The sequence below is a fragment of the Ochotona princeps genome, chromosome 6, assembly GCF_030435755.1.
Source record: "Ochotona princeps isolate mOchPri1 chromosome 6, mOchPri1.hap1, whole genome shotgun sequence".
Lineage (NCBI taxonomy): Eukaryota > Metazoa > Chordata > Mammalia > Lagomorpha > Ochotonidae > Ochotona > Ochotona princeps.
The window spans coordinates 19,386,091-19,674,448 of NC_080837.1; the positions used below are offsets into that span (position 1 = coordinate 19,386,091).

At 40.1% G+C, this 288,358-nt stretch overlaps 2 protein-coding genes across 3 annotated transcripts; one reads left to right on the top strand and one right to left on the bottom strand.

Moving 5' to 3' along the window:
- Positions 1–11,442: 11,442 nt before the first annotated feature.
- LOC131480529 (C2 calcium-dependent domain-containing protein 4A-like) lies at positions 11,443–13,315 on the bottom strand. Its single transcript, XM_058665751.1, has 2 exons — positions 13,227–13,315; positions 11,443–12,802 (listed from the first exon to the last, which is right to left on the bottom strand). Exon 2 carries the CDS (start codon positions 12,757–12,759, stop codon positions 11,641–11,643), a length of 1,119 nt encoding a protein of 372 aa, XP_058521734.1. The 5' UTR covers positions 12,760–12,802; positions 13,227–13,315; the 3' UTR covers positions 11,443–11,640.
- A 6,494-nt stretch (positions 13,316–19,809) lies between these two features.
- Positions 19,810–190,278, top strand: VPS13C (vacuolar protein sorting 13 homolog C). 2 transcript variants are annotated; one of them, XM_058665749.1, is made up of 83 exons: positions 19,810–20,013; positions 34,023–34,066; positions 36,054–36,096; positions 41,094–41,189; positions 43,064–43,165; positions 52,188–52,297; positions 55,654–55,713; positions 57,456–57,515; positions 58,647–58,727; positions 59,399–59,456; positions 60,978–61,105; positions 62,416–62,522; positions 63,541–63,712; positions 64,896–64,958; positions 71,238–71,367; positions 72,256–72,350; positions 73,803–73,945; positions 75,037–75,229; positions 77,131–77,245; positions 78,215–78,351; positions 79,522–79,645; positions 82,001–82,118; positions 84,129–84,258; positions 84,901–84,979; positions 85,634–85,773; positions 87,985–88,138; positions 89,625–89,704; positions 91,490–91,549; positions 93,971–94,130; positions 94,829–94,945; positions 97,366–97,469; positions 97,663–97,830; positions 98,598–98,902; positions 100,941–101,088; positions 102,394–102,502; positions 108,239–108,375; positions 109,997–110,153; positions 111,891–111,970; positions 112,491–112,550; positions 113,194–113,344; positions 114,944–115,060; positions 116,502–116,605; positions 117,342–117,509; positions 119,290–119,594; positions 121,037–121,184; positions 123,352–123,502; positions 128,323–128,435; positions 131,161–131,330; positions 132,805–133,052; positions 134,464–134,693; positions 136,544–136,636; positions 138,221–138,583; positions 138,904–138,990; positions 139,969–140,118; positions 140,263–140,527; positions 141,120–141,280; positions 142,185–142,306; positions 142,862–143,156; positions 144,278–144,667; positions 145,201–145,305; positions 145,986–146,150; positions 148,682–148,810; positions 150,608–150,741; positions 152,049–152,175; positions 155,904–156,139; positions 159,801–159,942; positions 160,772–160,912; positions 161,818–161,899; positions 162,027–162,096; positions 162,717–162,828; positions 162,943–163,056; positions 164,948–165,075; positions 165,863–165,944; positions 166,829–166,942; positions 167,651–167,726; positions 169,114–169,277; positions 170,774–170,819; positions 172,811–172,934; positions 173,389–173,503; positions 178,944–179,032; positions 186,984–187,107; positions 188,403–188,486; positions 188,731–190,278. In XM_058665749.1, exons 1-83 carry the CDS (start codon positions 19,914–19,916, stop codon positions 188,830–188,832), a joined length of 11,103 nt encoding a protein of 3,700 aa, XP_058521732.1. In that variant the 5' UTR covers positions 19,810–19,913; the 3' UTR covers positions 188,833–190,278. The 2 variants fall into 2 exon arrangements, with proteins under 2 accessions (XP_058521732.1, XP_058521733.1); XM_058665750.1 differs by lacking the exons at positions 178,944–179,032; positions 186,984–187,107; positions 188,403–188,486; positions 188,731–190,278 and adding an exon at positions 174,217–174,302.
- The last annotated feature ends 98,080 nt before the right edge of the window (positions 190,279–288,358 follow it).

A 288,358-nucleotide genomic window follows, 5' to 3' on the forward strand; every position in this document is an offset into this window, starting at 1 on the left:
GTTGTCAGGGAGTAAGTGCTGGCGAACAGCTAGCTGTTATTATTATGCACGTTAGCCTGGTCAAAGATTAGCTGATGCACACATGGATTCTTTGGAAAACATTTCTCTGCCCAGCCAACCAAAGCAGATTTGTTTTGCTTTTATTAACGGTTCCTTTTCACTAATGCCCCGGGAAGCATTTCCTGTGCAACACTTCTTGAAAACAGCCGAGTTTTGTCCTCATGTGACTGGTTCCCGTGAGCACATTAAGCCTCATGTTTTACCTGACACGGAAGTATGAGCCATCCAGGCTAAGTACCTGGACACACAAATACATCCTCAGAGGAAGACCATGGCCATCTTGAATGCACAGCTGGAGCTTCAAAACATGCAGTAATGGAAAATACTTGGGTGAAGTAAATAGAAACAGGTTACCTACACTGGAGGCCAGAGGGATTCTCTGGGTAAACGGAAGCTGAACATTTTAAAACAGATACACAATACCTGTGTAGGGCACACTGCATGTTAAGGAAAGGAAGAAGGGCTTATGGTTATGATGGAGAAAATGCTTCCAGATGACCTTTAAGAGTCCTCTCTGGCTCTAACATTGTGGCATCAATCCCTGTGCTTCCTCATTAAATTTTTACTCAGCCCGTGGTATTGTGCCTTATTAGTTTTTTCATACATTTCCTGATTTCTTTTTTTATCCAAACATTTTTTTGTTGTTTTTCTTCAAATGGTCCAGGGTTGGGAAATGGAGTGGGAGATAATCTGAAGTTAGAGTGCCTTACTTCTTAAGAATTCTTCATTTGCCTATTTTGACTTTTGCTTTAGCAGAAATATTTCATTCATCTGTATTTGTTGCTCAGTATCTCATTGCAGTTTATTTTCATAACTGCCTTTGTTAGCTTTCTGGAATGAAGGTAATATGGAGACTTCCATTTTCTTCAGGGAACCTCTGCAAATTCTTTCTGGCACAGTGGTAGAAAGCTTACTGGGGTGCCAATGGCTTCTCGACACGATACTTTATTTCAAATTAGCAAAAATTTACATCATTATGGAATTAATTGACATAGTAATGAGTAACCAATATGTTAAAAATAAATGCGAGTTCTTAACCACCTTATGTGACCACCTCATTGACATTTCAATTTTAGTTTATACACAACATATAACATATATAACTTAACATACCACCCTGAACGCGCCCGATCTCGTCTAATCTGTATTTTTCAAACTCTTTTTTCTTCTACAGTGAGGACGACTAAGGATATCTCAATCTGCTACTGTGTATGCCCCACTACCCCTACCTCAAAGCTTGATAATCTACATGGATCATACATATGGAATTGCAGTGGCACAAAACCAACATGTTTACAAATGGTATTGAAAGGGCCAATGTTGTGGCATAAGGGACTAGGATGCTGCTTTACAAACTGGCATCCCATATCACTGTGCCAGTGCCAGTCTGGCCTGCTTCACTTCCAATCCAGCTCCATCCTAATGCGCCTAGCAGTCGAGTTCCTGCCCCTAGATGAGAGATCAGATGTGTTTCTAGATTCCTGGCTTTGACCTGGCTGTGGTGACCTTTTGGAGAGTGAACCAGTGGATGGAAGATCTTTTTCTCTTGATTTCTCTCTTATTATCTCTCTATATATATATCTATATCTATATCTATATATCTATATCTATATCTATAGATATAGATATATAGATATATATAGATATAGATATGTTAGGTAGAGATAGGAAAGGGGGAGAAAAATTTCTTTACCTTCATCCTATGTCCGTGGGTAGAAAGAACGTACCTCTTCCTTGAGCCTTGGAAGGGGAGTGGTTACAGGATACCACTCTCTGTTGCCAGGGGAAGGAAGTACAACCTGGACCAGGAGCCTTTTGACTGGTAACCAGGCTGACTGTATTACATAGTGTGGCAGTGGATGGGGGAGCATGGCTGCCAATTCCTGAGTCCAAGCCTGCTACCTGCCTGTTCCATTTCATTCCCTCCTGAGCTTTCCAATCTATATTAAGGGTTGCTGATCAGATTAAAATTTTTAAAGATTGATTTTATTTTTATTAGAAAGCCAGACAAAGAGAAGGAGAGACTGAGAGAAAGATCTTCCATCTGCTGGTTCACTCCCCAAGTGGCCGCAATGGCCAGAGTTGAGCTACTCAAAGCCAGGAGCCTCCCCAAGGTCTCCTATGCAGGTTCAGGGCCCAAGGCTTTAGACAATCCTCTACTGCTCTCCCATGCCACAGTCAGGGAGCTGGATGGGAAAGTGGAGCAGCCAGGACACAAACAGCATCCATATGTGTTTCTAGCACATGCAAGGCAAGGATTCAGCCACTGGGCCATTGTGCCCATATAAAATCTTTAAAATGTACATACATATGTATATATATGTACATATTGGACAAGCACACTGATGTTATTCATGAAGAAAATATAATTTCAAAAGGATAAGTCTCAAAACACTTTTGCATGAAGTTATTTTCTTTCCAACAATTTAAGAAAATTTATCTTTTTTGGTTCTTTTTTCTTTTCTCCCCTTTTTTAACTGCAATACAAATCACATGTTCACTTTTTGGGGGTGGTTGTTGTAAAGACATGGGAGAGGGGATTGATAAGGAAGGGAACTCTGCTTGGCAGGGGCCAGCTCCCCAAGTCCTTTCAGATGGAGGTCCTAATGTCTACGCATCCACAATAGCAACAGCTGGTCCACACGGAGCAGTCAAACCATGCTCCTTCCCCACTTGCTGTGATCACTGTGTCTTCTATGAACACACCCCCTTCTTCAAAAAGGTTTATTAAATGTAAGGTGTTTCTCCATCTCTGTCGGCAGCCCTTTCCCCCAGTTTCATTTAGTAAGGGGAAAGGTAACCAACCACAAGACTCAATTTATTAGTGTGTCCATGAGACTCAATTTAGTAGTGTGTCTTGGGGCCTGTAACAATGTTTGTAGTCTTTAGTGCTGACATCTCATTACTTAGAATTTATTCTCAGAAAAACATTTTTTGGGTCCAGTGTGATAGCCTAATGTCTAAATCCTCACCTTGCATGTGCCAGGATCTCGTACGGGCATTGGCTCATGTCCCTGCTGCTCCACTTTCCCAACTCCTTGCTTGTGGCTTGGGAAAGTACTAGAGGATGTCCCGAAGCCTTGAGACCCTGCATCAATGTGGGAGACCTGGAAATTGCTCCTGGCACCTAGCTTCGGATCGGCTCAACTCCAACTGTTGAGATCGCTTGGGGAGTGAATCAGTGGATAGAAGATTTTTGTCTCTCCTTCTCTCTGTAAATCTGACTTTTCAATTAAAATACATAAATCTCTAAAACAGAAAAGAAAAACATTTTTTAAATTAAATAATAATAATGTTACAAGAGAAAGGTTGCAAGATTGCAACAGGAAAATAATTTTAAGAATCATATGCCTACCTCAAGGGCTATGGTATCTAACGATAATAACAACAATAACAGCTCTCAAATTATAAGCATATGCAAAAACCAGAAAACAGAATGGTAAGGGTAGGTATTCGGTGCAGTAGTTAGGCCACTACGTCCTATCAGAGTGCTTGGATTGAGTCCTGATCCACTTCTGACTGCAGGGTCTTGCTAATGCACACCCAGGGAGGCAGCTGATGATGTTTCAACTACTTAGGTCTCTGCTTTCCATGTGGGACCTGGGTTGAGTTCATGCTCCTGGTCCAGTCTTGGCTGGGCATTTGGGGAATGAACCAGCAGATAAGAGTTTTTCCTCTTTCTCTCTATCGTTTTTAAACAAATTGGAATGAAGAAAAGAAACAGAAAATGTGAGGTAAGAAAGAAGGAAAAAAGGAATGAAGAGATAGACATCCAACCTTTGACATTGTCCTTCTAGACAGAAAAGAAAACAAAATGGTGTGTATTATTTTGGGACAATATTAATATAGGTGTATTTATGAATAAAAAGTAAGAAATAGTGGGAAAAATAATTTAGAGCTGAGTGGCAGGAGAAAGATTGTGTTTAGCAATACTCATTTTTCAGATGTCCTTTCTTAAAAGAATAATTTTAGGTCCACCAGAGTAATTACTATCATGGCATATCAAAGCAGATGGAGCACTAGTTTGTGACTCAGCATAAATCTGGAAAACCCTTCCACTCTGTAGTCTATTTCATCTATGAAATAAGAATGCTGAGCAGGTGACTTCTAATGGGACACTGCTGGGGCTGACCATATCCCACACTGGAGTATACCTGGTACTCTGCTTTCCATCTAGCTTCCTGCTAGTGTGCAGACAGGCAACAGATGATAACTCAAGTAACTGGTACCTGTGTGTGGGACCTGAATTGAGCTTTGAACTCCCAGCTGTGGCTCATCCCCGCCTTGGCAGTTGCAGGTATCAAGGGAGTAAGCCTGTGGATGAAAGCACTCCCTGTGTGTCTATCTCTGTCTTTTTGTCATTGAAATCCTTGTTTATAGTACTTTTGTGTTATGACTGTGAAAACTTGCATTTAGTGTAACCTTGTCTAACTCTTAGATATAAGGATGCAGCTGTGAGTTAAGCATCCATGAAACATGCTAGAAATTTGGGGGATAGTTCCAATAACAACATCTATTTTGAAAAAGTAAAAAAATGGAACCACTATTTATTGAGTGGTCCTTTGTACCAGCTATCATGATGTCTTCTATCCTCAAAAGAATGTACTGGGACCAGCATTATGCTTCAGTGGGTTAAAGCATTGATTGTAATGCTGGCATCCTGTATCAGAGTGCTGATTTGAGACCTAGTTGCTACACCTCAGATCTACTTCCCTGCTAATGTTCCTGGAATAGCAGCAGAAGATGGCCCATGTGCCTGAACCCCCCGCCACCCATGTAGGAGACCCCTGGAGTGCCAGGCTCTTGGCTTTAGCCCCACCAAGCACCAGTTGTTATGACTGGGGGAGTGAACCAGCAGGTGAAAAATAAAATAAGAAAAGGAAAAAATCTCATGTGGTAGCCTACCCATCTCTACTGATGGATCAATGGCATTTAGACAAGTTAACTGATATGACCAGAAGACCCAGAGTATGAATGGTAGCTGATACTGGAAGCCACAGTTCCCTAGTTTTGAACTTAAACTCTTCCTTCATAACCAACACATTCAGGCTTGCTACCAAATGCTACCAGATTTGGAGGTGGATTGTGCCTTTGACTACTGCCTGCTGGAAACTGACTTTACAGCAGAGTGCTAGCTCTGATGTCAACAGTTCACATGTCTGCTCCAGCAGCTGCAAGGGATACAGAAAGGAAAGGAGGGAGTGTCAGCTGCTTGAGTGCTGTCTATGAACTGACCTGGGAAAAGAGTAAGAAGACCTCTAGGCCCCGCCACTCTTCAGGCTTTTCTCCAGTGGTGTGATTATTATCTCCTTTCATTGACTCACAGAATTTGATCCCATCCTATGAAGATCTCTTATATCCATATAGGTTCTAACCAACTAAATTCATATCTTTTTAGAAAGAAGAATCACTCTTGGGGAACTCTAATGCTATTGAATCAGCACTGATGATTTAAAAGCTGGCACTTTCAGGGCTTTTAATGACCCAGGTATTATGAATAGCTCTTATCCAAGATAAAGATGGCATTAATTTGAAATTGTGTCCCAAATATGGTCTTTGCCTAATTGCTACTGTTAATTTTTAATTATTAGATTAAAACTGTGGTCAAAAATCTTTTCTGGAGAAATCTTTAATTCTTTATTTTCAATGGATGTATCACCAGAATGAATTCATGCCTCATTCATTAACCTTTGTGCACGTGCCTTATGTGTGTAAACTGCATACCCGACTCCTTTCTGGGTACAGACTTGTCAGGGATTTCACCCACCCAAGCCTTGTAACAGTCCTGTGTTGTGGGCTCCAACAATAGCTGCACTGGAAGGATGGCTCTAATGTTCAGAAACTTTTGCTAGCATGCTGGTAATGAATGTTGATCCTTGAGCTGCAGGCTCTTCCGTCCTGACCTTTGCCATGGCCAGAACTTCATACATTACTTTGTGCTCACAAAATGAGGGAACTTAGGCAGCAACTCGGAACCTGCGAGTTCTTTTCAATAAGACATGCCATTAGTGAAGAGGTAGAGCAAATAGAGCTCCCAGACATTATGGGCGGGAAAGTAAGTAAAACACTCGGGGTAAGGGTTTCTCAGTTTCTGTAAAAGATAAACACATCTATTATATGGTGATTCTGCTGTTTTATTCTAGGTATTTCTTCTAAAGAAATGAAGACATTTGCATCAAGTCTTGGACATGAATATTCACATCAGTTTCACTCATGATGGCTCCAAACTGAAAATAGTCAAAATATTCATCAGTAGGTGAGTAGATACTGAATTCTGGGGTTGAGCTTTTAAGTGGGGGTCCACTTCCCTTGCTTAAGCTTGGTGCATACTACGACATATATATAGAGGTGAGTAGCCCTATATCATTCTTACATTAAAAAAAAAAACTAAGATGAACACAGTGAAAAGTCCATGTAGTGTTTTGGACTCTTCAGAGATTGGAAGCAGTAGGACAAACCACTGCCCTAAAATCCAGAGTGACAAGTGAATATGGAGAATCAAGCTAAGGTTAGCTTATCTGGGATAGAAGCTTCTGGAAGTACAAGCTGATGGAAATGCTGAAATGGTCATTTGGGCAAGTTAGCTGGAAGCTGAGCATGGACTCATGTGAGCCTGAGAGGTTCCTGGAATCTGCATTCTGAGTGTGTGCATTGGAGGGCTAATAGAGGACACCCTAAACAGATGTTTATCTGCAGGAACCCTACTAAATCTTTATGGTGAGGAACTAAGAAACACCTGAGGGCACCACTGTGAAGTGCTCCCAGGGCACTCTCCACAGTGGGAGAGAGGACTTTATACCAGAGCATTACTGAGGTGAAGAGTGTTTGTTGAACGCCAGTCTGTCTTTCACGTAGGGGGAAACAGTTAAGAAGCATTTGTGAGAGACTGGGGACAAAGACCTGCTATGGCTTGCTGGTGGAGCAAGCTGAGCCTCCTTCTTTAGTGCTGGCATCCCATATAGGTGCCAGTTCCTGTCCTGGCTGCTCTACCTCTAATCCAGCTCCCTGCTGGTGGCCTGGGAAGGCAGTGAAGAATGGTCCAGGTGCTTGGGCCCTGTTGCCCACATGGGAGACCCAGAAGAAGCTCCTAACTCCTTGCTTTCAATTGGCCCGTCTTGGCTGTTGTGGTCATTTAGTAAACCAGCAGGTGAAAGAACCTCTGTCCCTTTTCTCTCTCTCTGTAACTCTGCTATTCCAATAAAAATAAATCTTAAAAAAAAAGTTCACTAGTAGACCAAAACTTAATCATGGGATTAGCGACAGCTTCTCCTCCCCAGTATTTATCAGTGCATTGAGAGCACTTGTAAGAGCTCCAAGGCAAACTTCTACTTTTTTCATTAATCAGTTATTTATTTGTTTTTCATAATTTCACATTTTTCATGATATATACCCAGAAGCACTGGTGATTTCTCCCACACCCTCCTCTTCCCCTCGCCACATCACGTCCCCTTATTATCTTCTCCCCAAATTTATTAAAATAGCATGTTAATTCGCTTCACAGTCATAAGCTCAACTCTGTGATATATAAAGGTATCATGACACAGCAAATAGATGAAAAAGAAAAAACTAACATACATAAAATAAAAGTGAACCAAAATAAAAATGGAAATCCTATTGTTCACAACAAAATGGAACCAGACACTTGTATTGAAGAAACTGTTCTTGAGGAAATAGAAACATATAGAAGGGATAAAAATAAGCCAAGGGAATCGGAGCCAGATTCATTGTATATGCATTCTGCAAATATTAGAACAACCACTACAGGCATTTTAAAGAAAAGCATAGTTGACAATAGTAAGAGAGAAGAGAAAGTGGGAGAATATAAAAACCAGAAAAAAATAGAAAAATAGGGAAAGGGGGAAAAAAGAAGTAAATACCAAGGGAGGAATAGAAAACAGTGACAAATAGCAGAATGAATAACAAGAATTTTGGTTTAGAAGCTGATGTTGCGGCACAGCTCATCAAACTGCTGCCGACAACTTAGGCATCCACATCAGAGTGCTGATTCAAATCCACACTGCTTTACTTCCTATCCAGCTCTCTCGAATGCAACTGGGAAAGCAGCAAAGGATGGCCCAAGTTCTTGGGTCCCTGCACCCATGTGCGAGACTGGGATGGAGTTTCTGGCTCCAGACTTGGAGCTGACCTAAATCTGGCCGGTGGAGCAATTTGGGAGTTAACCAGCAGATGGATCGTTTCTTTCTGTATCTCTGCCTTTTATATAAAATGAAAATCAATAAATTAAAAGCTTATACTTAAAAAAATAAGCTTCTTGGCATGTTTGGGCCATTTGAAGCTAATATTTAAGTAGAGAATATATTCTTTGTAAAAGTAAATGATTTTTAAACTTTTACTCAACTAATCCTATGTAAACTATTATATTGCCTATGTGTTACATAGATTTTTTTTCACTGAGCATGTTAGGATATTTAAAATGCAGGGACAAGAAGGTACATATACTCTGTGAAAATGTGGTATTGTCCGATGAAAAACGTATTTAGAAGCAGTTGAAAACTTTTTCTCATTCTTATTTTAATCTGAAATATATTTGCCACCTTCTGCTCTGATATCTTTATTCAATTATTTTACCCTGTGAATCTTCATTACAATGTTAGTAAATATTTTTAAGAACACTGAATTTGAGGTTGGCACACTCTGCTTCAGGTCCAGTTCCTTTGCACCTGGAAAGCAGTGGACAACAGCTCAAGCACTTGGGCCCTTGCCACCAAGTGGGAGATCCAGATGGGAATTCCTGCCTTTGATCTGGCTCAGCCCTGCCTGTTGCTGTCATTTGAGGGTGTGAACCAACACGTGAAAGATCTCTGTGTATCTTTCCCTCTCTCTTTGTAACTCTTTCAAATAAATAAAGCCAAATCTAAACCAACAGGAAAAATGCTGAGTTTCAGCATAGGTTGGTTTTTAGTTGGGAAGGTCTACTAGTACAAGACAGGGCTACTGATAAACAAGTGAAGCCCACAAAGGGACAGCAAGTAAATGCCATATTTAAGTTGGCCCTTGTAAACGCTGACGCCATCACATTTGTATTACAAATACAATTTGCTAAATGTGAACAATTCAAATAGCTCAGGATTGTGAAAAAGATTTATGCAGAGTCCTCCTTTCTTGTAAGTAGAGACTAAAGGCTCATTAGACTGAAGGGTAACATAAGAGTATAATTGTTTCCAGACCCAGCTCTCTAAAACTTGCATCTGTGGTCCACTCTGTGATGACGGATGATTCTAAAAGTTCTTCTCAATTCTGAAATACCATGATTCTATGACTGATAATCCCATTTCAGTTTTTAAAACTTTTTAATCACATTATTATATAGCTTAAGCAATCACAACTTGGAATTAGTGGAGATTCAGCCTGGAAATAATGACCGTTATTTCATGGAAAATATAGGTCTTGAAATGTGTGGACTTGACTTTTTTTTTTTTTAAGTAGTGGGCATTACTATGCCTGCACACCATAATGAAGTCACAGCTACTCTTTCTGATCCAGCTCTATGCTAATGTGCCTGGGAAGACACTGGAAGATGGTCCAGGTTCTTGGGCCTTTGCCAGCCTCATAGGAAACCCAGATGGAGTTCTGTTCTGCATTTAGCCATGGCCATTTGGACAGTGAACTAGTGGACAGAAGATTTCTCTGTGTCTTCTTGTTTCTGTTGTTCAGCCTTCCAAACAAATAAGCTTTAATTAAGAAAAAGTCTCCCTCATAAAATGACAAGTACGTTGTCTTGTGACAATACTGGCAACATGTTCTGGAGTAACGTTAAACTAAATTGAATAAGTTATTAATGCAAAATAAAGTAGTTTTACTTTAAAAATGGAAAAATGAAAACTCACAATGATGTTTCACACAGTTGTTTTTACTGCTTGCTTTTTAAAAAGCACTGCACATGCTAACTCAATAATAGTTACTCTATCAGCATCCTAAACTTATGAAGGTTATACATTTGAAGGCTGAAGAAAATAGGGGGTATGAGTAGAGTAATAGGCATGTGCTTGATCCCAATTATCTCTAAGATTCAATTCTACAAGTGTGTGAGCTTCCAGATGTGTTGGATATTGATAGATTCATTAAGTTCAGAGACATTCTTCAAGATTATTCAATGGTCTTCATTGTAAAGAGCCATCACAATAACCTACATTCCATTCAAGCCTGGGTATTGGCTGAAACTTCCAGGTCACATTTTTCATGAGCAGTCATGGATGACATGATCAACTTGCACAATGCAAACAGAAATTGCTTCTGAATCCAGACAGATCACGTGGTCACATAACGCCATAGGATAATATCTCACTTTCTCAGCTTTTCTTTAGAATACCAACGTGCATGAAAAAGGAGTGAATGGTTGGCCATGAATGTGCAGGTTGACAAAAATCATCCTTTAACATAGTGCATCCATAATGGTCAAAACCCAGAGGTAGATCAGTGTTGCGTATGCACTATAGCCCACCTGCCTGGCAGATTTGTTCATTTGGGGGCAAAAAGGCTGTCATCCCCGAGGCTGGACAGCTCCCTCCTGACAGTCCTATACTCACACGCTGAGATCAGTGCGCAAGTTATTAGCATGAGGTCATACTTTGTTCAGTTCAGCCAATTACCTTTCCACTAGGGTGAGAGCAGTGTGAACCACCAGCAGTGTCAGAGAGAGATGGCTGTCTTAATGAGATGAGCCTTTTAGACACAGTTACAGCATGTGAGTGATGAGTGGAACACTGATTGCCTAGATTGAAACATGACTCTTAAACCTAAGTAACCTCATCTGTAAGGTGGGCATGGCAGAGTTTTTAAAGAATTAAGTTAGGGGCTGGCATTGTGGTACAGTGGGAATTGCCATTCCTGCAGTGCCAGCATTCTGCATGTGTCCTGGTTGCTCCACTTCGCTCCCTGCTAGTGGCCTGAGAAAGTAGTGAAGGATGGCACCCATGGGAGACCTGGAAGAAGCTCCTGACCTCTACTGTAGCCATCAAGTTACTGAATCAGTGGGTGGAGCTTTTCCCCTGTCTCTCTCTCTCTCTAATTCTACCTTTCAAATAAATAAGATTTTTTTAAAATGAATACTTGTAAAACGATCATGCTTATTATTGAAACTTAGAGCTAAAAATTTAATTTTGATGTTACATTTTCTCCAGTGATTTTCCAGCAGGATGTTCCCAAGATTATGTTTCTGAGGTGGTAATAACTGCTTATTTACCTTCATGAGTCGTTTCACCTTTCGGCCTCATTTTCTGAGGCCGAAATGCTCTAGCATGATCTAATGGTTATTGTGAAATGAACAAACTTTAAAATGAGCTTATGAGCAAATAGACTGTCAAAACAGTCTCTAGTCCTGACATCTCATGAGGCTCATTATTCCCCAGCAGGTGCTTATGAAACACACCTTGGGAAGCACAGCTGCATTGGCTGGATGATGCTTCCGAAAGACGTCTGTGCAAAATATTACATCCTTTACTTCTGATGGTTAATCCAGGACGACCTCTGACACTGCTTGACTGAAACAACGACCTGGGTCAAAGAACCAATATGTTTATTTTGTGCAGAGTCTGAGAATTCTCTTTGGGCTCAGAGTCCTCAGAGGAGCAGCAAGGAGCCCAGCAGCAGCTCGCCCTGGCCCAGCCTGCGGCCCCGCTCCAGCCCGCGGCCTTTGTTCTCAGCCTTGATGCGCACGGCCAGGCGGCGCACCTGCTCCTCCGTGAGGCCATCAAAGCAGAAGTCCTGGTCCAGGCCGGCCTTGCGACTCTGGCCAAGCACGGCCCTGCGCTTGCGCGTGGAGTCCGGAGAATGCAGGACCAGGCTGATGCGGCAGCCAATGGTGCGGGGCTCGAGGATGCCCCCGGCCTGGCCCTCTGCTGGAAGCAGTCGGATGCGGAGGTGCCCGCTACCTGGACAGTACTCGGCGGCCAGACGCAGGGAGCAACCAGCGCGTCCCAGAGCCACGGTGCCCTCAGCTTCCAGGCACTGGGGCTGCGAGCCTGGGAGTGGCGATAGGGACTCAGGGGCTGGAAAACTGGAGTTAGCGCCTCGCTCCACGTTCTTGTTCTGGTTGGAAACGGAGTGGGCGCGGGCTGGGCCGGGGTTCCTTGGGATGCGCAGCGCTCGGCTCAGCAGCCCAGCCGGGGCATGTAGGAAGCGGCGGTCGCGGAGCCGCGGGGCGAGAGCATCCTGAGGCGGGTGGTGGCCGCCTGGGACCGCGAGGTCGGCGGTGAGCGCTGCGCTTGAGACTCGCGAGCAGTGCGGGGTCACGATGGAGGTGCCTCCTCCACCTCCTGGACTGCCGCCGCCGTAGGTGTGAGCCCGGGGGCGGAGCGCGACAGCGTCCTGGCTACCGAGGAAGAGCGACTCCTTGCGGCGGGTGTGCGGGCTCTCGAGCAGCGCGCAGAAACCATAGACGGTGCGCGTGCGGCGCAGGTGAGGCAGCGAGAGAGCAGCCTGTGAGCGCGGGTCCCAGTCTGTGCGGCCGGCGCTCTCGTCGGTCCCCGTCTCCTCACTCCAAGAATTCCGGAGCGTGGCCAAAGCCAGGCTGCGTTCGAGTCTCGGAGGGATGCAGAACTCCGGGATGCGGTCTGGGGTGAGCACGTTCACGCACGCGGGCGTGCGAATCCTGTCCGGGCGAGCCCGGCCCGAGAAAAACCCATCTCCGCTCCGCAGGAGGCGCTCGGGATTCAAGCCTAGTCGTTCCAGGCACCACATTTGGCGTCAGGTGCACAATCGCGATGACCGTGAGCTGGTCAGCCTGCAACGCACAAGCACACAGGGATTGTCATAGCGAGCCCCGCAGGATGCACTCATTTATGTCCCTTGTCTCGTGGGTCGGAGTGCCTCCTGTCTGCCGGGTGCAGGCAAACTGCACCTACCGTCTTTGTTTTTTCAGTGATTAAAAAGCTTATCCTGTCCCAACTACACGCACGTTCGAGGGACTGCTTGTTTTAAATCTCTGCAGTTTAAAGTGGAGATGACCAAAAATTAAATGTCCTAAGGGGCTTTGCATTCTTAAGGAAGTACTGCTTTCGGGTCTAACAATGAAAATTAAAATAATTGTCAACCCCTCCAGGAAACTGGGATTTTTCTCTCTCCTTGTAGACGTAAAGTCTCAGACGAATGCTCCTCCTTCCCCCCCGGGCGGGATTAAGCAAGCCCACAGACCCCCACTAACGTACCTGGGGTCTGGCGTCAGAGGGGTGTCCACAACCTTTTGCCTTGGGCAAGGAGCGGGCGGAGCCCGCTGCCCCTGAGGTTCAAAGCGCGCGCGGTAGGGTTCAGCACCCGGGTCCTAGGACAGCGGGTAGGAGCCTTTATACCCTGTGCCGCGAGCGCTGGCCAATACGCGCCAGCGGGGAGAGCTCCCTGGTAACCTGACACCAGGCCAGCCTCTTTCCTGCTGCCACGTGGCGCGGATCTGGATACTTTCTCTTGCTGCAGGTGGAAATGTTGGAAACCCCGAACAAGTTTTCCTTTCCTCACAGTTCTAAAGAGGTTTAAGTTTCGCCTTTATGGCAGCATCACTGTGAACACTGAGTGGTTACAATCACGGTGAATAAGCATAGAGGCACTCTGCATCCACCATGCAAATGATGACAAAAGTTGGGTTTGCCTCTTATCCAATACCCTTCCTCAAACCTAGCCTTCCAATTGTCCAATCTTCCGACACTCTTGGTTTTCCAGGTTTCCGTCCGGATTTTAAATGGTCTTTGTTGGTTTTGTACCACTGGGAGTTGGGTGGAATCTTAAGGGGTGCTGGAAACTTTTCATATCTGGAACCGGGTGGAGTTATAGTGCTGGGGTGTGTCATATGTCAAAGAAGACATCTAAAAAAAAAGGCGGCGTCCAGTGTGTGCTTAAGATTAGGGCACTTTATCCTAGATATGCAATATCTACAATATCAGATTGAGAAAAAAATCACAACCTGCTTCTGAAGCTGTGTGTGTTGAGCTTTGACTGAAAAAATAATACTCCTGTTAACACCTGGGCTCTTTCTTGGGAGGCACCCTGCCCACTTGGAACCTCCCGAGGCTGTGCCCACCTAAGAGAGCCTTCTCCTTCCTTTTAGAGTGAACCTGTGTTCCTTCTGTAACAGCTGCTTTCAGTCAGCTCAGGCTGAAAGAAACCTGAAGCATTTAGTTCAACATTTGGGTATGTGGTATTTCCGCTTAGGATACCATCCTGTGATTTGTCACCTCTCCAAATAATATTTAGTGAACTGAATTAATGCAAATATATGTGTAGGGGATCTATCTATCTATCACCTATCTATCATTTCCAGGGAATAAAGGCACATAAGATGATTTAATGATAGTCTGTAGAATTGTCACAAAAACGTGCAAATTCTTATTGTCATTGTCTTACAACTGACAAATACTTTGAGAGGTCCATTAACTTATCCAAACTCAGTAAGTGAAGATGGAGAATGGAGGAAATAATTACTAATGGGCATAACTAAGTTGTTTTGGGGAGTAAATGCTATAAAATATTTTTCTCTGTGCCTGGAACATAGTCAGTATTAAATATGCATAAGCAGTACTGACATTAAAATGGAATGGGAGGTTGTATAGTGGTTAAGCAAAGATGGATCTGATGCGGTACCTGACATTGCTTCCACCATGGTGGCTCACTTGGACCGCAATTAATGTATTCAACCTTTTTACACCCTAGGATCAAATGTAGAAATGATACTAATACATAACTGAAGAACCATAGAGTTGTTAGGAGTACAATGCACATGCAGAGTTCAGCCTAGAGCCTGTTGTGCATTGTCAGTTGTATTTATTTTTATTGCAGAGGAGAACAAATGCTCATTTATTCATTCATGCTGATATTTAGTGCATGCTTCCTGGATTCCTGCCTCCACACTACGCAAGAGAATCCAGGATGTACAAGGTTGGATCAGCTATGTTCCTCCATCAGAAAAGAAATACGATGATGAGGGTGAAGTAGCAGACATGAGTGAATGGTTTTGTATATATTCTTGGGGGAGAGATGGGTGGGTCTCTGTGTCTGAAGTGCCTTTGAGTAGCCACTTCTTTGTCTTGATATCTGGAGCCAGGGCTGAATCTTTGAGAGCATGATTAGCTAGTTGTATTTTTGAAGGTTCTGTGCCTGTGCTGACTCAGCTTTTCTCAGGTGACGACATACAGTTAGCACCTTGTGTGAGATCAGAGAGAGCCTGTGGTTAAAATGAAGACAGATCACAGCTCACACTCTTGAGAAGTTGGTTAAGAAGTTAAACAAATCTATTTAACATGTTTGAGTCCGAGGTGTAAGAGGGGGTTACTTTATAAAATTGTCTTAAGAGTTAAAAAGATACATGTGGAAATGGTTGTCAGGGAGTAAGTGCTGGCGAACAGCTAGCTGTTATTATTATGCACGTTAGCCTGGTCAAAGATTAGCTGATGCACACATGGATTCTTTGGAAAACATTTCTCTGCCCAGCCAACCAAAGCAGATTTGTTTTGCTTTTATTAACGGTTCCTTTTCACTAATGCCCCGGGAAGCATTTCCTGTGCAACACTTCTTGAAAACAGCCGAGTTTTGTCCTCATGTGACTGGTTCCCGTGAGCACATTAAGCCTCATGTTTTACCTGACACGGAAGTATGAGCCATCCAGGCTAAGTACCTGGACACACAAATACATCCTCAGAGGAAGACCATGGCCATCTTGAATGCACAGCTGGAGCTTCAAAACATGCAGTAATGGAAAATACTTGGGTGAAGTAAATAGAAACAGGTTACCTACACTGGAGGCCAGAGGGATTCTCTGGGTAAACGGAAGCTGAACATTTTAAAACAGATACACAATACCTGTGTAGGGCACACTGCATGTTAAGGAAAGGAAGAAGGGCTTATGGTTATGATGGAGAAAATGCTTCCAGATGACCTTTAAGAGTCCTCTCTGGCTCTAACATTGTGGCATCAATCCCTGTGCTTCCTCATTAAATTTTTACTCAGCCCGTGGTATTGTGCCTTATTAGTTTTTTCATACATTTCCTGATTTCTTTTTTTATCCAAACATTTTTTTGTTGTTTTTCTTCAAATGGTCCAGGGTTGGGAAATGGAGTGGGAGATAATCTGAAGTTAGAGTGCCTTACTTCTTAAGAATTCTTCATTTGCCTATTTTGACTTTTGCTTTAGCAGAAATATTTCATTCATCTGTATTTGTTGCTCAGTATCTCATTGCAGTTTATTTTCATAACTGCCTTTGTTAGCTTTCTGGAATGAAGGTAATATGGAGACTTCCATTTTCTTCAGGGAACCTCTGCAAATTCTTTCTGGCACAGTGGTAGAAAGCTTACTGGGGTGCCAATGGCTTCTCGACACGATACTTTATTTCAAATTAGGATTGTGATTTTCTGACTTCGTGATGAAACCATGGACGATTTTGGCAATTCGTATTTTTTTTTTAAAGATTTCTTTTTATTGGATAGGCAGATTTACAGAGAGAAAGACAGAGGGAAAGATCTTCCATAAGTTGGCTCACTCCCCAAGTGGCCATGTGGGTGCAGGGTCACAAAGCATTGAGCCATCCTCTCCTGCTTTTTCAGGACACAAGCAGGGAGCTGGATGGCAAGTGGAGCAGCCAGGACAGAAACTGGCCCCCCATATAGGATTCCAGCATTGCAGGGTGAGGATTAGCCAATTGAGCCATTTCTTCAGGCCGGATTTGAGGAACTATTGTAATACTTATAACACTTTGTCAAAACATGTTGAGTGATAAATAAGTAAATTTTAAAACTGTAGTATAACAATAGCATTGTTTGTACTTTTATTGTCTTTAAAGATTTTTAAATTTTTTTAATGACTTACATTTTTATTTTTTTTCCTGAAAAGGCAGAGTTACAGAGAGAAGGAGACACAGACAAAGATCTTCTACCCACTGTTTCAATCCCCCAAAAGCTGCAGCAGTTAAAACTGAGCTGATCTGTAGCTGGGAGTCAGGAGCTTCTTTTGGGTCTTTCTATGTGGGTACAGGAGTCCAGGGCATTGAGTCGCCCGCCGCTGCTTTCCTTGGCCACAAGCAGAGAGCTGGATTGGAAGTGGAGCAGCCAGAACATGAACCAGTGGCCATATGGGATGCCATTGCTTGCAGGCAGAGGTGGCTGCAGTGGCCTGTTGAGCCAGCCACAAGCAATTTCTGTATTTATTTGAAAGGCAGAACAACAAAAAGAGGGAGAGACAAATTTCCTGTCTCCTGGTTCACTCCCTAAATGGTTGTAACAGCCGGGTCTGGGCCAAGTGGAAGTCAAGAATTTCATCTTGCTCTTCTACAAGGGTCAAAGGGACAAAAGCACTTGGACCATTATCTGTGGCCTCCCTGAATTCATTAGCAGAACAGCTGGGATTGGAACCAGTCCAGGTACAGGACACGGGCATCATAAACCTAACCCACTGCTTCACAATGTTGGTCCCTGTATTAAATATTTTGAGCTTAATTTTCTAAGAGATGTTTTTTTGCTAATACCCAAAGTGATATTTCTGAGAAATACTAGTTCAGCTGTGATGAAATAGAATTACTGAAAGAGAAATGTTGTGCTCAGAGAGGCAGAGGACATTAATATCACTTGTGGGCTTTCGGTAAGTAATTTAATATCCCTGAGCTTGTTTTTTTTTTTTTTTTAAGAGTGTGGACAATACTAACTGTATTGCTTGACTCACAGATCATTTTGTGATTACAAGGAAATACCAGTAATGGGAAATTAGTAACATGCCAGCTAATAAGTAGTAATTGAAAGATAAACTTAGGTTAAGAACCCCTTGTATGAAATGCTTTGAAATCTGAAAACTTTAAAGCACCAATACAGCATTCAGAAGAGCATAAGATTACATTATGGAGCAGTCCAGATTTTTTTTTTTGTGCTATAAATAATCAGTAAAGTCCATGTAAACATTTCAGAACCTTCCAAAATTCCAAAATCTGAAACATTTATGGTACTTAACATTTTGGATAGAGGACACTCAACTTGTGAGATAAGGCATATAAAAAAATTAATATTTTTTCCTTTCAAAACTGTCAGGTACTATGAAAGTATAAGAAATTATTACACAAGGCACTAGCATAGCTCATGTCTCCCCCAAGATTATGCCTTTTGTCCCACTCAGGAGACCATGCCAGGAAGCTTGGGTCATGTTCTGTTCACGTGTCCTTGCATTTTTTCTTAAGTTTTTATGCACACTTTATCAGAACATAGTTCCTTTGCACTTGCCTCAGAGCAGAGGTAGTGAGAATAAAAGGTGGTTTGGGGTGGTATACTGCTAGGACTGCTAGGAGGTAGAAGCAGAAATCGCCTGGGGACACATCGAAGAGGGAATTCTGAACACTGAGAAGTCACACTGGCTTTGAGCAGCTGACTAACATGAGGTTGGGGGGGTCTGTCAGTGTAAAAAAGAGGTGCGAGCCAGGCACGTCTCCAGGCTGGGGGATGGCGTGTGCAACGTACATGGCTGCATGAGGAGCAGATGAGGATAGTTAAGGAAATAAGGCGAAAGCAGGGGCTAGCTTGGCAGCTTATCAGCTGTGCCAGAAAGATGTAAACCTGAAGTTTCTTCTAGGTAGTTTGTTTGGGAGGGGAAAAACAGTTGAGGATTTCCGGTGGCAGGAATGAAAGTGGAGGTGGATGTTTATGATTCTGTTAATACTCTTGTTCCTCTTTTGTACCTTCCTTGGTAGTTATTTTCATTTTTTTTTCAATCTCCAAAAGACATTTAGGAAGTGTTCTCTTTGACCCTGTAGCTCATGCTAACAACAACGCAGCATTCTCTTTCAGACATAAACGGGAACAGGTGCGGGTCGCAGGGAGCTGGTACCCGGGATGCGCTGGGGGGTCATGCCCACGCTGTCCAGGTTCCCACTTTCCGGGGGATCCGCCCAGTCCCTGAGGCTCCAAGCAAGCCTCTAATCCCGCTCAGCCCTGCTGTCGGGGTCTTCAGCCTTCAGTCAGGCACGTTTAGCTCCACAACCTTAAAATAAAACAAAAAATAAAAACAAAACAGTATTTCTACTTGCCTATCTGTGGAGTGACCACAGTTTCATCATCCAAGCAAAGTATTTTAATAAATGCCTTGGTTTCTGTGTACCGTGGCTTAACAGCTTTTTTTTTTAAATGAATTTTAGAAAAAAATTTTCAGTTCTCACTGGAGAACTGGTTTGTCAAGGGGTGCTTTCACTTCAGCAGGGCGGCAAGACTTTGGCTTTGAATGGCTGGCCATACCAGACACGGCTCAGTGTTAGCACAGCAAAAAGTAAATATACAAACACCAGCCAGCCCGCATTCACCAGGGTGAAAAAGAAAAAGGAAGTACTCCGGTTTGTGAAGAAGGAAGGAATGTAACTTCTGGAAAAGGGCCGGATTTAGATCATCGCGTCTGAAGCTCTCTGCCATCTTGATGCGGTTCAGGGCGCCTCTAAGTTAGGAAGGTGTGTTTTTGAGAATCTGCCCCAGTCGGAGGCAACGGGCACCAGGACAAGAATTCAGGGTCTCCATCCCCCACCTCCAGGTCCGCAGTGGAAGCCGCGGTTGTGCATGAGTCGCCGGGAGCGCCTGCGGCCCTAGCTCAGCAGTAGGTGGCCACGTAGCTGTCCCTGCGCCCAGGAACGCCGGCTCTCCCTTTTTCTTCTCGAATGTTCTGTATCTCTTCCGTGTAGGCCGCTGGGACTCGGCTGCTGAGGGTCCCCGGGCTCGGGCTGGCGGGGCCCACGCAGCGCCGGAGGGCTCGGCGGCGGCGCGCCTGCGCACACTCGGGGTCACGCGCGCGGCGCGGGGGCGGGCTGGCGGCCGAGGGGCTGTCATTCGCCGGCCTGGGCTGCGCTCCGCGGTTCCGGCTCCTCCTCCTCCCGCCGCCGCCTCAGCCCCACCATGGTGTTTGAGTCGGTGGTCGCGGACCTGCTGAACCGCTTCCTGGGGGATTATGTGGAGAACCTGAACAAGTCCCAGCTCAAGCTGGGGATTTGGGGCGGTGAGTGAGAGGGGCGCGGCCGGCGGGCGCGGAGGGGCCGCCGCCGGGCAGGGGACTCGGCGTCCGGGATGGGGGCGACAGGTGCGGGTGGCGGTGGAGCCTGTGTCTGTCCACCCCGCCGTCCTCCCTCAGGTTCCCGTGATGGCCACGACGCGCGTGACCGGAGGCGGGGAGATGCTGCGGGGGTCGCGCCCGCTCTGTCCCGGTGCGGTGCCCACCCTCCCCGACCAGCCAAGCCCCTGCCCCGCTCCGCACTGTCCATCTCGGGGGTCTTCCCGTGGCTTTCGGTGCGGCGCCTTTAACTCCACGGCCTTCAGAGTAAAACGAAAACAAAACTGCAGCACCATTTCTGCCTGCTTATCAGTGGAGTGACCACAGCTTCCTAATCATACCCCGATAAAGTAGCATCCAGGAAAAGGGAGATTGCATCCCGCAGTTCTCCTCTGGAGCGTTTTACACTGTGAACAGGAACTGCTTTGCTTCAGTTTTGACTTGAGGAGGGCTAGGCACTGGAAGATCACTCAGAAAGGTGTGCCCCTAAGGGATTCTTCCACTCTTCTTGCGTTTAATTTCTGAAGAAGTAGTTTCTTCTTTTAAGACTTAGCATGGGAAGAGGGCCTTCAGGTGTAGTTTGGGAAGGGTGGAGAGAACCTCAAGCCCGGGCTAGCGTCATCATTAATTAGTGCCTGCTTGGTTATGTGCCCAGGAATGTGTGCCAACGTTTTCATCCTAGAGATTAGGTATAGAAAACTCGACAATAAGTATGTTATGCTTGTTTATCCTGTCAAGAGCTAGATTATGTGCTTGAATTAACGTGTTATGGTTTGGGGATATTGGGTACTTGGTCACCCTCAAGAAGATTGGAGCATTTGAGGAAAAAAAAAAAAAAAACTGAATGAAACTGCTTCGGTTACAGACCCAGGCTGGTTAATAGGATAACCACCAGCCCCTGTAGCTAACAAGCACTTGCAGTGTGTGAGTAGTTCAAATTGAAATGTGCTGTAAGCATGAAAAACACACAGGCTTTTGAACATATTTTTGTCTCCTTACGAAACAAGGGGACATCTACCATGTTTATAGCTATGCTCAGCTATATGTTTATAGCTATATGTTTATAGCATAGCTTAGCTATGCTAAGAGATGGGACCAACCAGGGGCCCATCAGCTGATGACTGGATAAAGCAAATGTGGTACAGGTCCACTATGGAGTAATACTCAGCCATAAAAAAGAATCAGGTTTTAGTATTTGCATGGACCCAGCTGGAAACCACTGTGCTTAATGATATAAGTCAGTCCCCGAAAGACAGGTATCACGTGTTCCTCCTGATCTGTGACAACTAGAACACACAGCACGATAAATGTAATCTCTATGAGTGAGAGTAGAATACTGGGAATTAACTGTTGTATGCAGCAGGAGTCCACTCCTGAGTAACAGGAGGAGTTCCATTTTAATTTTAGTTTTTTTGTAGGTAATCTTATTTTTCATTTTCCTCCTAACTCTACTAGCTATGTCATGATACCTTTAATATTGGAAAGTTAAACTTGCTGTAGTGAAGTGAATGAATGTGGTATTATAATTATTTGGGAAAAAATAATAAGGGAGAGAGAGAGAGGGTGGCAGGAAGGGGAGAGAAAATGGTGAGATTCTTATCTTTTTAAATCTGTTGTGAAAGCTACTCATTTTATGTAAATTAAAAATAAGAATAAAATGTAATTAAAAAGAAATAGGTGAATTAATTTTTATGTTGAGGTGATATTTGAACATATTGAATTAAATTGAATATATTGTTAAAACCCATTTACTTTTTTCTTTTGGTGTGGCTCCTCACATCTGTAATTATGTATGTGGACCATATATTTGTGCCCAGTGCTGTTACAGAACTGTGAATGCTGCCTGAAGCTGTGGGGGAGGAGCCTTTTTTGTTTTTTTAAACTAGGTTTCTGGTCATCTGATCACTGCCGTTGTTGTAGAAATAAGTAAGGTGTTTCCTCCATCCTCCACCAAATATAATGCTTAAGAAAAGGAAGTAAAGAAGGATGTTTAAGGACTAAATATTCAGGGCTTTCTGTGGAGACCATGTATTCCTTTGAAATACTGGCAGTAATACTATTTACTACTTGTATTTTGTAAACATGATTTGAGATTTGAAAAAAGCCAGCGGGTTAGTAAGCCTGCCTTCTGAGAAAGTGTTGAATTGTAGGTCTACTGGGTTGCTGTGTTGGACAACTCATTTGGCCTTCTAGACCTTAGTTTGTTTATCTCAATGGACACTTTGTTAGTTTGCGGCTCAGGAGATGTTTGACTAAGGTCAGTGACATATTCTGCTTGCTGTAGTGAGAGAGGTGTGCTACTGTTGGGAGCTGGTTACTCTACTGTTAAACATCCTACGGTACACACAGCAGGTCTTTGTAACAGAGAATTATTCAGCCCTAGGTGTTAGTTGAGAAACCTGGTCCAAGGAGAATACCAAGTTCTTCTGGGTTAAGAGGAGATCTACCTTGTGTCGAACAAGCTACAATAAGAAATAAATAAAGGACTTAGGGAATAGGTTTCTCTCACGAAATTTATAAGAGAGAGATTAAGAGGTAACTGAAAATTACAAAGTTGATAAGAATGCATACTTTGATAATTTCAGAGGAAGTTGTTTACCACTCAAAATACTGTAGCAGGAATTGAAAAATATGCTGTGCATACATTCATACATGTATAGTTAGTGGCAGTGAAATCTACAATGACCATACAATGAGAAGGATGGGGAAAATTATTGGAATGTCAAAAACCAGAAGTGTTCTCCCAATATTGCCTTTATTTTAATTGTATTTTTTTAAAAAAAGATTTATTCATTTGGCACAGTAAGAGAAAAAGAGAGAAGGAGAGCAAGAATGTGTCCATACATTGGTTCACTCTCCAAGTAGCCTCAACTGGCAGAGCTGGCTTCTCTGACGCCAGGATCCAGGAGCTCCTGAGTACAGGGGCCCAAGCACTTGGGAGCTGGATCAGCAGTGGAGTAGCCAGGACGTGAACCATCATGCACACTGGCCCCTAAATGTATTTTTTTAAAGATTTATTTATTTTCATTATAAAGTCAGATATACAGAGAGGGAGATCTTCCGTCCACTAATTCACTCCTCAAGTGACTGCAATGGCTGGTGCTGCGCCTATCAGAAGCCGGGAACCTGGAACCTCTTCTGGGTCTCCCACATGGCTGCAGGGTCCCAAAGGTTTTGGGCTGTCCTCGACTGCCTTCCCAGGCCACAAGCAGGGAGCTGGATGGGAAGCGGAGCTGCTGGGACTAGAACCGGCGCCCATATGGGATCCCAGTGCATTCAAGGCGAGGACTTGAGCTGCTAGGCCACTGCGCCAGGCTCCCCTGAATGTATTTTTAAAGAGTTTTATTTATTTATTTGAAAGGCTGAGTGATGAGTGTGGAGAGGGAGGGAGAAGGCAAAAGGACAGACAGGGAGAGATATTCCAGTTGATAATTATTCCCCGGATACCCGCAGTAGCATGAGTTGGACGAGGCCAAAGCCTGGAACTCCTTCTTGGTTTCCCTTGTGGGTGTCAGGGATCCAAATGCTGGAGCCGTTGCCTGCTGTCTCCCAGGGTGTGCATTTGCAGGAAGCTGAATCAGAAGCAGAGCAGGGCATTTGTGTCCTAAACAGTGTCTTACTTGCTGTGCCTAGCACCCACAGCATTGGATATTGCCCTTAAGTTGGAGTTGAGGAAAACAAATGAAACATATGCCATCCTTTCTTCCCTCTGTTTTTATTCTTAAATGATCTTTTTTTTTTCATGCCAAGTGATTACTGTATATTCTTAAAAAGTGATTTAGGAAAACTTCTGCATAAAATTAAGACCTAATTATTTGCTGACTGTAAGCTCCAGGGCAAAATATATTAATTTTTTAAGCCCCAGTCTCCTAATATGTACAAAGACTGCAACAGCATTATGAGAAAAGTGTGAAAATCCTTTGTATTTGTTAATAATACAGTAATACTGATGATAAACTTGACTGGATGATGGAAAACAATCTATTTTATTTTGTAAGTATAGTATGTTTTGTCTAACTTCAGCCTTTAGGAGTTTAATATACTATAGAGTGATAATTTTGTGTAGAGTCAGCCTTAAGTATCTAAAGATTTATTTTCCAAACAGACTTCTAAAAGGAAAAAAGAAACGTTGAATTTGAATTTGTATTTTGGATACTTTTCTTACATGCCAGCCAGTTTTGACAGGCTTAATAGACCTGGTAGACATGTTCTGCCTACTCAGACAAGATGCTTTGTCTGGATTTTTGTTTCCCACAGACTGATACCAGGAGGTGAATTACATAACCCTTAGTGATTTGAGATATGTCCAAGATGTAATTGTTTTTGAATAACGTATTTTAGACGGTATGTTGAAATGCTGCATCTTTTGTAAGTTGGCTTGAATAGTATCACTGGAATGTAGAACCTGTGTCAGTCTGATTTTAGGGTTATTTGCTGTGGAAGAGCAAGAACATCCTCCAGTCAGAACTCTGGCTTTCAGTTGGGCAGGCGGATTAAACACGGGCCATGATGTGTGGGAGCAGAGGTTGGCTGTGGAGGCCAAGGATGGGAGCTTCAGAGCGTGTTGCTGTGCAACCCAGACTGAACCTGTGCTGTTTTCCCTACTGTCCTTCACCCTCCTCCTGACACTTCTCCATCAGCTCCCTGGTTTAGACTGAATTTCACTTGCTCAAAATGGTTGGGGCTGGAAATGCCAGGTCCAGAAATGTTTTAGATTTCATTTTTTTTCCTTCCTTTTTAGAATTTGAAATTTGAAATAGTTGCATGTACATAATGAAATTTGGGGGGAATGAGATCTCAGTTTAAACTCAAAATTCATTTGTATTGCCTATAAGCCTTTATACAAGGCCTGAAGGGAATATAATGCATCTTTTTTATATATTTAAAAAAAATTTATTTATTTTTATCGGAAAGTCAGATTTGCTGAGAGAAGGAGAGACAGAGATCTTCCATCCACTGGTTAACTCCCTAAATGGCCACCAGAGCCATAGCTGAGCTGACCTGAAACCAGGAGCCAGGAACTTTTTCTGGGTCTCCCACACGGGTGCAGGGTCCCAAAGCTGTCCTCGACTGCTTTCCCAGGTTGCAAGTGGGGAGCTGGATGGAAAGTGGAGCAGCTGGCACATGAACCAGTGGCCATATGGGATCCTGACAATGCAAGGTGAAGATTCAGGCACTGAGCCATCGTGCCAGGTCCCCTATGCCTGTTTGTTTTTAGATTTTACTTTAAAAAATATGTATTTATTCATTTATTTGAAAGGGGGAATGAGAGGTAGGGACAGAAAGAGAGAGTCTTCCATCTGCTGATTCACTCCCCAAATGCCTTCAACAACTGGGCCTGAGGTGTCCTGACTCCAGGAGCATATAATTCCTCCATGAATCCCATATGGGTGGCTGGAAGCCAAGTACTGACGCCACAATTTGTTGTTTCCCAGGACAAGTTATGAGGCAGCTGAAATGGAAGCAGAGCTGCCATGACTGAAACCAGGTGCTTGTTATGGACTGGGGGCATCCCAGTGACAGCTTAACTTCCCGTACCACAACACCCACCTACGTAAGCCTGTGTTCTGGCTGTGATGTACGTGAGATCAAGTGAGGACTTTCCCATTGGTTGATGCTCACAAGGTTTAGGATTTTGGAGCATTGCAGATTTTGGATTTTTAGATTAGGGTTGCTGAACCTATACTGTTGGAGCAGAGCACACTGTAAACAAGGAGAGGGACTAAATGCTGGAGGAGGGGTGAGGAAACCTGGGGTGTGGTTCCCAGTTGCTGCCCTATTGTGTGCCTTTTGTCCAGCCACAGGTCAGTGACCCGTTAGTTTCTCATCTGTAAATGAACACCTAGACAGGGCCCTCTCTTGTGGCTTTCAGGTTCTCTGATGTGAGCAAGGCTGGAGCCTGAGGAGCTTCTTCGTTAGCAGATGTTGCTGTTTGATCTGCATTCTCATTGAGATAATAGCACAGTAATCTTTTCTTTTTGTTCTCTGGTTAATATCTGTGAGTAAAGAGCCACCATCATAAAATATAAGGTAATTGAGGTTCCAGGCTCATGCTAATATATATTGTGAATCCAGGTCTTACATATTATATTGCCGTAACAGACATATATTACAGGATTACAACAGGCATGTATACAATTATATAACATGTTACAACAGATATATATACAGGTATAGCTGCTTGGAATGCAGAGAAGCACAGTTTTTTTTTTTTTTGGTTCTTTTCACATTGACATATAAAATAAGTCAGTATCTAGGTATTTCTAAACTTAGAGTTATTTTTTAGTCCTTTCCACTCAGCCAACACTTGCTGTACAGTGAAGGTCTTGTTTTGCATTAGCTTTTTCTGTCACACACAAAGCAACAGTCTTCAGGTAGTACTGTTGGGTAATAGATTTAGACTCAGTTACTGTTATTTAAAGCAGTGCTTAAAACTTCAGTTGAAAATGCCTTTCTACATATTTATATAGCATCGTTAGTTAACAATTCACCCTTCTCCTAGAGATGGAGTTGGGAGTTGTCTCTTTGGTCACCACTCTGCTGGCCAGGCCACACTGCTCACCATCATAAGAATCCTGAGATGCACTGACGGGGGAAAATGTAATGCGGACTCAGCAGCCACCCCTCTTCCTTGGCTAAGCCTTCCTCTTTGGATTAGGAAATAGAAAGTTTGCGGTGGCCTTTCTCGCTTCCACCTTCCTCTTTCATAGCAGCGTCACTGTGAATGCCTGTTAAGAGAAGACTGGAATGATTAATATGAGTTGCATAGCTAGAATCATTTAAAAAAATTTATTTATTTATTTTAATTGGATAGTCAGCTATACAGAGAGGGAGATCTGTCCACTGATTCATTCCCCAAGTGGCCACAACAGCTGGGACTGAAGTGATCTGAAGTCAGGAGCCAGGAACCTCCTCCAGGTCTCCAACGAGGGTGAAAGGTCCCAAGGCTTTGGGCCATCCTCAACTGCTTTCCCAGGCCACAAGCAGGGAGCTGGGTGGGAAGTGGAGCCGCTGGAACACAAATCAGCACCCATATGGGATTCTGGCGCGTGCAAGGCGAGGACTTTAGCTGCTAGATTCCTTTTTAAAGAAAGGCAAATTTACAGAGAGAAGGAGAGACACACAGAGAGAAAAATCTTCCATCTGCTGGTTCACTACCCAAAAGGATTCCACAGCTGTAGCTGTGAAAGCAGTCTGAAGCTAGGAGCCAGGGCCTTCTGGGTCTTCCATGTGGGTACAGGGTCCAAAGGCCTTGAACCATCCTTTACTGTTTTCCCAGGCCATAAGCAGGGAGCTGGATCGGAAGCAGAGCAGCTAGGATATGAACCGGCATCATATGGGATGTAGGAGCTTGCATCATGTGGGCCTCAGCTAAATTCATGTGAAATATATTGCTCCAGTATTTTTTCATTATTTATGAAAAATTGATCATTACTCTTAAAAATGCTCCATTTACTTTAGTTCCTTACTTCCTTGGGAAATAAATTATTTACCTTCAAATAAATAATGGATGTTCATATTGCAAATAAATGAAAATTTAAAAGTATATGACATAGTGGTTTAAACCACTGCCTGTGGTGCTGGTGTCCCATATAGGTGCCAGTTTGAATCCTGGTTGTTACACTTCCGATCCAGCTCTCTGTTAATGTGCTTGGGAAAACAATGAAGGTGCCCAAGTCCTCTGACCCCTTCTCCCATATGGTAGACTGGGGAGAAGCTCCTGGCTTTGGAGCAGTCCAGCTCAGGCCATTGTGACCAGGGAGTGAGCCAACCATTAGAAGACCTCTGTGTCTCTCCCTCTCTGTCAGTCTGCCTTTCAAGTAAAATAAACGAAACTCAAAAAAAGGAAAACAAAATTAAGTATGTGCACTGTTTGTTCTTTTTGTATTATTTTGCAAAAGACAGATGTAGCTTCTTGGCTCAGAGAAAACATTTTTGTTTGCTGATTTTGTCTTTAATCACAGTTTTGCGTTGATTGTGACATTTTGTATTAAGAACACTGACCAAAGAGTCATGAGATGTATCTATTCTTAGTACTTCCGGTAAGTAATTGTATAACCTAGACTTCAGTTTCTTTATGAAAAGGGATTGGTTTTAAAAAGATTTCTCTGGTCTGAATATTTCTGAAACATAACTTATGAATTTCTGCCATGAGATAAGAGTAGATTTTGAAAAAGCATAAACATGACCGTTTTGCAACTCTCTCTCTGTTACACCAGTGTTTCCCCCTGTGGCACTGTCTTTCCTTCTGGCACTGGCAGTGCTTCTAATAAACCCCTGGACTTCATTTTAACTTTCTACTTATGCTCTGGCACTAATTTTAGTTGCCCTTTTTGTTTTTGGACTTCTGTGTTTTTATTTTAAAACGTGGAGACTAAAACTAGAGCCAACAACTATGGCTTCTCAATGCTGAGTTTTTTGGATGGCATTTTCCTCCACGAGGGAAGTAGATTGACCTTCTGAAGTGAAATCCTAGACCTTTGTTGCTCTGGTTTTCGGGGGAAGAATTTGGGGTCCTGCAGTTTGAGGGGGCCTCAGAAGAAAGGATTCCTGGCTCTCCTGCTGGAATGAGGTTGCTGTAGGTTCTGAGATCAGCTGATGGACCTCTATGTGCCTCCATTTGCCTTTCTTAATACGTACATTATGCTTTCTGCTCAGGACACCATGAGCATTGAAGAACGTATTAGATCTAATGATGTTTTCTGAAATACTGAAGTTTATTTTCTTATAGTTTCCACTCCAGTATAATCCATTAAGTCATTATTTGTTAAATATCTAATATGAGTACAATTGGTAGGGTACTTATAATCACGTTAGGAATTTACATCAAGTTAAAATCAGTAAGTATGGTAGGAAGGTATGGCCTAATCTTTGCAAGTTCAGATTATTTCTAGTTGGAGGTATCTAACATCTGCACTTTATTTTTTACATTTGTTTTTTAAACCTTTATGAATATATGGTTTAGAAATTTTTCTTGGACTTAGGCAGACCTGTTTTGTAATATGCTAGTATCATTTGAGTTTTTTTAAGTTTTAATTTATTTGGAAGGCAGAGAAAGTGATAGAGGGAAAGAGTGACAGAGAGACCATTGCTTTTTTGTTTCATGTCCCAGATGAGTACAAAACTACAGTCAGGTCAAGCTGAAGTCAGGAGCTGGGAATTCATCCTGGCATTCCTGTGTGTGTTGCAAGGACTCAAGCCATCACGTGCTGTTTCCTGGTGCATGCCTTCTCTGAAGCTGGAGGCAGGAGCCAGAACTGTGGCTTCAACCCAGCTACTCTGATAATGGATGTGTACCTCCCATGTGGTATCTTTAAGCTCTGTGCTGAGTGCTCATCCCCCATATGATTTGTTTTCATAAATAAGCTTATTTAAAAAAAATTAGCAATGATATCCTTTTCTGCTTTATTGTTTACATAACCTCAGCTCTTGGTGGCGTTTACTGAGTTTGCGCATTCGCCTTTATTTCTGTTTTCTAGATTGTTTATGATCATTTTGATCCAACATTGAACCTTTTAGGCTATTTCTTTAAACACCCATCAGTACTGACTTATCTGTGACTTTCCAATAGTGCATACTCATGCAAGAGGTTGGTTGTTTATTACTCAGAACCATACTGGGTCCACTGTGATACATAGGCTGTGCCTGTTGCCTGCTCTCATCCTGTAGGTCTATTCAGTGCAGAGAGCCCTGCACCAACATTTTTCACCTGTCTTTCACCCTTTCCTTTTTGGATTTGGAGAATAGAAACCACTGTCCAATCGTGGGACTGATGTTACTCTTTCTTTGCTGGAAGAGTTTTGTCCATTTGCACTTAGCTATCGTCCTCCCTTCACAAATACGTGGCCTTCCTTCACTCTTCTTTTTTCTTTTTTTTTTAAGATTTATTAATTTTTATTGGAAAGGCAGATATACAGAGAAGAGGAGTGACAGAGAGGAACATCTTCCATCTGATGATTCACTCCCCAAGTGACTGCAATGGCCGTTGCTGCGCCCATCCAAAGCCAGGAGCCAGGAACTTCTTCCAGGTCTCCCACACGGGTACAGGGTCCCAAGGCTTTGAGCCGTCCTTGACTGCTTTGCCAGGCCACAAGCAGGGAGCTGGATGGGAAGCAGGACAGCCGGGATACAAACCAGCACCCTATGGGATCCCGGTGCATTCAAGGCGAGGACTTTAGCTGTTAGGCCATCGCGCCGGGCCCTTTCCTTCACTTTTCTACAATCTTGCTATATTTTTGTGCATCAGCTCTGGTAGTGTGGCTACAGTGATTATTACTTGCTCGTATGTGAACTTGCTGTGTTACTCTCCTTGATACAAAAAAGGAAATTAAACCTTTTTCTTCAGTATGTAAATATAAAATGATTAATTTTGAGGGGAAATATGTTTAAATTTAGTTTATAAATTATTTTTATGCATATGGAGTTCCTGGCATTCATAGGTAATACGATGAGACCACTGTATGTGGTTGTGTTAGGAGAGTGTGTGGCTTAGTGGAGAGCACTTGTTAGTCTGGTGCCTTCCCTAGGTGAGGCGTTAGTCCTCTGGTTGAGTGAATGAATGCACTTTCACCTTCTGATGCCAGTTTTAATCTGGAATTCTCTGTTATTCTTTCCTTCTCTATGTGTTAGGCCTAATGTCTCCTCCTTCAGTACAAATAATTTATGGAATTACACTGTTACTGTTTGCTAGATAACATTCACATATTTTCAGAGAGGAAGTTTGCATTTGTTTGTTAAACTCTGGATAGCAGGCGTAGATTTTTTTGTTTGTTTTATGGGTCTGTAGGTAAAGTAGATATTAGGGGAAGAAGATATCACATTGATGTTAGAATTTGTTTTTGTTTTATTTCTTCATTTTTATTGTAATTTGTATAATAATTTCACATAAAAGCTGTGTCTGATTATTATGGAATATAGAAACTACTAAACACATTAATGAAAAAGCCGGCCTTAATCTCACCACCCAGTACAAATTCCTATAATGTCTGCTGGCCTTTCTGAATATACTTTTTAAAAGTGTTTTCAGTATTTCATCTTTTTAAAAAAAGATTTATTTTTTTAATTGGAAAGTCAGATGTGCAGAGAGAAGAAAGAAGAGAGAGAGAGGTGAGGGGGGAGAGGCAGAGAGCAGTGGGGAAGAGATCTTGAATCCGCTGGCTCACTCCCCAAGTGGCTGCATCAGCCAGCACTGAGTGGATCTGAAGCCAGGAGCCAGGAGCTTCTTTTGATCTCCCACATGGGTGCAGGATCCCAAGGCTTTGGGCCATCCTCTACTGCTTTCCCAGGCTACAAGCATGGAGCTAGAAGGGCCACAAGCAGGGAGCTAGAAGGGAAGTAGAGCAGCCAGGTCTCAAACTGGCACCCAAATGGGATCCTGGTGGATGCAAGGTGAGGTCTTTAGCCACTAGGCTATGGTACTAGGCCCACTATTTCATGTCTTAAATGTCGCCTATTCATCGAAGAACCACAGTTGTACTGCAGTAGAATCAGTCCTTTTTAAAATAATAAAGTTTTTAATTTTACACAGATTATTTTAGTACTTTAGCAGAAGTCACAAAAACTTAATCTCTAATGCAAGCAGCTTGATCTGTCAGTAACACTTGACCTGTGTATGGAGTCCCTGAGTAGGACCATCAAGCAGGTTTTGAGGGTCTCCGGTGGAGCTAGGAGCTTGTTTAACTCATTTGTATGGCTTCAGATTTACATTGGGACTTGTAACCATCATTCCTTATGTGACAAAATGAAATCCAGGAATGTTTCTCTGCTTGGGCTTAAGGTTCCCAACCCTCCACCCCCCAGTTTGCCAGACTATCCTATTATACCTACGTTTGGGCAGTGCTGGCATCTTGTTGCTTCTGATTCCAAGTTAACTTTCTCTGTAATTCCCACCTCTTTCACTCTCAAGTTACAGCCTCATTTTAGGTTTCATGTTTTCTTCAGGAAGCTATAGAAGCTGCCTGGTTACCTTTGTTCTTTCAGTTTCTTTCCATTGTAGTTTTGCAGTGTTTTCTTCCCATCTGTGAGGTTGCTTCGCTTCTCCTTCTGTTTATTGTAGTTTCCAAAATTTGAAAACTACTTATTCAAGAAAAATTAACTTTTTGATCTATAAATGAGCATTGTGATGTCCTGTCATAGTTTTCTATGTTTATGTATGTATATATGTGCATTTTTTATATTATCTCAGTCTGGGCATTCTTTTACCTTTTAAGATGACTTAACATCCTGTAGACAATTTCCCACGCCTTTGTGCAATTTCTTTTGGGCCACAGTTTGCATAGGTTATGACTTAGGCCTTCTCAGTGGACATTTCTATCTTCAGGTCTCTACTTCCTTCTCCTTCCCTTTCATTCTTCCTTAAAGTCTGCGTTGCAGTATCCAGGTAGCTGAATGCCTGCTGCATAGGATAGTGATGGTTCCAGAATGTTGTCATCTCTTTTGTGTTTCCTGTTTCTGTTGTGTCCAGTTTGAACTTTATCTGGCTCTGCCTGCCTTCTGACTTTATCTCCTGTCCTGTGCTCACACCCTCCAAGTACACCAACCCTCCTGTGTTTTCTTAAATGTGGCTTACTCATGTGTTTGCCCTTGTTTCCCACCCATCCAACAAATATGTGTTCAGCTTTCCAGTCTAGACCTGTGTGTGGTCTCAATTTCCTTGCAAGAATTAGGCCGGTCCTCCCTGCATTTTGTGCACTCTTCAGATAGAATACCAATAGAAAGTGTAAAATTCTCTGAGTTCTGTCTCTGTGGGTAGGCCTTGAGCACTTTGCTAAAGGGATATTGTTCTAGTAATAATTTTCCTTATAGCACGCCATACTTAGTAGGCATTTTTTGGGGGCCTACCTTTTACAAATCTTTGAATACTTTAATTTTTTGTGTTAATGTGATATTACTGCAAAGGAAATCATTATATCATTATAGTTCATGATACTATTCTAAGAATATGATATACCCCTCTACCTTTCCTCTCTCTTCTCTCATCTCTCCCTCTCTCACTGTCTTTCATTTTTAGTTTTTGAGATAACCTTTTAAATTTACATTACAACCAAATACTTAATGCTCCACAAGGTAGAGCACAAGACCCTAGTTTAGAGGGAATATAGACAAGGTGTGCTGATTACCAAAAACAGTAATCAGGGGGAGGGTAGGAAGTTTAGAACCATAACAGATTAACACTGTATTCATTAGAAGAAATGGTTATTGATGCCATAATTCGGGAAAGATTTCAAAGTTATTGTCCTCATGTTTGTCTCTCTGTGTGCTTCTGAGATTTTGCCTCGATTGTCAAATAGTGTTAAAAGTAACAGTCCAGAGGGCTCCTATTTCTTCATTGTTCGATCCCTAAATATTAGCTTGTTTGAATATTTTCAAGTTTCTTTCTTTCTTTTTATTTCTTTTCTTCTTTTGTAAGATTTACTTTGAAAGGCACAGTTACAGAGAGAGTGAAGGAGAGGCAGCGGGAGAGATCTTCCATTCACTGGTTCACTGCCCTCATGGCCACAACAGCCAAGAGCTGGGCAGGCGAACGGCAGGAGTCAGGAGCTTCTTCCAGGTTTCTAAGTGGGTGCAGGAGCTCAAGCATTTGGATCATCCTCTGCTGCTTTCCCAGCACATTAACAGGGAACCGAATTGGAAGTGGAGCAGGCAGGACTCGAACAGCGGGCCATATGGAATGCCAACACACCAGAGCACTGGTCCCTGGAAATCTCTTTTACATTGGGCTAACCCAAGTATACTGTAGCTTTTCAAATAAAAATAAAATCTTGAAAAAAAATAATTCTTGCTCATGTGTATCAGCTGTCTTGTGCCGGTACCCTCTACAAGTCCTTCAGTGTGCTTTGTCCCCCATTCTGTTCTTAATTGGTTACATGATATCTTTGTGAGTGGTTTCTGCATTATGACAGATGAAATTCATATTTGGTGTATTAATGTTATATTTCCCCTCTTTTTCTTTTGTAAAGGAAATGTGGCTTTAGACAATCTACAGATAAAAGAAAATGCTCTGGTAAGTCAACTCTGTAATAACCCAGTTAATTTGAGCTCCTAGAAACACTTGGTTACTCAGCATTTGGTACCAGGTACCAGATAAACTGAGTCATTCCCAAAAGGATTGCTTTTGTAATCAAAATTTTTAAATTTCCTTCCCATTTGTATAGGATATTCCAACTTTAAAAAATTTATCCACATATTTGATTATTTATTTAATTTCTTTAATAAAAAAATTGAAATACAGAGTTAGAGAAAGGCAGAAACAGAATGTAGTCTTCTGTTGGCTCATTCCCCAACTGTCAAATGTCTGCGGTGGCTGGGGCTGGCCCAGGAGGACGGCAAGTGCCTGGGACTCTCTCCAGGTCTCCCGTGTTCTGTTTTCCTCTGTGCTTAGCAGGGAGCTGGATCAGAGGCAGAGCATCTTGGCTGGAAATGGCACTCACCTGAGGCTTACTCATTATACCTCCGGCCCCATCCACTTAGAAATTGTGATTGTGCCAATGGAGATTGAACTTAAGTTTATTTTTCACTATTTATGAAAGTGTTTTATAAGAAAACAAGTGTCAGAATTGCAGTGAAAGGATATATAGCAACATACTTAGAAGACAAATTGGACTTGTGTTAGTCATATGAATTTTGATATAACTAAATACTAGAACATATTTCATTGTTTGTATTTTTCATTAATTCATGCTAGTCTTCTTCCCCCTTAAAGATTGGTGAGATTTTACTTTGAAACAGGTTCTTTACACTTACTTGGTATGAAAATCATTTTTAAAGGATCCAAATGAGTATATAAGAATTGTTCATTTTCCAGTTTTTATCCTATATAATGTGAATTTGTTTGGTTTTTCTTTTCTGACCTCCAGCAGGTCAGAGCTACTTTCTTAGTACCAGTGTAGATTTTTCTTTTTTGGTCTAAAATGGCTTTTCACATGTATTGGAAGAGATATTCCACCTGCTGCTGGTTTACTTCCTAAATTCCCAAAGCAGTTGGTACTGAGACAGGCTGATGCCTGAAATTCAATCCAGGTCTCCCACATAGGTGACAGGGACCAGACATTGGGGCTGGCACCCCCTGCACCCCAGTGTGCCCCTTAGCAGGAAGCTGGTTTCAAATACAGAGCTGCACTTCTACCCAGGCTGCCTTATATTGGATACAGGTATCCTAGGCGTGGCTTTAACTATTATGGCAGTCACCTGTGCCTAAGACGACTTTTTTTGTATATCGAAAGTGGTTAGTATTTTGCTCATTTTGATTCAACAGGAATGTCCAAATAGTCAGATGATCTGAGAAGTTGATTGCTAAAATTTTTATCTGCAATGCTATATTTTAGTAGCCACGCTTCCTTGGAGTTCGTATACGTTCAGATATACCCAACAGAAAGTGTGTACTTTCTGGCTTAATTTTTAATCATTGTGGAGATTTATGTGATCATTATGAATTTCAGTTGTTTGGTACTCTATGAATAAATACTTATCTGAACTTTCTGATGCTTTGGGGATCTGGAAAAGTGAACATTTATTATTAATACTTACCTGTAAGTTACTTAAAGGAAGTGCTAATTTAGTGAATAGTATATTGGGAATATGTTCTCTTATAAAATTTATTTATTCATTTAGTAAATATTTGAGAGGAAGTTATCAGTTGCTGTTTTCAACTAATTTTTGAGAAAAAATTTCTTTTCCTATTTCGGTATTTCAGTTAGCGTGCATCTGTTTAACTTCACTGAATTTTCATTTTATTTGATTCACTAAAATAGTTTGTCCACACTTTTTCTTTTTCCTTTTTATAATTTTGCTTCTGTTATGATTTCTGTTAACATTTGTTAATCAAGGCTCTTTTATTTAAGTCTATAAAACATCATTTATGAGTTAACCCAATATAGAAAATTTAGTTTTTGATTTTCCTTGGAGATGAGTATATTTTAATGATGAAATAAAAGTGATCTTTTGGGGTTTTTAATAATATTTTCTTTTAAATTGTTTTCTTCCTTCTTAAGAGTGAATTGGATGTTCCTTTTAAAGTCAAGGCTGGCCAAATTGGTGAGTATTTTGGTTGTTCTTAATCCTCTTAGTTTTTTTATTTTTCTGGGTCGTTTTAGAATAAGAAAAGCTGCTATAGGCTGGCTTAAAGTATGAAATATTTTTGACTCTTACATTAGTTAGCTCTCGTGGAGTTGTGAGCCTAATGTGTGTTATGTACGATATATGCGTACTTCAGGTTTTTGTTTGACAAAAAAGTAGAAAGTCTCTCTAAAACTGAATGGTAATGAACTGCAGTTATGCCCTTCAGGCTTTGATTCTACAGCATAAAATATATCTTCAGTTTAAAAACAGATAGGCAATTTTGTATGACTTTTCTTTACGTGTGAAAGCAGTAGAATTTGCAAACTCTAGTATATAAAATTTAAAATGTAGCTTATTTCCCTCATGTTTTGTTCAACCATTTTTACTTGCCAAACTATGCAGCAGTGTGGTGTGGACGATATGTTTCGGTAAGTACAAAGTCTCTCTTTTTTGCAGCTAAATTAACTCTTGTACTAAGACTGTCCATACCAAGCATCTATCTTCGTTGAAGAAGTTGTGAAATGGGAAATTTAATCCACAGGGTCCTTATGACTGACTAGCTAGTCCATGCTGTATGATTCTTACTTTCTTTTGTTGTTGTTGGTTAAGTTGTGACTCTACATGGCTTGCACTTCTGTGAGGAGTTTTCACGTGTGCAGCATGCTTCCTGTCACTCGCTGACAGCTACTGCACCATTCACTTGTCCTCGTCTGCTGTTTTGTGTTCCAGCTGGGCTCTGGTTTCATCACGATTACATGCCTGATCTGCTGCACTGCATTTAACATCACATGTTCATCTGTGTGTTCATATTTTTGTCCTTTGAAACAGGAGACATTTCCTCAGATTGAAATTAGCTTTAGGGTGTGATCTGTCTTTTTTGTTTGTGGAGTAGTTCTAAATGTGTTGGTTAGGGTTAACGGTGCTGTGGAAGTACTGTTTTGGTTTTCTTTTACTTGATTAGTTGAAATCCTAGCGTGTAGGAATTGCTCATTCTTTTACTTTTGAAGTATTTATGTACACAGGTATGTGCAAGACTATGTAAGTTGCTGTGGGAATGGTGGGAATGATATGGTATTCTTGTCTATAGAGATCTAAAATTAGGATGTAAATTGACATTGTATTTCCAGGATATTGGATGAATTACATTGATTAAAAGAAATTTTCATCATTCATTATATTTTTGCAGCTTGGTTTTTATTTGGGAGGAAGTTTTCCAATGGTTTAGAATTTTTTTTCACTTTTAAAATATCATAACCTTCTAGGGTTATTAGACTGATCATTTGGATGCAAGGCATTTTAAAAAATGTTTATTCATTTTTGGTTTATGGAGGATTTATATTGGTATTGAATTTCTACCTCATTTGAAATGAAGTCTGCATAAGTGCAAGGATGATTTGAGTTTTTAAGAGCCAGACACTTTCTTTTTTTTAATTTTAATTTTTATTATATTTTTGACAATCTTTACATAGTTAATTAGTGTAAAAAGGTTCAAGGGCTATAGGAAAGTGGGTAAGACAATTATTTCCATATTGTTTCATTTATATTTAAAGGGGGATATTTAGGGAGAAGGCCCACCCAATTTCCCACCCACCCCAGGTCCCAGATGTAGGGCATGCTCCGAGGTTCTTGCTCAAGTGGTTTTGATAGTTCACCAATTATGAATTGCTGCCAATCTTGCCACTCCAAGCACTATGAGGTCTTTGAAGAATCCACTGGTTGACGTAGTCCATCATAGAGTCTCCGTTTGCCCCATATTTCACTGCCAACATATAGCTGAGATGGTTGATTGACCTCTTCTGTCTTCTGCCTTCTGCCTTTTCTTGGCTAGGGTTCTGAGTCTGGCATTTTGATTGGGGAGATCTCCAAAGAAACTTTGTTTGAGGTGTTCTCCGACTAGATTCTTGTATGTACTAGCAAGCACGGGGCCCAGCACAGTCCATTGCCCCAATCAGCTGGTGGTTGCAATCTCTGGGTTGGTTCTGTTTTCAGCCCCGACTTCCACTGGAACCAATGGATGTTGCAGTCCAGCCTGGTTCTGCCCAGCACATACTCGGCCCTTGCATAAACCAGTAAGAGCTGCAGCCTACAATAACCCACAATAACCCCCACCAGGCCCGCCCCCTACCCTGGTTTGCCAGAATGTGTAGCAGTAGTCCAGTCTGTCCCACACCCCATTCAGCTCTCGTACATGTCAATGGGTGTTAAAGCTTTGTTCCATCTAACCAGCTCCACTATGCAGCCCACACAGATGCTGTTCGGTATCTGTTTAGCCACCCCAGGTCCTAGTTTTCGTGCTCTCCCGCGGGAGTAGTAACCCAAGAGGGAGGAGCCCACTATTTCCCTCCCAGGCCTCTCCCGCTCCCGGATTGTGCACTCTCCAGGTAGTTCTGTGGTTTGACTTGACAGAATTAGACCCCAGTGCCAGCTTCTGCCAGCTGATGCTGTGGCTAAGCCCAAACAACCCTCACCCACTCTAATTTTGTTTGCACCAGTAGGAATAATCAACCCAGCCTGGCTTTTCCCTGCTCTGGTCTGCATGAGGCGTACAGGTGTTGTAGCCCTGCCCAGCCAGTCTGGACTGCCCCCCATCCCAGCTCACGCTCTCCAGTGTGAGTAGCTGTCTGGCGAGGGGACCACCCCCTTAATCCCGCTGCCGGCTCAGCCCCCTCCCTTTCTGGTTCTCACGTGTGCTAGTTGGGTGCTGTGGTCACATCTGGTACAGGCAACCTCGCCTTGGCATTTCGTATTGTGCACTAGTTTTTGTTGCGACCAAACCCGGCTCAACCCACACTGTTCTGGTGCTTGGATTTGCCAGTGGGTGACGAGAACTGATTCAGCCTGATCTTGCCCCAACCCATGCCAAATGTATGCCAGTGAAGAGCCAGACACTTTCATGGATGCATATGGTTTTCCTTTACTTAAAATTTTAAACAGTTTTTAATCAGTAAAAGGAGATAATAATATTGCTGACTAAACTCTAATACCTATTGGTGATTGGGTGGGTGGTTGGTTGCAGCAATTAGCGAATTAGGATAAATGGAGGGAGGAAGAAAAGGTTTAGACAACAGAGAATATTTTTTGTGTGTGTCCCTCAGAGGCATTCCACCCCCCCCCCGCCTTTTTTTTTCTGTATTAGGCCCATCAAGAAAGCTGTGAATGAGGTTGTATCATCTGATAATGTGAAAGTTATGAATAGTATTCATTATAAATATAGATGATACTCACAATAAAATTTTTAGACATGTAAGTGGTCCAGAAGTATAGTGATTTTATCTCTATGCCCTTTATCTGGGAGTCATTTAAGAAATTCAGGTTGTTTACGTGCCAGTGAGCAGTGAGATTTTGAATAGAGAAGTCGCCTGGGGAGTAATAAAGACTCCCTGGTAAAACATGCTTCCATTGCCATCCAGGTGGTCGGAGTTATTCTTCCTTATATAACTTTGTCCTGTTTCTGCTTCAGCTTTTATATGTTCAGCAGTTCTTCGAACTTTGGGTCTTTTAAAATTCCATTGTTTCTGGGAGATATCAGACACTCATATACTAGCATGACTTAGTTGAATCATATTCTTTCTCAATAGTTTTGATCAGCAATACTGAGCGAATTGAGGTTTTTGTAGAGTTGCTGTTTTTAAATGATGGTGAAGGAAGGAATTTTATTTTTAAACAGGAAAACTCTAGGGGTAGGGAAGTTTGAATAGAATTATAAAACTGTTGAGGTAAGCTGGGGGCATTAGCTCCTTGGTAATTTAGAACTAGGAAATACCAGAGGCAAGGAAAAGGGTAAGGAAAAAATATGAGAAAACATTAAGGATGATCTTGTCAACTTCAAAATTTCGCTGTGTTCTTTCTTTGATTTAACAATCTTTCCTTTTAAAACCCTAAACTTAGCTTAGTAATATTAGTGCTGTAGTTCATCTGATTTATGAAAAGTTTTTGTGTTTTCATTTCTGAATGACCTAACATTAATGCCATTGTTTCTAGGAGAGAAAATGTTTTCTGATTTCCAGGTGGCATATAAGAAGATATTTGGGCTGTAACTGATCTCAGTTGCTAGTAACTTGTCATACTATTTACACAACAGTATGCATTGCCTTGGAACAGTCTTAATCCAGCTGTGGCACTTTGGCATTTTGTGGAAGTTAATCCTGTGGGACTGTTTTCTGTGTTGCTGCTCCAGTTCCTGGAACGTGCGCAGATGTTTTACAATTCATTGCTGGAGATTTAGTTGTTGATGTAAAAAGAAGAGCATGTGCAATGCTCAGATGTCAGGTTCTGAGTTCTGAATCCAGCAATCTCCCTGATCACCAGGTAGAGTTAAGCAGCTAGTTAATCCCTGTGGGACTGAGTTTCCATTGATTTAGTTCTAGTAGAAAGATAGAGTTACAAAGAGAAAAAGAGATAAATAGAGATCAAGAGAGATCTTTCATCTTCTGGTTCACTCCCCAAATGGCTGCAGTGGCCAGAACTGAACTGATTCAAAGCCAGGAGCCAGGAACTTTGTCTTGATCTTCCATGTGGGTACAGGGACATAAGAACTTGGAGCCATCCTCCATTAATTTCACAAGCTGTACATCCTGCAGGGAGCAGGATTGGAAGTGTAGCAGTAAGTTCTTGAACTAGTACCCATGTGGGATGCTGGTGCCACAGGCAGAGGCTTAGCCTGGTACACCAAGGTGCTGGCTCCTGAGTTGCATTTTCATCAGTATTGAAATAATAACTGGTTCATTCATCAGTTTTGAAATAGAAAATGAGATTATAATTATCAAAGAGTTTGAAAACTATAAAGCACAATGTAAATAGTAACAGTAATATTACATAGAAAACATTTTTATGAACTCTAGGGATTTTTAGAAATTTTATGTGTGTAATATATGTGTTGTATCCTGAAAGAGTTTTGTTACACATTTTATCTTAATAGGGAACAAAAAATTTATATCTCTTGAGAAACCAAATATGAAATTATGTTTCCTTAGATAAATTAACTTTGAAGATTCCCTGGAAAAACCTTTATGGAGAAGCAGTTGTTGCAACCCTAGAAGGACTCTACCTGCTTGTTGTCCCTGGAGCAAGTATGTTTATGTGGTACCTGTTCAGTGACATCATGGTGAAATTAAATTGTTACCTGGTTAAGTATTTTAGTATATTTCATAATATAGAAAGTACTTAAGTAAACTAAATTATAACATACACATACATACATATGTATGTTTGCAGAAATATGCACGTATGTATTACTACATTTGTATATGAAATATTTTTACCTTATTGTTGGAACAAATAAATTCAATCTATTAACATGTATTCTGTTCTCTGTTAGTAATTATTTTACATCTAAGGCTCAAGTTTAATTGAAAGGCAGATTTACTGTTGGGAGAATTTTTAGAAAATTTAAAAAGGATCTTGGGCTTTTAACATTAAGATCTGCTAATGTGTTAATTTGTAGATTTTGAGATTGGATTGCTTGCTCTCGCACTCTCTCTCTCTCTCTCTCTCTCTCTATCTATCTCTATCTGAAAGTCACAGTGATACAAGATTAGGGGTCTGCAGACTCCAGATGGCCCTGAACAAGCAACCTTGTATGACAGCTTCTGTCAGAGCAAGCAGCTTCGATGATCCAAACCATCACTCTGCCGATCCCACATTTCCACGGGCCCCTTTACCCAAAGATGCCCAGTTTCAGCAGATAGTAGCTAGAAAGTGTCTTTGCCCTTTATCCCTACAGAAGTAGGATGTGGGATTCCAAAAGGGGAATCTGAGACTGGCTAAGCCTGCTGAAATCTTGGCCACACTTACAAGCGGGTGACATAAGAATTGCCCAGCCATTTCCTAACTGGTAAAGAGACCACCAATGGGGAATGTCTTACCTATAGGTTCCTGCCCAACAAGGAGGGGGTCAGGGAATGCTTAAAACCCCAAGACCCTTCTGAAAACCTTCTGTGTCTCTCCCTCTCTCCTTTCAATAGGCACCCCACCTCCCATCTCTCTCTTAAGAGGTGCTTTCCCCTTCCCTCTTCTTTCCCTGTTCACCTGGTCACTTTGCAATAAACTTCTCTGGGAAAAACAAAACAAAACAAAAACTCACAGGGATAGGAAGAGACAGATCTTCCATCTGCTGATTTACTCCCCAAATGCCCACGATAGCCAGGGCTGGCCAGGATGGAGGCGGGAATCTAGAATTCCGGCTGGCACTTCCACCTGGGTAGAAGGGTCTGGGCACTTGAGCCATCTCTATCAGCTGAGCAGCCAGAATTGAACCAGTGCTCCAGCATGGGATGTTATTACTCCAATATGGCATGCCTGTATTGCAAATGACAGCGTAACACTTTGTGCCCCTGTGAGGCTCCCAGTTTGGATTTTATGGCTTCTTATTTTGAGCAGTCTCCTAAAAAATGTAAAATAGTTAATTATTAACTTAGAAATTTTAGTGTTTTTGAATTTGAATATCTTAAGCTAATGAACCTTAGTAGTTCTATTTTTCAGTTATAATGTTAAGAAAAGTATGGATGTTTAAGGGAAAGATTACTTATGATTTTTCAACCATAATACGAATGCAACTTTTATTTGATTTTTGCCTACTAGCAAGTCTTTGTATGTATGTACTTGGTTTTAAATATCAGGTATCACGTTGGAGTCACAATGTTGAGTTTGTTTATTCATTTAATACATGAATTTTTATTTGTTTCAACAGCTTTTATAGTGATGGTGATAATTTAAAAAGCTATATGATAGTTCATTATGGCCCGCCTACTGTGTTTTACTGTTATAGTGAAACCCTGCATTCCACCCTGATACAGATTGTTTTAGTCTTTTGCATTGTTTCACTGGGATACATGATCAGAAATGAGATTATTATGTATAAATGACCCAGTCATATTGAGACTACACTTTTCTCATTTGGCTACTTACTGATTCCATATCTTTTTTGTGGGTTAACACTGTTCAGGTATTAAATATGATGCTGAAAAAGAAGAAAAATCCTTGCAGGACATTAAGCAGAGAGAGCTTTCTCGAATTGAAGAAGCTCTTCAGAAAGCAGCAGAGAAAGGTACAGTAAGTTTGTATTTTATGACATTTAAATATATCTTTATTTCAGATATACTTAGTTCCTTTTATGTTTTTATAAGCTGTTGTAAGTTGTACTTCCAAGGAAAGAATCTTCTTTTAAAATCTTATCTCAGACTACTGTTTGTTAGTATTTTGATGGCTCAGATTTAGGAATAACTGTTTTTTTTTTTTTTCCTGATTGTCGTCATACTGCCGGTTTGTTTTTCCCACTCTTCTTAGCCAGTCATTTTTACTGTGCTGCTTAAGGAAACCATCCAGATTTTATGAGTTTCTGCAGACATGTGTGTTTTAGCCAAAATTTTAGTTTTTATTTGCATGTATCTCAGCCTGTGTTCTTTCAAGATAATGAACTTAAACATGTTGCTGTAGCAAACTGATGTCTAGAGGAAATACTGCTGTTGACTGCTCCTCTCTCTCCTATTGTATAGAATATTTAAAAAAAATTTTATTCTTCAGATTTTAGTGTTTTAGCATCTTAAGTAGCAATTTTTGTTTTTATCTGAAGATAAATATGATGCTTTAATTGGATTAAATTTTGACTTTTGGGGAAGAACCAGGACAAGGTGAAAAAGATCAGCCTGTGGAGCATAGGCTGCTGTGCCACAGTGCTGACCTCCTGACATTTTTTCTTAGCTATTAAAGTTATATTTTATAGCCTTGATTATGTATAAGCACTCCATTAATAGTCTTTGTGCATATGTGTCCTATTTTTATTCAGTATTGTTCATGTGAATGATAAAAGAACCCTGGCATTTATATGCTTTATGTTCTACCATTATTAATTATTAATTAATAATCAGATGTTATTATCAGAGTTGTTGCTTTTTACTTATGTCTTGATTTTAAAAACTTAAAATACCACTGAACACAGAAACTCTGCCTTTCAAGACTTAAAGAATGGAGTTAATTCAATTATAAGCAGTAGATATTAAAAATGAAAAAATTATTGCATAAAAGTTTAAACATTTTAAATTTTCAAATGAATTGCTTATTCTGTTATGCTTAGAATATTTTTACTTGTTTTATTTCTATTGTCATGTGGAAAAGAAAAGTGAATTATTAATTTCTAGAGAATTTGTGTATCTGTAAAGAAAAACTAAAAAAAACTCAATATTTTTCTCCTTTTATTTTGTTGAAGTAAGTTGATTCCTGGGAAGGCTATCATAAAGTAAAGGGAAAGATAGAATTTCTAGTAGGGCCATAGAATTCCCAAATGTTAGCTTTTGTGTTTAAAATATTAATTTTGTCAAAAACTTTAATAGACTTGAAAGTCCAGTAGTTTTGCCAAGAGAACTTAGCAAAGTGACAGCCCGCTTTTCCACCTTTTGCTACGTTTCTGACTCAACTCCTGTGAGGGAATCTTACCTTTAGACACATTAACATTTTATCATTATTTAGTTTTATTAATATAAGGCATGTTATGGTATTCAGTAAATGTACTTCTTTATCGCCTCTCACCCTGAGTTTGGCTTTCCTCATTTTTTTCATAATATGCATATATAATGTAGTATCATGGGTTAAATAATTGTTGTTCATCGCATTGGGCAAAGAATTTTCTAAGATTATGTTTCCGTTTTTATACAGTCTGCTTTTCTTGCATGTATAAGTGCTTCTTTATGTTTTGTCTTCTGGGTAAGCCTACATGTAGTTCTTCTTGTGAGCTGCATGAAGACTGTTATTTGAATAGGAATAAACCTGTTTATGCTCTCCGTACTCCTGTTCCCTTGGAGCTCTACCTGTGAACTGTGACACCTGCTGTACAGTTGTCGTCCTGGGACTGGTCTTCATTGTTCTCTGTGTATAATTATTTCCTCAGCTTACTCCTTTGTTTAGTTGATGCATGTTTAGCAGCTTTTTAAAAAGATTAATGTTCATTTTTAAAAAAAGATTTATTTATTTTTATTGGAAGGACAGATTTTACAGAGAGAAAGAGACAAGCAGGAAAAGATCTTCCATTTCCTGGTTCACTCCCCAAATGGCCGCAGCGGCCAGATGTGTGCTGATTTGAAACAAGAGCCAGGAGCTTCTTCCAGATCTCCCACATGGTGTAGGGGCTCCTGGGCATGAACCATCCTCCACTTTTTCCCAGGCCATAAACACAGAGCTTTTTGGGAAGTGGAACAGATGGGACATGAACTGGTGCCCATATGAGATGCTTGTGCTGCAGGCAAAGGCTTAGGCTGCTAAGCTCAACACTGGCCCCACATCTAACTTTTTAAGAAAAGGTGGAATGAATATAATTTTGAAAATCAAGACTGGATAGCTTCATGTGTGATTTCCACACTTGTTTGGGGATAGAATGCTGGATTAATAAAGTTTTGAAGGCATTATTTAACTTCCAGGTATATTTCAAAAGTTTATTGTTAGTCTGCTCTGCACATTATTGGAAATACAAAAGTCAGAAAATCTCTGAGCCCTTCTCTTGAAGATTTCATTATTTTAATGAAAAATATTTGCATATTAATAAGTGAAAAAAGTGTTGATTCCCATTGGGGAGGTATAGGTAGAATGTTCTAAAGTTTAGAAGGAATATAAGTTCAGCAAAGGGATTGGGATAGATACTGAAGGTGTGTGTTTCAGGCAGATCTTAAAGAGCTGGAGACATTTCAGGTGGAAGTTAAAATGATCATGGAAAAGTATGGAGAATCTATGGGAAAGAGCACTTTGGGAATTTGATGATAGGAAGTAGTTGGATTGAAGCTTGTAAAGCTAAGTACAGGCTCATTTTAGGAGATTTGAAATGTTTAAATGATGGTGATATGATAATGATGGTGATAGTAGCTAATATATGTTGAAGACTTACTGTTCACCAATTATTCCTCAAAGTGTTTTTTATAAATTAACTTGTGATAACTGTACTGTTAACTGTTCTCATTTCGCAATTGAGAAAACCCGAAGTTCTAGTTCACACAGCTAGAAAGTAGTTTAGCTAGAATTTGAATCCTGTCTGGTTCCATAGATCTGTATTCTGAACCCTATACCATGATGAACTTGAAAATCTCTACTTGTAGTAATAAGTAAATTTTGTTTTCCTGTCTTTGAGAATCTGGGGGTAACAGACCTAAGCTGTGATTTGGGGGAGGTAACTGATGCCTGTGCTAGGAGGGAATAGAATGTGGTACTATCTAGTGATCATTAACAAGAGTGGATATAAAAAATTCAAATACTGTATCTAAAAGGAACAGATTGCATTCAAGATGAGATCATTTTAACTGACTCTAAAATTGATGTCAAATATTACAGTCATATTTTAGTCTTAAAGTGGGCAAAATGGCAAGCAAAAAGAAAACAAAACTGGAAGGTATTTGCTGTGTTTGACAATTTGTGAAAAGTTCCATGGAGCTACAGTCCACATTTATGTGTTCCGCTTAATTTGAAGTGTTTGTTATTTTAATTATTAAAAACTTGATTTTATTATTTGAAAATATACTTATTTGATTAAAGAAGGAAAATGGAGTCACTGAGTATTTCCTTAGATATAAATGGTTTTGGTGTCGCTGAACTGCAGTTGTCCTGCTACTTGATTTCTAATTCTGTGAGTGAAATTTAGGCATATTTTATGTATGAAATTAAAGGTGTCTCTTAAATGCTCTGCATTTTGGTTATTGCTGCCATGTGGATGCAGGCGCACATTCAGGGGAGTTCATGTATGGCTTGGAAAACCTTGTTTACAAGGACATCAAGCCTGGTGGGTATGCACGCTTAATTCTGTTCACCTATACAAAATTATGGTTTTGTTCCATGCTTATGATTTTTTAGTCCAGTCTTTTTGGCAATGTACATCCTTGTAGAAAATATGGAAATGTAATTCATGTTTTCCCCCTTTGCCGTGATTTCCTTTATCCTGTCTCCACAGCCATTTGTTTATTCACAAACATTTGTATGTCTTTTTTTTCTTTTTTTTATTTGTGTGTCTTATTGTGATAAGTACTGTGCTGGATGCTGAGTGTTCATGGGATAAACAAGTATGACCACTACCTTTGTGAAACTGATCCCCAGATAATGTCCAAATTCAAGCTCGTTTTTAAATTTTAACTCCATACTACAGCAATAATTTCTCAATTAAGCAATTTCTCTCTTATACTATTGTTTTATAAAAAAATTATTTATGTGCTTATTGGGAGTGAGAGAGAAAAAAGAGGGGTGAAAGAGGTAAAGGAGAGGGAGAGAGATCTTCCGTCCTCTGATTCAGTCCCTATATGGCCGCAATGACTAAGGCAGGGTCAGGCTGAAGCCAAGAGACAGGAACATCTTCCAGGTCTCCCATGTGGGTGGCAGGGGCCCGGGCACTTGGGCTGGCCTCTGCCTCTCTTCTCAGTTCTTTAGCAGGGAGCTGGATCAGCAGTGGAGCAGCTGGGACATGAACCAGTTGGGATGGTAGCATTGCAGGTGGTGGCTTTACCCGCTGTGCCACCATGTTAATCCCCATTTTTTGTTTAAGCTCATGAAAACCAGGCATTTTCTTTGAGACTTTGCTTAGAAGTTTGTTAGGAGATGCTCCTCTGTTGCCTTTTTTGTTTCCTTGGTTGTAGCTTTGGAGGCACCCCCAGACTGCCATCCTATCCAGCATGTTGTAGTTTTCAGCTTCACAAAAGGTTAATATAAGATTTACAGTAGGATTGTTTTATGTACTAGGAAGTCTGCCAAATACATTAAAGTAACTTCAATATTTTCAACAGTAATTTGATTTATTAAATTTATGTTTTTATGTTTTGCATAACAGTTCAGGCACCTAATCACACCTAAAATTTGGAAAGAAAGGTTTGTGCCTGGAAGTTTAAACAGTAAACATCATGTTAGAATTCTCCAGTTAAGGAACTTCTTTGTTAGAAGTTCATGACTATGAATGGGATGAAGATTTGCTTGGCAGTTTCACAATATTAGGTGTAGTTACTCTGAAAGCAGTTTCTATTCTGACAAACTGCTCGTTTAATAAATGTGGCTGATTTTCTTCATTTAATATGAAATATAGCACGTGTGCACTCCTGGCTTACTGTCTGATTCTGTAAGGCTGTGATTGAGCCAGCGTTCTGTGCAACAGGAGAGGTAGTCACTAATCATTGCTTCATACCAGCTAGCAGTGCTTTTGATCCTGCTGGGAGTAACATTTCCTGAAGCTACATATGCAGTTTAGTGACCCATTGAACTATCTTAACAAAATCATTGAATGGCATTGTTAAAGCCAGTAGTCCCCAATCCCTGTTTTTTCTTTTTTTTTTTTAAGATTTATTTTTTATTGTAAAGTTAGATATACAGAGAGGAGGAGAGGCAGAGAGGAAGATCTTCCGTCCACTGATTCACTTCCCAAGCAGCCGCAACGGCCGGAGCTGCGTTAACCCGAAGCCAGGAGACTGGAGTTTCTTCCAGGTCTCCCACTCAGGAGCAGGGTCCCAAGGCTTTGGGTTGTCCTCGCCTGCTTTCCCCCAGGACACAAGCAAGTAGCTGGATTAGAACTGGCACCCATATGGGATCCTGGTGCTTGCAAGGCCAGGACTTTAGCCACTAGGCTACCGTGCCAGGCCCAATCTCTTGTGTTTTTAAGATCACTTATCCTGGGAAAAAATGAGGTCCGGAATATGAGTAATTTTGAGATGAGAATGGTTAATTTTGTTGAAGGCGTCTTCATTCCCTTTTTCTGTAGGACTTAATGTATGTTTTATGATCATTTCCTGTTTTTAGTTTGTGTGTATTGCCTAATTTGATTTTTCTTTAATATGCTGGAGTAGTGGTCCTAAATAAAAGGAAACTTACACTAATAGGTATTGTTTTCTCACTGTGTTCACATTTGTACTGCTGGTATGAAAATTGGCATGTAAAGTTGCTTGCTGTTGTAGCATGCAGCATGACCATGCCTCACTCAAGGTAGCAGGTTCTAACTGAAACAGTAGACTTTGAACTTCTGAGCAGAGATTAGGATTTCAGGAAACTGTCACTTGACAGTGTCTCAGGATTTTAAAACTTTTCTTGAGATTCATGGTAATATTAACAAATGTGGTTTTAAAATGTTAATGAAGTTCAACACATGAAAGATTTCTGTAATTCATTTACTCTTTCTCTATTACTAATGAATGACAAAAATTCTGCGTGTTTAAGAGGACATTTAGATTAGAGGGTAATTCAGGTGAAAGAGTCATTGATAGGGTATCTTATTTTATGTTGTAACTAAGAAGCTACCACCTGTTGAGATTTGTGTAGTTTCCATGATTATATGAAAAGGCCATGAAAATACTTCTCGCTGTGCTAACTACATGTGTTTAGGTTGACACAATTTCCATCAAATACTTAGAACAGTGCATGAGTATCTTCATAGACTGAAGGAAGACATGGGTATATGAATTTACCTATTCTGTGGTAAGCCAGATGTTAGAGATTTAAAAAATAATGTTTTTGCTTTTTATGGTATTAGACATTAGAGATTTCAAGCATGTAAATTTGTTGCACTTCTCTCACTACAGCTTTGTATTAAGAAAATATATTTTTGCTAACTGTATGTCATGTGATTTTTTTAATTTCTAAATGATTGAATAAGTTTTTAAAACATTTTTCACTTTTGATTTTTGAGTATGGTAACATTAATAGTTCTAAAGTGTGTAAGTAAAAAGCTCTTTAGACTCTTCAGTTTTTAAGTGCGTTAAAGGATTCTGAGGCCAGAGTGTTTGAAAACGGCTTTAGAGTGTGATTTATCAGCTTCATTGGCGGCTTTCTGAAAACCGTTGTGCAGCACTCAGGTTGATTGGGGGAAGTTTAAACTCGCACAGTACAGCTAATATGTGATGAAAGGGGGAAAGGGGTTAGAGCAAATGTGGAACCAGCAAGGCAGGATGTCTGGTGTGAAGAGGCTCTGTCCCCTGTCTCTGAAACATGCGCTTTCAGGACTAATCTGGCTTTTTTATATGTTTCTTTTCAAATGGTGTTTCTTTTAAACTGTGTTTTTCTATATGTTTTAATTTATGAATGAAGCAGAGTTGGGGACCTGTCAATGCTGCAGGAAATACTTAATGACAGTGTCATTCAGATCCTATTAGGTGTCTAGCACACATTTTGTTCTTGAAAGTTAAGATTTGATTCTTGCTATCCAAGGTTTGTTTCCCAAAATTTTTTTGAAGATTTATTCATTTTTATTGGAAAGGCAGATATACAGAGAGGAGGAGAGACAGAGAGGAAGATCTTCCATCCGATGATTCATTCCCCAAGTGACAGCAACGGTCGGTGCTGCACCAATCCAAAGCGAAGATCTGGAAACTTCCTCCAGGTCTCCCATGTGGTGCAGGGTCCCAAGGCTTTAGGCTGCCCTCAACTGCTTTCCCAGGCCACAAGCAGGGAGCTGGATGGGAAGCAGGGCTGCCGACATTAGAACCGGCATCCGTATGGGATCCTGGCACATTCAAGGTGAGGACTTCAGCTGCTGTGCCACCGCGCCAGGCCCTGTTTCTCAGTTTTTGTAGCAGGATGTTTTCTTTAAAATAGCAAGGAAAGCCAAATTAAAATGTTCAAACCAAATGTCACATATATGCTCTTAAATATACCTAATATGAATGGGTTTTATATATTTTCATGTGATGTTCATTTTGTGGACTGTTTGGTGCATTTGGAATGGGAAGTCTCTTGGGAGTTCTGGCTGATAGCGGGAGAATTTCATAGATCCAGTGTAGTCATTGTTCACTGGGATTCTGTATGTGGTACAGGCCCTATTTCTGCTTAGAGGAATTGAGGAAGACTCTGTTTCAGAAGAATCTTTGCAATTTGCCAGGTGGACAGCTTCAGGAAGGACATTCCAGATCTAGGGAATGGAATATGTAGAGAGCCATTATTAGGCAGTAGGAAAAATGGCTTGATTGGGAAAGTGCAAATGATGTTTCTCTGGTTTCTAGTGCAGGGATGATTGGTGGGAAATAGGGCAGGGAAATAGGGGTCCTGCAAAAAGACTGTGTCGTGCAAGCATGTTCTGATTTATTTTGGAAGATATCAGGTCACAGTTTAGAAAGTGGAGGTGTGGCTAGAGACTGCTTTGGAGCTTCAGACTAGATATGATGCCTGGTAGTAGTTCAGTGTAAATTTAGAAATTAGAAAGGTGTTACGCCAAAATGCAGCGGGGCAGTGAATAAAAAATGAAAAAGGATGAGATTTTATAGGGATTACTCAGCTGATTCAGAGCATTTAATGCCCTTTTTTCTGTTCTTTATGTAAGTGAGTCAAAATGTAACATTGGTTATGAGGAGAGCAATCAAGAATTCATCTGTCCACAACCTACACTTTCATTCCATTTGTGTCCCTATGTCCCTGCCTTACATTTATCAAAACTTTCCTTTGAAAGTTTGTATTCTGCCATTATTACATTTCCCATATTTTGGTTCCATATTGACATTAAAATGAAATCTTGTGTTGTAAAATGATTAGTAGTATAAATGGCATTGCAAAAATATATTTTCCCCAATTTTTATTTAATTGCAACTGCCAAGCTGTTTTCTAGATTAAGAAGGTACATCTATACTGAGGGTCATTTTAGACTAAAGCTAGCTTGTGAATTTGTGTTTGTATTGAAGTAACAGATCAGTGTGAGATTACTTAACCCAGAATCTGCTGTCAGCAAGAATTCTCTTGTTTTGTTTTCTGTCCTCTAGTCTGCTAACTTGAATTTTATCCTTTTCTCACTAAAATGCTTCCACTGAGAAGGACGTAAACGTAAAAAGCACAAAAAACATTTTAAGAAACGTTTTAAAGGTCTTGATCGCTCCAAAGGTAGGTAAAAGTAGTTTTTATGCCATGTGTTGCTTATACACATTGCCAATTGATTTCTGTCATGGAAGGTAAAAATGAATATTAAATTACATTGTAACTCAAAAATAAGTTGCAAATGGATATAAAATCTGAAATCAATCTAAAGTGACGACCTTAAAGTAGACTCACATTTCCATCAAGTGTGCCTTATCTCTTTGATCAATGGTGATGAACTATGTGAGAATTTCAACTCCTGAAGTTTTGTGTATCTTTTTTTTTTATAGATAAGCCAAAAGATGCCAAAAAGGATACATTTTTGGAAAAATTGGCAACTCAAGTAATAAAAAATGTGCAAGTAAAAATCACAGATATCCACATTAAATATGAAGATGATGTGAGTTGTGCATTTGGTTTATATTAATAATGATAAATTTGTTCTTAATTTTTTAATATAGTGTTCTAACTCAATTTTAAATCTGAGGTTGATTTTCTTGTGATTAGTATACTACTGTATCTCCTTTCTTGTATTAGCATACTTAACAAGCATTTTTATCTTTAAATATAACATGAAACCATTATGTACTGCACTATTAAATTAACATAAGCAATTTTTGGATTGTCTTGTATTTCTTTTGATTTTTGTTTGAATTTTAAGATGCATAATGTTAAACTTTAGGCCATTAATTTCTTTTCATACTGATAAAAACTTAGTTTCAAAAGGTGATAAACTAGCCAATGAAAATCATAATCAACAAAAAGGGGAACCGTGGAAGTATCCTATCCACAAATGAATGGATGCAGAAGCTGTTGTGTATCATACACAGCACAAACTACCTAACCCTAGAAAGGGTGCACTTTTGTCAGTTGCAGTAATCTGGGTGAAACTAGATGTTGCTTTACTAAGTGAAACAAACTAGGCACAGGAAGAGAAATGCTGCATGATCTTGATTAATTTGGAATTTAATGGAGTTAGACTCCTCAAAGTTGAGAGTAGATGATGGTTGCTTGAGACTGAGGTTGTAAGAGGAGATTTTGGCCAAAAAGAGTTTCAACTACAGGAATCAGTGCTGATGATCTGTTGCATGGTATGATATCTGTGGTGAATAATAACGTATCATATATTAGAAAATTTTTATGAGCTGATTTGAAGTACTCTTAGCACTAAGCTGTGGTGTGTGTGATGTGCTAGTTATGTTTAGCATCCTGATTTGATCATTCTGCATGTTACACATCTATCAGAACTTAACATTGTGTCCCATAAATATATATGTAATTATTATGTACCTGTCAAAAATGAAAACAGATGACATACAATTTGTGGTGAATTTGAACTTTTTATTGCCTTAATACTTATTTCCATCCTTTTAATAAAAAAAAAGTTCAGAAACACACAAGACTGAGGTAGTAGTGCCAGTCTTTCAACTGGTGTGAAGTGACAGATATATTAAAGTAATCCAGAGGGAAGAATAATAAACTGTGCAAGCCTTCTTAGGAGTACCAAACCTTCTTCATTTCAACTGATTGTGTCTGGAAGAAAATTAAAAATAGAGAATATAAGAAATGGGATAGGAAAATTGCAGTTTATCATAAAGATGCTCATTGAATAATAGGAATAGTTTCTTGGTAGTGTATTAGCAGCTAAGGAGTTGTATTGTATTAAAATTCTCTTTAAAAATTTTTGAAAAGATGTGTTTCATTTTGCTTGAATGCTGCAACAGCTGCAACTGGGCCAGGCCAAAGCCAGGAGCCTGATGCTTCTTCAAGGTCTCCCATATGGGTGTAGGACTCAAAGACTTGAGCCATCTTTTGCTGCTTTCTCAGGCACATTAGTAGGCAGCTGGATGGGAAGTGAAGCAGCTGGGTCTCCAACTTGTGTCCATATGGGATGCTGGAACTGCAGGCATTGGATTAATCTACTGTACTAGAGCACTGAACTATAAAATTCTTTCTGAAATAGTTGCAATTTGTAGCACAGTAATTATTTGTAGATAACAAAAGATAAATATAGGAAAAGCAAAGTGTTCTACAAATCCTTATGTTTTTAATATTAAGTAAAACTAGGTTTACAACGCTGTTTATGCTTTCAGCTATATCAAAGCATACATTATTTTCTGATTTGAAAAGTGTTCTTGTGTCTAAACTCTGGAGTATTGTATGGATGCATTAAAGGTGTATTTTCCTCTTAGTTTCCAGGTTTCTATCATGACAGTAAAATTTTGAAGTTAGGGTGACAGATAGAGGGGAGAGGTATCAACTGATTGATTAATCTATTGAGATTGATCTTTGAAATCTTTGGATCATCCTCTACTGCTTTTCCCAGGTCATAGCAGGGAGCTGGACCTTGAGTGGAGTGGTTGGCACATAGACCTTTGCTCCATATAGGATGCTGGGGTCACAGGCATCAGCTTTACCACCTGTACCAATGCCAGTTCAACAGTTCACATTTCTGTTAAAATCCTGCTCCCTGCTTGTGGCCTGGGAAAGCCATGGAGGATGGCTCAGGTCCTTGGGCCCCTGCATTTGCATTGGAGACTCAGAAGAAGCTCCTGGATCCTAGCATCACATCGGCTCAGCTCCAGCCATTGCAGCCATTTCAGGAATGAACCAACAGATGAAAGATCTTTCTGTTTGCCTTTCTTTCTGTAAATTTGCCTTTCAAATGAAATAAGTAAATATATATTTTTAAACCTTACATATTTTGGAAATCGTTTATTGATTGGCAATGCAGTGGTGTAACAGAGTAATCCTCTTCCTTTGGAACTTGCATCCCAAATGGCTCTACTTCTGATTCAGCTCCCTGCCGATTACCTGGGGAAGCAGTGCAGGTTGACTGAAGTCCTTGGGCTGCTGTACTCAAGTGGGAGATTCAGAAGAAGCTACTGACTCCCAGCTCTGAACTGGCCCAACTCTAGTCTTAGTGGCCATTTGGGGGAGTAAACCAGAAGATATAATATCTCCTTCTCTCTTTTTTCCTCTGCCACCTTCTATAATTTTTACTTTCAAGTAAATTAAATTAAATATATTTATATAAATATTTATTTATTTTATTGAAAAAGCAGATTTATGGAGAAAAGGAAATACAGAAAGATCATCTATCTATTGTTTCATTCCCTAGATATCTGCAGTGGTTAGAGCTGAGCTTATCAAGCTAGGAGCCAGTAGCCAAGAACCCCCTTGGGGTCTGTTATGTGGGTCCAGGGTCCCAAGGCTTTAGCCCATCCTCTGCTGCTTGTTCCCAGGCTGCAAGCTGGAAGCTGCATGGGAAGTGGATTACCCAGGACATAAACCAGAACCCATATGGTATCCCACCAATAAGAAGTCAAGGATTAGCTAATTGAGCCATTGCACGGGACCCAAATTAAATACAATCTTTTTTTTTTTTTTTTAAGATTTGCAGTACTGTTGATAATAATACCTTATTTTATTTATCTGTGGAGAGGTCTTTGATGATATAGAAAGTTTTTTTTTAAACTTTGTTGAGAGGAGTCTGTTTAGTCATAGTTGCGAGTGTGATTTCTAGTAAGAATAATTTCATGGAGGAATTCTGATATTAATGTCATAGAAGCATTATAAGTCTACAAAATGTGGATATTCTTGGCCACCTTTGCCTCTTCCCCTTTGTTTTCCACAGGCACAGTTGTGTTGTGTGACTGACTTGTATGCTCCCTGCTTTTTGCTGCGTTTTGTCAAGGGTCAAGTGTGGGTTCACTCTCACCGTCAGTCAGTTTCATGTCATCTTTTCTTTGACAGGTGACAGATCCAAAGCGACCGCTTTCATTTGGTGTCACACTGGGAGAACTTAGTCTATTGGTAATTTTTGACCTTGTTTAAAATTTCTGTGGAACTTGTTTTATTCAGAGTCACAGATTGAACTGTCTAAAATCAGCAATGCTGCAAATAGCTGTTCAATTTTTAATGTGTTATCTTGCTGTGGCTTTTCAAACTTCTGTGCCTTCAATGATGTTATTAACATCTTCTAACCATTTTAATTTGTCTTTCCATGTAAGAAAAATAAAGTAGCAAACAGTTAGAAAAACTGTATCTTAAACATGTAGGAGAAGAAAAATTTCTGTACTTAGTATAGGCAGACAAACATTGCTATATCTGTTAAAGTGGAGTGTGAGTCAAATAATTAATTTTGATTAAGTATTGTATAATTTGGTTTGTTTTCTTAAATAGGATAGAAAGCTATATGTATACTTGCAGTGCCTCTTTTTCCTTTTTATCATGGGCAAAAAGAAGTAGTTTTTGTTTTTCTGGAGTAAAAATATGTGATTTACCTATATGCATTTAATGTTAAGGGCAGTGAACAATAAACCATACATGGGACAAATTTTTCTTTGTGCATAGTTGCAAAGAAAGAACAAGAAAGAAAAGAAAGGGAAAAAAGAGGAAGAAAACTGGAGAGTTGTGGACTAGCACATCAGCCAAATAAACTGACATGATTCCAAGGAATCTCAAAAATGATAGATACATGCATTCAGAGAACGTTGGTGTAAAGGGACAGAGTGGAAAGAGTAAAGTAGCGGTCTGGAAAAAACAAAGCAGTAGGAGTGAAGGGGCTAGTGTCCATTACTGTTTATCCTCTTCCTGTTTCCTAAACGTCTTTTGACTTAAAAAGTGTACAGTAGCACTCTCAAAGAGACTAGAATTAAACTTTGTGTTCAGTGCCATAGTTTGTGTGAAACACTTGGCACATTGCTGCAGCTCCTACAGTCACTGGAAGAGGTAGAATAATAGCCAATTTTCTTTTTAATTATAATTTATTAAATGGAAAGTAATCTTTTAAAGTCTGATTTGGATCTCATTGTCTGTCAGGATCCTTGACTTCCTCTCAGCTCCTTCTTTTTCCTTCTGTTCATCAATCTCCTTGTCTTTCCTAAATCTCTGTTTCTGTACTCCTTGTAAACATTTAAATATCTTTTAGTCTTTCCTTTACAAGAAAGTCAGTGAAAAGCTTCTTTTAAGCATTCTTCCTCCATTTAACTGCCACCTTACCTTATCCTCTCTTTCCAGCTAAACCTTTGAAGAGGGTTGTCTCCTTTGCTATCTTTCTTTACCTCCTGCTGATGGCTTACCCACTGTGCTGTGGCTGCATTGTTCTACTGCACCTGTGCTTAGCCAATTCATCAGTAATGCTCTTACTTAAGTTTAGTATTTGGCATTGCTGATTACTCTTTCTAAAAATGTGGCCATGCTGTGCTTTCCCTATTCTTCTGGTTGTCTTCCTGCTTTACAATTAATCAGTTAATCTCTTATCTGTTTCTTCAATAGAATTTTGGACAGATTTTGTTTTGATTTATACCCAGTTCTTTCTATAGTCCAGACACTTAGTAGCAAGTAGTTATTTCTGAAAGAACTCAGATTATAACCTCTTCAATTTTTCATTTTTTATTTTGCCTTTGATCTTTTTCGTGTGCTTGTGAATGTGTAAGGGATAGCCATCAGTTAGATGTCTTTTCCTGCTAAGTATTTTGTTGTAATTTGCAAGTATTAGAGCACTCTTTTGTGACATGTAGACCAAAGTACACAACTACTCTGTTTTTTTTTAGACTACAAATGAACATTGGACACCATGCATATTAAATGAAGAAGCAAAAATTATATACAAGGTATTATATATTATTATTATTAGAATAAAAGTTTCTTGTCAACTTCCTGAGTGTGAACATTGAGTGTATTTTCTCAAGGAAACTGGTGGAACAGAGCATGGCATTCTATTAAGAGTTCAAATCAAGGATCAAATTTAGACTGCTAGCCAAGCAGACTGTGAAGTTCAGGTTCTTCCCTGTAAAATGAAGAACCTGGACAAGATTAGCAACTCCTGAATTAAGCATTAGTTAATTGAGATATTGTGACATGCTGTAGAAAAAATATTCTACAGTCATGCATGATTAAAAATTAAAGAACTAAGTTATACTTAAAAAGACCTCACAATGATTTAAATATGCTAATAGATACTATAAGTTTCTAAAAGGTTTATTATTCATTATGTAGTTTTCCTGCCTCATTGATCATAGAATCCTCTCCCACCATCTCTCCACAAGTGACAACCATTCTTATCTGCCGGGGGGAGCATTTCTTTCTCATTCAGCAAAGCTTTTACAAGTTCTCTTAAATGCTAAATTCTTAATATTTCTTTTTTAAAATATTTATTTATTTTTTTTAGAAAGTCAGATATATATAGAGGAGAGACAGAGAGGAAGACCTTCCATCCGTTGGTTCACTCCCTAAGTGGCCACAGTGGCTAGAGCTGAGCCATTCTAAAGCCAGGAGTGAGGAGCATCTTCCGGGTCTCCCACATGGGTGCAATGTCCCAAGGCTTTGGGCCGTCCTCAACTGTTTTACCAGGCTGCAAACAGGGAATGGATGGGAAATGGAGCCAATGGGATTAGAACTGGCGCCCTTATAGGAACCCAGTGCATGCAAGGTGAGGACTTTAGCTGTTGGCTACAATGCTGGGCCTTAAATTCTCAGTAAGTATTTTATAATTGAAGATCAAATATATTGGAAAGCATGTCTAGGAAGTTGCAGTTTAGCAAATAGTAAGCTTAACTATAAAGTTGGAAAATTACATGAAATCTCCCCCCCTTGATACACACATATGTACACACACACACACATTATCACTTCTTTAAAAGTTCAAAATGACAGTTGAGAGTAGTGAGCAGGAGAATACTTTTTGAATGTTGACTGGTACAGCTTTCAATGTATTTTTTGACCATCTTATTTTTCTTTTATAGCTTACACGGCTTGATAGTCTCAGTGCCTACTGGAATGTGAACTGCAGTATGTCCTACCAGAGGTCCAGGGAGCAGATCTTGGTAATTCCTGCTTATTCCTGCAAGAGTTAAATATTCTGAGGAGTTCCTTAATGAGGACAGGATATTTCAGTATCACTGAATCCAAGTGTAAAAAACATTTTTTTTTTTGGAATCCAATATGTGTTTTCAAAAAAGCACCTTTATTTTCAAGATTTTTGAGAACTTTATGACCAGAAATTAGTTTGAGAATTTCTGCAATTGAATTAAAGCTGCATTTAGTTATTTTAAAATTCATTTTGGTGGCATTTTTATTACATTGTAGCATTTGGTATGAGAATCATTAGGAATATTCTTAAAAATGATCATAGTTATCAGATATGAAGTGTATGTGTTAGCAATTATTTTAAACATTTGTGATGATTTCCTGAGTATTTGAAAATTAGTCTAAAACATCATTGTGCCAAGTCAATCTTAGTCAACTTTACTTATAGGTCAAAGGAAGAACGGTTGTTTTCTGAACTCAGTTAATTTTGAGATTCTTATGTTTTTCAGAAAACATTATAACAAAAATTTTTTATTTTAGTTTAGTCTGATATATGCTACGTTTTTTAAAAGAATACCACGTAAAAACAAAGATGCTGACATAAGAACAGGTTTTTTTCCCCTTGGTGAAGTGAGTATGTGTACAACTTCATTTTTATTGTTCTCATAAGCTTAACATTTTCATTTAGGATCAGCTGAAACGTGAAATTCTTACAAGTAGAAATATATCTCCAAACCATCAATACAGTAAGTAATTGCAAAAGTTTATTTCAGGTAATAGGAAGACGCATAGAATTTAATACTTGCTTATAATGTGCCTTTTCTGATAAATTTGCTTTCACAAACAGAACGTATTAATTTTATACCTTAGTTTTATCATACCACATACCTCATTATTTGGAGTATATCATAATAATTCCATGTCTGGAGACTAAGAGAACAAAGGGTGCTGGTGTAGCTCTCTCACTATGTCCTGTTCTGACCTGCGTGTCTTCTCCATCTTCATTATTCTCTTTGTTATAGGATTCAGATTTCATTCTTTCGTTTTAAAAATAATTAGGAGATCATGGAGTTACTTGTAGAGTGTCACTACAATGTTAGTATGAACCAACCACTCTGCATTTTTTAAAGTGAGCTTTTCTATTTCTTGCCAGTCTGGCCTTTATTTTTAACAAAACTTCCTGCTTATTTGTTTATCCCATCTACTTTCTCCATTTAGTTTTATTCTGAGGGAGCTTTTGGAGGTCATTGTGATAATCTTACCTCCGACCGCTGTGTTCTCCCATTCTCTATACTACTTGTATTTACTATCTTCTTCCTGTTTTTTTTTTACAGCTAAATGCCATTACATGACAGTTGTTCCTTTTTTGTGTGTGTTCATAGAGCCTTTCATGTAATGTTGGTGGTGTTTAGAAATGCTGACAGATTGTGACAGTATTTACTTCTTTGAGGAGCAAACCAATTCAGAAAAATCTGCAACATCATTCTTAGGCATTTTTCCATTTATAAATACACAACCAATCAGTTGAAATTTTTGTATGACTTGTATTTACTGTAAGGCTCCACAATTTACATAATATTAATACTTTTCATGTTAATATTTCTGACTTGAAATTTGTCACCTTACTATATCCTGTCATCTTCCCACATACTGCTTTTTCTACTTCTAAGCATCAAGGATATTTTAAAAAAAATTCTACTATTATACATATAGCTGGTATTTTGAAAATTATAGACAGGTGTAAAATTGTCTGGGATGAATTTTGCTCATGATTCTGCCACTAAATTATATCAGTGATTAAATAGGATGACTCAGATATTTCCTTCTTTGAGTATTTTAAAGAATTATTTGAAGAAAGAGAGAGAGAAATCTCCCACGTGTTGATTTGTTCACTAGCAGCCTATAATAGCACTGGCTGGGGGCAGGCTTAAGCCAGGACCCTGAAACTCCAGTTTTCTCACACGGGCAGCCAGAACCCAAGTGCTAGGAGCCGTCAGCTAGGTTTATATACTCTGTGAACATCCAGGAGCACATTGTGTGTTCTACATTTATTGCCTAGAAATTTAGAAATGCAGTTTCTTCACTTGATTAAGGTTGACTGTTGGGGTATTAAGCAAATAAATATATGTTTAAATGCCTATTCATAGTGATACTGTTACTCATATTTTTTCTATCATTTTCCTTTACTTTGGAGTAGCTTTGTTATAATCATCTAATTCTTTGTGAATAAGAGCGCATAAATGTCTAATGTCTTCCTGTGTGCCTAGTTTTCCAGCCTTTGTCAGCATCTGCAAAACTCTTCATGAATCCTTATGCAGAAAATGAGCTTAAAACACCCAAACTAGATGCGAACATAGAAGTGCAAAATATTGCCATTGAACTGACCAAGCCTCAGGTGAGATTCAGGTTGACATTTTAGCTTTGACTGATTTTCAGTGTTGACTTGTTGTTGTTGTTCCACCATGATTATGTACAGTCCAGTCATTTGTTGGACTCAGTATGTTGAGATTTGACTGAAAAAAAAAACACCACCTTTTTATTGGCAAGAAAATAAATTTAAAATTTTCAAACTGATTTATTTTTATGTGATTTTTCCCAAAATAATGGGAAAAATCTTGTCAAACTATTGCAAATTACATTATTTCTATTGCATTTGCAGTTTTTCATGTTAAATGTTGTTTCTTTGTTTTTTGTACCAATTGTGTTGGCAGACTTTTTTCTTTCTTTTTTTTCCCAAGGATGGTTATGAGGCCAGAGAACGTGAGGAGAGAGTCAAGATTGTAATTGAAGTGGGGACAGGAGGTTTAATTGAGCTATTGGCTTAGCAATGTACATTAAAAATCAAATGCACGTTGTTTTTGTAATTACAGATTTTCTAGTAGCTACTGTAGCAAAGTAAAAATGAAAAGGTGGTGTTAACTTCAGTAATATTTTATTTAGGCTAACATTCATGAAATAGCATTTTTTAAGATTGTGATCATTATAAAAATTATGAGACATTTGTATGCTTTTTCTTCCCTTAAGTCTTTAACCAGAGGTATGTTGTGTATTTAGAAGACATTTAAGTTTAGTCTGAATGTATTTCAAGTGCTGCATTGCCCATGTGGTAAGTAACTGTTAGGTAAAATTGCATTAAGAGAGGTTGCAGAGGAGAAAGCTGGACGTTTTAGCTTGCTTGTGGTCATGTTATCTTTCACTGGATGTACGCCTTCAGTTTGAGCTGCTTATCAGATTCACACAGAGTTCCTGTGGCGGTCTGATGAGTGCTGAAATAGCTCTTCATTGCCTTAGTTGCGTAGTAATTTTTTGGAGTAATTTGAAAATCAGGTTGTAGGTGACAACTACTGAAATGGTGGTCCAGTGTATAACTACTTACTTTCAGTATCAGGAATATTGCCAGATATGGTATCTCATTGTAAGATATAGATTATTTTACAGGTTAACACATCTGAAAAATAGACTGTAATATCAATGACATGACAGTTGATTTCCAAGTCTTGTTTTATTTTGTAGTGAAGCCTGAAAGTTGTGGTGTGAATTATGATTGATAGGATGTTAAATCTGAGCAAATACAGTATACTATTGAGTTTGCAATCAGCATTGCTCAGGATATTTGACTTCTCAGTAAATGGAAAAAGGGAATAAAATTTTATCTTTACTCATGTGTGGAATGTAAAGAGTATGGTTTTGTTTCTGTTTTTCTAGTACTTAAGTATGATTGACCTTTTGGAGTCAGTGGATTATATGGTTAGAAATGCCCCTTACAGGAAGTATAAGCCATATTTGCCACTTCACACCAATAGTCGACAATGGTAAGTTAGGATTTGTTTTTCATTTTGTGAGAATTTTACAATGTTATACTTCAGCTTGTTTAGAGTTAAGAGACCTTTAAAGCGTAGTGTGGCCTTTGTTTTGGTAGGCAAGAGAAGAGTATCTTTTGTTAATGGGAGACTAAAAAGGGCATGGAAACTATGTATTAAGAAGAAACTGCATGTATTTGCACAAAAATGAACTTTAGTTTTCTACAAACTTTTTGAAGTATCATGTGGGTTCATGTCACTTGATAAACAATACTTCCTGTGTTGTTGTTCTTAGATTCCCCATTTCCTAGAAAGTAAGGCTTTTACCATTTTAAGAGAAGTCTTATAAAGTCCTCCACATGGACTCAGTCATGAATTTCTGCATGAAAGCAGCATGTTCTGGGAAATGCACCGTTGGTGATAGTGAACACCCTTGAGTGCACTTACCCCAACTTGATGCTAGGGTGCGGTAGGATGGCCCCATTGTGCAGGACCACTGCCACCGGCAGTCTGCTTTTTGTGAAAGTGGCCTTGGGCGGAACTGACTTTGTTGTTTATCACCCCTGCATGTCTTTTCTTCCCTTGTGGTTCTGCTTTAGTGTATACCCTCTTCTTGGAAGTTTTACAGAAAGAAAGTTAAGAATAACAACAACAAAAAACAACTTGACAAAGTAAGGTCTGAAAAAGTAAAAACTTGATTACTATTTATAATTTTTATCTATTTTCATGTGAAATAAAGTGGTCTTTCTGTTTTTTGCTTGTTGAGCATTGTGGCTAATGACACATTAAACCTGGGATTATAAATTTAACTTCAAACGTGACATGGTAAAAAAAATTTTTTTTAAAGCAAGGAAAGGGAATTGAGGGAGGGAATGAGATAGGAAGGGGAAGATAGTTATCTTAGAATTGTATCTATGAAATACATGAAATCTGTTCCTTTTATATTAAAAGCAATTGGAAAGAAACTTGCTTTGCTGCTTTGTGTTAAGCTTTTATATTGAAATATGCATTAATAAAATTTGGTTTTTAGGTGGAAATATGCCATTGATTCTGTACTTGAAGTTCACATAAGAAGGTATACACAGATGTGGTCCTGGAGTAACATAAAGAAGCACAGGCAGGTACTCAAGAGTTATAAAACTGCTTACAAAGCCAAGCTAATGCAGACCAAAGTCTCAGAGGAAGCACAGAAGCAAATTCAGGTATATTTTACATTCATTTGCCACAAGTGTTATTTGTCTAATCATTGTTCCTTAATAATTCTTTCACATTTAATTTGAAAACTATAATTCTAGAAAGAGCAGAACTTTGTTATTCTTTGTGAGAAAGTTTCCTAGGAAAATATGAATCATTTTTTCTTCTATTTGCTTTGTTTTTTTCTTTCAAAAAAATTTTCCCCATCCTACCATAAGGCATCATAAGGTTATTATAAAGTATTTGGGAAATATGCGTGGCTTTTCTAGTTATGTTCAGAAAATCAGTATTGAAGTGGTTTAAATATGTTTTTATTAACTCTGCTAATGGAAATTCATGGATTCTTTTAAAAAGAGTTCAAAATATTATACCTTGATAATGTGATCTAGCTTTGTACCTACAATGCCATGCTGCACTTAAATAGTAGAATGTTTGACTTGTGATTGCTACTGAAGGATTATAGTATGGGGCAAGAGGGCGAGGAATGGTGGAAGTGGAGAGCTAGGGAAGGAAGAAAAGGGGGATTCCCTATACCTACAAAACTGTACCATGGAAAATTACAAAAATAATTAAAAAAGGAACTAAAAAAGTTTTTACATAGGAATCTGATTTTAAATAGAGAAAACATGCCCTGATATATAACTTACCGTCTTTTTATCTGGGTTATAGAACTATTTCTGCTACTTATAATCTGAATAATTAATTCTTGTTATTCTGAAATCATTATGTTATGTTAGAAAAATGCATAGGAATTGGATTCTAATAAATACGGATTCAGATGGGTTTAGGTGCTGACTTGTGCTGTGCTGTTGTGTCAAGTGGATACAATAATTGTCTTAGAGTTGTGAGAGTTGCGTGAGATAATACACAAGGCAGGAAGAACACAAATCACTTTGCTAAATGCTCTTATTGGCATGTACATATATTACTCTGTGATTACTCATGTATTATTTGTATATTACTATGTGTGTGATCTCACAGAAAAATTCTTTTATATTGTATTTAATGAGAATTTTATTTTTTGAAAACTTACAAATTTTAAAAAATTTAAAATAGCTTGTGTTCAAATTTTGGCAAACATTTTCATTATATACTACTTGTAATGGAATAGATGAGTCTAGAAACCTTAAAGGAAGCATTTTTTCATCTATTGATCATTTTCCTGGTTACAAATCTATCTTTGTTTTGTAGGATTTGGAGAAATCGCTGGATGTTTTTAATATAATTTTAGCAAGGCAGCAAGCGCAAGTTGAGGTAACCATTGTTGTTAATTGATTTTGTGTTTTAAACATGTTAATGTTTAAACTGTCCTTGGGAAAGTTGCACAGCAAGTTAGTCATTGCAATTTGCCCAAATGAGAATAGAAGTTGAGTTTTTATCACTTTATTTAGTATCAGGAGAAAACAGATTATAATAAATGTAGGGGAAACTTCAAAAAAGTTTGAAAATCATGAAAAAGTAAATAAAGAAAAGTCACCCATAATCATAATAACTTTGAATGCTGCTATTAATTATAGCATATGAGTTTCCAGTTTTCCTCTGTGTGTGTGTGTATTTATATGTATTTATATATATACTGCTTACACTTTTTGTCTCCCATTTCTTTTCCTTTTTTCCTTTGTTTCCTTTTCTTTCCCTTCTGTCTTCTGCCTTTTTCCTCTTCCCCCACTTATTCTCACTATCCTTCCTCCTTTTATTCTTTCCTAAATTGGAATCATTCTGTTTACAGTAGTTTATAACTGTTTATTTATTGGTACCTTGTGTGCATTGTTCCATGACATGAATGTAAATTAGAAACTGTGTTTGTATGACATGGCTTTTTGTTAATTAATAAATGAATTACACATGCAATCCAATTAATCATAGAGAATATTTAGACTATGTAGAGCAATACAAGAAGAAAAACACTCATACCCCACACACCCCTTATCTCACACACTGAAGGTAACTACTTCTATCTAGTACCTTTGAGTTTATTCCTGCAATTTTCATTGTTCTGTGGCCCCTTATGCACACTCGCATTTTAAAGTGATATTAAAGTAAATCACTGCATGTGCCTTTTGTATTATATAATGAAGAGTGTCAGGAGATCTGAAATCTCAATCTAGCCTTGACTTCTACTGACTAACTTTGGAGTTTGCTCTTTTACCATCCGTGTCTCAGTTTCTTCCTTTGTAAAATGGTATTAATTAGAAGCACTTAAATTACAGCTTTACTGTTAATACATAATGAACTTCAGCCATGAAGAGGGGGTCTTCCAAAAGCTCATAGAAAATGCATGTAATAAAAAAACTACATGGAATGCAAAAAAAATTTTTTGTGCCAACAAGAACTTAGTTTTTTTTTTTTTAAAGATTTATTCATTTTTTATTACAGCCAGATATACACAGAGGAGGAGAGACAGAGAGGAAGATCTTCTGTCCGATGATTCACTCCCCAAGTGAGCCGCAACGGGCCGGTGCGCACCGATCCGAAGCCGGGAACCTAGAACCTCTTCCAGGCCTCCCACGTGGGTGCAGTGTCCCAATGCATTGGGCCGTCCTCGACTGCTTTCCCAGGCCACAAGCAGGGAGCTGGATGGGAAGTGGAGCTGCCGGAATTAGAACCGGTGCCCATATGGATCCCGGGGCTTTCAAGGCGAGGACTCTAGCCGCTAGGCCACGCCGCTGGGCCCAAGAACTTAGTTTTTAATTTCACTTTTTCATGAACTTTTTGAAGTCTCCATTTTTAATGTTGATGGCCTTTTTTCAGTATACGTATGTATATATAAGTGAGTAGCAGAAACAAAGGAACTTATTTATATTCCAATCAACAGAAGGTACTAAGGAGATGAAAGTGAAGTAGAAAGGGATATTGGGTGTTGGGGCTAGCAAGCCAGTTTCAAACTGGGTGGTTAGAGAAAGCCTTAAGAAGGAAACATAGGAGCAAAGACGTGAAGTCAGCAGTAAAGATACCTAAGGAAAAGCTATAACCAGGCAGAAGTAATGGAGGTGACTGCATAAGGCATTTCAGCTCATTTAGGGAGCTAAATTGAGTAATGAGAGAGAAGAGATTGGTGGATGAGATGGCAAAGAAGTCAGGCAGTAGAGAAATGAGAAGGCTTCCTATTCTGTAAGAGGTGGGGAAATGTCAGACGGGGTGAGATCTTAGAAGCCATTGTGTAGATTTTGCGTTTTACTCTGAGTTGGAAAGCTGTGAATAGATTTTGAGCACAGGATAATGTAATCTGACTCAAATATATTTTTAAAGGTTTATTTTATTTATTTGAAAGGCAGTTATAGAGTAAGGAGGTGGGGTAGGGTGAGTGGAGATAATCTACCATCTGCTTGTTAATTCACTAAATGGCTGCAATGGACAGACAGGTCTGAGACAGGCCAGAGCCAGGAGCTTCTTCTGGGCAGAAGAATATAGTTTGACATAGTTTGAAGTAAATAACTAGATAGTTTTCCATTCTGTGTATATTCTAGACTACGCCTCACTATTTTGCACGGATTGCTATTCTTAAATCTTAGTGATTCTACAGTCATTAATCTTGTCCATGTGTTTTTTCTCTTGCTTTCTTAAGGACAGATTTTTTTAAGGTTGTTGGGTCAGAGAATATGGATATTGTAGAAGGTTTTTGCTACTGTTGTGAATTGTTCTTATTCAAGTGTCACAAGAATGAGGCATTAGGGGAAACAGATTGTTTAAATTCTCCTGCACATGCCACTTCAGATAATTATATCTCCTTAGATAGTTTAAAAAATTGACGAAAGATTAATTATTAGTAACAGTGGACAGAGAAGGAAGGACGCCTTGAAAGCCCTGGGGTCCCATATGGGCGCCGGTTCTAATCCCGGCAGCTGCACTTCCCATCCAGCTCCCTGCTTGTGGCCTGGGAAAGCAGTTGAGGATGGCCCAATGCATTGGGACACTGCACCCACGTGGGAGGCCCGGAAGAGGTTCCAGGTTCCCGGCTTCGGATCGGTGCGCATCGGTCCGTTGCGGCTCACTTGGGGAGTGAATCATCGGACGGAAGATCTTCCTCTCTGTCTCGCCTCCTCTCTGTATATCTGGCTGTAATAAAATGAATAAATCTTTACAAAAAAAAAAGAAGAAGATAGATTCAAAGAAATTAGGTGTTCGGTCACTGTAATGGTGAGTGCCTTGCTCAGAGGATTTACAGTGACGCAAGGCATTGGCTGAAGCTGCATAGCAAAGGGAATGAAGGCAGACATTGGGGTGTTTGGCAGAAGTGAAAGGCTTCTGCATCTCTCTTCACAGTAGATTTTGTAACTCACCAAGGACTCATCTTCTAATTTCATAGAAAATAAAGGTGTTATTGCTATGAGATCACCCGGCACAGAGAGAAGAAGCATGTTTTAATCTGTCTTCCCATTCTGGGATTTAGGGCTGGTTTTATGGGTCAGAGAATGTGGGTGAACTGGAAAGGCAAATTGTAATTGTAGGGTTTTAGTGGCAGCTATTTAGTGGCTCTCTCACATTCGGAATGGGTTCTGGTGTTCAGGTTCTGGTCATGCTCTGGTCTTGGTTCCACAGAGAGTAAACCTTGTTCCTGGTGTTGGGATGAAGGCTTCCTCCTCAGTGCCTGCCCAGATTTTGTGACTTGTATTTTGGTTGTGCTGTAGTTGTTGGCAAGAAGTGTTAGGATTGTTAATTAAACATGCCTAAGGTATTTGCCTAGACGTTCCCGGAACCAGACCAGGGAGGGGTTTGCCCTAAACTGTGTAGCTCCAGGATCTCAAGTCAAATCTTGATTGAGATGCCTCTGTCCTCCTAGAGTTCCCTTCACTGAGATCAATTCAAGTATTCCAGTGTCTTCTTTCTCAGTGCTTACTCAGATCCAGAGCACAGGGAGGGCTGGGTCCAGTGTGGTGTTCGTTGGCTGAGAAAGCCTCCACTCCGTCTGTAAACACGCGAAGCAACGTTGATTTGAGCTGCTTCTAGATTTACCATGTTCTGTATATTTTTGTCTATTTGTGTTCCTGTATGTAATACTTTGAGATAATTGTAAGTTCACAGGAAATTGCCAAAATAGTTTACAGATGTCTTGGGTACCGTTTACCCAATTTCCTTCAATGATCACATCATACATAATTATGGCCTAATATCAAAATCAGTAATTTGACCTTGGATTTGTGTTTGTACAACTTTGCTATAGCTCTCATGTTGTATATTTTTATGCATTCATTTGAGAGGCAAAAATAGACAAAGAGCTCCAATCATTGGTTTACTATCCATATGGCAACAGTGGTCAGGAATGATCAACATGAAGTTAGGACCTGGATTCTGAATGCACGTCTCCCACATGAGTTTCAGGGACCCCACCACTTGAGAGGTCAACTATTACTTCCCAGAGTGCACATTAGGATGAAGCTGGAATCAAGAGTCAAATCTATGTATTTTGACATGGGACACAGATGTCCCAAATGCTGTTTTAACTGGTGGGCCAAACACCAGTTAAATATGTACATATATGGCTCATATTTTGTTTGGAAGGAGAGAAAGAGGTGACTTCCTCTCTTGTTTCACCCCTCAAGCTGGCGGTATACAGAGCTGGGCCATTCTAGACCCAGAAGCCTGGAATTCACCCCTCCATGTGTGTCAGGGACACAAGTATATAAGTTATTATCTGCTGCCTTCCACAGTACACGTCAGCAGGAAGCTGGAATTAGGAGTGAAGCTGGAACTCAAATCCAGACGCTCCAGTATAGGATGTGAACCTCCCGAATGGGTATCTTAACTGCTGTCCCAAATGCCTGCCTCTCGCATTTTTTTTTTTAAAGATTTATTTATTTTATTACAAAGTCAGATATACAGAGAGGAGGAGACACAGAGAGGAAGATCTTCCGTCCGATGATTCACTCCCCAAGTGAACCGCAATGGCCGGTGTGCGCCGATCCAAAGCCGGGAACCTAGAACCTCTTCCAGGTCTCCCACGCGGGTACAGGGTCCCAAGGCTTTGGGCCATCCTCGACTGCTTTCGCAGGCCACAAGCAGGGAGCTGGATGGGAAGTGGAGCTGCCAGGATTAGAACCGGCTCCCATATAGGATCCTGGGGCGTTCAAGGCGAGGACTTTAGCCGCTAGGCCACCATGCTGCCGGACCCCGCCTCTCACATTTTTAAATGGTTAATTTTGTATTTTTTGAAGTGGTAATTGTTAATTAATAGATTAGATTTGAAAAAAACCCTTTAGTCTGTTTGTTTTTATTTTTAACCTTTGTCACTGTTCAGTGTTTTATTTGCATGTATTAACTTAATCTTCCTTTCCTTTGTTAAATCTTAAATTTTGAAATTCCTTGAAATCCATAGCTTGCTGATCACATTTTTATGCAAGGTTTCTCTGCCAATAGTGCTTTTATTATTTTTCTTCCGCTTTTTTAAAAGTTAAGTACAAATTTTATAGGAGAAGATTGAATGTTGGAGTTGATCAACACATTTGGTAAAAGAATGATTAATATTGATTGATTCTTTTTTTTTCAAAATAAAATGTGTTTTTTTCTTTAGGTTTAAAAATAGATCTTGTATGTTCCTGTAGAGTAAAAATTTTATGCAGGCTAAAAAGATGGCTAATGATTTTAAAAACCAACTATGGATTTACTTAGAAATATACTAATAAAATATTAAAACACATGACAGCTATTAGATTTACAAAGAAATGTTCATCTATCTGAGTAAGAATGCTTTATGCTTGTTGTCTTGCTTACATTTTTCTTAAAGAAGTTGGTTATAGATTCTTGGCAGGTTAAAAAGCCGAGATGATAATTGGGTGTGTTTTCCAGGACAGCTCCCTTTCATCTACTTGGGACCCTGTTCAGCAGTTAACTCCCTGCATGAAAAATTCTGTAGCTATTGGAGGAGGCCTTCCTTGCCATCCCAGTGGTTCTGCAGGAGACTTGGGGAGGGATTTTTTTTTAAGATTTATTTATTTATTTATTTAAATTGGAAAGGCAGATTTACATAAAGGAGAGATAGCTGGTTCACTCTACAAATTGTTTACAGAGGTCTGTTTCTTACTTTTTGTTATACACCTGTATTTTACTGAAAGTGAGCAAACATAAGGAACAATTGAAAATCACATCAGAATTTGTTGAGAAAAGAGTATAAAATGAAGTTCAAGGAGTGTTTGACTGCATGCTTCATTCTCTTATCACCCCCCTAGTTAGCAAGACAAATATATGTATGAATTTTGAAGTTTAGTTGCTTTGGATTAACCTATTTTGAGTGTGAAGGCATTTTCCTTTCAGTATATTTTTCATGTTATAATTGTTTCATTGGTCTATTGGTTCCTTAACTTAAAAATTTGAAAATGATATTTCTTGGAAAAAGGATACATGCTGATAAAATGCAGCCTCATCAAAATATTTTCACTTGGCGTGGGCAGTAATTTATACAGAAAACATGTTATGTGTCTGGTTTCAGAGGAACTTACTTCATGTCTGGTTCATATAGAATAACCATTGTCCTTACCTGGCTGAACCTGAAAATGAAGAGGCCATTGTTTCTCATTTAATTTTTTTTTTTTTTGGTAGGTGATTCGGTCAGGGCAAAAATTGAGGAAAAAGTCTGCTGACCCAGGAGAGAAACGTGGAGGCTGGTTTAGTGGGTTTTGGGGTAAGAAGGAGTCTAAGAAAAAGGACGAAGAGTCATTGATCCCCGAAAGTAAGTTTTAAATCAGATCATTAATTGTACACAGATTTTAAAAAAAGCTGTGTAAATTATTTAGTAGCCTGTCAGATGAAAAAAGAAAAAATGCTTTTGAATTAAGTGAGTTCAGTGCAGTAAATAGGTACACCAGAACATTTCTGTGTTTACCTAAAATAAAAGATTTTGTTGAAAAAATTATGTAAAATTTAAAATATTTACATTTTAGTTGTAAATATTTCAGTGGTTCAAGAATTAGCATAATTAGCATTTCTTATTTCTCACTTTTTACATGACTTTACCTAGAAGTTTCATTTAAATTTTAAAATATTTAGCAAAAGGGACCAGTGTTACTGCATGGTGGATTAAGCTTCCCCTTACATTGCTGGCATCCCCTATGAGAGCTGATGTGAGTCTAGGCTGCTCCACTGCTAATCCAGGTCCCTGGTAATGCTCCTGGGGGGCAGAGGGGATGGTCCAAATGCTTGAGCTTCGCCATCCATGTGCAAAAACCCACATGGAGCTCCTGGCTTCCACCTGGTGCAGCTTTAACTGTTGCTGCCGTATGGAGAGTGAAACCAGCAGATAGAAGATCCCTCTTTGTTTCCCTCTCTTGCTCTAATTGTTCTCTAAATAAATAAATACATGTTTAAAAAATTAGGGAATTATGGAATCGTTATGAAAGAAATGAATTTTCTCAATAATAGTACCTATCTTGTTGACTTAACTAAGTAAAGAGAGGATATTTAAATCAGTCAAAACAGTATGGTAGAGGAAATTACTGGGCTATTTATGCTTAAACATTTATGTCTTGTGACTTTGGAATGCTTGTTTAGTTTGATATTTTCATTGTTATGTAAAAGCTTAAGAAACTTTTTGTTTTGAAATATTGTTGATTCTTTGTAGCTATTGATGACCTTATGACTCCAGAGGAAAAAGATAAACTCTTCACTGCTATTGGATACAGTGAGAGCACCCACAACTTAACATTACCCAAGCAGGTAATTATTGAAATAGCTTAACAGGTATTTTGTCTCATTTTACTTTAACTATCTTAAATTGGGTTAAGGAAATTACTAATTTTTTTTGAGTACTGACAGACCCGCATTATTATTAGTTTCTGTTTCACTTTTTAATTGCCAAGTGTTTCCAGTTTATCTTCGGTTTTAGGTATGGCTGCTTTAGTGAATATAAGATTGATTTTATTAATAATAGTTCATATAATGGTAAATTGAATCTTTAAAAGTCATCTTAAATTTTTTTTTTCTGATTTTGAAATGTAACTTATATAGATAAGGGTGAGTAATACCAAAATGTATTGTTATTACACCAAAAAGGAAAAAAATACAGTTTGAATTATTGCTATTATGGTGGAAGTCCTTGTGTTTCCCTATTACTGCTTCTACACAGGTAAATTCATTTTTCTGGTAATTATTTATTTGGTTTGTTTGTTTCTTTTTTTCTTTTTTAGTAGCTTCAGCATTATGATTTTGTTTTATATTTTTGTCATCTTTCTGTAAACAGACTCATAAATATGTATTTTTCATGTTTTTCTTGATGTGAAATGCGTACAGTAGCTGTGTTTGTCTCCTTTTTGTGGCCACGAGGGATTTGATCATTTGGAATATACCACAGCTTAATTATTTATACATTTGTTGCCGACCATTTGGCTTGTTTGTAGTTTATGATTATTGTGAATATATTACAATGATTTCCTTCTAAGTGTCTTTAGTGTGTTATCTGTAAGTATTCCTGTTCTGTTTGTACTTAGGAGTAGACTTGATGGGTCATGGTCTATCAGCTTAACTTGAAGAGTTTTCCAGTGAGGAAAAAATTCTAATGAGCAGCATACGAGGATTCTTCTTGCTGTACTTCATCAATATATCAGTCTTATCAGTCGTCAAGTCTCAGCCTTTCTAAATAGTGACTTTAAATTTAACTTTCCTGAACATCCTAAAGTTGTTTTGCATGTTGTAATGTGTTTATTGGTCTTTAGGTATTCTCTTATGAACGGGTTTTCAGCCTCCTCTTCATTATTGGGTTGCCTTTTTTGTTTTGGTTAGTTCACAGGAATTTTTTAATATATTCTAGATACAAAATTTTGCTTATTAGGTTGCTGATACCTTCCACTATGATTTCTTTTCTTTATATAAAGAATTGGTCTTAAATACTTTGTTTGCTTTAGTGAAAGCTACCAAAATGAAATTTTACGCTACTAGTGATTTGTGATTGTTGTTAAGAGAATTGAATTTTTAGAACATTTATAAATGTTCTCTCATGATAGATGATTTTAAATTGAATTTTCTGGTGTTCTTTGTTTTATAGTTAACATGGATGCCAGAATCTACCATGTTCTTGTTGTTAGATCACTTTACTAGTCAACAGATTTCAATAAGAAGATATTTTTTAATACTTACTTCAATGTTAACAGATTTCATTCATTCTTTGTTTAGTATGTTGCTCATATAATGACACTCAAGTTGGTAAGCACCTCTGTTACAATCAGAGAAAACAGAAATATTCCAGAAATATTGAAAATTCAGATAATTGGCCTGGGTACCCAAGTGTCTCAACGACCGGGAGCACAAGCCCTTAGGTAAGTTTTTGCAAATTGGTTTCAGTTTGTATTTTTAGTTATGACTTTAGGCCAGAAAACATGAAGTGTTAGTGTGAAAAAACTGATTATTATTAAATACCTTTCTTTGATTTTTTTTTCTTCGTGTATGCGAAGATAGTTTTTTTTTAATATTTACTTAATTTCTGTTGTGGAGCTTATGGGATGCTTGTCATCGGTTGTACTCTTGTACTTTCCCTTTATAAATATTTAATGGATATTATTTCATATATAGGCTTTATATTTTGAAAGCTGTGCATAGGTGTTGTTTGTAGTAAGGTTTTTATTTTCAGTAAGTTTTTGTTATGGTTGGTGGAGAGAAGGTGTACAAAAAGCTAATAATTCAAGAAATAGTTAATCTACATTAAATGTCTCATAGTGAATTCTGTGGAAGAGAAAACTGAGCTAGGAGAAGCCTTAGGTTAGCTGAATGGAGAAGGCGAAGGTAAGGATGTGGTAACAAAGCGCTGAGAGTGGCCTAGGAGTAAGGAGATGTGTTCATTCATGCTGTGTGAGCTTTCTTCAGACATCAGGGATCAGTATTTCTGTAATGTTCTGGAGGTAGCCACAGTGAGTTTTCCATATGGGCAATCATATGTTAATACAGCAACAAGAACAGGAAATTGACTTCCAGGCTAGGGTTAATTTTGTTCTTAAAGATTTATTTATTTTTATTTGAAAGACAAATTTAAAGAAAGAGGGAAGACAAAACAGAGAGATGTCTTCCATCTGCTGTCTCACTCCCTAATGACACGTGGCTGGAGCCAAGCCAATTGGAAGCCAGGGGCCTGGAGCTTCTTCTGGATTTCTCATGTGGATGCAGGGCCCCAAGGCTTTGGGAACTGAATGGAAGTGTAGGAGCCGGACCACAAAACAGTGCCCATATGGGATGCTGGCACTTGCAGGTGGATGATTAGTTATAAATCATTGTTTTGGTCCCTTATTAAATTTTGGTTCTGGATAATGGGCATAGTTCTGGCTCTCAGCTTAGATTTCTGTGGAGAATTGTTGTTGACCTGCTAATTACAAAGCATTTTATTTATATGACTTTCTTTTTCTTTGATCGATTATAGGGTGGAAGCAAAATTAGAACATTGGTATATAACAGGGTTGAAACAGCAAAATATTGTACCATCACTTGTGGCTTCCATTGGTGATACCTCATCATCATTGCTTGAAATTAAATTTGAAACAAATCCAGAGAATAGTCCTGCTGACCAGACTGTGGTTGTTCAGTCTCAGCCTGTGGAAGTCATTTATGATGCTGTAAGTGCCAAGAAAAAGTGAATCTGATATGTCGCTTTCTTTCCTTTCATATTTAACATTGATTTACTTTTCAGGTATATTTCCTCACAGATTTTTGTTGTTGTTATTGTTTCAAAAGCAGCATAGTTTAGCACTGAATTTGGATTTTTCATATGCTATAGATTTTTTCATTGCGAATAAAGTCTGCTTATCTTGTTTTATGTTAAGCTTGTCAAATCCAATGTAATTTTAAAAAGTCATTGAAGAAAAAAGACTAATGATATATTCATTTGAAAGTCAGAACAACAGAGAGGAAGAGAAAGGGACAGAGAGAGATCTTCCATCCATTGGTTTACTTTCAAAATGGTTGCCATAGCTGTGTCTGGGTAAGGCTGAAGCCAGGAGTGAGGAACTCCATCAAGTTCTTTCACATGCATTACAGGTGTCCAGTACTTGTACCATCCTCTTCTGCCTTCCACATGTAGGAAGCTAGAATGGAGCAACTGGCATTCTCTACTACTTAGTATTTATTTAAAATTCACAGAAAGGGAGGAAGAGATGGAGAGATCTTCCATCCACTGGTTCACAGTTCAACAGGCCAAAATGGCTGGGACTAAGCCAGGCTGATGCCAAGAGCCAGGAGCTTCATCCATGTGTCACACGTAGGTGTAAGGGCCCAAACACTTTGTCCATTTCCCAGGTGCATGAGCAGGTGGGAAGTGGAATAGGTAGGACACAAACTGGTACTCATATGGGATGCAGACACCACAAGTGGCAGGGTTACCTGTTACTCCACAGTGTTGTTCCTGCAGCTAGAACTCTTAGCAGGGTGTCTGATTTGGACTGCCAGCGTTACAAGCCATGGCTTACCCTGCTGCACCACAATGCTGGCCTCCTAAAAAAAAATCAATTATTTCTGTATCAACCTATTCATTTTTTGCTTGTTTGGTATCTAATATTTGAAACCAATCAAATAGCTTTAATAGTGGTGCAAAGAATGTCACATAGTATTTACTTGGAAAAATAAAAAAGCCTTGGCATTCAGATGTTACTAAACGCAGTGACTCAAGTTCTGTGTTTGTGGCTTCACTTTTTGTTTAGAATGTCTTACCCCTTGTCTTAAGTTAGCCAGCAAGCTGGTACTGCTTGTTGCATCATCACTGTAGTTCGGTCCTATTTTGTTTCGAGATCTGTGATTTTTTTTCCCATGATGTGACTTTTTGGCATAGGGATTCCTCCCACTCCTGCCTCTCCATTCTCTACTCCTCACCCAGTATTTTCCCCTATATTATTGTGGTAGTATAGTCCTTCAGCAACAGCTGTGACTTACTGTTACTGTAGAGTTTACAGCAGGATGCACAGTGTAGGGGAGGATATGCATGTATACTGCATAACTCATTATGTTCTCTGACTTGTTAAAAATATTTATATGGTAAATAAGAATGTGGTAAAGTGCAAATGACAGATGTCATTACTGTAACTGTTTTTAAGCATATAGACCAGCAGCAATTGAGTACATGAATATTATTATATTGATTCTGATTTCTTTAACCCAAGCAGCCTTTCTTCCATTCTCTGAACTTAAAAGTGCAAAGGAATCTAATTGTGGCATAAAGTGGAATGTGAGCTTCAGAGTAGTTAGAGGCTAAAGCTAGACGCAGTGTTCTGTGTTCCACTCATGCAGCACTGTACGATGTACCTGATGTCTTCTTGTTGTACACACGTTTGTGGCCTCTCCAGTTAACTCACCGGGACTTTTTTCTTCATGTCCTTTTTCATTGTAGAGGGTTTTGCAATGGACAGGGTGTCTTTAGAGTCCCTCCATTCAGATTCAGAGATATTCAGAATTGAAGTGATACTTCAAAATTTGTAATATGGAAGTACCATCTATAACATAATCATGTTTTTAAATTATTTTACAGAAAACCATCAATGCAGTAGTTGAATTCTTTCAGTCAAATAAAGGGTTGGATCTTGAGCAGATAACATCAGCTACATTGATGAAGTTGGAAGAAATTAAAGAGAGAACAGCTACAGGTAAAATTTTGAATGTCTAATAAGCAATGAAACATTTTAAGATTTTATATTCAAATGTAAACATTGCATTTAAAAATAGTATACTGGGCCCGGCGCTGTGGCCCAGTGGCTAAAGTCCTCACCTTGAACATGCCAGGATCCCATATGGGCGCCGGTTCTAATTCTGGCAGCTCCACTTCCCACCCAGCTTGTGGTCTGGGAGGGCAGTCGAATATGGCCCAAAGCCTTGGGACATTGCACCCATGTGGGAGACCTGGAGGAGATTCCTGGCTCCTAGCTTCTGATTGGTGCAGCACCGGCTGTTGCGGTCACTTGGGGAGTGAATCATCAGATGAAAGATCTTCCCCTCTGTCTTTCCTCCTCTCTGTATATCTGACTTTCTAATAAAAATAAATAAATCAAAAAAATAAAAATAGTACAGATGGCAGTTTTTCTTTGTTTTAAGCTCAGGTTTTACTTAACAGTGTACCTGGCTTACTGAAAGTCGAGTATACTTGTTAGGCCCGGTGAGAATGAGAGTACCGGGGCCTCAGAAGTTTTAAGATGTTTCGTTCAAGAGGTATCTCAGAATGGGCTTGAGTTAGCAAACATCCTGCATTTAGTTCTAAAAACATTGTTCACCCAACAGTGTGCAAGTCTAGATTTAAAGAAACTATTGTTGTATTAGTATGACTTGTCAACTCACGTTGCTCATTATTTTATTTTGCTGTTTAATCAAGGAATTGATAAATTATTTCCTTGTACAGTGTGCTAGCTCTGTTGGTTTCAGTTTACTGTGCTATGGTATGATGGTTGATCATTGACTGGAATTTTCATGTTACATATTGAATTGAGACATCTGAGTTGGAGAAATATCACTTTTCTGTGATTCTTCTAAGTAAGACTCTTTTTCCAGTTTGTTAATTATATGATTTCATAATATATTTGACTGATTTTTATTTATTTATTTATTTATTTTTTTGCTTTTAGGACTCACGCATATTATTGAAACTCGAAAAGTTCTTGATTTAAGAATAAATCTGAAGCCTTCTTATCTAATAGTTCCACAGACTGGTTTCTATAATGAAAAGTCAGATCTTCTCATTTTAGATTTTGGTACATTTCAGGTAAGCATGTATATGATTTTTTTCTGTCCATCTTTAACCAGCTGAGTAGCTACTGATGTGATAGCTTTTTGTTCTGAGTTCATTTAAACTAAATCTAGACTTCCTCTTAATTAGCCATACGTTGGAGTATTTTTTTATATATCATAGCTATTAAAACAAAGAAAAACTAGAAATTTCCTGTTAAATAGTAGTTTTGACATTGAATTTTGTGTACCTTCTGTTTTTCCCAATTGGAAAGGTTCATCCCTGATTATTTAGTTGTGCAGTGATATTTATTACCCATGTATTTTGACAATAGGAAATTATATACCTATGAGTAAATATTTGTTCAACAGTTGTTAGTAGCCAGGTAGAGTAAGAAAACTTCTAGATTTAGACGTTTGAATCTCAAGGCAACTAGTGTCCATGGAGCTGAAGATCTGAAAAAATATAGTTCTGAGTTGATCCTTGTTTCCATTGGGAATGGGGAAACGGAAGTAGAATTTGGAGCTGAATTCAATTGGCTTAATTACTTTTGTGGTATATTGGGGAAGAGGACCAAAACCCTGGTATTTCTTGATGAGGGATATAGGATAACTCCTGAAGCCAGGAAGATTTGCTTTTTTGGACAGACTAATATGTAACTGACCTCATTTGTGTTGAACTCTTCCAATATAATGGAGATATATAGAAAAATGCTGTATTTCTAATTAAATGTTTACAGAAAAATATCAATAAATTAGGCAGTGGACTGGTGTAGTGGCCCAGTAGGTTAAGCCACTACCTGTGTTCTTGGCATCTTATATAGGCACTGATTTTAGTCCAGGCTGTTCTGCTTTGAATCTAGCTCCTTGTTAATAAGCCTAGAAAAGCTACAGATGTCCCAAGTCCTTGAGCCCCTGTACTTATGTAGGGGACTTGGATGAAACTCCTGACTCCTGCATTCGGTTTGTTCCTGTCAAGGCTGTAATGATCATTTTGAGAGTGAACTTGCAGATAGAAGTTTGATCTGTCTGTCTCTTTCTCTGCAGCTCTACCTCATAGATAAATAAATAAATATTTTAAAAATTTAACAGAATAAATATTCATATTCATTGAGGGCAGCATTCACCTTTCAATTTGATGTTTAGAAATTATGTTAATAAATGAACATTATACTGTGAGAAGAAATCAAAGTTTTTTCCATTTTAGCTCAACAGTAAAGATCAAGGTATACAGAAGACTACTAATTCATCTCTGGAAGAAATAATGGATAAGGCATATGATAAATTTGATGTTGAAATAAAGAGTGTGCAGCTACTCTTTGCAAGAGCGGGTAAGCCATGTTTCAACTTTTAGAGTCTTGAAATTACATTGAATGTCTTTGGTGAAATATATGCTTGTGTGTGTATACATGAATATCAACTCTGGCAACCACTTGCTACACGTATTCTGTTGGTTACGTAAGAATAGCAATAGAAACCCACTAGTGAAAATCACTGTCACAATTTGAGATAGAAAAAAACTTTGCATATTTATATCTTAGCAGTAGCTGTCATTTTTTGAATCTATTTTTGATAAGTATTTTTGTAAGATGACTATAAAACTATGCAGAACACAAAATGGAATTTGCAATTGGTTCAGAATCCTTTGTCCTAGTGTTTTTGGAATATTCCAGTGGTTTTCCTTGCTTCCTGCGTTATTAAATATTTTATACTGAATACCCTATTCTTTCTTTGAGCAATATAAAAATATGTATCTAAAGAGCTGTCACATTGACCTCTAATCTGAAAACCAAAGACTTAAAGTGACCCAAAAATCTAAAAGGTTTTTAAGGGCTGATATGATGCTACAAAGTAGTAAGTTGTGCAGATGACCTCATATGACATATTGTAGTTTTTTATGCTAAGTGCCTTAAAATTATTATATGGAGTTACCTACAGGCTGTTTATTCAAGGTGTATTTGAAACATAAATGAATTTCATGTTAAAATATGTCTCATCTCAATCATATCTCATTTTTCAAGAAACATTTTTCAAAATTAAAAAAAAAATGAAATCTAAACCAGTTTTGGTCCAGAGCATTTAGGATAAGGGTTACACCTGACCAGTAAATAATAGCCTTAAAACTTTGAAGATCACTATTTTAAGGTTTTGGTCTGAGTTTTGTGTTGTAATTGCTCAAGTAAAAATTTTTAGTTCTTTATACCTCTTTAGATTCTATGGTGGTAAATATTTATTAAATGTTCTTGAGTCTGTCACCTAATAGTGTGTGGCGAAAAGCACAAAATTTATAGTATAGTAGAAGTGATGAGATTTATTAAAATGTGAAGATAAAATGTTCTACTTCATTCTTATGGGTATTATAGTATCACTGAACAGAATGGCTTACTTTTTGATGAAAAAAAAAATCAGAATGTCACTCAGAGGATACAGCATAATGACTCAACTGACTAATCCTCTGGCTATAAGTACCAGCCAGTCCTGGCCACTCCGCCTCCCATCCAGCTCCCTGCTTGTGGCCTGGAAAGGCGGCAGAGGATGGCCCAAGTCCTCAGGACCCTACACCTGTGTGTGACACTCAGAACAGCCTCCTGACTTCTGGCTTCAGATTCTTGCCCTTGTGGCCATTTGAGGAGTGAGCCAGCAGATGGAACATTTTTTTCTCTGTGTCCTTTTCTCTGTAAATATGCCTTTCCAATAAAAACAATAGGAACTGTAGAAATAATAGGAATTAATCAGAATGAAAAATTTTGAACTGCTTAGAGCATGAGTCTTTAAAATTAGGAGTCTGTTAATTTCTCAAAGAGGAGTGCTTACACAGATTAAAACTGCACTTTCTTTGCTTCTTTTTCTTTTTAAAGATTTATTTATTTATTTGAAAGTCAGAGTTACAGAGATAGAATGAGAAAAGGAGGGAGAGAGAAACCATAAAGTGGTAACTGCCAGTAACAGAGCTGTGTAGGTCCAAAGCCAAAAGCCAGGAGCTTTTTCTGGGTCTCCCACATGTGTGCAGGAGCCAAGTACTTGGACTGTTTTCCACTGCTTTCCCAGGCCATTAACAGGGAGCTGAATCAGATGTGAAACAGGGACTTGAACCAGTGCCCATGTGGTTGCCAGCACCTCAGGCTGGACCCTGCCTTTTGCTTTGCTTGCACTAAATGTGTTCTTGAATTGTAACTGAAGATTTTTAAAAACATTCATTGTCATAAGATCTATTAGCCATTACAAAAGATTTGCCCATGGGACCTTTTTTTTTTTATTATAAAGAAAGTGATTATTCCACATTTTTATAATAAAATCTTGATGAAAGTCATTTTTGCTCTGGAATTTTGTGCTAAGGTTATAATAATTGCAGTTAGGAATCTCATAAATACTTTTTTCCTTCTGTTTTTTTCCCATTCTTTTCATTGTTACTACCGCTTTGATCAGAAAAACTGGAATCCAGTTGTTAACTTACTGGGTTTCTGCCCCGTTTGTTTTGAAATGCAGAATGATAGAATATAAACATTCTTCAGATATTTAGAATTTTCGTATCTCCTGGTAAACCTGTAGTTAAAAAATACAGATTATTTAACTTGTAAAAATTGGTATTCATTGAATGTTTGAGTTTTTTTTGTAACGAGTGATTTCCCACAAGATAGCTGATAATTTAAAAATAATTATTTAATATTTAAAACATTTTTTTAAAGAGGAAAACTGGAAAAAGTGTCGATTTCAGCATCCATCAACCATGCACATATTGCAGCCCATGGATATTCATGTTGAGTTGGCAAAGGCAATGGTGGAAAAAGACATTAGAATGGCCAGGTAATGTATGAGTTGTTTTTGTTAAAAAATGCACATGGTGAAAAGCATGTGCATCTGTTACTGGATTTTTTTTTTAAGATTTATATTATTTTTATTGGAAAGTCAGATACAGAGAGGAGGAGAGACAGAAAGGAAGATCCTCTGTGGCCCCCAAGTGGCAGTGATAGCCAGAACTGTGCTGATCCAAAGCCAGGAGCTTGGAGCCCCTTCTGGGTTTCCCACGTGGGTGCAGGGTCCCAAGGCTTTGGGCCACCCTTGACTGTTTTCCCAGGCCACAAGCAGGGAGCAGAATGGGAAGTGGGGCTGCCAGGACTAGAACCCGTGTCCATATGGGATCCCAGTGCATGCAAGGCGAGGACTTTAGTTGCTAGTCTACCACACTGGGCCCTGTTACTGTACCATAAGGAAGCAAAAATGTATGTGGGAAAAAGGAAAAAATAATGATTATTCTATGTTGTAGTAGAAATATGTTTTGAACAAATGTGTATTTGAATTATGTATCACCTGTCTTCTATCACAAGTTCTGTTTGGACTTTCATATTATGTTTGAGTTGTTGACCTCTTTGAATGGATCCATTGTAAGGTACAGTATTAATGATGTAAAATCTTAAATTAAAAAAAAAGCTCTCTGGGTCATAGACCATGTAACATCGCAGAGAAATCTATGGGAATAAAAAAGTAGAGGCTAGATTTTGAACGTAAGTAGATAATTATGAAATAATTAGTGTGTGCGTGAGAGGTATATCTTCATCTTAGAGAGAAAGATTGAGAGAGAAAAAGTATCTTGATTGTCTGTCTGCTAGATTCCTCAGATGGCTGTAGTGGCCAGAAATGGTAAGGTCTGAAGCCAGATGTAGCAACTCCGTTCTGGTCTCCTGTGTGGGTGACAGGGTTCTAAGCCCTGGGACCGTTTATTGCTGCTTTCCAGATGCATTAGAAGGGAGCCACTTTGAAGCAGAGCATCAGAGACTAGAACTGGTTCTCACATGTGATTCTGGCATTACAGACCATGGCCTAATTTGCTGTACACATTGCTGAGTCCTGGCCTTGTTTCTGATACTTATAGATTTGGGTTTGGTTTTTAAAATATAGAGAACCATGTTTGGATTTTTTTTTTAAAGATCCATTTTTACTGGAAACTCAGACCCACAGACAGAAGAAGATACAGAAAAAAAGACCCTTTGTTGGCTCACCCTGTAAATTGCCACAGAGGCTGGAATTGAGCCAGTCTGAAGCTAGGAGCCAGGAGCTCCCTTGGGGTCTCCCACAAGGGTGTAGGTGCCCAAGGCTCTGGCCCATTCTCCGCTACCCTCCCGGGTCAGGTGCAGGAAGCTGGATGGAAAATGGGACCGTTGGGACTGGAACCAAGATTGACATGGGATCCTGGTGCATGGGGATCTGCCAACTGAGCCATCATGCTGAGCCCTTCTTTTATTATTATTATGATGATGATGAATAAATAGTTAAAGAGATTTGAGTGCTGGGCATTTTGGCCAACTGGGTTCAACTGCCTGCATCTCATTTTAAAGTGCCTGGGATCCATTCCCAGCACTGCTTTCAGTTCAGACTCCTGCGAATGCACACACTGGGGAGGCCACAGATGATGGCTGTGCTAGTTGGGTCCCTGCCACCCATGTGCAAGGTGCAGCTGGAGTTCCTGGCTGAGCGTGGCCTGGCGCAGGCCTGGGTTTCAGGCCTTTGGGGAGTGAGGAATGGCAGTGTTTATGCCACTTTGTCTTTAGATTAAATAAAAACTTTAAAGAAAAATTTAGAAAAAAATGATTGAAATTAATTCTAAAAACGTTTGATTGCATTAGAATGGTAAATTATCTGGAAAATGTGTGGTTTCCTTTGCAGTTCCTTGACAGTGTTTTATGAAGGAAGCATTAGATTATTCAAAGTACTTATCCTCTACATTGTGTTTTTTTTTTCCTCCAGTCCTCCCTTCTTATTCTTCAAGAATGTGGAGAATGTGGTTAAACCTTTTTTTTTTTTTTTTTTTTTTTTTAGATTTAAAGTGTCAGGAGGACTTCCCTTGATGCATTTGAGAATTTCTGACCAGAAGATGAAAGCTATGCTGTTTTTGGTTAACAGTGTACCTTTGCCACAGAAATCCTCTATACAGTCTTCAGAGAAACAGGTAATCAGTATAATGAAAGTGATAAATCTTTTGTTTTCAGTACTGTTTTGGACTAGAGATAGAGAGTCAGTTTAAGGAAAACTTTATAGGTCAGAAGACTAAAAATGCAGAAATGAGAATATCTTTTAGACTTAGGAAATGCATTTTAAATCTAGAAATAAAAATCTTTTTATAAAGTAAGTACAGTAGTTACAAATTTAAAACCTACATTGATATATATTTATGCCCATTTTAATTGGGATGTTTATAATATAAATAAAATGTTGGGATTTCCACTTACTTTTAAATTAAATGAGAAAGAGCCAGGTGATAAAATGACTTTCGGGGACTGTTCAGCAAATATGTTCTTTAACATTGTAGTAGATAATTAAGTGGCAAGTAGTGGTAAATAGACTTACCTACTAGAGTTGTACATAGTTTTCTCCTTGAAAGAGGTAATAGTCTTAGTAATTTGTAAATCTCACCCAATCCGTTAGTTGCTAAGTGTGGACTGCATAATGTGGTTTGTTGGAAGATCTCTGTTGACCTTCCAGATCTGTGACCTTCCAGATCTGTGTCTTCTGTTTGATTTTTGTTTCTTTGATATGCACTTAATCCAGTGAAGTCAGTGTTGTGAAGAAATATTTCTGTGTTCTTGTCTAGGTATCATCAATTCCTCTTATTTCAAGTGGAACCAAAGGTTTGCTTGGTGCGTCACTGTTGCTAGATGGATTGGAATCAGGTAAGAAATGTACAGGATGCTTTCTCTCTACACCAAGCCTGCTGTATGTGGAAGAAAAATTGTGGGAAAAAAAAGGATTTGTGAAAACATAATCATAATTTACTGGTTCCAGTTCTTGCTGTACTGCCTAAGCCATAGTGTACCTTGGGTCACTTATTATTCTTAACCCTATGTTTCTTACTGGATAAACCAAAGGGATTTTTGTGATTGGGATTGCTTTTTTGAGAGTCCAAATTACCTACTTTTGTGTGTCATTCTGCATGTGAACTTTTTTTTTTATAGCTTTGACCTACCAGATCTCTCAGTTTTGAACTATATAATTTAAGTTTCCTGAGGACATAACCATACCAGTCCTGGTCATTTTGATGCCTCTAGTCGTTGACACAACCTGATATGTAGTGGTTGCTGCCTAATAACTATTTTACTGAACATTGAGTGAATGATGTATAGCGGAAAAGTCAGAATTATAAAAAAGAGTACAATTTTGATTTTAAGTTTGTTACATGACAACTTGAGTGCTTATTGGAAGTTTTTAAAGAAAACAGTAAGACTGTCCTGATACAGAATATAAAGATTATATATCATAAATACTTTTAATCTTGGGAGATTTAGGATTGGGTATTATGAAGTGAAGTGATTGACTTTTTCATTTAGATTCTGATGATGAGTATTTTGATGCTGAAGATGGAGAATTTCAGACTAGTAAAAGTATGAAGGGATCAGAACTGAAAAAAGCTGCAGAGATCCCAAATGAAGAGCTCATTAACCTTCTACTCAAGTTTGAAATTAAAGAAGTAAGTACATCTTCATTCCTAAATATATTCTTGTTGCCGCTGCCTTGTAAACTATTGTAAGCTAGACCCAAATGTTAAGTATATTGCAGGTGTGGTTTGTTATCTTCTGTACCACACACACACACACACACACACACACACAGAGCACTTAAAAAAATTAAATGTTAGTTTTTTAAAAACTGGTACAAGAATGATCCAAGGTGTGGCTAATGTATTTTGGAATATTTAAGGACCTTTCTATGATTTATTACTCAAAATTTTTATAGCATTTATTTTTTAAAAACTATATAATATTGCTCATTGTTGTGTTTTAAAGTTATAAAAATGTGAGCAACCTAAATTTCCAGCATGCTTCTTATAACTTTGAAAGTCACATGTTTATGAATGAAATCAATGCCCTGAGACTTGTTTGTAGCTTCTGCCGAACTCCTGTGGAGAAGTGGTCTTTTTGAATACGTTATTTAGTGTTGCATTAAGCCTGTGAGTATACAGTAAATTAAAACCATATTAACATAAAAGTTAAGAGGAAAAAAAGGAGGATGTGGGAAGGAGAGTTGTGCTTAAAGTTGTATAAATGAAACACTTGAAATCTGTTCTCTTTAGATAAATATAAAGGAAAACAAGTCACATTAAAGCATGGACAGATGATTTGCAGTTAACATTATTTGAGTAAAAGATTATAATAAAAAGAACATTATAATTCTGTTAAAACACATATACATGTTTTTCATAAATGTGTTCATCTCTATGGAATTACAGTTTTCTGTTTTGATCGGCTTTTCAAAAGTTCTGAATGTTCTATAATAAATTTGTATTGCTTTGTTAATAAAATGGGAAAGATAGAAAGTGGAGATGTTCATTATTGATTGTTTTATATCCTAAAGTGAGAGCATATCCTAGAAATACATTGTGAACAGTTTTAGATTTAAATCGTATGTACATATCTAAATATTGATAATTTGTAAAAGAAAAGTGTGTTTTCACCTTTAGTCATCTTTGATATCTCTTTTGTACTTCAATGCCTTCAATGCAAAATACCAGTGAAATGTTTTTAACATTAATATTTTATTTTTTGAGATTTTTAAAAATTTATACTTTAGTGAAAGGTGTAATGCCCCACTAAATATACCTCAACAAATAAAAAATGAAAAGACTGTAGTTCAGTAGAAAAATCAACAAGGGCTGTAAACAATGACCCAGTGAAAAACTGTTTAACTTTACACATGGGGAGAAAAACTGTAGTGCTATGTAATTCTGATCAGTTTGTTTCACAAAGATTGACACACACTATTTGCAACAATACTGACACACAAGCAGTCATTTCTTTTTTTTTCTCCATTTAAATTTTTTAAAAATCACACATAAAGTGAACATGTAGTAATTGTCTGAGTCTGCCTTATTCATCTTCCAGTTCCAACCATTTTGCCACAAGTGATAGAATTTCATTCTTTTTTTGTAACTGAGTAACATTACACACACACACACTCTAATATTCCATATGCTTGTGTTTATATGTAAATACACACACACCACATGTTCATTATTTATAGCTTCATCTGCTGATGGATACCAGGGCTGATTATTGATTGAAGTGTTCACAAGGCTGCTGACACCAGCCAGGCTGAAACCAGGAACTTGGACTCCATTTGATTCTCCAAATGGGTAATAGGGACCCAAATACATGAGCTATCATCTCCTGTCTTCTAGTAGCATTAGCAGATGTTGGAATCCCTCAGCTGTAGAGTGTGGGTATCCCAAGAGGTGACTTGTGGTACCACACCAACCACCCCAAACTTTCATCTCTTAGTAGGAGTATCACAGAGCTCGCATCCTTTGAATTGCCACATATGTGTTTTATTTTTTGTTGGCTAAATAAAATTGGACATCATTTCCAAGTTAACTTAAATAGTGGCATGATAGTGAGTATTCTTCCCCTACTTTTTACTTTAATGGGACTGCTTCTATCGTCACAAGTCAGGATCTTTATTTTGGAGATAGGCTTAAATTAAACAAAAGCAAAATCAGTAATGGATGTTGAATTTTATTATGATTTTTTATAGATGTATGAATATTCTCAGTGATAGAATTTAAGGTGATAATTTCCAATCATATTCTGATACTTACGCTGATTTGTATGGGCAGATATTTTGTCATTTTCAGTGTGAAGCAGACTTTCTATTAACTCTCTATTGGCTTTGCTAATTTGTTTAGGTTGTTTTGGAATTTACTAAACAACAGAAAGAAGAAGATACGATTTTAGTATTCAACGTCACTCAATTAGGAACAGAGGCTACAATGAGGACGTATGACTTAACTGCAGTGTCTTATTTAAAGAAAATCAGCTTGGATTATCATGAAATTCAAGGTAATGCCATAAAAACACAAATAGCCAATAGAAAATATAGCATATGAACCACTCACATTAATATTTATATCAAATAATAAATATAATATAAAATATATTAATTATTAAATATGATATAAAGTGTTTTAAATCTATAAATATGTATATTAAAGTAGATAATGTTATTATATCCTTCATAAATATACGTAAACAAAGGTATGAACTGGTTATGATGTATCCATGGTTGCACCACTAGTTAAGTGATTTGAACTATATTAAGCCCTTGAAATATTACTCCTAGGTTCTTTATTCTCAACCAGTACAATCGGTTGTTTTATGTTCCATATAAGTTGCTTTAATGTAGTGAGTATCATTGCTAGTTTACATAAAAGAATGATTAAAAATGAAGACAGATTATATGACTTACTCAGTACTGTGAATCTCATGAATGGTAAAGCCTAAATTTTCTCTCTGGACTTCTCATGTGGAAAGCCTTATGCTTTCTGTTAAGCAGTGTTTCCCTCTAAAAAGCAGCACCAGGTTATACAGATAAAAATGATTATGGTTAAATCAACTCTCAAAACATTTTTTAGTTTATTTATATCAGTGTATATGGTGTGTCTCAGACGCTTGACTCATGAAGAGATTGATGAATCTTCACTGAATAAAATCCCCAGTATTTTAAATGTTTTTATTCAAATACAAAGGCCTTTGTAATTTTTATTGTTGAAATTAAAATATACTTTGGTTTAGAAGGAAAATCATATTTATATCTTAGTAATTTTCTCTTGGGACTGTGATGGAGTTTGTTGTTGTATTGATGGAGGGTATAATAAATTTTCTAAACTTTTCATTTAAGGAAAGCTATGCCATTGTAGGTCAAGAGAAAATTTTCAGCTATCTCAGGTGCTGTGGTTACGGAATTGCAAACGATAAGGGTAAAGTGATGAATAAATCACTTATCCCTCCTCAGTTTTTAGAGGCTGTGCTTGGTATTTCTCCAAAGCTTCATAGAGGGCATTTGGGAGTATCACTTTATTGATAAAAAGAGATTTAACAAATGGAATTTCTGCTAGTCCAGCTTCTGTCTTAAAAATTGAAGTGAATTAGTTTTTTGGAAGGATGGAGTTTTTAGGGTTTGTATTTTCTGATTCTTAGACCTTTAGTCTTTCATACTGTGTTACAAATGCACAGATGATTTTAAAAAATCGTAGAAAAGTCTTGATTATTTTTGAATGTATTTGTGAAATAAAATGAATATAAATCTGTATGTTTTTATGTAAACATTAGGTGCTTTAGTTAGAGAATTAAAATGGTTTATTTATTTAGTACTGATGGCCATAGCATTAATAACCATTCATATATATGTAGGTGTTCTGTGAAAGGCTAAATAGCAGTTGTTTTCTTTCTTCTTTTTTTTTTTAAGAAAAAAATTACCTAGAAAGTTCCAAAATTGTAAGAGTAATGTATCTGAAATACACTTTTCCCTTGTTTTTCTTTAATCTAGGATCCAAAAAGAAGCCTCTTCATTTGATTAGCTCTTCTGATAAGCCTGGACTGGATCTTTTAAAAGTAGAATATATTAAGGTAAAGACCATAGATGTGTTTATTGTATACTTTATGCTTCTGAAGATTAGATGATGTCAGTACATTATTGTAGTTTCGGGGTATGTGCCAGTTTTTTTAATGATTGGGATTTCTAGTATTGCCCACTTGTACACCTTCTTTTTTTTTCTGCGTAAGTATGTGCTTTTTAAGAATCTACTAAACGTCTTGTCCCCAGAAATGGAAATCAGGAAAAAAGTTGAAGTCACTTTTACCTTTTATCTTGTGGAGCATATTTACACCAATCAATCATCAATCTATCCACACATTTACATACAGAGTTGATGTGCTTTGAGTATCTTATATTGAAATGTATAAGTCAGATTGGATCATATTCAGAAGAGAGCTGCTGTGATTGAGAGGGACCCAAAAATAAATGAGAATTGCTGAAGGTGCTGATTCTGTAGAGCTGCATTCATGGTTGTTGACCAACCATTTACTGAGTATCTTTGTTATGGAATGCCTGTAGTGATAGGTACTAGGTGATACAGAGATGGAAAATACTTCTTGTTCTCAAAGAAATTTAGCACTGAGGTAGAGAGGTACACAAACTAAATATAATGTGAGGGGCTGGCAAGTTGTGCCTACAATGCTGTCATCCCATGTAAGAGCCAGTTCTTGTCCCAGCTCCTCCACTTCTGATCCAGTTCCTGGAAAGGCAGCTCAAGATGGCCCAAATATTTGGATGGAGTTCCTGGCTCCTGTTTTTGGTCTGGCCCAGCCCTAATCATTACAGTCATTTGGGGAGTGAACCAACAGATGGATTTGGATCTATCTCTCTCTTTCTCTTCTCTTCTCTTCCGTTCTCTTCTCTTCTTCTCTCTCTTTTTCTCTCACAATTTTGCCTTTCAAATAAGTAAGTCTTAAAAAGATACTCTGATTGATTCTTGCATGAGGAAAGGCACAAAATTATGTGGAATTAGAGTGACATGGAAGTTTTTTGTGTCAGAAATTTCTCACACACTGCATCTTTTTAGTTTGAATTTACAGTGTTCTCAAAGGACAGAGGTAAGATTAATATGTTGTAATTATAGCAGATAGATTTGAAGTGCTTGAAAGGCAGACAAGTTTTTATTATTATTTTTATTTTTTGAGAGAAGCCTTTTAAATTCACTTACTCATTCCCTGGATATTCAGAGAGCCAAGGCTGAGGAGGGCCAAAGCCAGGACCCTAAAATCCCTATGAGTTTCCCAGTTGGATGTTAGGGGCCCAGGTACTTGACCCGTCTGCTGTCTTTCAGGATGCATTAGTGGGAAGTTGGATTGGAAGTAGAGTAGCACTCTAACTAGACCCAGGGGTATCTTCGAATATAACTTAACTTGGTGCATCATATTGCATGTCCCATGGGAAACAAATTTTTGATCTCTTTAAATAGATCTCATTAGGTCCAGATTTTTAAGAGATTAAATTTATAAAGATATGAGGTTTTTTTCATTGAAGATAGCATAAAACAGTTGTGCTAGACTCCATAGACAGATTTCTGTGTTAGTTCATGAATGAAGTAGAATAACTTTTACCTTCTTGCCTTCTGAGTTTACCCTGTGATATCTAACTTCAGTTTCTCATAACTGAATGTTCTCTCCTGTTTGAAGAGACTGCCTTGGCACTTTTGTAATAAGTAAGTTATTTAGATGTTATTTTAAGATAGTGAACATATATTAAACATGGAATGTATATAAAATGCATTATAATTCAGTGGGAATAAATTCATATCATAAATAAGTAATTTACCTTCATCTTAATTTTAGAATTTTTGTTTATTTCAGGCTGATAAGAATGGACCTAGTTTTCAAACCACATTTGAAAAAACAGAACAAACATTTAAGGTAATAAATGTTTTTAAAAAGGGGGGAATGGTGTAGATAAAGGAATGTTGATTTACAAAGAACCAACAGGGTTTCAAACAAAGCAAAACAGATACCACCAAATAATGCAGGAGTTAAAAAGTGTATGAGATAGCAGGTTGTGATGTTGAGTATTTTTTAAGCCACTTTGCTCTGATAGTAGCACAGAGGAATAGTCAAAGTGTATTTGTAGTAAAGTTACATTAAAAAGAAAACTGGAGGTGTGTTTTAGATTACACTTTTGAGATATGGGAAAATGTTATACTGTTGTTAACTTTTTATTATAGATTTTTCTATTCATTGCTGTTTTGAGAAAATAAAAATTATTTCTTATGAACAATTTTTAAAATTTTGTGTTAATTTTGTAGTAGTAGCCTGTTTTAAAGATTGTTAATCATTGCATAGTGAGCGTGCATATATATGGAGTATAGTGCAACATTTCAGTACTTGCACACAATATGTAATGGTTAGATCAGAGCAGTTGCCGTAACTAATACCTCAGGCATGATCGTTTCTCTGTGTTGGAGATACTCAAAAGTTTCACTAGATTCTGGTCAGTATTTGCTTTTGAGTGTAGTTACCCTGCTGTGATGTAGGGCATTACTAGAAGTCCTTCTTGCTGTCCAGCTGCTCTCCTGTGCCTGTGAATGATCCTCTCTCCCATCCTGCCCCCCAATACCATTCTCAGGCTCTAGGAGCTACTACTCAATTCTTCTGTGGGTTGGCTTTTTAGTTTCCACATGCAAGTGAAAACGTGTAGTATTGTCTTTCTATGCTTGGCTTATTTAATTTAATATGTCTTCCAGTTGCATCTATATTCCTCCAAATGACAGAATTTCATTCTTTCTTATGGCTAATCAATACATCCCATTGTTTATAATGCCATTTTTTTCAGTGGATACCTAGGTTTTTTGCTTCTCTTGGCTATTAAAGATAGTACTGAGATTAAACATTCACATCCAGGCGTGTCTTCAGTATTCAGATTTCCTTTCCTTTGAAGACATGTCCAGGAGTGAGATATCTTAATTGTGTGGCAGTTCTATTTTGAGTTTTTTGAGAAACCTCCACAGTTCTTCCCAAAATGGCTGGACTAATTGGTATTCTCACCAACAGTGTATGAAAGTTTTGTTTTTTTCCAGATTGTTGTAAATATTTGTTTTTTGTTACTCTTTTGGTAATAGTTGTTCTATCTGGATTACGTGATACTTCACTGGATTTTGATTTATGTTTCTCTGATGATTAGTTGTGTTGAACATTTATAGAAAACACATATTCTTGGGTCCAGTCTTGGGCCCAGTGCCATGGCTCAATTTGCTAATCCTCTCTTAGCAAGTGCTGGCATGCCATATGGGTACCAGGTTGTGTCCCGGCTGCTCCACTTCCCTTCTAGCTCCCTGAGTGTGGCTAGGAAAGCACTGAAGGATAACTGAACGTCTTTGGACTCTACACCCACATGGGAGACCTAGAAGAAGCTCCTGGCTCCTAGGTTCGGATCGGCTCAGCTCTGGCCATTGTGGCCACTTGGGGAGTGAACCAGTGGAAGGAAGGTCTTTTTATTTCTCTCCTCTCTGTAAATCTGCCTTTCCAATTAAAAAATTACACACACACACACACACACACACATATTCTGGGAAGCAATTAGTGCTGCTATCTTAGCTTTTTAGTGCTTCTGTTTTGCACAAGCATTATTCCTGTAAGTTTTACTAGCACATTCAGTGTTTATTTTTAGAAGAGCATTTTGTAAATGGTAACTCAGTCATAATTTCGCTTTAAATGTTTAAAACTCACAAATACCACCTTTGAAATAATTTCTAAACATTGTGGTTCTGTGGCTTCATTTTCTAATATCTTTATAATCATAATAAATAGACTACTAAAGCTCTAAGAAGCCTTATGTATGGTGAATAATGGGCAGATGGTGAGGTGACTGTGAGAAGTAAAGTGTACAAGAAATTCTTAGAAAATTAAAAGATGTTTATTTTGGAACAAATTTTTTGAAATCTCTGTGGCAGGTGTTGAAAAAGTTTGTGGAAGATGCATATTATGAAAATACTATGTAGACTCAAAATTTCTTTGCACCAAAACAAACTTATAATATAAGCTTACATTTCAATTCATTTTCAAATAACTTTTTTACTTATCCTCATATGCTCTTTGATCATTATGCTCGAGAAATACAGTAACCAGGGTTTTATGGTCCTCTGTTGCGTTGCTGAAGTGTGGCAGAGTAACTTACTTTCTGTATAATATCTGTTTAAGGGGTTGTGAAACTTTCTTCTTATTTTCCTTCTAGATGGTGGAAAACAGTGATGTCAGTTAAACTGGAAACCTTTGGGGTTTGAAGTAGAGATTACAGGTTGCAATTTACCAAGGAAACTAATTTTCTTTTTAAAACATTTTTAGGTGACCTTTTCATCTTTAAATTTGTTGCTGCAAACACAAGCTCTTCTCTCTTCAATTAATTATCTGACAGCCATTCTTCCATCAAATGATCAAAACACAGATATTCCCAAGGAGGTACAGATTTCAGCTGGGAAACAAAAAAATTCAACTCTGCAGAAAGGTGTGTAAAATGCTTCGTTTCTAGTTATCAAGGGTCTCATCCTCCAAATCTAAAGGAGGAATCTCAGGGAATCTCATTTAGTCATTTAAATGTCACACTCACCCTGCTATCTTTTCTTTAAATTAAATTGCTTACAGACGGTGGAAGAGATATAAGGCAAACCTAATTGGCACTTTTTTAAAATTTGTTGTTCTTATTTTGTTGGTGAAGCTGGATGTTAGGTAGGTAAAGGGGAAGAAGACCTGTCATCTCAGTTTCTGGTGAAGGGACTCCACAGAGGGCTTGTCCCAGGTTTGATTTTGTGTAAGGACATGAAGACCTCAGGCATGAAGGCAAAGGCCGGGATGGCCTTTCTTTGGCTGAAAGTACAGATTTTGAGTCAGAAAGAACTCACTTCAAATTCTGGCCTTGCTACTTAGGCTTTGTAACTTTTGACTATTTAACTTGGTTGCGTTTCAGTGTCCTTATCTTACCTTATCTGTTGTTTTTTAAATTATAAGTGTAATAAGTGTAACATACTTCATCGTTTAAAAATGTGAACATGTATGGGGAGGAAAATGTATTTGTATCTTTAAGAATTTGAGAATTTTATGATTTGGTAGAATTGTATTCACTTAACATTGGGAAGAAGCCTTAGCAGGGTTTAGATTTCCTGGGTTCTCTGTGATAGAATGCTGTTGCTTTCTTTTTATTTTTAGTGATTGTATCTTCTAAAGACACAGATTTCATTGGCTTCAGGCTGTTTGCCAAGCTGAATGCTTTCTCTGTCATTGTTTGTGATGAGAAGAATAGTATTGCTGAAATCAAGATTCAAGGTAAAAAATTCTCATACTATTTAAAAAAATGGTCAGATTTAAGATGTTTCTTCATTTCAGTGCTAAGGTGTGTGTATATTCATATATATATATCTACACACACATATACACACATATATACATATATAATAAATACATATGTATTATATAATGCATAACAATATATTACATCATTTATATATAATATATTACATGCAATAATAATATATGTAATGTACATGTTATATAATATATTTGATATAAAAATATATTAAACAATATGCATGTATGTGTGTATATATATGTATATATACGTATTTATTTTTATTTGAAAGGCAGATTTACAGAAGAGGAAAGATAGAGAATGCTTCCATTGGGTGGTTTGTTCCTCAAATTGCTGTTAGGAGCCTGGAGCTTCTTCCAGGTCTCCCACATCAATACAGGGACCCAAGAATTTGCACCGTCTTTCTCAGCTTTCCCATGCACAATAGCAGGGGGCTAAATTAGAAATGGAATAGTCAGGACTCAAACCAGTAACTATATGGGATACTGGTAATGAGGCAGAAGCTTAACGTGCTACGCCATAATGCTGGCTCCATTGTTAAGGAATATGTAAATGGAGAGCCCTAGGTTCTGAAAGCTATAATGATGCTGTTGGGTTGTATGCTTTCGTCTCTTTGTAATACAAATATGGGTTACAATCTGACTCTCTAGTCCAACCCTACATATACATTGGTATTTGAGACCCTTCTGCAAGTCATCTAAGAGAAGGGTACTCATGTCAGTATAAAAATGCCACTGATGGGCTGGAATAAGTGGCAATACTGAATTCAGGTGAAATTCTAAAAATACACATTTATCTGCTCTGCTTTATTTGTATTTTTCATCTTTATACATAATTGTATATATTTGTACACTATATTTTTATCTTTATTGTATGTTACAGGAAGCAACCTTGTAATAAAGAACAAAACCACTGAACTTACTATATTCTTTTAGGCAAAAGCTGCACCTCTGTTTTCTTAGACCTGTTTTTAACCATATTACTGTGATCTGGTAAAGCCAAAAAATGTTTTACGTGTTTAATGAAATCAGCCAGAAAACTAGAGGTTTTTGGTTTTTCTTTGCCCTCTCAAAATTGGCAGTACATTTGCTAGTCTGAATTTGATTTGTTAAAATTTTTTATTAAAAGATTTATTTATTTATTTATATGAAAATCAAAGTAAATAGGGAGGGAGGAGAGATAGGGAGAGATCTGCCACCTGTCACTTTACTTCTCAAATGGCTGCAATGGCTGAAGCCAGGAGAGCCTTTGAGGTTTGCTACATGGGTGGCCTGGACCCATTCATGTGGGCCATCCTCCACTGCTTTCCAAGGCGCAGTAGCAGGGAGCTGGATTGGAACTAGAGCAGGTGAGGTTTATATCGGCACCCATATGCGATGCTGACTTCACAGGCAGTGGTGTTACCAACTACGTCATAATGCCAGCTCCTGATTTGTTAACTTTTATAGCTGTTGTATGAATGATTCAATGTAAAGTATAAAGGATTTAAGTAAATCCTGAGATAATATGTTTGCACCAAATATCTTTTCCCCCAGGTGAAGATTTTCAAAATTTTTTGTTTGTTTGTGATGGAGGGAAAGGGGGAGGAAGAAAATACACACACACACATACACACACACAAATACACATATACACAGAGAGAGAGAGAAGGTGCTTCTGTCTGCTGGGTGACTCCCCAAATGCTTGTTGTAACAGCTGTGGCTGGGCAGAACGAAAGACTGAGCTGGAAACCCTCCCAGTTGGGTGGCAGAAACCCAGGTACTTGTGCCACAACACTGGTTCCCAATGTATTTTCTGGAAAGTTCAAATAAGGAGGCAAAGTCCAAGTACTCAGAAATGGGATCTTGGTACTTTTTGTTTGTTTTTAAAGATTTAATTTATTTTATTTGAAAGATACAGTGATAGAGAAAGAGATCTTCCATTTGCTGAGTTGTTCTCAAAAAGGTTTCAACATCTGACTCCAGGTTAAGTCAGGAGCCAGAACCTCCTTCTAGAACTCCCCCATGGGTGGCAGGGCTGGACCACTTGAATCCTCTCTGCTGCTTTCCCAGCATATCAGCAGAGAGCTTGATCAGAAATGAGGGGCAAGAAGTGGCTTTTCCTGCTCTGCCACAGTGTTGGCCCCAGGTACCTGCTTGTCTTAACTGGAATAGTAACTGTTAGGCTAAGCACCCATCTGAGATAATGATATCTTAATTAGTTTTTGTTTCAGTGCTTACATAACTGAAAAGATCTGATATATCAACTTGCTTATAAATGAGTATTTAGACATTGCTGTATTTAAAAAGATAACCTAAAATTATACCTTACAAAGGGAAGGGAAGATTTTATTTATGGTAGATATCTGCTGTTAAAATAATACCATGTTTTCCCCCAGGCCTTGATTCTTCCCTCTCTCTTCAGTCAAGTAAACAATCACTGTTTGCCAGACTGGAAAACATTATTGTCACAGATGTGGACCCTAAGACAGTACATAAAAAAGTAAGTCATGGTAAACAGTTTGTATTTTTTGGTGATTGAATGTGAAATTCTGCTTTAAAATATTTTATTATAAAATTTAATATATTTCAGTAGAAAAATGTTTCTATTAAGATTATAAGTATAAATTCTTTCCTAAAAAAATCTTTTGTCATTCTCTTTCTGGAAAAAACACATTCATTTTTCTCTTTTTTAGGCTGTGTCAATAATGGGGAATGAAGTTTTTCGTTTTAACCTGGATTTGTATCCAGCTGCTACTGAGGGAGATTCATATACTGACATGTCCAAAGTGGATGGTGTGGTATCATTGAATGTTGGCTGTATTCAGATTGTCTATCTTCATAAATTTCTTATGTCACTCCTGGTAAAATCATTGTTTATATATTGATTTTTGAACTTAGAAGTACTTAAGTTGGATAGTTCTGATTGAAAATTAAACATGTTTGGAAGTTAAGGTGGGCATAGTTTTGATTATAGAAGATAGGTATTCATGAATGTAGAGGTCAGATCCCGTTTAACAGTTGAAATCCAATTCATTTAATGGTTCTTGTCTAGAACTGAAATTGTTTTTACTCAGTTTACTCCCCCTGCTTTTCCTTAGCCATGTAACATTAGTCTTTGCCAGGTTGCTTATAACTATGGGTAGAATATTAGTCATATTTTCTTTATTATTATTATTTAATTGGAAAGTCAGATTAATAGAGAGAAGGAGGTACAGAGAGAAAGATCTTCTAGCCCATGGCTCACTCCACAAGTGGCCTCAAAGCTAGAGCTGAACTGACCCAAAGCCAGGAGCCAGGAACTTCTTCCAGGTCTCCCATGTGGTTGCAGGGTCCCAAGGCTTTGGGCTGTCCTCTACTGTTTTCCCAGGCTACACTGAGGATGCTGGAATGGAAGTCGAGCAGCCAGGATATGAGCTGGCACTCATTTGGGATCCCAGGGCATGCAAGGCGAGAACTTTAGCCACTAGGCTAACATGCTGGGTCTAGTCATACTTTCTTAACATTAGGGAAGTAAGGATCAGCAAAAAACTTTTCTGTTGCAAAAAAAGTTAACTTGTTCCAGAAGAAAGTGGTATTATGACTGATATTCCTATTTTCTGTTAATTCTCTTTGGTGGTTTGTGTCACAGAACTTCCTGAATAATTTCCAGACAGCCAAAGAGGCTGTGAGTGCTGCCACGGCCCAGGCTGCAGAAAAGGCTGCCACAAGCGTGAAAGATCTTGCCCAGAGGAGTTTCCGTGTTTTGATCAATATTGATTTGAAAGCACCGGTTATAGTCATCCCACAGTCTTCTGTTTCCACCAATGCAGTTGTGGTAGATCTTGGATTAATCAGGGTTCAAAATAAGTTCAGCTTAGTGTCTGGTGAAGACTCCTTGAATCCTCCAGTAATTGATCGAATGGATGTACAGCTAACAGAACTGAAGCTTTCTAGGTATGTTTTTTTCAATATTATGGGTTTAAGTATTAAGATTTCTCATGGAATTTTATGGTTATTGAAATTCATACCTAAAATATATGTATGACATCTAACTTTTTAAGATTTTTTTATCTTGAAAAAATTTTAAACCTATAGAAGAATTGCAAAAATAGTGTACGTATCAGTGTACATATGCATCCTTCATCTAGATGGTTCCCATTCTCTTTTAGCCTATATACAACTGTGTGGTAATTTAAAATATTTTTTATTTTTAAAAACAGATTTCTTTCTTTTTATATGAAACAGTTACAGAGGAAGGAGAGAGACAGAGAATCTTTTATCTGTTGGTTCACTCCCCAAATAATGACAAACAACCAGAGCTGGATTGGTCTCAGGGTGGGAACCAGGAGCTGCTTCTGGGTTTCCCACATGGGTATGGGACTGAAGGACTTGGGCCATCCTCCACTGCTTTCCCAGGCACATTGGTTTGGAACTGCCAGGACTCAAATCAGGATCCATATGGGTTGCCGGTGCTGCAGAAAATTATCCTGGTGAAGAATTATAAGATGTTTTAGGAAATATTAACTGTTCACCTTACTGTTTTTTTTCTCTGTAAGATTTATTATTGATTGATCAATTGACTGAAGTCACAATTGTAGAAATAAAGCAAGAGAGATCTTCCTTCTTCTGGTTCACTTCACAACAGCCAGGGATGGGCCAGTCTTAAGCCAGGAACTAGGAGCTCCATCTAAGTCTCCCACATGGGTATCCAGGGGCCAAATACTTGAGCTGTCACCATTGCCCCCACTGTGCACATTAGGAGAAGGCTGGGTTGGAAGCAGAGCAACTGAGACTGTAACTGACACTCTCATTTCAGAACACTAATGGTGCAGTAGGTGGCTTAACCCTCATTGACACAGTAGCTTTCCCTCCATTGTTCTCTTTAGTATTTGTACCAGTGTATATGTGAGGGACTTTCACTAAGGTCATGGAGAAAGTATGTTATGAACAAAGCTGTGCATCCACTTCAAACATTTTGGCAACAAAGTGAACTTAGCTTTTTATCTTTTGTAGTGTTTATTTGAGAGGTTAAAAAGTAGAAAAGGAGAGAGGTCCCATCCTTTGGTTCACTCTCTAAATATCCACCATGGCAAGGTCTGAAATGGATTGATGCAGAAAGCTGAGAACTTACCCCATCTGTCTAGTGGGGGTGGAACCCACTTACATGAGCCATCGCTTGTTACTTCCTAAGATCTAGAGTGATGGGAAGCTGGAATTGAAAGCCAGACTGGGGAGCAAATTCAGTCACTCTAATATGAGAAAAGGCATCTTAAACACTAGATAAAATGCATCTGCTCTTAGCTCCCAACATCTGATTTTCACAAACTTTTGGGAATTTGCTTGTGTTAAATTCTGAACATCTGTATTTGATTATTTCTCCCATATCCTCAGCATTGAGAGTTTCTTTTTAAAGTTTGACTTTTCAAATGTATTTTTTAAAGATTTTTTTTAAAGGCAGATTTACAGAGAGTGAGAGGAGAGATACAAGAGATATAGATATCTTCTATCCACTACTTTACTTCCCAAATTGTTGCCACTGCTGGAATTGGGCTGATTAGGAACTTGGAACTTCTTGAGGGTCTCTTAAGTGGGAGCAGGGGTGTAGGGATCTGGACATCTTTTGATTCTTTCCCATGCACATTAGCAAGGAGCTGAAACAGAAGTGGACCAGCTGAGACCCAAATCATCTCCCATGTGGGATGCCAGCATCTGAGGCAGAGGCTTCATCTTAATCTGCTGGGCCATGGCAGTGACGCTCACATGTCTGTTTTTAAAGAAAATTCTTCTTAAACAGTCCTTGTTGTGTCACATGTTTAATCTAGCCCTACTATTTAATTGCAGATTAAGTTAATTGTGAGTTGAATTTTGAAAGCACTCAGGCAGTACTGTTTCAAGATCTTTAGTGTAGGAAATAACTGCTTGATCATAGTTATTTTAATATTGCACCTGCTCCCCTCATTTATGCATGTTTGTCACTTTTGCTTTACATCAGGACAATGATCCAACCGGGCATCTCACATCCTGATATTCAGCTGTTGCACCCAATTAACTTAGAGTTGTTTGTAAATCGGAACCTGGCTGCATCTTGGTACCACAAGGTACCTGTTATGGAAATTAAAGGGCACCTTGATTCAATGAATGTAAGTATTAATCGACAGAACTTGAAATTTTATGCAGTATTTTTTTTGGTATAAATCCAAATGAAATGAAGTTTTTAGTGAATGAAAAAAGTTTTCAGTGAGATGCCTAACAAATTGTTATGTTCAGGAAAGTCTATTGGTACAGATCTGTAAGCAAATTATTTGTCAGTGTACTGTGTTACCTCTTAAAGTGTATACAAATATTTTATACACGTAGTTTTTTTTTTTTTGCAATATCTGACTACTCCTGAGATAGTTACAACAGTGAGAGAAATACTTATTTTTTTGTTGTTGTTGTACATGTTATTAGAGGTTTTTTTTTCATTGGAGTTACTATTTTTTAAAAGATTTATTTTTTTTAATCTGAAATGCAGAAATAAAGAGAGAAAGAGAGAGGAAGAGGGCTTCATCTACACTGGTTTACTCCCCAGTGGTGGTCACTAGCCAGGCAAGGCCTGGTGGCGTCTTGGGTCCTGCACCTTACATGGTGGCTGGGGCCCACGTTCTTGGCCTGTTTCCCCTACCTTTGCAAGCGCTTTAGTGGGCAGCTGCATCAGGGGTGGGGCCGTTGGGATTCAACCTGTTTCTTTGATCAGATACTGGTCTTGTAGGCTTTGATTTAAACTGCTGTACCACAGTTCTGGTCTTGAGGAATTCTTAGTGTTTAATAAGAAGAATTCATGTATTTTCTGAATTTGTCAGGTTTTTTTTTTGAAGTTTTATTTATGTTTGTTTGAAATATAGATTCACAGAGAGGAGAGACAAAGAGAGAATCTTTCATATTGTGGTTCACTTCCCAAATGACTGCAGTGACCAGAACTGAGCCTCTCTGAAGAGAGGAGCCAGGAACTTCCTGCAGGTCTCCCACATGGGTGCAGGGGCACGAGAACTTGGGCCATCCTACACTGTTCTCCCAGGTCTTATGCAGGGACCTGGATCAGAATTGGAGCAGCTGGGACACAAAGCACTATCCATATGGGATACTGACACTACAGGCTGAGAATTAGCCTCCTAAGGCATGGTGCTGATTCCTGAATTTGTCAATATACAAAACTGTGCAGATTTTTTTGTTACAATTAATTTTGGTGAACATTTTATAATTTAAGTTTATGGTGGTAATACTGCTTTATTAATCAAATTTTTCTATACATGCTTTATCTTGGAAAATAGGCCTGTTGATATGAATGAAGAGTGAGTAGTGATTTTACTGTAGGATTATACTTTGGTTATAGGGAATTTATTCTGCATTAATACTGTTTCATTTAAAAACGAAATATATTTACCTTTTAATGTTACACTTCACAGGTTAGTCTCAGTCAAGAAGATCTTAATCTTTTATTTAGAATATTAGTAGAAAATCTTGGTGAGGCGTCTGAAGACTTGGATAAAGTAAAACCAAGAGTACAAGACAGAGGTAAGAGGTTGATAGCAGGTGGCTTAAAATACATGTCTATGTACAAGTTAGTCAGAAAGAGAGACAGTCATCTCTGCCCTTTAAATAAAATGAAAATTTAAAGGAATATTTTTGTTAATATTGTTTCCAGGCATTTAGTAAGTTTATCCCTGAAGAATTTAGGATCTGAGAAATTTAACCATGTCAATACAGGCATTTTTACATTGTTAACTGAAGATAAACAAGTGTCCTTAAAAGATCTAATATCTTAAAAACAAAAAGAAGCCACAAGGAACCTAGCTGGGTGTGTAGCATTTTGCCTAATGATTTCCCACGTAAATTCTGGCAGAACTGTTCTTGTTTGATGAGAGGAATGAGCAAGAACATTGTTGGAAAGGACTCTGGCAAAGCTGTCCTGGGTGCTTCTGAGGCTTTGACTAGCTTTCCCAAAGCAGACATTCCATTCTTTGGTCTTCAGAAAGTCAGTAAGCACAATCTGTTGAGCAACTCAGAGCAGTGCTGGCATGACCTTTACTCCTAGCAAACCCACATCTGCTTTGTTGGGACCACTTCCACCTCTGAGTGACGATTGGTTTAATTGTGTTTTGTAATCTTATTGGTAAACCTGCATTTCATCTCCTGTTACATTTCTTAAAAAAAAATAGACAAACAAGAAACAAAACAACTTTAGGGTCTTGTTCCCATGTTTTAAAATTTTCCTTTGACTGCTGTGCTGACTGTGGTTTGTGTATACCTGTTTGGGCAGCCATCATGTGGAAAGTTTGGTTCACTTGAGTGTAATTGTGTAAGCTGAGTCTGTTGAGATACCTGTGTGGCTGCCTGTTTATACTCATTGTTGGTCCTTTTTAATGGCACAAACAGGAACAGACATAATGTTTGTGTCACATATTGAAGCTCCTGGGGACTTCACGTTCAACACTGTCTTGTCCCTTCTCAAAAAAAGCTATTCACGTGTAAATTGCCAATTTCCTTGGAACATTGTCCCAGTAAACTTTTTGTGGAGTAATAATGGTTTCACCATTTCCCTTTCCAAGCTTCTTTATCAGTCTGGTATTTCTTCTTGTTTCATTTTTAGCAGGATTCATGCTGTTCTGAGAGGGACTTTATTCAAACTGATTTCTTACACTTCCAGCTGACTCATACTAGATCTTGTGTAGATAAGTTGTAGCAAGGTATTATGAGTTTATTTGGGTACAAAAGATTTTGGAATCTGCATGATTTTTCACAATATGATTTTCTGTGAGGTTTTGTTTTTTAAGATTTACTTATTTGTTTGTATCTAAGAGTTAGAGACAAACAGACATCTTCCATCCTTTAGTATGCTCTCCAGATGGATACACTAGCCAGGACCGGGCAGGTTGAAGTCAGGAGACAGGAGTCTGGGACCATCTTCTGCTGTTTTTCCCAGTCTGTTACCAGGAACCTGGGTCAGCAGTAGAGCAGCTGGAACTCAAACTAGCGCATGTTGTCACAGACAGTGCTTTTACCCATTGCACCATGTTGGCCCTCCTGTGAGTCATTTGAAGACATGTCATATAGTACTACCCAGGGCCGTATTATTGTGCTTTTGTGTCAGTACCAGACATCCAACCTGCTTCCTGATATTCTAGAAGTAACTGCCAGCCTAAATTGTAACACCTTGGATGGACTAATTTTGCCTATTCTTAAATTTTACATAAACAGCATTCTCAGAATTTATTTCTTGATGTTTGGCTTTTGTTGAACACGTGGTAAGGTTTATTCATGTTGTATATAGCAGTAATTTGTTTTTGTGGAGTATTCATTTTTCTGTGTGCATCAAAATTTGTAATTCTTTGTTGTTGTTGGATGCTTGGTTTGTGTCCAGTGTGTTTGGCTATATGAATAATGCTGTTGTAGTTGTGCATTGTACATCTCTTTTGGCTTTCTCTGTTCCATGGTTTTGCTTTCCATAGTTGCAGTTACCCAAGGTCAGATGATGTCTGAAAATATGAACTGAAAAATTTCAGAAGCAAACATGGTATAGGTTTTAAATTGTGTGCAATTTTGAGTAGTATGAAATATTTTACCACCCTGTTCTGTTCAGCTGTGATGTGAGTCATCTCCACATTATTCATACTACTCTTGATTGTCCTGTGATGGTATCTTAGTGCTATGTTCAGGTAAACATGATAGCCCTTAGTGATGGTCCTGCAACAAAAGTGCTGATGTTGCCAATTTTATACAGAATATTGTTCTAATAATTCTATTGTATTATTGTTAATATATTGCTGTGTCTTCTTTTAAGCTTGGTCACACATATATACAAAACATACTTTAAAAATTTTATGGAAAAATTTAAGTAATGCTAATTTTATCTTGGTGCAAAAATTCTTGAAATTCATGTATATGAGTAAACTACTGATTTCTTCAGGCTGCTGAATTGTTTCTGTTTTCATTTGGAGGCAGGAGTTTAGAAGCAATAGCTAGTAACAATATGCATGAGTCTGTTGAAGTTCATGAAAAAGAAGTGGCAAGCACCTTATTTCAAGTTATACACCAACCATTTTAAGAAAAAATAACTGCTCAATTTAATGAGAAACATTGTTTACCTTAAAGTTGTTGAAGTGAAAGGAGAAAACCATTTGTCCCCTTTCTTCTCACTTCTGTAAAGTTTATTACCAATTCTGCTAGACTTAGAGCAACTGTAGTTAACTTTAACAGTTTTTTCTTTTTCCTGAAAGTACCATAGAATGATGGAGTAATCATTATTTACAGTTGCAGTGGAACCAAGTGTCACTGATTTTGTGTGCACAGTCTCACACACCAGCAGTTGTAATAATTCTAGAGAAGAGCCAGTGGAAAGTAGCCAGTGTTCCCCCTGTCATCAAATGGAAAATAAATTCTGAAAGTTAGTTTTACCAGTTAACTATTTTGTTTTTACCCACTCTAGCAATATTTTCATTGGAATTTTAAATTGGGACATCAGTTATAGGCTGAAAATTGCTCCGGTTCTAAACCCAGTTAACCCTCAGCCCACTGTATGTCTTGTGAACTCTTAATACAGAGTACTTGGGCAACATTGTAGTTTGGTGTCAGTAAGAATATTTTAAGGAAGATGGTTTCCGTTACTGTTACCATAAAAACAAATTGGTATCAATTGACCATTTTATTTTCTGATGGGTTTTTTTGTTGGGAGAAAGAAATAAATGGAAAAAAATATTGTTTTGCTTTTATTTAAATTTTGATTATTAATAACTTATAATCAAATTGTATTACACAAAATGAAGAAATACTTTGAAATTTCTTACCTATCAGCAGTGTATCAACGTTACAAGTATTTCATATTCTGTCACTATTTTGAATTGTATGTGTTTTTAAATTTAGCCATTCTGATGCACATACAGTGGTGCCTCACCATGGTTTTCATTTGTTCCCTGACTGCTGATAAAATTGAGTACTATTATTTACTATGTTCATATCTTTTGGGACATTGCATTTTAATCCTAGTGACTGTACTTTTTATTGAGGTAGTCATCATTTTTCTTATTGATATGTAATTGATTTTGTACTTACTCTAAACCTTTAGCAAGCTCTGAATGTCACATGTGAGTTGCTGTATGTACAGAAATTTCTTCTGGCCTGTGGTTTGCCTTAAACTTCCTTACTGGGTATTTAAATGAAGATAATTTGTTATTTTTATTACATTTCAGCTTACTATCTTTTTAAATCAGTGCTTTTTTTTTGTTTCCTACTTAGGAAATCTTCACCTATTTTAGTAATTGTTTTGTATTAACAAGGTATTTGCTGAACTTTCCCTTGTTCAGAGCATTTGTGGAGCTTTCCTGGTTCACATTATGCTTAGAACAGTGCTAAAACAAGATGACAGTTAGGAAATCTTGCCCTATGTCTTGTTTTCCCAAAGATAATAATTACCAGTGGCTGCTGTCTATGCTTCTGCTCTTGTTTATGATGCAGCGTTCCTGCCTGCTGCATTAGTGGTCAAGATAATAAATGATGTAGGGATATTGAGGGGTACTTGAGAATGGAGGCAATAAGGTCGGACTTAAGAAGTTGACCACCAGTTGCCGTCTGCTGGGCAGTTGGGCAAGGTCATAAACCTTTCCAAACCTCTGTGTGTTCACCTTTGGATAATGAATGATCCAAAGAGGTGAGATTCTCCAGAGGCAATTCATGTGCAGCCCTTACCACAGTATCTGGCACCCGGGTACACATGATAGCTAGAAATAGCTGCCATTGCTTTTATGTGTCACTGTTTATAAAGTTTTATTTCGTTTTTAGGGCGAGTCTCAAAAAAAGAAAAAAACTGTCATGGAACTTTGCTTTTATTTTTTGGCATGGCATTTAAAAGGCCTTAATCTCCCTACCCCTTCATGCTTGTTACTTGATAATCCTCATCATAATTTAACTATTTAAATCCATTCCTTATGTAGAACCTGTCACATATGATCTTTCTGTTATTTTCCACACTTTTTAACATTTTGTCTTGGGATGTCTTCTCTTTGGAAGGAGGTCCTTCCACTGTACTTGCACGGTACCTCCCACTATTTTTAAATTTACTAATTTTTAATGCCAAGTCAGATACATAGAGAGAAGAGGGGAGACAGAGAGAAATATCTTCCATCCAATGGTTCGCTCCCCAAGCGACCGCAACGGCCGGTGTGAGCCAATCTGAAGCCAGGAGCCAGGAGTACTTCTGGGTCTCCCATGCGGGTGCAGGGTCCCAAGGCTTTGTGCTGTCCTCGACTGCTTTCCCAGGCCACAAGCAGGGAGCTGGATGGGAAGCAGGGCTGCCAGGTTTAGAACTGGCGTCCGTATGGGATCATGGTGCATTCAAGGTGAGGACTTTAGCTGCTAGGCCACCGTGCCAGGCCCAGTACCTCCCTCTTTTAAAGTTTCCTGATGTTAGCATAACAGTGACATACCTTAACCTTGTGCTTCCTGTGAATTTTATATTGTTTCCTAACATTTTTCTGCTTCATATGACTACATATGGCCTGCTTATTTTGTTTGTTATTTCAAAGCTATTTGTCCCTTTAAAAAATACTTAGTTTCACTGGAAAGGCAGATTTAGAGCGAAAGAGATATAGAGAGAAAAATCTTCCATCTGCTGGTTCACTCCCCAAATGGCCTCAATGGCCAGAGCTGAGCTCATCCAAAGCCACAAGCCAGAAGCTTCTTCCAGATCTCCCACATGGGTGCAGGGTCCCAAGGCTTTGGGCTGTCCTGTACTGCTTTTCTAGGCCACAGGCAGGGAGCTGGAAGGGAAGTGGAGCAGGTGGGACACGAACAGGTAACCATTATGGGATCCCAGCATATGTAAGGTGAAGATTAGCTGCTGAGTCATCATGCTGGGCCGTATTTGTCACTTGTTAAAAAGGGATTTGTTTTAAAGGAGGAGTGAGAATGAGAGATAAGTAGAGGTATTTTTGATTCAACCAGGGATCGGCCATAGTGAAATCAAGTCAGGAACTCCATCCAGGTCTCCCAAATAAGTGACAGGGACCCAAGTTCTTGGACTATTGCCTGCCTTCTTCCTAAGCCTCCCATTCTGATGCAGACTGCTGGCATTAGCACATGATTGTTTAATCTTCTGGCACAACACCTGCCCTGGTATTTGTCTCTTGTACTAACCTATACATTTTCTCAGGGCAAGAGCTGTTACTGATCTGTGGATTTTTAGTGCCTACCCCTATAAATAATTCTGGGAAAAAAATGTGAATGGAAATGAATGTTTTTTATTTGATTGTTCTTCAGGTGAAGTTAAAGAACCCCACGTGACCTCTGTACCCCCTCAAGGTGGGTCTACCTCGCAGGGCACTTCAGCAGCTGGAATGGCAGAAATGAGACCAGCGGACATTGTCAGTGTGCTGCTGAATTTTGAAGTTAAAGAGGTGTGTACATATGTAGCTTTCAGTTGTTTTTGCAAAATAAATAAATAATAGAGATTTAGAATAATATCTATTAAAATAAACATTGGTAATTGATATGGATAATAATGTCTTCTATATGCTCTTTACATATAAAATTTGAGTTTGTTAAGAATGACGTATTTGAGAGAGATCGTATTTCGTAGAGAAAATGTTAGCATTTCCTGTAGTGATGGGGGAAGTGGTGCAATCAGACATCACATAAGAAAGACAAGAGTGGAAACCAGTGATAGAGAACACCTTTGCAAGTATTGGATGCTGTTAGTAGAGTCAGTGAGAGGATGTCTGTACCTTTTGGAGAAGCTGCATTGTTGCTTTTCTGGTTTCCATCCATAGAATCCTGAGGAAAAACTAGGTGGATTTTTTTCTCTAGTTTATTCACATGTTCAGCAAATAATCACTGTCTGTGCCAAGTGCTAATGATGCAGATGTGTAACACTTAGATTCTGAGCTTGAATAAGGAATTAATTGAGCTTTTTAAAGTGTTCCTATTAAAAATTTGTTTAACATCTGTGAAGGTTGTGATGTTGATGGTAGAGAAGGAGCATTTAGAAAGAGTCAGGAAGGATTTTTCTGGAGGAATCAACATTGGAGTTTCGTTTGTGAAGGGAAGTAAGAAATAGAAAAGAATAGAATCAGGCAAGGGCTTGGGATGACATTCCTTCCAGTCTCTTCTTTATTAAATTCTGTGTAGTGCTTTTACTGTTACTTTTCTGAACAAAATAAAAAACTTTTGAACAGAGTTACTCCCTTTTAAAATTTGAAGTACCAGAATCCCAGATTCTATGTAATTACAACACAATGTAATTAATGAATAAATTTAATAAAATAAAATAAAATTTGAAGTACCTGGTTTTTTTGTTGTTTTTAAGCTTTGATAACTGAAACATTGATAGAGAAATCATTCTATTTGTAAATTTGCCTAATTATCATAAATACATAAAAAGCTTTGAAGTAATTTATAATATTCTTTGTAATGCTTATTGCAAAAGTTCCTTTCCTTAGCACGATGGTTGACTTGGAGGCAAAGCAAAATATGCACTCCTACCAGGTGTAGATTTGGCTTTGTCTGAAACTGTCTTTCCAGTTGTTCCTACATGGAGAGAGGATGCTGCTTGCACCTAGTGGATAGAGTCCAGGTCACTGCTGGACAGCTGCAGTTCACAGCACTACTCTTGTTGTGAATCTTGACCATTTCACTGTCAGTAGGGCCAACATTAAGAAACCCTTGCCTTAGGAGTTAAAACTTAGCTGTTGGTCTCATGAGCTTTCTCATGAAAGGCTACTCATCTAACTAGGATTTCTGGGGATTAAGATGAACTACCCCTTCTCTCATTATGCACCTGTCTCCTCTCTGTCTCTTCCTGCTTTTGTGCTTTGAAAATCATCAGAATAAAGTGATGTTGCTTCAAAAGTCTGAATTACTAAATATGCCTTCTGAGGAATAGGTGGTTTTCAGACACAAATGAAAGCAAATGTCTTTATATTTCATCAGTCTCTTGTTGTAATATCATTGAACGCTTTTCAATTTACTCTCATTATGTATTAGTGAAGTATTTATGATAATTCTGGTACATTCTTCTAGGTTGTCATTACTTTGATGAAAAAAGCAGAAATGAAAGGAAGGCCATTACATGAACTAAATGTCCTACAACTTGGAATGGAAGCTGTAGTAAAACCTTATGACATGATTGCTAAAGCTTACCTAAAAAAAATTAATATGCGATGCTTTGATTTCACTGGTAAGTGGTAGTAAGTATCATCTGTGTAAACTATTCAATAAGCTGGCAATGCTTACCTTTTAAAGGACACCATAATCATTTCAATTCATAACACTGATATTTAATTTGATAGTTTAAAAATGCATCATTCTTATAAACCAACAGTAATACTCCATTTAAGCTAAGAATATAAAACACTGAATGAAGCATATCTGCAGTGTCAGGATTTATAAAAGGCATCATTTCGTTATAACTTTGCCATGAGTACTGGCTTCATGAGAAATCCGAATCCCAGATACAGATCCTAATACTCTTGAAAAATTTTGTTTTAATTGGAAACTTAACCTTTTATTTGTTATTGTTTATTTTTAAACTATGTGAGTTTTAAATTCTTTTTTGGTAACACTAATAAATTCTTGGGAAGGGCAAAAATCACCTAAGGGTTACCTAAAAACGTAGAAAAAATACTTAGAAAAAAGTTAAATTTCAATGAAAAATATTAAATTACCTAGAATTCCCTCAAAGTAAATATTAGCTTGTTGTTTAATAGGTATATACTGCTTTTTCTTTTTGTGTTTTTTCTTGTTTTTTCTAATTTGTGATATGAAAGGTTTTTTTTTAATTTCTTATTTTTCATGATGCAGTTCCTTAGGCTCAGGGATTTCTCCATCTCATTCCTTTCGTCCCTGCTGTTTCTCTCTATGTTGTAACAATAGTTTAGTCCCTTAACAAGAGTCATAAGTCCATCATTCTGCTACTTAAGTATCCTGATACTGTAGGTATAGAAAATGGTGTAAAATTCAGTATTCTGGTGTCAACATATATTTTATAGTTTCATTGGAAGTCCATCTTTTTTTTTTAGAGAGATTTATTTTTTTTTATTTCAAAGTCAGATATACAGAGGAGGAGAGACAGAGAGGAAGATCTTCTGTCAGCTGATTCACTCCCCAAGTGACTGCAATGGCCTGAGCTGTGCTGATCTGATTATTCAGAAATAGAGATGCTTACTGCACTGTATCTCCACTTCCTGGTGTGCTTGCCTCCATTATATAGTTCCTCTAGATAAATATATGTATGCACATGTTTACCAATATATCTATTGATCTTGTATTTTGCAGGAAGGTTGCCTTTTATCAGAGAGAACGTATGATATTTGTCCTTTTGGGATTAGCTTATTTCACTGTGCATAATGGTCTCTAGTTGGGACCATGTTGTTGCAAATGGTAGAATTTCATTCTCTTTAATGCTGACTAGTATTTCTTTTTTTTTTCTTAGAGATTTATTTATTTTATTGCAAAGTCAGATATGCAGAGGAGGAGAGACAGAGAGAAAGATCTTCTGTCCTTTGATTCACTCTCCAGGTGGCTCCAACGGCCAGAGCTTAGCCATTTTAAAGCCAGATGCCAGAAGACCTCTTCAGGGTCTCCCATGTGGGTACAGGGTCCCAAGGCTTTGTTCTGTCCTTGATTGCTTTCCCAGGCCACAAGCACGAAGCTGGATGGGAAGTGAGGCCGCCGGGATTAGAACTAGCACCCATATGGGATCCCTGTGCCTTCAAGACAAGGACCCCAACTGCTAGGCCACCATGTTGGGCCTGGGTCATTTTTATTTGTTTTCTAAAGCCAGATTTGTGGAGGCGTCATGTATATTCAGTTTGACTCACCCTTCTTAGTATATAATTCTGTGAGTTTGAAAACATGCATATATTTCACTTGTTTAAGAGACTTGACAGATAAGTCTTATCTTGTTTCTTACTAGACTCTGATGGAGAACCTCTTCATATTATTAGCTCTTCTAATTTAACTGATGAGCCCCTTCTAAAGATGTTAATGACAAAAGTAAGTAGTTTCATTTTTATGATTTTCTTATACTTTAATATATGAAGCTATATCTATTTGCCTATCTCCCTTGTATTTAATACTTCAACTTCTTTTCCTCTAAGATTTTCTTTCTAAATTGGTTGGTTGAAGTTTATTATGGAAGTGTCTAAAAATCCTGGAAACTTCATTAACCCTGTGTTAATAAATATGCCCTATGTTGTTTGAATAAATAAAAATTCACTGTAATCTAAAGTCAAGTATGTTATCATTTAGATATACTGTCATTTTCCCTTATGTTTCAGATTATTAGCATGGCTAGATATATAAGGATTTCCCTCAGTAGAAAAAGGGATTTGAAGCTTACTTTTATAAAACTTGGCAACTGCTTGTGTTGTCAGTTTTGGGGCATGTTCTTTACCATTAAGAAACTGATTTTAGTTGTTTTAAAAGTATGATATTAAAGGGAAGGTTATGTGCTTTTAATTGTGTGAATATTTAGTGTTTGTAACCTGGGAGTTTAATTCTCCACTTCTTGCAGGCAGACAGTGATGGACCTGAGTTTAAAACTACTCATGACAATACTAAACAGAAGCTGACAGTAAGTCTGGGTTATGTGAATGATTAAATACATCTTCATAGGCGCTTTCACTAGTGAGATTGAGTTCTAGTATTAGAACATGGGTCACAGTACTAACTGACCTAATTTTGGAAACAATTGAAATGAAATTCATATGAAAATGTGATTGATTCCTACAAGATTGTTTTTAGGATGCAAATTTATTATTGCTTACTAAGTAAGCAAATAATACATTTTAATTGGCATTTTGTTCACTTTTGTATGCTGTGGGTATTGGCACAGTGGTGTAGAAGCATTGACTGAATTGTCTTGTGCATTGGCTTTAGGATGATAATAAGATTAAGGAGAAGAATAATGCAGGAGCATGAACGTACATTGCTCACAGTCCATTTGAGCAAATGTAATTGGTCCTAGATCATCTGAAATGTAGTTGAAAGGATTGACAGTACTTACATTTTAACTTAAAGCTCATGAAGTTTTGTTGAAGTTACAATTATAGTCATATGTGGGAATAGGTGGAATGTTGTTGATTGTATAGTAAGAACTAACATTGTCGTGTGAAGATTTTTCATAAAATTGGAACATTGTTTTGCTACCTGTGTATGTTTAAGTTTAAGGTAGAAATGTTACAATATCTGTAATTTGCCTGTTTTCATTGTTTCAGGTTTCATTTTCATCCTTAGACTTAGTGCTTCACCTGGAAGCCTTACTTTCTTTAATGGATTTTTTATCGTCTGCTGTTCCATCTGCTACACCTTCCTCCTCTGAGCTGAAACCACTTGCAGAGGAGTCCAGAAGTGTCACGCTCAAAACTGGTATTAATGCTTTAGTCATTGTTCTCAACTTTGTATCCAAGATTTAATCAGCACTTAGATTTTTTAACTAAGACACTAGAGCTGATCTGACAAATTAGGTTAGTTTCAAAAGGAAGCAGATTTTATCCCTTTGGTATCACAGGAAATTTAGTGAAGAATCAAAAAAAAAGTGTTATATTTGTATTTGATTTCACTGTCTAGATATTATATCAGATAAAATTTGGTTAGATCTTATGTTGACCTTTCTTTGCAGTCTTTAGTTCACTGAAAGTGAGAAAAGTTAAGGGATACAGTTATGTCTGTGTCATGTCATTTCATATCTAAAATGTGAATACACTTAGGTACCCCTACCTTGTAGTCAAGTTTTAAGTGTTGTCATAGACACTGAAAGGAGGATTTCAGGGACAAGATGATTAGAAGTTGAATTCTAGCCAAAACTGTATTTTGATTACATGTACATACGTGTACATGGTATGACTTGTGATCTAAAATATTAGGTATGAAGTAACTTGTGTGAATAAAGAATATGTGCCTATTTTAAAAAACGTATTTCTTTGAAAGGCAGAGTAACAGAAATAGAAGGATCTCCGTGAGTTAGTTTGCACCCCCAGATGCCTGTGATAGTCAAAATTAGGCCAGGCCAAAACCAGAAACCAGAAGCTTCATTCAGATCTCCCACATGCATTGCAGGAACTCAAGAACTTGGGCCATTGCCTTTTGTTGTCCAGGCCTGTTACTAGGAAACTGTATCAGAAGTACAGAGTAGCTGGAACTTGAACCAGGAACTCTGATATGGGATGTGGCATTGCAAGTGTAGGTTCAACACACAGTGTCATGATGCCTCATATGCTTGTTTGTCAAGTATCATTTTAATATTTCTCATGCTATGGGATGTGAAATTTCTAACACCTAAATCTTCAGGCCTTTACTGCGTCACATGGTGTTGAATAAATTACAAAAAAATTGCTGATTATTTTGAAGAATTTGAGCTTTTTTAAAACTTTATGTAAAGGGAACAACTTTTATGTATTTCACATATGCAGTTTTAAGAGTACAACGATGCTACAAATAATGTTAATCCAAGGAAACAGCCTTCCAGTTTGGTTCTACAGTCAGCCTTTATGGTTTGGAAGGTTAAGGCTGCCTCCACAGGTGTCAGCATCTCTGTAGGTGTTGATTTGTGTCCTGGTTGCTCTACTCTAATCTAACTCTTGGCTATGTTCTGGGAAAAGCAATGAAGGATGGTCCAAGTATTTGGGACCCTGCCACCCATGTGGGAGACCCAGATGGAACTCTTAAATAGAGGATTTCCTTTTTTCCCAAGAGAAAAATTATTGTAAAATTTCTGTCCTATTAATTTTAGTTTTAACGTGCTGCTTATAGTTGTGTTTATTCTTAATTTGAAGGGGAACATTGTAGTTTCTGTCTTATTCACATTTTATAATTGAGTCAAAATCTGTATTAACTTTATATTCCTTAATGGAGGCCTTTTTTGTTTTTCAGTATGTATCATATAGTTTCATTGATTGAAATGATTATTTTATGAATCCTGTTATCTGTGTACATTGTTAATCACAGCATTTTTAAAAAATTTTTAAGTACCCAGCACCGTTTCCCAGGAGGATGTGTTTGATTTGAAGGTCAACGCTGAGCTGAATGCTTTTAATATCTTTGTTTGTGATCAGAAAGGTAACATTGCAGACATTCGAGTACATGGTAAGTACTTATTCCTTAGTGTATATATTTTTGTTCCTTTACAATTAATGCACAGGAAAACCTATGCTTGTAAGTAATAGGTTTCTCAGGAGTTATTTATTTCATTTATATTGAGTACATATGGAAACTTGTCAAATATGAGCTTTGACATGTTAGAGGAAATTTTTTTTAAGATTTAATTTTTATTAGAAAGTCGGATATACAAAGAGAAGGAGAGACAGAGAGGAAGATCTTGTGTCTGCTGATGCACTCCCTAAGTGGCCACAATGGCCGAGGCTGAGCCAATCTGAAACCAGGAGCCAGAAGACCTCTTCAGGGTCTCCCACGTAGCTACAGGGTCCTCAACTGCTTTCCCAGGCCACAAGCAGGGAGCTGAATGGGAAGCAGGGCTGCCGGTACACGAACCCCAGCGCATGCAAGGCTAGGACTTTCGCCACTAGGCTACCATGCCCAGGCCCTAGAGGAAAATTTTTATAATCCATTATTGACCTGTTTAAAACATGTGAGAGTAAATTTGTTTAAAAAGTTTCAGATTAAACCTGATCATCCTTATTTTGCCTATCTATTTTTTATTTGAGTATAGCAATAGGAAAAGAAGTTTCTAAGGGATACTTTGAAAACTTTTCCAGTCATCAGCTTGATGATTCAGATTCTACCATGGGTTTGGGAGCCAGCTTGATTAGTTTCAAGTCCTGACTCTAGTATTCACCTGCCTGAGCAAACTAATTAGCCCTTCTACATCTTAATTCTCTTTTCTGTGAAGTAGGGATAATAAGTTTTTCCTGGAGTTTGTTGAGAGGGTCAAGAAAAGTGTGTCAATTTACATGTACTTAGAAAATAGTACCATAGTGAGCAGTCAGGGTTAAAAAGTAACCTCCATTCAAGATGTAACACTGTTTAGCACCAGGCATCATCTGGCATCATTACCAAATCTTACCTGCAGGCATTCTCTGTTTACTTCAAAATTATGAGCCTGAAAAAATTTTTGGAGTGAAGTCTTAGGAGACAGTATTACAGTTAAATTTATTAGAGAAATAAGAGTTCTGATTCATCAAATGATTTTTATTTATTTCTAGTTACCTGAGCAACAGTTTTAATAATGTAACAAAAGATTGTGAGGTGGCTGTTTAACAAGTATCATGTCTTTTTAAATGTACAGTTCTGATATTGCCATTCTATAGAATATTCGACTTTTTGAAGTGTGGTTTTCTTTTAAATTTAGCGGTGTTTCGATTTATAATTTTTAGTTTTGTATTTGAAATTCCTGTGGCACCTAACAGATGTTACAGATTCTTAGGTATCTGATGCTTAGAAGGTGATGCTATTAATATGTCTAGTACTGACATTCTGTATCTTAATGGTATCTGTTATTGTCCTTAGATGCTAAAGAGTTCGTTCAGTTTGATTCAGTGAAAATTTGTAAATATTGTGCTTTCCATAGGAATGGATGCGTCTGTTTCAGTGAAGCCAAAGCAAACTGATGTGTTTGCCAGACTTCGGAATATCGTAGTTACAAATGCTGATTTGCTGTCCATTCATAAAAAGGTGATTAAGATGGATTCATATAGTAAAATTTCTTTCTTTGAATTTGAGATACTATGATACACTTGTTTAGTATACATGTATTAGTTGTCACGTCAGGCATTTTGTTAGGAGTTGGGATGTATGTAGTGGCAGTTTGTTTTCACATTGTACACCGGCTAAGCCTAATAAAATGCAGTAAAATTATTTCTGAATAGTTACATGATTGGTATTTCCACCCATGTCTGGATAAATTTTAAAGAGAGAAAAGTTACTGTTAAGTAAAAAGAAATATTTAAGGACTTATTTACTAATTTGAAAGTTGGTGTTACAGAAGAAGGAATGACAGAGGGAGATACCTTCCACGTGCTGTTTCACTCCCCAAATGTCCTCAATGGCGAGGGCTGGGCCAGATGAGGACCTGGAGCCAGGAGCTCCTTTTAGGTCTCTCACCTGGTGGCATGGACCCATGTGCTTGGGCCACCTTCTGTGATTTTTCTCAGTCCAAGAGAAGGGCTCTAGATCAGAAGTAAGAAGGAGCATCCATATTGGGTGCTGACATTTTAGATGTTGGAATTACTTGTTATGTCACAATGCTGATTCCCAAGTAAAATATTTTTTAGTAATTATTTTCCAGGTTTAATTTGTATTGTTGCTCCTTTAATTGTAAGTGATTCTGTAGTAACAGGATTTATTTATGGTATAGTGATAAGGGCTCTGCAGCTTTTCTGATGTAGTAACTATTAATTTGATCCTTTAGGCTATCTCTATTTTGGAAGATGAAGTCTTTAGGTTCCAAATGACTCTCTATCCAGGTGCCACAGAGGGACAGGGATATGCTGATGTGTCTAAGGTGGATGGCAAACTCAGTCTCAAAGTGGGTTGTATTCAGATTGTGTATGTTCATAAATTCTTCATGTCTCTTTTGGTAAGTCTTTTAAAAATATTTATTTTTATTGAGGCCTAAATAATTTGCTAGTGTGATTGAACTAGGATAAAATCTTCACCAATAGGGTGGTGTGATAAACACCAGATTCTACGTACAAATTATAAAATTCTACTTGAGGAAATCATTTCAGTGATGAATAATAAAATTAATCTTTTAAATCATTATTTTGAGGGTAGCAACTGTTTTCTAAGAATTTCATGGTTTCATGTTTTAAAACATCCTTTCTGATCCAATTTAGTATTTTTTGGTGTTGGTTGATGAAATGTCTTTACAGATATTTAGTTGGAATTACATTTTAGGGAAGTTTATTAGATGTTTGAACAACTAGTAATGGAGCTTACAGCTCTTGGTTATATGTTTTGGTCAACAAAACCAGGAAATTCTTTGATAAAACTGTATCATGGGCAAAGTGGTTTAATTCTGCCTTTGCCTCTTAGTGTGGCTGCTAGTCAAAGGTTACAAGTCTTGAAATTCTGTCACAGCTATCATGTTGACTTTTCTAGAAGGCAGTTTGGGGAATAGGAGAGAGGTTAAATTGCTTTTGTATATTAATGGCTGAATATAAGAATATTACTTCTAAGAATGATCTTGAATGAGGAAAGTTTGTTTTTAGTTGAAATTGTAATGAAATGTTTCTTACTATATTGAGAACTTTTGATTGTAACTGGAAACATAAAAACCAAATATGTTTGCTAATGCTTGAGAACATCTTTTAAAAGCTTCATAAATTAACTACTAGAACCTTAGTTTAAGCGTGAGCTTTATTCCTATAAATGAACCTTAATCATTTACTCTGAGGACAAACACCAAACCTGCTTGGGAAAAGTAAAATATGTTCTTTCAACCTTTTTAAAAACTCTTTTTAATTTGAAAGGAAGAAAGATTTTTCCATCTGCTGGTTCATTCTCCATATATACTCAGTGGACTAGTTCTCCCACCTGGGTGGCAGAGACCAAGTGCTTGACCCCTTTTCTTCTGATTTCCTTTGTGCATTTGCAGGGACCTGAATCATAAGCTAAGCAACCAGAATTGAACAATTGCTAGTTGTCTGAATGATGATGCCGATGTTGCAAGGAGGCATCTTAACCCCATGTGCCACAATGCCAGCCCCTAGCCATTTCATTTCAATTTGTACTTTCAGCGGCCAGTGTTCATTAATAAACATGAGATATGTACACGTTGAGACTCTGGGTTGATGTGAGGTGGCGGTTCCTTGTCCCTGGGTACTAGGATGTGTGGAAAATTGTGATTAGTTTTTCCCTTTGTCTCTCCCCTTCCCTCAGGAACAACAAGAAGAAAGAGCAAATGTAGAAGCAATGAATTCACCCAATTTTCCCTAAACCTTGATCCTTCCCACCCTGACCAACCATGTAATCATTAGTAAAAAAAAGTCCCCAAATTTATTTTAAAAATAAATAGAAAATAAACATAGGATTTAGAAAAGAATTGTCAGAAAAATTTTTCATAAGTATCAAATAATTCTGAAATAAAGAATATTAAAGTTAACTCTTCCAGAGGTAGCTGCAGGTAGTATCTTGGAATGTATGTATGTAGGCTCTACTCTGTGTGTGTGTGTTTGTGTGTGTGTGTGTGTGTGTGTGTGTGTATACATACACACAGATAATTAAAAATAACAATTCTTTTACATTACCTCTTTTATATAGCTTTTCTTTTTAAAGTAAATACTTTAAGGAAATTTTTTCTTTTAAAAATATGTGCCTTTTTGAGGACATTTTTAAATAACAGTGTCTTCCAACAGAATTTCCTCAACAATTTCCAAACTGCCAAAGAAGCTTTGAGTACAGCCACAGCCCAGGCTGCAGAAAGAGCTGCTTCCAGCATGAAAGACTTGGCTCAGAAGAGTTTCCGCCTTTTAATGGACATCAACTTGAAAGCACCAGTTATTATTATTCCTCAGTCTTCAGTGTCGCCTAATGCTGTTATCGCAGATCTGGGTTTAATCAAAATTGAAAACAACTTTAGCTTGATTCCTGTGGAACATTATTCTCTTCCCCCAGTCATTGATAAGATGAACATCCAGCTCTCTCAGTTGAAGCTTTCCAGGTACAAATATACAGTCTAATCATGTATTGTAGGATTTCTGCCTGTGTTGAATTACTGTAGTGATTTGTGATTTTCATTCCTTACCCTTTTTATGTAAGTTTTGACTATTGGCTTTTGGTCAGTAATTAGTAGCAGCATACTTCATTTTGTCTTGTTAAATTTATAGTGCAATTTTTGCTCATTCTTTAAAAATAACCTGTTATAAAATTATAGTTTATCCAGTAATACATTTTTTAAAAAGATTTATTTTCATTGGACAGTCAGATATACAGAGAGCAGGAGAGACAGAGAGGAGGAGCTTCCATCTGTTGATTTACTTTGCAAGCGGCCGCAACAGCTGCAGCTGAGCCAATCCAAAGCCAGGAGCCAGGAGCCAGGAGCCAGGAGCCTCTTCCAGGTCTCTCACATGGGTACAGGATCCCAAGACTTTGTGCCATCCTTGACGGCTTTGTGTTACACAAATTTATGCTACATTCTCTTAAAATTGGAAGATATGGGAACTCATTATATACTTAACCCTGTATATATTATTAACACTTTTCCAAATACAAGGAGAAAACTTACCAAATCCAACTTAATCTTATGATACAGTTGTTTTTAGCTTATATGCCAACATATAAAATCAAATAAGTACTGCTTCAACCCTTTCTCATTTGGATTAAATAGTTCCTTAGACAATTCAATGAAAAGTCCCCAGTGAGACATGCACTATAAATGAAAATTGATGTTAAATCTTGGATATTTAAAACGTCTTCTCACATCTAAAAAAAAAAAAAAAGGAAACAGTTATGGGCAAAGAGAAAAAAATTAAAAATTTATTACTGGGCCCCGTGTGGTAGTCTTGCGGCCAAAGTCCTTGCCTAGCGAGCACTGGGATCCCATGTGGGAACTGGTTCTAATCCCGGCAGTCCCACTTTGCATCCAGCTCCCTGCTTGTATCTAGGAAAATTAGTCGAGTATACTATACTGTTTTTGTGTAAGTAATGTAATAGTAACACTTTCTCAAAATTGTGTTTTTGATTCAATGTTTTACAGACTTTATAACACTAAATATGAATCTGCTTAAATTGATTCAGGCTGATTTGGGAAAAACAAGTATGTTCTGAAAAATTGTGATGCCAGCAGGTGCTTAGGAAATTTCTATGTGGAAATTGTTACACAACATGAAAATACACCTAATTTACAGTACAGATTAAAATATAGATATTATAGGTTATGTGTGTTTGTGAAGGCACTTCAACAAGTTAATGGAATATGGAATTGAAAAATGAGTTTATTTTGATGCGAAGTTATTTTGAAATCTATAGATATGAGTGGTCTTCAGAAAGTGTACAGAAATGTATATTATGAAAATCTGGATTTAAAAAAATTTTGCACCGAAATGAACACTATTCACTTTTATGTTCCATGACCTCTTCCTGAGTGTGTGTGTGTTTTTTTAGGACTATTTTGCAGAATGACTTGTCACAACATGACATTGAAATTTTAAAACCTGCAAACATGCTTTTGTCTGTACAACGAAATTTATCTGCAACATGGTTTATGCAAATTCCAGGTATGGAGGTAAAAGGAAAGCTAAAACCAATGCAGGTAAGTTTATAGCATTAAATATTTGAAAATTGCTATATAGGTTTTTGTTTTTGGTCACAGTATATTACCAGAAATAATACTACATTAAAAAGAAATACCTAGTTAACTGCAAATGCTTATTTTGCATGCTTTTTATAACCTCATTGTATTAAGATATTTGTTAGAAATAGCAAGAAGACTGAGGTGGTCTTCACTTTGGAAGATTATGTTGAAGTCTTTACGCAGTCAAACTGAAAGAGAATACTGAGTAATGTTTGGATACACACTGAAAGAACCTTGATCTTGCATCTGCTGGTTCACTTCCCAGATGGTTGTAATGGTCAGGTGCTTCTTCCAGGTCTCCCACTTGGACTGTCTTTTGCTGCTTTCTCAGGCCATCAGCATAGTGTTGGATTGGAAGTAGAGTAGGCAGGACTGACATGGTGCCCATATGGAATGCTGCCCTTGCAGAGAGTGGCTTTCCTGAGTGTGCCACAGTGCTGGCCTGGCAATCTTTTAATTAGAGAAGTGAGCATCATTTTGAACAGGCACATGTTTATGTTTGGCAGCAGTGACAGTGTGTTTAGCAGATTATGTATAAGCTCACAAGAGGAAGTGGGTCTGGTGAAGTCAGTGTTTGGACTTGAAGTGATCCTGTGGTTCTGTGTTGCTGTAGTGAAACTGTTAAAGTCAAACAGTAGAGGTTGGGGTCAGGCAGGGACAGATGAAGCAAACAGTGTGTGTAAAGCAAATAAAAATGTAATAGCTGAGAAGGTGTTTATTTCTCTGATTATTTTAATATAAACTAGGAAAAAGCAAAGAAGAGTTCTACTAGGGAAGAAATTACATTGAAGCTACTTGTGAAAATGAATGCTGTATCTATATTTGCAATAGTAGATTTATTATTTGGGAAACAGTTACTGAATTGTACCTGTTGGGAGTTTTCATGGAGAAGTCCCTACTCTAGCACTGTGTGCTGTTTCTTAATTTCTCCCTTATTGCTAAGAGATTCAATCCTAAGGCTAATTTGATGCTCTTCTGAAGACTGTGTGGTTATGGGTTTGTTGAAAGCAAAAGTAAAATCTGAATGTCTATCAGTAGGAGAATGTGCTTGAAACTGATACATTCACACATGAGGATTGTAAAGCATATAAAGCAAATAAACTAAAACTATTTGAAACAAAATAGGTGTATCTCAAACATAAAAATGAAAAAAATGAGATGGATTAATAGATATTTCTGAGGTGTTACACTTATACCTGTTGTCTGAGTGCTGTGGTTTGAGATGAACAGGAAATGCCTGATTATTGTTTTAAACTGAAGAAATCTCCTTATTTTCATTTAGATTTACAATCAGACATGGTCATGGGAATCTAGCTGGTGTTACATAGGCTCTTGCAACAGGATAGGAAGAGCCAAAGATAATACTAGGTTTACAGAGTGAAACAGCCCAGGAGCAGTTTTGTTTGTTTTAGTTAGTTTGTATTGTTCTGTAACCACCTGTATGGATGATATTAGTCCTATCTGAAAGACTCAAAATAAACTCAAGTTACGGAGGCTGAGAAACTTGGACAACAGTATAACTTGAAAGTGGTGGAACTTCTGTTTTTGTTTTTTCGCTTTCTGCTTTCTTTTTGCTCCATGTCCACTTGTATAAAGAAGAGAGATGAACAGGAAGCTCTATTCTTGTTCAAAATAATTGTTTAGTTACATTTGTTTTTGTTCTAAGAGATACTAGTTTTGATACAATCAATGCCTATTTTATGCATGTTAATACTTGGGAATAAGAGCTGCACACCCACATGTGTGTTACTTTCTGATAGCCACTGGAAACTGCAGAGCATTGTTCCTGAGTGGTATAGAAGCAGGTACTGGTACTGGCTGAGAAGGAAGTGGGGAGAGAAGAGGAGGGAAAAGAGATTTGCAGGTGTGAGAACAGGGTGGCTGGTAACAGATGAGGCAGGAGGGACCTGCGGTGCTGGAGGCAGTAGTGTGTTACACACAGGAGGCATGCCTCTAAGAAAAGGTGAAGGAACTTTCTCCTGAAATTTGTGGTCCCAACATTCTCTCTACATCTTTAAAAAATAAATTAGCAAATAGTTAATTTAGAGAAATAAATTGAGAGATAGATCTGTTGTTTTGCATTTTTATGACTTTATGCTAGCAACACATTTTTGATATTTTCTAGGTTTCTCTCAGTGAAGATGACTTAACAATTTTAATGAAAATTTTGCTGGAAAATCTTGGAGAAGCTTCTCCAGAGCCCAGTCCTACTCAGTCTTCCCAGGAGGCTGTACAAGTGAAGAAAGAAGTTCTGAGTGGATCCGACCACCTCAAGGGTATAAAGTGGTGAAGATTTTTCTTAATATTATCCTTGGGTTTATTGTATGCATTTGAAAGACAGAGATAATAAGGCACAAAGAGGTCTTATCTGCTGCTTCTCCCAAATAGCTTCAACAACTGGGACTGGGTTAGGCCAAAGCCAGGAGCCAAGAGGTTTTTCTGGATCCTCCCATAGGGATGCAGTGTCCATGTACTTGTTGGGCCTCTGCTGCTTTCCTAGGCACATTAGCAGAAAGCTGGGTCAGAAGTAAAGCACCTGAGACTTGAACTGGCTGCAGGCAGTGACTTAAACTGCCACACCACAAAGCCAACTGCCTAATGTCATTGTTTTTAAAACATTTATTTATTTATTTAGAAGTCAGAGAGAGGGAGAGTTGGAAAGAGACAGAGAGAGACATCCTTCATTGGCTGGTTTATCCTGAAGATGGCCACAATAAGGCAGAACCAGGCTGAAACCAGGAGCAAGAAATTTTATCTGGGTCTCCAACATGGGTAGGAGAGGCCCAAATACTTCTGCTATATTCTGGTGCTTTCCCAGGCTATTAGTAGGAGCTGGATTAAAGATGGAACCGATTGGTCATGAGTCTGCTATGGCAGAATGCTGGCCTCAGTGTGATATTTTTAGTTAATGCTTTTAGCTGCCCAGCATAAGTTGGATGAGCTGAGCTATTATTCTTCTGTGTATTGTGAAAAGTTTGCTAGGCTTAATGGGCCGCCTGTTGACTGCCAGAGGAAGGTCTGCCCAGTGTCTGTCACAGGCCAAGGGTCATGTAGTGTAGGCTACATGATGCTTTTTCGCCATTCTCTTCCCTAAGTTGCATTTTCTGAGTTCACACACTCAGGGTGATATGGCTTGAAAGAAAATGCAAACTTGCTATACAGTGTAGTAACGTCATAATGTAACTGAGAGAAAAGGACCTTAGTATCATCATACATAGTTGGCTGAGCCATGAGAAAGGAAAATACTCTGTAGAAACAACTGTACTCATGTGGCTTTATTGAAACATCATGTAATCAGACACATGGGAGGATTTTTCAGGTTCCTAAAATGGAAGCTTTTAGAAGCAATGGAACTGTTAAATTGTACCATTTCTAAAACAAAGTTCCTCTTTTTCAAGCATGAGATGAAAGATTGCAATCTTATCACTTAATGAATGTCACTCATATGAATATCATATGATCTTCTGGATCTGAAAATAGGTTAATATTTTCATTGACTAATGAGAGATAAATATCCAATGTTCTTAAAATGAATGTTTCACACTACTCGCTTATAATGCTCTGAAACCGTCAACCAGTAAAAGTGCCTGTTAGTGAAGAATAGTGTACAACAGGACTTCCGCTGTTACTCTCTGTGTGTTTTGAAATCACACAGATGACTAAATCAGTGTGAAAGGTAGTTTCTGCCTGATGTAGACAGAAATGTGAGCCTGAAGAAGCCAGCACCTTGTCTTCAGGTGGAGTTTGTGCCAGCTTGTGGACAGATGCTAGGTCAGTAGCCCGTGTCAGCTTGTGGACAGATGTTAGGTCAGGGCCCGTGTCAGCTTGTGGACCGATGGTAGGTCTGTGGCCCGTTGTTACTAGGTGTGGACAGATGCTAGGTCGGTGGCCCGTTGTTACTAGGTGTGGACAGATGCTAGGTCAGTGGCCCGTTGTTACTAGGTGTGGACAGATGCTAGGTCAGTGGCCCGTGTCAGCTTGTGTGGACAGATGCTAGGTCAGTGGCCCGTTAGTAGGTGTGGATATACAGATATGGATGCACTACAGTAGATGTGCTTGGTCTGATTAGAAGTCTCATGTTGAGTCATGATTAGATTTTGTCTGTATGTGTGTCAGGTGTCCTATATGGGGTTAATTTGATACTTGGGAAAATTTGTGAGTTTAGATGGAAGCTGAAAAGATGATACCTATGGGGCTATAAATTATTTTAAGGAGGATCAATGGAAAATACCTATACTTTTCCAACTTGGAAAAGCCTTATATAGTTAAAGTTATACAGTGTTGGCTTTTCCTAGTAACTTGTAAGACTATGCTTTCCTATGGAATGACCAAAGTATGGAATCAGTCTCTCAAAAGGTTAGAAAGCAAGGCCTTTTCTACCTACCCTCTCTTCAGATGAGAGAAAAGACTATATCACTTCTTGAAATTTCTTTAACCTCAAAATTTCAACCTCCCCTTACCATGTGTGAGCTTTGCTTAATTTGCCTATGAATATCTATTCATCCTTTTTAAAGTTTTTACTTTAGTGAATTCTTACATAATTGATCAGGATGGGAAGGATTAAGGGTCATGGAAAAGTGGGAATGATCACTATTTACAAGTTTCTCATTTCTTTTTCCTGTATTTGGAGTAAGTGGGGGCAGACAAGGGGAGAAGCCGCACCCAGTCTCCCAACCACCCCAGTACCTGGGGATGGGGAATGGCCACCTGATATCAAGTCAGGGTCCTGATGTGACATAGTCTACTTTAAAGTCTCTACTCATCCAGATTGCATCTTCATTGGGCTAGTGTAGTTGTCCAATCAGTCCTGTTCTCATTCCTCTGCTATGGTAACTTATCTTTTGAAGGCCCCAATGGGCTGCTATATTCTCTATGTGGTTCTGGGCCAGCCATCCAGTACTCTGTCTTGTCTTGTGACTGAGGAGAACCAGGTGACCTGGGCCCCACCAGACATCCCATCCCTGGGGCTCATGGACCCAGCATCCACCATGCAGGTGGGCCTAAAGACCTGGGCCAGGTGACCCAGAATCCGCTTGACTCCCCCACCCCTGGAACTCACAGACCACTGAACACCTACCACACAGGTACGCCCAAGGGCCCAGGTCTGGTGATCCAGACCCCACCAGACCCCTGACCCATAACCCCAGGAGTTACAGACTTGTGCCCACTGTACAGGCAGGCTCAAGGGCCCGGGCCAGGCAACTTAGGTCCCACCAGATCCCCATCCCCTGGGGCTCACGTTCCTGGCACCCACCGTGCATGTTGGCCCAAGGACCCGAGTCAGACAACCTGGACCCCACTGGACCCCCCCCCACCCTGGGGCTCACGAACCTGGCACCCACTGCACAGGTAGCCCCAAGGCCCCGAGCCAGGCAACCTGGGCCCATCCAGACCCCCATCCCTGAGGCTCACAGTTCCTGCACCCACCACCCCAAAAATGGCATGGCTCGCCTCACCTCAGCATCAACCAGTAGGTGCTTCAGCCTGGCTCAGTACGGCCTGCCGCAGTTCCAGCTTTTGCTGGTTGGTGCTACAGCCTATCCCAGTCCAACCTGGCCTCTGTCCCAGCCCTGATGTGAACTAGCTGGCTGCAGCCCCTCTTGTGCCCCGTCCTGGTCTTCAGATCTGCCAGTGGATGTTATGAATGGCCTAACCTGTCCTGCCGTCCTGACCTATATATTGGCAGGTAATGTAGCCTAGTCTGGTTTGGGCTACTCCTTGCCTTGGCTCTTGTGCTAATTTGCAGGAACTGAATTCTTACAAAGGAATTTTCCCTCCTCTATCAGATCACCACTTATGAAACATCTTGCGCACACCAGTGGGTCGTTGGCCCAGGCTGACTTTGTCCATCTCTTATTCTAGCAGGAATAGTTTCCTTGCCCAGCTGGCCCGTACCTAACCCAGTGGGTGCTTAACGTTGGGTGTTGCAGCCCAGCCGCACCTGGACCACACTCAAAAACATCCATCATTGTAGTTCAATGGGAGACAAGGTTTGGTCCAGCATGTTCTATACCCAGCCTGGCTTTCATGAGTAACAGTGGGTGCTGGAGTCTAGCCCAGTTTGTTGCTCCCCAGACCCAATCCCCATGCATGCTGGGAGAGACTGCAGCCGTGTCCATTCCAGGCAGCCACCCCCATTCTGACTCACACGCTCACCAGCAGGAATCCCAACCAGGGTGTCCCATTATCTCCCCAACCAGGCTTGATCCCAGCCACAGATCTTGTGTGTGCCAACAGAGATAGCTGTTCCACATGGGCGAGCCCACATGCTCCCCCACAGATTCTGTTCCAAGATGTAATTCACTCACATGCTGGTTAGTGTCATGGACAAGCCTCACATTTCCCATACCCTGTTTTGACTCTCAGTGGTGGGTTCTATGGTCTAGCCCTGCAAGTACAGTGGCCTTGTTCATGGAATGCCCTCAGAAGTTGTTCCTCACCTGGACATGAATCCTCAGGTTCTTGCTTGTCTCCACCTGTGCTGTCTTTCAGACCAAATGTCAGTCCACACCACCAGTTCCCCAGAGTGTGCTGCCAGGTGGCCTGATAACTTCACCTGGCACCTCCCCTGGGGAGTCACATTGCCTGACTGTCCGCATCTGTGCTGGTCTAAAAAGCACCCAGGCCCACAATAAAGATAATGTATTGGTATAAAAGGTAGCTGAAGATACCGAGAATTTTGTTTAGCAGAAACTCTTTTATTATGTGTCTAATCTGGGAGAAAATATGTCTTCTGGGCTTCCACTATCATAATCTGCTAAGGAAAGGTTATGATTAGTTATTTGAAAATGTCTAGCCAATTATAAAAAGCTCTGTAAGCGTTATCATCACTTTTTGAGACACTCTTGTTGTTACTGTTCTGAGTCTGCACAAGACTCCCTCTTTTTAAGAATATATGAATGGTCTGTCTCTGCCACTTGTCCTGCACATACTAAATATAGAAGAAGTAATCATTGTCATTTCTATTTCAGTGTGTCATTTAGATAACCCTAGATGCATGTTATAAATTTATAATAAAATAATCACAGATTTAAAATCCTATGTGAATATACCTTTTTAAAAAGCTTTACTTTTGTGTCTCTGTTGGAATTTTTAGAGCAAGAAGACTTAGCAGACTTAAAGCTTTCTGTGGACCAGACTGTCACTCTTCAATTTGACTTTCACTTTGAGTCTCTTTCCATTATCCTTTACAACAATGATATCAACCAGGTATGTAATAAACTTCTGAAGTTAAAAACAAGTCTTTAGCTTTAGATATTCAGTTTTAAAATGTCGACTTCTTTTGTGAAGCAACTATTCATTAGAAAATTAGAATTCTGTTTGCCCTATAGAATATATGCTTGTTCTGCCCTCTGTTGTTACTTTGTCAAGTGTTCCTAATATTATTGAAATAGAGAAAAGCTCTTAAGATTTTATTTTCTTCATAAGTGACATTGGAAATAAAATCTGTTTTGATCCACTGCTAATACTGTTTTACATGAAAGATTGATTGTACACAGAATTTTATTGCATAGCTGAAAATATATAACTATTTGAAAAGGGTGACTTAGTTGTGGATTTGGAGTTAAATTTTAATAATTATTTTAAAATTTGTGGTTGTCTGATATAGAAACATTAATTGAGTTTTTACTGAGTAAATTTGATGTGTTGTAGAATATCAGAGCTGCAGATTAATGAATTAAAGAACTAGCACCTCCTGTCACCATTATTTGAACTAAGTGATGTATTTTAGACATTTTTAATAATGTGTTGCAGGGAATATTTTTGATTATCTAAATTATGTTACTAATATTTAACACACATATATGTTAATGGCTATACCATACAAGTCATAAAATCCATCGTTTATTGATTTTGTATCTTAAATCTGATGCTAATGTAGACACTAACTTAGAGTTCATTTTGTTTTGTAAGATTTTTACAGTTCATACATTGCTATTGTTGAATTTTGGGCTATTATTCCTCATTTGTGTAATAAATTGCCTTCCTGAAAAATTTGTGATGTTTAATGTTCGGGAAGATGTCAGCAAATGATCTTGCAGAAAATGGATAGATAAATGGACTTTCCATTTCATTTAATGTGCAAGTATCTTCTGGTTCCCCATTTTAGATACTTGTATTTCTCTTTATATCCCTGTTTGCTGACCCTGCTTGTTTAAACAGTGAGTGCTGTCATTTTTTTTTCCTGGAATCTAAGTTTAGATAAACTGGGTATTGTCGTTTTTTTTTTTCCTGGAATCTATGTTTAGACACTGAGTGTTGTCAGTTTTTTTTTTTTCTTGGAATCTACGTTTGTTTTGTCATTTCTTTAGCTTTATTTAAAACTCTTTTAGGGGACACTTGGGGTAGTCTGGTAACTTCCTCGTTGGTTACTCTTTTTCCTTTTATCTGTGCTAGATATTGATAAGCTCAGTTTCTTAATCTTTATGTGGTCATTTTCCACTTTCTATTCTACTAAAAGGACATCCCATGTAATTTTATGTAGAATTCTATTTATGGGAAACAGTTCAGTGGCTGTAAATTGTGTACTGTGTAACTGTATTAGGAAACAATGTGTTGTGGTCAGTAGGTGTGTCACAGATAATTTCTAATAGTTAAAAAAGGAAACATGTGAATTATTTATTTTTTTATAAAGTAAAGCCATTCAGTATATGCCAGTAATAATGCATTCTGGCCCCGTTGTATGCCCTGTACTATATAGCATTAGAAGGTGATGTGGATTTTTTGTAAGATTTATTTATTTATTTATTTATTTATATTGGAAAGGCAAATTTACAGAGAGAAGGAGAGGCAGAGAGGAAGATCTTCCATCTGCTGGTTCACTCTACAAATGGCCACAGTAGCCAGAGCTGAGCTGATCCAAAGCCAGGAGCTTCTTCCACGTCTTTCACATGAGCCCTGGCTCCCAAGGCTTAGGTCTGTCCTCCTGACTCCTGGCTTCAGATTGCCTCAGCTCTGGCTGTCTTGGCCATTTGGGAAAGAGAACCAACACATGGAAACTGTGTCTTCTTATCTCCATAAGTCTGCCTTTTGAGTAAAAATAATAAATGTTTTCTTAAAAAGGAGCCTAAATCTTTAGTTTTGGCATTGATACACTCGTATGTTTCATTTGTTCTCATTCCTTACCATTCTTTCTTGTGCTATTCATATCTAACCACCCTGTATTCCATGCCCTCCTAGCATCTTCTATTGCTTGCCTGTGGTTTCTTTCCCTGTTAATTGTGCTTTACCTTCTTAACCTCTGATCGCAGTCGGCCTCCAAGGCTCACCGTTTTGAGTTTTTCCAGGTAGCAATGATCCAGTTGTCTTCTTTGGGTTTGAATATTTTCTTAACCTAATTATCTCATAACCTTTTTGAATGTGGGAAAGCATGAAGATGAATAAAGAAGTTACTGTATGGCACAAGGCATTTGATCATTTATAATATCTCATTGTGATATTCCTGTCCATGTTTTTCTATTCATTTTTCTCAACTAGGGTATAAACTCTTCAAGGTCACCACTAGACCATATCCTGGTTCTTCTTGCAGAGGTTTTTTATAGAGAGCTCTTCAGATAGTTGGAAGATTGATTAATTTGCAGAATGTTTCCTGAATATTGTTTGCACTAAACTGTAAATCAGATAAATTTTAATGTTTTAAAATGTCAACATATTTAAACCTGTTTTTGAAGTTTACTAACATGCATAAATATATTCATCTGTAAGTCCATTCCTGCTCATAAATGTACATTCTTCAGTTCCATTTATGTGTTTTAGCATCTACACTCTTAAAATGTGAGAGATTGGTTTGCCTCCAGGCTGAATTAAGGAATATATATATATGTGTGTGTGATATATAATATATATGCTATATATATATGTTATATATATCTAAAAATAAGTGACATGATATTTAAAGATAATTGATTTCTTTTGCTTGAAAAATACACTGCAGGAATCCAAACTTTCGTTTCATAATGACAGTTTCCGCCTTGGTGAACTGAGACTACATCTCATGTCCTCCACTGGGAAGATGTTTAAGGATGGCTCACTGAATGTCAGCGTTAAACTTCAGACATGCACCCTTGATGATCTCAGAGAAGGCATTGAGAGAGCAACATCAAGGTTTGTCAGATCTGAATTTGCTGTACATGGTTCAGGGTGGACCCTGGACCTGCCATTCCCAGCAGACGCTTGCCAAGCCTGGAATCACCAGGAGAGTCTGTCTGTCTTGTCCTATTTCCTGATTTGAAGTGCATTGAGAAGCATCACAACCATCACATTCTGATGAATGGATCAAGTGAAAGTTTATTAATGAAGTGCTGTCTTAAAAACGGAACCACAAGAATGTAACAGTTTTAATAGTTAGCTCATGTGAATTGATACAATAGGTAAAGTGTTTTTCCAGACTGGCTCCAGTGTGTAGAATCAGTTCTTTTAAAAAGCTTTAGAGTTTTAGACCTTTTCTTTGTCTTACTTTGTCTATTTTCTTTGTTCTTGAGAAACATTTGTTTTTGAGATAGCATTTTTAATTTACATTACAAAGGCTTATTTCCTTTAAATAAAGTGCAATAGATAAAAAGTGGAGAGAGGTTAAAATGGGCACAGAATCATTAATATTGTGATAGTAAATAATCCTCTATTAATTTGTTTGTCAAGTACTTAAAACAGTTTGGCAAAACACTACAGCAAAATTGATGAATTCCAGTATTTCTATTTGTTTTAAAACGAGCATGTAAAATTTCAAATTTTAGCAAAATAGAAGGTGGTATAATTCTATTATCAACACATTCTTGAAAAGTTAGTTTATATCTGCCTGTTTGTTAGTGACTAATTTATAATTTTGATGAGCCATGTTTTTATTACTTTCTCAAATAATAAGAAAATTTTTGTACATAACTTTTTTATTTTTTGAGAAAAGTAATGTTAATATTTAAACTGGGACTCTATTGGATAGATAGGAAATAATTCTCAAGAACTGTTTGTTAGAACAAATTAATGAACAGAATGCTATCAAGCAATCCGATTTTCCAGTTTGCAAATTTCATGTGTGCCAGTAGTTATTTCCAGCTCTCTGAGCCAGGATGACACATGGCCACCATCTGTTTAGTAGCCTGTTTGGCTGGCAACGTTAGGATGTGTAGAAACTCTCATTGCAGAGATTTGATAAATACTTGCTGATCTGAATTGCTGTGCATACTTCCAGAATCAAATTGTATGGGATGGTATTCAGAGATGAATCCTTTCAAGGAGGTTTCATTTTGTAAAATTCTGTGAAGAGTTTGACATTTTTTTGTAACCACATTGATGTGTTTTGTTAATTGGCAAAATTCCTCTCTAGCAGTCATTGTTTTGTTTAGTACAATAATACACTGTAATTATAAAATATTGTATAATTGCTTAATACTCTAAGTCTTGATTTAGAAATTACAAGACAGTTTCATGGTTGCTTATTAGATGATTGGATTCCAGTTAATAGTGTCCTGTTTTCTGTTTATATTAGAAGCTGAAAAAAATCATATACTGAAACATATCAAAGTTTTTATGTTTTGGATTATTTAAGCAGCCATAAAATGATGAATGTTACATATGTTTTCAGAATGATTGACAAAAAGAATGGCCAAGATAACAATAACTCTATGATTGAAATAAGTTACCAACAAGACAAAAATGGAAGTCAGATTGATGCTGTTCTTGACAAGCTGTACGTTTGTGCCAGTGTGGAGTTTCTGATGACTGTGGCAGATTTCTTTATCAAAGCTGTGCCTCAGAGTCCCGAAAATACTGCAAGAGAAACACAGTTTCCTCGAAGACAGACTGCCATGGGGAAAGTCAAAATGGAAAAAGGTTAGCAGAATTTATCTGTTGTAGACCCCAATGTTACTTTACAGAAGTGCAAACAGGAAAAAAGAGAACTAGTCTCAGATTTAGATGTGTTCTATTTAAAAACATGGAGTGGACAAACATTTTAAGCAGAAAAATATAGAAGTATTTAGGACTCATATTAGGAAACTGCTCTGTTTTCAGCTGTGAAAATATTTACTCGCTCAGTAGTGATATGTATCAGCGGCCAGCAGACTAGAGAGGAATTTTTTTTTTTAATGTAAGGAATGTGTCTTAAATTTTGGCACATTGAAGAGCATTTGGAAAGGAGAGAATGGGATGAAGGAGGACCCAGCATTAATCCCCTGAACATCACTATTCACTCTTTAAATGTAGTGGGACAATCACAAATGTCTGGTTTAGCTGTATGCTGGAGGGAGCTATTTTCAGCTCTATAATTCTATTTTAGGACTATCAAGTAAATGGCCATTTTCTGCATTACATTACAGTTATGTAAGATCAGGTATTTTTCTTTCTGTAAAACAACAGCAATGGTAAACTGATATTTACTGACCAGGTCAAAATTTTTTTCCACTTCTAGTTTTTATGAAATATTACATAATATCTCTGTGTTCATGTATCTGATACATCAAACATATTTATACCACAGATGACATGATACAACTGTGAACTTATGGGTGAAATTAGAAGAAGCAAAACAGCAATGGTTTATTTACTCTTTCAGGCTCTCTTTTCCTCCTCTTTTATTTTTTAATGATATAAAGATGCTTGAGAGTTTTATATTTATCACAAGTGATTTTTTTTTTTAAATTGTTTGAAAGTTACAACTAGAGAAACGGAGAGACAGGGAAACCTTCCACCTGCGGCTTCATTCCCCAGACAGTTGGGCAGCATCAGGTCAAAGCCAGGAGTTTTGTCCCAGTCTCTTGTGAAGGTACAGGAGTACAAGTACTTGGGTCATCTTCAGCTGCTTTCCCAGGTTTATTCGCAGGGAGCTGGATCAGAAATAGAGCATCCAAGACACGAACCAGTGCTCACACAGAGTGCCAGCTTCTCAAGTGTCAGCTTAACTTGCTGCACCACAGCACTGATCCCTGTTGCCTTATTGTTGTATTTTCCTCTTCTGTTTTCCCTTTATTGCTCCTGCTTTTTAACATAATATCCACGTATGTCTTTATGTGCATACACCTTCTTCCTGCCAAGAAGAACTTTGAAACAATATTGTTTTTCCAGATCAAAATGGAGATAATCTTTGGAAAGATAATGAAATTATGTTTTCTTGTACAGCCAACTTTGTTTAGTAGTAATCATTTACTCAGTAACTAGTACATGACACATGGATAAATGATTTGATTTTGGTTGAATAACAGAATTTACATGAAAATATTACTGTTGGCTGGTTTTGTTTCTTCAGAGGACGCTGTGAGATCCAACATGACTCTAAAGGCCACGGTCACCGATCCAGAAGTAGTGTTTGTTGCCAACCTGACCAAGGCTGATGCCCCTGCCCTGACAGCCTCGTTCCAGTGTAACCTCTCTCTGTCCACATCAAGACTGGAACAGATGATGGAAGCTTCTGTGAGAGACCTGAAAGTGCTTGCTTGCCCATTTCTCAGAGAAAAGAGAGGGAAGAGCATTACCACAGTAAGAATTCCTTTGTCTCCTAGTCTTAAAGAGTGACAGAAGTGGTTGGTTCATAGAATTCTAGACTGATAAGGCCTAAGAGATTATGTTCTGCACACCTGGGGATCTATAGGTAAGGATGTTGAGCTCAAACACGTTAAATTGCTCAGCTGTGGCTGCTGTGTGACAGAGTTGGGAACAATCTCACATTGGTTTTCTTTACATTATGCCCTCTTCTGTTGGCTGGCATTTGGGTTTTATTGCAAATCAATGTTTGTTTTCCACTGTTGTATAATTAATGGGTAAATGAATATTTAAATCTAAAATGAAAAAGTTCAATTAAAATTATGGGACTAAAAGAGGTGATATTCTGCTGTTATTTATTAAAAATTAATTTCAGGGCAAATGTTTAACCTACTTATTACAATGCCTGCATCCTACATCAGAATAACTGAGTTGGTTCCTGCCTCCAACTCCTGACTCCAGCCTTCTGTTACATCTGCTTTGGGGAGCATTAGTGATGATTGAGTTTCTGAAAGTGGGAGACCTGAATTGCATTCCTGCCTTTCAGATTTAACCCGACTCAGAGCTGGCCATTGACTGAATTTAAGCAGTGATGTAGCAGATGGGAACTCTGTCTCAGCCAAATAAAGAGAAAAATAAAAATCGTTAAAAAGTTGATTTTAGTTATTTTTCACATAATTATTTAAATATGACTTAATTTAATGCCAAACCCATTAATTTTTAGAAGAGAATATCTATATTGTATGACTCATTTTAGATGTTATTTTGAATGTAAAACCTTATGGTCTGCGTGACTTGCATGGGATATGTGCTGTCATGAAATATCTTTTTTTATGAAATATCTTTTATCAGGATTATATTTTAACATATTGCAGAAAGATTATGCCTATTTAAAACTCATTTTAAAAATGAGGGTTTTGTAATTCTGATCACTCCAGTCAGTTTGGAGGCATGGTTCTTTTATTTCTTTAACAATATATGAGAATATAGACTTCATATTTTAATATGTTATCAAGTGTGAATATTTGCATTGTATATAGATTTTTAAAGCCCACCCTCTCATGAGAACTTTTAAAAAAATATTTATTCATCTTCATTAGAAAGGCTGATTTACACAAAGCAGGAGAGATAGTGAAAAGATCTTCCGTCTGCTGGTTTGCTCCCCATATAATTGCAGTGACTGGAGCTGAGCTGATCTGAAGCCAAGAACCTGGAGCCAGGAGCTCCTTCTGGGTCTGTCATGTGGGGGCAGGGCTAAAGGACTTGGGGCATCTTTTGCTGCTTTTCCAGGCCATAAACAGTGGGACGGATCAGAAAAGGAGCGCCTGGAACACGAGTCAATGCTCAGATGGGATGCTGGTGCTTGAGGGTGGAGGATTAGCCTGTTGAGTCATGGCATGGGTCCCTTGGAGTGTATTGTGATAAGAACTTACATAATATTGAATATTGGCCTATGTAATCATCTAGAGACTTTTCATTTACCTTTCTTTACTCTTCAGTTCATTTTTAGGGATACTTCAACCATATATTTATGAGAGGCATCTTTTAAAACATGCCTAAGCAAGAGGAAACATGTTAAACTTCTGCTGTTAAAATGCACTCTCTAAGGAGTTAGTGTGAAGAAATCATCGGAGGTGCTTAGAGTGCTATACAGTATCCACAGATTTGTTGTAGTTCAGATCCTGCGCTAAGAGCTTCTTGGCTCTTTTGACCTGGGCTTTTGCTTTTAGTGGTAGACTGTAGTTAAAGGTCCCAAGTTAAATGTGATGTGGCTCTTGTAAGTATGTATTACTTGTATAATGAGTGTATCACTAAGAAAATGTGAATTTCACTTATTTTTTTACTAGGTCTTGCATCCCTGCTCTCTATTTATGGAAAAATGTACCTGGGTATCAGGAAAGCAAAATATAAATATTATGGTTAAAGAATTCATAATTAAGGTTAGTGCCTTTCATATTCTTTAGATGAAAATTCTTATTTTTCTAATAATACTGCAAAATTGATTTTACATATCATAATACCTATTGTTATAACTTGGATAAGTATAGACATATAGTCAGTAATAAGTGACATAAATATATATGTATTTTTGAAGATTTATTTATTTTTATTACAAAGTCAGATATACAGAGAGGAGGAGAGACAGAGAGGAAGATCTTCCGTCCGATGATTCACTCCCCAAGTGAGCATAATGGCCGGTGCTGTGCCGATCAGAAGCCGGGAACCTGGAACCTCTTCCGGGTCTCCCACACGGGTGCAGGGTCCCAAAGCATTGGGCCATCCTCGACTGCTTTTTCCCAGGGCACAAGCAGGGAGCTGGATGGGAAGTGGAGCCTTCGGGATTAGAACTGGCACCCATATGGGATCCCGGGGCGTTGAAGGTGAGGACTTTAGCTGCTAGGCCACGCCGCCGGGCCTAAAATATATTTTTAAATAAAAATGATTGTTCCTATTTTCTTCCCAAGAGCACTTTTAATATTTTCAACTGAATAAAGTATTTTCTCTGTTAAGTGTGTATGTTTATGTTGGAGAGATTAAATTAGAGAGGAGAGCCAAACTGGGGTAGGAGGGAGGAAAAAGGAAGAAAAAAGGATTAAAAAACAAAAGAAAGAAAAGATTAGAGAGTTGAGGCTGTCATCATTTTATTTGATTATTTTAGAGTTTATTTGAAATATAATTGAAGTTTCAAAACTATGTGATTTTTTTTGGCTCACAAAATATTTGAAATAACAAATTTATTATAGGAATAAATTAGAATTAAAAAATTCTTTGAAGCATTGAAACAACAGTCTCTTCTTTCCAGCAACATTCAGATTCCTTTAGTACAATTCTATAGCCATTTAAAAATGAAAGACACCAGAATATTTTCTGAAATATATTTCTGTCCAAAGGACACAGAAATGAGATAGGTACTGCCAATATATGATAGTAGATCTACTGGTATAAGTTTTCGACTAATAGTGGTTGCACTGAAGCTCAAAGTAATTTCATTTTAAGTTCCATGTTTATAAAAATTTTCTCCAATACTTAATGGGTTTATGATTTTCAAGGATAATATTGTAAATAGGGGTGGGGGAAGCTCCTTGAACTTTCCATGTATTTTCTCTAAATGCTGAGTTAGTTCCATTTCTTTGTACATTCAACCAGCCTTTTTTCAGCTCCTGCCATGTATAAAAATTGTTGTGTTCAAGGCATTAGGAATATATGGTCTTTGGTTTTAGAAAGCTTAATGGCTTCTGTGAGTAACAAGTACTTAGTGGTAACAACTGATTGCACTCCTAATATTTGTTCATTCGCATAGCATTGTTTTACTTTGATCAGTTTAAATTTTTGACTTTCTGCATATAACACTAATTCAAGGTAACTTGAACAGAGATCATTATGATACAATTGACACATTTTGTGTTCTCTCCTGTTAAGTTACAAACTCAAACATCTTTAGTTTTTAACTTTTGCACCCGATATGTTAATTCCTCTCATGAGAAAGAATCTGTTCTAAACATTTTTTTCTGCTTTCTTTAAAGATTTCACCGATAATTCTTAATACTGTAATGACAATCATGACTGCCATGTCTCCAAAACCAAAAGAAGATGATTCCCAAGATACAACTAAGGAAATGGACCTTTGGGGCATCAAGTCTGTTAATGATTATAATTCTTGGTTTCTTGGTGTTGACGTGGGAACAGAAATAACTGAAAATTTCAAAGATACTGATAATCCATTGATAGAGGAGAACTGTACTCTTGCTGTGGAGACAGTTCAGGTTACTCTAGAATGTGGCCTCGGACATCGAACTGTACCTTTACTGCTGGCTGAGTCTAAGTTTTCAGGAAAAATTAAAAATTGGACTTCCCTAATGGCTGCTGCTGCTGACATGACACTACAGGTATGTCGTATCTGTTAGTTCTAAGCCAGCTTCTTGAAAGTTTGTGTGTGGCACATCAAATACATATGTGGCTAGATAACATATTTTAAATTTTAATTTGTTGATACTTAGTATTTTTGGTAATTATTTTGAGAGTTTTTTTGTTAAATCATTTTTTATTGTAACATAAAAATGCATACTCTTTTATTTTGTGTTTTTAAGTGAATTTTTACAGTGGTTATTGATATATAATTTTAGTTCCTAAATATTTTTCCTGCTGGTTACAGAAATATACAACTAAAGTTGAGAAAATCATGTATTATAACTCTGTACCTTTCCAGGTTCATTATTACAATGAGACCCATGCTGTATGGGAGCCACTGATCGAGAGAGTGGAGGGGAACAGACAGTGGAATTTAAATCTTGAAGTAAGGAAACTGTAAAATATCTTTATGTAGAGTGACATCATACATCTCCATGGATGTATTTTTGTTCATTCATTTCAGGATGTCTTCTAGGATCCTGAAAGGACTTTCAATGGAGTCATGAGATCAAACCCTACTGTTGTAATAATACTCAGCCCTGTGTATCATTTTAAGGCATTCTCTTATGAACCTCCAGTAGAGTTTTTCAGAGATGATGTTAATGTAAAATTGAAACAGTTTGAGTCAGGAGTAAGAACTCAGCTTTCTTTTTTTAAGATGGCATTGAAGAGATTTGTAAATGTCCCTCTTCTTGCTATTTACATATATGTAGATGAATTATATGCATTTACATGTATATTTACTTAAAATGCACTTTTAAAATTTTTCATTCCATGTTAGTTTAACCTAAATGCTCGTAATAGCTAGGCTGAAGTCAGGAGCCAGGAATTCAATATCATTTCCATATAGGAGGCAGAAAATCAACTTTTGGAGTTAATCTGCTGCTGCATCCCAGGGTGCTTAATGGTTAAAAGTTGGATTGGAAGCTAAGGAGATGGAAGTCAAGCTCAGGCAAACTGATACAAGATGTGACCATCCTAAGAAGTGCTCTCCCCTCACTTTATTCTTTAAGTAGTTGCCTTGCATTTAAAATCTCATTTATATTAATGTGTAATTTTTTAAATTAAATTATTACCTAGTTTCCAACAAAATCCATGCAGGTGGAAATCACAGAAATGTTGCTCTTTGAGATTCCCAGTGGGTTTTAAGAATGAAATCAGTGAGTTCTGAGAACTCTTATTCTAGTTTATGAATTCTTTTGTATTATCTCTTTGTGGTATTTCTTAAGAATACTTTAGAATTGTCAGTACAAAGCAGGAGTGTCCAGTTGAGCAGGAATGTGAATTGCGTACTATTAGCAAGTTGTCATAGCACATATTGTTAATGGTTAATGTGTAAAATTTATGTTACTTATCTCCATAGATAAAGAAGAATCCAGTCCAGGATAAAAGTTTGGTGCCAGGAGATGATTTCATTCCTGAGCCACAAATGGCAGTTCATATTTCTTCAGCAGATACGATGAATATTACAATATCTAAAAGCTGTCTTAATGTTTTCAACAATCTTGCAAAAGTATGTTACTCATTATTGATTAGACTATAAGTAGAATTTTGATCTAAAACATATGTAGATTATTTTTGGCCAAATCATTTTCTAAAAAATAGGCTTTGAAAAATACATTTTGCAGAAAATTTGTTGTGGTATGCTTTTTTTCAGGGTTTTTCTGAGGGCACTGCCTCTACTTTTGACTATTCTTTAAAAGACAGGGCTCCTTTTACAGTAAAAAACGCCCTGGGTGTTCCTGTTAAGGTCCAGCCCAATCATAACCTCAGAGTAATGGGCTGTCCGGAGAAAAGTGATATTTATGATGTTGCTGCTGGTGAGACTTTGGAATTGGAGTACTCCGGCGTGGAATCTTCATGTCCAGGAAAACTTTCCATCTTAAGCCGCCAGGAAAGCTCCTTCTTCACTCTAACTTTTGGTATGCCATGGTGTTTATCTGGCTTTTAAGGTCATCATAAGAACTATTGTTAGTCTTATTTTTGATTAAACATAAAAAATATTTTACTGCACATATATTGGGAGACAGTTATTGATAAACTCTTGTTTTTGCTTTCTTCTAAATGTGAGCAAAGAAAACCTGACTAATTCAGTAAGGATTTTAGAAAACTAGATTGTTTCCATAGCCTTCAATAATAAAGCATGTGGTGTGCTGCAGATAGGATGGGAGCTCCTTGAAAACAGAAAGTAACTGTATTTGGAAGTCCAAAAATATTACTGTTAGTGACTATCATTACTAATAAAAGAAGATTGTAGATTATTGCTTTACAGTTGAGAGAACCAGAAATAAGTTGCACTTGGCTTGTTTTAATATAATCACTCCCCGTATTTTAAGTCAGAAGTTTTGTATCAGTGACTTTTGTGTGTGTATTAAAGCATGTTTTAGTAACCATTCCTACTGATAAAAACAAATATTCTTGTCATTATTTTGAGGTGTTCATAAGGGATTATTATGTCAGAGAAATATTGGTAAATTACTGTTTGAAATTCTTTTCACTTATGATGTGCCTTAGTACCTCATGGATACACAGAAGTTGCAAATATTCCTGTAGCCCGGCCTGGACGGCGATTATATAATGTTCGGAATCCCATTGCCAATCATTCTGACTCAGTCGTGGTGCAGATTGATGCCACAGAAGGGAATAAAGTAATCACCCTTCGCTCTCCTCTACAGGTAACATTTTTGAGTGAACGACTGTCCCTTTCTATATGTCCAGAAATATTAAATCATTTAACTAAATGTTAAAATACAGTAATGCTTGTTTTGGTCAGTACTGATTATTTGAAATTAAATAGTAAACTAAAGTGATTCTTACCTCCTGTTGAACTTGTTTTTGCAATTTCTTTAATTGTTTATAAACAGGATTGTTCATTAAAAACCCAGTGTGGTCTGATGGTTTAGAATTACTGATATTTTTGTGTATTCAATTAATTATTCACAACTGAGGGCTAATATCATTATAATTATTGTTGATCATCAAATAGGCCAACATCCTATTTTCTTTGTGCATCACTTGGGATTGTGTGTTTCATTTCTGTGTGAAGAAACATTGAAATGATGATTGCCCCTTAAAAAAGTTTTAGTGTCTTGATTTAGCATTAGTCTGTACAAATATTTTATTTTTTACTTTAAAGAGTTTGTATTAGATATTTTTGTGTACGTCTTTTTAGAAATTCTAGTATATGATCAGCAAAAGAACATTTCCTTCTACCTATCATTCCATAGCAGCCAAGAAAATGAACTTTTTCTCATGATTCTTTCTGTTATTTTCTTTGTAATGTACTGAGAAAAAGATTGTACTAGACAAAGTGTGTCTGAAATCTTAAAAGAACAATGCACATTTGATAGAATGTAATATTCCAAGTGTATGGATAACCACATAACTTTCAACTGAACTTTTGAACATCAGGTTTAATATAGATGGCAGTGAAATGTAAAAATGTTCAATTACTGTTCAAAACACCTCTAATATTGAGTTTGAAACATTTGAGATTTAGAGGCAAATTTGTACCTCTCATATTTGTTCTTTTCAACAGATGCATGTTTTTCACAACTTTTCTGCCTTTTTGTCTAACAGGTTAAAAATCATTTTTCTATTGCTTTTGTCATTTATAAGTTTGTTAAGAATGTTAAACTATTGGAGCGCATTGGAATAGCCAGACCTGAAGAGGAGTTTGACATTCCTTTAGATTCATATAGGTAAATACTTTTAGAATTTTTCCAGAATGATTACACTGTTTCATATTTAAAATTTAAAAAAGTCTTAAATTTGTTCTTGCTTCAGAATTTTTTTTTCTCTACAAAGTTCTTCCATGAGTTAGCTATATGACTTTGGCAAAGTTTGCTTTGTTTTTAATATTTATTTTTATTTATTTGAAAGATACAGTTTGAGGGAGAGACAGAGATCTTCCATCTGATTATTCCCTCCCCAAATGGCCACAATGGCTGAGGCTATTCAAGACCAAACACTGGAGCCATGAGCTTTTTCTGGATCGCCCACATGAATGCACAGACCCATACTCTTGGGTAATCTCCTGCATAGTGTGCTTAACCCACTATGTCACAATGCCACTCTGGGCAAGTTTCTTATTCTTTCTTAGCCTGATTTTCTTGTATGAAAAACCAGAAATGCTAGTACCTACTTTGCAGCATGGTCAAGATGACTTAATGAGTTTTTTTTTTTTTTTTTTTTTTTTTTAATGTTCTTGGCCAAAGTTATTTTCCCTACCTCTTCCCCTGTTTCTTTTTCTGAAGGTGTCAATTGTTTATCAAGCCTGCTGGGATCTTAGAGCACCAGTACAAAGAATCCACCACTTATATTTCCTGGAAGGAAGAACTGCACAGGAGCAGAGAGGTCAGATGTGTGTTGCAGTGTCCCTCCACAGAAGTCAACTTCTTGCCTCTCATAGTCAATACGGTTGCTTTGCCTGATGAATTAAGCTACATCTGTCCACACGGAGAAGACTGGGACCCAGCGTATATTATTCATCTGTATCCTCCTCTCACTTTGCGGAATCTTCTCCCGTATTCTCTCAGATACTTACTTGAGGTAAATCTGTTGCATTTCATTAGATTTTTATTACTACACAGAGTGAAATCTAATTTTGTTTTAAGGAATGTTTAATTCCTATACCTTTTTAATATAGCACACTTGCAGTGCTATAATAACCATGACAACAGAAATTTACATAGCATCTTCTGTGCCTGGCACTGTGCTATGTTCTTTGTGTGTGTGAACACTTTCAGTCCCTGGAAAGTCTCCTAACACAGGTGCTGTTATTACGTTCATTTTACCTACATAGAGACCAAGTCACAAAGAGATTACATGGCCTCTGATTCCTAGAGTGTTTGACTCCTTGATGCCTAACAGTCTTCCCTTCTGCATCTGACATAAATGAACATTCATTTTAATCTCTCTGAGTTTCTGCCTTAAAGTTAATGTTATGGTTGTGCAGTGTAAAGTTGTATTAAAAATAATCACTCTCTTTAAAAACTGTAAGGAATTGTTTTCTCATAATGGGATAGTACATATTTTTAAATCTCTAAATGCTGTGATATTTTGAAATATACAAACATTTGGAAACATAAATTAATTGTGTATGTATCTGACAATGAGCTATTTGAGGAGACAAAAACTGATTTTATTAATTAAATGGTGCTAAGTTCACTATATAGTTCAATGCTGTAGAGTATATAACTCAGTGAAGAAGAGTGATTTGTATGTTGCTATTACTCACTTTTAAAATCACTGTGGAATCACTTTGGGTATTATATTCACAGGTACCGTTGGGCATGGTAAGTGAGTAGAGGCTACAACTGAAGCCCAGCCAGATACTGGCCCATTTAATGACATAGCTCACATGGACAACAGCCACGGGTCCTGAAACTGGCCTTTGCCTCTTGGTTTAGATTTGATTTTTTTGTTGTTGTTATTCCTCAAACTTAGTGTTTTTAGCCTGCTGGTATCTAGAAGTTTTGTCCTGTGGCTGTGCTGTGGTGGTTTCCTTTTAGGTCTTAATGTTTAGTGTTCATTCTTAACATTTAAATGTGATCATTAAAGAATTAGTAGCTAATCTGAATCTAATAGCCTTATTTAGCATTTGTGTATAACATATCTTTTTCTGTTTAATAGATCATAAAAAATTCACTAAGCAACCTTGTTTGTTTTAGGGAGCAGCAGAAACTCATGAGCTAGCGGAAGGCAATACTGCTGATGTTCTACATTCCAGAATTGGTGGAGAAATAATGGAATTAGTCCTGATGAAGTACCAGGGCAAAAACTGGAATGGACATTTCCGCATATGTGATACACTTCCCGAATTCTTTCTTGTGTGTTTTTCTGCTGACTCCACAGAAGCAGTGACCATTGACCTGTCGGTACATGTCAGGCGAATTGGCAGCCGAATGATACTTTCTGTCTTTAGTCCCTATTGGCTAATCAACAAAACTTCTCGGGTTCTCCAGTATCATTCAGAAGATATTCATGTGAAACATCCCGCTGATTTTAGGGATATTATTTTATTCTCATTCAAGAAGAAGAATATTTTTAGTAAAAATAAGGTATGCTGTTATCAATTTAACAGGTTAAAATAGATAATTTCTAATCTTGAAACCAGGAATCATTTGTCTTCCCTGAACATAAACATGTATCTTTAATCTCTCTGTTCAGTTGGAAGCTTTTGAAGATAGAAACTGTCCTACATTCTTCCCTTTTCCTTTTCACAACACCTTTCATTTAGTGTTTGAATAATGTTAACGATCTGAATTCACCTTACCCTGAAACTTTAAGGATGTGTTATCTGTATATAAACCTAATACTGAAAAGTATAATTTTGAGTTACAATTCTTTATAAACAGCCGGGAGTCTCATTAAGTTCACTGTACTCATTGCTCAGGTGAATAGGAATGTCACAGCTGTGCTTTTGTCAGACTGCCCCCTTGAGTTTTCTATAGTTCTGTAACCCAGTTGCAGTATGACTGTTTTTTCTGTTTTCATGACACCATAGACATTCCTAGTGGTCTTACACCTTGTATCAAATAAAATGAATGATTCCATCCTTTTCTTCCATGATGTTATGTGTTCTTTGGTATAGGTACAGTTAAAAATTTCAACCAGTGCCTGGTCCAATGGCTTCTCACTGGATACGGTAGGAAGTTACGGATGTGTGAAGTGTCCTGCCAACAATATGGAATACCTGGTGAGAGTGCTTGCTTGTTTACCGTTGACCCCATTCATCTTGTGTCCAGCTCAGTAAATCAGCTGATTCCTCAAACTTTTAGAAATTTAAAGTCAAAGTTTTTTTTCAAGATTTTATTTTTATGTGGGAGTTACCTATCCATTTTTGTGGCTACTGGTATGAAACCAAAAACCTGAGTTTGTCAAAATTTGAGGCTTTGGATTGAATCCTTCCAAATGAGCAACTTGGTAAATATTCATGGTATACTAAAATTTTCATTCAAAACTATCATCTGCCAGATGTTTCTTAAATTTTAAGTTTGAATACTAGGAAAATTTGAATAAGTTGAGCTATTGCTGCTGTAGTTTAACAGATAAGCAGTAAGACTTGAACTTCTACACTGATTATATGGCAGTTTGTCTAGAATGTTAGCAAGAATACTAGGCAAATCTTACTGCAGGTCACTATTAATTAAATAATTGATTGCTGCTTCTTAAATACATTTCTGATCCAGTCAGATATAAGGAACCTGAATTTTCCTTCATTGTGAGAAGATATTCAGTAATGAAATATAGCTTACAGTAGTTGCTTTGTTGAAACATTCCTTTAAAAAATATTTTAAGATGTCTGTGTATTGTATGTGAGTATGTATATATATTTCAAAGAAATTAAGTTCAAATAAGTTTTTTTACTTTCCACAGGTTGGTGTTAGCATCAAAATGAGCAGTTTTAATCTTTCACGAATTGTTACTCTTACTCCCTTTTGTACTATCACAAACAAGTCATCATTAGAACTAGAAGTTGGTGAAATTGCATCTGATGGCTCAATGCCAACCAATAAATGGAATTATATTGCTTCTTCAGAGGTAAAATTTACTTTAACTTCTTCCTAAAGAAATAATACGAATACAAATAATACAAATAAGTATAGACTTATTAAGAATTTTATTGCCTCTCTGACATATTCCCCACCTATTATATTTTTGTGTTAAAATATGACAGGCAACTTTGAAAGATTTTTCTTTTGTACTTTAAGTGTATTTTGAAAGAGGGGAATTTTTTTTGGTATTAGCCCACTCTGGCTGATTAACCGTCATTTTTAAAGTTCTTCCTGTATGTGTAGAAAGGTTTATGAACTATGAGAAATATGTTGCAAATTATTTGCTGTGTATTGTGTCAGTAGTTGAAATTATGTGTTTATGGTCAAGAAGCTATAATCTTGTTAGAGAAGCCCAAGACCCATTTATGTATTTAAGAGGTGGAAAATTTTTAGCTTGTGATATGGCCTGTTGTTCACTGTCCTGCAGCAATGGACTTGGAGCAAGGAGCCTAAGATTAACAAAATAATAATGGACTACTGATTGATGATCAATAGCCAAAGTTTATTAGTGGCATCAGACTTTTATAGACCGAGGGTGACATAGGATAAGGGAGGAGGTATTGAGCTTATCTATGGAACCCACCAATTGTTTCTATACCCTTGTTTGGAATTCTTCTGTTTTGTATATCCCACCAAGTGTTCTCAATCACATGCTGTCCACTCGGCTGTTTTCTTACAAATGATGTCCAATCAGTCACACAAATGGTATCCATCCAGTTGTCCTCATACAAATATTATCCTATCAGTTGTAATCCTGAGCTCACTGACCTTCTAGGGTCACAGTGTCCTTCTACAGACTGTGAAATGGTTTGGTCTGGTCCTGCTAATGGAACTAATGGTGGAACTCAAAGTTCAGTAAATCTATTGCAGGCTAATGTTCAGGCTGATAATTTTGTGTAGTACATCAAGGACGTTACAGATATTCAAATTGCCTTTGATGGAAGGAAAGGTTCCCACCCCTGCTGTAGATTAACTCTTGGAACTAAACATAGTACATGTTAAGTTTTAGGGAACTGTAGAATTTCTAAATTGGTAAGCAGGAAGTTGCCTTGAAAATACAAATGTACTGCTCTTGATGAAAAGGCAACTGATGATTGTGATTATGGTGATCTAGATGAAAATGAAAAGTTACCTTGGAAAGGTAGGATTTGAGCTAACTTTGCAGGCTGCTTAGTATTTAAGGACGTGACATGAATGGGGGAGAAAAAAGGGGAAAAGACAGGTGCCTGACTGCTTGTTTTTTGAGTTTCCAAGCAAGGCAGTTGACTTTGAGTGTAGTTGAAGGTCATTTTTCTATTCTTCATCCATCTTTAAAAGAAAAGTTCCAGAATTATTTATTTATTTATTTATGTATTTGAAAGACAGACTCTACAGAGAGAAAGAGAGAGAAGTATCTTCCATTCATTGATGCACTCCCCAAATGGCTGCTGTGGCTTGAGATCAGCTAATCTGAAGCCAGTAGCCTCTTTTGGGTTTTCATGTGGGTGTGGGGGCCCAACTACTTTGACCATCCTTCCCTGCTTTCCCCAGCCATAAACAGGGAGCTGGGTGGAAGTGGAGCAGCTGGAACATAAGCTAGCATCCATACGAGATGCTGGCACTTGAAGGTAGATGATTAGCCTATTGAGCCATGGAGCCAGCCCCTTCCAAAATCTTTAAAAAATACTTAGCAAAAGGCTCAAGATGAAGGATTCTAGTTAGAATACAAACAGATTTAAAGCTCTAAGAGGCAGGGTCATTTAAACTGCTTAGAGTGATCTCTGTAGACCTGGAGACAGACAAATGATTATAATGTTTTTATTCAGAAGTAAAATTTACCTTAGTATTCTATAAAACAAAGCCAACTTGTTTTATGAAACAAAACTCTAGTGTTAAAGCTAAGAAAACTTAAGTTGAAATAAGTATGAGGGTACTAGAAAAATTTTGTCAAATTGTATATTTTGGGATAAGAAATTGCCGTTTAGCACAAAAATAAGTTTACCTTTAGATTCCATTTTTATGCAAATGTTTTAAACTCCCAGCATACAGTTTGATGAAGATAAGACATGAAATAAGTGGTGTCAGTACTTAACCAGGTTGATGTGTCATTTCATCCTTCTTCAGTGGCCTTTCTAGTTTATTTAGAGTAAGATACTTGGTGGAAGAATTTATTATGCATTAATGAATTAAAATGGAGGTCTATATGAAAGCAAGTTGAGATTATAGTTTCTAAATATTCTACATATTTGATTGTTTTTAAACCAAGTTTTCTTCAGTTTCCTATATTGTAACAAAACTGTAGATACTTATAGACTAGTCTCTATTTTTTTGATGCAGTTGCATTGGTTGGTTTCACGGATAGTCACTAAATTGTCATTAATCAGACTATGGTGCAGTAATAATATGATGCAATCATAATATTATGATAGAGAAAGAATTAAATCGAGGTCTGATTTAGACCTTGAAGTGAGAACTTAATTCACCGTTGTTTAATACTACAGTGTTTGTTTTAACACTGATCCTAACCTGTTTTTCCAGTGCCTTCCTTTTTGGCCTGAAAGTTTGTCAGGCAAACTGTGTGTAAGAGTGGTAGGCTGTGAAGGATCTTCCAAACCATTCTTTTATAATCGACAGGATAATGGTACTTTATTGAGCTTGGAAGAACTGGTAAGTTTTTATATTTCAATAGAAAATATCCTATTTTATACTGAATGTATTCAATATAGAATATAAAAATGTCTATGACATAAATTTATAAATGTATGTAACATAGATATGTAATACAAATATGACACATATAAATTTATATCAATAAGATGTATTGATATATTTAGTGTATTTAATATATATTAGATATTTAAAACATTTAAAATTTGCCCTGAAATACTTAATTAAATTACAACATGGTGTACTTATATTGTAAAAATCAATGATTGCTTTTAGGTGCTGCTGTAACCATCTATAATGCCATATATATTTTTTTTTAATTCAATTTTTTAATGATCTTTACATGGTTGATTAGGACGCAGAGGGTCAAGGGCTATAGAAAAGTGGGTAAGACCATTGTTTCCACATTCTGTTTTTTTGCTTTCTGTATTTGGGGGAATGGGAGAGACAAAGGGAGAAGCCACACCCAGCCTCCCAACCATCCCAGGGTCCCCAGTGTGGAACTGCTCCGATAGCACTGATCAAGTGGTTTCGATAATTCAACTGTTTAGAATTGCTGCCAGTCTTGCCATTCTAAGCACAATAAAATCTCTTCAGAGTCCACTGGCTGACATAGTCCACCTTAGATTCTCCACTTGCCCAGATTTTCAGTGTCAGCAGTTGGCTGGGCTAGTTTTTTTCTGTTCTCTGTTATGGTATCAGGTGTCCTCTGCAGGTTCCAATGTACTGCCATATCCTCCATGTGCACCTGGATATGCTGTCCACTGCTCTGTCTGAGCCACTGAGAAGGCTCAGCTTTGACACACGCATTCCATGGTCAGATCCTGGAATCTGCATTTCTCTTTGTGGTTGGGGTTCTGAGTACAGCAGTTCGATTGGCGGGATCACCAGAGAAACTTCGTCTGAAGTGATTCCAGACCAGATTCTTGGGTGTGCTTGCCAGTACAGGATATGGCACAGTCTGTCATCCCTATCAGTCTATGCAAATGTTGGTGGTTGCAATTGCTGGGTCACTTCTGCCTCCAGCCCCATCTTCTACACAAACCAATGGGTGTTGGAGCCCATCTCAATCCTGCCATGTAAACCAGTGGGAGTTGTAGCGTAGTTGGGGCGACTCCCAATAACCCTCACCAGGCCCATCCCCTACCCTGGTTCCCATGCTTGCCAGTATGTACAGCCGACTGCTCCAGTCTGTCCCACATCTCATTCAACTCTCATACTTGTCAAGAGGCATTGAATCCTAGTTCAGCCCAACCAGCCCCACTATCCAGCCCACACACCTGCCGATGGGCGCTACTTCTCTGTCTAGCCATGCCTGCCCGAGTCCTGGTTCTCATGCTCACCAGATGGAATGGCATCCCAGGAGGGAGGTGCCCACTGTTTCCCTCCTAGGCCCACTCCCACTCCCAGATCATGCATTCTGCAGATGGTTCTGTGGTTTGGCTTGACAGAATTAGCCCCCATGTGCTAGCAATTGCTAACTGATGCTGTGGCAGGGCCCAACCAACCCAACACCCACTCTGACCTATGCTTGCACAAGTATGAACAGTAAACCCAGCCTGGATTTTCCCTGGTCCAGCTCACGTGAGGTCAACAGGTGTTGTAGCTCTGCCAGGTCTGGTCTGCCCCCATCCCAACTCATGCTCTCCAGTATGTATGTATTTTTAAAAGCTTGGAGGCAAATTACTTTTTAGTTAGAACTTAAGAAAGCAAAGCTTTTGTTTTTAAGTGGTATTCCATATGTCAAATGCAGTTTAAACCAGTGCACTAAATATTGCATTTCTTTTCTCCCAATAGAATGGTGGTATCCTGGTAGATGTAAACACTGCGGAGCATTCAACTGTCATCACTTTTTCTGATTACCATGAAGGATCTGCACCTGCCCTGATCATGAATCACACACAGTGGGATGTTCTTCTGTATAAACAGAGGTATAAAAAGGCCTAATGGAGAACTAGATTTGCTTTTAATGATCAGTGCCTTTTAGGGAACACTTGAGCTGCACATTGTAGGAAGGTAATATGGTAATATGGAATGTAAATGTTAATTACTGGCACCCTGACTCATTTTGCGTTAGTATTCTGTAATCAAACACATTAGTTTTCTGCAGAAAAATTTAGGAATGTTCATTTCAAGTGGAATGCCTAATTACTTTTCACACTATAGTTATTATTTAATGCTATATGTTTTAAGCCATAAAAATATACTAATTTTATATACATAAATATAAGTTGTAGATATGTAGATTCACAAATAAAATATATCGGATGCATACATTTCTTGAACAGTTTTCTGTTCTTAACATTTGTAGCTTGAGCCCAGTAAGATTTAAAAGCACAATTTACAATTAAAACCTAGATAGATTACTGGAGACCCTTGTTAAAATGCGGATTATCATTGGGTAGATTTTGGGTGGAATTTAAAACTTTGCTTTTCCTGCATTTACCTAGGAAATGCCAATGCTACTACTGGTCCATTGACTATAGAAGTAATAATGGTATACACTGTTTTTTTCTTTTCTCATGAGACTAATAGAGGGTGTCACATATCACATTTGATTAAAAAGTTTAAACTGAGTTCTGGGATAGCGAGTAAAGCCAAGGCCTGTAACACCAGTTTCCCACATGTGGATTATGGTTCATGTACCAGCTGCTCCACTTCTGATTCAGCAGACTACTGATGGCCCGGGAAAAGCAGCAGAAGATGGCTTATGTGTTTGGGATCCTGCTGTGTGTGTGGTAGATCCAGGTGAAGCTCCTGATTCCTGGCTTCAACCTGTCCCTGCCCTGGACATTGAGGTCATCTGGACAGTGAACCAGAAGATTTCTATCTCTCCCCCTCTCTTGTAGCTCTTATCTTTCAAATAACTAAATACATATTTTTTTAAAAAAAGCTTGAATTTAAGTACTGAATGAAGTCCTTCTGCTAATATTTGCTGTATATCACTTTTTTCATAGGTTGACCTTGTGTACCAGTCCAATACCTTAATGAATTTTATGATTCTACCTAGTCCAGTTCAGATTGTACTTGCAGTTTTAGAGAAGTCAGTATTCATTCTCCCAAAGCTTTAAAACTGATAATTGGGCATTTTAGGATGCTTATTTTTAGGCAAAATTATGTGTTATTAGCTCAGGCAGTGTTGTAGTGGTTTTCTGCTAGTCTTTTCCTCAGTAAACTATGGGTCTAGGATTCTCAAGGCAAAGGTCATCTCATCTTCCCTCTTTCCATTGTGTTTTAGTGGATCACAGGAAGAACTGGCATTGCTGCCCAGACAAACCCGACTCTTTGCCTGGGAAGATCCTACAGGCACGAGGAAGCTTACATGGAGATATGCTGCAAATGTTGGGGAACAAGATCTACTAAAGGTATCATTTTATGTGAATGAATGCTGTTTGAGCTCCTGATTGTAAGAGAAATGGACACCTGGGCTTTGCCAAGCCGTTTTTGTACCTACTGAACTAAGTAACTTACTTTTTGATTTTAAGTTACAGATTGTTCATAACAGCATAGTGTCTTAGGCCAAGGGAAAGTATTTATTTACAATTTTAAAATAAGTCTGTTTCTTCTGTTCCAGTAATGGGCAGTAAAACATTTTTAATTTCTTTTTTGACAAGGAATTTTAAAGCTAATTAAAAAAAATTAGTTTGATCATATCTGTACCACTGTTACATGTAAGGATTTTAGGCATGTTTTCTTCAGCAAAGGAATATGAAGGAGTCTTCAAAAAATTTATGAGTGCATATAATGAAAATTTATGCATGGACTTCAAAACTTTTTATGGCACCAAAATAAGTTTATCTTAATATTGTTTTTCTGTGAATTCTCTGAAGTAGCTTGGTGTATCTCTTAGTGAAAGAACTCATAGGGTTCTAGTCTCTTCTTTTGAAGATTTATTTACTTATTTGAAAGAGTTATATAAGCAATCTTCCTTCTGGGTCACTCCCAAGGTGGCTGCACTGGTCTAGTCCTGGCTGGGTCAAGCCAAAGCCAGGAGCAAGGAACTCCATCCAGTCTTCCACATGGTTGCAGGGATCATCTTTCTCTGCTTTCTCAGGCGTGTTATTGGTGGAATGGATTGGAAGTGCGGCAGCTCGTACCTGAACTGGTACTTCAGTATTAGATGTTAGCACTATAAACCGCAGCTTAACCAGCTGTCCCACTGTGCCAGCCCCTGTAGTGTTATATTCTGTTGTGTGATGGTTGTTTAAAAGGCTTGGGTTTTGAGTTAGTAATTGGACAGCAACAACTAAATTATCCTCTCCTATATTCCCACTAGGATAATTATAAAAAAAGAAACACTTATATCTTTGAAAAATGAGACTGAGGCCTAGTGTGATAATGTAGTGGTTAAGGTCCTCACCTTGAATGTGCTGGGATCCCATGTGAGTGCTGCTTCTAGTCCCGGCGGCTCCGCTCCCCATCTAGCTCCCTGCCTTTGGCCTGGAAATGCAGTCAAGAATGGTCAAAAGCCTTAGGACCCTGCACCAGCGTGTGGGATACCCAGAAGCAGCTCCTGGCTCCTGGTTTCAGATCGGCTCAGTTCTGGCCATTGCAACCACTTGGGGAGTGAACCAGTGGATGGAGGATCTTCCTCTCTGTTCTCCTCCTCTGTGTATATCTGCCTTTTCAATAAAAATAAATATATCTTTAAAAAAAATAAAAGAAAAATGAGACTGATAACTGGAGTGGGTTTTCGTTTTACAACAGAGAAATTCTAAATTGTATTAGTTTCAGAAGGAGGCTTACATTCCCCAATACACTTACTCTGGGGTTCAGAGATATGGGAGCTCTCTCAGTTCTCTGTCTTCTACCTGTACCGTTTCCTCCTTCCTCACACTTGCCAGGACCACAGGATAACAGCCTTGAAAAGACAGAGTGGTTGCGACTTTATGGAAGAGGTTATCAAGGCCTGTATAGAAAGGCAGCTACAGGGAGAATGTTTATAATTGTATGCAGGTATTTCAAAAAGCTCCTGTATTTACTGTGAGAGAATTAAACAGTCACAAAAATCAGTGTGTTAAGTGTTGGAAACTGAGCTGAAATGGAGGGTAGTAGAGGGTGACCCAAGTCCCTGGGACGCTGCACCCATGTGGGAGACCCTGGGAAGGCTCCTGGCTCCTGGCTTGGATTGGCTTAGCTTCAACTGCTTTGGCCATTTGAGAAGTGAAGCAGTAGACAGGAGATCTTTTTCTCTGTATCTCATTCTCTCCATAAAGCCAGTCTGCCTCTATAATAGAGATAAAAATAATAATTTTAATATAAAAAGAACAGATTTTATGTATTTCATTGGTACAATTCTTAGAAGACAATTATTCTTCCATCCCTTCCCTTCTTCATCACCCAGTCCCCTCTTTCTGAACTTACTCTTTTCATTAGTTTTCACATACATAATTTTAATTCACTCTAAAATCACAGTAATATTTAGCAAGTAAATATTTAATAGCAGAATTGCATATTAGAGTGAAACAAGTGGATAAGTTGTTTTGACATGTAATATACTCCAAAAATAGTCTTTATTTTTTTAAAGATTTTATTATTATTATTATTGGAAAGCTGGATATACAGAGAGGAGGAGAGACAGAGAGGAAGATCTTCCGTCCGATGATTCACTCCCCAAGTGAGCTGCAATGGGCTGGTGCGCGCCAATCCGATGCCAGGAACCTGGAACCTCTTCCGGGTCTCCCACATGTGTGCAGGGTCCCAAAGCATTGGGCCGTCCTCAAGTGCTTTCCCAGGCCACAAGCAGGGAGCTGGATGGGAAGTGGAGCTGCCGGGATTAGAACCGGCGCCCATATGAGATCCCGGGGCGTTGAAGGCGAGGACTTTAGCCGCTAAGCCACGCCACCGGGCCCCAAAAGTAGTCTTAAGTTTTAATTAACAATAAAGAACTTAACTTATCATGTACCTATGTTAGTGTTCTGGAAAAGTACATAATAGGTACATAGTAACAAGTACCTATTGAGAGGAACAGTTGTTGAGTCTATAGTAAGCTCAGAGTGAAGAGTAATTTGTATTTTTAACTGCTAAGTGAACACTTAAGCCTAGCAGATTATTCTAGTGGAGCTTAGTACAAACTGATCACCACAATTTGACTATTTGGCACTATGATTATCATAGATATTTTTATGTTGTCAATGATTAAAACATAAAGATTTTTAAAAATTTAATTTTACTTTTATTGGAAAATCGGATTTACAGAGCGGAGATACAAAGAGAAAGGTCTTCTGTCTGCTGGTTCACTCCCCAAGTGGCCACAATGACCTGAGCTCAGCCAGTCCGAAGTCAAGGGCCAGGAGCTTCTTCCAGGTCTTCCACATGTGTATAGAGATTCCAAGGATTTGGGCCATCCTCTGCTGCTTTCCCAGGCCACAGGCAGGGAGCTGGAAGGGAAATGGAGCATCTGGGATATGAACCGGTGCCCACATGGGATCCCTATGCATGCGAGATGAGGATTTTAGCCACTAGGCTGCTGTGCCAGGCCCAAAGCATAAAGTTTTTCTGGGGATAACTTTCTCTTTTAAACAAATTCGTTTATCTCTGTTTACTTATTTGAGAGACAGGCAGAACTCTGAGTTGCCAGTTCACTCTTCAAATAGCTGCAACAGGCTAAAGCCATGAGCTATATCCAGATCTCCCAGGTGGGTCACAGGGACCCAACTACTTGAGCCATCATCTGCTTCCTCCCAGAGTACACCTTAGGAGGAAGTTGTAATCAGGATGTGGACATCCCAAGCCGTATCTTAACTGCTAGGTCAGATACCCACCCTGTGAGAACTGTGGAGTCATTCTGTTCCCCACTGGAGAAAAAGTCATCATCTTACAGCACTGTTGCCACCCAATCCTTCTCAAACCCCTCTGATACACTAAGGAAGCATCTCAATCTAATGTATCCAAAACACTAAGTACTTGTCATTGTTTGAAAGAAAAATAAAAGTAGGTTGTTACAACATAGATTGAATGTCAGTTTAATGGTAAGAATTTTTAATTTTGTAGTCAGTCTTTTTAAACTTTGCTCATATTAATACTTAGTTCTACTCTGAGTGCTAGAGTTTGCCCGTGTGTAGGTTTGATGAGAAGTCTTTCTTCTCCACAGGATGAATGTGGACAGTTTCCATATGATGCAAATATCCAGATACACTGGGTATCATTTCTCGATGGGCGCCAGCGGGTTCTGCTTTTCACCGATGATGTTGCCTTGGTTTCCAAAGCACTACAAGCGGAGGAAATGGAGCAGGCCGATCATGAAATAACCTTGTCTCTTCACAGCCTTGGACTTTCTTTGGTCAACAATGAAATCAAGCAGGAAGTTTCCTATATTGGGATAACCAGGTATGCAAGAAAGAGGATGAGTCATTAGAAATCATTAAAAGTTATTGAGATCATAATACTCAACTTGATAAAAATAATAGGTCATTCGTCCAAATTTGATATACTGTACATTTTCAAAAGACTTACCAAATAATTGAACTGAATTTCAGTTGAAAAGCTCCAAAGACAGAAAGATGATTAAAATTCTGTCTTCACTTTCATGATTTTCTCTAGTTGTTTGGGAAAAAAGTAGTTCACCTCATTCTTTGTTATTTACAGGGTTTATTTTTTGTGTATTTCTTTGCTTGCTTGCTGGTTTTGTTTTTGTACAAACCCTGAGATGTACTACAAAGAAATATGTGCATGTATATTTTTTTTGGCCAGGGAAGTCACCAGAAATAAATTTGGAGAAAAAGTCACAAAAGAGGCAGTGACTTGATTTGAATGAAATATGTATTTTTAATTTAAACATTTGTTTATTTGAAAGGCAGAGAGGAAGAGAGAGAGGGAGAGAGAAATCTACTGGTTCTCTTGCCAAGTGGCTGTAATGGCCATGCCTTTGGCCAGAACAAAGCCAGGAGCCTAGAACTCCATCTGGGTCTTCCATATGGTTGCAAAGATCCAAGTACTTGGGCCAAATGTCACAGCTTCCCTCGATGCATTAGCAGGGAGTTGGGTCAGAAGTGGAGCAGCCTCGACTTGAACTTGTGCCTATATGGGATGCTGGCATTTCATGTGATGGCTTAACTCAGGATACTACAACACCAGTCACTCTTTGAGTTTTATGACTTTTTACAAATTTTGACTATCATCCTTTCATCATATTTGTATTCTTCAAATATTTTCTTACAATCTATGGCTTGCCTTTCATTCTTTTTTTCTATAAAGATTTATTTATGTATGTGAAAGGCAGAGTCACAAAGAGATCTTCTTTCTACTGGTTCACTCTCCACATGGCTGCCACAGCCCAAGCTGGGCTAGTCCAAAGCCAGGAACCAGGAACTTTCTTTTGGTCTCCCATGTGGGTACAGAGGTCCAAGAACCTAGGCCATTCTCCTCTGCCTTTCAGTGTATGTCAGCATGTAGAGCATTGGAATTGGAGCAGCCGAGACTTGGACCAGTGGTTGAATGGGACACTAATGCTACGTGCAGTGACTGTTCATCTCACACCACAGCACAGGTCCTGGCTTTTCATTCTAACATTGTGTTTCACACAGAAGTTCTAAGTTTCCATAGAAACCAACACACGAAGTTTTTCTTTCATGGATTGCTCTTTTGATATTACATCTAGAAAGTCATTGCTGAAGCTACAACCACATAGCTTTCTTTTATCATAAAGGAATTTTGTAATTTTATGTTTTTATGTTAATGTCTCTAAAGTGAGCTTATATTGTAAAAGCTGTAAGCTTCATGTGTAGATTTATTTTTTGTATGTAAATGTCAACTTTGTCACATCTGTTCATTCAAAAAACCTCTTCCTTTCTCTCTTTGGAAGTTCAACTGACTGACTGGGTCTGTTTCTAGGTTTTCTGTGTTTATCTGTTTGTTTACACTTTCATCAGTACTACACTGTCTTGATTTCTTGTGATTTTATAGTAAATCTTACAGTGGGCTAGTGTCAGTCTTCTCTGTCCTCTCAGTACTATATTGACTGTTTTGCTTTTCCGTATTAATTTTAGAATCAGTCTTTCAGTAGCCATGAAACAGTTTCCTTTTAATTCAGGTTGGAATTGGCTATAAAATCAGGTTGGTAACTGACAGTATTGAGCTTTCATTATTTGTGTACATGGAATGTATCTTTATGTAGAACTTTATTTTACTAGATTTTTTATAGTCTTCACATAGATTATGTACATATTTTATATGTTGTCTATATATAAGAATTTAATTTCTTTAGTGTTAAATTTTTATTATATTCTTTTTGGGTATAATAGGGATGATTTTTTTTTTTTGAACAAAAGGATCCACCCTCAGTCACCCTTATTGGATAATTAATTGAGTTGTTGCTGCAGAATTGATGATTCTTGGTGTTCTTTAATCTAAAATTAAAAAGTAAAACTATTTTTAAGTGGTACCATGGTAAATTCATTTAGATGACAACTAGAGATTAAAAAATTTGTCTTTTCCACAAAATATATTGATGTGTCTTACTGAACTTGAAACAAAAATTAGAAAATGAATAATAATTATATGTGGAACAATACCAATGTAAACTCATTTTGATGACAACTAGTGTTTACATTACAAGCAGTCAGGTTGCTTTATATTTTTCCTGTGCTGTCCAAAATGACAAAATGTGTGATCTCTAACACCATCCCTATTTAGAAATGCTATACAACTTGAGTTCCAGTAACCTCTGTTCTGACTTCAGTGCAAACACCCAGGAAATTTCCACATTTCAAAAGCCGTGTGCATTTGGGTGGCATTGTGGGATGGTAGGTTAAGGCAGTGCTGGCATCACATATGGACACCAGTTTGAGTCACTGCTGCTCCGTTTCTAATCTAGAGCCTCTTAATGCCTGTGGGAAAGCAACAGAGGGATGATACACAGTGCTTGGGCTTTTACACTCATGTGGGAGACCCAGAAGGAACTCCTAGCTTTGGCCTCATTTGGGGAGTAAGCCAATGGATGAAGATCACGTCTCCCTGTCTCCCTTTAAATGAATAAATCCTTTTAAAAAAATCCATGAGTAGTTGAGGAGTTTCCATGCAGCCTGCAAGTGGAAGTGATTGATCTGCACTAAATTTTAGTATGTGCAAAAAGGCAAATACCAAAAATGTAATAGAATTTTATTAATGTCTCCCTTGTGTTGTAAATGCTAAATTAAAATAATATTCTTATAGATTGATGTTGGTGTTTGGTGGTACCTATCTCTGAAATTTTTGTTTCAAAAAGAGTTGTTTGAGAGAGAGAAGGGGAAAGCAGCTTTTCCTGGTTCCTTCCCCAAATGACTCCTTCAGCCAAGGAACCAACGTCAGAAACCAGGAAATCAGTGCAGGCTGCTTCTCTGGCTGACAGGAACGCAGTTACCCGGAGCGTGGTGGGCACTGCCCAGGAGGGTCTGCATCAGCAGGAAGACTGTTTGAGTGAGGAGCTGGACATGGGGGTTAGTCTTAGGCACTCTGATGTGCTATGTGGACTTCCTAACTAGGAGCCCTAATTCCTGTGCCTGAAATCACATTTGAAAAGATGTTCTTTCTGGGTCAGCATTAGTAAGTAACCATTTGAGATGTATTTTAATAAGGAACACAGGGTAAAATGTTGCCGCTCCCACAAAAGAAATATGTTTTTCTTATTAATACATTTTGTGTTTTTAAAGATAATAACCAGTTGTTACTTTATAGTTTAAATTTCACTAATTAAGAAAGGTAAGTTAATCTTCGTCTCTCTTGTTATCGGAGTCCCTACATAGGAACCTTGATTTTGCCTCAGCCACAAAGCCTGAACTATTCACATTCTGTGGCTGTTTGCAGGAAATGCTTTTGTGGCAAGGGGCTGATGTCAGGTGTAACAGAAAAATATTTCCTTCTTTATGTACTTTTGTCACACACATGTATTTTGATATTTTAAGCAATCTATTGTTTTCACAGAATGTTAATGATTGTTGTAGTCTAGAACTGAGTTAATACTTCCACAAACCCGAATGCTTTCTAATTTAATTTTGTTTGTGAATTGTTTTAGTTCTGGTGTTGTGTGGGAGATGAAACCAAAGCAGAAATGGAAGCCTTTTAATCAGAAGCAGATAATGTTACTGGAACAGTCCTATCAGAAACATCAAGCATCAAAAGACCATGGCTGGATTAAGCTAGACAGCAATTTTGAGGTATTGCAGATTTCTTTAGACTTTTGTAGATGGTTCGTAGTGGCAATGGTGACATTAAGTAGAATGTAAGTGTCCAAGTTAAGACCCAGAGCTTTATTTATGTTCTATTGTTTATTCAGCAATAGCAGTGTATGTTGCTAATGACTGTAAAATTATGTTTCATTGATGAAAAACTTACCAAAACCCTGCTCAATTAAATTAATTCAGTGTTAATAATTGTTAGATATGAGTAGGTATCAGCAAAGTAAGCTGTGCTCTTTTTGAGCCTTGGCAGAGTTAAGACTGAAGGTCACTGTTGCTGTGAGGCTCCTGGAGCTCGGCTGCAGTTTCCAGCTTGCTTTTGCTTAGTCACACAGTTTGGCTGTTCTTGGTCTTAGCTGCCCCGTGACTGCATTCCCACTGACTGCCTGTTGTGTCTTACCTTCCATGGCTCCCCAGTCTCTGATCCAGGCTTACATGAAAGCAAAACATAAAATTAACGTCAGATATAAACAAGTTATTAACCAAAACAAGTGTGCTTCATGATTGCCTAGAATTATGCTTTATTGAAGTCTTTTTTCCATGCAACATTTTCTTAAATTTCAGCTTCTGTAATTTAAGAAGGTTACACTGTTGTTTTCTAGTTCTCTCAAGTTTATTTAAAAAAAAAGAAGATACTTGTGCACTTGTGCATTAAAGATCTCAGCCTAGATCATCTTACGGTAGATCTTTTGAGGAAACAAATTGTTTTTTCTTTTTCCTGAATAAAGAGACATTTAATACAAATGAATAGGTCCTCTGCTAACACCAGCTCTTCATAAAAAAATGTGTTTTTTTTTTCCCTACTCAGGTCAATTTTGATAAAGTACCAATGGAAATGCGCCTCCCTGTTCGGTGCCCTATTAAACGGGATTTTTTATCAGGAATTCAGGTTGAATTCAAGCAGTCTCCCCACCAAAGGAGTTTAAGGGCTAGGCTATACTGGCTTCAGGTAACATTGTCATTCTCAGATGAACATTTTTAATCACTTTGGAATGTTGTGAAAGCGATTTCTTTTGTGGAATATTGTAGTTTGTACTGCAGTTGTGTCTTCCCTGCTTCTTCCACATGTTCTATAAAGTCAACATTTTCCTTACAATCTGGATTTTGTTAGTTAACCTTCAGGGGTGTTTGTACTGAGTTGTGTCATTCATAAATATTCCTTTGGTTTTGTTCTGGGATTCCCCAAGCCAGATAGACCTTTGCCCTTATTGGCAAAAAATGGGGCTTTATTAGCGGGATGCTGTTGAGGGCATGCCTGCTCACTCCCTCTGGCCTCCCTGTGTTCCTTCCTTTTTAATATTATAAGGATCCCTTCCATATCTCTGCTTGTGGAATGGGGTGGTCCACGGCGTTGGGATCCTACTCCCACACAGTAGACCTGGAGGAAGCTCCTGGCTTCTGGCTTCAGATTGGCTCAGCTCTGGCTGTTACGGCCACTTGGACAGTGAGCCAGTGGTGGAAGAGCTCTCTGTCTCCTCCTCTCTGTAACTCTGACTTTCCAATAAGAAAAAAGAGATTTCATATTTTTTTTTAAATTCCTATTTTCTTCCTATTTAGTTACTTAGATTGTAGGGAGTTGTAATCTCACACATGATCTGCAGGTACAAATATTTACATTAAGGAATACTTGTCATGTAATGTTAATATACATGAGGATATTTGTATATTCTTTTGCATAAAGGCTTACCTTATGGAATTCCATTTAAAGTTGTATGGACTTAAAGTAAAACTTCTAAGCATACTGAATATGCTGTGTTCAGTTGTTTATGATGAAACTAAGGGCTTCTATAATATTATCTAAGAAACTTTAAAAAATTATTTTAAGTTCTATTGAGTTGGTCTTTTTTCTTTTAGGTTGATAATCAGTTGCCAGGTACAATGTTCCCTGTTGTTTTTCATCCTGTGGCTCCTCCAAAATCTATTGCTTTGGATTCAGGTAAAAACAAAGACAAACATCAGGTTGAAATGGTCATCTCACTATGCTTTATTATAAAAGTGAGGTAGATAATCATTTGACCTGAAGCCAGCTTGATTTCCCTTTCTTTTTTCTTTCTTCCTGTTAGAGCCCAAGCCTTTCATTGATGTGAGTGTTATCACAAGGTTTAATGAGTACAGTAAAGTCTTACAGTTCAAGTAAGTAAAGCTCTCCAATATTTTTCTAAAGGGATTTTAAATGGATATCTACTTAAAGAAGAAATTTTATTCTTTTTGAAAACAACTTCCAAGTTAGAAATTATTATTTTTTAAATTTAATTTAAATATTTAAATTATTACATTGGCATGTAATCTACTTTGGGTCACATAACTTTGCAGGCTCAATCTTATGTTAATTTTATAATCTATCCAAATTTCTGTTATGGAATTCTTCAACCACCTTCTTTGTAACTATAATTTGAATGTAAAATAGGAACTGAAGTGTAAATGTTACAGGTATTTGTGAGCTGTGTTCTTGAAAACAATTGCTGTGCAGTTTAAACATTGACTAGTTTATGCTATGTCATTCAGTTGTATTTATCTCTCATATGGTAACCATGGCCTTTTCAGCATAAAATGTTCATATGGCAACATTGCCTCCAGTGGGGCTTTTCCTCCAGTGCCGTGTCACTCCAGGTAGATTCAGATCCTACTAATTTAGGGATTGAAAGGTGAACGAACAAGATTTTATTGTGAATTTTGGTGAAAAGCAGAGGTTTAGTGTTACAATTATGTGATTTTTAGAAATTGTTTCCATTTTACAAATTCTTTTCCTATAGGTATTTCATGGTCCTCATTCAGGAAATGGCCTTAAAAGTTGATCAGGGGTTTCTTGGAGCTATCATGGCACTGTTTACCCCAGCAACTGACCCTGAAGCTGAAAGAAAACGGGTAACACTTTTTATTGGTTTTGGAAAGGATGAAAGTTAAAACAGTGCAGCTATTTGGGGAACTAAATATAATAGAGCAAACATTAAAACCAATTCTTGATTTCATTTCTTTCAGACAAAATTAATCCAACAAGATACCGATGCTCTAAATACAGAATTAATGGAGACTTCAATGACTGATATGTCAGTGCTTAGTTTCTTTGAACATTTTCATATTTCTCCTGTTAAGGTCTGTTGTAATTATTTTGAAAACTTAAATGCAATAGGCATAAGCTTGTAGAATGTTTCCTGCACACATGTAGGTTTTAATTTTGTGCGTCACATACTTGGCAGGAAATTTGATTGATTGTTGGAAATAATTAAGACACTTCTCTGTGACATATGTACAGTCATAATTCCCACAGAGGAACCACCAGAGCATGTTCTCTAGTCTTGAATTAATAAGCCTTTCAGTAATAGGCTGATGAAAACATTTGTTAATTAAGCATAGAAGTACTTACTAGTGTATGATGTTTTGGTTACACTTTGTAACTCCTATCACTGTATAAACAGAAAGCTGTAATGGGTGCCCTAACCAGAACAGGAAATCGCTGAAGTAGGTATTAGACTGTTTATGTCTTTCAAATGTTTGATTGTAACTAAAGGAGCGGAAAATTAGATACCTTTCACTTGCCTGATTTTGTGCTTTATGAACCCTTTCCTTTCCCCTTCTGTTGTTCTTCTATAAGGGAAGGTGACTGCTTAGTAAATTTCATAAATGCTGTCAACCATAATGCTCTAAACTTGTGTGATGGCCAGATTTACAATTAAGTAAACTCTTTAAATATTGGTGATCCATTGATGTGATAGCTTCCCAGTATCAGGCATGTCCATAGTGTCAAGATCAAAATTGATACAATCTGTTGTGACAGATAATACATAGTTGCTTTTTTATTGTTAAGAGAAAGTAAGTTATTTATGTGATGGAACAGTATCTTCAACAGACTGTTTACTGGACAGGGGTTGCTGTGAAGGTATAAAGTGAGTTTATAAAGTGACTCCTTCCCCAGAATGTACCCTCTCCTCACCTGTTTACAGGTCATAGGAAGTCAAGCAAAGGGAGAGGAACTCACTCTCTGTCTGATAGTAGAAACATCCCTCTCCCATCTTTCCCCTCTGTGCCTACTCTAGCCCAAAATATGGCCCATGTGTCTGTGATTGCCTCACCTTTTCAATAAACTTCACCAAAAAAGCAAGTTCATAATCTAAGGAAGTAAGCATGCTTGGTAATTTATCACTATCATGGAAGTTGTGTGGTGAGGTTGAATGGTGAAGATAATGAATTGGAGTTGTTCCCTTGTGTCATGGCTGCTGCCCTGGGAAAGGGCCGATTCACTCTCCAGCTGAGCTCCTTTTCCTCAACCCTAACACCCGGTAACTGCACGTAGGTAGGGAGGAGTCCATGTTGAAGAAACAACTTTCCAGGCCTTGCCCACGTGGTCTGCTTGATTTGCCTGTGCCCATCATCTTTGTCTTCTTCACACTAGGATATCAAGTGGTGCTGCGGCCCAAAGTAGGAAGTAAATGGCAGTGTAAAATGCCATGTTTTATTACTGGGTTTGGAGAGTATGTGGAAGCTGAGTGCCTTGTTCCTTTGGAACACTCATTCGATGACATGCTAATTGTTACCATGGCTGTCATTCTTAAGGATTATTGTGGCATACTTATAATGTAGCTGTTATTATTATTAATTTTCAAGATGAGTGATTTACCGTAATTGGATGAAAATAAATGATTATGTATTATTTTGACCAGCTGATGATTTGTGTGCCAATTGGTGTTTTCTTCATATGGTTTGCCATTTTTGTAGAGTATTATTCTCTTTTATGAACACATATTTATATAGTTAGAGTGACATTAGAGCTCTGGTTTTGGAACAGAATAACTTGTGTTTTATCAAAAAGCATATGATTAAAATATATGATTAATAAAATAATGATAATAACTATAATAATAATTGTTATTTGTGTAAAGAAAATAATAACTTTCACTGGGATTCTGGTGGAAACATCTAGGAATTCCTGTATGTGCTATATGTAAATTTTTGAGTTTTCATTAATTGAATGTTATTTTTGCTTTAGTTGCATTTGAGTCTGTCTTTGAGAGGCGATGAATCAGACAAACAGGAAATGATTGCAATTCATTCTGTCAACCTGCTGTTGAAAAGCATCGGTGCTACTCTGACTGATGTGGATGACCTTATATTCAAGTAAGACATGTGCTCAACACTTTGGGAAGCATTTGCACTGAGAATATTGTTTCTGTATATTAATTCTCTCCATTTATGCAATGTTAGTTTAGAAAACTAACAACTATAGTATTTGTTCTTGATGAGTTTGGTCCATGTCTGATTATACTCTTAAGTATGCTTTTTTATTCATGATTATTATGTAATATCTAGATTAAATAATTACTCATGATTCCTGTGTTTTGATTGCTCATATCTGGATGACTCATGACTGTGATGAACTGACTATTTCAAAACAGAATTGTATTTAGAAATATGCAATAATAGAAGTGTTATATTAAAACTTAGCAATGTCTGATAGTGGAGGACTGTTCAGTGTGATGTGACCATGGCAGAGTGCATCCTTTAAAGATGACCGTGTAGAATTTTTTAATAAATATGTGGAGAAATGTTTGTTTATAATATTAAATGTAAAGTGGTATGTAAAAAGTTTTAAATATTTGCAACTGTATAGGAAAGTTTCAAAATGGACAGTGAGAAACAGAAACTTAAAGTTCTACTGGAAGCTAAACTTCTGATTGTTTAGAAACCGTTTTACTCTTTATGAAAAAACAATTGTACTGTTTTTGTAATGTTATCACAAAAATTAAGTTATGATTAAGATAACAATCATAAATTTTATGTGACTGTGTACCAAGTTAATTGTGAAAGAACTAATAGTAATTAGAATTAGTCATCACAGATACTTTAAGTCCCTCTTTTCAAAAAATATAGTCTTAAGATTTTTCAATCTTTGCTTTTCTTTTAGACTTGCTTATTATGAAATTCGCTATCAGTTTTACAAGAGAGATCAGCTCATGTGGAGTGTTGTTAGACATTACAGTGAACAGGTAATTTCCTACCCACAGTAGCTCATATGCCATGTATTCATAATATATGAAAACAAAATATTCACATATGATACTGTGGTGTGCAGTGATGTTTGCCTTAATTTGCATTCGCGTGCTTGATTCTCTCTGCCTTTATATACCTTTGTAGAATTTTCCTCATGCCTTTTTCATCTCTGGTTATACCTTTATCACAAGGGAAAGAGTACTGATTTTTGCATCATTGCATTTAAATTCTTCAGTGACTACAGTTTGTATGTGTAATCTGGTGAAATTGCAAGAGGTGTTCCAAACTGGCTTCTTCCCTGTGCATCAGTTACTTTGCAGTTTAAGTATGTTTTCACAGAAACAGCTGAAGGCTGCTATTTAGAGTGACATTTCTTTCTCTGTTGGAGAATCTTTTCTGCTGTGGTGTGTATAGTCCAGGTTTTTACATCTTCAAATAGGAATATAAACCATTCCCCATTTGGTTACTAAGTATCGACCATCTATGTTAGTAGTAATAGTGATGGTAAGTTGATAATAGATACAGCTAGCAATTGTTGAAGTATATGTTAATTTAGTAGGCATCCTCACTTATGTAAGGTGAGTGTAACTTTCCATCTTGTGGATCAAAATGTACAAGAAAAAAACTGAGTGACTATTTTAAGGTCATAAACTACCAAATGGCAGACTGCCTCAAGCCTGTTTTTGTTTAATTTGAAATCCCCACAGAAAATGCTAACATTTTCACATAGTGAGTAGTGGATTAATAGATGTAGTGATGGTTGTTCTACACACTCTTAGACACAAAGTTGATGTAATCGGTACCACCTTTTTTTTCATATTGCTGCATGATGTTGTCTTACAACAGTTATAATCAGAAGTTCGCCTTTTTTTCCCTTTAGTTCTTGAAACAGATGTATGTCCTTGTGCTGGGCTTGGATGTGCTTGGAAACCCGTTTGGATTGCTTAGAGGCCTGAGTGAAGGAGTTGAAGCATTCTTTTATGAACCTTTTCAGGTATTGATTTTCTAGTTATTTTAAGTGTAGGCATAGGAACATTACTATTCTTCATAGACAAACTATGTATACTTTAATTGTATCTGTAATTGAGTAATATTTAACAAAAAATAGACGTTATGTTTTTATTTAAAAGCACTTGAAATAACAATTCAACACTTCTAGTTCTTAGCTGGTAAATAAAACATGCCCACGTTTTCCAGAATTTAATGTTGTGTTAAGTATATTTAGAGTGCAAAGTAGATAGAAGAGCATTTCAAGACTGTTCTACTGTTGTGGAAAGGACTGCGGGGGCATTAAGGGCCAACTTTGTTTCATACTCATTTAAAGAAATCCAAGAATCCAATTTTGTGAGGGTTATGGAAGGACAAAGAAAAAAACTGGAAGAACAAGAGAGCTAAAACTATAGAACTCCCTGCCACCACCACTGCTTAGCACTGCGGTGGAACTTGGTACTGGCTTGCCAGTCAGCTGCCATTTGTGGTTAAAGCTGAGGATTTACACCTGTTCATTTTCTGTCTTAAATTTTTTTTGCTAAAATCTTGTGGATTGGAAATGTCTTTAAACACAATGTTCAATCAGTACTTGGTGTATGGGATGAAGAGTATCTGATCATAATCTTAATGTATCTTTTCAGATTCATGAAATCCCTGAAGTATTTTATTAAAAGTTGTAGAATTATTTAATTCTTAAACTTTGTTTGGCCAGGGTGCTGTTCAAGGCCCTGAAGAATTTGCTGAAGGGTTGGTGATTGGAGTAAGAAGCCTCTTTGGACACACAGTAGGTATGTTCCACCTGTTTATATGTTTTTATTTTTATTATGAATGCATTGTTTTTGAAGAACATTTATATTAATAAAAGAGTGATCACTTTCCTAATAATCATCCTTTTAAAAATTTATTTTATGTATCTGAAAGGCAGAGAGAGAATGAGAGCCATCTTTCCTCTGGTTCCTCCCCAGATGGCTTCAGTGGCTAGGAGCTATATTCACATGGATTTAGGGACCACAGAGCTTGAGGCATCCTCCATTGCCTTCCCAGGTGCATTAACACAGAGCTAAATGGGAAGTCGTGAGCCTGGCCAGAGACGCTAGGGTACACTTGACTTCTCTTCTCTTCTCTTCTCTTCTCTTCTCTTCTCTTCTCTTCTCTTCTCTTCTCTTCTCTTCTCCTCTCCTCTCCTCTCCTCTCCTCTCCTCTCCTCTCCTCTCCTCTCCTCTCCTCTCCTCTCCTCTCCTCTCCTCTCTTCTCTTCTTTCTTTTCCTTCCTTCCTTCCTCCCTTCCTTCCTTCCTTCCTTCCTTTTTATATTGTTTGCATAGTTGAGAGGGATGCATGCTCATGTGGGTCTAGATGTTTCCATTTTTTTTCTGTGTCCACAGTGGGAGGGAAAAAGGAAGAGTATTACTCCTTGCTGTCAAACCACATCAGCACCAAGGGATGAGGGATGGTTATTTGATGACAGCTTAGAGACCCTGATATGGAGACAAATGTTCCAAGGATATTACTTGAGTGGTTTTGATAGTTTTGAGACATTATCAGCTTTGTTGCCCCAGGGTTAAGAAAAAAATTTTCCAAGGTCTCTTGGCTGACCCAGTCCACAAATCCACAAATCTACACCCCCAGGAATGTGCTGCAGAAATTGGTCAGGAGAGTGGTCCAACTTGTTCTGCTATCTATCCTCTGAAGAGGCATGTCCTCTGCTGGCCTGAGCTGACTGCCTTATCCCCTGTGTGCATATGGGCAGGCTGTCCACTGCACAGGCATCAGCAGCTGAGGAGGTGCAGTGCCAACACATGCACTCCAAGGTCTGACTGCATAGCTTGTCACTTCTCCTGTGGCTGGGGTCTGAGTCCAGCCATTCAATTGGGGAGTCCCCAAAGAAACCTCGCCTGGGGTACCCCAGATTGCACTCTTGTGCCCTTTTAAAAGATTTGTCTTCCACTATTTAAAAGAAAAGAATAGTGGCTTTTAATGTGTGTTTTTAATGGTCACTGTACTTTTAAACAGTTTCATTTTTTTTGATAGATGGGTAAAATAGGTTTCCTTATTTTTGACTATTAGAATTTAAATTTAAGCCTGTTTTTATTTAAAGCTGTCATGTACTGTGTGGATGTGGCAATGCTCTGTACAGGAATAATGTGGTTTACTTCTCTTGGCTTGGCTTGCGTTAGGTGGTGCTGCAGGAGTTGTATCTCGTATCACTGGTTCTGTTGGGAAGGGTTTGGCAGCAATTACTATGGACAAGGAATTTCAGCAAAAAAGAAGAGAGGAGATGAGTCGACAGCCTAAAGATTTTGGAGACAGCCTGGCCAGAGGAGGAAAGGGCTTCCTGCGAGTAAGTCTTCTGTGGTATCTTTAGGAAACCTTAAATCTATTCACATATGCCTTCAACTATGTACTCTGGCTGGTGGTTTGAACTTAGAATGCTTCTGTGAATCTAGCTGGTGAATACCAGAAGTGTTAACTTGTGGACTCCCCAGTTGCCCTCTTCCGTTTTTCCCTGTTGTCTCCACACAAAGGTTTGCTGTGTGTTGGGTGAAGCTACAGTGAAGGTAGGTAGATACACAGTGCTGTGGATGGTGAGGAAATGAAGGAGTTTTCGAGGTCCTTGTCACCTACTGCTTCTGTAGAAGGAATATGTGCTTACTTTGCGATAAACTACAAAGTGCCTGTCATTGCCTTTTTAGTGCTTATGAAACTGTATCGGTAGCATGTAAGTGCTGCTTGATTATACAAACATACTGTGAATATTGTCTTTGTAAATAAGGATGTCTAAGTTTTCTTTGATAAGAAATAACTAAGATATTCCAGATAAGGCTCTCTTTTGTTTGTTTTATTTATTTATTATTATTATTATTTGGAAAAGCAGAAGGAGACAGAGAAATCTTCCACTTGCTGCTTCATTCCACAAATGCCTGTAGCTGCTGAGGCTGTCAGGCTGGAGCCAGGATCCCAGAACTCTGTCCCAGTCTGTCTGGGGTGGCAGGCACTTAGGCACTTGCACCACCATCTGCGGCCTACCTAGGCAGGAAGAAGGTTTGGAAACAGAGCAGCAATCTGGTATGGATGTAGACATGGGGTGGGAGAGGCAGTGCTTGCTGTGCCACAACTGTCCCTAGACACTATTTGGTTGCCCCTCAGGTCTTTCTGGAAGTGTCTGATTTTTTTTTCATCTTAATATTTATCATTTGGTTCTCTTTCTGTGTGTTTTTGGGATAACCAGTTACTTTAGTAACTAACATTACTTGATAATTATTAATAATGTATAAATATGCACATGTTTTATTTTGGAAGGAATTTTTAGGAAGCCAAAATTGCTGTTTGTGCCAGCAATCTTAAGTGTGTATCACATTCTCTGAAGTGCTTTTGTCAAGTAATTTGTTGTATTTTAAGATTTCTGCATTTTCACAAAATTGCATGATGGTGTCCCTAAATATTATGGCTAGATCTTACTGACTGTTGGTCTCAGCTTACTACCTGTACTGGTATGGAAACTGAAACCTTAAAGATTGAATCAACGAACCGTGGTTATATAAGTTGCTAGTATTAGAGCCCAAGTTAGGATCTTGCCTGCTTTACTGCTGTTTGTTTATAAAATTAGATATTTTAATGTGAAACTTATCACTTTTTGGCACTTGTAAAGCTATGTTTTACATGTGAAATGGATATATACAACATGAAAGTACCCACTTGCATGAGTTCATTGTTCATTATTAAGTTCTCAATTTCAAAACTATTATATTCTAGTATGTCTGTAGAGACCTCTAGTGGTGGGTTTAAAGTCAAGCACTTTGCTTTCAGTGGAGACTTGATGGTGAATTTCTGTTACAGGGAGTTTTTGGTGGAGTGACTGGAATAATAACACAACCCATGGAAGGTAGGTCATAACTATTTCCTCTTTTTACAACGGTCAGGAGAATTGATATTTATTAATTCAATAGATGTCTTTGCTATTACATACTTGACTAAGAGTGTGATTAAATTTATTTTGAAAAGTTAAATTATTCATCAGTTATTTTGGTTATTCATTAGAACAGTTTTGTCTTTACGCAGTTTTTTTCTTTCCCTTTAAGGTAAGTTAATGTTATTGTGATATCTTTTTTTAAAAAAAGATTCACTTATTCTTATTGGAAAGGCAGACTCACAGAGAGAAGAGACAGAGAGGAAGATCTTACCTCCATTGCTTCACTCCCCAAGGGGCTTCAGTGGCCAGAGCTGAACCTATCAGAAGCCAGGAGCCTCCCCTGAGCCTCCCACACAGGTGCAGGGTCCCAAGGCTTCGGGTCATCATCTGCTGCTGTCCCAGGCCACAAGCAGGGAGCTGTATGGGAAGTGGAGCAGCCGGGACATGAGCCCATTTAGGATCTTGGAATATGTGATGAGAGGACCCCAGCCACCAGGCTACCATGCCAGCTCCTATTGTTACATTTTTTTATAAAGATTTATTCAGTTCATTACAAAGTCAGATATACAGAGAGGAGGAGAGACAGAGAGGAAGATCTTCCGTCTGATGATTCACTCCCCAAGTGACTGCAACAGCTGGTATGCGCCAATCAGAAGCCGGGAACCTGGAGCCTCTTCCAAGTCTCCCACACGGGTGCAGGGTCCCAAGGCTTTGGGCCGTCCTCCACTGCTTTCCCAGGCCACAAGCAGGGAGCTGGATGGGAAGTGGAGCTGCCGGGATTAGAACTGGCGCCCATCTGGGATCCCAGGGCGTTCAAGGTGAGGACTTTAGCCGCTAGGCCGTGCCACCGGGCCCCTATTGTTACATTTTTAAGAAATATATTTTTGTATTTCCATTTAATTTGAATGACAAGGAAAGAGAAAGAGATTGAAAAAGAAAGCACAAACGAATGCTTCTTGCTTCACTGCTCAAACATCCGCAGGAATCTTGGCTAAACCAGAATAAAGCCAGGACTGGCAAATCCATAGTGACACCAAGTATCTTTGTGTGGTTGTTTAGGTAGGAGTTAGGGGACAAAAGAGGAGGGAAAGTAAATTGGGTAGCAGTGGGTGCGTTGGGGTGTGTTGGGGGTTCTTGGACATGGGACTGATTGCTAATGGACGGGAGGTTTCTTTTTCAGGTGATACAAAATTTGTCAAATTGATTGTGGTGATGATTATTTCTCTCTGATTTTACTGAATTAACCTTTAATTTGTACACTTCACAGCAAGGGTCAGGTGGTCAGGTCCATGGGCAGTATAAGGCCTGTGAAATTCTTTTGTCTGGCCCTGCCATTGCAATTGCAGACATGAATGGAAATTGATTAAATCAATAGCAGGCTAATTTTTCACTTGAAACTTTTGTGTGGCCTGTGAACGATGTTGTAAGTACCCCATGGACCATGTCAGAAAAAGGTTTCCCATTGTGCTTCATAGGGTGGGTCTTACAGTTAAGTAAAATTTTTTTTTTGTATTTCTCCAAGTGTGACACTTAATACGTCTTCTGATAGTTGTCATAAAAAAAATGTGATGTTTTCTGGTCACAATCAGACATACCCAGTATATCCTACCTTGGACGTTCACCAACTTGAACATGGAGTGTGAATCAGAATACAAGTTGCTGCCTCGTGTGCAGATTTCTTGGATTCACTGGGTTGGGTGTGAAGGCCAAGGGTTTCCATTTCTTTTTTTTTTTTTTTTTTAATTTATTTTGTTGTTGTTGTTCTTTTTTGCTCTTTTTTTTTTTGTATTTTAAGGGTTTCCATTTCTAACACACCTTGAAAGCTTTTATTATCACTTAGAACTGAGTTTAGTTTATTTAGAAAAACAAATATTGCTTCTTGTGTAAAGCAATTGCATGTTTCAGGTGTTCAGTTCCAGCTGGCTTATTTCAAATCTTTATGTCTCATCTTTGATTTTCTGAAGGTGCCAAAAAGGAGGGAGCTGCTGGATTCTTTAAAGGAATTGGGAAAGGGCTTGTGGGTGCTGTGGCCCGTCCAACTGGCGGAATCATAGATATGGCCAGCAGTACCTTCCAAGGCATTCAAAGGTAATTAATTGAGTGAGTAACATGTGTAAGGTGTCTAGGTGCTGGTCGTTGCTAGCATACATAAATAGCTGAGGTAGCTTGACTGCTCTTAAAAATCTTAAAATAATAAAAGCCCATAACAACTTTAAAGGCAAAGTGTCACCAAAAAAAAAAAGAGAGAGAGAGAGAAAGAAAGACATCTTTTATGACTCAGTTTCTCTTTTATTCAACAAGTGTTTATTGGTACCCATCCTATGCCAGACACTGTGCACACCAGGAAACAGAAGACGTAATTCTGGTGTTTATTATGGTGACATCTTCCCTGAAAGAGTGGAGTAGGGGAGACAGACTTGATTTGTTACATGCATTAGTGCTGTACCGTATTTGGGGCAACTTATTTAAAATGAGCGATTTTTTTTTTCAGAAGTCCTATTTACATGTTTAAACTACATGTGTATTTTCTTGCTGCATGCAGGGCAGCAGAGTCGGCTGAGGAAGTGTGCAGCCTGCGCCCCCCTCGCCTGATTCATGAAGACGGCATCATTCGTCCCTACGACAGGCGGGAGTCTGAGGGCTATGACTTATTTGAGGTAAATCCTGTTCTTCATGGTCTTCAGTGAAACTTTGATTGCCATAATTTCAAGGACCAGAATTTCACGGGTGATTCTTAAAGGTCCTAACTCAGGAATTTATTTCAAAGATTGCATGTGGTGTGTAGGGTGGATTTTGATCTTTGCTTTTTCATTTTAGCATAGTCTGTGATGTGGAAATAACTGGTTATTTTTCTCTTGCATTGGAGCAAAGCTCTTTTTGTGCAGTAAAGATAGTGCTAAGAGAAGCCTGAGGTAACGCCACTATTTGTATAGTAGCTCATTGTAGTTAACGTTAATGTTAGTTTTCAGCTTTGTAGCTAGTTGCTGGGATTTGTTGCTTTTTTTTTCTCCCAACCAACTTATTTACATTATTGTGCAAATCTGGATTTTTTTTTTCAGGTGAGTAAAACTGGTGGAGAGAAAAAAAGATTATATGTAGTTAGTGCTGTTAAACTTCAGAAAAGAATTAAAGTTCTTGGGATTTTATTTTAGTTTAAACATTGGTATGTCTTAACAGTATATACTTGTATAAGTTGCTATTTTCCCAGGACTGACTTATTCACAAAGACATTTGTTAATGTTTTTAAACCTTCAATATAAAATAAAATGATCCTTAATTGTTCCTAGCCTTTGGTTTTTATTGTATATGTTTACATTTTATCTTTCTGCATGCTTCTAATTTTATTTTCTTTCTTTTTCTGCCTGCACAGCAAGAACTGGAAATACAGGAGTAAATGTTTCCTATACTACTACTTGATTTCATCCTTAAAATTTAAAAAAACTGTGTATAAATGAGATTGAGTGTTAATTTTAATGACATTTTTTTTTGACAGTTCTCACCTCCAGTCTGAACTTTTCACATTAGTAGTTTGACTACACATAAAAATGATGGTGCCCCTGGAAAACATAGTCAATATTATGTTGAATAGTATATGTTAACAGGAAAGCATAATATTAAATATTGAAGGGTGTGGGAATCAGATCGCTACTTCACCTAATGGGCAAAAGAACTTTTTGGGTTCAAAAAGTTGCCCTGACATTTGAAAATATTGTCTTACAGTATGTGTGTAAGCTTTTTTTTAATGCAATTACTACACCTGTTCTAGGGAATGTGTTCTTTATGTTTGTGAGTCCTCAGTGTGGAATTACACTGCTAATTTTCATACACTTTTTATGTTTTGAAAAAAATTAGGCTGAGTGTTTAATGAAAGGAAGTTTATTTTGCTCAGTTTTGGAGGCTGTCTGTTTGACTTCTGGCAAGGACCCCCTTGTGACGTGTCACACATGGTGAGAAATGCAAAGGAAACAGGCAAAATGGGAAGAGGTCAGGTGCACGGTGTGGCCTTGATTTTAGACATCCCCTTCTTGGGACATACATTCCAAGTCTAAGGCCAGCAGTAATCTTCCCATGGTGGTGCTCCTGAGAATCCATCACCTATGAAGGTTCCACCACCTCTCAGCCGTGTCCATCTGACCAGTTTCTAATAAGACATGTGACAAGCTCATATCAGAATAACATCAGAACCTGTTGGGGCACACTCAAACCAAATCCAAACCGTAGCGATGGTTTTCCATTTTACAAATAAATGGAACATATATTTTAGTAATTGAACTGTTAGTTGCTGTGAGTTTAACCTTTGATCTCAAATGAGAGTTGGCATATAAATTTTGAGAATATGTTCCTTTAATCTGTTTTTCTGCTTTTTTCACCTACCTGTTTTGTTCATGAGTAAATGCCATTTTATTTCATATGTATTTTCCGCCATTGAAAGTTATGCCTTTCAAAAATAGAGTTTCTTTAATGGTTGTGCTAATTTCAAGTTGTTAGTTTTAATGAATGTAAATAGAAGTTGAACTGTAACTAGGAAGTTTATTTTTGTGGCACTTGAATACTCATATAGATGCCTTTACTTTTAAGTACATATTCTTTGTTTTTCCATTTCTTAGAGCCTATTTGTTACCTTAATGACAAAAATAAGTTCTTTTGAAATTAGATCCCTCATAGTTAATTGTCAAAATAAGTTATATTTCAATTAATTTTTTCAAAAATGAGTGAGGTATTTGATTTGACTTAGTATTGTTTTATACAGTAATTTTCATGCTTCCTCCAATTTGAAAACAAAATATAAACTTAAATTTCGTATGCTGTTTATTTGGAGAGAATGAAGCTATTAATATACAATTGTTCAATTTGATTATATGTATTTAAAAATTATAATTATCCAAATAATTTGAATGTTTCCTATTTAAAATAAGTACTTTAAAGGAAAAAGAATGACATCTAAGGACTACCTTGTACTGGACATACAATAAGATATTACTTCCGATCTTAAGGGGTCGTATGTAGCAGGACATGTAAATATTAAAAGGAGCTTACAAACTTTTCTTGTGCCTAGATAATTGAGGGTTGGCAAAAATGTCACTGCATGCACACTTTTGTTTGAGAATCAAGCACAATGACTAATTCAAGAGGCTGTCTTAAATCATCACTAATAATTACCCTTTAGGTAAAAGTAATAATTTTTAATTTTTCTAGATATATTGCAGTTTTAATGAAAACTTTTGTGAAGTTACCTAACCTGCAATTATTTTCTTTTTGTTTAATTTATTATCTTATTAACCTTTTTTTTGTGGTTACCTATTTTACAGCTGTATGTTAATAAGCACAAAACTTTAAGATATTGTTTGTATTTAAGTTATTATAGATAGGTTGAGTGTCCCTTAGCCAAAATACATGGCACCTAATGTGGTTTGTTTTGTTTTAAAATTTTTGAATATTTCCCCATACATCTTAGCTATGGGCCCACTTCTAAAAATTGATTTTTTATACATACCTTATCTACATAGTCTGAAGGCAATTTCAAAAGTGTTTATAGTGTGCCTGTGTTTTGACTGCAGCTATAATGTAAGGTTGTGTGTGAAGTTTTCCACCTATGGTATTATGTCAGCAGTTCAAAAATTTTCAGATTTTAAAGCATTTTGATTTTTAAGCTTAGAGATGTCCAACCTGTAGTGTTACATCTTTTTATTCATTTTTGTTACGGTATTAGGCAGCTTTGTAACCTTTCATATATCGTTACAGTTACTGGGTGAAATAGAATGTGCATTAACAAGTAGACAGCTTCTTTCTGTGGGAAGCAAATGTAAACATGGATAATTGAGAAATTAGTCGGTTTCATCCCTTGCTCATCTTGCACTGATAAGTTTATTGGGTAAAAAGTATTTATTACTTAGAATGTGTTGGATATACAAAACAAGTAAGACTTGTGTCCTTAATGGACCAAGAATAACAAAAGTAAATATGAAAGAATCCTGTAACCTTTATGGCCACATTCTAAATCATTAATTTGCATACCTCTTGATGCTCATTTTCTTTTTCTCCCAATTTCTTTGTGTTTGTTAGTACTCAGGTTTGGGAGTTATTAAATCATTCTCTGTTCTCCTAGGGTAATTTATGCTGTGTGTGTGTGTGTGTGTGTGTGTGTGTGTGTAGTAAAGAGAGAAAGACACCTGTATGTATATGCTGCTAGCTTTTAATTTAATATTCATTTTGGTTTACATATTTACAATCATGCAATACTTAAAATGAGGTTTATTTCTTGTAAGAAATATGTTTCTGTATATCCTGAGAAATGCTTCATTAACATTCATAATTCTTACATTATTACCTCTTGAGGTGGTCTTACATTGTGTATTTGACTATTCTTAAAATGTAAATTGTTTCTTGTTTTTTACTAACAGTAAGAATGCTGTTATAAGCATCACTAAATACTATATTATATTATAGCTATCTTGGGTTAGTTTCTTAGAATTTGTTTAAAAACCTGAATAGTTGATTTAAGGAATTGTGCAAAGTGTTACTAAATTCCTAATGTGTTTTGGGAAGGGGCAATAACTGTTCTTTGTTTTTCAAGCCTTTTTGATCTCATATTGTCATTAGTTACTGAATACCTAATCTAAATCTCAAGAGAATTGTGGGTTTTAGTAGTACTGAAAACCAGGTTCTATGTTATTGTAATAAATTATGCTGTAAGCTTTTAATGATTTGAAGCACAATAGCTTGTTAACTAATGAAAATGCATATGAGGTTGAAAGTATTTCTTGTATTTGCATCTCAAATCAAAGTAATTTACTATAATAAAATCTAAAACTGAAGATAAATGTACTAGATTATTATATTCATTTCCCATTTTCACTTTGAAGAAATTGAGGCGTAAATGTTCACAGGTTTTCAGTAATTCACACTGGAAAAATCACACTCCTGAGACTCATTTTGAAGGTGATAGCCCAGTTCTTTGGGGATTCATCTTTCTTGTTCATTGCTTTTTGTAAAAGTCAGGGATTGACTGGGGAGCAAGCATCTTTTTAAAATGTACATTTTAGCATTGAAATAGTAGCATGAAGATTTTTTTGCTCTGCTTTTGATTATATTTAATGTATAATAATATTGATGTATTCTTGATTATAAAAATCATTATTTTATATTCAATTATCATCTGATCTTCAGTGTACTATAGATCATGTCAGTAGTAACATTTTATTAAAATTCATTATTAAAGATTATTTTGTTAGTTTTTAATGTGTTGACAAATGAAAGAGCCAGTAGTTTTAAGATAGTCAAATAGGAAAATAAAAGTAATATAATATGCTGCTATTTATACTTGAATTATTTTATGCTTGTTTTTATTTTTAGAAATAAATGTGTCAGCTATTTTGAATTCCTAATAATTTTTATATTTGTGTTATTATTATGAGTATATTTTTTATTATATGTATGATTGGTACGTAAATACAATGCATATTTAACCTACAAGATTCAGTATTTAAAAACATTAAGTATCAGTTAGAATATAACATATAACTTATATGAATTATCTACCACTTCCAAAATTTATATATATTACGTATCCAGAGCTTATGTATTATATACTTCTGTGTAATAAATTAGTGGTTTTTAAGCTTTGAGATAGATCACAGACCCTTTTAAAATTATCCGATAGATTTACAAACCATCGTTTGATAAAAGTTGTAGGACTACATTTTCTATTCTGTCAGGCAGTTCATAGACTCACCCCCAAGTCCCATTATAGGCCCCTGTTTAAGAAGCCCTCTGTTAATATAGTGGTTTGGTATCAGAATATGTCTTTATATTTTTAATTTTTAATTATTTCTGCTGGCTATTTTAAATTTTCTAAGCTACTACAGAACAAAATATTATTTTGACGGAAGATAACTTGGTAAGCATTTCATACATGTTTCTCTTTAAGACAGTAGTAGGAACTAAAAAAATGTTTTAATCATATTTTTCTAGCTTTATTGGCCAATACAGAGATTTATGTTTTGTCCTAATAATCTTTCTCTTAACACTTGTGTTATAACTAGCTGTACTATTTGAATGCATATACTTTCCAAATCTCATGTCATCTTTATTTTTCAGAATCACATTAAAAAGCTGGAGGATGAAAAGTACCGATTCCACTGTGCTGTTCCTGGGAGCAGGAAGACCGTCCTCCTGATCACCAGCAGGTACTGACTTCCTCGTGACCAGAGGAATGGCGCTTTGCTCATGACCAGAGCAGTGCAGGCTCACGCAGCAGAGCATGCAGAGAGCTCTACTTGAGGGGCAGATGCTCATTTTTGTGGAATCATGAAACATGTGTGCACAGGTAGATAAGTTCTTAGAACTTGTCTTTTCCACAACCTTCGGGTTAGATTCCACATGATTTATGCAAGAGTTATGACTACAGGGACACAGAGTCTAGGAAAGACTTCATGCCTGCAGTGCCCCGATACTGTTTGTTACACGTGAACTACAGTCCCTGTTTGGAGGCTTGACTCAGGAATCACTTCTTCCTAGTTTTGATTCAGCAGATGCCTTTTAAAGGATGACATTATGTTTGTTTTTTCCCCCAGTTTTTCTTAAGTTTTTTTTCCAGTGGTAGATACTATTTCTAAATAAAAACATAGACACAGCTAAGTTAGTTTTCCTGTGATTTCTCTGGATAATAAACATATACCCAAATTACAGTTACAAATCAGTGATTTGAAGACTCTAGGAGATGTATGTCCTAAGGGTTAAGGCATAGTACTTACGGTAGGCAAAATCTGCATCTTTACTACTGTATATAAATATATTTGGATAGGAAAGAAGGAAAAGAAAATGAAATGACAAGATTCAGACTTCTTTTTTTTTTTCAAGATTTATTTACTTTTATTACAAAGTCAGATATACAGAGAGGAGGAGAGACAGAGAGGAAGATCTTTTGTCCGATGAATCACTCCCCAAGTGAGCACAATGACTGGTGCTGTGCTGATCTGAAGTCAGGAGCCAGGAACCTCCTGCAGGTCTCCCACGCGGTTGCAGGGTCCCAAGGCTCTGGGCCGTCCTCAACTGCTTTTCCAGGCCACAAGCAGGAAGCTGGATGGGAAGTGGAGCCTTCAGGATTAGAACCGGCACCCATATGGGATCCTGGCGCGTTCAGTGCGAGGACATTAACTGTTAGGCCATTGCGCCGGGCCTCCCAAAATGGTTTTAATGAACGTTGCTGAACCGATCCAAAGCCAGGGGCTTAGGAGCTTCTTACATGTCTCCCACATGGATGCAGGGGCTCAAGGACTTGAGCCATCCTCTACTGCTTTTCCAGGCCACAGTCAGGGAGCTGAATGGAAAGTAGAGGAGTTGGAACAGGAAGCAGCGCTCAGATGGAATGCTGCCGCCTGAGGTGGAGACGTAGCTCACTACATCATGGCACCAGAACAATCTAAAAAGCAGCTTTCAGATTTGACAACTAATCTGCTTTTTTGTAATGCCTGTCATTTGTTTTGTTGTCATTCAATTTATTTGTGATATGAATTGTACTTAGCTAATGTGTTAGTTAGATTTAAACTTATATACTTTAAAAAAATTTTTTTAAATTTTTATTTTTATTGGAAAGGCAGATCTATAGAGAGAATGAGAGACAGAGAAAGATCTTCCACAACTGCTAGTTCGCTCCCCAAGTAGCTGCAAAGTCCAAAACTGAGTCAATGTGAAGCCAGGAGCCTCTTCTGGGTCTCCCACACGGGTGCAGGGTCCCAAGGCTTTGGACCATCCTCTCCTGCTTTCCCAGGCCACAAGGAGGGAGCTAGAAGGGAAATGGAGCAGTCGGGACATGAACCAGTGCCCATATAAAATCCTGGCATATGCAAGGTGATGATTTAGCCGTTAGGCTATTGTGGTGGGCCCTAAACTTACACACTTTCATGTAGTTAAATACTTGATAGTAGGAATTAATTGTCTTTTTGGTAATATTCATTAACACTTGTCTAACTTAAAAGTCATTTTATGGGAATTTTACATTTACTATACATACATGCATATATGTTTTTTTTTTCTTCCAGTAAACTAGGAGATGCTGGTAATTTTAAGTCTAGTCACTTCAGGATATTTTTAGGAGACAGTATAATAATATTCCTGACCAATACAGTGACAACCTCCTTGCGAGGCTTAGTAGACTCTTTCCAACAGAAATCTTTTTGATTGAGCCAGTTATCTTTATACTGATTTGTTTGGCCATTAATGAGCATATTGCATTAAGAGTTCTTCCAGATTCATTTTCATTCTTGAAAATACTTCATTTTTAGCACTTTGAGCTATGCTTACTCATTATCCATGATATAAGTCAGTTGTCAACAAACTTTTTTCAATGAATTACGTAATATATGTGTAGACTTTGAGGGCCATGTTTGTGTTTCTCAACTTTTTAACCTCACCCTTGTCCTAAGAAAACAGCTTTGAACATGGAAGTGTGTGCGTGGCTGTGTTCAGTAACAATGTATTTAAATAGGTCTTGGGCTAGACTTGACTTGAAGGCTGTAGATTGCCAGCCTCAGAATAGATAATCAGAAAGGTAAGAATAGCTGGAGCTGCCATGCATTCAGGTTTGCCTGGAACAGGCTGGTTTGTCCCAATATAATTACCAATAGCTGTTCCTTGTCTCTTTGCTTCTTAAAAATGTCCTGGATTTTTAGAAGAAAGTCCTGGTTTGAATGTTACAATACTGCACAGTATTTTTTTCCAGTGACCTGAACATTGACATGACCAATATTAATTGGTGTATTCAATTGTTGTAATACATGTATTAATAACACATAATTAGAGCTACAAAATGACAATTTTATTAAATTGAGTTGTTTTAGTGTAATTTTACACTATGATCATCTTCCTGTACTATTAAGTATTCTTAGATAACATCATTGTTGTAATTGTATAATATTTTAGTGGGCATTTTATAATTTAAATTATTGCTTCCTGATGCTCAGTTTTTTGCATTCCAAGCATTTTGTAGTTAATGTGTTCAAATTTATTTGTTTACTTACTTGCTATATTTAAGAGGATGAGAGACTAAGATATATCTTGTATATCCCATAATATGTAATATATATGATATATAATACAATATGTAATACATATGATATCTTAGATATACATGTGTGTGTGTGTGTGTGTGTGTGTACACAGCTATGATTGTACAGGCCAAATTCAGGATCTGGTAACTCACTCTGCTTCCCCTGTATTTGTGGAAGGGACCAGTTATTTTAAATGTCCTCTGCTACCTCCCAGAGTATTCAGTGGCAGAAAGCTGGAATTAAGGGTGGACCTGGGCTTGAACTTGGACACTGTACTATGGGATGTGAATGTCACAAAAGGTGTCTTAATAACCTGGACAAATAACTCCCCCATAGTTAATTACCTTTTATTTGTTATTTAGAAAACGTTCTGGAAGGTTAGATTGCCAGCTTTAAAAATTTTTAGCAAACATTATATATATTGCCAAGTTGATTTTCAGAAAGACTGTATCTATTCTTTACATTTCTATATAAAATAGATTTTCTCTTGTGCTTTGCTAAGACTGGGAGGTATCGTATAAACTTCTAATTTTGGTGACTTACTAGTGGAAAATGTCTTGTTTTAATTAGCAGCTCTTCGATTATAGGAGAATGAACATTTTAATATACCAGAATCCGTTGTGACTTACTTATATCCTTTGCTTACTTCTCATTCATGTATTTGTTTCTTTCTTACAGCATTGAGAGTATTTTGTAAGTGGATGATGTTAGTCCTTTTTGCTTAATCTTTTCTTAATGCTTTATTGGGATTTTCAGCACATAGGGCTTTTAATTTTTTCATATTGAAATTCATCTAAAATGTAGATGCAATATTTCTTTTAAAATGTTTATTTTTGTTTTTCATCTACTTGAGAGATGAAGAGTTAGATGAGAGGAAGCAAGTGATCCCGTACATGTAGGCTTCCATCTACTGGTTCATGGCCTCAATTCCAGCAATTCCCAGGGCTGGACCAGGCTGAAGCCAAGAGCTAGGAACTCGATTCAGGTCCCTCACTTGGGTGGCAGGTGGCCATGATCTGAGTCATCATCTGCTACCTCCCAGGATGCAATCACAAGGAACAGGGATAAGAAGCACAGTGGCTGGGATGCAGACTGGCCCCTGATGCAGGTGTCACAAGTGGCGGCTACACTGCTGTGTTACCACTTCTGCTCTGTGTTTTCTTATCAGATTTTGTTTTCATTTTTAAAATTTAAATTTAGATTATTAGTCAAATGATTGAAATGTTGGTAATGAAATTTTTGTGACCTAAATGTGTTAAGCTAAACACAGTACTAATTGATAAATAACTTACTTTTGTATTCTTTATTAGAATATCGATCATTGGGCAGACTTTTTAAAAAACTCATTAATATTTTACAGATACAGAGACACCATAAACAAAGTTACATCTCTCATTTCTCTACTTTCAGGGGCCTTTATATCGCAAGGTGATGGATACTAAGAGAATGTGATATTCAGAAATGTGAGGGACATGGGAAAAGCTATTGGGAACCAGTCATGGGGAACAGAGACTTTCTAGGTGGGGAATGCTTGCATGTGAGTTTAACACTGGTAAACAAGAGGCAAGCCAAAACATAATACAGCGTGGAAGTTAAATAGATCAGTTTGGAGGTGGCTGCATGGTACAATGTGTGGGAGATAGAGCAAGAATCATGGTAGCTGTTCATAAGATCTGTGGGTTTAGGTTTTGTTGTGATTTGGAATCGTGAGGGGTTTTCTGTTTTTGTTTTTGGATGGCCTATAGGCTATTGTTGTTTAGGACTGCAGCTTCTCATATAGAGATGTACCAAGATGGTACACAGGACGAGTCTCTCTCTTTCCCAATGAAGTCTTGTAAACAACGAGTTTGCTTACGTATTGCTGGTGTTTGTGGTGCAGGAAGATATTTGGTAGCAGCTTGGATGCTGGACTGGAAGAGGGTTAGACTCAAGGCCAGAAGCCACATAGAGAGTTTTGGTTTTCTGTTGCTGCACAACATGTTTGTACTGAATCCACTGCCTGCCTTGTTCAGCACTGTTTGCAGAATTCAGGGGATTTTGCAGTTGTGAGCCTGAGATTCCTGTTTCTTGGCTCTCTGTCAGCCATGTGATGAGACTGCTGTCAGCAACCAAAGCCCCCCTTTATTCCTTGCCATGTGGCTCCCCTCACCTTCAAACCATCAAGAGTTTCTTAAAATTCTGATTTCTTGGATCGTGACTTAACAGTTTTTTTTAAATACATATTTATTTTTATTTCAAAGGCAGAGTTACAGAGATAAGAGAGACAGAGATAGAGAAAAAAAGAGAGAGAAATCTTCCTTGTGCTGATTCACTTTCCAAATGCCTGCAATGTCCAGAACTGGGCCAATCTGAAGCCTGGAGTCAGGAGCTTCTGGGTCTCCTACATGGGTGCAGGAGCTCAAGGACTTAGACCCTTCACACTGACATCCGTACGTGATGCTGGCACCGCAGAAGTTCTTAGCCTGTTACTCTCCTGTGCTGGGCCCCTCTGACCTAGATTTAGTGGGTCTATGTGATTAGATCAGGATTTTAAAGTCACCTGTGCCTTAAAACAAAAACCTAATCATGAGAATGAGATCCATCTTAATTCTCAGTTCGAGGAATTTTACAGACTGCACCCAGGAAATGTGGAATCTTGGGGACCATGTCGGAATTCTGTCCAGCATAAAGACCATGGCAGTTACTTTGATAGGAGGTGGTGGGTGCCTGAACAAAAGAAGGAAAGCTAAGGGGCTTGAGTTTGATATTGCTTTGAAATACCACAGTGGAGATTTCTCGGTTGTTGGGGCCAAATACAGAATAGAGAAATATGTTTGCATGTATCTAAGTTGATTGATAAATTGATTATTTATAAATAAATACACATTTTTTTTTCTAAAAATGAGGAAGAAGAGAGTAGATGGAGTTTGGATGAGGATTTGGAGTTGATCTCTTAGAGACAGCCCTGAGAGAATGTGTCTAGCAGAAAGTAACCAGAATTTGAACTCTGGCATATATGGTAAAGGGAAAAGAGAATAAAGGAAATTAAAGTGGTAGGAAAGCAGAAATGTTACTGCATAGTCAAAAGAAGATGGAGCTTAAAGATAGTTGGAAAAGTGAAGTGTACGTCGTGTGTTGTAATGAGTTAAGCTGCTGTTTGGTACAGCTATATCTCGTATCAGTTCTAGCTCAAGTCTCTGCTATTCCACTCCTGATCTAGCTTCTAGCCGATGCACCTGGGAAGGTAGCTAATGGTAGCTCAGGAACTTGGGACACTGCTGTCCAGGTAGGAGACCTAGATGGACTTCCTGGCTGCTGCCTCCAGCCAAGCTTAGGATGGGCTGATGCAGCCTTTTGGGAAGTGAAGCAGAGAAAGGAAGAGCTCTGTTGCTCTCCCCCTTCCTTCTCTCTCTGTGGTATTCTGCCTTTCAGATAGATAGATAGATAGATAGATAGATAGATAGATAGATAGATAGATCGTTTTGCAAAAAGGATGTTTGAAATAGCAAATTGCATCTGGCATGTGGATTGGCCAAAGCTATCTTTACCTCAACGCCATCATCTGACTGTCAGCTGGAGCCAGAGGCAGGCAAGTGGGACCCACTTCCTAGAGGCTGGTAGAAATGAAAGGCAGTGTTGGAGATTGTCACAGTGGTTGGAAAATTCAACTGGTATTTATGTGCTAGTGCTAGAGAGGCTGAACTTCCTGCATGTTCCTACACTGTATGTTCCCAACCAAATATGCCCAGAATGTCAGTGGTACCACTGTTGAGGGTTATTCCCACATTCCATTGGTCAGCATGTTTATTAAAGCCTTCTCTGAATACCTGTAATCTTCCTTTTTCATTTTCACAGCAGCTGCCATAATTGAAATTTTCGTTGTTTCCTGATTGGACCTGTAGTTTCTACCTCTGTTGTCCACTTCTTGTTTATGTACCATCTCCCCTCTGTTTGCTGTTAGCCTCATGACTCCAAGCTAAGAAAGTGTATCATGTGTCATTTTCTACTGGCTGTAGACTAAAATCAGAAGGTCTAAAAACAGAAAAAGTGGTTCTGGAAGTTCCAGAACTAAGCTGATTTCTCACCACTGTACAGAGCCAGGACTCTTTCCGAAGACCACCACATTCTTTTGGTACTATTTCCATTGTCAATGTTTCATCCCTGTGTGGGACTGTCATTTCTTTTTCTTGTCCAGAGAACATTTCCTTTGAAGGATAAACTCTTGGGCCGCTTATTTTACCAGTAGACTGTCGCTCCAATGTTGCAAACGACTTGCACAAGCTGTGTGGTAGCACTGACTGTGCGGTAGCATTTGTTCCCATGTTGATTTCCCCTTGTAGCCATCGAGTGCTTCTCAAGCAGAAACCCTCTCTTCCTGCTTTCCTTGGCACCCTGGGTGTTTGTTAAATTAACAGTTCTACTTTTCTGGGTTTACTGTCTGCAATAGAAACTTTAAGTAAGGTTCTGTTAGTAATTAATCCACAAAAACACAGAGGAATCGGTGTGGGTGCCCTTTAAGGATTCTTTTTTTCTTTCTTTTTCCCTTTTGCTGTTGAGTAAAATGAGAAACTCAATCTGTGATATAATACATTAGCATTAAAGTGTTCAAATCTGATATTTATTAGTAGGCCTAGAGTGAATCTTTGCTGACATTTCAGGTTTCTGACATTTCCTGCACATTCCGTCTTGACTGGAAGGCATATGTGACTGACAGTAAAAAGCAATTAATAATTTCCAAGTAAAACATTTTCAGGGGCATCTGCGTTTATTGCCTCCCAGATGAGCATACCGTCTATTCCTGTTTTATAAATGATTGTCCTATCAGTTCATTTTTGTCAGTTAAAAAAAGTTACACTTTCCTGAATTCTGCAAGATTGGCAGAAGGGGATTTTTGGAAGTCTCCTTAGTTAGGTGGTAGGTGTCATACTTGCTCTGTGACAGCTACCTAGACATTTTTTTTCCAAGTATCTGAGGCATACTTTCCTTTTAGTGACTGTTCTTGTTTATTAAATGAATGCTAGCTGTGAAGTCCAGCTGAGTGAAATGTTTTTGGTAACGTTAAACACTCCTCATCGCTACCCGTATGTTTTTGTCATCTTTTCCATTGTAGGCGAGTGTTGTGTGTAAAGGAAGTTGAAATCCTAGGCAACATGTCTGTAGACTGGCAGTGTTCATTTGAAGACTTCGTATGTCCTCCCCGTGTCAGTGAAAACCTGCTCAAAATCACGGTGAAGGTAAGAGCAGTGAATCATACAGTGCATTAGAGTGGATGACTAACGGAATGAGTGGGAACCAGTGCTTGCTCTTTAACACAAAATGCTTGAAGAATTCCCATCCTTATTAGAGGTGAGCTGGAAGGAAAGGAACCACCCCTGTGTCAGTGTCACTGACAGCCCTTGAATCCCGTGAGTGTTCTGCCAGCGTCATTGGGGTGCTGACAATTAACACTTTCCTTCTGACTGAAGTAATCATCAATAAACAAGAGACTCCTTTTACGTCATTTGGATATTCACTTTACTATAATCATGGGCATGTTTGGAAAGATTCTCTTTTTCTAAGTTCTTAGGAGATTATGAAGTTCTTTGGAAAAATTAAATATTATCTTTAAAACATTCGTGCCTTATAATATTTGGCATATAAGGAATGCTAATATGGTTTGTGTAGCAATGTTCTCATCTTCCTCCGCATCATTTTCTAGAGGAAGTACTTACAATGTAAGTACTTAAAATGATGCCTCAACTTTTGCATCGTTTCCTGACTTATTTGACTTTGAAGCATGTTGATTGCATTATAGATTTTCATTTCTTTAAAAAAAAACTCCACCGATGGTTAAATGTGGTAATTTCTGCCATACATTTTTTTCCCCTGAACAACAAATGATCTTTTATTTTGCTATTAAAGCTGTCTGAAGAGCATGTTCTGAAGTGGAGGTTTAAGTTCTGTTACTATTTAACGTCTGCTCTTCTGTGAAGGGGAGCTTATAAATCAAAGGAATTTCCATGACCACCTTCCTAGTTTTCATATTCCAGCACTACCTCCTTGTAGTGTGTCAAAATTTGAAGTATGTCATAGTATGTGAAACATGACTTTCAAATAGGAAAGAATGTGTCATTATGCATGTGTTTTGCACTTTTCTTACCACTTCTTTTAGATCAGTGGTGAGAATTGACTCAAGGTATTCCAAATTGTATAAAAAAATTTTTCTGTCAGCCAAGAAAATGAATGATTTTGTAGATTTGTCAGATGTGATGAGTTACCAAGTGGTGTTTCTGTGGGCTATTTATCACAACCTGTAGAAGGTCATTATTTTAAACTGATGGATGTATATTCATCCAGTTTTATAAATTTCAACTCATATACAGAATCACTGTCCTTCAACTAAGATGATTTATTTCATATTCTCCTTGAATATATGTTCCTGGGTAGTCTATCAGTTATAAAATTGAGCTGACACTTCAGCATCCAATTAAAGATGATGATTTTTCCCCCCAAAATAACATATTTTGTTTCATTATTTCTTTTGAAACAGGAGCAAGGTCTGTTCTCCAAAATAGATAATGCCAGTAAGGACTGTCCTCACAAAGTTTACCTGAAGGATGCTGCCACAGCAGAGGTACATAATTTATTTCAGAGAACACTGTTCTCTCCATTTTTTTAAAAATTGGTTACAGTGAATAATCTCCATGAATTCTATCCAAAGCTCTTCCCTGTTTATATTTCTTTGGATTGATATGAATAAGCTTAAACTAATACACTGTGGATTCAGTGGAGCTGAAGGGTCTTAGTTTGCATTCCTTGTTTGGACTGATGAGCCTGTGCTTATCTTTACAACCCAGAATCAACATTTTGTTTTGCAGGCTGCACTTAGCGCCATTGAGGATGCGCAGTCAAGGAGACAGCAGCAGAACCTGGCGAGGCAGTCATTGCTGAAACTTCTCAGGCCCGAGCTGCCGTCCTAACCCCAGACCCCAGGGCCTGCTGCCGGAAGAAACAGCAGTCAGTGGTGTTGTGTGCAAATCACTCTGTAATCTGGCTACAGATGATTTTTCAAACAGTCCTTTAGTTTTATTTTTACAGAAAGCTAATGTTAGCCTTTGCACTTTTTCCCTTGGGTTTGGCTGTCATTTTATAGTCTGTGTATGTTAGCAATCCGTTACTGCATTGCCAGCTGAATGGGTCAGACCCTTGAAGAAATACCGCTTCAAACTCAGAGTGAAATTTTTATTAATATTAATATTGTAAAGCAAAAGGCAACAGGCTTATCTTTAATTAAGGTATACAATGAAGAATGAAAAAAGAGCTTAGAAAGACTAGTGTTTTTTAAAAGGGTTTAGCCACAGACAAATGCTGAACACTTTGACACTTTGTTTAAGGGCAGTTCGTTCAATAAGTGAACTAAGATAACATTTTTGATCAACTGGGTAAAATGACTGAAGAGAAGCCACTAAATGGAGAACTGGCATGTTTCCTATTTTCTTGTCATGAAAATGTTTTCTGCTAATGAAGCAAATTTTACTTTGGCCTTTTTTCCATTCTTGCACTATAATGAAGAAAATATGGAAGACCAAACTTTAAAATATCCATATTTAATTTTCTATACAAAAATCTTCACACAATTTTGGAAGTTATTTTCATGCTCTATCAATATGAGCTTATTTATAATTTGCTGATTCTTGGAAATACTACACTTTAAGTTTTTTAAGACTCATAAAATTCAGTATTTTTATATTGATAGAGATTATTTTTTAGAAGCGAAAAGACTTTTGAGGACATCATGAACTACCATTTAATGCAAATAATACCTAGTAATGTATTCAAAATCCTTATTCATACAAATGAAGAGAGTTTCTAGTTGCTTTATATTTAAAGAAATAAAGCCTATACAACAGCCCTGTGCAAGGTGCCTTCTTCAGGGAAGCGAGGCTGCGAGAGGCAGGTGTGACGCCCTCACCCTGTGCTTGCTGCATCTCTGTTACACTGGTTACAGATGGACTGCTCAACTGCTTATTAAAGCTTCCTGATACATTCTGAAGGGTTTTGTTTCCTTGGATGAGCTTTAGATTTATTCATGGTGTTTAACATGGCATTTTTTTCAAAACACAGAATTAATAATAAAAGGAAGATGTGGACACACAATGCACATGGTTTTCTCTATTTCTGTTGATGTATGGTAATATTACTCAACTTTTTAAGAGCTACCCATAACAGTTTTTAATTTTTCCTCATGATATTGATGATTAATCTAAAAACAGAATGTGATAATTGTCATTGTCATTTCAACATTCTTTTGTTATTTCTCCGTGAAGACAAGTGTCATATATAAAACTTCCTGCTGAAATTTTGTGTTAGTGGTTAATTGCATCTTATTAAAAGGAGCATTGTAAGTAATTTTATAACAAACATGCTAGTATTTTGTGTCTTTAAAAGTGACTCAATCATAAATTTGGGATGTATGATCATACAGTTCTCAGTTCTTGGGTGTCTGGTGGGAGAATTTAGGATGCTTGTTCTTAAATTCATCATTGAAAGTGTATTCAGCAACAGTTTTTTCATTCCTCGAACAGCACTATGGATCTCTTTGAGCAGAAAGAGTCTTTTGGGAAGACTTGCTTTATTTTGTTTTTGTGTGCTGTAGGTCTGTGCTTCGTTATCCAAAATTCAAAAAGCTCAGGACACTACTAAAATTTTCCACAAGTTTGAAACAAAGATATTCAGCAGCAAAATATGAACAAACTTGAGGCTTTCTATCTGCTTGCTGAATGAAAATATTTTAAAAATTGACCTCTAGAGGAAAAATGATTAGCACAATGATGAAGCCAACACAGTTTTCTCGGTATAGTATCTACTAAGATGACTGTCAACACTTTACAAAGAGGGCCTGGCGGCGTGGCCTAGCGGCTAAAGTCCTCGCCTTGAACGCCCCGGGATCCCATATGGGCGCCGGTTCTAATCCCGGCAGCTCCACTTCCCATACAGCTCCCTGCTTGTGGCCTGGGAAAGCAGTCGAGGACGGCCCAAAGCTTTGGGAACCTGCACCCGTGTGGGAGACCCGGAAGAGGTTCCAGGTTCCTGAGTTCCGATCGGCGCAGCACTGGCTGTTGCGGCTCACTTAGGGAGTGAATCATCGGATGGAAGATCTTCCTCTCTGTCTCTCCTCCTGTCTGTATATCCGGCTTTCCAATAACAATAAATCTTTAAAAGAAAAACACTTTACAAAGAGGGTTAGTCATTTTGCACTAATTTTTTGAAAATATTTATTTGAAAGAGTTACAGGGAGAGAAAGAGAGAAAGGTATGGACAGAGACCTTCTATTTGTTGGTTCACTTCTCAAGTGGCCACACTTCTTAGAGTTGGGGCAATCTGAAGCCAGGAGCCAGTTGCTTGAATCAGGTGTCCGATATGGGTACAGAGGCACAGGCATTTGGAGCATCTTCTGCTTTCCCAGGCACATCAGCACGGAGCTGGATCGAAAATGGAGCAGCTGGGACTTACCAGTGCTCATAGGTGATGACAGCACTTTTACTTGCTATGACTCAGCACCAGCCCTGAGTTGTTTGTTTTAAACTTGGAAGATCAAGCAGCTTTCCCAGATACCGGCTATAATACTTAAACTTTCCTAACTGTGGTTTAAATTCCATCAAAATGTTCATCAAAAGTTTTATTTTAGATCTAGATCTTTGAGTTTTGTTGTTTAATAGAAGACATTTACCTTATTGTACCAATTTCTGTTAGATAATCCACTTTCCTCTGCTGCTGTCATTTAAACACTTTTTTTCCCCATATGATCCTACCTTTTTATCTTAGGATACCTTTCTATTGTTACATTATATTTTTTAAGGTGTCTGTTATTGATAGTGGTTGGCAAAGTATGAGCCAATTAATCTGTGAGCACAAGATGACCAGTTCATTTGCGGTGGTCATGACTCTTTTACCACAGTGGCAGATTTGGGTAACTATGACAAATACAGTATGACTGGTGGATCCTAATAACTTGACTTCCTACTCTTTACAGAAAAAGTCAGATCTCTGTATGACACCATACAGTTGATCTTACAGATACGAACACACACCAAATGGCTTACCTGAGGTCCAGTGGTAAGACGGGAACTGGTTCTAGGATCTAACTTCTGTCCACTTACTTTTCCCTCTTTCTTCCTAACGTTAGCCTTCATGTGGAATGAACATGGCCATTGTTGGCCTCTTGGATTTACCTGCTTTTAGAATTTTGTCACACACAGATGATCCATCTGTCTTCTCCCAATATGTGTTAGGCATACTGATGACGTAAGAATTTGTAGTAATCACACACAAAATGTCTACTTACACTTACTTCAAAATTTTTTTCCAAAGAACTCTTATTTGGAATCTAATATTACCATAACAGTTTACTAGCTTATATTGATTTTCAGATATGAAAGGGAGGAAGGAAAAAGTTCTAGTATAGAACAGAAAACTCTAATTTATTGCTAATGCATGGTCAGAACCAAGAAGCAAATGGGTGAAGTCAACCATTCAAGAGTTGCACTAGCAGAGGCAGACAGAACAGGCCAGAGGTAAGTTCTTTGTCACAACTGGCTTGGGGGTTGCCAAAGAAGCTAGTTTGGAGCACAGTGGGTGACATCAGAGTGCAGTGGTGTAACAAACGTGCAGGTGTTCAAAGATGCAGTTTGAATAGAAGCTACAAAGTTTTAGCCTCGCCAGCTGCAGATTAGTTAGCAAGCGGTTATTGGTTTAAATTAGGCAGCCGCACTTGAGCAGGGCACGTTCACCGTCCCTGCAGAGTACTGACAGAGAGACTTAACCTACTTTGACACTTGTGATCAAATACCCATTTCATTCTAGTGGGAGTGATTCATCTTTTCAAAAATAGTTTAAAAAAATAGGGCATGAATTAGAGGATTACAATTAAGAGTTTTTAACTTTTTTGATAATGATTTCATGGTCTCCAGCCATTTGAGTAGTCTGTCATTGTGTTATAGAAGTAGTAAGTTATTGTTTTTAAAAGATACTTGTTTTTTTATTATAAAGTCATATAAAAAGAGGAGGAGAGACAGAAAGGAAGATCTTCCATCCGATGGTTCACTCCCCAAGCAGCCACAATGGCTGGAGCTGAGCCAATCTGAAGCCAGGATCCAGGTGCCTCTTCCAGGTCTCCCACATGGGTGCAGGGTTCCAGGCTTTGGGCCGTCCTTAACTGCTTTCCCAGGCCACAAGCAGGGAGGTGGATGGGAAGAACCAGCACCCATATGGGATCATGGTGCATTCAAGGCGAGGACTTCAACCACCAAGCTACCATGCTGGGCCCATAAGTTATTGTTTTTAAAGTGAGAGCCATAGTCCCAAGATTCTGGAATACTTGTAAACTCTATGGGACATCTGGATATATCTGAAATTATTAACACCAGGAAGCATTTTCCTGCTCATATGAAAGATTCTTACATTTTAAGTTTGGAGACTGGGACTGCACTGCTTTTGAACTGACCCCGGATGAGCAGAGAACCTTCTGTGCCTCTGATCAAGTGCAGTAGGGAATGGGTACCATTGTAGTCACTGCCTTTGGAACCCTGTGCCTTAAGCTGGTGAGTAAGAACATATTTCCTATTGTGCCTAAAATTAATGCTAAGTGGAATTATGAAAAAAACTTTGAAAGTACTAATGATTCTTACTTTATATCAAATGCATTAGCAACTAATTTTTTAGAGAACAGTCAGGATTAATTTTATACTGAAAATCATAAAACTTCATATTATTTTATTCAGTATAGACTTCTGTGTGTGTTCCGTCCATTGAGCTCAATTCTTAATCTTCGGGATTGTCTGAATAAGAGATGTTTTTACTTCTGGAAAGGCTACAGCTTGGAGCACTGTCAGCCAGTCTTCAGTTTTGTTCCAACGTTAGGTACATATGGAAGTCCTCTTCTCAAGTTCTTACCTTTTTTCTATGTAAGCCACCCTTAATTTGAGGCAGCTTCAAGTCATCCAATATTTTTTTTATTTGTTTTGTTTTTTGCAAGTATTCATTTGAAAGACGGTTGTAGGATGAGACAGAGACATCCTATTTGCTAGCTCACTCCCCAAGTGGCTGAAGCAGGCAGGGCTGGGCCAGGCTGGAGCTGGGGACAGGATCTCCACAGAAGTCCCCGTTGTTCATGGCGGAGACCCGAGCAAATGGGCCATCTTCATTACTGCTTGAGCAGAAAACCAGATGAAAGTGGAAAACCAGAACTTGAACTGGTTCTGCAGTGTAGGATGCTGGTACCACAAGTGGTGGTTTAGCTTGTTGGACTGACACTGAACCGAAGTCTTCTAATGATCCTGTTGGCATTCCCCTAAACAGTTAAATGATGTCCCTCTTAGAAAACAAAGCCTTGTAACGCAATTCCAATCAAATTGCCAAAAACATTCTTCATGGAAGTGGAAACAATGATCCAAAGGTTCATCTGGAAACACAAAAAACCACGAATAGCTAGAACCATCCTGAAGAACAGGAAGTTAGCAGGGGGAATCACAGTCCCGGACCTCTGGACATACTACAGGGCAGTGGTTATCAAAACAGCCTGGTACTGGCACAAAGATAGAGAGGAAGATCAATGGAGCAGAATAGAAACACCAGAAGGGAACCCACACAGATACAGTCAAATAATCTTTGATAAAAGGACAAACGATAATCCAGGCAAATGGGAAGGTCTTTTCAATAAATGCTGTTGGGACAATTGGTTGATAGCCTGTAGAAACAAAAAGACCCACATCTCTCACCATATACTAAGATCAAATCTAAATGGATAAAAGATCTAAACCTGCATCCAGAAACCTTCAAACTTTTGGAAGAAAATGTTGGAAACACACTGCATCACTTAGGGGTAGGCCCTCACTTCCTAAAAAAGACTCCAAAAGCAGTAGAAATTGAGACCAAAATAAACAAATGGGACCTCATCAAACTAAGAAGCTTCTGCACAGCAAAGGAAACAATAAAGTAAAAAAGCAACCCACAGAATGGGAGAAGATCTTCGCACACGACATAGGTGATAGAGGACTAATCTCCAGAATATACAAAGAGCTACAAAACAGCCAAAACACCAAAATAAACAAGCCACTCAAGAAATGGGCACGGGAAATGGGCAGACATTTCACAAAGGAACAATCCCAAATGGCAAGTAAACATATGAAAAAATGCTCAAGCTCCCTGGCAATAAGGGAAATCCAAATTAAAACATCAATGAGATACCACCTAACGCCAGTAAGGGTGGCCCACATGAAAAACACCAACAACACTTGCTGGCGAGGTTGCGGGGAAAAAGGAACCCTACTCCACTGCTGGTGGGGCTGCAGATTGGTACAGCCTCTATGGCAATCAGTATGGAGAATATTCAAACAACTCAAACTCGACATACCGTATGACCCAGCTATAGCACTCCTAGGAATATATCCAGAACACTTGTTTTATGAGAAACCAACATGCACTCCTATGTTCATAGCAGCACAATCAGTAATTGCAAAAACATGGAAACAGCCAAAATGCCCATCAACAGAGGATTGGATAAGAAAGCTATGGTTCATCTACTCCATGGAATACTACTCAGCTATTAAAAAAAACAAAATGCAGTTCTTTGTGGCCAAATGGGCCAAACTGGAAACCATAATGCTAAGGGAAATGAACCAATCCCAAAAGGTTAGGTACTACATGTTTGCCTTAATTTAATATGATATGATGTTAAGCATATCATGTTATGTTATGGATATTATGTCATTTGTAATATATAAACTAAAATTGAACTGTGAATGGGGGGGGTCACAGAAAGTGGTTAAGAAATCGCATTTATTTTTAGCATGTTGACTGCTCAATATCATGTCAATTCAATCCATAATGATGTTAATTGTTGCAGATGGTATATTAGTGCTTTTATTTGACCGGGAAGATGCTCTGCTGACTCTGCCCTCAGACCAGAGAGGGTCTTCCCAATAAGTAGATGGACTTGTCTGGACTGTGGGATGTTGGACTCATGCTTGGCAAATTCTTGCAGGGAGGGAACTTCAACTAAACTTGAACTATGGTTATGCAGCGGGGTGGAGGAACCCACCATGGGGGGAGGGTGGGGGGGAGAATCCCAGATTCTATGTAATTACAACACAATGTAATTAATGAATAAATTTAATAAAAAAATAAAAAAGAAAATAAAGCCTTGGTTCCAGTGACTATTCCAGGAAGCCACCAGCAGGGAATGACACACACAGCTCTAAACTTTCTAATATTTGTTTAATGGTACTAAGTCTTCCAGCCTGTTAAAGCAGTTACTTAAAAACTAAGTAAATAAAGTGCCCCTTTTTGTTATTTTCAAATCTTACAACTTTACATAGGAATAATGTTGGATCATACTTTTTTAGTTAAAAAAAAGTCATGCTTGATGTACTTTTAAAAATCAAAAGACTGAGCAGTTCACTGTGCCTAGCCTAGTCTGTTTTGTCATTTGAAAATAAAACCCTTGAACCAGAATTCTGTGGGTTTTACAAATACTAATAAAATTACTACTTTCAAATTTCTTTTGACAGTGTGGGATGTGTGTTTTAAGCATTTAATCACCCCCCCCCTCCGTCTTACAATACTGCATTAGAAATTGAATGTTGGCATGACCACTTGCAGAGCAGTGAAAATGCAGCTTGGGACCCCTGCATAGCTACGTCAGGGAGCCTGGGTTCAACTCGGCTCCACATCTGCCCTGCTGCCTGCTGATGCGCAGGTGACAGCTCACATTGTTGGCTCCCCGTCACCTGCACAGGTAGCTGGTCCCAGGAGCGCCTGGGAGAGCCATGAGCAGAAACGGACAGGTCAGAGTCAGCCCGAGTGATACAGGGAGAGGCTTGTCCTTCATCCTTGAGGCACACCCTCAGTGGTGTCCTTCAGCCATCCAAGGCGAGGCTCACAGCACACAGCACACACCACACCAAAGCATGCCTCCTTGAGACAGCTCCCTCACAGAAGATGGCCCTACAAGTCAGCCCTGGTGTCCGAAACACACTGGAGTCCTTGCTTTGGATAAAGACTCCACATGACCACCCCATGCTGTTACCTTGTGTGGAGGCGGCCTTGGGAGCTGGGAAGAAAGGGCTTCCACTGACAACAGATGCCAGAATGTATCACAGTGCTGTCAAGGATGCACTGGTGTGTCCATACAGGCTCTTGGTGAAGTTGCAGAGAGATGTGGAAGAACTCTGGGTCTTGGCCAAGGCAAGAGCAGGCCATGGGAAAGGGGAAGGATGAAATCACCTAGGGAGGCCACACCATGCCCACCCAGTGTCTGAGAAGGAAGGGGAAGGGGACTGCCTTCCAGAGCAAGAGCAGCAGCACAGGAAACATGGGGAGTTTGCTAGGGAGTAGGACTGACTGAACAGCCACCTACTAACACAGACCCAAGGGTTAAGGTGGAGGTGCTGCCAACCAGCCATGAGCCAGTCTAACAAAGAGAGGCCAGCTCTGTGAAGAGCTAATAGCTAGAGAATGCTTGGAAAGGTGTAACATGGACCCTTCATTGCAAGGCCTCCCAGCCTGTCATGCAGATAGCCCTTCTGGCACGGAGGTGGCCAAGGCAGGGAGCTGTGTGCTCACACTGGCCGGCTCTACCTGGAGACAGTGATCCACAGGCCCCAGGGCTCTGCTCTGAGCTTAGCACCAAGACCCCCATAGGGAAACTGACTTGTCCAGAGACAGCTGACTTTCTGAGATGGCAATGTGAGAGATCTTTGGCAATGGAATGGCCCCCAACTCAACAGTTGACTTTGCTGCTCATAATTGCTGCCGTGGTGTTGACCATGAACTTGGAGTTGAGGTCCAAGCACCAATAGGTGAGCAGCTTGTCCCCAGGGTAACACAGAAAGGAAATTAGACATGATTCAACTATGTATAATGCAGCTTTCCCCTTGCAGGCAGAAGTGCTAAAAAGCAGGGTCAAAAGATACAGCATCAAATGGTGGGGGAAGCCATTGCTTAGGTAATTCTGCTGGCTTCCTTTGAGGCATAAATAGTTTCTGCCTGTGAAACTAGGCTATCAGAGTGCAGTCTGGCCAGGGCTCTCAGGGACCCGCCTTAATGAATTAAAGTTGATTCATATCTCGTATTCTAAATGGTTGTCAATTGCTTGCTTCTCAGGTAATTGAGAATACTTGAAGGGAAATATAAGTGATACTTTATACTATTAATTAGCTCTCCCTAACTTTTATGTAGTTCATTGATGGAGTTAAAAAAGGCCTAGCTTGAATGACTTTGGCAATCTAAGCTGATGAGGTTTTTCTGGTCAAGAACATGATCCCAGACCCAGAATGGCCTGGTAGGACTCTAGTCCAGGCCCAGAGAGATATTTACCTTCTGGGGACCCTGGCTTGACAGTTAGACAGGACAGGCATGGCCTAGGCTGGTCTTACTCAGCCATTTACTAAGTCTGTTGATTGGAAATGTGTCACTTGGAAAGCAGAACCCATTTGTATGTCAAGCAAATGTGACTTGGAGCTGATCAATTCATTAATGAACTAAGAAAGCTGGGCTTTGGGCAGGTAGCATGTTGCTTCTGGAACATTTGTTTTTGATTCGGCATCTTGATCAAAACAACAGTAAACAAGGGATAAAGTGAGTTCCTGGAGAGAGAAGCTCGCCTTGGTTGTCTGTCCTCTGAGGAGGCTTGCCAAGCCTGTGACGCTTGGGAGAATTGCATAGGGAGCTTCTGCATGGAGATACTGTTGTTTTTTTTTTTAAGATTTATTTTTATTGAAAAGTCAGATGAACAAACAGGAGGAAAGACAGAGAGGAAGATCTTCCATTGAATGATTCACTTCCTGAGCGACCACAATGGCCAGAGCTGTGCCAATCCAAAGCCAGGAGCTTCTTTTAGGTCTCCCATGTGGGTACAGGGTTCCAAAGCTTTGGGCTGTCGCTAACTGCTTTCTTAGGCCACAAGCAGGGAGCTGGTTGGGAAGTGGGACCACTGGAGTTAGAACCAGCACCCACATGGGATGATGGTGCATTTAAGGTGAGGACTTCAGCTGCTAGGCCTCCACGCTGGGCCCTGGAGACATTCTTCAGGACTACCCCAGGATGACCTTTGTCCTCGAGGGGCGATCCCTGAGCTGGAGACCAGCATACCCCTGGGGCCATGGCGCGATGCATGCGTGCTTCCCAGAGGCCCATACAGGGTGCCTGCTTTTTGCAGTTGGTGCTACCTTCTGTTTTTCCCTTCTCTTCCTCTGTCATGAATTCTTACATTCTTGTTTGGCTCTGGCATTCTTTGCAAACACAAGAGGACTTCAGAAAGTTCACGGGAAAGGAGAATGAAAAGGTAAGTTTATTTTGGTGCAAAAACAATTGTTGACCATTTGTACATGGCAGGGGCATTTAACCGGGTTGTGGAGAATGTATGCTATCAAACAACCAGGCATAGATTTCAAAACCAAGTAACTTTGAAACCCTTTAGTGGGTTCAGCTGTTTGAGCTACTAGTGAAAGCCCAAGGTGCAATAAGCTGTGAATTATCATTGGTGCTCTTTAAATGACAGGATGTTTGTGTAAAATTTAGAAATCTTTCTGGGTACAAGCCTGCAGCAAGAGTTGTAAACATGGGTCAATTAAAGAAACATTTTGTGGATACATGCATTGCCAGGCATTGTGCTGCACGGGGTGGATGCCCGGGTAGCGTCTGCTTTATCTGGGTCCTTTGGCCAAGAATGAGCCAAGGTAGGGAAAGCTCACCATCGGATCTCCTTGAACTTGGTCACTCCCCATGTTTTTGAAATCCAGACAAAAGAGTTCTCTTTCTTAATGTGTCTTGCAAAAGCAACAACTTATATACCAATACATGCATAATTATTACTAATCTACACCCACTTAAAATTAAAGATTAGAATTATATTATGAAGTACAGCCTTATTAATGCAAAAACAACAACAAAAAACTGGACAGGCTTGCTGATGGATTCGGTTGCCTTTTATAAACGCTGAATTGGCTTCTTGAATTAAAATAATCATATGTGTCTTTTGAAGAGATGTTTACGCTGACAGTTTATAAATGCTAACTAAATTCCTTCAGGCTGGGCAGTCAGGACCTTAGCCTAGAGGCATTTAGTTTTGGGGAAGGTGAAGCTGAAGATTAATTAATCATATGCAGTTAATATTCTTTTTTTACATCACCTAAAGTGTTTTGATGAGTGCTTGAAGTGGTACCAAGCAAGGGCCAAGGTTGTTTTCTTGCATGGGGTAGCAGCTGAGTTTTCAAATCTGTCATCCAACAACTGTGTTTTTTGGTAAGTCTGGGTCTTGATAAAGCTTTTTTTCTAGTGTCACTTCACACTGTTTGGGGGAAAAGTTTGGTTTTGGTCTTCAAAGATTCAAAGTAATCATGTAATTTGGACTGGACATCCCAGTCCAAAAAATTCAAAACTTTTTAAAAAAGATTTATTTATCTTTATTTGAAAGGCACATTTTACAGAGAGAGGAGAGAGAGAAAAAGGTCTTCTATCTGCTGATTCACTCCCCAAATGAGTACAACAGCCAGGGCCGAGTCAATCCGCAGCCAGGAGACTCTTCTGTGTTTCCATGTGGGTGCAGGGGCCCAAGGACCTGGGGCATCCTTCATTGCTTTCCTAGGCCATAAGTAAATAGCTGGATCAGAAGTGAAGCAGGTGGGACATGGACCAGTGCTCATGTGGGATGCACCGCAGGGCAGAGATTTAGTGTACTGTACCACCGTGCTTGTCCTAGAACCACGTTTCTCTCCCTAGTAGTGTTTCCTTTGACTTTTTTGGCTTGAAATCCTTTTTTTTTTTTCTTTCCTTTTTTAAAAAGTTCAACCCTTTTTCTCTGGTCCAAGGTACATGAGAAGCGGATTGTTCTTGCTGGTACTTACAACTCCTCCCTAGGAAAAAGTGGAGCGGAGGGGAGGACGGCAGGCTTTCCGTCAAATCCATGCGAGTCCCAGTGCAGTCATGTCGTAGCCCTGGTTGACTTGCTTTACAGCAAAACACAGGCAATGATAGCTAGCTCAAGGACGTGTGGGGGCATTAAATGAGATGATGTGTGTAATGTATCTCTGGCACTGTGCTTATTTGCCCAGAGGAACCAAATAAAAGGCAGCCAATCACCAAATCCCAAGGCTCTTTGATTTTTTTATCTTATCTGTCTCAACACTCCTGTGAAATGGTGTAATGTTTAGTATGTTACATCAGTATCTAAAACTACAGAACAGATCTCTACAAGTCTACCATCAAACACATGTTACTCGCCCTAACAGAAGAATCTTTGGAAAAGTTCATAGAGATGAAATCAAAAGGAAAGTTTGTTTTGGTGCAAAATCTTTGGAAGATTTTCATAATTTTTCATAAAATACATCTCCATGACCTTTTGTGAGGATCTTTTGCATACATGGATTTCAAAATATTTTGCACCAAACTAAACTTAACCTTTAAAAAAATTATTCAAGAGGCAGAGAGAGCAAGAGCAGTGAGAGCAAGAGAGAGAGAGAGAGAGAGTGAGCACTCTTTTCGGCAGTCTCTGTCCCTAGGTGCCTGCAAAGGCCACACGGAGGCTGAGCCAGGCTGCAGCTGGGAGCCACTCAGGGCAGGTCCCACGTGAGTGGCAAGGCCCAGGCCACCTGCTACCTCCCAGAGTCTGGAATCAGCAGTGAGAGCTATAAGGAGGCAACCCAAGCTCCTGGATTATGGCATGTATGTATTTGAAGGCTAGGCCAGACGCCTGTCCCCACACATTCCATTTTCATTCCATTTTCCCATAGGCTTTTTTTTTTTTTCAGTCTGCTTGTGCGGTGCTTCAGTGAGTCCCTTTTACCTGAGCTGAAGATGCACGCCTTCCTCTGAGCATGTCCACCCGAAAGGACCTGGTGGGTCTGCCCAGGGCTTTCCTGCAAGCCAGGCGGCATTGAATAGGTGTAGGGTGCAGGATGGAGTACGTGTTTTCAAGGGGACCATAAAAACCTCAAACGCCCTGTGAACGAGAGAGGCGTTCTAAACAGAGCAGCCACTATTTGTCTTGGTTCTCAGACCTCCTTTCTGCAAGAACCAGGCCTGGACTTGATGCCCGGACTTGAAAGCTCCCCGAAGCAGCAGGAGCATGTGTGAAATGCATCAAGAAATAAGGCTTCCCAAACTCCGCTGTTTTTCTTGGAGGTGGTGAGAGCTGCTGTTCAGAACAATTTCCAAGGCCCCTGTGATTTGTTATGAGTCGAAGGTCATTCCCTGGACCGGAGTGTAGGAGGCCCCACAGCCTGCCTGCCAGTTGAGCTGGATGCAGATGTGTGCTGGCAGTTCTGCAAACAGTGGGAAGGAAACCCAGGAGAAAAACCTTCCAACCTCGCCTGGTCCAGCTTCGTCTCTCCAGACTGTCTTTCCTTCTTCTTCCACTGGAGGGCGCCCAGTGACCAGCTGTACAGCTGCTGCTGCAAGTAAGCACCTTCTGGGAGCCTGGGGCGGCCCAGGAGTTTGAGCAACCCACGGACTCAAATTCTAAGCCCAGCCTGGGGTGCAGGTATCCCTCAAGAGGCGATCCTGGGGCTCCCTGAAGGAGGTGGGGGAGAATCCAGAGCAAGTGGGTCATCACCCCCTGCCACAGTCGCCCCAGAACGGGCAAGCTGTGTGTGAGGGTGGTTTACTCTTGACTTGAAATTGTAATGAACAGGTCCCTGTTGCTGGCGCAGCAGGAAGCTGTGACCTGCCCGGTGCTCTGCCCCAGGCTTTGTCCGCAGATCCACTCTAAGCAGCCTGCACCAGTGTGAGTAACTTCTGACACCCAGAAGGCTTGACCGGGGCAGCCAGGAGCTTCCTCCACTGTATGCCTTGGTGCCACCTGACATGCCTGTCTCCAGGGGCCATGGCAGCCCTCGACCCTCTCATTTCACAGGTGTGCGCGGTGGCTTCCGGGATGCACTGGGTGCTGAAGTCTAATCCCACAGGACTGGTGCTGGCTAGTGTTTCGGTCTCCACAGCAGACAGGAACTCGGATTTGGCTTGAAAACCTGTGACCGGCCTTCACACACACCGTGTGTGTGTAACCGGGAGACTTCCTGCTCTTAACTGATACTCTTCAGAAACATGGCAGTGGTGTTTATTCCCTGGGTGGGTTGAAGGCACATCTGTCCTTGGCATGGAGAACCAGTGTGGTGTGCAACACTTAGATGCATTCGTCCTTTCAGACACAGAACACGCCTGTGCCTGCGGATGAAAGCAAGCAGCACCCAGTCCGGGTAAGAACCACATAGGAGCCTTTTCAGAGGCACCCCAGCTCTGTTAGGGACTCCAGTCTTGCAGGAATCTGGACCCCATTGTTCCCGATCCTGGCTTTTGCCCTGGAGGGAGAGTGCAGTTCTGCCATTGGCCACAGGGTGGCAGAGTGACTAACCGGAGTGCAAGGGAGCAAAATGGAGAAAACTAAGTGAATGCTTGCCCAGAGGAGTGTGGACCGAACACTGGAGAAAACTCTTTATGTCAGGTGTAAGGCGTAGGCAGTGAAAGGAGGGGAGCCTGGCTTCCGAATGGGCTGCCCTAGACGCCCTGGGCACCCACACTCGCATCTGCACGCGTGACCCCACGGGCCCGTGGAGACCCAGTGAGTGAGCTGTGTCCTACCAGATCTCACCTCCAGGCCTGGCACCACTGCCTTCTGCCTGCCCCGCGGCTGTGACTTTGTATACAGCCGTCCTCATCCCCCTCCTTTGTAACCGCTTCTCCTTGGTGGGGTGGGGGGTTCGTTTACTCTGTGTTTTTGGGAAATAATGTCTGTTAGGGGCACTGATCCTTTCTGAACCCTGTATTGGCATCTGTGTGAGGGGATGAAAGAGGCAAGGGTGACGAGTAACAGCTGCACCCTGTGAGATGCGCACAGGTGTGTGCCCGTCCACCCATGGCGTGTGCGAGCGCACACACACACACACACACACGGCAGGCCCTGTGGCTACTGTTCCACTGTTCCAGGAGAGAACTGTGCGTGCACAGTCTCCTCCCTCACTCTTGGCATTACGTTGCCATTGGTGTCATTGATGAAGTCAGTCTCTTGTAGGCTTACTTAAGTTATGATGGAACGTGTCTTCCTTGTTTTTGGAAATAGATAAAGCAGTGCTGTGCTGTTGGCTGGGGTTGTGGGCTGGGAGTCTGGTGGTCTGGGTTGACATTCCCGCCCAGACTCCAGTCTGTGCATTGGCTCAATTCCCTTCCCCCACTGCGCAGACCATCGTCATGGCCACACCAGGGCACTGTTGTCAGAGCGACCGAACTCCAGAAACGACCTTTTGGGTCTGGCTTTGTGATGCAGTGGTGGGTCAAGCTGACATCTGCACAGCCAGCATCCCATAGGAGTGTAGGTTTGAGTCCTGGCTGCTCTGTCTCCAATCCAGCCTCCTGCTTGTGTGCCTGGGAGAGCAGCAGGGGACGAAGCTCCTGGCTCCTGACTCATGGCTTTGGCCTGGGCCAGCTTCAGCTGTTGTGGCCATCTGAAGAGAAGATCTCTCTCTCTCTCCCTCCCTCTCTCTCTCTGCCTCTCCCTATACCATTCTGCTTTTCAAAATCAATAAATACTGAAGAAGACAAAGCAGTGGTCATAAGTACACAGGAAAGAGTTCAAGAAGTCGACGTCCATAGTTGCTGCTACTCTTTTTTTTAAAAGATTTATTTATTTTTTTATTGGAAAGTCTGATTTTTTTATAGAGAGAAGGAGACACAGAGAGAAAGATCCTCCATATCTGGTTCACTCCCTAAGTGGCTACTGTGGCTAGAGCTGAGCTGATCCAAAGCCAGGAGCGAGGAGCTTCTTCTGAGTCTCCTAAACGAGTACAGGGTCCAAAGGCCTTGGACCATCCTTTACTGTTTTCCCAGGACACAAGCAGGGAGCTGGATCAGAGGCAGAGCAGCTGGGACATAAACCAGCATCATATGGGATCTCGGTGCATGCAAGGCAAGGACTTTAGCCACTAGGCTGCCGCACCAGGCCCCGCTGCTCCTCTCTCTTTACCAATGAAGTCAAGCATCCCACCTCCACTTGAGATGAGTACCAGCACACATTGTGGACCAGGGGCTGCAGGTGGAGTGGACAAGGCCTTTCTGCTCAGGGAGAGCCGAGAATGCCCCTGCTGAGGGCTGCAGGGGGGAAACAGGCGAAGGGGCCCTGCTAGGAACCTTTCTTGTTGATAGGGCTCTATGTTCAGGCCACGGCCTGTAAGAGCCAACCTAAACTCATGAATGTTGACAACACTGGGGCCTGGGGACCTTGTCACCCATGGGAGCCAGTGATGGAGCTCTACCTGCCTACTGAGTGGACGGATCTGTGTGGGCAGGAGGCCTGCCAAGTGCCTGAGCTCTCCTCGGTACAGATGGGCCCGCACCCTCGGGGGAGGCTCCAAAACGTTGAAGGCTGAGACCCGAGAACCTGACTTCCCACACCCACGCTGGGACACCTCAGACTGCAAGTCACCCAAGAGCAGATCAGACCATGCAGGCTATGCTGGTGGAGACACCTGGCCACGATGGCTGAACAGCCACAGTGCCTGGACTGTACCTACTCCCAGAGCAAAGGACAATCTCTGTGGTGCCTTGAACCCAGTGTTTGAACAAAGAGAAATGTTGGGTCCCCGGGCAGTAGGGCTGAGAGCCAGGAGTTCCCCTTCCTTCCTCCCTGAGAACTGAGGCTTTGCCTGGGACCCTACTTGCTTTGCCACTTGTGGTCTCTGACCTCACACTGAGGACATGTCCTGCTCTCACAAAAGTCCCCATAGAGGCAGCTGAGCTGGCCAGGATGCTCTGGATTCCAGAGGTAACTGAGCCACGGTCACCAACTTCAACAAGCCTGGGGGCTCGCTGGGGCCTCGCTGGGGGAGTCCTTGGTCTGAGAGCCAGGCCTCCTTGCACCTGTAGAATAGCTTTCTCAGGGTCCCTTGGGGAACATCCTTGGTATCATGTGTCACCTTGCCGCCTCCTCCCTATTGCTGGAAGCATCACCAGGGTTTAGGGGACACCTCTGATGTGCCAGTTGCTGGAGGACTGCTTGTCAAGAACAGGATGGCTGTCCCCAGGGAGCTCTGGGTCTAGTGGAGAAAAACAAGAATTGAAACCGCACAACTCATCATGGTCCTTACGGGGATAGCTATGGGGTTGTCATATCCGCGGGTGTCCCTTGGCCTGGGAGGGCACCGTTGTGCTCCTGGAGGGCTGTGTTGCACCTGCTCCCTTCCCTGCCTGTGCGCAAGCTGTCCTTCCGGCTGGACTCTGCCTGGGAACTAGAAGACACAGCTGCGTTCTGAGCAGTGACTCCACACCTTGCTAAGGGCGGCTGCTCCCCACACAGCTGTGGGTATGGAGCTGAGTGGTGGATCACCCAGCCTGTGGAGGATGCCCATGGGTGCAGTGCCCAGGATGGACCCTGGCTGTGCCACTGTTGTAGGGTTTTTGAACCCCGAATACTGCAGCAACCTCAAATTCTTGTCTCGCAGGAAAGAAGAATTTTCATGCGGACACAGTTTAGTTTTAAAGTAAGATTTATTAGAAATAGTTGAGAAAGTAGACTCCCATCCTAGTGATGGGAGGGGGCCTCGAGATCCTCTGCCATAGTGGCAGGGGGAAAGGCAAGAGAGAAAAACCCATATTAATGGTGGAGAAAGTATCTTTTAAAGGTTCCCCTCAAAGATGTTTCTCCATAAACAAAGGAAATTCCTGGTTTCCATGGTACCTGGCCTTGGGACAAAAGGCCAGCAAGGTGTCACTGGCCAACTTCCTTGGTCCCTTTCTAATGATAAAGAGGCCAGTCTGAAGCCCTCCCCCTTGGCAATGGCTGGAGACAGAATTGGGTGGAGGCTTCAGGTGGGGAATAGATATGTTAATGTTACCCTTGTCTCCTGGGGGAAACACTCCTGATAAGATATGTATTTGTCTTGGGAGAGACGTGTTCTGGTGAATCCAAGACATGGTGGGGAAAATACCCCTTTATATTTGGGAAGAAAAATGACTTGGGGACCCAGAAAACCCTAACTGCCTACCACCCAGTCTAACTCCTCTCACACCACTGCCTCTCTGCGATGGATCTTTCTTCCCTCCAGCCTGCTCCCGTGGCTTTCTTCCGCCTCCTGTCCTCCTCCGAACTTTTTTTTTTAAATCTTTCTGGCCAGTTTCTCCTTCCTGAGCAAAGAGGGAACAGCAAACATGGGAGTGGCTTGTTCTGTTGTTGCGACTGCAGATTGAGCCTGCCCTGGAGACTGCATAGCCCTGGGGTCTGGGATCCAAGAGAAACTCCACATTGTCATCAGTAGCCCAGCCAGGAGTGTGTGTGTGTGTGTGTGTGTGTGTGTGTGTGTGTGTGTGTGTGTGTGTGTGAGACAGGTGAACCATAAGGAAGAAAGGAAGATTCAACAAATATTCCATGCACCCCCCTCTTCCCATCATGGCTGACTTTGCTACTAGAACACTGTGCTAAATACAGCTAAATACAGCTCCTTTGCTCTGCTATTGAAGTGTCTGATCTTTGGTTTTCTGGACAAATAACATGCAGGCCTGGCCCAGACCCCGACAGGTATCAAAGGGCACGCAGGGAAGGTGCGTGGCTCCTTCCTGGTTTCCCAAGCCACCTTGTTCCCATCCCAGAGAAACCACCACCCCACATTCCTTCTGCCTGTTTGGATGTGGCTGTCAAGATAACCACGATGGGAGGACGGCCACTGACAGGTGCTGCAAGATGAAGTGGCCGTCCAGGGTGGGAGGGAAGCTTGTCCCGAATGGTGGCTGGGTGGAGGCAGTGGGGCTCATGGAAAGACGGTGGAGATGGAGACTCGGCATGGCCAGCACCCAGGAGCAGCTGTCCAGCTCTCTCTTTGGCTGCATCCTTGAGCAAGAGAGGCTTCTGCTGGGGCTGGGGTGCAGGAGACATGAGCTGACCTGGTGGTCTGTCTGCACCATAGCCCCTCCCCTGCTGGGCTGCTAACTCCCTTCCCCACCGGGAGGGCTGGGAGGTGGCCAAGCTCTGGCTCCAGCTCCTGCACTAGCAGGGGCCCTGCAGGTAGAAGGCAGTGCTTGCTCGTGGTGATGATCTCATTTTCATCAAGTGCCTGTAGTGGAGCGGACGACTTTGAGGAAGATTCACGGCTGGGAAATGAAAACTGAGCTCAGAACTGGCCTGCTGCCTGGCGGGGCTTAGCAGGCCAGGCTCTGGTTTCCCTCGTCTGTCCAGAGGAACGACCTCACAAGTCAGGATGAGGAGCCCCTCTCCTGGACCCCCCACTCCTGCCATCATGGAGGTGCTGACAACTCTCCTTGGAAAAGACACCAAAGGTGAGGACCGCACTACCACCCCCAGTGAGAGCACCAGAGAAGGAAGGTAACCCTGAAAGAAGACAGGGCACGTGGGCGCAAACCACATCTTTGAGCCAGATCCATGATGTCAACTTGCCCTGGTCGGGATTCCTTCAACTTCCTGAGACCCACAGGCCAGCACAATTACCGGCCCCCTGGGACCACCAGCCTCCATATTCACCACTGACTGTTTCATATGCAAGAGTGGCTGACACCGTTCACCTGTGGTCAGTGTGCACCAGGTGCTTTCTGCTCTTATTTGATGTTGTGCTCCCAGCAGCCCTTGGTGGTACACATTATCAACCGAAGGACCTGGGGCAGGTGCTTGGTGCAGCCGCTGGGAGGCCACTGGGGATGCCTGCAACCCTTCACGAAGTCCTAGGTTCAAGTCCTGGCTCCTATCCCAGTGCCACAGCCGGGGGGGCAACAAGTGATGCTTTAAGTAATTAGGTCCCAGCTACCCCCAGATTGAGTCCTGGTCTCCTTTAACTTATTGAGAGAGAGTTCGCTCTCCTACATGGCCAACAAGGCTGGACTGGCGCTGGGAGCCTGGTACAATCCTGGTCTTCTACATGGTTATATGGGTCCAAACACTTGGACCATCCTCCACTGCTTTTCCCAGGCTGGACAGGAAGCAGAGTAGTCAGGTCTACGTGGGTGGCGGAGTGTCAGGACTGCCAGGGGGTAGCTTAACCCTCTACACAGTGCTGTAACTCCAAGCCCAACTCTTATAAGCATTTAGGGAACAAAACAGCAGACAGAAGATTTCTGTTTCTCTTTCTCTCCATGTCTTTAAAATCAAATAACCAATACATTCATTTAAAATTAGGTAACGCTGGACCCGGTGTGGTAGCCTGGTGGTTAAAGTCCTCACCTTACACGCACCAGGATCCCATATGGGTGCTGGTTTATATCCTGGCAGCCCCACTTCCCATCCAGCTTCCTGCTTGCGGCCTGGGAAAGTAGCAAAGGACAGCCCAAAGCCTTGGGACCCTGCACCGGCATGGGAGACCCAGAAGCAGCTCCTGGCTCCTTGCTTCAGATCGACTCAGTTCTGGCCATAGCGGCCACTTGGGGAGTAATTCAGTGCATAGAAGAGCTTCCTCTCTGTCTCTCCTCCTCTCTGTATATATAATTTTCCAATAAAAATAAATCTTAAAAAAAATTAGGAAATGCTGAGAGGACACAGGGGCACACAGGGGTTAAGGCCATCCTTTTAATAGGTAGGAGGAGCCAAGGTGCAGGCCCAGCCTTCCCACCTGGGCTCCTGCCTGGGTTATGGCAGCTGCAGGCCCTCGAGTTCTTCTCTGGCTGAACATTAGACTCACCTGGAGGCTTGAGGCCATATCCCTCCATGCAAGCCCCTCCCTCCCGCTCCAGCAATTCGCAGCAAGCATGGAGGACGCAGCGAGCGCAGAGAGGTGGGGGATGCCTTGGGGGGAGCCACCCGTGCCCCCACTGGGCAGGTGGGGAGCTCAGTGCGGAAAGAGGGTCCTGCACCTAGCAGGGGGTACCAAGAAAGCAGCTGCTACCAGGACGCAGGTAGGACGGGGCCCAGCTGAAATTCTCCAGCCCTGGGTGCGTTGGCTCAGGCAGTGTGATCCTCAGAGAGATCTGTCTTGGGGAGGAGCTCAGGAATTTGGAGCCGTATGGGGGGGCCTCCGTGGCCTAGCCTTGTGTTTTCCTTTCTGCCAGCTAGTAGCTGTCCCCACTGAGGATGCCCCTTCACTGGGCTCTGAGCTACCTTCGAGAACCCTAGGAGCTAAGGCAGCCTGAGAATTCTAAGGAGAGGGGAGGAGGAGGACCGGGCGAGGGCTTGGCCCAGGTGAGGACAGACCAAGATCACAGGCCCGTGGAAAGTGTGCTGCCAGCTCAGTGCCGTGGAGCGTGGGAAATCCGTGTATCCAAAGGCATTGCGCCTTCTGTGGCTTCTACTCTTTGGGCCTGGGTACTTGCGCTTCCCCAGGCAGGGGTGGCCGCGTCAGGCCAGTTCTTATGTGCATGAAGAGGGAGACTTGTGCATGGTCTGTGTCTTGCTCCTCCTCCTACCCTTCTCTGACTTTTAGCACAGAATCAGGTGCAGAGTGAGTGATCCAAGGATGGTGCCAGGGCCTGCCAGGGAGCTTGGGAATGTGTTATTTCTGGAGATTAAACAAGGGACAGTCTTGTGTAGATGGCAGCAGGCTGGCCACATGAGTCCCTGGGGGAACCCCAGGTGGGGCATGGCGGGCTGCATCCAGGCCTCGAGGCACCATAGGTCCTCTTTCTCCCAGGAGGCATAAGGACTTACACAGTCACCAGCCCCAGCCATTGGCTCCCATTCCTTCTGCTGCTAGGGCAGGAAGCGCTAGCTGGACCTCGTGGGTGCTGGGAGAGACCCCAGCCAGGCCAAGTCTTCATGTCTGAGACTGCAAGTCACCCGGGGAGGGAAGGATACAGCTCTACTTGCAGCTGGGAAAGCACCGCGACTGGGGGATCCCTGCTGGCTGTGGGGTCACCTGGAAGCCTGGAGTCCTCCTGGCCACAGCACAGCATGGTGGCCCCAAGAAGGCCACTCTCTTGAGAACACTTGTTGGGTGCCTTGTGCTGGAAGAACACGGTGTATGTGTATTGCTTTTCAGCGTTGACATGAAAAGCACAAAGATAATGAGTGTGCTGTAACCCACTCCTGTTTGGCGGTGCTGGGTGACCAATGACAGGCCCTCAGCATGCACTAGGGCTGGCGGAGTCTCCTTCCCAGGGGAGCACAGGTGGCCCTTAGCAGCTGGGCCCTCCCATCTGTCTCCAGGTTGGAACGAAGGTGGCTGTGCCCTCACTGAACGCTCTACTTGTGGTCAGTGTGGGCATCGTGGTCTGTGATGCCTGTTAGGTGAGCATGTCTCTTTTTCCTGGGTTAAGAAAGGCTGGTCTTGGTTTTAAGTCTCCATGTAGCACTCCAATGGAAGATTACAATGTGATTTTGTGATCATTCCCTTACTGGGAATTTCCTTAGCTGCGATGGTGAGCCTTTGCCCCTACCGTGACATCTGATGCTTTCTTTACGTATCTTTCTGCATTTAGACAACAAACTTCTTGGCCAAAGATATTTGTAGAAGTGGACTGATATTTGAATCAGTCCAACCAGTAACTAGTGTCAAACTGACATTTAAGGCTTTTTGCTGTCTCTTTTATCCACATCCAAGCCATTACTAATTTTTATAAGTGCTTCACCTGGACCTAAGAGTGTAAGGTGGTAGTGTTTTGTTCTGAAGTACGTGTTCACGGACTGTCTTTTTGATAGGAATGGGAATGTCTTTCCCTCTGTCGATTGGCCATGGTCATGTATGCTGATCTTCTGCCCAGTTCTACAGAGCACTTGCATTTTCTCATAACTTCCTTTCTGCTTTCTCAGTGTGGTGAAGTCTGCTGGTTCATTTGTGTTGTCCCTCTCCACGAGCCTCCTTATAACATCCTGAAACCCTTCGCAGCTGTGTCCTCGTCCGCATGTGCTTCTTAGAAATTTCTGAGGCTTCTATCTGTGAAGAATCTAGTTGTCTCATTTGTTCTTTCAGGGCGGTTTCCCAATTCCCTAGGCTCGGGATGGCACCTTTCTCGCTGATGAAGTTCCTGTAGGAACTCTGGAGGCTCTCTGCTTGCCCGTTGTCAGGGTGTTTATGATGATGTAATCACTGCTTTCCTGAGAGCATCTTCCTTTGTGCTGTGGATTCCAGTTGAGAATTGAATGCTCGCCGTCCTCCAGACAACCTGCCTGCAGCGTTATGCTCACTCTCCTGTCTTGGTTCTTTGTTTCTTCTGCTGCATCTTGATGAGTAATGCCAGGAAAAACCCCTATGAGGCCTCAGAGTGACCCGTCACTAGTGACTGAATGACACATTGGAAAACAGAGGATGGGAGCCTGCCTGGACTAGATTGTGTGAGAGGCATCACATGGAAGGCCCTCCCTCATCTTCTGTTTACCTCATTTGTCCACCTGCCTCTAACCACCCCATGCCTTTGATCCATTCCCTCTCAGAGTCTGTCCACCTTGCCTCTGACCCCTCCTCCCCAAGATCTGTGCACCTTCCTCTTCCTCTGAGGTCCCCACAAGGCGTGTCTACCTTCCTCCGAGGTCCCCACAAGGCGTGTCTACCTTGTCTCTGATCCTCCCCACCTCCCCCCCACACATGGACTGTTTCAGCTCTGTGCGCCCTGCTTTCCATTCTTCCCTCTTTCTGCACCACAGTTCAAACCAAGCTGAGCTCATATGTTCAAGACAGAAAAGGCCATCCATGTGTGACAGAAAAGAGGTTTCCTGAGACTGAGAGTGTCCAAACCCAAGATGGGGTCTCAGGGCCTGAGGACCCGTAAACCCCTCTTCCGTACGTCCTGCAGTTCTCCAACACTGGGGCTCACCAGTGGGGTCTGGCAGTGGCGAGGGACAATATCCCTCTTGATTTCCACCAAAAGCAATGCTTGGGGAAGTTGCTACTGTAGACAGCGATTGGGAGTATGTTTTGTGCTACAAATCTCAGCGTGGAGAGAAGGTGCTGGCGAGAGGGCAGAGCAGGACTATTTTAGAAAAGTTCGGAGAATACTTGTTAGAGGCGGAACACAGAGCTGGCAGCAGGCATGATACAGGAGTAAAGGCAGACTCCAGCCATCTGGGCATCGGGCGGAGTCTCGGGCTGCTAAAAACAGCCGAGTTCTTGTCTTGCCTTACTGACAATTTCACGTTGGAAAGATGAGGAGAGGAGGGAAGAGGGAAACTGGCAATTAGGAGAAGCAGGAATTTGGGGGATAGGAGAAAACTAAAACCCTGGAAAAAAATGACCCCATAGTTGAAGCCCACATCTGGGGAGAAAAGGAATTTAAGAATGGAGCCAGGCATGGTAACCGGGTGAGGTGGTCAGGCTAATTGTACTCGACTCACCCTATCCCTTGCAACCTGGAACCTGCTACGAGGACAGTGGACTCTGCCTGCTTATCTGTGTGACTGGAAGTAGTAGCTCACGAGGAAGGTGATGGAGAGGGCTCTGAAAGAACCAATGTGGGGCCTGGCGGCGTGGCCTAGCGGCTAAAGTCCTTGCCTTGAACGCCCCGGGATCCCATATGGGCGCCGGTTCTAGTCCCGGCAGCTCCACTTCCCATCCAGCCCCCTGCTTGTAGCCTGGGAAAGCAGCCCAGGACAGCCCAAAGCACTGGGACCCTGTACCTGCGTGGGAGACCCAGAGGAAGTTCCTGGCTCCTGGCTTTGGATCGGTGCAGCACTGGCCGTTGAGCTCACTTGGGAAGTGAACCATTGGACGGAAGATCTTCCTCTCTGTCTCTCCTCCTCTCTGTATATCTGACTTTGTAATAAAAATAAATAATTAAAAAAAAAAGAACCAATGTGGTCTCACAGAAGAGGGCATAGCCTCGTCAGGATTCTCCAGGGCAGCAGACCAAGAGTAGGGCCATATATCTGTGCTTAGAGCAATCAGAGCATGTAATTGTGGGGGCTGGCAAGACCCCTTGGCTGGCTCACCAGTTGGAGATTCGGGTGAGAGCTGACATTGAAGAATGTGGGTACAAGTCCCTCTTGGCAAGTGGTGGAGTTCCTATGTTACAATCCTGCCACTTTCCTGGTCTCTGCTCTCGAAGCTGCCTGCTGATTGGATGAGGACCATTCACAGGTCCGAGGGCACCTGCTGTACCAAATTTGGCTGATTTCAATGTTAGCCTCCACTGAAAAATATCTTCACTGCAATATCCAGGCAGGTGTTGGGCCTGAGCAACTGGGTCCTCTGCCTGCCCCACTGTCAAGGGCAAGCCCCAGAATACTGGGGCCCTGGGAGATGAGTCCCAGGGAGGTCAAAGCTGAGAAACCACCAGAAAGTCATCCAGAGGCCATGGTGGGAGCTTGTGGTATTGGTGTGTGGTGGATAGATGGAGTCTTGGCCCTTTGGGGCTGCTATAGCAGAATTCCACAGAGTGTAGGTCACCGACAGCATGAGCTTATTTCCTCACAATCCTGTGAGCTGGAAAGTCCACGATCAAGGTCATTGCAGATTCAATGTCAGGTCAGGAACTGCTTTCCCATTCACAGACCATTGTCTTCTGACCCTTGAACCTCTTTCCCCTTCCTAGACACCAATCCCACTCACAAGCACACAGTCCATTGGAACACTCCCTTTAGAAATCCCATTTTGGCACCTGAATTTTGAGCATGCAGCCCATTGCAGGAAGAGTGTCCTATCCAGTACGGTGCACACTCTTGGTCTTCCCTCTTATCCATGTAGGACACTCTAACCCGAAGCAGGCAAAACCTGGCTGTAAGAGGCCTAGGGCCAAAGAGCCCTCAATGCCTGTAGGTTTACTGTCTGAAACAAGCAGCATCTCAGAGCCCCAGGAATTCCCGGAGTGAAGATCCTTTGGCCTCTAACAGGTAGTTCAGAGATACAGAGAGTCCCAGGGACTTCAGCACTGCTGATTGGCTGTCTAGCTTTTCATAAAGCACCTTACAGCATGCAAATCCCTGGTCAGTCCCTAAAAGAAATGACAAGCCAGTAATGTGCATGTTTAGAAACACAGGGTTGCAGTAAGCGGGGCAGCCTGGGGTCACAGAGGCAAAAGGTTCTGTACACTGGTGCCAGGCATACCTCACCCCAACCCTGGGTTCACTTGACTTTCATTCACTGTGGATACCTACCTGCACTAGGTGGAATAATCAGGTGAGGGGTGTGCCTGGAAATGAAAAGACTTGTGGCAGCTGGGGCGCTGAGGCTCCTCTCACTGCCCTGCAGAGGCTGTCACAGGGGGGTCGCAGGCTGTGTCTGATCGACCAGTGCAGCTGTTCCTGCAGGTTCCGTGAACTGAGCTGAGTGTTCACATATTGGAATGCTTGGGAGAATGAGCCCAAAAAAGGAAATCTATTTTGTGATGTGTGAAAAGGATATGAAATTCAGATTTCAGTGTCCATCAATAAAGTCTTATTGGCACACAGCCACTGTTATGTGTTCCTCTACCAGCTCCGACTGCTCCTGTGTTACTGTTATACGGAGGTGACATGTCAGGAGGGTAGCCCTTGGAGGTAAGAGGCCTCTGGTACTTACGACCTAGCTCTGGTCTAGAAGTTCACTAGCCTTTGCTTTCCAGCTGTCTGGCTAATTCTCCCAGGGCCCCAGAGAAAGTAGGTGGAGACATGTTAGAACATGCCAGAAAATGGCCAAACCTAGGAGTTGCTTTCACGGTGGCAGAGCTTGAGGGAGATGATACCATGGAGTATGGGAAGAGAGGGAGATAGGGCAGCCAGGATGAGGAAAGCTGTGGAGAAGGACCTTGGAGAATGTGAGTCACTTGCCTGACTCCCATGATAACTTGCGAATCTCAGAAAATGTGAATTAGACCACAACATGTAGATCTGTGTGGTGGGAGCTGATAAGCACACAGCCATGGGGCTTGATTCATGAGTTGGCTACCAAGCTAAAGTTGCTGGTAATACATTGTAACGCCATGTCTCTGAGCCTGCTCCATGTGACAGTCACAATTCAGGTTCTGATAAATACACAGAGTGTGTGTGTGGACTGAATTGACATGGGCTGGGAAACTGAGCAGTTGCAGGCAGAAGGGGCCTCACATTCCCATGGAGGAGATTCCAGGCAAAGAGCGTGAGATGATGAAAACCCAACTCAGTCTTGGAGTTGAAAGAGAAGTGTGCTGCTCAGATCACAAGGCATTGCAGGGCGTGCCAGGAGTGTGCTATGCTGACCCAGACTTCATGTCTTTAGGTGAGGTCTTTGCAGTGGGTTGACTCTGTGGTCATGGTGATGATGGGTCTGGGAGGTAGCATCTGAGAGCAGTAGAAGGTGCTGAGGGTGTAGGGCTTGGGGACCAGAGTGTAGGGGTAGGGAGCATTGTCTTTGTAGGGATCCCTGGGGGTAGCCTGTGAGACAAGGAGAGGTGTGTGCCCTTGATCTGGAAAGTGCAGCAGTGTCTGCAAGGAATGTAGGGGGAGTGAGATGGGCTGGAAGACAGCCAGGAAAGGGTGTGTCACCCAGCCAGCTCCCATGTGAAATGGAGTCCAGGAGGTGATGTGGGCTGTGCACCTCCACTCTTCCCCAGTTTGTCGCCTCCTATCCATCACTGGCTGAGGAGTAGTGACCAGGGTTCTTCGCAAGGTTTCAGAGAGCCCCTGGGGACAGAGCCGGCGACCCTGGTAATGGTAGGTTGTTGGGTGGGACCTCAGCCTTTATGCCACCAGCAGCCATCTGCCCTTTGATGTGGGAAGGGCTATAGCATGGACAATAACTGCAGGAAACAGATTGAGGGTAAAGGGAAAGAAGCCTTTGCTATCCCTTGCGATGACTCTGATCTATGAGGAGACACCATTCCCAATCAGGACTTCCAGGGACGCTGGAAGTATGGCCCATTATTCCTTTCTGGATAAATGTGGTTCTAATTTCATGAATGAATTTCCACTGGGCCATTGAGTTGGGCTGTCAGTGGTCACTGCAGCTCTGGCACAGCCATATACCTTGTTCCACCTTGGCTGAGGCCAGCTCTGCACAAGCCATGGCGCATGGCCAGCATCTTCCAGGCCCAATCTAGTTCCGCACTAGCTAACCCTCTCCCTCTGGATTCCCAGCATCTGCATTTTGCTGAGCCAAATGGAAGAACACTGAAATCAAAGGATGAGTTCAAGAGACCCCTCAGGCAAACATTAACACCAGAGCCCAGGCTACCCTGAGGTCCTTCTGCAGGGTCAGCCCCTCTGGTGCCCCTCAGCGGCCTGGGGCCTCCCCCTGCACATCCATCCCATCCCTCCTTCTCTCTGAGCAGGTGTCTGTCCCTTCCTCCAAGCAGGTGCTTAGCAGCTTGCGGCAGTGGCAGCTCATTATTTCGCTGCAGTTGACTTAGAATCAGAACTTGATCGGGTATCAAATATTCAGTCCTTGGTTTGATACTGTTTTTCAAAGATGTGATGGCGTTCAGAAATGACACTGCGTTTCCTAATTATGAGATTCTGTCGTTGCCGCTCAGTCTAGAATGAGTTGGCTGCAGGGTTTTCTCCTTTCTAATGCTTGAGCCTACTGCACAATTATTCTAAAGTTGTTTTGGAAAGAGATATTATATTAGCAGAATGACAAGTCTGCTTATTTTCCAAATTTGGAGGCAGCGAGGATGAATTAGTACAGGTTCTGGAGCTCTTGGGAAATGTCCCCTCTTGTTCCTGCTAGGGCCTTCTATGGGAGTGGGTGTCACCTCCCACTGCTAGGCCCTCTGGTTGGCTTGGTGGCCCGCCTTGCTCACCTCTGCCAAAGTAGTTAATGACCCGGGGTCTAGAAGGGGCTGCTGGGAAACTCCTGCTCCCTCTCAGGACCCAGAGTGGAGGACAGGGATGGGGGTAGACAGTTACCCCAAGGGTCCTCTGATCGTTGGAATCCCTCTGACACACCTGAGAGCCACGAGCAGCACCTAGAAGAGCACTGGGGGATAGAAGGTTTCGTTTGTTTTGGTCCATGACGGCGTGTGAGAAAGTGTGTGTGTGTGTAGGAACCGAAAGCTTACTATCAAAACAAACAAACACTTGTATGTCCATCTGCCAGTGAGATGAACTGCTCCCAAACCAGAGATTTGAGGGGGGGGAAATTTGAAAGATTTGAAAAATCTGAAAGAGCCTGGGCAGCCCTCCAAGAGCATCCTGGACAAAAAGACATGGGCACAAACTCACACATGGTCAGAGGCAGGTGTTTGGTACTATAGTTAAATGGTTATTTGGGACATCCCCCTGCTGCATCAGAGTGCCTGAGTTCTCATCTCCACTCTGCTCCTGCTTCTTGCTAATATGCACTCTGGGAAGTAGTGTGTGACTCAAGTTGCTAGGTTCCCGGCATCCTTATGGTGGGGACCTGGATTGAGTTCCAAGCTGCCAACTTTGGCTTGGCCCAGCTCTGGCTGTTGCAGGCATTTGGGGGAGTGAACCAGCCATCTCTCTGTCTCTATAGTTCAAATAATTTTTGAAAAAGATTAGGAGCCATCTTGGTGCATCTGACTGTGATAATAGAATTCGGATTTGTGCACAAGGCTTGAAGTCCCGTGTTATGCTGCTGGCAGGTTGGGTATGTGGTGAGGGCTGCTTCCTGGCTCATAGATGAATAACTTTTTCCTTATGTGACAGAAATGGCTAGGGGTCTCCCTGGGGTGTCTTTTTTTAAAAAAAGTATTTATTTTTATTAGAAAGTCAGATTTACAGAAGAAGGAGACAGAGAAAATGATCTTCAATCTGCTGGTTCACTCCCCAAGTGGCCATGATGACCAGATGCTAAGCTGATCTGAAGCCAGGAGCTTCTTCCGGGTCTCCCACATGGGTGCAGTGTCCCAAGGGTTTGGGCTGTCCTTGACTGCTTTCCTAGGCTTCATGCAGGGAGCTGGAAGGAAAGTGGAGTAACTGGAACAGGAACTGGTACTCATATGGGATTCTGGTGCATGCCAAGACAAGGATTTAGTCACTAGGCTACCATGCCAGCCCCTGGGGTGTCTTTTATAAGGATTCTAATCTTCCAAGGGCTCTGTCACCATGACCTAGTCCTCCCCAAAGATCTCACCGTTATATATCATCACATGGGGAGTAAGAGTTCAGCCCAAGAATTTGGTGTGTGTTGGTGGGGGCATAGTCAGTCTCTGGCAGGTATGAGTTGATGGTACACTGTGGCTTAGTGACCTTTGAAGTGTTTATATTGAGAACTGCCACAAGTATGTGCCACATGGTTCTGTGGCTGTGACAACTCAAGCTCCCATGATGAATCTCTGGAGGGCTGGCCCCCAGGGAATGAGGGAATGTTCTATAAGGTGGAATGAAGAGTGCTGTTCCACAGGTGCATGGGTTTGTCAAAATTGGTCAAACTGCACAGTTAAATATCACAGTGACTGACCACCCCTTAGAGGCATGTGAGAGCAAGGTCTCAGCCAACTGTAGTTCCCCAGAGGCCCACAGTGAATTGGTGCCTGCAGGACGAGGCCATCTCCAGGGTTTGCAACTTGATGTCAGCTAAGGAAGACACCAACTTCCGTGCTTGCTTTAGGGGTCTGTGTAGTGTCTCACTTTGAACTCAACCCTATCACCCTGTGCCTGTCTTAGGTCACCAGCCTTGTTTTCTGAGTAATATATTCACCCTAGAGCCACCGTGCTTCACGTCATAGCAAGCAGTGACTGACCGAGATAGCACAAAGTCAAGTGTGAGAAGACAGATGCTGGTAACATGTGTGTGCCTCATGGGGTCTGGCGTGAAGGTAGCAATCTCATTTGTAGACAATACTTCCTGAACACAACTTTTTCTTTTCTTTGGCTTTTTTCTTTCTATCTTTTTTTTTTCTTTTTTTTTTCAGTAGCCCAGACCTCTTCACATTGACAAATGATGAATATGCAGGAGAGACGGCGTGAGACCACTATGTGTCTCTGAACGTGGGCCAGCTTCATTCCTGGGACTGGAGTCCCTGGTACTTTTCCTGCATTTTCAGCAGCACCTGAAATAGATTCCACTTCATATGAAATGCAAAACACTGCAGAGCAGAAAGCTTGCCCTGGTCTCTGATCCAGGCGAGAATTCTCAAACCTGGTGTTTTATATATATATATATATTTTTTTTTTTTTTCCTCTCTCATTTTGAAAATACTGCCTGGTTAAGCCCACAGGTGGGGCTGATGGGATAAGTAGATGCATAATCTATTACCCCACACATCCCCTGGGACACTGCCTCCTGCAGGTCAGGAGCCCCTCCAGATGGAGCCTTCTAGGGTACAGCCTTTCCCTGCTTACGATGGTGTCAGTATTTCCCTTTCAGAACCTGATAGTGAAATCTGCTCTGCTGTACAGCTTGGGGAAACTTCCCCTCTCTGCACATTCCCCCTTGGGAGCAGGAGAAAGACACCCCAAGAGGCAGTCAGGAGCGCGGCGGGGCTGCGTTGTGCCCCTTGCCGGGGGACTGGCTTGTGGTCAAGAGGAGGGGTAGAGAAGATGTGCCTGGACCCTCAGGGTGCACAGGCAGAGCCCCTATCTGCAAACCTGTGTTCTACAAACTGTCCTCTGATCCCTCAGCCAGAGTCACCTCACCAGCACCTGTTCTGCATGCAGGCCTTTGTCCTGCAGTACCACTCACCTGCCCCACCTGCGCTAGCCAATCAGAGATCAAGGGTGGGACCCGGGAATGTGTATTTTCTCATTACCCTCCCCTGCGCCTTCCATGTTTCCTTTACCCAGGAAACAAGGAGTCATACTTCCCTAAAATTCACTGCTTTTTTTTTCCCCACCAAGATTTTTTATTTGCAAGTAAAGCGACCAATGCATCAACTGTTTCACTTCACAAATGCTCATAGCGCTTGGATGAAGACAGGAGCTGGAAGCGCTCTCTAGGTTTCCTCTGTGGGTGGCAGGGATCCAAGAATCAGGGCTGCTGTCTACTGGGTGCCGTAGATGGAAGCCAGATTGGAAGCAGAAGCAGGACTCAATCGCTGGTGCTCTGATAGGGGATGCATCCCTAGGAGCAGCAACTTAGCATGCTGCACCACAACAGCCAAGCTACGATTTGTTTCTTTGTTGCTGGTTACCTTACACTGCTGAGCTTCACAGCACTTTATGCCTTGTAACCTGTTCCTCAAACAATAGTTAACATTTGTTGTGTACCTTTGGGGTGATGAGCCTATCCTAAGACAGTTCATGAATTAGCTTGCCTAACTCTCATGGTAGCCCATGAGGTTGGTACTCAAGTCATCTGCACAGAGAGGTTGAGGAAACTGGCGAAAATCACACTGCTGGTAAGTTTGCAAAGTGGACTTTGAACCCAGCGTGTCTGGCTCCGCCAGGTGTGTCACCTCTGGCCTTCCTGGGTTGTGAGGGTCCTTGAAGCCAAGGATGCTACACTGCTCTCTACTCGGTGACCTGTGGTTTTTTTTTTTGTTTTTTTTTTTTTTGAAAGGTTGCTCAACCTGTGTCCATGTCTCCAAGGTTCCTGTTGGAGAGCTGTCCTGGCTCTTGCTGGTCTCCTGGGACCCCTTCTCAGTCTCAATCCCCCTTAAATCTTTGGTTTGGGAACAGTTGATCTCACTGACAGATGAACATGCAAGTGTTAATAAATGAGGCCAGCCTAATAGGGTTGCTTTTCTCCCCAGATAACATGCTTTCATTTCATTTTAATATTTTTCTTTCTTTTCTTTTTTTTTGTTTAAGTTGGAGAAACAGAGAAACAAAGTAAGGTCATGTCTGTTGGTTGACTCTCCATGTGCCTACAGTGGTCAGGGCTGGGTTACCTGGGGAGCAGTTCATGTAGTCCAGGTGTTCTGTGAGAGTGGCAGGAATCCATCACTTGAGTCATCACTGCTGCCTCTCAGGGTGTGTCTTAGCAGCTGACTGGAAGAACCAGAGCCAAGAACCGACCCCAGACACTCTGATGTCAGGTGCAGGCAGAGCTTTAAAAAAAAAAGGATGCATTTACTTATTTGCAAGGCAGGACAATACCGAAGGAGAGACAGACCAAGATCTTTCATTTGCTGGTTCATTCCACAAATGGCCAGAACAGCGAGATGTATGCTAGGTCCAAGTCAGGATCCTGCTCTCCCAGGTGTGCGACAAGGGCCACGCCTTTGGACCATCCTCTGCTGCTTGCCCAGGTTGTTCACAGGCTGTTGATCAGAAGTGGAGCAGTGCTCTGAAGTAGGAAGCTGACATCGAAAGTGGCCACTTACCCCGCTGAGCCGCACTACCAGCCTCTACACAGACAACCTAACCAGCATCTCAGCCCTGCTCCACCACTCCGACTGAGGATCTAGTTTTTAAGGATTTATTTATTTTTATTTAAAGAGCAGATTTAGAGAGAGGAGAGAGAGAGAGAGGTCTTTAATGTGCTTGGTTATTGCCCCTAGATAACCACAATGACTGGAGTTGAACCAGTTGGAAGCCAGGAATCAGGAGCTTCTTCCAGGTCTCCCACATGGATGTAGGATCCCAAGGGCTTGAGCTGTCCTCTGCTGCTTTCCCAGGTCATAAGCAGGGAGCCGGATCAGAAATGGTACCCATATGGGATGCTGGCACTAGCTGGTGGAGGACTAGCCTGTTGAGCCCTAAAGCTGGCCCCCAGCTTGGGATTTAACTCAGAGTAACCTCATCTGCTGACACTAGGGGACCCCCCCTCAGTTTCTTCCCCTTTTACCAGCCCCATGCTATATGAGGTATTTCTGGAAGAAGCAAACATTAATGTTCAGAATCTATTCCAATGGATATAAAATAATTCCACAAAATAGAAGATAATTTACAAATACTATTTCTGGGATGTTTTGAAATGGATAGAATTTCCCAAGAACTTGTCCTGGTAGGGGAACCAAAGTCCCCTAGGTTTAGGTCGCCAAGGATCAGAAGATCCCTGATGGATGCCACTGTTTGCCCAAGGCACATATGTCATGGGTTGAATGGAGCGTGCCAGAACAGTGGGGGTCAGCTGCTGGACAGGTCTCCTGCTTGCTCTGTCCCTGGGTCAGGCTTGCCTTGCCAACCAGAACTTTCTGCCCCAAGGGACAGCTGTGGAGACAAAGCTGGGATGTGAAGCCCTGGGAGGGGAGGAGCTTGCTGCTCTGGGGATGGGAGATACCCTGGACCGGCAGCTGCTGTGTAAGGTGATCACATGTGCCTGCATCACTAACTCACGAATTCCCTGTGCTCAACCAGCAAGGGCCTCCAGCCCTGCATACAGTAATGGACCCTGTGGCTGCTGGGGTGATCTGTGCTGCCCCCCCCCCCAGCACACAGCATTTACTCTGATCCTGCCACAGGGGCCTCCTCGCTGCTCCTGGAACACAGCAGCCAGGTTCCTGCCTTGGAGCTTTTGCTTGGTCCTCTTTCTTAGGGGTTTAGTGTTGCAGGTTTTAGATTCAGTATTGGTTTTAGTACTTCTAGGAGACTCCTCAGTCCCGGGTAGGTTGAGTCAGGCACCTTGCTGTTTTCTGGAACACTTGTGTCCAACTGAGTAACCAAGCAGACCCCTTTGCTCCCAGCTCTCTGCTTTCCCATGAACCCTACCTGTCCCATCCTCACCATTTGCCATTTGTCTTCCTTCGTAGATTTAGTATCTTGGTAGTGTTCCCATGTTCTTTCATACTGTATGCTAAGCACTTAATTTATTTGTTGTTTGTTGCATATCTCCTGCTGCTAGGAGGAAGTTCCATGTGGGCAGAACTATTAGCTTCATCTTTTGATGTTGCCTGAATGCCCTGAATGGAGTCTGGCATATGGAAGGGCTCACTAACTCCTGATTGCTCCCACTGTTGATGCAGCTTGTTCTAGATACCTTGGGGCTATTTTTAAAAGCATAAGTCCTAGATTGTGTCCTCTGCCTCCAGGGGACTTGTGATCTGGCAGAAGAAAGACAGCAAGAAGAGGTAGGCAGGCTTTCCTGTGGGGTGGAGGGCCAGGGCCACTTTCACTTTTGCTTGGATTTCCATCATTCCCGTCCCTGACTCCCACAGCTGTGCCTCAACCCTTGCCTTTAGGCTTCAGCCACCCATTGCTGTGCCTACGCCCGTCCCCCAGTGTTCACCACCATTCACTGGAAGAACTACCAACTGTAGCTAACCCACCTTACTCCCTCTGTTACCATTCATCACTGGTCCATCAATCTAGACAAAATGAGTCATCACAGGTCTTTTATATTCTTTCAATTCTCAAGTGCTCTGAACTCTGCTTTCTAGAGCATTGCTCAAAGTCAGTTTCTTGCACTGACCCTCAATGTATGTGATCCAGATTTATTCCAACAGACGCTCCTGGTCTCCTCAAATACAGCTGCCATACAGATGTCATTCATTGTCTTGTTCAAGCCTTGTCATGGGGACTAGGGATTACAGCATAGAAAAATACAAAGGGGCCCGATTTTATCCCTCAGTGGGAGCTACATAAATAGTAACCTTTACCCTGTTCAACTTTTAGCCCAGTTACAGCTCACCTGTTCGGGTCACGCATCCCTCTTTAGAATCTGGTGAAAGCTGAATTTGGGCACTAAAGTTTTATTGCAATTTCCAGGGAGAGGATATTGTGCTCAAAGGCTACCAGTTTCAGGGCCCTGTCACTCGGGTGATGCCATTTCTGTCATTTTGTACACACATGGCCCTTTCTGGTCTTGTCCATCAGCCTCTTTGCGCCTTGCCTCTGTGTCACTCTGTGTGTCCCAGCAACATGGACTCCTTGATTGTCCATTCATCCTGTCCATCTAGAACCTGCTTCTTAGGGTTTGGGGTTATCAGAAATGCAGAGATGAAAAAGAGCTTGACCACTGCCCATCCGGATTTCACATTCTAACTCCATGCCTTGCTCTGGCCCAGTCTATACCGTGTCCTGCTGGCTGGCCCCATTAACCCAGTGTGGTTCTCTTCAAAAGTCTACTAGGACATCCTCCTTCATGGAAGACTTCTCAATGCAAGCCTCCTCTTCATATTGATGCCTAAAGTTACCAATTTCCTTACAAAACTGTTTCTATGCTTATAATTGAGTACATATGGATACTCACACTTACAGGGCAATGGCTTGCATTATATCATCTGCCTTTGAAACACAGACACAGGAGCAAGCATTTGGCATGGTTAAGGTACTGTTCTGGATTCCCCTGTGTCATGTTGGAGTGCCTGGGTTCAAGATCTGGCCCTGCTTCCAATTCTAGCTTCCTGCTGCTACATGTGCTAGTGCTAATGAGAGGCAGCAGATGACGGCTCACATGCTTGGGTCCCTGACAGCCACTTGCAAGACCTGGACTCCTGGATGGAGCCTGACCCAGTTCTGGTTATTGTAGGCATTGGTGAATGAAACAGTGCTTGAAAGATCTCTCTCATTCCTCTCTGTGTCTCCATCTCCCTGTGTGTGTGTGATTTTAAAAACATGCAAATTAACAATAACAAAAAGGGATAGAAAGTTTTGTTGTTATTTTGTCCTGGAGTATAGCATCGATAAAGGTGTGTTGAATGAAGCAGTAAGTGAATCAGAGGGCTGGAGATGGAATGTACAACATCTCTCCCCAGCAGGACGCCAAATTCTGACCTGTGTGTTGCATTCTCCACTGACTCCTGCCTTGGTCAATGAGGGCTGTTGCAACCTTGCCACAGATTTGTTGAGCAATAGACATTGGCTGATCGTGGTTCTTAAGCTTGGAAGTCTGGGAGCAGGGTCTCCGGGTGCTTCATGAGGGTCCTCTTTGTGGCTTGCACATGTCCTCTTGGGGTACCTTCACATGGTACCAAGAGACATACAGGGAGAGTGGGCTCTGTCCTCATCACCCCCTGAAGAGGACACTGAGTCCATCCTGAGAGCCCCCTTTTATGATATCACCTGAATCTGATTTCCAAAAACCCCACTTCCCAATTGTATCACAATGAGGAGTATGGCTTCAACACAGGCATCTCAAATTGTATAGACCGAGATGCAGATGGAATGAATTTTGCAAAATGTTGGCAAAGTCACCTTTGTGGCCAAAAATGCAGGGATAGATTGCAGGAGGGATTCTTGGGAGGAAGGGAAGGTGCTGGGCCATGACTATGCACAGGGTCTGGGCACAGGTGTGAAGGCCGAGACAGAGACGTGGGAGAGGAGCAAGGAAAAATCCGGTGGAAGGCTTGCCCTTGGAGATCAGGTGCCATTGCTGCCACATCATGTTGGTGTAAATCCTAGTCCATGCCCGGCCTTCCTCTCTTCACCTGTGAGTTAGGATGTTTAATTGCATGTTTCTATATCTCTCCTGGATGCTATTGTCAACCTCCTGTAGGCCCCTAACCTGCATTTTCTGTAGGTGCCAGAGATTTAGTGGAGGCTGCTGGAAATGGCCCCTTGAGGCCACAGTTGAGCCTCCTGCCCTGTTTAATTTGAATGCCTTGATAGAAAACTCCAGCGTGGATGATGTCGGAGGGTATTTCAGGGGACTTCAGATGTCACCAGGGCGTTGAGTGCCAGATAATTAGGCCCCAAGTGACAGCTGACTATGTCTCCAACCCCTTTATCCCATGTCAACTTGGCTCGAACACCTGCATTTTCTTTCCTAGGCTGTAGAAGCAGCTTCTGGCTGTGATCTTTTTGCTGCAGATCAGGACCTTATCAGAGCTGGACAAGGCCCCCAGCAAGGAGCCTGGGGAGGGCACGTGCTTGTGTGTGAGTAGGAGGGTATGCTTACACTTTCGTCTCCCACGCCCTGAGCACCCCTGGCTGCCACAAACCCCAAAGAAGGAGAGAAGAGAGGGAAAAGGCGTTTCAGAAGGCCACTCCAGCACCCATCCACTCATGGCCAAATGTCTCACCACAACCTTGGAGGAAAACTTCCTTCTGCTTTTGATTCAGGGATCAAGCCCTATAAAGCTCCAAAGAACTTACTCCTACCTCTGAGCCAGGGCCCTTGACCTTGGAGTTTGTGGGCTTTCTGAACACTCAAGTAGGACAATCAGCTCTTGGAGACCCCAAATCACCCACATTGTGGCTTTTTATTGCCAAGAAATTAAGGAAACCTGGGATCTGCCATGTGGGTTTGAGTGCTGGCTTTGCCAGGGACTGTGTGACCTTGGGCAAGGAACTTCACCCCTCTGAGCTTTATTCAAGCTTTGTCTGTTGTGAAGCTTGACTACATTTGGCCCTGGGGTTGTCTTCATCCTTTGCATCCTTACAGGAAGAACTGGAACAGTATTTTAACAGAAAATGCAACTTAGCGGGAGACTTGTCACAGACAGCTGAGTGTCAGCCAGTCCCAGGCTGCCAAGCAATCAGACCCCTTTCCAATCATGCTGTTTCTGTTCTTTGCTTTCATTTTCCATCCAAACACTCCCAGTGCCCTTTGCAGAGGGGCGTGGGGCTCTCAGAGCCTGTTCTGGTTGTGAGGGCTTTCCCATTCGCCCATTGTTCCTTGCTCCATTCAATTCCATGGCATTTAATTCATCCCAAGTTGTTCTTACAGCATCACGCAATGGGAGTGGTTGCACTTGGTGTATGGCCTTGCTGTGGGGAAGAGCTAGGATAACACACAGTGATTTTAGCTTCTCTGGTCTAGGGTGGGAGTGTTTTTGGAAAGTGGACGATTCCTTGAGTGGATCTCCCTGGGCCAGTTGCAACTGCTGCTTCCATCCTGGAGGTTGTCGCTCCATTGTCAACCCTGGGTGGGGTCTCAGCTGCTAGGGCTGGATGAAACCAAGGGCATGGGCTCCCCAGGCTCCCCAGACAGCATGGACTACAGAAAGGACCAACTTTGGCTATGGCTTTGGGGAACAGCTCTAGTGTTATTGAAAGTGGAGTTCAAAGAGTTCAGGTGGAGAGGGTGGTGCAGATGATGGAAGAAGCCACACACTAGGAAGTAGCAACTCCAGGACCGAAGCCCAGATCCATTACTCACTGGCTGTGGGATTATGGATGATTGACCTACCCCTCCTGCATCCCAGAGCCTGCAGCTGAGCTGAGCTGAGCTCTTTCTCATTGACCACAGGGCATACACGCTACACGGAGTTATACAGACTCAAATAGGAGGGAGGAGTGGGGGAGGCCAGAGGGCGCCTATAAGATAATGAGGCCTTACAGTTGTTGAAAATTTGTGGGTGCTGCTTCAACATAGATTTTTCTTTTCGCTTTATGAATTTATTGATAAGGCAAATGAAGATACAGGATTAAATTACACTTCTTTGGCATTTTTGAATGAATAATCTTTAATCAATTAACAGCATTTTTTGCCCTTCTTTTAAAAAAAACAAATCTAGGCTCTTTGATCACTACTAATAAGGAATCCTTTTAATCCACTCTTCCCAATGTCAGTTGCAAGAAGACCTTGGTAGAGATCAGGGCAAAAGCAACCAGGAAAAACGAAACCTTTGTCTCTTATAGCTATTTTGAACACGTCCACTGAGGATATTTTTACCTGTTGACTCTACTTCCAAACAAGGACAAATGCTCTTCCTCACTCACATGTCTCTTTCTTTTCATTTTCAATATTAATTTTCTCCCTGATGTCCTTTTCTGGAAACTAAGATCAGTATTTACTTGATTATAAATAATGACACAGTCCACGGTCCTGGACTCTCACAGTACACCTCAGGCCTGATGCCTCCCTATTATTTATTGTGCTTTCAGCACAGCTTCTCAATTGGATCCTGGTCTTAAATCAGGGATCTCATCACAGTCCCTGATGTGAGAAAAAGCCAGGTACACCAGGAACCTTTTGGACAATTTTTTTTCCTCCCTGAGTTGTCAGGTAGTCAAAACTCAGAGACTTGACATTAAAAGATTCATGCTGAATATCCTCTCTGGTTGCTAATGGTACTGTGATGTGGCAAAATCCCAGCGACTGCTCATGTTTTTCTGAGCAGTTCTGTATTCTAGAGAAGTCAAACCCTAACTCCTTTGGCTAATATGGAGTTTAGCATGTTGAATACATAAGGAGAGCACCCCAAAGCATTTCAAATCTGACCTGGATCTTTAAGATAATCTGAAGGCGTAAAGGAATGATGCAGGTGTTAGAGCTTTGAGGTTGACTTGGTTAAAATCTGCCGGGGGCATTGCTTGGAGCCTGCGCATTGGCTGTGGGATGGGATTCCCAATGAGCTACACCCAGCTCAGATGGCTGCTACCTCATTCAACACCCAGAATGCCTGAGTACCAACCATTGCACAGCTTTCTAGAGATGGATGCTGAAGTCAGCCCTGCCTGCTCCTTGCCTTCAGGGGAGATGGGCAAGCTAAGATCCAAGACCCTGGGAGAGCTGCTGCAAGGTGCCAGTGAGGGACTTGCAAGGCTGCTGGCATGGGCCACACTCTAGATAAAGCTGTGGCTTGAATGAATCCACCAAAACTTAGGTTGAACCTCAATCTGAAATGCCCTCATGCAATATTGAGAACTGATTAGGATGACTACAGGTCGTGAGGGTGGAATGTTTATTATAATAGTAATAGCTTTAGAAGAAGAGAGAGAAAGTTGCAGATTTGCTCACTCTAGCTGTGTGATGCCCAGCACTCCCTTGGGACTCTGCAGAGAATTCTCACCAACATGAATGTCCTCATTGAGTGTGGTGCTTTGACCATGGACATGCACAACCTTGAATTGCCTGGTCTGTGCCATTCAGTGACAGCAACAGAAAGCAGACTGGGGGGATACTATTGCTGTGGTGGGTTCCTGAACCCTTGTCTCCAACTTCTGCTTCCTAGAAACTGGCGATGGTTTCCAAGATTCTCCTTAGTTTACTTACTCCTACAAATTAAAGGACCAGGTACATTGTTTCCTTGAAGTAAGGAGTACTGGGTGAAATGCTAGATGATGCCATGGTAGATCCCTCTGTGTCCCTCTACAGTGTTAGGGAGGTAGAAGATACTCTAAAAACACTCTGCACCAGTTGTGGTTGTCACTTGCCAAGCATGGAATCCATGACATGCTGGTGCATTGGTTCTCAGAGAAGGGTGAGGGGGATCCTGGGTTTGTAATGACTGTGTGTACTGATGTCATCAATGCTATCATTATGGCCAATATCAAACCATGAATGAGTTAACTGGCTTGAAAAATTCCCCCAAATCTACTAAGCTGCAGTGGGCCCCAGGGATGGGGTTCTGCACACCACTATATGGAAATCACTTTCTCAAAAATTATGGTTTCTGCCCTAGCATTCTCAGGATTGTGGAAAATCTACAAGTGAGGCAGGCTATGCCACAGACCGTCACAGTGCCTGGGAATGGGAGGGTCTTTAAATGTTGATTCCTTTGTCCTCTTTCTCCACTCTGAGAACTATCTGCCAGCCCATAGTCACTCATTCCTTCTTTTATTCATTCACTCCGTCAACATTTACCAGTCATCTACTAGGTGCTAACTCCTATGAGTTTGACCTAGACAGAGACCCGAGCCTTCCCTGAAGGTATCCTGCAGGCAGAGCAAGAGGCCAGAGGCTGCAGGGGAGCTCAGAGATCTGGCCACAGAAAGGCCAGCATAGGAACAAAGAGGAGCGGGGTATCAGGGAAGGCTTCTTGGAGGAGGGGATGTGTTTGGGGTCCTGAGGCAAGAAGGGGAAGAAGTCCCTAGACTGTTGTCTTTCCCCTAAATAATGCCTTTGGATTTGTGTTCCCTCCTTGTCCACCTTGAAACTTGAAGATGTGTGTACATGCTGATGCATATTTATGTTTTTCACTTCCCTAGAACCAAGCAATAGCATAGGCTCCTTCCTGAGGATGTCCATTCTTAGGCCAGAGTTCCAAGGGGGCAGACAGTGAACTCTCCTTGCTGATCACCGAAGACAAAATAAGGCACTAATCATTATTTTCAAATGAAACAGTACATAAATACACGTCATGGTCAGTAGAAGAACTGGTTCAAAAAGTGGGGCAGGAGAATAAAAAAGCATAGGATGACTCGGGAAGCAGAGTTCTGTTGCCATTTATAAATAGGGAGAGTGCAACACAATGAGCGAGTGGGTCACAAGGTGCTTGAGGTCTGGTTGGTGAACCTGCCCTGGCCAGGCGGGTTTGCTTGATTCCAGGCCACGCAGCTCCCACCCTGGGTGCTGAACCAAGTTGGGTTCCCTACTCACCAAGGCAGAGGCAAGCAATTGCTGGTTATCTTACTCCTCCCAGGTTTTAATGAAAGAGCTACAATTACTAAGCTCTCTGCCTTTGGCACTTGAGAATCCATCTCCATTTCCCCCTTTCTTTCTGAAACGACAGTGATTAAGGATTCATTCTGCACATAAAACAAGTGATCAATGGCTCCCGGCAGTTGCCATTGTCTCTCTCCTCCCCACCATCAGTAGACAATGTATCTTGGGGAGCTGTAGGGCCGGAGAAAAATGAGTTTGCCAGACATGGTTCTATTTTGATTTAGATCACAAATAGCTCAGTTCCGTTTTTTACATTGATAACTAGGAGATGGTCCTGTCTCCTGAGATCTGCCATCTGAGATAGTGCCATCTCTCTTGAGAGACACACACAGAGACAGATCTTCCTGTATGGTAAGACACTGCGCCCAGATTTTTGTAGTCAAGCTACCTGCCGATCTGACCAAACCCTCTGCTTCACTGGAACTTCATGGGTTGCTCTGATTGGCATGCTCAATTCCTGTCTGCCCAGCTGGGACATTCAGCTCTGTCATGGTCTACCCCAATATCTCCTCCTCGGGAAAGCCTCATCCCACCACCCAGGCCACCCAGGGCTACAGAGCGTGCAGAGGTGTTTCCTCTGTGGCTTCGCTCACAGAATCATTCTTGTTTTCTACTCTTCAACTGGGTCCCTGAGGCACTAATGTGGTATGTATTCTTTTCTGGGAGAAGATGGGTGGAAGGAGGGGGCTGGCATGAAGCCAGTGGCCATGTAGGGTGTGGAATTTCTCCCCTGAGGTAGCCAATGTGGCCATCCTCCCCACAGCCTGAAGTCTAGCACCAGGACACCGGAGGGCCTAGCAGCCTTGACCTTGTGCTGTCCTTGAAGGTCAGCAGAGGTCTGCCTTCCTTTCTCTCACTGACTCTTCTTGGGTTCACTACCATTGGCCGAGAGTCCCTCCTCCTGCCTTTGACCTTTCTCTAGGGCATATCCCCTTCCTGGGTGGCTCAGGCACCTACAGGGGACCACAGTTCCAGGGTTGGTAAGTCCACAGAAATGGGACCCAACCCCTTTCTGAAGTTCCAGGAAAGCAGAGGGTTTGGTCAGATCGGCAGGTAGCTTGACTACAAAAATCTGGGCGCAGGAAGATCTGTCTCTGTGTGTGTCTCTCAAGAGAGATGGCACTATCTCAGATGGGTTGAGTCCCATTTCTGTGGGCTTACCAACCCTCGGCCTGTTGCAGGCCTAGCTGCTGTAGCCGTCTGGGCAGTGAACCAGGGGATGGAAGATCTCCTTGCCCTCCCTCTGCATCTATCTTGTCTCTTCCTCGCTTTGTCACTCCACTTTTCAAATCAATCAAACAATATTTTAGAAAGAATGAAAGAGAAATACCTCACTGCACCAGGCACAAAGGAGTCATCGATGGTGATTAAGGCAATAGCTCAGTTGGGCTCTGAGAGTTGGGAAGAGTCGGTGGAAGCTGCTCCAGGAGAGGACCGGAAGTTCTGACTGAGGCTGTGGCCCACAGCCCTCCCCGCTCCTCCAAAGACATAGGAGAGCCCTCAGTTAGCACTGGGAGCTGCAGCACATTACAAATCTGAATGCCTAGGGAGGAAGGCATGGAGGAAGCTACAGCTCCAAGGTGGCAATTAGCACCTGCCAGCTCCATGTCAAGCTCCAGGAGGTCATCTACATTGCTCTGGAGCAGGAAATTCAAGCACCTTTCAGACATGACTTCGGGCTATGAGAATTAACACAGGGAACCAAACAGTTCTTATACGGGGATGAACTTGTTTCAAAGCACGTGCAGAAAGATAATGTGAAGATAGCAAATCATAAAACTCATTATCAGTAGGATTCACTCCAGTTGAAAGGTGAATCAAAGGCAAATCCGAAAATGACTTTTAGATGAGTATGTTTAAGACTCTCAAAGAAATAGAGAGGAATGACACTTAAAAGGAGCACAAAATTATGAAACAAAAACAGGCAGATAGAAATCAAGAACAGGTGCATGTGAAAATAAACTGATTAGACAGTAGAAATGAAAGAGCAAGTAATTGGGATAAAAATGCACTCAGGAGACAAATCATCTCTGGGTATGCCCAAGAGAGCTTTGAAGGTAGCTCTGGGGAATTCACCCCAAATGTGGCACAAGGAGATGGAAATCAGAAAAGTGACGAGAGATGAAGGAAAGATACAGTCTTCATTTGCTAGTGGGAATTCCAGAGCTGAAGAGTTGAGGGAATGAGAGAAGAGCAACTTTCAAAATGACGAAAGCTAAGAATATTCTGGAATACAAAGGAGATACAAGTTTCTTAATTATGACCATAGGCTCCATACTGAATAGGAATAAGCACAGAAAGTGGCGAGTAGTAGCTGCTTAGTATAATTAGTTCCTTCCCTTGCGTTCCTTTCTCTCTAACCCACTCCTTCCTTGCTTTCTTCCTTTTTTCTAGAAACAGCTATTGGGTATCTTATATGAACTTGACTGTCTGGTAGGCTTGTGTCATAATACACTGAATTTGCCCTGACAAAGAGCTGAGGGGCTGATAGGAAACAAAGAAATGCAAGTGAGTACATGCCATGCAGATACAGGGCTTGCAGCACAAATCTTTACAGAATCGACATAGCATAGTAACAAAGGAGTGGTGTGTGTGTGGTCTGCTAGGGCAAGTGATACTTCCAATAGTTTTGTGATTGAGGGTGTGTGAAGGCAAGGGGACAGAATGAACCAAACGGGAGGAGCCTTGTCCTTGCCTTTGGGTAAAGTGCAGGTAATTCACTTGGAATGTAGTATGTGAGCAGCACAGGCATAGTCTTCATTTTGCATACTGCATATCAAGCATACCTTAACAATAGACTCTGTGGGGCCATTATTTTTCCAGAGTGCATCCTGAAGGTCTGTGAATGACTGGCCTTGATCTTTGTTTTCTACAAAGCAATGAGACAAACATAGAGATATTGCATCTATATGATGCCCAAATGCTTGTAACTGCCAAGGCTGTGTTAGGCTGGAGCTGGAAGCCGGAAACTCAATATAGATGGCAGGGATCCGAGTACTTGAACCATTCCTGCTGCCCGCCAGGGTGTGTGCTAACAGGAAGCTGGAATTGAAATGACTTGAATCCAGACACTGCAAAATATGATGTGGATATCCCAAGTACCAACTTAACTCCTATGCCAGACACCTACCTGCAGACAGCTGGTCTTTAGAAAGAGGACAGTGCTGACTCACAGTGTAGTACAGACACAGGACCATCTAGGCAAGTGCATTTTAGTAGAGGCTCCATGACTTCATCCATGCTCCATGTTGCTCCTGTTTGAGGTCTGTTTAAACCTGAGTCCTTTATAGAGGAAGCAGTCCACCTTCTATGGTGACTGCTTGTTACCTTGGAAAGAGACCCTTGGCTGATTCGCTGGGGAAGGATTTCTTAACTTCTGGGTTCTTTCATCTGTCACTGAGGAATGACAATGCTTGCCACGTATTTCACAGACGTTATCAGGAACGTTGGCACCACTCTTTGATTCATGGAGATGAAAGATACTGGATTAATTCAAAGCTTTATTTGCTGTTTTCTTTTTATGATTATTAATAGTTAAGTTGCCCCACACACTTTTGACAGTCTTGTCAGAAGCTCTCCAATATGTCTTCTCTGGAATGGTAAACACTGCCTTCAGAGCTTGCCTACTTGAGTTCTTCTCCCCCGCCCCCTTCCTTAGCAGCAAAAGATGACTTCCAATCACAGTATTTAGGGTACTGATATTTTTCAGATGCTCTGCCTGCTTTCAAGCTCCTGCTCTACTGCCCAACTCCTATACCTAAAATAAAAAGTCAGAGAAAAATGGAGATGTCAGCCAGGTCTTGGCCTCCAGAGCTGCCCGCGGGACCAGTGTGGGCAGGCTGGCTCTCAGGGTGGTCACAAGCATGCTTCTTACCCAAGGTGGAAGGGTTGGTGTCAGATCACAGGTCCTAGTGCTGCTGTCCTGACTGTGGAGGCCTCTCATTCACCTGCCAACAGGGATTTCCATTCTTTCTTAAAGTACAGGCTCCCTGTGAGCTCATAAACATTGGCCCTTCCTGTTCATTGATCTCAGAGTCCATCCGGGCTGTAGAGCCTGTTTGCCAAGTTTTCACATGCTATTGTCAAATTTGCCAAAGGTAGTCATTTTTTTTTTTTTTAAAGATTTTATTATTATTGGAAAGCCGGATATACAGAGAGGAGGAGAGACAGAGAGGAAGATCTTCCATCCGATGTTTCACTCCCCAAGTGAGCCGCAACGGGCCGGTGCGCGCCGATCCTAAGCCGGGAACCAGGAACCTCTTCCAGGTCTCCCACGTGGGTGCAGTGTCCCAAGACTTTGGGCCGTCCTCAACTGCTTTCCCAGGCCACAAGCAGGGAGCTGTATGGGAAGTGGAGCTGCCGGGATTAGAACCGGCGCCCATATGGGATCCCAGGGCGTTCAAGGTGAGGACTTTAGCCGCTAGGCCACGCCGCCGGGCCCCAAAGGTAGTCATTTTAACCACAGTAAGTTGGGAACAAGACTCTAAAGTCCACCTTTGCTCCTTGAAGCTGGTCTTTGTACCTTGGTGCTGGGAGTAATCACAGACATTTCTGGAATTTGGCTAAAGGAAAGTGGATTGGGAATGGGCCAATTTGATTGCAGTCTGGGAAGATCATGTGGGACATATCAATAAAACAGGAGGTTCCAGCCTCTTGATTTGGATTTGGAGGAAGCATGCCGCCTTTTGTCATCTTTCTTTATTAGAGAACTGGGGAAAAGTTCAAGTGAAAATGAATGGACTGTGAAAGTGAAAGCAATAAGATGAATGATTTAATCAATAGACATTCTTCACTTCTGGATGACAGAATCCTAACAGAAACTTCATATTCTATTAAAAGCTGCAGTTCTATAAGGGAAAGAGACATAGTATTACTGAGTAGGTTTTTGAATTGTTTTCTAATCCAATTAACAGTGTAGAATGAATGAGTTACACGAATATACTGGAAAAAGATTTAATTTCAGTCTGGTTTGATGTGAAACTATGAAATCACCAAATATAATCACCACGTATCACCACAGAAAGGATGTGGATGGCAAAATGGCTAATGAAATCAACCACTCAAAGTATATTTGATTAGTTTTTCCAGAGAAAGCTTGAGAGGCACTAACATTTTATGGTTCTTATGAGAGGAAAACTAGATTCATACTTCATCGCTTGGATTTAAAAATTGTTTTACACCGATAGATTTGTCTTTGAATTCCATTTTATTTCTTCTTAAATGAAGATTTATTCATTTACTTAAAGCACAGAATTAGAGACACAGAGAGATCTTCCGTCTGCTGATTTACTCCTCAAATGGCCACAACAGCTGGAGCCGAGTCAGTCTGATGCCCAAGCTGCTTCTGGGTCTGCTATTTGGTGCAGGGGTCCAAGCACTTGGACCATCTGCTGCTGCTCTACGAGGCCTTTCTCAGGAAGCTCAATGGGATATTGGTGTTACCTATGGCAGCTTAACCGTTTATGCTACAGTGCTGGACCCAAATTCCATTTTCAGTCCACTTCTTCAAGTACATATACAAAATATTAAAACAATCTTAAAAAAATTTTAAGGCATTTTTTGCATACATTACATAGAATATGAAATTTTATAGGTAAGACTTTGCCAATTTTGAGGTGTGAAGCAAGAAAAGACCTTTTCTACAGGATCAGTGATAAGAAACAAGGTACATAGAGAGCACATAAAGTCTTGAAAAGCTGCTCAACATCACTACTCACTAGGGAAATCCAAAGTGAAACTCGCTAGAATGCCTGTAATAAAGCCACATAGCTAGCATCACGTACTGGTATAACAACTAGAACTTCACATTACTGATGGGAATATAAAATGGTGCAACCACTTTGGGAAATTCTTATCGTATTAAACAAATATTTACTGTAAGACCCACCCATTCCCATCCTGGGTATTTGCCCTAGAGAAAGGAAGCATACATTGAAACTTGCCTCTTATGCCTGGTACTAATCTTGTTTATAGTCACCAAAATGTGAAATAACACAAATGTCTTTCAGCCAGTAAATGGATGAATATGTTATGGAGCATGATGGAAGGCTACTCAGTGATAAAAAAAGACTTGATTCATACATACACACAAATGAATATTTGATGCATGTGCTAAGTGAAAGAGAAGAGGCCCACCTGTAAGTTTCTATGTATCACTCTTCCATGAAAAGAACCGGGTTTCTTGGAGAAGTAGTAGTGGCCAGGACAGGGTAAAGGAAAAGATAAGCTGAGCTTTGAGAAACCTGTGATGCTGGAAGCTTGCAGAAGTCTGAGAGGGGGACAGGCAGAGATAAAAGGAAGAGAATGGGAGGTGGGGAGAAGGGTGGAGAATGAATGAATGGGAAGAACATAGAAGTCAATCTGAAAAAGCTTCCAATGTTCAAAACTAGAAAAATTTGAGGTATGTTAAAATTAGTTAAGATAATGTTGATTTATAATTTGGGGAATACAAAAAATATCTGAGTCTAGACTCACATGGAAAAAAAATCACTGAAAAATAAATAGAAGGATGGCTCTCCTGTATAAACAAGTGTAGTTAATGAATGGGAAGACATGACGGAAATAGAAAAATCAGCACTAAAACCATAGTATTACTGCAAGAATAATTGCTGTTAGTAATTTCTACTTGTTAGTAATCAAAGCAGGAGGTGAAAATTTGAGAGAGAAGTTTTACATAGTCTTAAAGTACCTCCCTTCCAGATATTTAGGAAATAGAGAGGGAGAGACTTTACAGGGGCAGCAAGCTGTATTCTAATGTACTTGTTTGCTCAAATTCTTCTAAGTGTGAACATTGAGCACTTTTCCCCAGTGATCCCTGTGTGCTTTCTACACACACCCAATTTCTTTCTCTTCCTGAAGATCAAGTTGGTCCTGTTAGTAGTAAATGGACATCATGCCATCATGTCCCCTGATGGGATATAACGAAGGCATCTCCTGTGTTGGAATTCTGGCTGACCCCTGCCCTTCAGTAGGATCAAGATCATGAATAGCCAATAGATGCTAAGTGATGGTCTACAGAATAGAGGAGAATGAGAAACCCACACAAGTGAAGGTATATTGGATCCTGGAGAGAAAAAAAGACGTGATAGAAAAATCAGTGAAATCCAACTGAAGTCTCTATGTGTGGTTCAGCTTATAGTACGGTATCACTGTTAATTTCTTGGATGATTGTCCAGAAGCAATGTAAGACGCTAGCATTAGAGGAAGTTTGGTGAACTCTTTGTGTTCTTTCTCTTTTCTGGATATAAAATTATCTCAGAAACTTCTAAATGTTTGGTCAAACATACTAAAGGAAAGACTGAATTCTTTTGGATTGTTTAAATAGGAGGTGAAGTCACAGCTACATGAAGTAATAAGGTAAGGGGTATAATCAGTAATATAAGAAAGATGGTATTACTGAGATGTGTAAAGCAGTAAGTAAGAAATACTGTTTTTTTCCTGGATTTAGTGATGCTTGGTATTTGTCAGCTTCTTGTGTTTGTAATTTGTTATGAATTCTCTTGTGTTTTGTAAATACTCATCTTTGTGGCTGGATTTCATCAATATCATATTAAGAAAATTATATATGTTTCAAATTTCCCAAACCTGAGCTGAGCTGGGTTTGGTCCAGAGGTGGTCCCAGGAGTGTCTATTACACCTGTTGGCTGCTGTGCCATCGTTTTTGCTTCCCCTGAGATGGGAGCTAGAAAAAGACAGTTTTCTCTAAAAGTTCATGCATATTTGTTTTCTGCATAACAATAGGCCCAGATCTGTTCCAGTAGCTTCCACTGATGTTTCTAGCACAGTCACAAGCTGTTTGCAAAAGAGACACAAGTTCTTAGAGTCCTGCTCACTCTAAGATTCTGTTTCTAAATTTCTCAATTTCTGTCTGGTGGTCCAGTTTTTTTGTTTTCTCTTTATTATTCTCCACCTTGATTGAGCTTTATCATTTGGGGTTGCGAATGATTAGGTCTTTATTGATTTTTTCTTTAATTTCTATGGATTTTTATTTTCCTGAAAATAAGTTTCTATCTTTAAAGTAGGATATATGAAAATAAATCAAGAAAAACAATCCCATTTACTTATTAAAAAAATTTCAAAGATTTAAAAAATGATGGTTGTTTCCATGTCTTTGCTATTGTAGATTGCGCTGCTATAAATGTAGGATTACAGATTTATTTGAAAAGCAGAGTTACAGAGAGAGGAGAAAAGACATAAAAGGAGACAGAAAGAAAGAGAGGACTGCAATGACAGGGACGAGTTTAGTCAGGAGCCAGGAGCCCAGAGCTTTTTCTGGGCCTCCCATGTAGGTACAGAGGCCCATGTACTTGGGCCATCTTATGCTTGCCCAAGTACCTCTGCAGGAAGCCAGGACTCTGGCATTTCATTGAAACTATAGATGATTTGGGGTAGTGTGGACATTTTACTAATATGAATACTACCAGTCCATAAATATGGGTTATCTATGTTTTCCGTTTCTTTAGCTGTGTTTTCTAGTTACCAAAGCACAGATCTTTCAACTCTCTGTATCTATTTTTGACACAATCAGAAATGAGATTGGAGGTTGACATGTGGCACAACAGGTTAAGCCTCTGACTTTGAAATTGTGTTTAATGCAGATGCTGATTTGAATCCTCAGCTTCTAATCTAGGTTCCTGCAAATATGCCTGGGAAAGCCACAGAAGATGGCCCAAGCACATGGGCCACTGTACCCAAGTGGGAGGCCCAGCTAAAGCTCTAGGCTCCTGGCTTCTGACTAGCCTAATCCCTGCCACTGTAGCCCTCTCTCTTGCCTGGGCCTCTGTTGCTCACATGGGAGATGAGGATGGAGTTTGAGGCTCCTTGCTTCAACATGATCCATCTCCAGCCTTTGTGGCCATTTGAGGAAGGAACCAGTGGATGGAAGGCCTCTGTTTGTCTCTTCCCCTCTCTTGGTCACTCTGCAAAATAAATAAATTAAAAACAAACAACTAACTAAATAAAATTTCACATAAAGACAAAGAACCCCAAAGCCTAGGCAATGAAAGTAAAAACAAAAAAATGGGATTCCATCAAATTGAAATGCTTTTGCACAGTGAAGAAAATAGATGGACTATAAAACAGGAGAAAATATTTGTAAAATGTACATATGATTAGAGGTTAATATTTGAAATATGTAAGGAACTCAACCTACTCAAAAACTAGAGAGCAAAACAGCTTAAAATTAGACAAAGAACCTGAAAATATTTTGCTCAAAAGAGTACATGAAAATGGCCAATAAAGTTTATAAAAACATGATCACCATTGCCAGTCATCATGAAAGCACAAATTAGAAGCACAAAAGGTATCAGTTTCACACCTGCTATGGTGGCTATCATCATTCGTGTAAGAAGCAAGTGTTGGGCAGATGTAAAGGCTAAAGGCTCTGGTACCCTGTTTGTGGGAATGTGAATTTATATAGCCATTATAGAACACAGCAGGAATTTCCTCAAAGTCAAAGCTAGAACTGCCATACGATGTAGTAATCCCACCACTGGTTATGTAACCAAAGGAATGAGGATGTGCCTGGATCAGCTGTTTATCCTCCTGTGTCCTCTGCAGCCATAATCGTAATAGCCAAGACAGGATATCAATCTAAGCAATCATCAGTGGATGGAATGGTAGAGAAAATGTGGTGTGAACGCACAATGGAGTACTGACATGTGTGACAGTGTGAAGAAACTTGGAGTGTTAAACACCAACTGGAATAGGCCTGGCATAGGAAGGTGAATACTGTAAGATTTGCTTTATTTTTGGAATGAAATTTAAAAAGCTGTGCTCATAGATGAGGGCAGGAGGGTGAGCACCAGACCCCGAGGGTGAGAGACAAGGAAAACAGCTGGGTATTGGTGACCAAATGATAGGCAATTTCAGTCAGAAGTAATAAATTCAGGACATTTGTTACATGACACGGTGACCATAGTGCATAGTGTACTGAATACTTGAAAATTGCTAAAGAGCAGATTTCAATGTTCTAACCACAAGTGAATAACTAAGTGAAATAAGGTGTATATTAACGTAATTTAACCATTTCACAGTGTACATCTATACCAAAACATCATGTGGTGAGGCATAGTTTTATTCATTAAAAATAAGTAAATACATTTGAAGAAGGAAAATTCTTCCCGAGTCTCTCTTTATATAGCCAATAAAAAAATACATTGTTATGGCTCCTTCCTGTCCTTTACATATGCCTTGCCATGTAAATGTGTCTATCTTAAAACATTATTGTGATGATGGTATATGTACAATTGCTGTTTCCTGATAACAGTGTAATGTAAGTACTTTCCCATTGTGTCTTCAGTTTTTAGACACAGTATATCAATAACTGTGTACTCATCTATTGAGTGGGTGCCATGATCTGCTTAACTGGTCCTGTATTCCTGGATGAAATTTAGTTTGTGTGGTATGTGTGTGTGTGTGTGTGTGTGTGAAGTTTTCTGTGAGAAACCCTAGGGAACTGCAACCAGAGAAGTTCAGATAAATATAAGTGACCGAGGCAGGAGAGAAGTGTCTGCTAGATCCACGAGTGCTCCCTGCACAGCCCGTAAGAAGCCCAGGGCATAAACACCCTGCAAAGATAGATTTGGGCTCTTGGAAAGATCTAGAATTCAGGATTTTGGCTGAATGGTTTCCTCCTTCCAGGATGAGAGCCTAAGAGGATGTTTATTAAGCACCTGCAGGAATGAAAATGAATGCAAATGTCTATCAGACATGAAAGACCAAGGAGGGGCAGGAATGAGCCACTGCAGCAACGAGGAAGTACAATCCATAATAATGGAACAAACAGCATGCCTGGAGATTCCCAATGAAGACAGAGACTTGCAGCGTAATTAAATCAGGTCCTTGGACAGCTGAGAGACAGGCCTGTTAATGTGCTGAATCCCATTCTACTGCAGAGCAGGCTGAAGATGCATTAGAAATTAGGGCTTTGGCTTGCACTGTCTGTGGAAGCCATTGTGATCCTGTGGCCCAGCATCTCAAAGAGAATCATTGTACTAATTAGTAACATGAATGATATGGAAGGCCCCCCTCTCTGCATATTTGCCCAAGGTAATGAGCTGCAGATGGTCATTTATTTATTTGGAAAAACCAACAATATTTGATCAAAGGAGTAAATTATTCTGTTAACATGAACATACTTCCAAAGGTTCATGGAAAAAATGGATGAAAAATGAGAGTTTGATGTAAAACATATTCTGAAATTCATGTATGAATTATATATATATGCACTTTCTAGATAGTGCATTAAAAAGTTTGTGCCAAGCTATTTTTTGCTTCAAATTCAACTCAGTCATATTTTTACTGTTTTTTCTTAGAAAGCTTTTGAGACACCCTGATGCAATCTTGACTTCTAACAATGTGTAAGGATCGCTTCTTCAGTAGTCTACATATACGCCTCTTCAGTAGTCCACATATATTGATAGATACTGTTGACATTCAAAATTCTGGCATTGCTTGCATGGAATGTCCATAGGAATGATGAAAAAGCCAGTGCTCTGTTCTGATGAAACCAAGCAGACATTGGATATAGACAGCAACCAATCAAAAGAGTTCCAAGGATTTTAAGACCTGCTGCTCAGCTCAGAGAAAGGATTTAGCATGAAAAGCCCCAATCCATGTTTTCTTGGTGCCCACTATTTCTCATAAAACAAAAATGCTCTTTTACCCATATCACCATAGACTGTCAAGTCAAGATGGTTAAGCTACTGCTCAACAGAAAGGATATAAAGGAGGGGAAAATTGTTCCTCTAGTGTGCAATAGAGCAGATGGTGGTGATTTTCAATATCATTTTGGCATCTGACAGGGTCAGAATGATTACTGAGCCAAACTTAGAGGGAATGTCATTGCCTCTTTTTAAAAAACATTTATTTTTATTGTAAAGTCAGATATACAGAGAGGAAGAGGCATAGAGAGGAAGATCTTCCATCTGATGATTCACTCCCAAAGTGGCCACAATGGCCAGAGCTGAGACAATCAGTAGCCAGGATCCTGGAGCTTCTTCCAGGTCTCCCACATGGGTGCAGGGTCCCAAGGCCTTGGGCTGTCCTCGACTGCTTTCCCAGGCCACAACCAGCACCCATATGAGACCCCGGTGTGTACAAGGTGAGGACTTGAGGCACTAGGCTACTATGATTGCCTTTTTGTATCATTGCCTCTTTTAATGTGGCTGTGTTCTTGACTGATGCAGCCAAAATCATTTTGTGGATTTCTTTTTTTTTTTTTTTTTTAATTAATTGCCTTTCATTTTGTGACACAGTTTCATAGGCTCTGGGATTCCCCCAACCCCTCCCTGTACCCTCCCCCCATGGTGGATTCCTCTACCATGTTGCAGTATTACAGTGCAAATTGTGGATTTATTTCTAATAAGGCAATAGCATTTAAGGGGAAAATATGTTAAATCCCAGTGACAAAAGTAAACTCACAGGATGACATCTGTTCATGTTGGTAGAGCCTTTGAGATTCCTTTTGATTGTGCCTTCCTCTCAACTTCTAGCATGTTCCTGCCTTGTTTCCTATCTAATGCTGGGCTTTCCAGAATAGCCTAGGCTCCTTTTTAGTCTCATGGGTCTGAAATGTTTACAAAATGGAGTGCGTGTGTGTATACCATTGTGATCCTCCATGTGTTCTTCAAGATCTAACTTAACATTCATCCTTTCAGAGAATCTCTGTAACAGACGAGGCTCCAAAAGGAAACAAATACTACACTCATGCTAGGATGATCACAGAGAGGCTAATAAATTTAGAAGTAGAAATGATGTGGGAAGTAGCACTGTTATTCACAGAGGGATGGGCAGGTTGTGCATCTGCCATCTCCCCTAATTCCAAAGGGAAGAGAATAGGCATGTGTTAGTAGAACCAAAATACAAGAGAGATTTGTGCATAAAAGGCCATCCTGTGACAAGTCATGTGTAGCTCACTGAGTAAAGGTTGATCATCCCTACCTTGAAATCCAAAATCTGAAAAATTTTGAAGGGCAATATGAAGCCACAATGGAAAATTCCACACCTTGTGTCATATGATTGGCAGGCATCAAAACACAGGTGCATGGAAGATTTTGTATAAAATAACTTTGAGACTCTGTGGAGGAGGTATATATGAAACATAAATGAGTTTTACTTAGACTTGGGTTTCATCCTCAAGATCTGTCATTGTTTAATGTGAAAATCAGCTGAACAGATAAGTAACCCAGACTCCACTCTTTGCTTCATCCTAGAAACTCTCTTCACAAAGATGTAGACTGAGAGTGAAGGGATAAATGGGAATCAAACGTAAGCAGTAGTAGCTATCTTCATGTCAAATAAAATAGACTTTAAATCAAGAACTACCAAAGGAGGTAAAGAACAACACTATATTTGATTAAAGGATCAATTCAGGAAGAAGATAAAATAATCATAAATATATATGCACCCAATACAAGACCACCCAGATTTATACAGCAAATACCATTAGACAAAAAGGGAGATATAGAATCCAGGACCATAAAAGTAGGTGATTTCAACACCACTTTCATCAATGAACAGAAAATCAACAAAGATGTATCTTGGATGAGCTATACTATTGAACAAATGTACTTAACAGACATTTATAGAATATTTCACCCAACAGCTAATGAAAACACATTTTTATCAGCTTGTGGAATGTTTACTAGAATAGACCATATATCAGTCCACAACTCAAGTGGTAAGTAAATTTAGGATACACCAGATAACTTTAAAGGCTACAAAGCAATAAAACTAGAAACCAACAACAAGAGGAATATAAAATTAGAAATACATGGAAAGTAAACTACATGCTAGTGAGTGATCAATGAGGAAAAATGAAATCAACTTTCTTAACAAATAAAAATGGAAATACAATATTTCAAAACCTGTGGAATATAGCAAAAGTAATATTAAGAGGGAAGAGCATAGCATTAAACGCTTACATTAAAGAATAGAAATGTCTTGGCCTGGCATGGTAGCCTAGCAGCTAAAGTCCTCAGCTTGCACACACAAGGATCTCATATGGGTGCCAGTTCTAATCCCAGTGGTCCTACTTCCCATCCAGCTCCCTGCTTGTGGCCTGAGAAAGCAGTCAAGGACAACCCAAAGTCTTGGGACTTTGCACCAACTTGGGAGACCTGGAAGTGGTTCTGGACTCCTGGCTTTGCACTGACACAGCTTCAACTGTTGTGGTCACTCAGGAAGTGAATCATTCAATGGAAGATCTTCCTCTCTGTTTCTCCTCCTCTCTGTATATCTGTCCTTACAATAAATATAAATAAGTCTTTAAAAATATTTATAAAAAGAGAAATGTCCAAAATCTAAAAAAAAATGAAATTGGAAGCATTTGTTATTATAGGTATTTCACATAGGAGATAATCAATAAAGGGTCTGGATGCCTTCTTCTCTTCCTCTCTTTATCTGCACTGCCTATTAATCAAATCCAACAAGGTGCAAGAGGCCAAGGGAATCCTACTGTTGGGAGTAAATACGTTGTCTGAAAGCAGAACAAGGTAGAAAAAGGGAATGGTTTTGGGGAAGAAGTGGGAAATGTCTGAGTGATAATAGATGAAGATAGTAGATGAAGTATTTTGTGTCTACTTCTTGCTTCTTTGGGTGTAGTCGGTTCACCTTGCAGTTGTCCTTTGAGACAGTAGTCCTGCATACCACTGGTGGAATGATCCTTTTGAGTTCCTTTTTGTTCAATGATACTAGAAGCCCAAATGGTTGGAGGATTGGTTCTGGATTCATCACCCTGGTGATGGGAAGTCAAATATCTTTAACTTAGTAGGAATAAGAGCAGGGGCACTTCCAACTCTATTATAAATTTCTGGAATTACGAGTTTCTTGAGCCCAAGAATCCTGGCCATGGGTAAAATAAAACCAAATAGAATATGTTGGTTCAAGTTCTATTCTGAATCCTTCTGAAGAGCAGCCTGACTTTACAGGAGTTTTTTGCAACTTGTTTTGTAACTGACCCTTCAGGAGGCTCTTCTATTGATCTAGCAGCCAGTTACTTATTAAGCCTAAGACTAATTAATTCTCCAGCATGAGGCCTGGTCTGTCCTTCATTTGTCAATATTAAGTGGATGCTAGAGTTTTGGATGAGATATTCTGTAAGTCGAAGGATAGCTCTATCATAAGCCAGTTGTGGTAGGAAAAGGACACTTAGTATTCAAGGTAACTAGATCTTTCTTGGTGAGTGTAAGGCCATAGTGTTCAGACCATGTATTTCCTTTTTGCCCTTGAGGACAGCTACTCTCTATCTAAGTAGGCGTTGAGTTGGTAGTAGGTGGCTGAAGGAAGGAGCTATCCGTAAATCATACAATTGATGAATTTCTTAACCCAGAAAGGATCTGCCTCAACAAAAATGCTTGTGATGGTGTTTAAATGGACATGTTGCACTCTGTGTCTATGCTGAGAGTCTGGTTCCCTAGCAGCCCTGACATTCTGTTTTCTAAATGTGATTCTGACAAGCCCAGCTGTGTACTTGCCATGGAACACAGCAGAATCCCTGGCCTGTTATTCTTTCAGAAGTCACTTTTTCTTGTCTTTGGTATATAGATAAATTTCAGGGAGCTCATGGACTTGGATGGGTTGAAAACTACATGCTTATTTTCTCCAACAAATGACTGAACTTTTAATATTACTTTTGTTATTTCAAAGGCAAAGGAAGAGGCAGAGATAGAGAGGGAGTAAAGGGAGGGGGTTAGAGTGAGAGCAAGAACAAGAGAGAAGGATGGAAGGAAGGAAGGAGAGAGAGATGGGGACAGAGAGAAAAGATCCATATGAGTGCACTTTTACCAGAAACAGCTGGGACTGTGTTGTGGACTATGGTCAGCACAAAACACATGTTAACTACTGTTTGAAATAACTGCCATGACGTGTATGATTTTTTTGAATTCTGAGTATAGTAAAAAACCATAGAAGGTACCAGAACAGGGATAGTGCTAGTAGAACTTATGCTATTATCATAAACAGAAGTCATAGGACACTTAGTTGTATGTTACAGTTGTTACTGAAATCTTGAAATAGACATCTGTAGTTTGAGAACATGTTTGTAGAGCAGCCATGTGATCACACACACACACACACACACACACACACGAGTGTCAGAAAGACTGAAAAGTAGAATTTATAAATAATTTTATTTTGGTGCAATAATGTTTTGTAATTCATGCATGGGGCAGATCTGCAAAAAAGGTCATAGAAAATATATATTTTTAAAAAGCTAGATATGAGCAACAGTGCTACTAAGGTAGGGTTTTTTGTTCACTCTTCAGTATTCAGATGCCTGTGGAACTTTTGAGTGTCTCTTAACACCAAATGCTTATTCAAACAACTGAAAAGTAATTTATCAGCTTTCAGAGTCTGCTAAAAGTTTGGAAAGCAAGTGAAAATTCTTAGCTCAGTATAGGACATTTTCACATTTGGATTTTCAAGTAGAAGAAGTTCATGCTCATGTAGAAGAGTCAGTGAAGCCGTGTGGGCTTGCTTGTGGACTGTGGCAGAAGAGCAATAAGAACAGCATTAAAACAACTGTAGCCTTGGTCAATGGTGAGCACTGTTCTGGAATAGTTTATTAAAAAACAAAACAAAACAAAACAAAACAAAACAAAAAAACTTTCCGAAGTCTGTCTCTGAGAACTGGCAGCTGTACTGCTCCTCTTTGGTACATGGAGGAGGCAAACAGACGTTGCTCATGGTAGCCAGCTCCTTGATTTTGCTCCCTACATGCATACTGATGCCTCTAAAGAATTCTTATTTCATGAGTCGCTTTTGGAAACTACAAAGCCCTTTCGTATTTTGGACATGGTAGAAATTTTCCCCACCCCACCCCAAAACAAACTTTGCCTGGAAATAAGTTTCAGACTCGGCACAGATGGTGCTCCTGTGATAGATGATGATGCATCCCCTTTTGGTATGTGGTGGAAAAGGAAGCTCCTGACGTTGCTGCCACACACGCACGTCTTTTCACGCACCTGTGTGTTGGCATCAGAGACTTTCCCACCAACTGTGAAACAAGTTTGGTCATCAGGAGCAGGTCTCCTATTGATAGTATATCTAGGGTTTTGTTGTGCACTGCCTGTCTCTCAAATAAAGGGAAAAAATAACAATAATACAAAGCTGCAAGTGCTTAGCCTAGCTGTTGAGCCACCCATATGCCACGGTATAGTACCTGGGTGGAAGTCCTGCCCGCAGCTCTTGTCTCCAGCTTCCTTCTGATGCAGATACTGACAGGCAGCAGTAATGGGTTAATTAATTGGGTTCTGGCCACCTCTGTGGGAGGCTGGATTGTATTCCTGGCTTCACGCTGGTCATTGCAGGCATTTGGGGAGTCAATCAACAGATTGGGGTACTTTTCGCTCCTTTTCAAATAAAGGAAAACTAAAACAAATGCTGTCAAGAAGTGGGAGAAGCTGAGATCGAGGAGTTTTTCCTACCACTTGAGGAATGGATGTCACATTGTTTTGCCTGAATCCACCCTTGAAACTGTCTGAAAGGAAGAATTCTATCCCCGAGTTGGCTTACCTTGCAGATATTTTTAATTATGTCAATAGGATACATCTTTAAGTCAAGGAGTCTTGAAGTGATGGTTACAGATGCACGTGCAACATTGAAAATGGTCATAGTTGCTAACAGGCAATAAAAAAGTAGAGGCCAATTTCCTGAAAAATGTTCAGCAACTGGGAGAACTGCTTTTCCTGAAAAATGTTCAGCAACTGGGAGAACTGCTTTTCCAAGATGGAGTTGAGACACAACATTTTCTGTCAATTTGCTTCAAAAAATAAATTAGGAAACACCTGGGAAAAAAAGTCTGTGAAGTTTTTATCTTGATGACACTAAAGTTGAATTATGTATCCAGAATTAGAAACTATATTGAGAATCTGGACTGAGTCAAAGAAGAACATGTTAATCTTAGGACAAAAAGTTGAGTATACTACACTTACTACAATAAACAGTTGAACTGAAACAGCCTTGAAAAATATCATTATTCCCTGAGAGACTACTTCGGTCTTGTGAGGCAAATGATGGAAATCTCCATGTGTAACTGTGTGTTTTTGCTATGAACTTTTAACATGTGAGATCCTTGAAACTAAAAAATTCAAAATTAATTAGATGTCCAACTAGATGAGTTTGTAGCTACACCGTGTGTTCTTCCCCAAGTTTTCCATTCTTACCTAAGCTGAATGGCATCAGCTTGTTTGCTGACAAATAAAATTTAATCTCAACATTATAGTACCTTGATATTTAAGGTGCTCATAAACAAGCAAATCTACAAGGGTATTTTGATAAGTTTATGGAAAACAATAAAAAGATAAGTTTATTTTGGCACAAAAACCTTTGAAATCCATGCATATCATACGAAAGTTCGTGAGAATGGGCATTGTGGAAAAACCCCATGGGTTTAAAAAATTTTTTGCATGAAAAATAAGCCTATATTTCATTCCCCTTTTCTATGTGCTTTTGAAAATACTGTCTTGTATAGTTTTTTTATTAGCTACTAGTCTAATAGCAAACTTTCACCTGAATGGTAGTGGATAAAGGGATCTATTTTCAGCATATTTTGCGGAGTGTAGGCCCCATAAATCCTCTCAGTGATTGTGTGCTGCTGTGAGGAGAGCAGTAAAAGGGAGAGCTAGGTCCGCAAGTCTTCAGGACCTGCTAACTGGACTGCTCTGCCCGTTGATTTCCTGGCTTTCTCTTCCAGTGTCAACTCACTTCACCTGTGCTGTTGGAAGCTCTGACTCCTTGAAGTGTGTGTGTGTAGGTGACCTTGATGTACAGCTTCATCCTGGATTAACGGTCAGTGGGGAAGACAAATGCGTCCTTTGTGCTCGTGCTTCATGCCAGTGGACAGAGTGATAGTCAAACAGTTGATTTTCCAGCCAAGGGGACGTGGCCATGTGACATTTGAAGCAAAAGCCTGCATTTGCCTCCCAGATATTTGACCCTGTAATCAGGAGAGCATTATTTCAAGTCCAAAACCACAGGATAGTATTTCCACAGCGCATGGCTCAGCATTTAGACAGAGAGGAGGAAATGACCTGAACTGAGATGTGTTAAGGAAATCCAGTTCCATAACCTTCGTCTGTGTCAAGTACAACACTTGAATCTGATGTCACTGTCTGGTAACATGACTTGATTCTCACTTTTCTTTGAATTTTCCTTTCTACCACATCAAGTTCCTGGCTCAGGAGTTCCTGTAGGAAACAGATGATTGATCTTCTGTAGATCTATTTGCCTAGGTGTGAAGGAAGTTTGTTTGCAAGGCTGTCAATCTCTGTGAACCTTGAATTCCACAGGGCGTGTATTTCTTTAGCCAAGGACTTGGTTGAAAAGAATGATCAGTTCAGGTCAAGGGAACACTGAGGACTAGCTGGCTTGTATTTGGAGAAGTGATTGTTAGGACAAGTGGTGATTATGCAGAAATCTTGACTCTATGTAAATATCTCTGTGTGTGTCAGGGATTAGTGCAGAGTGGGTGAACATTTCTTTTTATTTTGTTTGAAATGCAGAGCTCCACAGAGAGAGGGAAAGATAAAGAGAGGAAGTAAGAGATCTTCCATCCGCTGGTTCACTTCTCGATTGACCACAACAACTGGGTTGAACCAGGCCAAAGCCAGAAAGCCAGTAATTCCATGTGGGTTTCCTGTGTGAATGACAGGAACCCAGACACTTGGGTTATCTTTTTTTTGTTTTCCTAAGTGCGTTTTCACAGACTAGGATGTGAAGTGGGGTAGCTGCAAGTCTAACAGATGATCAAATGGGATTCTGGTGTTTAACCCACTATTGCACAATGCTAGCTCCAAGGGATGGATATCCTTAGCTAGCAAAAAGCTATGAACTGTTTGAGACTCATGGCTTTCAGAGCCCCCCCCCCCCCACCTTTTTCTTAACAAAATCCAATATACAGAGAGGAGGAGAGACAGAGAGGAATATCTTCCATCCGATGATTCACTCCCCAAGTGAGTGCAATGGCCGGTGCTGTGTGCCGATCTGGAGCCAGGAGCCAGGAATTTCCTCCAGGTCTCCCACAAGGGTGCAGGGTCCCAAGGTTTTGGGCTATCCTCGACTGCTTTCCCAGGCCCCAAGCAAGGAGCTGGATGGGAAGTGGAGCTGCCGGGATTAGAACCAGTGCCCAAATGGGATCCTGGCGCATTGAAGGCGAGGACTTTAGCTGCTAGGCAACTGCACCAGGCCCAAAAAGCCCTTTATTTGGAGTAGCAAACAACCCACTGTCATAATCTCCTGCGACAGCAACATAGTTAATAGCAGATGTTTTAATAGAAAAGATGTATTTCATGATTTCAGTACTCATTACATATTTAATCAATGAAAGGAGGGAACTTTTTGAGGAAAGTGGAGATTTGAAAGAGCCAGTGATTGAAGATAGCTGCAGCCTTTTATCAGTTTCAGCATCTACTTAATTTCTGATTTTGAAAACTATGTAGGTTGAACTGTATCGCAACATCCAGAGTCTCACAGATCAGTCATTGCAAGTTTTAACTCCTCTAACAGCTTTGTTTAAATCCTGAATTTTGTTTAATGAAGGAAAAAGGTCTGACAATCTTTATTCAGAGGGCTGGACATAAATGAGGTGATCCAGCAGCTCTGGCAAGCTCTTGAATTTTTTTCTTTTTTTTGTAATATTTATTTATTTTTATGTGAAAGGTAGTTGGAGAGAGAGAGAGAGAGAGGGAGAGAGAGAGAGAGAGCGAGCGAGCGAGTGAGCTTCCATCCTTGGATTCACTCTCCAAATGGCCACAACAACCTGAGCTGAGCTGATCAGGAGTCAGGAGCCTTCTCAGAGTCTTCCATGTAGATGTAGAGACTCAAGCACTTGAACCATCCTTTTGCTTTCCCAGGCCATACATAGGGATCTAGAACAGAAGCACAGCCTCCGGGTCTTGAACCAGCCCATATGGGATGCTGGTGCTGCAGGTAGAGGTTTAGCATGCTATAACTTGGTGCCAGCTCCATGAATGTTTTTCTTTATGTGAGAAGTTGTGGTTGTAAAATATTTGCGTGCCAACATGTTTCCCAGTAGTTTGAGAAATAGAAATGTCTTCTACAAAATGAGAGTTGAGAATTCTGGTTCTCTGCTGGCGGAGCAGGCACACTATCTTGTCCCTTCCAGTTCTAACCCCAAGGGGAAGCCTGAATGGAACATAGGAAGTGACTCTAAAAGACCTATGAGTAAATGACAGCAGGCCCATTGGGAAGGGATCAGAAAGTCAAGCTTTGGGAAACTGAGGATAAAGAAGTTTCACTTTCTGAACTCAAAGGTAGTACAAGTGCCTGTTGGACATGGAAACAAGAACTCCAAAAATACTCATGTTGTTTTCTGGTCTACAGAACAGGAAAAGGGTACCTTATAATCAGACCATGTGGGGGAATATCTCCAGCTCCCCCCAGCCCTCAACAGACCCCCTGCCAATCTCACCTCCACCATGTTTTTGTATCCTGCCCCAGTCTCTAAACAGTATTTTAGCAACTACACTAGGACTACAGTGGTGATTGACAAGTGTCTAGCATTCTTTTAAAGATTTAACTTATTTAAAAGACAGTGATTGGGAGAGAGAGAATGATCTTTGATTTGACTGGGGATGTGACAGGCTGAAGCCATAAGCCCAGAATTCCATCTGTGTCTTACTTATGCATGACAGTGGTGCACAGACTTGGGCCATCTTCTGTGTTCTTGGGCACCTTGACCAGAAGGTGGATTGGAAGCAGAGTGACCAGGACTTGGCCCTTTGCTCCTGTATGGGAAGTGGTTGTTTAATCCACTGTACCACAGTGTTGGCCCCCAGGTGCCTAATCTTCTAAGGGAGGCAGCTCTTCTTTCCTTGTAGACCTGTGGTCCTGGAAGTGCTGGGTGGGTCCCTGTTGCTCCGTTTCTTTTTATGCACTCTTACAGCTTTGATCTTCATGTGAATACACCAGGAAGGAGATTCATGATGGGCCAGGGAACTAAGGCCCTTAGAAGAGAGACCTAAGAGAGACAGGAAGTATTGAGAAGTAGAGAAGTAGAGAGAAGAAAGATCACAGACATGACCTTGTCAAGTCATGGACACATTTCTGGGTTGTGGAAGAATCTGGCCCTTGAGAGCATAGCTGGCTTCAAGAACCAGGCTGCTGGATATGTGGTAGCCAAGGTCCCAGCTTGGCTACTCTGGCACACATACAAGACAGATCTAACTAGCACAGTTGTCGGATCTGATCCGGGACCTGTAGCCTGCAGCAGAGGGTTAGAACCAGTGGCCTGGAACTGATCTAGCTGATTGACTGTTAAAGCTGACACACCAACATTAACCTAGAGTTCCATAGCATAACAATCAGAAAACCCAGGACACTACCCCAACTTAGCTTGTGAAGGAACAAGAATTCAGCATTTAAGAGAGAAGATCATCAACAGATGCCAACCTAAGAAGGCACAGATGTTGGAGTTATCAGACACAGACATTAAAGCAGCTATTAAAACCATTCTTTAAGAAATGAAGTCAAACATTCTTGAAATTAATTGAAAAACATTCTCAGCAATGCAATAAAAAGATGTAAAAGGGAACCAAATGAAAATTAAGAACAGAAAAATAAAACACCCAAGAAAAAAAATCACCAAGTGGGCTCAATAACAGAATGGATATGACAGAGGAAAGAGCCAAAATGGCAGATGAATAGAGATAATTCAATTTTAACAACAGAGAGAAAGATGATTGGAAAAACAAAAACAGAAACGAAAATGAGAGAAAGCCTCAGAATGTTGTAAACAATACGAGAAAGAGAGAGAGAGAGAGAGCTGGATATGGTGTTTATGGATTAGAGGTATTTTTAACCATTAAGTTGAACCACTGTGAAGTTTGGGGAAAACCCTTGCATTGCTTGTGGCTCTGGTTTGGCTTTGCTTGCCGAGGGAGAAGCTCTAGCATGTCACTGCATAGTTCCATCATTCTGGAGACCAGGAACATATGAATTAAATTTCAGGCCCAGTTACAACTGTACTTTTGGAAATTTCCAGCCAGTTTACAATACAAGGGAAAAGCAATGGATAGAGTCGGAAAAGAAGAAACAAGATAGTTTCTATTAGCAGATGGCCTGAATTGTCTTGACAGCAAACCTTGTGGAATGGAGATAAAGTATTGGAGCTCAGAAATGAATTTGGTAAAATGGATGGCTATGAGAGCAACAGAGAAAGCTTCATTGTGTTTCAGAATGTCAATGCTAATCCACTGAAAATAAGATATTGGAAAAATAAGCATAATTAATAGCATCAAAACCAGCAAGAACTTGTAGGGATAACTCTAAACAAAGGTATATAAGATTTCTGCAATGAAAAGTATGTTACTGAGGGCAATTTTCAAACATTGAACCAAGAGTTATATGTTGCTCATTTTGAGTTTCCACTGTTGAACTTGCGTTTCTTATATGAAAATACTCTTCCTCCTGAAGTAGTAACCTTTTCACGTAATTCTGGATTTGAAAGCTTAGCCATTTTTTACGTTGATGAGGAGTATTGGCCTGCACTTTTATTTTTAATTTCATATTTTGATATCAGAATTGGGCTAATTGCATACAATCATCTTGGTAATTTTCAATCTTTTATGTGTCAGAAAAATTTGTGTATAGTTGGTAATATATTTAAAGTTTTGATAAAATTCAGGAGCCATCTGGTGCTGAACTTTTCACTGTGGGAAGATTTCTAATTTTTAATTTGATTTTTTAAACTGAGGATTGCTGATTTTTTTGCATCTTCTTGTGATTCTTATGCTAATTCTGTCTTTCAAGAATTCATTTTGTCTAATTTATTGGCATGCATTTTTTCATAATATTTCTTTGCTATATTTTAAAAATGCAAAATGTCAGGGCCAGTGTTGCCATGCAGCAGGCGAAGTCATCACCTGCAATGCCAGAATCCCACAACGACACTGGTTCAAGATCCAGTTGCTCCAGCAGCTCCCTGCTGATGACTGGGAAAAACATCAGAGGGTGGCTTAACTGCTTGAGCCAGGTCCTCCCGTGTGGGAGATCCAAACAAATTCCCAGCCATGGCCTTGGCTTGGCGCAGGCATTTTGACAGTGAATCAGCAGGTGAACGCACAAACTCAGTGGCTGCCTTTCAGGTAAATAAAAAAAAAATCTTAAAAAAAAAAAAAAAAGAAAATCTCAAGTACTGTCATGTCTTTAATTTTTATATTGGTAAGCTGTGTTTTATTTTTGACTAATCTAAATGAGTTACGACGTTTCTGGCCTTCAAAGAACAAATTGGTTTGTATTTATGTGCTCCTTTGTCTATTTTCGGTTTTGATAGACTTTAGCTTATTTTTGCTCATCCTTTTGTTGGTTTGATGTTGCTTTGTTCTGAGACTCTTAAGGAGGAAATTTAAAGCAATGGTTTCAGACTTCTTTTTTTTCTTCCAAAGAAAAGGCATTTAGAGAGGCCGTGTGGCCCACCGCGCGCCCTGGCCTCTCGCCTTTGCGACCGCACCAGCGGATGGGGCGGAGCCGCGGGCGCCACGCACAGGCGCACACCAGGTGCCCCCTGGCGCTCCCTCGAGAGACCGGGAGCTGGGGGACGCGTAGCTGAGGGAAGGGAGACTGGGGGCAGGTTGGAATAGGAGCTGCTGAGGGATTATTTGACATGTACCACATGACACTTCGGGACTTCCACGGACCAGGCCACTGCAGGTAACTGAGACGGCTGAGGTGGCGTGGAACTGAAGCGGGAATCCGGTGGGTGTCTCTGGGTCAGGCAAAGCTGTAGTAGAGCCGGGCTGGGGGTGGACAGCCCAGCTATGGGGCAACACCCCCGGCACTGTCACAGCACCCGCTGGCATTGAAAGCTGTGCTCGGGCTCGGGTCTGGTAGGGTTCTCTGGGGACGCCATGACTAGGCCACAAAACCCGCTGGCGCATGCCAGGACCGCCCACCCAGGGCCGCGGGCGGGCTGGGCTCTGCTAGGCCTCAACACCCCTCAGGGAAAGCTGGGGCCGGGGTCAGTAGCAGCAGCTGGCAAGTTGGAGAAGCAGGCCAGGATGACGGAGAGTGGGGCTTGAGGGCAGGTTGGTCTGGCGTGGGTCACAGCAGTCGCCAGCACTTGTGAAACTGGACCTGAGGGTCAGCATAGGAAGGGCTATATGGGGTTGCTCAGACTAGGCCACAGCACCCGCTGGTGTGCCCAAGAATTGAGCCCAGGGGTGCAGTTTGAGTGCAAGGAGTGGTACAATCCCCTTGCCCCTAGTTTACACAGGAGAAAGACTGAAGTATCTTTCTCATCCTCCTTTCCCTCCAATCCTGCCCCTCTTCACCCTCAGTCAGAGGTCCACAGGGATCTGCACAACCCTCACTCCTGTAATCAGTATTAAAATAACAATGAAAAAGTAGAAAATGGAAGAAGTATTTAGAGAATGAATTTAGTCCTTAGCAGTGCTTTTTGTATGTCCTATGTCTTCATTTATTTTTGTTATCCCTCAGTTTTATTTTTTGTAAAGCCATTTAAATATTTTTTAAAGTTACTTGGTGGAATCAGAGATAGAACACACACAGTAAATCCTCACACCCTTCTGTAGGGCACGTACCACACACCTGAACTGTCAGGACCAGACAGGGTCTGTGCTGGGAGTGCAAGCTGGGTCTCCCTCAGGAGCAACAAGCCTGGTTCCCTGAGTGTTGCTTCTGCCTTGCAGAGTTGTCTTGGCAGGAAGTTGGAATCAGGAGCTGGCAATGAAACCCAGCTGCTTGCAAACGGGATGCAAGGGAATGAAGACGCATACTCTGTCATTTTGAAGTGCTTTCTAATTTCCTTCATGCGTTACTCTTTGACCCAGGAGCTCTGAAGAAGCACTTCTTTGGCACCTTGTTGCTATCTCCCAGGGAGTGTCCAGGGTGGTGGGAGATCACTTCTATCTTCTGGTGTTGGCTGGGCCATGCTTTGTCGCTCAGCCTGCTGCAGTGGTTTCGTATATGCTGACTTCAGGAAAATCTGTGTTCTGCTGTTAGGTGGGGGTGGGATTCGATAATGAAGATCTTACTCAAAGTTCTATTCTGATAAAGTTTTCTTCTTGTTGAAAGCATTCCACTGTGACTTTCAAGCTGAGTGTTTTCCTTATTGCTTCTGTCAATTTTCATGTAACTTGAGGTTATCTTATTGGTATATGAGTATTCAGGTTATGCCATACTCTCCCTGTTATGTGTATGTATGTATAGACACACACACGCGCACACACACACATCCATACACACACCCATACATATTGATTATACGATGGTCATTGTTGAGAGTGGATTTCATTTCTTTCTCTAATAGATTATTTTGATAGGTAGTGTATTTATGATAGTATTTGTTTGATACTTTTGGCTTTAATAAGATTTATTGGAGCGAGTCTAGATGAGCCTTCACTCTGGGTTGGAGTCCCAGTTGAAGAACTGGGTATATTAAACAAAATCTCTAAACTTTTCAAAATGCCTGTTTTTCAGTACCAGGTGATTTCTGGACTGTTCATTTGTATGCTGTTGCCCAAGCATCAACAACTTAGTCCCTGCTTTCAGCATGTCTGGCTTAGTGTTTCACTGGAAGCAGCTAAGCGACCCCTGCATGGATCTTGAGCTCATTCTGGGAATAGCTTCTTCCTTGTGCTCTTCTGTCCCGCAGTTCCGCTCACTTCATCAGCCCAAAGTTGAGGTCCGTTCTCCTTACTCTGTGGTCCGGGAGGTAATGTTAAGGGAGTGGTGGTGACTGTGCTCATCACTGGCACTGCTCTGTGCTGAGGGGACACTGGCCTGTGCTGAGTCAGCTCTCATTGCTGATGTCTTAGGCTTCCTGTGGATGCCGCTTTGCTACACAAGTTGTCAGTAACAGAAAGTAACTTGTTCATGCCTTTGGTGGAGTTTGAAGGCTTGTCTGCTACCATGCACTCCACAGTGCTGAGAAGCAGAAGTCTCAGGTACTTGTGACTGAGTTCCATCTGCTATGGAAATGAGGCAAACTAAATCCCACTGCTGTTCCTCTTCACCCTCCTCTAGCCAAAAGCACATGTGAATCATTAAAATATTGAAGGCTAAGATTATGACGTATGTGATTACTGCGGCTGTCCTAATATATTTTATGAAAGCTAAAATTGGTGTTTAAGCTTGAATTCTGAATTTGGCCTGATGCTTTTTTATTCGTTTATTTTCCCAGCTGTTTAATATGTGGTAATTTTTCATACTCTTTTAAGGAAAAATTTAGAAAATGCAGGTTGGTGGTTCTCTATAGGCTCAATTTTAGAAGTTGGTTTTCTTCCCCTCATTTAAAAGCATTGATTTCTTCCCTGCATAGATTTTTAGGTGGGGCACTGATTGACGTGGCTTCCTTAGGATAGTACATTTCTTGCATTTCAGGTTTTTTTTTAATCATTTCCAAATGTCTTAATATGGGCCGCAGAGTCATTGATTGATGATAGTATTGTCTTAAACAGTGAAGAGTTGTTTTGTCAAAGCTGAGCCTCGTGGGCGAAATGCAGGAGAGAAGTCTATCATTTGGTAGACTTGCTCCTTTTATAACCATCCATGCATACTTGTATAATATGGAATATTTGGTTCTTCAGGCAAGTGGCCAGAGATCAGTCATTCCTGGGGAGCTCTTGACTCTAGGGGAAACGGAAGATGCTCTGTATCATGTTCCTGAAGTCACCTTTACTCGCACAAGAACTCCGTGCTCAGTGTACCACAGAGCCAGCTCCTGACAGCTAGCCTCGATGTTGGGCTTCCACGTAGGTGAAGAAGGGACCAAGATAGCCTTAGCTCAGCCTCCAAGAGACCTGTGGGAATTTCCACTTCCACTCTGTAATTCTACTTTGTCACATCCAAAAAACCAGGACCAAGGACTGCTTCCTTAGCCTCTTATCAACCTCTTTAAAAATACATTTCTTAGACCCTAAGTGTCTTTGGCAGTTTCAACATTTTTTCTCTTATACAAAGAGCTGGGGTAAAATGTGTGTATGTGGATAGTGCATAGGGTTTCAATTATATTTTAATATTCATGATTATGTTACATTTTATTTTTTCATTTTTTGAAGGTTTATTTTTATTGGAAAAGTAGATTTACAGGGAGAAGGAGAGACGGAGAGAAAGACCTATCTACTGCCACCACTGGAGCTGAGAGCTGATCCAAATCCAGGAGCCAGAAACTTCCTCTGAATCTTTCATGAGAGTGCAGGGTTCTAAGGCTTTAGGCCATCCTCTACTGCTTTTCCAGGTCACAACAGGGACCTGAATTGGAAGTGGAGCAGCCAGGACCCAAAACAGCACTCATATGGGATCCTGGTGAATGCAAGGTGAGTATTTAGCCACTAGGCTATTGTGCTGGGCCAAAAGTGGGCATATTTTTTTTTTTTTTGAATTGGAAAGCAGTGGAGGAAGACCCATGTGTTTGGGCTCCTGTTAACCATGTGTGAGACAGAGAAGAAAATACTGGCTTCAGCCTAGCCCATTGCTGGCTATTGAGACTATTTGGCTCTCTCTGTCTCTCCTCTTTCTCTCTAATTTTCAAATAAAAAAAAAAGAAAGAAAGAAAAATAAATCTTTTTAAAAATGGTCAATTTTTTTTTTTGGCCAGCTTTCAGTGCCATTTGAATTTGCTGAACAGTTGAGCAGTAGAGGGTATTTAGCATGACAAGTAAGTCACCAGTTGGGATGCCTGCTACCCAGATAATTTGCCAAGTCTGTGCTATTTTACTTCCTATCCAGTTTCTTGGAACTGTAGACGCTGGGAGGCAGTAGTGAGGCTCAAGTAACTGGGTCCCTGACACCCTAGTGTGAGATCATACGTTCCTGGCTTCAGCCTTGACCCAGCCTGCAGGTGTTTGATCAGTCGTTGGTAGATGGTTGGTCTGTCTCTGTGTGTCTCTCAAACAAGAGAATATAAATTTTAAGAAGCTACTATGAGATAATTTCCACAACCTATTGGTGTAATATGTTGATTTTATTTAGTTTCAGAGTTAAGTTTACTCATTTAAAGAAAATGACTTATTCTTGAAAAGGATTATACTTGAAAAGCAGGGAAACAAAGAGAAGGAGAGAAAGAAAAAAGAGATTTTTCCATTAAATAGTTCATTTACTAAATGGCCACAGCAGGCAGGGCTGAGCAAAATGAAAGCCAAGAGCCTAGAACTTTATCTGGACCTTCCACACAGTGGCAGAGGCCCAAGCACTTTGATCATATTCCACTGCTTTTCCAGGCACGTCAGCAGGAAGCTGAACTGGATGCTGAACAGCTAAAAGCGGCACTCTGATATATAATGCCAGAATTGCAAGTCATGACTTAACTAGTTGCATCAAAATGCTGGCTCCAGAATTCAATGACTTTATCCCCACATATGAATTATCCAGAAATATGGGAGATTCTGTCTTCCGTTTCTCTTGTAGTACATTAGACTCACTGTTCTCGAGTATGTTCTTAGAGCAGATTTGCGCAGAGAACTGTAGAATAAAGGATTTCTCTAACTCTGTGTTCTTAGGAGTGTGTGGTCTGGCTGACTCACTTGTCTTGCAGAGATCTCATGATGACCTGAGGTCACTAAGTGAGTTGAGATTTTCCTATTCTGTAGTCATAAGTATTTTCCCACTGTGAGGGATTGTTAGGCCATTTGCTTTAGACTCAAAGTTATTTGGTCCTTTTTCCTTGCAAATTAGAATAAGTCTTTATCTTCCCACAGGCAAGGAAAGAGAAAAGCTTAATTCCAAGATTCATGTGTTAATGGTTTTTGGAGGTGAGAGTGTTAAGGGCTCTGCCCTCCTGATGGAGGACCCTTTGATGGACGAATGGGTTATCAAGGGAGGTTTTTGAAAGCCAGTTCTCTGTGATGGGCTTGCTCATCAGCAGATGCTGAGCAGATGTTCTGGCCATGCTCTGGGACTTGCCAGCCTCCAGATCTTGAGCCTAATACACCTCTGTGTTTTATAAATCACCTGGTCTCACGCATTTTGTTACAGTAGAAAAGAGGTTAAGACTGGAAAGAAAGGGAATGAAAGGCAGCAGTACTCTGGGCTGGTATAGGTATATCATGTAGGGACACCATGACAGGTAGGAAGTACACCAGGCATCACTTAATAGATATACAGTCCCTTCCATCTAGAATTTTCCACATGGTCCCAGGAACTGATTGATTGATCATCCATTCATCATTAGTCTGGATCTACTTTTTAGAAAGAATTTTACTGAATATATCATGTTGGGGGAGGTTTATTAGGTAAGCCAGCAAGACACTGAGTACTATATATAAACAAGACATAGTGCTAGATATATATTAACAAACAAAGCAAGCAAGCAAGCAAACAAACAAAAAACAAGACCAAGAGAGAGGAAAGTGACAATGTCTTTGCCTTCTAAGACTCCAGTATTATTTACAAATAAATTTGATGAAATACAAGGGAAATGGAGTAAATGCTCAGGAATTATACAGAAACTGTCATAGAATCTAGGAATGGAGAAGTTTTGCATAGCTAGGAGTGATTAAACATGGATCCTAGTGGCTGATGTTGTGGTGCCACAGAGAGGGCTGCCTCTTGTAATGTTGGCTCCCTACATCAGGGTGCTGCTCAGCTTCCCATCCAGCTCCCTCCTCATGTACCTAGCCTGAGGACTTGGGCCCTTATCACTCCTATAGGAGACCAGGATGGATTTCCTGGATCCTGGTTTTATCTCCCCCTCTCTGTATATCTGACTTTGCAATAAAAAAAAATAAATCTTCAAAAAAAAAAATGAAGGATCGTGGAGGATAAGCCATTTGAACATGCCTTTGAAGGCTGAGAATACTGTCACTCCAAATTTTTATTTTCAGACCATCTCTTTACCCAGACTCACATCCAACCACCTGATCAAACTTTCTCAAACTGTCTTGTCATCCAATCTTTCTTATTTGGTGAAGGGCTTATCTAGTTGACTAGGGCTTTTCTAAGTCTAATTTTTGCCATTCTTTGTCAAAACCAGGAGATTATGACTGTGTGAGACTGAGACTTTTGGTGTGTTCATGAAGTTGCTAAAAAGTTGATGAGGACTTGCAGAAAAGATCCAATTGTAAATGATGATTTTGCATTGAAAGTCTGTCTAGAACAGCTGGTTGGTGCCTAGGACTTTAGACATGCCTGTGTTACACATTCCCAAGATTTGTATCATATTTTACATTACCAAATCAATCTAATTGCCTTTTTGTTTCTTTTCACAGTGACAGTGCTCATAGAGTTGTTCATTTTTTCTCATTCTACACAGAAGGAAGCTTAAAGAGAATGAGTGACTTACCTGTAATCTAACAGCTGGTACAAGAAAGACATTTATTGCAAACACTGGCTGGTCCCAGTACCTGCTGGGCAGCCGTGGGGTAATCAGTGGGTTGGCTGATCACGAGTGACAGAAGGGTGATAGATTATGTTGGAAAGGAATTCTGGGACTCAAGAGTGGAGGACCTTAAAAGCTGCTCAACACTGAGGATGTGATCTCACACTGGGGTTTCTAGCATAGGAGCTGCTCCTTCCAGAATGTGAGGAGGTCTGCTGAGGCACACACAAAAAAAAAAAAAAAAAAAAAAATTAAAATTTCCATTCATGTCTGCTAACTTCCTTATTCTAAAGATCTTTGTTAATGTTGATCATACACAGATATTTTTTGCAGAGTGAGTCATAAATATATATGAAGGTACTTCAAAGAGTTTGTAGGAAAAGGGAGTTAAAGAGAAATTTCTCTTGGTGTCCAAGAGTGTTTGAAATCTATGTATATTTTTTCTATAATGTGCATTTCATGAACTTCTTGAAGACTCCTTGTGTATATGCACATATACATGCATATACAAGTGAACACATATGTATCTCTATTTTTATAGTATTTTTATTCTTCTTTGAAAGTCAGAATGGGAGAGACAGAGAAAGAGATCTTCCATTTACAGATTCACTCCCCAAATGCCTTCAAAGCCAGGGATAAATCAGGTGGCAGTGAAGTGCCTGGAACTTCCTCTAGGTCTCCCATGTGGGTGAGAGGGACTCATCTTCTTGGGCCATCGGCTGCTGCCTCTCAGGAGACTGCTAGCAGAAGCAAAGTGGAAAGTCCAACCCAGTCCTTCCAACATGGGATTCAGGCATCCCAAGCTGGAGCTTAATTGCTGCCCTCAATGATTACCCCTCAGTGGTTCTGACTGGTCAGAGTGCAGTGCATGTTGAGCAAGGCAGTATCATAAGGAGAGTAGTTACCTTGGAAAATTAAATGCGGGTACCAGAACTGGGAGCATGACAAGAGCCCCTGTCCACAAGGGTTTGTGAGCGTCCCGGTCAGTTCATCTTGGCTGGGACTTCCACAGTGATTTAATATGAGTGAAAGTACCCTGAAAATGAAAATAAACCAGGAGGTGTTGATGAAAAGTGTTAGGTGTTTGTGAAAAAATGTATATGAAGTGCATATGGAGTTTGTATTCAAAACTGTCCTGTACCCCATCAGTGTCTAGGCCGAGAAGCCTAGAGAATAAAATGAAGGAGGGCCAGTGTGGTAGCATAGTGTGTTAAGCCATTGCTTACGATGTTGGCATCCCCTATAAGTGCTGATTTGAGTATCCGTGATTCCACTTTTGACCCAACTCCCTGTGCATATGCCTGGAAAAGCAGTTTAGGATAGCCAAAATGGCTGGGCCCCTGCCACCCATATGGCATATCTAAATGGAGTTCTTGGCTCCCAGCTTCACCCTGGACCACTGTGGTTGTTGGTGGCCGTTTGCGGGTGCACTCATGATGGAAAATCTCATCTGTGTCTCTGTTGTTTTGCCGTTCCAATAAAGAAATCCTCAGGAAAGAAAATAAATAAAGTGAGGAGTTTGGAACGGATGCTGAGAAAACTCTTTTTGGATCAGGCTGAGTGGAGTTGGGGTTGTTTATTTACTTGGCTTTCCTACTGTCTGTTCTAGAGTCATTAGCACCTTATATGTGAAAAGCAGAAACACTTTAGAAAGTGGGGATGTGCTCTGAAACACTAGGATGAGTTTTTAAGGCATCCTCCCCAGTTTCTACAGGATAAAATCTATCCTTCTGCGGTCTGGTGGGGATAAAACATTAGCAGAGACACACACGCAGTAGAGGAAATAGCTGTGTGAAGAAGTTGACCACCCGAGCGTTGTTAAGTAGGAGGTTCCATTTGTTCCAAACCTCCTTCAGTATCAACATTTTTTATGCTCTGGAGCAAAGACAACATTTTCCTGTTGTTCCCAACTGAACGGAACCTGTGTTTCAGGCGCTCTGGCTTTAAAAGCTTTCCTTCTGCAAGAACAAAGTGGCAAACTTTCTAAATTAGTTAAAATTCCTGGAACTTAAGAATCAGCTAAAAAGAGTCTTGGTTCAGAACGGTCCGTTAGCCAGAGTAAGGACTCGACTGGCGTGACAACTATTTTTAGGGTAGAATGCTGGCAGGCAGCTTGGTAATGAAAGGCGGTGCGGAGGCACCTGAAACGCCAACCCTCTTTGTGAAACCTGGACCAGAGAGAAGGCTGGTTTTACAGCCACATTTCCATTAGTTCAAAGGTTTCCTGTGTCTGTGCATATTTCACATGGCTCAAAAACTGCTAAGTGCCATGGAGGGCGAAACTAGGCATTTGCAAATCCAGATGAATTGTTAGTGTTGGTTGCCCAGGAATGGCCAGTTCTTGGCTCAAGGCAGGTGAGAGGTACCGAATCTTAACTAAGACTATAATTGATCAAAGCACTGCAGAAACCTGAATCTCTGCAAAGAAAGCGAAAAGTTTAAGCTTTTCCTGGAAGCAATGGTGCGTTTGTGGCTGTGGATGTCTTTGCGCAGAGCTGCAGAGCTTTTGTGAACAAAGGATTCCCACTGAGACGACAGAAGCTTTTGCAGGACATTCCTTCGTGGCTGATGCTGGTTGGCTTTGGATTTCTTGTGGTTTGGCTCATCTGGGGAGAATTCCGGTTGGAGAAGACAGAGAGTAGCAGGATCTCTGCTGGGTGGAATTTGGGAGACTTGAATCTGCTCAGACTTGGTCAGGCAAGGACTCTTCAGTGTGACCTTGAGCAAAAGTGTTGCTCTTAGGTGTGAGTTTCTTCTGTAACATGGGGTGCTGAGGCCTTCTCCAGCTCTCAGAGTCTGGTTCTGTAAATGTGCCATATTTCTCCTCGTCTCACTGACAGCATGAGAGTAACCAATTTTCCATCCTACAACTGAGCCCCCACGTCCTGTGCTGGCCTGGCTTTGGGCTGTTCCAGGGGGTCAGACAGGATCAGGACAAACCTCATTTGGGTGGTAACAGGCTATACCACTGCGTTGTGTTTACTAAGAATCCCTGTAGCTCTTCCTGGCAACCTATGGTACCCAGCTCTATCTCAGGCTCTGCCTTTTGAAAACTTAGCAAGTTCCTCCATCTTTGTAACACAATTTTCTCATCTGTAAAGTGTAAATAAGTAGCATAACTGCTTCATGGTGTTGTTGTAAGGATGGCACGTCCACTCTGCAGGACAGAGCCAAGCATTGACTAGACATCCCTGAATGCCAGTGATTGAGGTGTTGGGTGTTGGGAACCTGACTCCCCCCACAAGATGGAAGCTCCAGGAAAACCGGGAATAGGCCTGCTTTGCTCATTCATCCTCGTTACTTTTTGCCTTTTAGTATAGTAAGTGCTCAACAAACAAACTTGCGGTCTGCATTTTCTTTCAAACACTGGGAAGTATTCCTCTTATTTATGATAGAACCCTGTGCACTCCACAAAGCTGCCTGCTGAGACAAGAAGAGCGAGAGAGAATGTGTATTCCCATTTTCTGATTTTCACTCTCCAGATCTCCATAATGCCTTGGACGAGGTAGAATGAGAGTGATGCTGCCAGGAGGGTAACTCCAGCAGTCAGGCATTCTACCCAAGTCTCTTACATGGGTGGCAGGAATCCAACTAGTAGAGCCATCAGCGAAGCCTCCTGAAATCTGTATCAGCAACAGGAGGTTGGATTTGGGAGCCATAGTCAAGCACTGAAACACAGACACTCTGACAGGGCGTGTAGGCAACCCAACTGGTGTCTTAACTGCTCGGTCATATGCCCACTTAGGCTGCCTGCTCACTCTCTTTCACAGAATGAACATGATGAAAGCTCAGTGAAGTTAATTTTGCTACAGTTCTGTCTCACAGAGCTCATGTATACTCTTAGGTGTTTACAGGTGATATGTGTCTTTGTCTTACCATCCTGTACGCTCTGGCCTACTAATAGGACCAAAAGTAGATGCTAGAAATAAATGCATAAGAAGACCTGTTCTCACAGCTTAGCCTCCTCAAGGCTCGGCTGATCTGGAGGCAGATGATGTCCTTGAGCGACTCCACAACCCAGATAAGGCTGTCTAAGACAAAGGGACTGTCCCTGCTTTGACAAATGGGACTGACCTTCCAGTTCTGGTAAAACAGTTCTGGTTTCAACAAAGTCTGTATCAGGTGGGAGATGATATATGACTGGAAGTATGAAGATCCACCAGCAGGTGTTAACTGGCTGCCGGGTTATGCAATTAACCCATAATTCGCAAGCACATTCAAGAGAGCAGGAATTTGTATTTTCCTTCTCTTCAGACATTTTAGTGAAGTGGCTGTATTAAGTAACACTTCTGAAAAGGAAAAACTCTTTAGTCATAGACTCTGAGATTTTTAGACTGAATTCATACTCTGTAATTCAGCCTCAAATAACACTTGTCTAAACATCGGATGAATCAATTTGTAAAATCAGAGGGATTTCAAGCTTTTATGGTGTGTTATCACTGGGGCTACCTGCAGAAGGGTGGAAGGAAGCTGCATGCACACCTTCTCCAACTTGAAAGCAAAGTGGCAACCAAGTTAATTTGAGACAAAAAAGATGACATCTGATACTATTTGGTCCTCACTGTTGCTGGGCATTTGCCTTTCCTTCTGTGATCTTTCCCTCTCTGATTTAACACAGCAGCCTGCTTCTTCTTTGGAGTTCATTCCAATTACTGTGCTTTTCCAAACTTGCAATTCCTTATTGCCATATTTTCAGATACTTGAGATCTGGAACTCCCAATTGAAATTTTGATTTAATTTGTTAAAATTAAGACCTGGGAGGGCATGATAATTATCTTCAAATAGTTTGAGGTATGTCATGGGGAAAGAGGAAGCTCATTGTTCTGCAAGCTATAGAGCGGAGGACCAGTGTTACAGAGGGAGTTTTCAATTCATGGTGACGGTGGATTGTTTATCAGTCAAGGAGGAGCAAAAATCAAGTGAGTTATCCTAGTAGCCAGCAGCAGTCCTGTGCCTGGGCATTCCCTGAATTTACCAGGAATTGAAGTGTGGGTAATCATTGAGAGCACATAGCAGTATCTGGCTGTCCTCTTCTTTTAACCACTGGAGGGCTGCATTTTCATGGCTCCCTTGCAGTTCAGTGGGGCCATGGGACTGCTACTGGCTGTTCTGTGCAGCCTCTGCTCCTCAGTCACCAGTGTGAGATGTCAAGAGTTTTATTCTGCTGCCAGTGTAATCCAGGAAGCACAGGCATTGATGGAGCTGTCATCAGCCTGACCCTGGAAGCAGACACTCAACAAGAAGGAGAGATCTTTTTTTTTTTTTTTTTTTGAATCACCATGGCATCCCCTGATTAATCACGAATGTGAATTTTGGTCAGTCATCCTGAGCTGTTTAATGATTGGAACTGGGTTTGTTCCTCAGGGTTCTTGTGTTAGGAGTTTGGTTCTCAGTGGAGGGGTGTTAAAAGTGGGTAGAACCTTTAAGAAGTGGGATTTAGAAGACCTTTTTTTCCCTCCCACCTTCCCTCCCTTCTTTCCTCCCTTCCTTCCTTCCTTTCATCTTCTTTTTTCTCCATCTTTATTTCTTTTTCTTATTTGTTTGAAAGGCTGAGATATACATATGCATGGGCACAGGTATCCTTCATCCAAGCAAGTCCCCACAAGTTGGGACTGGATTCAGCAGGAGGCAGCAGATTGGAAAACCTTTCAGGTCTCCCACATGGGCTGCACAAGTCCAAGGACTGGAGCTATTTCCGCCTTCCCAGATGCATTAGCGGCAAGTTGCATCAGAAGCAGATCACCTGGGACTTGAACCTGTGTTCATAGGTGATATTAATGTCACAGATGTCCCGTGTCTCCTGAGTCACAGTGCTGGTCCTCTTGGTACTTTGCATGGTCTAGCTCTGACTGTAGTATCAGCTGAAGTTTTGGCTACTCCCACTTGTCATCTTTACTCTGTTATGAGCTGCCTTGCCTACAGGTCACAGGATACTGTACAGTCATTTCCTTCCATGCTTCTTTGCATATATCAATCCCCCTTTTTTTTGAAAAATCTTTTTCCTTGTTATCCCCTCTTCTCTTCCGTAACTACTCTTCCTCCTTCAGATATTACTTCAGTGACTTACTTTTTTCTTTAAGATTTATTTTGTTTTTTATTGCAAACTCAGATATACCGAGAGGAGGAAAGACAGAGAGAAAGATCTTCTGTACTGTTGATTTACTCCCCAAACAGGCCAGGAGCCCAAAGCCTCTTCTACATCTCCCATGCGGGTGCAGGATCCCAAGGCTTTGTGCATTCCTTGACTATTTTCCCAGGCCACAAGCACGGAGCTGGAAGGGAAGCAGGGCTGCTGGGATTAGAACTGGTGCCCATATGGGATTCTGGTGCGCAAGGCAAGGAGTTAAGCTGCTAGAATACTGCACTGGGCACCTCAGTCCCTTACTTTTTTTTTTTTTTTTTACTTTTAATGGGAGCCTTCCTTTCCTTTCTTGTCCAGTGCTGCCTTGGCTGCCTCTTGGCTTAAGCATCATGCTCTATTTCTAAATATTAGCATTTTCACCACTGAGCTATCACTTCAAATTAACCCTTTATCATTGCCATCTGATGGCAACCCTAACCCTCCCTAGACCCCCTAGGACTTAAGTCTCTTTGCTGGGCAGAAGTAGTCTGTGCAGATGGGTTTTGAAAATGCCGCTGTGGTGATAAGCCACGTGGTAACCTGGGAACTGAGAACACTGCTATGGCAAAGAGGCAGTGATGATGGTGAGAGAGACAAGTTGAGGCAAATGGGACTCTGGGTCTTAAAGTGTAAGCCAGAGAAGCAGTGTGCATGGAGAAGCTTGAGATGAGTAGAAGCTCCAAGGGCAGCTCCTGCACTTGGGAAGTCATACCACTGGACAGATGCTACAGCAGAAAAACCCCGAGAGAGGGGAAAACTCCTGTGGAGGGGCAGAGGCCTGAAGCCTGGGTTAGCTCCAAGCTCAGAGTTGGAGGGGAAGCTTGCTTCACTGTCAGTAGGGAAAACCGAGCTGGTCTGAATGTTATGCAAGAAGGAGCCAAAACAGAATCCTGGGTGCAGCTGGAGAAAAGTGGCTCAGTGTTACATGGGATAGTAGCCAGATAATAGCCCCCACCCCACAGATATGGTCTCTAGGTAGTCAGGCAAGTCAGAGTTTTCAATACCACCAAACTGAGAATTAAACTTAGCACTCTTAGCCTTTCTGTCCTTGGGAAGATTTCTTTACAAATAAACTAATCCTCATTTCCCCTTGTTTCTGTACACTTAAAAGCCTCCTATTTTGTTCCTCTTGTAACACCTAGAAGAGCCAGGCACAGTTCAAGGGGTTATCTGAAGTCGGAAGAGTCCTCGACACTTCAGGCCCTCCTGGCAGGGGTTGCTCTCCCACCCAGGCCTGTCCTGCAGGTGGCATTCAGTGCTGTGAAGACCTGAGTTTCCTTCCCTGTTCTTCAGAGGGATTTGCAAGGAAAGAGCTGGGAATGGAGAAGGGTGTGGTCTTCTCCTAGGGCAGCTCAGCCTAGGCAGCCCTGAGCTGGCTGAACCCCATGGGGTCTCCCTCAGGTGCTTCCCCAGCCCCACCATGCCTTAGCTTTGGGAAGCAACAGACTCACTTCAGCCCTCAGGATTCTGTGTATTTCCAGGGCTCATTACCTACTCACACTCCTCTGCAAGGCCTTTCTGGCCTCCCAGCCCTCCCCAGCTCTCAGCTTCCTGAAGTTCTTCCCAGGGAGTCAGAAACACTTCCCGGAGTACATCTACCCATCACTGTTGCCCAAGCCTTTTGCTCTCTACCTGCATGCCAAGCGCCCGAGGGTGGACACCTCCGCCTGACTCGCAGGTCCCCGAGCCCCCTTGCTGTGTGTCTGTTGGTGAGCCTTGATTGCAGTTCACACATTTCAGTGCTTCAGTGCAGGGGTTGTAATCATGTGTGTTTTTTTGGGGGGGAGGGCATGGGGGAAGACAAAAGAGAAGCTTGAGAGTGGATAAAAAGTGATTCTCTTTGGGAGAAGAGAGATGCTTTCCTAATAAAAGATAAAGCAGCCAAATGGGGGTAGGTTTGTGCCCCTAAGATAAGAGGACAGGTCATTTATTTAAACAGTAAATGGCTGGAAGTGCAGTTTGGATTTATTAGGCTCCTACAAATCCATTAAAAACCCTCATACACAGATGCATGCATAATAATTCTGAATTGGCTATGAAATTTATCTTCATGAGTAAAGAGGGGAGGGATTGTTGGTGCTGTTATGATTTTTACTCCATCTTTCCAAGGAAGACAGGATTAATACCAGGAGAGATAAATCATGAGGTGATTTTTGTATATATGCACAAAACAAACACAATGAATATTTGATTTTCTCCTACTTCTGCAGGGCTAAATCAATTTGAAGAGATAATGGTAGAGGATTAAGTTATTGCAATGTGTGTAACTATAAAGTTTCAAATGCAGTTAACTCACAAGTTATTACAATTTCAGTGTAACATCTGTTATCGTTGAAGTAACAGATGTGTTGTGTATTGTGAAACTAAGGGGAAATTGGATAGGCACATGGTTTTCAGAAGGGTCCCAGCTCATATTAAATTATTTGTGAGCTGTAACACTATAAAAATCATTGCAAAGGGGAGACTCAGTAAAGGGCTGTTTCCCTGAAATGAAGCGTTAGCACTAACAGAAAGTCACCGAAGGCATGGGCGAATGCAGTGTGATGTGAACTTCTGCACTTTGTCGCATTAGAGAGTAGGGAAGTTACAAAACTTAAGGATACAAAAATATCTACAGCGAGAGAACAGAAAATGCCAATAGATAGAAAGAGGGATTGATGTAAAGAATAATGATTTCTCAAAGTGGCTGTCTATGTGCAGTGTCCTCGATTTTATTTCCTGGCTACAATAGCTATGATACCAGTGGGATAGGCCCACCAGCCTTTCATCAATCAATATGTTCTGAACCCAGAGTTGGTTAAACAAGAACCATGGACAGGCAGACATCAGGGGAGGGACTGTTTGATGCTGGGGTTTTCTCACATAACCCAGCAAGTTGTGGACACTTTTGCTGTGATGTCCAAAAAGTGTTGACTTGGAAGCAGAGGCTCGCAGACTACTCACTGCTGGATCTAAATGAAACCTGCTCCTCGCAAGGTGCCACCTTTGAGGCAACTCTGGGAGTTCTCTGATTCAGTTATTATGACTGCAGTATTGGTGACATTCAGTAAATATTTTGTGGCATGTTTCTCTACCTGTCTACCTTTGTGCTTTTATTCCTTTTTTCTTCTTTTTCCTTTTTCGGTAAAATTTGGGGGAACAAATGCCACTGGATTGTTATTTATCATGATTCCAGATCAGGAAAGAGCATATCATATATGGAAGGTTGGAGGTGGGGAGAGATCTAATTAAGCTTGACTCTGTCTGGTTTTCCATTCTAGCACCGTTGACAGCTTGCTCCTAGGAGAAGGAAGTCCCAGTTGGTCTCTACCACAAAAAGGTTTTTAATAAAATATTCAAGATAGCTGAGGACCTTTAGAATGGGTAATTTTATTCAGCATCCACTATGATCTTCCTGCTGGTGGTGGGTGTTGGACCAATACCCAAGAGCTTCTGCTGGAGTGCATGGCTGTTATGCATTATGTTAGAGTATTCTGTGAAAAGTCAATTTACTCAGAGTCAGATCCACCATATTTTAACTTTGAAACTAAAATTGTCTCTGGGGTTTAGTTTACTGCCATGATTAAATGCATACTGTTCTGCAAATCCTAGATTTATTTTTAACTGTTTCAGTACTGTATTTTTTTTATAAGATCAATGAATGGTTAAGAGAAGCTTATGGAGGGAGGGAGAGAGAGAGAGAGAAAGGGGAAAGAGAAGAGAGAGAGAAAGAGAGAAAGGGGAGAGAGAAAGGGGAAAGAGAAGAGAGAGAGAGAGAGAGAGAGAAGAGAGAGAGAGAGAAACAGCAAAAGTGAGGACTCAGGAAGAATCTGTGATAGAGTGCAAACTTTCATTAAATAGTGCCTGTAGTGAGTTTTCCTGCCTTTGGCTTTGCCTCTGGTTTCGTGAGGCTGCCTAACCAGTCCTAGGGCTTAATGAGGTGTCTCCCTTCAGTGTCTCAGACATTTAGCTCTCAAAAATCTTTATCTACAAACCAATTTTTCCCATCCATTACAAAATGAGCAAGAGAAATTGAATGTGTGGGATGAAATCCCTGTTAATCAATTGGACTATTCCCCATGGGTTGTGGTTGAAGAGCAAGTTTTCATTATCTCCAATAATTAGCATCATCTTTTTTGAAATTAGCTGAATGGACTGACACAGTAATCTGTGGGAGATATGTCATGTGTCTTTCCATTATTAACTTTTTTGGGGGAGGAGGAAAGAGTGAGTTGGGGAAGAGAGGCATTATGGGAATTTTTTCCTTGGTGGCATTTAGCTGGAGCATGGAGGGATGGGGGTGGGTGAGTATCTATGTTAGACAGTCTCAAAGCATAATTAGCATGAGCTCTGGAGACCTAATTGGTAACTCGGGTCTTGTTCCTGCAGCTTCTTGGGTGGGTAAAGTTGGACAGCTTACTTCTTTCTCTAATTCCAAGCTGCTGCAATCAAAAAGTGTAGCTCAGAATAAGGTTTGTCTCATCTAGTACTATTAGAAAGATAAGGATGGTTATAAAAATAAGGTGATTGTAAAGATTTAATAAGTGAACACATATCAGGCACTTAAGAAGTTACTGGTGCTGAGTACATTGGCCATACATTGTGGCTGCTGATATTATGGCTTTATTGCCTGAGAATCTGCTATGCTCAATAGCAGTTCATTGTTACTCATCAGACTCTGGTGACTTCATCTAACCACTAGGCTCAAGACTCCTGAGGAGGTACCAAGAGGCATCTGGAGAAGACTTCCTGGTGCTTGTAAGTGGATCAGGCAGAGTAACAAATGAACAAATGGAATAAAAATCCTAGCCACACCAACAATCCCTCTGTTCCTCACTCATGAAGATAAATTTCATGGCAGGCATTTAGCCTAGTGCTTAAAACACCTTTATCTCAGGTTTTGATCCTGAGCCCTGGTGGCTCCTGACTCCAGCTTCCTGTTTATTCACATCCTAGGAGGCAGCAAAGTGATGGCTCAAGTGACTGGATCTCAAAATCTAACTTGAGTTTCTGCCTATTGGCTTCAGCCTTACTCAACTGTAGTCACTTTGTGCAATTGGGGAGCTAAGCAGTGGCTGGAAGTCTTAATCTGTCTTTCTCTGCCTTTCAAAAATTATCAATGGTTGTGGTACATGGTGGAGTGTGGCAAGTAAAATAAGCAGGGCAGTGCCACATGCGCAGCACTGAGCAGCAGGTGACAGAGCAGCTGGCATGTCCTCATAGGGCAGCTCTATAGCACTGCTGAGGTTCCTGGAAGCACAGTCCCCAAGCCAGCTTTCTTTTTAGAAGCGTCAAGGACTGAATGTTTGTGACCTCCTCCCTTCTTTTGCATCAGTGGAAACCTTAACTTATCTCTCTCATGTGCTGGTATTTGGAGACAGGGCCTTTGGGAGTAATTAGGGTTTGATGAAGTCACAGGAGAATGGAGTCACAGGAGATAAAAGTGCCTCTTTATGGAAAGGAAGCAACATTACAGCTCCTCTGCTCCACTTTTCTCCCTACCTTGTGAAAACACAGCTGGAAGGCAGTGTCTCACAGGAGCTGGGTCCTGTCCAGGAACCAAGTCAGCTTGTCCCTTGATCGTGGGTTTCTCAGACTGTGATGGTGTGACAAAGCAGGTGCTGGTTCCTCAGGCTCCTCGGGCTGTACATTTTGTGGCACAGCTGAGCAAACCAAGATGGCTGGTGTGATCCTCCTTTGTCTCTTGGTGAAGATTTGTTTATTCATTTTCTAAGTCCAAAAGTCAGAGTTATAGAAAGGGAGGGAAAATCAGAGAGAGAGAGAGAGAAAGAGAGAGAGATCTTCCATCTGTTGATTCACTCCTCTGATGGCCATAACAGCTGGTGCTCGGCCATATCAAAGCCAGGAGCCAAGAGCTTCATTTGAGTCTGCCATGTGGGTACCCCAGGCTCTTGAACTGACCGACATATTCCTCAGGGTCAAGGCACTCACTCTGGGGCTGTGGCCGAGCTTTTATGTCTGGTCTTTCATGACTTTGCTCATCTTTTTGCAGTAGGCCCATTCCATCATTCAACTTCATCCAGCTTCCAGGATCAGGTTATCTGATTGGCTTCGTTAGTGACCACTGGACAGAATGTGACATCAGCCTACCCGCTAGGACTCCACTCATCCTGAATACTGGGTCACCTTTGGCCTAAGTAGGAGCAAAGATATGTTAAAGGTAGAGTTGGGGGCATCTTTGCTTAGCATGCTCCTTGGAGCGAGGTAGTGTGATTGACTTTCCTAGTATAGTTCTCTCCAGATCATGTAAAGCACAGCACGGTGTGGCAGGCAATCTAGAGCTTGGGTGGAATAACTGGGAAAGGCTTATCAGAGAAAAAGGATCCAATTCCACCTCTTCCTCAGATGTCACCATAACACTAAGGGCATTTCCTGACTGCATACTTTCAGCTGTGTTGCCACAGAAAGTAGACATTTTGCTGCAAATTTTTATGTTCTTTATATATATTTTCACCTTCCACCCCCTTTTCTGTACTGTTATAAACTATTTGAAAAGCAGAGTCACAGAGAGAAAGATTGATGTATTTTTTTTCCCCAAATGACTGTAACAGCCACAGTTGGTCCAGGCTGAAGCCAAGAGCCAAAAGTTTCTTTCATTTTTTTCCCACTTGGGTGGCAGAGTCTCAAAGACTTGGACAGTCCTTTGCTGCTTTCCCAGGTGCATTAACAAGGAGCTGGATTGGAAGTGGAGCACTAGGGACTTGAACAGTTACTCATAGGATGTCAGCATTGCAGACAGCAGTTTAAGCTGATGTGCCACAAGGCTGGCACCTTCTGTAGTATTTTTAAGGTCGGGAACTAACTTCTAAAACATTGCCAAGTATAGGGCTGGATCTGTCACTGTTCGTATTAGTTAGGCTGTTGTTGTAAACAAACCCCTAATACAGTTACTCTGGCACAATGGATGGAAGTTTGTGCTCCACTGATTTAAAGATTCTGATGGAAATTACTGCTTTAGTGGTGTCCTTCTTGTAGGCAGAGGTAAGGACTCCATTATCTATGACTACTGACTTTCACACCTGACCTCTGAGGTCCTCAAGTTCTTCTGCATCAATCTGGTTGGAAGAAACCAGAATTTTGTGAGATAATCCAGGCAAGGATCATTTTGTTCACATCCACTGGCCGAATGCAGTAGCCTAGCAGTGGATCCAGGGAGAAGAAGGAATGGGTTTGACATATCACTGCCCAGTCTCCGCTGTCTTGAGCTGGCCCATAAATTAAGGGAGCAGAGCAGACAGAGAGTAGGGGTTGCCTCTCAGCAGTGCGCAAGTATGGAGAACAAGGAGAGAGGTTTGACTGTCAGCGGTTCAGCAGAATTCAATGTGGAAAATTGACCCTTTGCATCAGAGATGCTGGTGAGAGGTTTCAGTATTGCCATTGAAGGAATGTGGTGATTCATGATGTGAACTGGGATGGTTGGATTAAGTAAGAGTGATACACAGACACACACACACATATGTATGAATAATGATGGAATATTATGCAACCATAAAGAGGATGAAATCCTGACATTTGCAACAAAGCAGATACAACTGGAGATCATTATGCTGAGTGAAATAAGCCTGATTCAGAAAAAAATACCATATTTTCTCTTAGTTGTGGTAGTTATATATGAGGAGAGAATAAAATACTGTGATTATCCTGTCATTTGTTATATAGTTATAAATATTGCTTTATTGAATCATACCATATAAATGAGTCTGCTCTTCCCTTACTAGAAACAAGGACTAAAGGGGGAAATAGTGAGGACTCTTGGGTTGCTAGCCAAGTTATGTTCTTAATTTGGGTGTTGGTTATGAGTGTGATCAGAGGAGAAAAACTCATTTATCTGTGCCCTTGTGCATGTCTCCTGGTGTGTATGTTGTATTTCACGAACCTACCAGAAGATGTGAGCTGGGGATCCAGAATGCCTGCTCCCTGTCTCTACTCACATACTGCCCAGCTCTGCTATTCTCCATAAATGTTATGCTGTACTTTCCTCATCTGTAAAATAGAGGCAGAAAGAGTAACTGCCTCACCGGTGTGTGAGGATGTCATTAGCTGAGACCTGGAGAGTGGCTAGCAGACAATTAACAGCCTGTAAAGGCCACCACTTCCCCCTTCTATCTCTGTGGGCGTCTACAAGTAACCGTGTGAGGACTGCGAGTGGGAGGGATGGAGAGGAGAGGGAAGTCTGGGAATCTGGCCTCAGCTTTGTATTTTGGTCATTCATTAGCAACAGCCAAACACTCTTAGGAATCACTGTACTTTTAACAGCCAGTGTTTTCTTCTAACATCTTGGCTGTCCTACCCATTATCAATTGGTTCTTTAGCGACTTTTATTCTTCCATTTTGTGTTTGTGTTATGACATAAATCTTCTCTCTCTCCTACCTTTTGTCTGAAATTTGGCTCATTTGTATGAGGAATAGAATGGTGCTCATTAGTATTGGTACGACCCAGCTACTGCCAGCTTCCTTAGTGCAAAGCCCCAACTCCTGTTGGTTTTTATTCTGGTGAGTGTGGTATCCATTAATGCAAGGTCGATGCCAGTTCCTGTACTTGTCTGCTCCTTCCTCTCTGTGTCCCTTCTGGCTTGCCCATCCAACTGCCAGTGGGCCACCTCCACGGTCACTGGCCACCCCCCCTCACTCTATACTCACTTGACTGCAAGTTCCAGGGGGTCCCCAGGCACTTGAGCTCCCTCAAGTGCATGTCTTGGTGGTCACCCCCGGCTGCTGCCAGTATGGACAAGGCTGCAGCCGTGGGATAAGGTGAGCTGGGTGATGGGCACTGCAATTTGGTGAACTACCTCAGTACATTCTTGCTGCACAGAGGCCGGCAGTGTGGGCTTTGCCAAATCCTCAAAGAAGAAAACACTGTGTTTCCACTCGACTTCACATTCGGAAGTAAAGTCGCCGGGCAACTTCTTGCGTGAGGCTCATGTAACTTGAATGCCTTGTCCTGGCACTGTTTACACGCTGACCCTTGCTGCAGCCTGCTAGAGGATAGGATTTGTGCCGTGCCTCCAGGGCGTGCCGTCCGCAGGTCAGCAGATGGCTTTCTGATTACTATTTGCAGCCCATCTTACCTGACCATCCCTTCACTGTATGAACAGCTGTTTCCTTCACTTCAGTGCTGCCTGACTGGATTGGTGATTTTTCTTCTGCCCTTTTGTTTGCACAGAACATAAATCTTTCTGTTTCTCTAACCTGGCCTGCAGTTCCATCCACCTGTGCCCACCTTGAGCAATCTATAATTCTCGCCAGGTTCTGTTTCCTGTGCTGGTTTCAGCCTAGAAACTGAACTTTCTTCTTCTTTCCCCCAACTTTTCTGGGCTGATTCAGCACTCTCTAGGCACTTGGCTGCCAGTTAATGCTTAAATTAAAAAAAAAAGTATAGGATTTTGTGGGTGTAACCTGAACTGGAAACTTCCAACACAATGAGATCCATATCTGAGATCTCAGTCCCTGTGGCCTCCTTTCTCTTTTCTGGAGCCTAAGGAGATTTAATTTATACTAGGTTAACGGCGACTGTTTTAATTGAAAGTGAGTTAATTAAATAACTTGGTACTTGGGAAGGATTTTGAGCTGTCAGAGTATAGCCAGTCAATTGAATGAATCCAGCTAAATGTTTTAACATGATCCCCTTAACTGAGGATGAACCTAAGCAAAGAAAAGGAATCTGTGATCCCAAGAAGACACTCATGGAGCGTCTAGACTGTTACAGGCTAAACTCTGCTGGCCATCCTTGATTGCTGCAAGCTTTTCAGTGATGTTTGGTTCGGTAATTTTATTTTGGTGTCATGGAATACAATCAGATCTCTCCATACATTTTTTTAAAGGTATATTTTTATGTATCTGTGAAGGAGAGAGGGAGAGGGAGAGAGGGAGAGGAGAATATCTTGTATCTACTGTTTTACTTCCCCAATGGTTACCAAGGCCAAGGCTGGGCCAGGGACTTGGAGTTCCATTTGAGTCTCCCATATGGTTGACAGATTCAAGCACTTTATCTTCTGCTGCCTTCCCAGATATGTAATCAGGGAGTTGGGTAAAAACAGAGCAATCACGACTCAAACCAGTGCTCAGGTATGATATGCCAAGGCTATAAGCAGTGACTCAACCTTCTACACCACAATGTTGGTTTCTCTATCCACCTCTTCATTTTATCAAAAACATATGATGCTTTCACAGAAATTTTCTAACCTTAAGTTGTAAATTAAGAAAGTGAAGTGCTAGTGCAACAATTTTGTGGCTATAGCTACAAATTTCTGTAGTCACAAAGAAGAGGCTTGGTTGGTGGTGATTGTAATAGGCTTTGTGGGGGAAATGAATAATATCCTGTTGTATGCAGAATCGTATGCACACATGTGTGTGTGCACACACACATACTCCATTGTTCCTAAGTGTTCATTGGCTGTCAATGGAGAATGCGTAACTCTCTGTTTCACTCTGCCTTAAAAAGATGGATATTTTTCTCTTTGTTCCTAGCCTTTGCTTTGTAGTGGGTCAGTGGTTTTTTTTTTTTTTTTTTTTTTTTACAAAGAAAACCCAAGTGAAATAGTCTAACTTTGCCTACCTTTAGAGGTATACCCACAATGCCATCATGTACTTAAATAGCAGAATGTTAAACTTGTAACTGTTACTAAAGGACTGCACTATAATGAGGGATTTGAAGTCCAGGAAATGGGATGACCCACTCATTTTTCCTTTTCAATTTTTAATTATTTGTATCTTATTTGAAAGACAGGGAAGTATAACAGAGAGAAACAAAGATGGACAGAAATCTTTCATCTTGTGGTTCACGTCCCAAAAGTCCACAATAGTGAGCATGGGAACAGGACAAAACCAGGAGCCCAAAACTCCATCTGGTAACAGGATGGTCTGGTTCCAGAATCTGCAAGTTCTAACAGTGTCTTCCTAGCCATATTTTCAGAAGAATTTCGTACTATTCTTGTATGTTTGAATTCTCTGAGAATCAAGAAGTGAACTTCTAATGAAGAATGCAGGATATTGATCAGGATTTCCTGGTAAGGATTTTTGAATTTGTTGATATGTGTTAGGACAGATGTTGTCCTGGGTTGATCTAAGACGATTTTCCAAGGATGCTGAACCATATGCATCTTGGAGAAGCACTCCTGGATGTGACACTTGCTAGCATGCTCTGTACCGCTGAAGAATATGCTCAGCACATGTGGGAGCAGTCTGTATAACAACCCATTTCAGAATTTGGATGCTTGTTTCAGAAGATAATGAAGATGGATGTTTCAGATAACAAGCATTCTAGAAATAATTGAATGAGGTCTTAAATCCCGATTTATGCTTCTGTTTCTCAGTTTAAAATGGGGCAGCAAGTTATTTATTTGTTTCCAGGTGTCATCTACCAAATTTACCTGCTGATCGCTAAAGACTGAAGTGCACCACAATGGCACGGGCAGGCGTTCCATCTCAGGTGGGAAGTACTTGGAATAATTAGCTTTGATTTTGAGACTGCACCAATTTTAAAAAAGGAGAATCCACAGAGAGCATCAGCAACCTCAGATACAGAATTACAACTCTGTCTTTCCTTGACTTATGACCATCAACTCTTTCAATACACATAAGCCTAGGAAAGAAAAAGCTTCAAAACATTTTATACTTTTCACATGCAGCTTTCCTTTTTAAGTTGGAAACTTGAGCTTGATTGTACTATACCACAACTGAAAGACCCCCTCAGGCAAGAAACACATTATGGAAAGCTATTTATAAGGCTTAAATGATCCAAATTAACATACTTAACATGCAGCAGTGTAGTTTCTCGATGCCAGATCCAATCCACAGAGAAGCTTCAGTAGTGGGTTATATAGACAACGGCATAGACTCTCACAGGAAGAAAATGCAGCATGAAGCCATATGGCCGGAAGACCCCTGGGGGATGTAAGTAGTTTATCCCCCTGCCTCCGGCACTACCGAAAGCAAAACCAATTTAGGTATCTGTATAGGCCCTATTCCTGTTTTGTTTGTAAAACCTGGTTGGTTCCATCTCCTCCCATTTTTGTTTTTTAAAGTGAAAGCTATAGGCAAAGAATAAGAGAAAATTACTTAGTATATATAGACATACAAGTATATAGCTGGCTCTTGATCATTAAGTATTTATTGAGTTTCTGTAGGAAAGGGACAGTGTTGTACTGAGAAAATTAGCTCTGTGTAGGTAAAAATATGGTTTATGTTCACAAATGCAGTTGGATTAGGAAGTTAGGACATACACCAAAAGTCAGGACATAGACCAATTCAAGCTAGCAGGGGACTATATGGATCTAAATACTAGATCTCTAATGTATGTTAACAGAAAGTTCTAGTCTTGTTCCCTTGAACTTTGGGTTCTTTTCTTGCTTTTTTGTCCTGGGAATTCATTCATAACATTTCAATACTACAGATACTTGAGTTTGGTGGAGACATCCAATTTTCCCATCTTGAATCCTTGCCCAGAAATATTGCCTCCTCCCTCTGTGCCCATCCCACTACTTTAAATGACTAGAGTCCAACTGGACTCATGCAAGAAACCCAGCAAAATAGGGCTGAGTCACCATGTCACTACAGGTGGGGGAGGTGAATGGAGAGTGCAAAAGGAAGAGATGGTTAAAGATCTCTCACTTTTGTTTCTCTCAAGTAGTGTCCACAGCTTCTTATTGGGTAAGAAAAGTGTGCAGTTAAGCAGAAAATGGGATAGAAAAGCAACTTTCATTCATTCATACACCTGTTCAACTCAACTCGTGGGCCAGAAAAATGCATGACACTTAAAACTAACTTGTGAAGGGGTTATGATATATAAGCAACCAGGATGCGGTGACAAAAGGCAGTGACAAAGGCAAATACAGGTACAGTGTGGGAGCCAAGAAAACAAGGGGTTTTGACTGATGGTGGAATGTGCAGAGGGTTTCAGCAGTTCTGACATTTGGATTTTGGGGGATCTCACCTGACAGAGAAGGTGCTAGAATTGTTCTAGGCAGAAGAAATGCTATGTACCAAGTAAGGGCTCTAGAATACAGCATAGAGTGACAAAGTAGAAGAGGGTATATGGCAAGTCTGGAACAAGCTTTGATGATCACATTAGAGAGGGATCTATACAAAGCTTGTTTTACAAGTTTGGCTTTGGTCCAGAGAAAAGAGAAATGGTTAAGAGTCAGCTAGAGCTGAGAGAGAACAGATCTGCATTTGTTTTTAGAAACTCATTCTGGCAGTCTGCATGTGGAAAGAATATGGAGGTGGGGAAACCTGGTAGGGAGAGGGCTTAGAGGCCCCGGCAATGGCCCAAGCGAAAGGAGAGGAGGCTGAGCCAGTGTGGAGAGAGCTTGGCTTTAGGAGATTATGGGTGAAATCAGAGATGACAATGTTTAGACGAGCATTTGGGGACAAAGGAGAGAACAGCTGAGATTTTGTTGAGCTTCTCAGGATTAGTGGAGCTGGGTGGATCATGTGGTAAGGCTCAAGTTTGGAAGTGGTGAAGCCTCTGAAAGGAGGTGACTTATAAACATGGGTGTGTTTGTTGGCCTGACATTGGTGCTGACAGTTTTCAGGTGAACATTTAAGCCTGTAGAACCCAGGGGGTCATACACCAGTAGGACAGGACAGTGAAACTCATCATGGATGGCTGAATGGCTTAGAGTTTGAGAAAATGCTCTTGTTGCTATGACACTTCCCCATCTGCATCCCCAAATACAGTTGTAGGATTGTTTGTCTCAGCCACAGAGTGGTTCACATGAGCCCACATCTCTCCAAATTTTCTGCCAAGATATAGAGATTGGGAGATTGGGTCTAAAGGGCAAAGACAAACACCATTCAGGCGTTTTGGCCTGAAAAGCAGTTTAATGTGTGAATTCGGGTACATAAAATACTAATTTTTAAAAAATTAAATATGTTTAGATTATTTGCCAGTTTAATTCTACATATTAATCACTCCCACTCACAATTCTGCACCTTCAGGGACCCCCCTTGGTGTAGGATTATCTGTGTTAGTCCCATTTTAGTGATTATAATGGAATGCCCAAGGGAGGCTGCTGCTGATGGGAAGAAGTTTGTCTGTCTTCAGGGGAAGGATGCTGGCTTTGGGTCGGTTGTGGTGAGGTCCGTCTCCTAACCACAACTTTCCTTGGCTCTTCTATTGAGAAGGCACCTTCCAGTCTCCATCTGTTTGCCTGTCAGACAAACCCCTGGGCCGACTGCAAGCAAACATTGACTTTGTCAATAAGAAAAACTCACAGGGAGTCCGTCTTTTTCACTTAAAAGACGAAACCCTCACAGGATCCAAGGGCATCAGAACAATAGCCAGGAGCCCTGAGCAGAAACAGAAGAACAGTAAACTTCCTCCGGGACTAGGGAGGAGAGCTTTCTCTGGTCCTCGCTTGGTTCCAACTTCAGGTCTCCAGCCTCTCTCGCAATGACCATCATGATTGCTCCAGAAACCCCTCAAAACATACAAACAAAACTCTAGAATAGATAGAGAACAACAAGGAAAGCTTGGAATCAGACAGGAAACAGTCAGCGTGGATACACTTATACCTTACTAGGTGGGACACAAAGATTGGTTACTCCTCACTAGGGTATTGAAGATTTTTCTCCACACCCCTCCTAAAACAGTTCTGCACCTCAATTGTTGACATATGTCTTGTTAGAGTTATAAGCCAGTCCAGACTACCCACAACAAGGCCAAGTTCAGCAAAATTATGCTTTAACGCCGTATAATGCTAAATACTATAATGTAAATAGACACGAGACAGCTGAATAGTAGTCTACTGCTATTTTAAGGTGTATAGAACCTGGTCGTGTATAAACTAAAATTGAAATGTCAACAAAGGAGTCACAGGATGTGGTAAAGAACTTGCATTTTTTTTTCAACATGTTGGTTACTCAATACTATGTCAATTAATTGCATAACAATATAAATTGTTGCTGATGTTATGTCAGGGCTTTTAATTAATAGGGATGATATTCTGCCGGCTCTACCTTCAGACCAGAGATGGTCTCCCCAACAAGCCGTTGAATTTGTCTGGACAATAAGATGCTGGTCTCTATGCTTGGTATGTGCTCGCAATGAAAGAATCTCAACCGATCTTGAACTGTGGTGATGCAACAAGATGGAGGAAACCACCACAGGGGGAGAGTTTGGGGAGGAGTGGGGGGAATCCCAGTACCTATGAAACTGTGTCACATAATGCATTGTAATCAATTAAAAAAACAAAACAAAACAAAGACAAAACAAAACCAGATTGTATATATATATATATTTTAAAATTACATGGATAGAACATAGTGGGGAAAAAAACCTGAATAATGTAGAATTGCATAAAAGACTGAGTGTGTATTGTGTTCCTCCTATCTCTTTCCTCTAGCTCCTGTTTGGGAGTATATATCTAAATATATGGGGATGTCGTGAGGCCTTGTTGAAGATGCGGAGTCTCAGGCTCCTCTTTGATGGACTGTGGAGCATCCTGTATGCTCTGTCATAGAGCAGTCCTCTCCCTGTCAACAGAGTCCTCAGTCTGGCTATTTATAGTCTGTTCATTTGGGACTCTGTAGACTCAGATTTCCAAGAAAGCAAACAAAACACCATCAGAGACAGTTCCCAAGTTGTGCTTCCTTGAGAATGCTCTCAGCAGTTCATAACCCCTTGAGTGGGATCAGAAACTCCTGGTATGTTATTTTGAAGCCACTGGGGAAGGAACCCCTCCCTGGCTTCATGATATGTGTCACCCTGTTCTCTGGGTGCCTGGCATAGCTTATGCTGGGGAGCTCGTGTTGGATTTGGTGGAGAATCATCATCAGGGTCTAGCGTTAAGAGGTTGAAGCTGAGATGTCATAGGGAACAGACCCACATTGGTCACAGCCTTGCTATTAAGGGGGCCTGCTTTGCTGTTGGCATGGCTCCATGGCTCCGGTGCATTTGGGTTGTAAGGTGTCATAGATTGTGGCGGTTCCCTTGGTCTTGAATCTTGGAATCAGGCTGCCATCGTCATACTTTCTCTTTTGTGTGGGAGTAATGGCTGCTACTCAATGTGAAATATACTGATTACATAAAAATTATTTGGGGTTAAGCCATAATTAGTGACATAACTATTCCTCTGGAATTGTAGAAACTAATGGAAAGGATCAGGTTATAGTAAAACTATAGCCATAGCTAGCTCAGGCTGCCATAACAAATATCAGAGGCTGGGTGGCATCAAGAGCAGGCATTTATTACTCACATTCTGGAAGGTAGAACTTAGGGTGTCAGCATGGTTAGGTTCTCTCTTCCAAGCTCTTAGGTGGCTGCCTGCTTGCTATATCCATAGTTGGAGGGGTTGAGGGGGGAGAGGTATTTATGGTGTCTTATCAAGTGACCTAACCCCATTGAGGAAGTCAAAGGACTCACCTCCAGGCTTAATACCCCATAAAATATAGTGTTCATGAAGTAAAAAAATAGACCACTGTTTCACAGGAATATAGCTAAGGGCTATAAATGATAATCAAGCCATAAAATATCAATTTTACTCTTATTCACTCAGTTTTTTATACTCTGTATTATCTACAGTGAATCAGACAAAGCACATGGTATTTTTCTTTTGGGGTCTGGCTTATTTTGCTAAATGTAATGGTCTTCAGTTGTATGAAATTTGTTGCAAAAGAGATAATTTAATTTTTGAATGAGTAGTATTCTATGATATATATATATATATATATATATATATATATATATATATATATATATATATATTTCTTTATTCATGCATCAGTTGATGGGCAGCTGGGTTGATTCCATATCTTAGTTATTATGAATTGAGCTGTTGTAAACACTAGGATACAGGTAACTCTTTCATATACTGATTTCTTTTGGCTATATTCCTGGGAATGTGATGGCTGGTTCATATGTCAGATCAACTTTCAGATTTCTAAGTAATGTCCATACAGTCTTCCATAATGGTTGTACTTTTGGTTTAAATTCCCACCAATAGTGCATTAGGGTACCTTTTTCTCTACGTCTTCACCAGTGCTTGTTACTTTTTGATTTTTGGATGATAGCAGTCTAATTTGGGTGAAATGAAACCTCATTTTTGTTTCTGTTTTAATTTCCCTCATGGTCAGTGATCTTGAGCGTGATTTCATGTGTTTGTTGGCCATTAGTGCTTCATCTGTTGAAAAATACCTGTTCGTGTGCTTTGTCTATGTCTTAATTGGTTATTTTGTTGTTGAGCTTCTTGGATTCCTTATATATTTGGATATTATTTCTTTACCAAATGCAGATGTGAATATATGTTTCTCAGTGTTTCAGTTGCCTCATTGCTTTGCTGAATGGTTCCTTTTCTGTTCAGAAGCTTTGTAGCTTGGTGCAATCCCATTTGTATATTTTCTCTTTTATTGTCTGTGCTTCCAGGATTTTTTCAAAAATTCCTTGCCTGTGACAATGTCTTGAAGTATAATTTGATGGTAACAAAAGAATAGGTTTAGATTCTTGATTGATTGTGAATTGATTTTTGTATAGAATGTAAGAAAGGAATCTTGTTTCATATTCCTGCTTTCATAGATCCAATTATACCAACACCTTTGCTAAGACTTTTTTTTTTTTCAGGGAACAGTTTTAGCTTGCTTGTTGAGTGTTGGTTATAGGTGTATGGATTAACTTCTGGAGTATCACTCTGTTTCATTGGTCCAGATGCCCAATTTTTTTTTTTTGTGCCACTCTCATGCTGGTTTAATTATAAATGTCCCCTTGTATGTCTTGAAATTTGTTGTTGTGATGCCTCCTTATTTGTTTTTATTGCTTAACATTCCTTTAGCTATTTGTGACCTTTTGTGTTTTCTTATGAATTTTCAGATCTTTTTTTCTAGATCTGATAAGAATGCCCTCTAAATATTTTGATTGGGATAAAACTAAATCTTTAATTGCTTTGGGTAATTATAATGTGCAGGGTTTGATAATTAATTCTTCTAATCCACGAGAAAGGATTATTCTCGTGTCTTCTATTTCTTTCCTTACGTTTTGTAATTTTCACTGTAGAAGTTTTTCACACCTTTGGTTAAATTTATCCCAAGATAGGTAATTTTTTTTTTTATAGCTGTTGTGAATGGGACTGATCTTGCAAGTTCTTCCTCAGCCATGGTATTTTTTGTGTATACAAATGTTGTTGCCTTTTGTGTAAATTTTATATCCCGAAACTTTATCAAACTTGCTTATGAGTTCCTGTGGTCTCTTAGTGGAGTATTTTTGTTCGCCTGTATGTAGCTTTGTGTCATCTGCAAATATTTTGACGTCTTCCCTTCTAATATTTATGCTTTTCTTTTTCTTGCCTAATGTCTCTCTGGCTAAAACTTCGAGAATCATGGTTAATAGTAATGATGACAGCAAGCATACATATCAGGTTCCAGATGCTAATGGAAATGGTTCCAGCATTTCTCCATTCAATATGATGCTAGCTGTGGGTTTGTCATATATTGCCTTGATTGTGGTGAGGTATGTTGTTGGCTTAATTTTATTTATAAAAGGAAATTTTATTTTTATTAGTTGCCATTTCTGCATTGAAATAATCATATGACTTTTATTCTTCAATTTGTTAATTTGATGTATAATGATTATTGATTTGCTAAAACAGTCCTTCATTGTTGGAATAAATCCTTTGGAGTGGATGATTTTTTTAATGGGTTATTAGATAATGTTAGCTAATATTTTGTTGAGGAAGGTTAAATTTATCTTCATCAGGGATGTTAGTCTCTTTCTTTACTGTAACTTTTTCTGGCTTTGGAACTAAGGTAATGCTGGTGTCATAGAAGAAACTGGGGAGGAAGGATTCCCTCCCTTTTAATTGTTTCTCAGTAGTTTAAGATTGGTTTGAATTAGTTCTTCCCTCAAAGTCTGATTGAATTCAACAGTGAATCATTTGATCCTGGGATTTTCTTTTGGGGAAGTTTTTTATTATCAATTCAATATCCATGTTGGTTATTGGTTTATTTTATTTAAGTCTTCTATCTTTGTACCTCAGTATTGGTAACACAAATGGTTCAGAAATCTATACTTTTTTTTCTAGGTTTTCCAAGTTGTTGACATATAGCTGTAATAATCTTGACGATTTTATTTCCGTGATATCAGTCGTAATATATTTTTTCATGTTTGATTTTATTAACTTGAGTCTTTTCTCTGTCTTTTACTTAGTTGGGCCACTGACTTATCAATTTTGTTTTTTTGAAAGCCATTTTTTCTTTATTGTTTTTTGTATGTTTTATATTTAATTTTTATTTATTTCTTCTCTAATTTTTATTATTTCTTTCCACCTAATGATATTGGGTTTGGTCTGTTCTTATTTTCTAGATCCTTGTTACTTTATTTATGGATATCTTCTCAATTTCTTGATATAGTCATAAATGTTATAAGCTTTCCTCTTAATGCTACTTTTCCCGTAGGTTTTGATATGTTCTGTTTTCATCTTCCTTTGTTTCCAGAAAATTTTTACTTCACTCATTATTTTTTGTATGACCTACTATTTATTAAGGAATATGATTTACAGTCTGTGTGTTTTTGTATTTTTTGGAATTTTATATATGATTAATTCCTGACTTTGCTCCATTGTGGTCAGAAAGGATACATGGTATGATTTCATTTTTTTAAATTTGTTGAGAAGTGGTTGATGGCCTAGCAGATGAAGATCTGTATTGGTGAATAGGATTTGGCTATGGGGTTAAAATGTCCTGCAGACAATTTGGTTGGTAGTACAGAGTAGCTCTGTTGTTTATTTGCTTATTTTTATCTAGTTGATCCGTTCCTTGACAAACATTTGAATTCTTCCATTATCATTGTATTGGAGCACGTGTCTTCCTTTAGATTCATTGACATATTTGTTAAATTGCTGGGTATCAAAGTGTTGAGTACATATATATTTACTACAGTTACAGTTTCCTGTTGAATTGACCTCTTATTCATTACATAATGATCTTCTTTGTCTTTTTGAAAAATTATTTTATAATCCCATAGGCTCTGGGATTTTTCCTCCTCCCTTCCCAGAACCCCTCCCCTTATTAATTTCCCCTGTATTATTATTTATAAATACATCATTCTGCTATTTAAGTGTATCCTGACCCTACAGGTATGGACAATGGCAGACCGTCCAGCATCATGCTGTCAAGATATATTTAACAGTTTAACAGTAAAAAAAAAAAAAGGTAAAAAAAAACCAAACCATTTATTTATAAGAAGT

What these genes read in the sequence shown, in the direction of transcription:
- LOC131480529 (XM_058665751.1), bottom strand. Translation starts at nt 12,759, where the DNA reads ATGTGGTGCCTGGAACGACTAGGCTTGAATCCCGAGCGCCTCCTGCGG.
- VPS13C (XM_058665749.1), top strand. Translation starts at nt 19,914, where the DNA reads ATGGTGTTTGAGTCGGTGGTCGCGGACCTGCTGAACCGCTTCCTGGGG. An exon ending in ACCAAGAGTACAAGACAGAG is followed by an intron (nt 102,503 to 108,238) that starts GTAAGAGGTTGA and finishes ATTGTTCTTCAG; the next exon opens with GTGAAGTTAAAGAACCCCAC. An exon ending in AAGTGTCACGCTCAAAACTG is followed by an intron (nt 113,345 to 114,943) that starts GTATTAATGCTT and finishes AAAATTTTTAAG; the next exon opens with TACCCAGCACCGTTTCCCAG.